The 247,638-nt window shown below is 45.3% G+C and overlaps 14 protein-coding genes, 1 long non-coding RNA gene and 1 pseudogene across 42 annotated transcripts; 7 read left to right on the forward strand and 9 right to left on the reverse strand.

Moving 5' to 3' along the window:
- Positions 1-6,957: 6,957 nt before the first annotated feature.
- RPS26 (ribosomal protein S26) lies at positions 6,958-9,414 on the reverse strand. The gene is made up of 4 exons (XM_059185013.1): positions 9,257-9,414; positions 8,818-8,995; positions 7,535-7,665; positions 6,958-7,066 (listed from the first exon to the last, which is right to left on the reverse strand). Exons 1-4 carry the CDS (start codon positions 9,257-9,259, stop codon positions 7,031-7,033), a joined length of 348 nt encoding a protein of 115 aa, XP_059040996.1. The 5' UTR covers positions 9,260-9,414; the 3' UTR covers positions 6,958-7,030.
- Positions 9,415-11,691: 2,277 nt separating this feature from the next.
- On the reverse strand, positions 11,692-37,433 carry IKZF4 (IKAROS family zinc finger 4). 12 transcript variants are annotated; one of them, XM_059185016.1, is made up of 13 exons: positions 37,052-37,430; positions 29,431-29,478; positions 28,407-28,499; positions 28,207-28,296; positions 27,761-27,907; positions 25,967-26,116; positions 24,118-24,211; positions 22,729-22,833; positions 21,445-21,705; positions 20,578-20,745; positions 16,757-16,906; positions 16,128-16,259; positions 11,692-15,520 (listed from the first exon to the last, which is right to left on the reverse strand). In XM_059185016.1, the coding sequence occupies exons 6-13, from the start codon at positions 26,051-26,053 to the stop codon at positions 14,760-14,762; spliced, it is 1,758 nt and encodes a 585-aa protein (XP_059040999.1). In that variant the 5' UTR covers positions 26,054-26,116; positions 27,761-27,907; positions 28,207-28,296; positions 28,407-28,499; positions 29,431-29,478; positions 37,052-37,430; the 3' UTR covers positions 11,692-14,759. The 12 variants fall into 12 exon arrangements, with proteins under 12 accessions (XP_059040999.1, XP_059041000.1, XP_059040998.1 ...); XM_059185017.1 differs by lacking the exon at positions 28,407-28,499 and having other exon boundaries at positions 16,757-16,891; positions 29,431-29,481; positions 37,052-37,433; XM_059185015.1 differs by lacking the exon at positions 28,407-28,499.
- A 511-nt stretch (positions 37,434-37,944) lies between these two features.
- SUOX (sulfite oxidase) lies at positions 37,945-42,212 on the reverse strand. Its single transcript, XM_059185033.1, has 4 exons — positions 42,068-42,212; positions 40,540-40,596; positions 40,094-40,271; positions 37,945-39,855 (listed from the first exon to the last, which is right to left on the reverse strand). Exons 1-4 carry the CDS (start codon positions 42,154-42,156, stop codon positions 38,446-38,448), a joined length of 1,734 nt encoding a protein of 577 aa, XP_059041016.1. The 5' UTR covers positions 42,157-42,212; the 3' UTR covers positions 37,945-38,445.
- A 40-nt stretch (positions 42,213-42,252) lies between these two features.
- Positions 42,253-43,991, forward strand: LOC131838625 (uncharacterized). The gene is made up of 3 exons (XR_009356659.1): positions 42,253-42,455; positions 43,364-43,416; positions 43,642-43,991. It is a non-coding gene; the product is annotated as an uncharacterized LOC131838625 (long non-coding RNA).
- A 112-nt stretch (positions 43,992-44,103) lies between these two features.
- Positions 44,104-64,178, reverse strand: RAB5B (RAB5B, member RAS oncogene family). Of its 6 annotated transcripts, none has more exons than XM_059185042.1 (6): positions 64,160-64,178; positions 49,347-49,609; positions 48,099-48,250; positions 47,713-47,835; positions 47,081-47,174; positions 44,104-46,751 (listed from the first exon to the last, which is right to left on the reverse strand). In XM_059185042.1, the coding sequence occupies exons 2-6, from the start codon at positions 49,507-49,509 to the stop codon at positions 46,636-46,638; spliced, it is 648 nt and encodes a 215-aa protein (XP_059041025.1). In that variant the 5' UTR covers positions 49,510-49,609; positions 64,160-64,178; the 3' UTR covers positions 44,104-46,635. The 6 variants fall into 6 exon arrangements, with proteins under 6 accessions (XP_059041025.1, XP_059041021.1, XP_059041020.1 ...); XM_059185038.1 differs by lacking the exon at positions 64,160-64,178 and adding an exon at positions 64,020-64,147; XM_059185037.1 differs by lacking the exon at positions 64,160-64,178 and adding an exon at positions 52,082-52,139.
- A 1,143-nt stretch (positions 64,179-65,321) lies between these two features.
- Positions 65,322-70,953, reverse strand: CDK2 (cyclin dependent kinase 2). 2 transcript variants are annotated; one of them, XM_059185034.1, is made up of 8 exons: positions 70,604-70,953; positions 69,803-69,880; positions 69,574-69,694; positions 68,731-68,901; positions 68,161-68,262; positions 67,337-67,480; positions 66,830-67,033; positions 65,322-66,560 (listed from the first exon to the last, which is right to left on the reverse strand). In XM_059185034.1, exons 1-8 carry the CDS (start codon positions 70,717-70,719, stop codon positions 66,456-66,458), a joined length of 1,041 nt encoding a protein of 346 aa, XP_059041017.1. In that variant the 5' UTR covers positions 70,720-70,953; the 3' UTR covers positions 65,322-66,455. The 2 variants fall into 2 exon arrangements, with proteins under 2 accessions (XP_059041017.1, XP_059041019.1); XM_059185036.1 differs by lacking the exon at positions 67,337-67,480 and having other exon boundaries at positions 70,604-70,952.
- Positions 70,954-71,573: 620 nt separating this feature from the next.
- Positions 71,574-80,552, forward strand: PMEL (premelanosome protein). The gene is made up of 11 exons (XM_059185032.1): positions 71,574-71,790; positions 74,207-74,317; positions 74,466-74,612; positions 75,320-75,454; positions 75,819-75,980; positions 76,252-76,950; positions 77,905-78,021; positions 78,257-78,341; positions 78,453-78,658; positions 78,757-78,844; positions 80,299-80,552. The coding sequence occupies exons 1-11, from the start codon at positions 71,715-71,717 to the stop codon at positions 80,441-80,443; spliced, it is 1,971 nt and encodes a 656-aa protein (XP_059041015.1). The 5' UTR covers positions 71,574-71,714; the 3' UTR covers positions 80,444-80,552.
- A 170-nt stretch (positions 80,553-80,722) lies between these two features.
- DGKA (diacylglycerol kinase alpha) lies at positions 80,723-102,162 on the reverse strand. Of its 6 annotated transcripts, none has more exons than XM_059185030.1 (24): positions 102,044-102,162; positions 96,527-96,671; positions 96,014-96,087; positions 95,341-95,470; positions 95,019-95,093; positions 94,516-94,565; positions 94,081-94,155; positions 93,786-93,905; positions 93,558-93,672; positions 92,623-92,711; positions 92,374-92,493; positions 92,079-92,177; positions 91,778-91,861; positions 91,490-91,563; positions 91,258-91,332; positions 90,853-90,938; positions 90,673-90,762; positions 82,856-83,016; positions 82,543-82,607; positions 82,212-82,302; positions 81,731-81,929; positions 81,505-81,625; positions 81,252-81,312; positions 80,723-80,980 (listed from the first exon to the last, which is right to left on the reverse strand). In XM_059185030.1, exons 2-24 carry the CDS (start codon positions 96,588-96,590, stop codon positions 80,897-80,899), a joined length of 2,202 nt encoding a protein of 733 aa, XP_059041013.1. In that variant the 5' UTR covers positions 96,591-96,671; positions 102,044-102,162; the 3' UTR covers positions 80,723-80,896. The 6 variants fall into 6 exon arrangements, 5 of the variants coding, with proteins under 5 accessions (XP_059041013.1, XP_059041011.1, XP_059041012.1 ...); XM_059185028.1 differs by having other exon boundaries at positions 102,036-102,160; XM_059185029.1 differs by lacking the exon at positions 102,044-102,162 and adding an exon at positions 101,200-101,323.
- On the forward strand, positions 102,043-127,591 carry PYM1 (PYM homolog 1, exon junction complex associated factor). Of its 2 annotated transcripts, none has more exons than XM_059185044.1 (3): positions 102,043-102,175; positions 126,165-126,258; positions 126,654-127,591. In XM_059185044.1, the coding sequence occupies exons 1-3, from the start codon at positions 102,154-102,156 to the stop codon at positions 127,135-127,137; spliced, it is 600 nt and encodes a 199-aa protein (XP_059041027.1). In that variant the 5' UTR covers positions 102,043-102,153; the 3' UTR covers positions 127,138-127,591. The 2 variants fall into 2 exon arrangements, with proteins under 2 accessions (XP_059041027.1, XP_059041026.1); XM_059185043.1 differs by lacking the exon at positions 102,043-102,175 and adding an exon at positions 105,481-105,630.
- A 1,764-nt stretch (positions 127,592-129,355) lies between these two features.
- Positions 129,356-139,755, forward strand: LOC131839723 (RNA transcription, translation and transport factor protein-like; annotated as a pseudogene).
- Positions 139,756-156,113: 16,358 nt separating this feature from the next.
- On the forward strand, positions 156,114-161,725 carry MMP19 (matrix metallopeptidase 19). Of its 2 annotated transcripts, none has more exons than XM_059185048.1 (9): positions 156,114-156,350; positions 156,656-156,741; positions 157,661-157,791; positions 158,094-158,240; positions 158,705-158,950; positions 159,418-159,543; positions 160,141-160,305; positions 160,469-160,596; positions 160,763-161,725. In XM_059185048.1, exons 1-9 carry the CDS (start codon positions 156,249-156,251, stop codon positions 161,216-161,218), a joined length of 1,587 nt encoding a protein of 528 aa, XP_059041031.1. In that variant the 5' UTR covers positions 156,114-156,248; the 3' UTR covers positions 161,219-161,725. The 2 variants fall into 2 exon arrangements, with proteins under 2 accessions (XP_059041031.1, XP_059041030.1); XM_059185047.1 differs by having other exon boundaries at positions 156,115-156,350; positions 158,025-158,240.
- A 161-nt stretch (positions 161,726-161,886) lies between these two features.
- On the reverse strand, positions 161,887-166,350 carry LOC131838629 (transmembrane protein 198-like). Of its 4 annotated transcripts, none has more exons than XM_059185050.1 (5): positions 166,133-166,350; positions 164,857-165,116; positions 163,670-164,251; positions 163,052-163,212; positions 161,887-162,922 (listed from the first exon to the last, which is right to left on the reverse strand). In XM_059185050.1, exons 2-5 carry the CDS (start codon positions 165,029-165,031, stop codon positions 162,785-162,787), a joined length of 1,056 nt encoding a protein of 351 aa, XP_059041033.1. In that variant the 5' UTR covers positions 165,032-165,116; positions 166,133-166,350; the 3' UTR covers positions 161,887-162,784. The 4 variants fall into 4 exon arrangements, with proteins under 4 accessions (XP_059041033.1, XP_059041034.1, XP_059041038.1 ...); XM_059185051.1 differs by having other exon boundaries at positions 163,052-163,209; positions 166,133-166,349; XM_059185055.1 differs by lacking the exon at positions 164,857-165,116.
- Positions 166,351-166,680: 330 nt separating this feature from the next.
- DNAJC14 (DnaJ heat shock protein family (Hsp40) member C14) lies at positions 166,681-174,343 on the forward strand. Its single transcript, XM_059185046.1, has 7 exons — positions 166,681-167,694; positions 168,142-169,607; positions 171,952-172,058; positions 172,267-172,386; positions 172,788-172,948; positions 173,031-173,133; positions 173,366-174,343. The coding sequence occupies exons 2-7, from the start codon at positions 168,198-168,200 to the stop codon at positions 173,574-173,576; spliced, it is 2,112 nt and encodes a 703-aa protein (XP_059041029.1). The 5' UTR covers positions 166,681-167,694; positions 168,142-168,197; the 3' UTR covers positions 173,577-174,343.
- A 232-nt stretch (positions 174,344-174,575) lies between these two features.
- Positions 174,576-177,211, reverse strand: ORMDL2 (ORMDL sphingolipid biosynthesis regulator 2). Its single transcript, XM_059185057.1, has 4 exons — positions 176,972-177,211; positions 175,971-176,145; positions 175,626-175,777; positions 174,576-175,060 (listed from the first exon to the last, which is right to left on the reverse strand). Exons 1-4 carry the CDS (start codon positions 177,103-177,105, stop codon positions 174,925-174,927), a joined length of 597 nt encoding a protein of 198 aa, XP_059041040.1. The 5' UTR covers positions 177,106-177,211; the 3' UTR covers positions 174,576-174,924.
- Positions 177,212-177,239: 28 nt separating this feature from the next.
- On the forward strand, positions 177,240-222,760 carry SARNP (SAP domain containing ribonucleoprotein). The gene is made up of 11 exons (XM_059185056.1): positions 177,240-177,422; positions 185,675-185,774; positions 187,640-187,686; positions 187,911-187,978; positions 191,934-191,985; positions 192,811-192,884; positions 193,651-193,679; positions 197,889-197,914; positions 198,799-198,867; positions 219,780-219,869; positions 222,463-222,760. Exons 1-11 carry the CDS (start codon positions 177,387-177,389, stop codon positions 222,502-222,504), a joined length of 633 nt encoding a protein of 210 aa, XP_059041039.1. The 5' UTR covers positions 177,240-177,386; the 3' UTR covers positions 222,505-222,760.
- Positions 222,761-227,319: 4,559 nt separating this feature from the next.
- Positions 227,320-236,866, reverse strand: GDF11 (growth differentiation factor 11). Its single transcript, XM_059185049.1, has 3 exons — positions 236,272-236,866; positions 230,945-231,342; positions 227,320-230,421 (listed from the first exon to the last, which is right to left on the reverse strand). Exons 1-3 carry the CDS (start codon positions 236,699-236,701, stop codon positions 230,041-230,043), a joined length of 1,209 nt encoding a protein of 402 aa, XP_059041032.1. The 5' UTR covers positions 236,702-236,866; the 3' UTR covers positions 227,320-230,040.
- Between the last annotated feature and the right edge of the window lie 10,772 nt (positions 236,867-247,638).

Here is a 247,638-nt window from a genome sequence, read left to right on the forward strand (position 1 = left end):
CACCCAGGCACTCCAATTTAATTTATTTTTTAAAAGATTTTATTTATTTATTTGACAGAGGGAGAGATCACAAGTAAGCAGAGAGGCAGGCAGTGGGTGGGGGAAGCAGGCTCCCCACTGAGCAGAACGCCCGAAGTGGGGCTCGATCCCAGGACCCTGAAATCATGACCTGAGCCAAAGGCAGAGGCTTAACCCACTGAGCCACCCAGGTGCCCCCCCTCAACTTTTTTTTTTTTTAAATTTAAAAGCTTTTTTTTTTTTTTTTTTTTAGTTTAAAAGCTTAAGTAGTTTTTTAAAAAATTACCTTCTATTTGTGGCAAAAGTTAATTTGTTTTCCACTTAGAATGTTGATGATTTCATTTTTCATGATAAATATATGTAAGAAGTGAGTCAATTCAGTGTAGGTACGGGAGAAATACCAAAAGAGGCACACAGGTTCTTGAAGTCGGGAAATACTCATCTAGCATTTCAGAGCTAGTTGTGGTATAATAAAATGAATAGCCAAGATTTATCCTGAACTCACAGATCTAAGTCAGATCATGTCACTGCTGTGCTCAAAAGTCTCCAATGGAAAAAACAAAGAAACAAAAACAACTCTCATGGATTACCATCACTTTATTTTTTCATGCTTTATTTTTATAACAGCTGCACTGAGCTATAATTTACATAGTATATAATTCAATGATTTAAAGTATACAATTCAACTGCTTTTAGTATGGTCCACAAAGCTGTGTCACTATCACTAATCACTTTTAGAATATTTTCATTACCCCTAAAAGAAACCCCATGCATTTAACAATCACTCCCCTCTCCTCCCACCTTCCTATCCCTAGGTGAACACTACTCTACTTTCTATCTCTATAGATCTGCATATTCTGGACATTTCATGTAAATAGAATCATATAACATATGGTCTTTTATGACTAGCTTCTTTCTCTTAGCATGTTTTCAGGGTTCAGCAATGTAGCATATAGCAGCATCCCATTTCTTTTCATGGCCAAATATTTCTTTGTATGGATATGCCATATTTTGTTTATCCAGTTAATGAACACTTGTTCACCAGTTAATGAACACTTTCATTGTTTACTTCTTGACTAGTGTGCATAATGCTGCTATGAACATTCATATACAACAACTTTTTGTGTGAATATATATTTCCAGTTCTCTTGGGTATACATCTAGGAGTAGAATGGCTGGGTCATATGTTAACTGGAACTTTTGAGAACTCTGTTCCAAAATGCATCATTTCACATTCCCACCAGCAGTGTACAAGGGTTCCAACTTTGTCACACATTGTCTAGAACTTATTGTCTTTTTCTTATTAAAGCCATCCTAGAGAGTGTAAAGTAGCATCTCATTGTTTACCATCACAATTTGAGTGAAGTCCAGAGCTGGCCAGGGCCTACAGGGCCCCACATGATCTAACTCTGTGTACGATTGGTAGGTACACAATCTTTTATCGCAGTAGACAAATCAAAGCAACTCTAAAACCCAGTACTTTTGGAACTCCTATGGCAACAAAACCTGATCTGAAACTCATATTGGGTAATTTACATGACTATTCTTGTATTTTGCTACAGAAATAATAATGTGTTTTAATCTTGGGTACTACTCCAGATCCCTTTGAAGATGTTATATGTTTAGCAGTATATGCTCTTTATCACTGCTCTAAAGTCAAAACAAATTCCAAAGCAAGTGAGGTGTCAAGGATTTCATATAAAGGATTGTAGACATGAACCACTTTCCCCTAGCTCACTTGAATTTATCCAGACTGCCTTGCTTTTTTTCTGTGACGTGCCAGGCATACTCTTTCCTGAAGACATTTGCTCTTCCCCCATTTATCCAAATGGCTTGCTTTCTTTAGTTTTCTGATCAAATGTTATCAACCTTATAGACATAAGGCCATTTTAAATAAAACTTATATAAAACTATAGTCCTTCCTTACACCCTCTCACACTGCTCCCTCATGAAAATGTAAGCTCTATGTATTTTTATCTTGGCCATTGCTAGGATCTTCAGTATTTAGAAATGGTTGGCACATTGTAGGTTGACACATTTTATTTCTTGAGTAAGTGATTGTTTCATACCACTCAAACCTCACAAAAATACTGTGAAATAGGAATGATCACCTAAAGATTAGAAAATTGGAGAGAGGGGTGCCTGGCTAGCATAGGACTCTTATCTCGGGGTTTTGAGTTTAAACCTAACATTGGGCATGGAGCCTCCTTAAAAAAATAATAAAAACACAAAGAAAAAGAAAATGAAAAAGAAAGCGGTTGGAGAGGTTAAGGAACTCACCCAAGCTCACATAGCCAGAATTATCAGATGTGAGAATTACATCTAATAGTCCACTCTCTTACGTTCTTAACCTGACAGCCCTGTTTAATGGGAGACTTGGACTGAGAAACTAAGTGCCAAACACAGTGGCAAATAAAACGTATTGAAAAAATGAACAAATTTAGATTCTAGCCTGTTTTTTATTTACTGGCTCAGTTTCTTTTAACATGCCTATTAGCTTATTAATGCATATGAAGTCAACACCCTTCTATACCTAATAGTTACTAAAAGAATAAATGTATGAACTAAATGTATAAAGCAGGATATTAACCTAGTATGACAGACAATGAATAATTTTGTTCTCTTACATGGTAAGTTATGGAAACGTAGGCAAAAACAAAACAAAGGGGACACCTGGGTGGCTCAGTTGGTTAAGCAGCTGCCTTCGGCTCAGGTCATGATCCCAGCGTCCTGGGATCGAGTCCCGCATCGGGCTCCTTGCTCGGCAGGGAGCAAGCTTCTCCCTCTGCCTCTCTGCCTGCCATTCTGTCTGCCTGTGCTCGCTCTCTCCCCTCTCTCTGATAAATAAATAAAATCTTTAAAAACAAAACAAAACAAAGTACAAGACTTGGGCTTGAGGCAAAGGGTGGTCCAGGACATCAGTAAAAACCCTGATTACCACGGGGAACTGACCTCAAATCCAATTACCTCAAGGCAGGCATTGGAACAGAGACTGACTAGCCCAGAGACTTCTACCTGGCTTGATGAATACTTTTATACATTTAAACTGGAACACACTTCAGAAAGTTAGGGAGGTGTTGAGATTGCAATGGACTTCTTCCCACCTAATCAAGTCCAGTCAAAGTAGGTGGGAGTGGGAGATGGAGACTCAGATGTCTATACCGCCTTTTTTGTGACCAACTACCAGAACTTTAGTCCACAAGAGCTTAGCAGAGGAAGCCATTCATTTTACCAAACATCAGAGAACACAAGCTGACTTGTAGGCTACTTCTAATGGCATGATAGGAGGGCTCTCCCTAGCTGGAAATCCTGTCCTGACTGCCCATCAGACAAGACAAGGTCTGAGTTATTTGCAATGGGTATCTGGTTGGGAGATGGGTCTACTTTAGAGCCTGAAGCACATGAAATTCTCTTTGGTCATCTCTGGCACTCCAAAATCTCAATGAATTTGGGATTATCTGCAAGTAGAGAAATTGCTCAACCAATTCTTAGCTGTTAGGCTCTGGCATATATGCTCCCTGGAGATAGGATCACATTTTTTAAGATTTTAAGTAATCTCTATACCCAATGTGGGACTTGAACTTACAACCCCAAGACCAAGACTTGCACACTCCAACTGAGTCAGCCAGGCCCCCTGGATCACACTGTAAGACTGGGGCACCTTGGTGGCTCAGTGCGTTCAGTGCCTAAATTGGCTCAGGTCATGATCTCAAGGTCCTGGAATAGAGCTGCTCAGGGGGAGTCTGCTTGTCCTTCCACCATTCTCCCATAAGGGCTCTCTCAAAAAAAAAAAAAAAAAAAAAGTACACATCAGGAGAGCAAGGGATTCTTGATCTTGGGGGGTTGTGGGTTCAAGTCCCATTACTTAAATTACATTACAAAAATAAACCTTTAAAAAAAAACTCCACAAATCAACTTTTAAACTCCCAGTCTTGGGAGAGCCATTTAAAAATTATCTCAAGGGGTGTCTGGGTGGTTCATTGGGTTAAAGCCTCTGCCTTCGGCTCAGGTCACGATCCCAGGGTTCTGGGATTGAGCCCCGCATCCGGCTTTCTGCTCAGCAGGGAGCCTGCTTCCCTTCCTCTCTCTGCCTGCCTCTGCGTACTTGTGATCTCTGTCAAAAAAAACCTTTAAAAAACAAAACAAAACAAAAACCTTATCTCAAAAAAAAAAAAAAAAAGAAAAAAAGGCAGGGTATCTGGGTGGTTCAGTCCTTAAGAAGCTGCCTTCTGCTAGGGTTATGATTCTGGAGTCCATGGATTGAGCCCTGCATCAGCCTCCCTGCTCTGTGGAAGCCTGCTTCTCCCTCTTCCACTCCCTCTGCTTATGTTCTCTGTCTCTGCCAAATAAATCAAATCTGTTAAAAAAAAAAAAAAAAAAAAAAAAAGGTTAAACCTATAAATGAAATTTCAAGAAATATCTTAGTGGTTACATGGCCTGATTTACTACCTGAATCTGGTATTACTTAATAAACTGGCACTTGATGGGCGCCTGGGTGGCTCAGTGGGTTAAGCTGCTGCCTTCGGCTCAGGTCATGATCTCAGGGTTCTGGGATCGAGTCCCGCATCAGGCTCTCTGCTCAGCAGGGAGCCTGCTTCCTCCTCTCTCTGCCTGCCTCTCTGCCTACTTGTGATCTCTCTGTCAAATAAATAAATAAAATCTAAAAAAAAAAAAAAAAAATTTTTTTAAAATAAATAAATAAACTGGCACTTGAGAGAACCAGGTTTAGCATTTTTACCTCAGACCTTTTTCTTCTACCCAGTGTTTACTCGTGGTGTAAAGAGGTCATTACAGCATAAAGGATGAAGGAGCATTTGCCTCATGGGCTGGGCCTCCTACCTACAATGTGTTCTCACAAATTCAGGATTTGCCCCAGCTTTTCCAGCACATGCATTAGTAGGTTGACCATGAGCAAGTTGGGAGTCTTCATTTTGTTATTTTTCAGTTAGAGTTCAATTAATAAGAGCCAGCTTTAGGTTCCAAAATACTCTACTCCTTGTTATCATATTCCTTTGGATAGACACTCAGAAAAATGTGTATTTTGATTTTGAGATAGCCAGTGAGCGAGCACATGCATGGGAGTGGGGTGGAGCACAGGGAGGGACAAGCAAGACTCCACACTGAGGTCGGAGGTCCATCTCTCAACCCAGAGATCCTGACCTGAACCCAAACCAATACCCCAACTGAGTCACCAGGGACCCTCCCTTTAAAATGTTTGTTTTTTTAAAGAATCTTAAAGAGGGGGCACCTGGGTGGCTCAGTCAATTAATCTGCCTTTGGCTCAGGTCATTATCTCAGGGTCCTGGGACCAAGCCCTGTGTGGGGTTTCCTACGTAGCAGAAAGTCTGCTTTCCCCTCTGCTCCTGCTCATACTCTTTAATAAAAAATCTTAAGAGATTTTAGAAAGTGCATACAGGAGCGGAGGGGCAGAGGGAGAGAGGGAAACGGATTCCCTGCTGAGCCCTAGGCTGATGCAGTGCAATTCTAAGACCCTGAGCTAAAACCAAGCTGAAATGTGTATTTCAATCAAAATTTCCAAACTATGGGCTTAGCTTAGTTTGGGGGAGGAGGAATCCTGTAACTTCACTAGCAAAGCCAATCATTATCAATCAATTCCCAAATGGGTTTTTCAAACATGTTTATCTGTACCTAGTAACTAATTTCTGAACTCCACAAAAAACAAACCATTGTCACATAATTAGATATAGCTCTCCTCCATACTTTGTGTGGAAACTTTCCTCTTGTGGGACTACCACAAGTTTCTAGGAGTGCTTCTGGTATCCTGAACATCTTTATTAGAGAAACTGACCACAGAAAGATACAAATTGGCCAGAAACAGGTTTAGCAACAGAACAAGTCCAATAAATGAATTTTATGAAGTGGAAGATCTGAATACAGGTCTTTTTTTTTTTAAGATTTTATTTATTTGACAGAGAGAGAGAAATCAAAATTAGGCAGAGAGGCAGACAGAGAGAGGGGGAAGCAGGCTCCCTGCTGAGCAGGAGCCTGATGTGGGGGCTTGATTCTAGGACCCTGAGATCAAGGCAGAGGCTTAACCCACTGAGCCACCCAGGCACCCCTGAATACAGATCTCCTTAAAAGCCGTGTCATTGGGGCACCTGAGCGGCTCAGTCGTTAAGCATCTGACTTCGGCTCAGGTCATGATCCTGGGGCCTGGGATCAAGCCCTGCATCTGACTCCCTCTCAGTTCGGAGGTTGCTTCTCCCTCTCCCACTCCCCCTGCTTGTTTTCCCTCTCTTGTTGTGTCTCTGTCAAATAAATAAATAAAATCTTAAAAAAAAAAAAAAAAAAAAAAAGGGCTAAGTCATGCACTTCCTATTGAAGTCTTTGTGTCCCCCACCAGGGTTAGGCACAACCCTGTCTATAAATTGTCTCCTGATGTGCTCCTCACTCACATTTTTCCTGATCCTCCTAGTTCCATACCTCTATTTTTTTTTTTTTTTTTTTTTTTATTTAAAAGACTTTATTTATTTATTTGACAGAGAGAAATCACAAGTAGATGGAGAGGCAGGCAAAGAGAGAGAGAGGGAAGCAGGCTCTCTGCTGAGCAGGGAGCCCGATGTGGGACTCGATCCCAGGACTCTGAGATCATGACCTGAGCCGAAGGCAGCGGCTTAACCCACTGAGCCACCCAGGCGCCCCATACCTCTATTTTTAAGACACCAGCTTCATCTACTAGAAAGGTCGCATTAACCTAACACCTAACACAGGTACCTCATCACCCCCCTCACAGCTATGCAAGTTGGGAAGGCCAAGAACACAAAAAAGAAACCCAAGTTGAGGTTTTACTTACATGGATAAACTTTTTCCCCCATGAAAAGACTATGTGGTACTCCACACTTGAATGTAAAAGTTAATTACACTCCTTGTGACACATACAACTCCTACACTGACAAAACATACACTCAACATGCTATATGAAGTGTAATTGCCTTTTATTATTTCTTTTTCTGGAGAACAACTTTTCTTCAGTCCTTAAGGACTTAGCTCCTTACATGGGCTTTGGTGGAGGTCGTGGGGCAGCACCCTGAAAAGAAAAGAACAGCAAATTTTAGAACGTTAATGAATGAATCCTCCCACAAAGAACTTGACTACTATCCTCCTATCACTAACAATGCACCTGGGCCATACATGCATGGAAAACTGGTCCGTGCGGGTCACACACTAACTCCATCAGATGTAAACTACCTTACCTATTCAGACCTTAATCTGAGATTCCTGGGGTCTTCATCCATCACCCCTCTGGGCTTTCACATCTCTTTTTTTAAAAGATAATTACCATGGGGGTGTGGCTGGGTGGCTGAATGGGTTAAGTACCTGCCTTCAGCTCAGGTCATGTTCCCAGGGTCCTGGGATCCAGACCCGTGTCAAGGGCTTCCTGCTCAGCAAGGAGCCTGCTTCTCCCTCTCCCCCTGCTTGTTCTCACTCTCTCTCTCAAATAAATAAAATTAAAGAAAAAAAAAAAAAAAAAAAAAAGAGAAATAAAGATACTTACCGCGGGTCTAAATCGGGGTGGGGGTGTTCGGTCCTTCCGTGCTTCACGAGAGCGATTCCTGACTACCTTGCTGTGAATGGCACAACTCACACAATAATGTAGCTTCACATAGAGCTTGGGAAGCACATAGGCTAAGTAACAGAAAGAGGCAGAACAGTAGGTATTACATACCCACACTGCACTTGTCCTTCTCCCATTCTATCAGTCAAAAATAAACCTACTTAAGTGTCTCTCAGGCACACCTACAAAGTTCGATTTCCAAAGCAACCATTCAGTTTCTGGTAACACGTACATTTTTACAAACGAATAATCCCCTTTAATCCTTTTCACCACGGGTACTAAATCCAGTCTACTGGCAATAAACCAACAATCCAGCTTCTTCAGAAGCTGCACCAGTCCTAATGCCTGTTCCTGGGCCCCTTCTCCTTGCCTAAGAAAACTAATTTGTCTTAAGAAAAATAAATGATCAAAATAACAGAAAGCACACTGCTCCAAGTATCACCTTTGACCAAGTAAGACCACCTTCGTTATCGAAACATTCCTTATTAAGACAGTCTGGGGGCGCCTGGGTGGCTCAGTGGGTTAAAGCCTCTGCCTTTGGCTCAGGTCATGATCCCAGGGTCCTGGGACCCAGCCCCGCATCAGGCTCTCTGCTCAGCAGGGAGCCTGCTTCCTCCTCCCTCTCTGCCTACTTGTGATCTCTGTCAAATAAATAAATATAATCTTAAAAAAAAAAAAACCCTCAGTCTGTACATGTTTGTTTGTTTGTTTTTTAAAGATTTTATTCATTTGACAGAGAAAGACACAACAAGAGAGGGAGAACAAGCAGGGGGAGTGGGAGAGGGAGAAGTAGGCTTCTCATCTGAGCAGGGAGCCCAATGCGGGCTCGATCCCAGAACCCGGGCATCATGACCTGAGCCAAAGGCAGCCACCCAACAACTGAGCCACCCAGGCGCCCCACTCTGTACATCTAATCTTTATAAGGAACATTCCAGCCTTCAAAAACCCAGAAAGGGTGCTCCATTTACCATATTTATAGCTAGGGATCCAAATGCTGATATAAACTTTAAAACACTTTCGCAATCTCAATCTCTGAACAGATAACCACAAATCATGACCCAAAGACTGCACTATCACACAAGGACCCCCTCTGTCCACACAAAGCTAAAACAAACGAAGCTAAGCACTGGTCTCTTTTACCAACAGTAATTCTAAAGGCCCGCAGAAATTGCCTGGGAACAGCCCACGAACAGAGCCTGCAGGTGTGCCAGAAGCTCACTCACCGTCGAAGACACTGGCTTCGGAAATATCCCTGACAGCGGCGGCCTCTACTATGTTCCGAATAACAAACTTCTTAATGGCCTTGTCCTTGGGCACACAACGGGCGCAGTTGGTGCAGCGAATAGGCTGCACGTGGCCGCGGCCCTTTTTGGCACGACCATTATTCCTCCTTTTCTTGGTCTGCATCAGAATGAAGATCCTGTTACAAAGAGGGCGCATGCTTCCCCAACTTTAGCCCCCTACCGGCTACAACCGTGCCGGCAGCCCCCAGAATGACTACTCAAGACATTCAGCCCCTCCGCACATCCCTCCAAGGTCGAAGCAAATAGACACTTTGTACTCTCCGCCATGGTCCAGGTTTTCAAGTCCCCACAACCTCAGAATCTGTTCCTCCCAGGTTCCCACGCGGACCCCTACCACTACCCACGCGCCACAACTCACCATCTTGGAAGCGGGACCCGAGAAAGAATATAGCGCCGGCTCCGACTCTCTTATATAGTACGAGATCCCTACGCGCACACAGGAAGACTGTTTTAGAAGACGTATAGCGAGAGCGGCAGGCCACTTTACTCAGATTTTCTTTATTATTCAGCGTTTACGCTGAAATGTAAGCGTAGAAAAGCGCTTCTCGGGTTGTGTTATCCGTGGTAGGATGTGACCATGGGACTATTTAGCCGGATGGCGGAAGAAAACTAGGGTAATACGCATCCAGCAAGCCCCACCGGGTATTACTCCCTACCCCGGAAGTAATTCTGGGTGCTGTAATTATCCGGTTTTTGCGACGTTATGCGCGGAAGTTGCCCGCGCAGCACCACAAGGCGCACCCCCCCGCCATCGGAGGTCAGAGTCGGGGAGATGCATGGGAGTTGTAGTGCGAAGCTGGCGGGCCCTTAGCCCCTAAGCTCTTAGACCGAAGGCGGCGCTGTGCCACCGGGGGACGCTCTCGGCTTGTTTCTCCGACAGTATTGTTACTTGGTGTAGGATTGAGAAACCAAAGACGGGGGCAGGGTGGAGGGGTGGTGAGGGAGCGGGGACCTGGGGGAAACAAAATATTTTGTTAATGCCTCCTTCCAGTATGGACAAAACCTACGAAGGGCCTTGGGCAAATACATGGGTGTTAACGCTGTTTCTTACTCACTTTGTTTTCTTTTTTCTTTAAACATCCCTGGCTCCTGTTAGCGTAGCGCCAGACTCTGTAGTAAGCACTTTATAAATATTAACTCATTTTACCTTCAACAAGCCTATAAAGTAGGTACTATTATTGGGGCGCCTGGGTGGAAGCCGCTGCCTTCGGCTCAGGTCATGATCCCAGGGTCCTAGGATCGAGCCCCGCATCAAGCCCGAGCCCGAGCGCCGCATCGAGCTCGAGCCCGAGCCCCGCATCGAGCCTGAGCCCCGCATCGAGCCTGAGCCCCGCATTGAGCCCCGCATCGAGCCTGAGCCCCGCATCGAGCCCCGCATCGAGCCTGAGCCCCGCATCAAGCCCCGCATCGAGCCCCGCATCGGGCTCTCTGCTCAGCAGGGAGCCTACTTCCTCCTCTCTCTTTGCCTGCCTTTCTGCCTGTTTGTGATCTCTCTGTCAAATAAATAAATAAAATCTTAAAAAAAAAAAGTAGGTACTATTATTATCCTCCCTTTACAGATTGAAAAACTGAGATTGCTGAAAAACACAGTTTTTTTTTTTTTTTTGTTTTGTTTTTTTAAGGTTGTATTTATTTACTTGACAGAGAGAGAGAGACCACAAGTAGGCAGAGAGGCAGGCAGAGGGAGGGGCAGAAGCCAACTCCCCACTGAGCAGAGAGCCCAGTTTGGGGCTTGATCCCAGCACCCTGAGATCGTGATCTGAGCCAAAGGCAGAGGCTTAACCCACTGAGCCACCCAGGCACCCCTGAAAAGCACAGAGTTAGCAAGAGGTGTCCTGGCTCCACTACGCTATACTGCCTTCTGCCTGACAAAAAAATGGGTGGAGGTATATAACCTGGCAGAGTAACTTAACGATTAAACGATTTTGATTCCAACCCATAGCATAAACATGTTTTACATTGGTTCTCAGTACCTACACAAACGTACAAAACTGAAACACAACTTCAGGAACAATACTTGCCCTTAGGGCATAAAGTGCAATGATACGTTCTATTTCCTGTATTATTTTAATAAATGTTGTTCAAGCCCCACTGAAGTGATTTCACCACTCAGTTGAGTCTGGCCTGTGACTGAAATATACTTTCCTACATATAAGCTCCATTTACCTTGAAGACCCTTCAGAAAGTCTTTAGCTTTGAGCGGGAGTGCTATCGATGGGCATTCAACCACCCAGTTGTCTCCAAAGTTGAAAAAACTGGAGTGTCAAGGGGACCTCCCAAAATTCAGACCCAAGATGGTCTGGTTGATGAGTCTCAGATAAGTTGTTTATTCTCTCTTGGCCTTTTATATCTTCACTAGTAATAGTGGATCATTCACTTTTAGGTGGTTTCTACAATTACATGAATACTTGGCACAGTCTGGGCACTTATCCTCAAGAAGAGGTAGAACCTATTATTATCATCATTCATGTTATTGTAACTTGCATTTCCTTGGGCGTACAATATGTTTTGCATATAGTAGGTACTCAAAAAATGTTTGATGAACCTCTGCTTTGGATGGATAGTCAAGTTGAGCTTTCTCTATCCTGGAGGGACTCCTGGTAGGAAAATCTCGACTTTTCACTGTAGGCTGAAAATTATGTTCTGTAGCAACAGCGTGAGCATTCTTGTTTGGCTTTGTCTTAGTCGTAGGCTTGTTCATCTTCAAAACATTCAGTAGTTGGTACAATGTGCAGCAAGGAGATCCCCCTCCCTCCCAGCAGAAAATTACAGTAAAGTATGCAAAAAACAACGAGGGGTTGTTAAATTACTTATGTTTATTTATAACAGACCTTCAGCCAGTACAGTACAAAACTTACAGTAGTATATCTCCGTTACACAAATATTTACTTACAATATATTACATATACAAAATGCTTTGCAATAAGTCTCAAAAGCTAGTTTAACTCCCCTTGAGAAAGGAGAAAAACTCTTTAAAAAAAGGGGGAGGGAGAACCAAAGGAAGAGGAGGGCAAGGTGAAAGGGTAAGGTCCAAGGGAGACACCAAGCATAGGCTACAAATGAAACCCTGGGAGAGAGAGAGGAGAGGTGGTATTGCACTTGCTTCTGTGTTTTATTTTTTTTTCTTTTTGTTCTTCATAACTTCTGATTAAAAATATATATAATATATATATATTATGTACACAAGGAAAGAAGCTGCTGAAAGTATTACAAAATCCGATCCGCAGCTTGGACACAGACACAAAAAAACAAAGGTCTGGAAAAGTGTCTATTTAGAAATTTTCTTGTGTGGTGTTGGTCTTGAATATCAATATAAAAGGAAAACACCTCTTTTCTCCATGTGGGTTTCAATGTTTTTTTTTTCTTTTTCTTTACTTTTTTTTATGCAAAAGGAGCTGGGAGAGAGCATGAGGATGTTTGAGGTTCCAGAGCTGGAAGGCTCTGGAAAGTAGGATTTTGTACCTAAGACCCTGGTTAAAGTGCAGTGATGGTCTGGAGAGAGACAGAGTGCCCTTCTCTCCCCTCCTTAGCACCTGGTCTTGCCCTTCCAGTCTCTGCTCTCATGGGCTCAGAGTATAGCCTCAGAGCATAGTCCTTCATGTTCCAGGAGGTTACAGGTGCCAGAGCTGACTGGGGGAGGGGATGGGGCACCCTAAGGCTCTGGTACCCCAGAAGGGACTAGTCCTTATGAGGTGTCACCAGATACACAGCAGACGTAGAAGAGGTGGTAAGGGGTAGGTCTAACAGGAAGGGGCTCAATAACCAGAACAGTTGAGGAGAACCCTAGATATTAATCTCAGCTCTGCTGCCATCCTGAAAGAAGGATCCAGTTCCCTGGGGGTACTGTTGAGAAGCCTCTCCCCTTCTCTAGAGACTACTCTCCTTCCAGGTAGCCCCCACCCCCATCCTCTGCCCTTGGCAGCATCTGTTTATTGCTACATTGTCAAGAAGGAAACAACCCACAATGCCCCTCCTTGACAATCTGGTTCTCTTAGGGAGACTACATAATGGGGGAGAAAAGGAAGGGAGAAAAGTTTTTCTAGGGTCTCCCTTCCCATAGAGGGTAAGGTAGACTCTTCTTAGAGCCCTTAGGAGCCCCCATCCCAGGGTCTTTTCCTTAGCCAACCCTTCACCATCCCCCTAAATTATCCCTGATAGGGAGTGAGAAAAGTAGGAGGCAAAAGAGCCAATAAGGAAAGGACATATGGAAAGAATGATGGAAGGGAAGAGAAAAGGAGAGAGAGAGAAGGACCAAGTGTTACAACTTGTGAGGTGCTGTGTTTGGTTTTTACTTTCTTTTTTTTTTTTTCTTTAAATATAGAAAAACAGCCTTTGGTTTGAATCTCAAGGAAGCAGAGAATGGGAGAGCTGTGGCCTTGGGCAGGAAACGCTTGTAGAGAACTCCACTCACAGTGGAGCATATCTCCTCCTGCCCCCTTCTCACTAACTAGGTTACCCAAAAAGCCAGGGGTCTCTGCTGTAGCCAGGAGGAGCAAGGCCCCTCCTGCCCTACATCTGGGAACTGAGTGTAGAAGGGGGCAGTAGAGGATGACCCCCGGTTCAGTTGCGCCCATCCCATTCTTGCCAGGACAAGAATGGAATGAGGTGAGGGGCAAATGCCCTTCCTCATCCTGGGATAATTTTTGGTTATATACTGACAATTAGAAGAGAGAAAAGAGACACCCTTTTCTCCCTGCCACTGATCCTAAGAACAGGGCCAAGAAGCCTGGGAATGAGGGTGAATCCTAGAGCGGGGAGAAGAAGAAGGCAGCATGACTGAGGGGTTGAGATACCCCCTTGTCATCAGGCAGCAACCCACTAGTTTCTCATAGGAGAGGGATGGCAGGAGCCCCTGAGAGCCTAGGAAGGTCACTAGAGTGAAGAAGATCAGAGGTGGAAGAGAAAGATAAGAATTTTAACCCACCCCCTTCCCATGCCCTGGTTCCCAGTTAGGCACCTGTGGCTCCCAACATGTCAGAGATAGGATTGCAGACCTAGCCTTGGCCCCTGAGAATATAAAATTGGGGCACTCCAAGAAGAGAAAACCACCACTGAGTAGACTGGCAGGTTGAAGAGAGTAGCAGTGTTGGGGGTTGTTTGAGGAGAGAAGAGACAGATCACATCCCAGAGGGAGATTCCCAAATGTGGGCTTTGAGGAACTCATATTACTAGGGGAACGTCAAGAGGACCCTTAGCCCCACAGTGCCTAGGGAGAATTTCTTCAGCCCCTCCCACTTCCCAATGAGGAAATTCTTCATTTGTTCAAGCATAGTGCAAGCTGCCTAACATGAGAGGGCACAAGAGGTATGGAGTACCAGGTGGGAGGGTCCCAGAGAGGAGATATAATGCCACAGAGCTCAGGTAGGGCCAGAGGGAGCTATCAGCATCAAACGGAAAGAATCAGATAATGCAAAAGGTGAGGACTTAACACAAGAAGCTCAAAACTCTTAGGACTAAGAGGAGCTTCCTACCCCGAGGGCTGTTAGAGAAAGCTGCATCAAAGAAAGAAAAATTAGGCCTAAAGTGGGAGCGGTCTGTGGGCTGTGGCGGATGACTGATCAAAGTTAAGAGAAAAAGCCAAAAGAAAAATCCACAAATTATATCAATAAATAACTCTGACTATACTGGGATGAGAGAAGAGGAAGAGGAGAAACATAAGCAAAAAGGCCTGTTTCATCACAATGCTTAAGTCAGTCAGGGTAGAGGAGAATAGGCAAGGAGGGGTCAGGGTCAAGTGTGAAGTCTGGTAGCCAGTGGAGGAGGCTACCGAGCCAAGCTCCTTCGGATGAATGGGGAAAGAGCTAGACTCCTGTAGGGAGGCAGTGGAGTGGCAGACTGAAGGGAGGGCGGTAGGTAGGTGGCTAGCCGACCTTGTGCTCCCCCCGGACAATGTGGGAAGAGAATTCGTACCGGTCCTGGCTGTGGTAGCCACAGATGTTACACTCGAAAGGGTCTCTGAAGCCATGGCAGCCCATGTGGATAGTGAACATGACATGGTCCAGAAAGAGGATTCGGCAGTGCTCGCACTTGAAGGCCTTCACGGGCTCACCGCTCTCACCTACCACCCGGAGCACTTCCTTGGACGGGCCCGGGGTGCCCCGCAGTAACCCTTCCTGCGGCTTGGGGTCCTCTTTGGCGTAGGCAGGACTGGGCCGGCCCACCACAATGGTGGGAGGTGGCTGGGGTGGGGGACCCTGAGGGAGGGATACCACCCCCCCAACCCGATCTTCGTGGTTGCTCTCTGTATCTGTGGAGTCCTGGCAGCCATTGCTGGGGGATGCCCCAGGGTCGGTCAAGGGGCCTCGGGCCCGGTAGAGGAGGGGGCCTCCATCAGCCAGGTCCTCGGGTCCCTCACCTGCTTCTCTGGACCCTGGAAGCTCCAGCCGACCAGGGAGGGGCTGCATCTGGGTATAGACAGAGCTGATGACGGGTGTGAGTTCCGAGATGCAGTTGGTAGGTGGAAGGCGGAGGGGACGCAGATGCTCTGCTCCCACAAAGGCCAGGGAACCTCCAAAGCCGGGCTCTAGGCCATGATGTGCCACCAACTCCACATCCTTCTCATAGCCACCCGAGTTCACATCGTAGGGGATGTCTGAGAGGCTGAAGCGCATCTGCTTTTCACCTGCGGAGGAGAGGATTTCAGCAGAGCTGGGTTTGGAGAATTCCTGAGTTTTCCCAGGATGACTTCTTTGTTTGCTTATCCTGGGGATGGCTGTAACATTATTTACCAGCCCTCATTCACTTCCCTCAAGGTCAGGACCTCTGTGGGGCCACTCCCCAACTCCAGCTATAATTGTAGGGAAGGACTCAGTTCCCAGCCCCTGCTGATCTTTAACACTTCCTTCATTGCCCTTTATAAAGCTAGAGATTGAACCTCAAGGCCAGGTGGGTGGACCCCATACTCATACCTCCTCCCTCTGACTCTCAGGGCCCTTGTCTCAGATCCCACAGGCGGAAGTCCTTGCTGTTCTCAAAACCTAGGAGAACCTGAGCTCCTTGACCACCCTCCTCTTACAACCACCACAAGAGCCCTCCACACCCTCTCGAGGTACCTTCTTCCTTTTCATGCCCCTTCTGTTCTGGGGATGGATTCTGAGCACCGGAGCCTACCAGACCACTTTTTCCCTTCCATCAAATCTCCAGGCCCAGCTGGTTTGATGGCTACCAGAGCTCAGGTTTAGAGGAGCTGTGGCTTAAAGCTGAGGTCTCCCCTCCAGTTGGACTCTTACCTACAAACTTCTGGGGGGTGGAGCGCTTGCGTTTGGTGAGGCTGTTGGCCAGCCGATCAATGAAAGTTGGCCGCTCAGAGGATGAGTGCAGCATGGAGTCTGGCACCATCTCCAGGTCACGGATCTCATCACCTAGAGGGAAGGAGGTGGGGAAAGTAGTAGCAGCTGAAGCGGAGCAGCAGTGGCTCAGCAGCCTTTGCCTGCAGAGAATCAGCCAGTTGGTAGCCAAGGAAGGGCATCCCGATACCTGGAAAACTGGGTTCCGCTCACTTCCCCTTATCTAGAGCTCATCCTAGCAACGTTTCAGGTAATTGGGAGGACAATTACAGATGCATCATCTGACCCTTGATTTTATACTCCCTTGTGTTTTCTCTCTCCCCTTAGACTGAGGACATAGATCAGAACATCCCTGACCCCTGGACCTTCCTGCAGCACCTACCACAGGGCTCTGCACCAGTTGGAGTGCTCCGGGACGGAGGAAGGAACCGTCCTTTCTCCAAAGACCTCATCTCTTTGTCAGGGGTGGACGGTGTTGGGGGGGGGCGCTGGAGTCATCCTTGCCCTGCACGCCCTCTGGCTCTGCCCTTCACTCACCCCTCCCCTCCCCCCAGGCCTGCTGACAGCCCCACCTGGTTGGCCCACCAGAGCTTGGGCTTCAGTGCTGAGACTCTGTAGGTAGTTGTGGCACCGCTCTTTGTGCTCCTCCAGAGTACTCTGCTGTTTGTAGCTCCGGCCACAGTAGTTACACTTGTAGGGCTTGCCCACTGTGGGAGAGGAGACTGTGGAGGAGATGGGAGAGACGCCACATTGGTCACGCCTCCCGGTGCCCCCCGCTCTACAAGGCCCCCTGGGAGTGAATGGACCCCAGCATGAGGAGGAAGGGGTGTGGCTTGAGGGAATTCTGCTAGTCTTTCCTCCCCTACCTTCAGTGGCAAACATAGAAAAGGGGGCCAGTGCGCAGCCCTGGGAAGAGAGAGGGGACCCGGGGCCTAAAGCCTGGGACTGTGGGGGTGTGGCGGGGGTAGGGCTCATGGCGGCCAAACTGCTGCTCACAGGAAGGAGGAGTCAGGGACTTGGTAGAGGATCATCCCAGACAGGCTGGCCCCACCCTAGGGTCTCAGATTCTGGGGCCCAGACTGCGGTTTAACCTTTCCATGTGGCAGGCGGATGCAAGTCCTGTTTATCAGTCAAGGGGATTTTTTGCTTATGACCTATCTGCTTTGGTTTGGGGGAAATTGGTGGGCTGGGGTGACAGAAATGAGAGCCCTTAGATCTGGCAATGTGGGGAGGGGCAGTTTTCACTGACCTTTACTCCACCCCTAGCCTCGTTCTACTGCTTCTTTTTCTTTCTGTCTCTCTACACTGAGCTACCAAGAGAGCCCCAGAAAAACCATCACTGACAGAGAAATTCTGAGAAGAGAAGAAGAGAGAGGGAAATAAAGGAGATGAGTAAAAGGAAGAGAATATCAACTTTGGGGGTGCCTGAGTGGCTCAGTGGGTTAAAGCCTCTGCCTTCGGCTCAGGTCATGATCCCAGGGTCCTGGGATCAAGCCCCATATCAGGCTCTCTGCTCAGCGGGGAGCCTGCTTCCTCTTCTCTCTGCCTACTTGTGATCTCTGTCTGTCAAATAAATAGATAAAATCTTAAAAAAAAAAAAGAATATCAACTTTGAGGGTCTTGTAAATTTTTTAAAAATAAAGAACAAGTTAGGGGCACCTGGGTGGCTTAGTCGGTTATATGATGCCTTCAGCTTGGGTCATGATCCAGAGGTCCTGGGATGGAGACCCCTGGCAGGCTCCCTGCTCTGCAGGGGGTCTGCTTCTCCCTTTCCCTCTGCCTGCTGCTCTGCCTGCTTATGCTCACGCTCTTTCTCTCTCTCTCAATCTCTGTCAAATAAATAAAATCTTTAGAAAAAAAAAGAAACAACAAATTATAAAGACTTAGTTTCTGGGGTACCTGGCTGGCTCAGTCAGAAGAGCAAGAGACTTTTTCTTTTTTTAAGATTTTATTTATTTAGGGGCGCCTGGGTGGCACAGTTGGTTAAGCATCTGCCTTCGGCTCTGGTCATGCATGATCTCATGGTCCTGGGATGAGCCCCATGGCTGGCTCCTTGCTCAGTGGGGAGTCTGGTTCTCCCTCTCCCTCTGCTCTTCCCACAGAGCAGGGAGCCCTACAGGAGGCTGGATCCCAGCCAAAGGCAGATGCTTAACTGACTTGAGTCACCCAGGCATCCTGAGTATGAGACTCTTGATCTCTCTTGATCTCAGGGTCTCAGAACTATACTCTGGGTGTAGGGATTACTTTAAAAAGAAAAAAAATATTTTTTTTGTTTCTCCCAAAGAAAAGAAGTTAGGAAAACTGAGATGGATATTTCCTTTAAAAACCACTTTTTTTTTTTTTTTTTTAAGATTTATTCATTTGAGAGAGAGTGAGTGGGGGAGAAGAAGAGGGGAAGCAGACTCCTCACTGAACATGAAGCCCAATGTGGGGCTTGATCTCACTCCCCTGAGATCATGACTTGAGTCAAAAATCAAAAGTTGGATGCTCAACCAACTGAGACATGCAGGTGCCCCTAAAAGACAACTTTTGAGAGGTAATATTTGTGAGAGGAGAGAGAAAAGTGAGAACAAGGTATTGTGTATCTTGTTTTACATATCTTGGGGCGTCTGGGTGGCTTAATTGGTTAGGCATCTGCCTTTGGCTCGGGTCATGATCCCTGGGTCCTGGGATTGAGCCCCACATCATGCTCCTTGCTCAGCAGTGAGCATGCTTTTCCCTCCACCTGCTTCTCCCCCTGCTTATGTTCTCTCTCTCTGACAAATTTAAAAAATCTTATTTTACGTATTTTGTTACTATTGAGCAGGGAGGCAGGAGGTGTCTTCAGGAGGCTGGTAATTACCCGCACCCTATATGTACACACCTAAACCAGGCCTTGATTCAATCTATCCATGCCATTTTGACCTTACTCTGTAAAACCTAGTCTTTGGGGGATGAGGTGAATGCCATGGTCCCTGTCCACCTAAGACTTTTGGGGAAACGGTTTAACATCTGGGAGAGGGACCCTTTTTTCTTACAGTGTGGGTTACATAGAAAGCATCTCATAGAGATGGAACCTAGTGGGATACCTGTATCTAATTCTGTTCCTAATAATCTCCTACAGAACAACATCCAAAACCTACCTGGGGGGACTTGTTTTTGTTTCAGCAATTCTTGGGATCAAGCCATCCTTGTTCCAAACCAGCAGGGGAGGCCACCCCTTTTCTAAGGAAAAGGAGTATGATTCTGTATCACAGAAACTTAATGGGGTCCAGGAAGGCTGCAGAATAGCTCTGTGACTAGCAATTTTTTTTTCTTTCTCCCCCGGAGCTTTAGTTTTGTCAGCAAAGTGAGGATAATACTATGTACCTTGGAATTGTAATGAGGATCACACAAAGAGACAAGCGAAAAGCTTTATAGATCAAAAAGCCTGCTCCAAGGTGAGAGAACCTAGAACAAGGTAGGTGGCTGGGGAAAGCCTGCTGAGGTGATTACTCTGTCCCTTGAAATCCTGGCCCAAGAGAGTTTAGGAAAAGAGAAAAATAGCAAGGAAAGTTGCCAAGGACAGATCCTACTAATTTTTTCCCCCTCTGCCCTTCCTCCTGTCTTTTCCCAGTCTTTTCCCAATCTTGAGCTCTTCCTTCCCACCAGCTTGACTCCTGGTCTCTTCGCAAGGCCAAGCTTAAAACTTAGTAAGATACTTCAAAAATACTGTCTGCGCAGCTGATTCAGATAGATGTCAACTCCAAGAGTCTTGGCTGGGGCCATGAAAACTGGATAGTCCAGTCCCCTGGCACGGATCCAAACACTAACCTCTAGACACTCTGGCGATTTGCTCTTGCCTCTGGGAAGGGGACAACATCTTGGGATGGGGAACAGAGGCTTTTCCTAGGCCTCCTTTCTTTCTCTGGAGTTTGGAGGCCCATGGATATTTTTAGGAACCAGTAGGAAGTAAAGGAGAAGACAGACAGTGGTGATCCAAGACCTCTGGTATCATGGAGGGAGGTGATGATGGATGATGGGCATGGGACCTCAAGCACATGGAAATGTGAGGAAGGGTTTTTCTGGTGCTCAGAAGTATGGGGGTGGGGTGGGGGTACAGATGGTTCTGGCAGTAGCATGAACTTTAAAAAACAAAGGGCGGGTGACTGTTAAGAGCCTAGAACATCACCCATGCTCCTTTTGCTCCAAGTCACAGAGTGTAACAGATGTAAAATACCTCATCAAAGAGTCCCCCAAATTCCCCATGGGGCCCAGACGAGGGGTTAGAGAGGCAGGGCCCTATCTGCTCTGTGGGTGCTCTGGCCTCCTCAGTGACAGACACGTAACTCCCTGAAGACAAGAGAAGTCACTGAGCTCTATTTCCCTGGTACTGAGGTCCCACTCCTCCTTTCCCACCAAACAGGTCACTGACCCGAGTGTGTACGGAGGTGGCCGGTGAGCGCGTCACGCCGGCGACAAGCATAGTTACAGAAGGGACATTTGAAAGGCTTCTCCCCGGAGTGCAGCTTGATGTGGCGCAGAAGGTTCCCCTTCTGGGTGAAGGAGGCACCACACTGGTTGCAGTGGAACGGCCTTTCACCTGCAAGAGAAGCAACAGATCACTGAGGACTGGGGGAGAGGAGTTTTGAAGGTTGAACCTCTTCTTGCGCCCTCTGCCCCACCCTGCCTGAGGGCAGGTGCTCAGGAGGATTTCTGAGGGGCAGAGCTGAGGCACGCACACAAGATTCCTGCGTTCTAAACCTCCCTCAGGAACAGTCTTACCCTGGGAAGGTGTGGAGCAGAGACTAATGGTAGGGCAAAGGGCACCAGGCCTGCAACTCTGGGCCAAAAGCCCATGAACCCAAAACTGAGTCCTATAAGACCCACTGTGCCCCGGGAACCTTCAAAGCCTCAGAAAGCTGAGACGAGGCTTTTGTTTTCCTTTTTTTGTTTTTGTTTATTTGTGTGTTTAAAACTTGACACTGGAAGGCCTAGATAATACCCTGGAGTCCTGTCCCTGTTAGACTCTAGGACCCTTCTGGACACTACGCCATCATCTCCCTCACCTCTTGAGAGAAATATCAGCTTTTCTTTATAACAAACAACAGCTGATGAAAGCCCCAGAGAAGTATGAGTGTTGAAGGAATCCAAATGGCATCGCTCCTTTTTTCCATCAGCCGGAAGGTGTGCTGGGAGAGACCCTTCCCTTTCTGAGGCTGCCCCACTGCAGACATGGTGTCCTACGCCTCTGCCTGTCCAGCCCGCGCGGGAGCTCCTCCGGACCCCCTGGCTTACTCACCCGTGTGGCTGCGCTTATGCACCATGAGCACATTGGGTCCAATACAGACCATGCCGCAGACGTCGCATTTGAGTTTGCCGTTGGGCAGCCGGATGCCCCCTGGGGAGTGAGGCTCTGGCCCACTTCCATCACAGTAGCCCAGGGGCTCTGACAACGAGTCTTCCACGATCACACTGTCATCCTTTTCGAGGAGCCGCTCATCTGGCCCCAGCAGTCTGCTTGACTCCTCATCGCTGTACATCTCCACCTTGATGGAGTTGGCTGGAGGGTGGGATGGTGTTTAGGACAGAAACAGGCAAAGGGGGGAACCTGCCCGCAAACCAAATCAGGTCCTCCTGATGTCCAGTAGGTCCTCTCCCAGCCCTGAGACACACAGGCTTTAGAAGAGGCCAACACCCGAAGTCTCCCAGGTGGTGATATGGTGGTCCTGCTGGGACCTGCAATAACCTTTCCTCACCGCCCAGGCAAATAGGCTCCAAGAGAAAAAAGTTGGGTACATGGGAGGTCATCTGTTCCACTGGGGAGGGGAGGAGGCTAAGGGGAGTCTTTTTCTCCATTCTCTTGACATTAAGAAAGATGTCGGGCTTGGCCCTTGGCAGGAAGCCAGCAAGTAACAGTGGCGGGAAAATGGTCTTAAGAAGACCAAAGAGATGGCAGGCTAAAGAGAGAGCAAAACTGGAAGACAGAGATGGCTCACATCATCTTCCCTCTCCATAAGATAGAATCCCTCCATTAAAATCTGGAGAGGGGGATGAAGGAGGGAGGAGCCACTGAAGAGAAAGCCTTGGCTCTAGCTCTGACCTACATTCCTGGCTATTCCAACCATTTAGAGAATGTCACAGATCTAGGGCCAGCAAGAAGAGGCAGTCATGGGGACCTATCCAGGCAGGAGAATGAGGCCCAGGAGCAGGAAGGGGTGGGTGATAAGGAGATCCCTCTCATCTCTGTTTCCTATCTGGCTCTACCTTGTGACCATTCCTATGTACTTGCTTCTCCAACTCCAAGATTTCTCTTTGGAGCTTTTGCCTTCATCCCAGCCAGGCCTCTTTTAATTCTACCCTAGTGTGGCAGCCACCGTTCACTCTCCTTTCAGAAGTCAGGAAGACCCTAGATGCTGAGGTCCGTACTTCTTGTAGATGTGTAGAGGCTTGAAGCAGAAAACCAGAGGGAGGCAGCAATGGGGAAATGGCTGCCCATGGAGGGTGAGCTGAGGGCCAAACACAGACGGGCGGAGTGGGGGGCACCTAGTGCCAGGGCAGGGGCAGGGCAAGAGGTCACACTTACCACTGAGTGAGCGGCTGGGAGAAGAGTGCTGGCTGTTGGGGGTGCTCACCGAGGGCCCCACTGGGGCCCCGAGGAACTCCTTCTCCAGAGATGAGTCCCCGCTACCTTGGAGGAGAGAACAAGAGGACAGGTGAAGCTGTGGCTGGAGCCTTTGACCGTCTGTCGCCTCACCTCTTCAAAATTGTATGATGTTTCACAAACATTGATCTAGTAGCCACGTACAAGGCAGCGTTGTAAGCTCGGCACCGTACCTTGTGCCCTCGTCAGCCCCGGTGCCCGGTGCAGACTTCTGTGAGCTCAATGGCTGCGTCTTGCCCACCCTACCTTTATCTAGGCCTGAGGGGAAGAACATCACTGCCTGACGTCCACAGGAAGCAGGGCTGGGGCTGGGCGGGCCAGGGTGGAGAGGAAAATAGGGGCCTCAGGAGAGAGGCGGTTCAGGACAGACGTTCTTCCCTACTGTTCCTTTCCGGAGCCCCCAACACCAGGTTCGGGATCTGTAGGAGGGCAGCTGGAATGGTCCCTGAATCTAATGATAATAATAGTAATCATAATGATAGCCGCTAACATTTATTGAGTGCCTACTCTGTGCCAGGTATGGTTCTATTCACTTTATACGAATTCTCTCATTTCACCTTCACAACGACCCTGTAAAGCAGGTGCCAATATGAACTTAATGTTGCAGATGAGAAAACTGAGGCACCAAGGAGGCTGTGCTACTTGTCTAAGGTCACAGAACTGGTAGAGGTGGAACCTGGACAGATCAGAAACTGTAAGCACCCATGTCCTGAGCCCATCTCCAGAGCCAGTGGGGAGTCACTTGTCTTTCAGCAGAGGAGCATTGGGCCCAATCGACCTGAAATCAGAGTGAATTTGACTACTCTAGAACGCCTCCTATCAGATATGATTCCAGTCACATATTTACAGCTTACTGTTTCCTTGACAGTAAAACAATGAGTTTATTCTCACTATGTTCATTGTTAATGTGTTGACAAACCGCTTTATAAAAATGAGTTTTAAGAGTTTTATCTGTATCTTTAAAAAATTAGTTAACATACGTGGAGATATGAATCATGTCTTTAAAAAAAAATCCCTCCTCCCCACAATCTTCTGCACAAATTTATAGGTGAAATAAAACACATATAGGTAAACACACACATAGACACAGACACATATCACAGATGTAGATATACATATAAAGAGAACATACCTACAGGGGCAAACACACCCATAGCCGCCTACATTATCTGCTAACGTGAACATGCATGGATGTGTACACACAGCCTAAATATGGAAGAGAGAAAGAGAGAGAGACACGAGCCCTAAAAGTCATCCCTAAAGTCCACCTATTAGTACTTTTCCCAATTTCCCAGCTATGCACATACTTACTTTCACAAAATAAAGATTCCATTATAAAATGGTTGGAGTCTTGGGCCTGAGGCAAGAAATCCGGAACACACCCTCCTGAGGGATCCCTCTCCAGCTTTGGTCAGTGGGAAGAAAACAACCACTCAGGACTTTGGGACCATTTCCCATTCATATCCTCTTCTAAAAGTCCCACTTCCCCCATTCTTTCCCATCAGAGCCTGAGGAAATTTGTTCACTCGCTATAGAAAATGTCTTATAGCTTGAAACCGAGTTGTCCCAGCTGGGGGCCTATAGATGAACCATGGTTATCTAGAAAAGTTGCCCCAGTCAGAACCACACACCTATCATGAAGTAAGCATCTCAGAGTTGAGGGTTGAGATGTGTAGACTCAGACCTAGTTTTAAAATACGTCCTTCAATTAAGTTGGAGGGTTTTCTGTAGTTAAAGGGGCTAAAAAGGGGTAACTTTTTGTTCCTTTTCAGACGTTAGTGCTGACTTGCCCTAAATCACTTGATGTTAATAATAGGGGAAGAACTGGGCTCTGGGCCCTGGTGCTGAGTCCCTGCCCCTAAAACAATAAATGAACTTGCTAGAAATCCATCTCTAGTCCCAGCCTACTAGGCTGAGACCGCCTCTTGGAGCTGGAGGCTTGATCCATGAGGAAAATATGCTTAAAGGGATATTTAGGAGCATTAAGAGGAAAACATCCTTTGTGCCTTTCGTTATTAAGGCCTGGGAACAGGAGGAAGAGCAGGTGCCTCGAGAGCCACACTAGTGGTTCGAGAGGCTCTTTGATGCCATTGCCCTCCCTGGGGAAAATAGGCTCAAGTCTGCTTTTATGGGGCTAATACCTAAAAATGAATCTGTTTCAGGGGCCAGAAAGTCTTTATGGGGACCCAGGGATTTTGAGTTCGAGCCTGAGGGTAAAGGGGCCTAGAGACAGATTTAGGAAGTTCAGCAGTTCCTCTGTCAGTCCCAGAAACCCCAGGGAGGGAACTTCAAATGCCTGGGACTCCCAAGAAATCCCAGACTGTCAAAGCCAAGAATTAAGGCCACTCTTGGGTCTCAGAGAAATTTTCTTGGTCAAAGTCATTATAGATTGGCTGAACCCCCAAAGGGTAAAGCCAAATCATGAAGTTGACATCAGAGGAACAAGGAGGTGGGTCCAGGGCAGAAAAGCAGGAGGGAGAGAGAGGAAACAGGGCAATGTCCCACAAGCTAAACGTGTTTCATATGCTAAAGGAGACTAGCCCTCCACTCCTGCTGCCCTTCCCTCAATCCCTTCAAAGAGTGGCTGCCTCCAGGGAACAGCCATGAGGTCCGAGAACCTCCACACTTCTCTGCTCTCATCCTAACTGCTTTCTCTTTCTTGACCATGGGATCCGGGGTGGCAGGATGCTAACCTGCTAGCAGGGAACAGTGGGTCCAGGAGCGAAGAAAGACGCCCATCCTCAGTTCTATTGTGGGGAAGAGGCTGAGGCCCCTCAGATCTCTCTTCCAGGGTGAGGCGTCCGCTGCCAAGGCTCCTCTTTACCTTGATTCTATTACCCATTCCCACCCAGGCCTGTCTCGGCATTTCACCCTGGGCAGCTCTACATCTGTCCCCAAGGCCTAATCAAGATGTCACCACAAGCTCCCACTGTCCAAGTCGCAGTCTTTGCTTAGCAACACCAAACACCCTTCCCATCCTCCGCAAGTATAGGGAGGAACGCCCCCTCCCCCGCCACACACACACACACACACACACACACACACACACAGCCCCCATCCTCTCCCTCTCCTCAGGCTTGGGAGTTGTTACTGAATTGGCTCCCTAGCCCCGGCAAACCCCCCCTTCCCCCTCCACTAGCCACCTTCTGCCTGAACTTACATTATCCTTCCCTTGCCGGTGAGACCCTGGGGTGCGAACGCGGCCGCCGCCTTGGAAACGGCGAGGGAGTGCGGGTGGTGTGTGCATGTCTGCGTCTCGGTGGCAGGCAGGGGTGAGCCCAGCCACTCACCTTCCAGGAAGCGTGGATTCCTGGAAGTGAGGGGAACCGCCGTCATTTCGCAGGCAGCGGCACGGTGAGCAGGGGCCCACGGCTGCAGCCAGCAAGAAGAGCTCAGCCCAGGGTGTGTGTGTGTGTGTGCGCGTGAGAGGGAGAGAGAGTGTGTGTGTGTATGAGAGAGAGAGGGAAAGGGAGAGAGAGAGAGAAAGAGAGAGAGAGGGAGAGGGAGAGAGGGAAAGGGAGAGAGGGAGAGAGGGAGAGAGGGAGAGCGCAAGCGAGCTTACGCTGGGATGTGTTTGGGGAGGGGGCTGGAGAGAATGTATATGTGTGTCTGGTTGGGGGGATGCTAGGCTACAGCATCCCTTTCCAAAGCCAGTAAGGGGTGGGGGTGGGGGGTGTGCACAGGGAGGGGGAGCCAGATGCCGTTGCCCTCGTGCCCAGCAGACAAAGAGGAACTGCACAACAAATGCCTGAGAGAGGCAAGAGTGTGTGTGTGTGTGAGAGAGAGAGATGGATGGGTCCTCGAGGTGGGAGGGAGAAAGGGGGGCCCTCAGGGAAGGCCCAATCCTCTGCCAGCTGGGGAAGCCAAGGCCCCAGAGGTCATGGGGCCCAGGACATGGGGCAGCCTCAAGGCTCTCAAATCGGCAGAAAGCCCCTCCCCCACGAAACTCAGGCACTCAGATTCCCTCCTTTCCCTCCTCCTCCAGGAGGGAGGTCGCTTTCCAGATCTGGGGACTGACAGCCCCCTCCTTCCCAGCGGCGAGAAGACCCAGCAGTCTGGTCTCAGGCTAGTGTTGCTCTGTGGCCCTGAGCTTTTCAGATCCCAGGCAAAATCCTGGTATAGTTTCCCCACCTCCGCCGCTGCTCGCCTCCCTTCTAGTGCCCCTGGGGCCCAGCAGCCGACAGCCTGGATGAATCTGCCTTCTATCAAGACAAGGCCTCTGCTCCTTCCCTTCCAGAGGAGCTGCTCACTGCCGTGCTGACCTACTTTGGAGACTAGGTTTTCTGATTCCAAGAACTTGGGGGTGGGAGGGGCCGTGAAACTTTGGGCTGCCTACCCCTGGGTCCCTTTCTAAGGTTCCCTTAAACATTTCAGAGTCCCAGAAAACTTGGGACAAGCACTGCTCTTTCAATTAATTGCACAAGCTGGGTTTGAGCAACTCAGTTTCCCCTGACAGATAGGGAATGGAGGTGGGGAGAGAATCTGTGTGGTAAGTTAATGGACTCTTAAGACCCCAGGAGGGAAGGACCCGCCTCTTTTGAAAGAGACAAGGGGAGAGAGGATGGATTTTCTGAACTGGGTTCTGTGAGGTGGGAAAGTCTTTGAAGAACAGGAGAGATACCCCCTTCATCGAGTGGCCAAGTGAGGAGACAGAAGAGCTGTGATGATCTTCAAGGGCTGGAGTGTATTTTAGGAGGGGTGCACACAACAGGCTTTCCCACTGCTTGCATACTGGCCCAGGAGAGATGGATCAGATGCCCCTCACGTGGACCGTCTCAGCCATGCCCAGCCCTGCAGGGGCTACTCTTCAGAACTAATGTTAGCCCTCCCTTGGCTTTCCCTTTTCCCATTCTCTAGGGTAGTTGCTGGCATCTAGAATTCTCAAAACACAGGTGAGGGGTTTCTGGCCTCCCCCTTCATTCCAAAAACCAACCTGTGTGGAGGCTTCCCTTACCTCGGAAATGTCAACCTGCTGAAAGCAGGACAATTTGGTTTCATAGCACGTGAAGCAAACACTCTAAGAGGTTTTCCTCTTCCACATTCTCCAGAGACAGATCTCCTCGGGATATTTCCCCAGCCACGTTCCCAGTTTCTCATTTACCTAAGTTAGGACAGGGACTGGTATTTATTCGTCTACCCGTTCCCCAGCAATAAAACAAGGTCTGGGGGCGGGCTGTTGCTCAGTAGTGAATTTCTGAGTAGGCTTAACTGAGCGGGACAGAGAAGGACTGGCTGATTCCTCAGAAGGGCCATGAATTTTGTTCCAATAGATCTTTTTCAGTTACATTAGTCTACTTGATCCCTGTCACTCAGGCCAGCATGTGGCAGATATCAAATGCCTTTACCCATTCCAACTCCTTCCCTCCTTAAATGAGAAAGGGGTCAGAGTCAGTGTCTTACCTTACCCAGGTGTTCCCAATGACTCTGCTATGTGTGTCTGACCCATCTTGCTATCATCCTTTGAACGTGCCCATAATTCCATTGGTCCCACTTCAGGGTAAAAAAAAAAAATAAATAAGCTATAGGTCATTTCTACGGCGGTGCTTGGATCTCTGACGGGCATCCTCATCATGTCAAAACCCAATTCTGGCTTCCCTTACCTTTTATGATCATTTCTTGCCCTGATGTTCTAATGCTCCAAAAAATGACTCCTCCGTCTTAGAGACAAGCTCTGTTTTCGGCCCTTCTCTGCACTGTCAGAGAGAGAGCCCAATAAAGGTCCTCATTTCTTTTCACCTTGTTAAACTCTGAGAAGACCCCAATTACTTTCCTATCTCTAAAAGCCGTTCATATGAGCAGTGATCTCTTCGGCCTCAGTGAGAGTATCTGGCAGGTATGTAAAGCCACAGCATGTTAGGACCATTGGAAAGGACTGGGAGAAATAAGAGTTGGGTTCTATATCTTTCTTTCAAAAGCTCTATGTTGTTGGCCCACTGGCTGAATTCAGCCCATAGACAAGGTTGGCTTTCTCCTTGGAACATTTTTTGAAAATATTGAGTCCTTAGTCTAAAATGGAGACACTTCACATAAAATCTGGATTCCTGACTTCTCTTGAAAAATTGCAAGTTTTGGCCACACTGGATACACATTCTGGCACAACTGTGACTGGTGCACACTGAGGAGCTTTTGCTTCTTGAAGTAGGATATGTGTTCTCTCTACATGACAGTCCCTCACATTCCCTCTTCTCGTTCGCTCATTTACATATCCACCTGGCCCCTACAAGCCTTGGAGGTTTGAAACCCTGCCCCACTCTCCACCTGGCTGGGACAGAGTATCGTGTTGGGCTGGTGACCGCAGAGTATAGGAGAAGGACCTACATCTTCCTTCTATCTCTTTGCTTTAAATCATTCCTCTCAGACTATGTCTCACAGTCCCCACTTGTATTTCCCTCCTGTTCCGTTCCCCTTCCCTTATCCCCCAAGAAGTCTGGGAAGAGAATCTCTATTTAGGGAATATAAAATGACCAAAATAAACTCATGCTACCAAGCACTACCAAGCATGACTGGCAGCTCTGTGACCGGGGCACCTGAGGTCCTGTGCTAGGCTGGGTTGGACTCTGCTCTGCTCCACAGGCGAGTGGCTGCTCCCAGCCCCTTATAAACACAGTGCACAAGAGGGCATACCAGACATATAGGAGCGGCCATTGCAGTCTTCTATGTCCATCTTAGAGTCTGCTGAAAGAGAAAATAGCTGTGATTAGAAGCCAGATCTGGGAAGGGAAGAGGTTTCTCTCTAACATTCTGGAATTAGCAAGTTTGCTCCAACCCTAGCCTAAAGAACGAAAACCTCCTACTTGGTCCTGATGATAAAGAGTGTACGTCAACTTACAAACTCCAACCTACAACTTCTGCAGGCTTCCCCAGCCTCTGGAGTGGAAACACTGTCTTACTCCAGAGTGGTCCCAGTTGTGTTGTTTGGAGAGTAGACCCTCCTCCTGTAGGTGGAGCTGACACTGTGGGAAAGGAGACAGGTTATAGCCCAGCCTTCTGGAGGCAAAGAAACCAGCCCCACAGAAGCACTATACCTTGAGAATAGGGTAGTAACAAGGGGAAGAAGCTGGATTCTTTCTCAAGGGATTCTTTTTGGGGGTGTGTAGGGGAGGGAAGGGGACAGGAAAGTAGAAGATGGAGAGCAGCCCACCTCAGGTTCAGCGAGGAGTCCTCCACTGAAGGTCTAATAAACAAATTAAAACTTTAAGTGGCTTTTCCCCCACCTTCTTGTCAATTACTTCGCTATGTTTATTTTTTTTTAAAAGGGGGAAGACTGAATTTAAAATGCAGGTTAGTCTATTTAAGAGAAGGGAGCAGTAATTGGCAGTAGAGTATTAAACAAATCAAGAACTGAGAACAATTAAAAGTGATAATTTGTTCCAATGAATTATCTCCTTAGGAGCCTGTGGGAGGAGGAAAAAAAATCTCTTTGGTGGAAATTTACATACCTCCAAAATTGATTTCACCAGTCATCTAATAAAAAATAAATAGTCCAGGGGCAGATTTGGGGGCATAAGAGTGGGGCAAGGGAACAGCCTGAGCTGACTTCAGGATTCCTGGTCTCTTCAAAGATCTCTCTGAGGCAGATGGATGAAAATCTTTTGCTTGTAATACTATACTGTTAGAGGCAAGGGTGGAGGATTCCGGGGGATGCACAGGGGGAAAAGTATCTATTACCCTCTCACCCCTCTCCCCCACGTCATTTGGGTGCTGAGAGACATCATACTCTTCTGAAAAGTCTCAAGAGAAAACCCGAGACATGGGGTTTCCTTCGCTTCACAAAGCAGCTGTATCTTAGATCTCATTAGAGAATCCTAGTCTCACCCCGGGAAGTCCGGGTGTGGAAGAAAAAATTATCTAAGTTTATTTTCAGTTATTTTCTTCACATCCTCCCTGGAATGGACTGAGCTTTGGGATCAGACTGCTAGAGCAAGCCACAATAATGAGTAGTTCCTTGAAGGTTCCCTTAGGGGTAATGATTAGAAGACCCCAAGTCCATAGTGATTAGCAAACCCATACCCTCTGGAACTAGCCATAGAACTCATTCAAAGAATGAGGAAGGGCGGTCTGGTACTCATGGGGCCCCTTTCATTTCCGAATCATTAGCTCCATAATTGCCCTTTGGGATTTTTCGAAATTGCAAAGCTAAGATGCCACATATGACTTCCCTTCCTTCCTCCCCATGCTCCATGCAGGAGAAGCAAGAATGAGCAAGATTTCCTCCATTTTCTCTTGGAGAAACTGAGGCTCTGAGAGATTAAATGACTTGTCTCTGGGCTCATGACGAGACTGGAAGAACAACACAGGTCTCCCACTGCTCTGAGCTGTGCTCTTCCCATTAAACCATCTTGCTTCCTTTCAAAAGTCATGGATCTTCTTGCTTTTCCCTGCTTCTAACATCAATTAAGGCATCTCTTCCTTTGGTGTGACCCCCGAGGGAGTGGGGTCTATTACTTAAAAAGAAGAACAAGTTGAGCAGGCTTTAAGGGGAGAAATATGCTAATGTAATATAATGTGTGTGGTGTGTGTGTGTGAGAGAGAGAGAGAGAGAACACAAATGAACCAGGGGCTAGATAAGCACTAGGTAGGCAGAACAGTTGAAGGAGAGCATTCAGCGAGTACTGGCTCAGGAAGTGCATCTCATTCTTGGACACCTGCCCAAATGGTCCCAAAACAATTTCCAGAAGGGTCTGAAGGAGTTGTTTTCTGAGTTGGACTTTGTTCCTAGCAGTAAACTGAGCTCTTCTGCTTCTTAATTGCTCTTAACAGGTGCTCCATGACACATCTTGGGCAAAATCAGTATTTGGCTGCCTCTAGCAGGTCCTCATGCCAAGTTGGTAACCCTGGAAGTGAGAGCGGACGGAGATTCTGCTGTTCCCAGTCCTGGTATTCTGAGAGCCAGGAGCAAATCGGTAGATGTACTTCACTGTTTGTTCAAGTCTCCAGGCAGCACGTCCCTCCTCCCAACCTTCCCACTCCCCGCCCGTCAAAGCACCTCCTTCCCTGCCTGGCCAGGCAGGCAGATCTTAGTGTCTCCTTAGAGGAACTGGGTCAAATTAGGCACTGCCAATTGGAGACATACCGTAGGGGGAGGAGGTATAAAAAGAGAGAAGTTAGTTACACAAGACAGGTTTGGCTCAAAGATCTTGGAAAGAAATTGGCTTTATAGCAACCTAGGCGTCATTTAGTGATGGAGGTAGGCACATATGTACTGTAAATTCAGTTCAGCAAGCTGAATACAAAGCAACTAGAAATAGCTAGTTTCCCAATTCAAAAGGAAGTGTCTCTGTGAGGAGGGAGGAAAGGTTGGTCATTGTAACCTCTGGAGACAAAGATTTTCTTCCCTGTTCTTTTGAATCCACTTGGCACTGTAACAAGAGTCCTCAAAAAAAAAAAAAAAAAAAAAAAAAAAAAAGAGTCCTCTAGGGCCCTGACTTTCTCCCATCAGCACAATATTGCGTCTGAACAGGAAAGGGCAGGAATGGACGTTCCTTCTAGACAGATGATTTCCCACCACACTTCCTGACAAGCAACATGTCATGAACAATCCAAGGTCTGACTCCTAAGGGCAGGTCACGCATCGGCTACCCCCGCCCCCAACCTCCTATCTCCACAAAAATATCCCTACCGCTTTCACTATTAGGTGACAAAAATGTCAGAAAGTCAAGTTCTCTCTATGTAGTGGCTCTGAACGCCTGAAATAAGATGGACATCACAAGTATTTAAGGCTCTTCAAATCCTCTAAAGAATCCTGTTTGATCCAGTGACACTCCACAATTGGAATTTAAAATACACTCCATGTGGTCTAGTGTGTAGAAAGGTAGCAAGGAAGATATTGTTGGGAAAGAGAGTGGAAGTGGAGAGAGCGGCAAGGATCTGTGCCATCCTTTTGGTTATTGCTCCCGAACTACAGCAGGGAGAAGCAGACATCTTTTCTTTAGTCTCCCTTAGGACCTGGGACCTGGAGTGGAGTGGAGTGATTATTAACAAGACAGAACTTTTCCACCTGCCTGGGAGTCAGCAGTTCAGGTACTACAAGTAAACCAAACCCACAGCATCATCCTCTCTTGTCTCTACCTTTGTGAACTGAATGAAATCAATATGAAAACGTACTGGAGTCTCTTGGCAGCCAGGGTTGTGTTTCAGAGCTCTGCATAACTGGGGAGGGGAAAGAGGTAAATGATTGAGGGAGGAAGTAGAATAAGGCATTGTCAGCAGCCTGACTGACAACCTGCCCCTTTCCAGGAAACAGACCTTGACATCCAGCAGTCTACAGCTCTGAAATGATCTTTAGGGTCAACCTAGTGCCCTCTGAAGGAAACCCACCAACCTTTTCTCAGCTCATGTGTCTGTCTTTACAGCAAAAAGATCTGACTCATTTTTTTACCAGGCTATAGATGGTGACCTTCTATGTACAATATAATACTGATGAAGACAGCTCGACTTCATTATCCAAGTGCTTGGGAAGCAGGGCTAAGGGGATGAATTCTCAGGTCATCCTAGGAATGGCCAGTCTCTAAAACAAGAAGGGGTAGGAGCTGGAAACACAACACCTGGACAGTGAGAAAATATCATCTCATTGTCTCCTTTTAGATGCATCTTTTCTCTTGTCCTTTGTGCTTCCCTGTCCTCCCCATGTAGACTGTGGGAGAGAGAGAAGGCTAAGGTTTATGGGTGGGAGGAGAAACAATTCTACCCCTCCCATGTCTCATCTTAGGACTTAAGGAACTAAGGAAAGGGCCAAACTAAACAGTTTAAATCGCTAGGTATGATGCACTTGAGATAATACTCTCTGGGTTTTTCAGATATACCCTTGAGTATTTGAGCTCTGTGTTTATAGAAAGGCCCCACAAAGTCACTGCTATTCAGCTGTATGTTTGGGCAGGGGTGAGGGAAGTAGGGCAGCAGAGTTCAATTTGAATTTAATAATAATTATTTTTGAAGCCAAAGATGCCCCCAAACAAAGTTAGCTCTATCTATCAAGTGAGGTTTGAAATTACATGGAATTCTCAATGAACTCTTCTGACTGGGGTAGGATAGACAGAAACCATTTCCTTTGGTGGCAGTCCTGACTGGAAGTCTCTAACGCATGCTGTTTGAAAGGGTCCACTGTTGTTTGGACCAGAAAGATGTTTTTGGGCTCCTCCACTAACAGAGAATCTTGTGACAATCCAATTTAGTAAGCCTCTCTTCATGTGGAGGGCCGGGGCAGGAATGTTGTAGGACCTGGGGAATCTTGGAGCTAGAATGGAGCTGAGAGATGATCTCCAATCTCTTTGTTTGTTTGTTTTTTTAAAGATTTTATTTTTACTTATTTGACACAGAGAGAGAGAGAGATCACAAGTAGGCAGAGAGGCAGGTGGGGTGGGGGGAAGCAGGCTCCCTGTTGAGCAAAGAGCCCAATGCAGGTCGATCCCAGGACCCAGAGACTATGACCTGAGCTGAAGGCAGAGGCTTAACCCTCTGAGCCACCCAGGCACCCCATCCAATCTCTTGGTTTTTAACAGAAGAAGGAATTAAGCTGAGTCACCCATCTGGTTAGTGACAGAATTAAGACAAATAGAACCCAGGTTACCAGGCTGGTAACCAGTCTTTTTCCATTATAGTACAAAGTTAAATCTTGCCACAGTGGGAAGGTTTGGGGTCACCATGCTTACCTTCTTTTTGGGGTGTTGAACAGTTTGGGGGTCTGCATCTTAGTGACTTAAACCCTTGAACTAGAAACACAGGTTTATGGATGGGAAGAGAAATCATCCTCTCTTCTCCCATGTTAGAGAATCTGAGCCTGAGGAAATTGCCAACCTAGATGCTCATTAGGTCTCTTTAAGGTAGAAACAGGACTCCTTGACCTAAGGATTACACCAGCATATGTATTCTAGCAGAGTCTGTAAGGTTGATGCTATTCCCATTGGTGGGGTGGGAGGGGACACGCCATTCATATCAGCACTGTCCTTTCTTAGATGCTTTCGTCAGATAAACCTTGAAACTGTCTTCCTGTTCCCAATACAGAATCCACAATTCTTTTGAGAAGAGGAGGCAAATCAAACAGCTTAGAATTCAATCTTCTTCTGGCAGGGTCAAGAGACCAACAAAAAGAGGGAGTCCCTCTGCTTATAGCATTGTCTATACCCACAGGGCTCCACAATCTTATTTGTTCCACTAAAGTGAAAGGAGCCTAGTAATACTGGCCCAACAATAACTTACTTAGTTTTTTCCTTGGTTATTTTGTGTGTATGTTGAGGGAAGAAAGATGGCCAGTTTGGGAGAAAATAATTCCTTTGTGGATGTTAATAGGAGGTAAAAGGTGGGATAATGTTCCTCCCATGCTGGGAAGTACAAGTGCAGATTTAAACTAAGAGAAAATAAAGAAGAAATGTCCAGTTGCATTTTCACTGGAAAAAAGTCAGGACTTCTTTCTGAGCCAAGTCCCAAAATGTGCTCTACCTTTAACCTACTAAGAGAAAGGGGATTTCCCAGGAGCTACAATTGAACTAACTAACTGCACTTGGTGGGCAAGAAAGACATTATATTTTGTGCTTGAGACATCAGCATCTGTTGACTAGGGCAAGACATAATTCTCAACGGGCCAAACTGAGGGCAGCTCCCACCACCCTGCGACCCACCCCCAGAAACTCTGGTGAGACCTATCCTGTTTCCCAATGCAACACTATTTTCTTCTTTCAGGACTTTATTTTTATCTCATAAGCCACTCTTCTGACTATTCTCATGACCCAGGGAGTTGTCCAGATTCTCCGGCTTTAGGTGGTTGTAGGGAAGGCTGAAGTCCCCTGACATGACAAAGCAAGATTCATTGACCTACTGACAGACCCATGAGGAGATGTGGGATTCCCAGTTAGGCATTCTCACATGCTCCTACCAAATAAGAAGCTACATTTTCAAAGATTGTTTGATTTGCCCTTGTCCTGATTTTATCCTCAAAATCTGAGTTATCTTAAGTGGAAATATTGTAGGCAGTCAGACACCTGTTTTTTAATGCTTCCTAAGAATATAAACATGTACCTTCACACAGGTCAAGTCCATAAGTAGCAGTAAGGGAGTAACAACAGGCCTCAACAGTCTTCTGCTTGGCCATGATGATGGAAGGCCTAGAGCCGACATGTGAGCAAGCCAGGAACTTTTGCAGCTCACGACTGACTGACGCTTTGAGGGCTCAGAAGGGGTAGACTAGGACACAGGTGGAGCTATGAAACATGTCGGTGGGGGATCTGTAAGAGCCACAATAGTAGACAGTTTTGTTTATGGGAGGGACTGAAGCGAAAGAAGGTGTGCAAAACTTGACACATTTCAGTTGATAATGCATCAGATCTTCCCGGAAGCAGAGTTAGTAAATTCTTACCTTGGAGAGAGAAATGGGGTACCTTATTTCCTGAACATCTCATACCTAAAGTTCTGTGTTCCATTAAACTCCTAACTGTTTCCAGACAGGACCAATTACAAATTAAAAAAAAAAAAAATTTTTAAAGCATAGACATCAAACAGAAATTTCCCAAGTTGAGGATCTACAACTCTAGCAGACAAGGGCTAAGAAAATAACTGCAGATGGGGCTGTATGAGAAGGTACATGGAGGCCTCTTTTAGCTTATATCCACTTCCCAAGTCTGTGTCTCCCTAGAGTTGTCAGTCCCAGGGCTTCCTCTGTTACAGTTCTTTCTTAGGACTCATATGCAGTGAATCTCTCCCTTCCCAGGAAGGAACCTGCTTCTCAGGTTCCATAGACTTTTCACCCTACATGGTACCCTCGACAGCACTTTCCACTTCCACTCTAAGTTTCCTCTCTACCGCGTTTCCATTGCCTCTCAGGTCTCCTCACCTAGGCCTATGTCCTTCTCTCTAACCTTCTTCTAACCCCGAGTCCCTGGCACTTTTGCCCAGGTACCCCTCTGCTTCTCCTTTCTCCACTCTTTATCTGTTCTACCCCTGCCATACCCCACCGAGGAGCCTCGCGCACCCAGCCCCTGGCTGTCCTCCGTCCTCTGCTTTGGCCCATCTCCCGCCTTTTGAGGACCCCTTGACTCTCCAGTTACCTTCCCCTAAACCTTAAGCCTCACGCCAACCTCTCCCAGCACCCGGGCCAGCTTCCTCCCCTTGAGCCACAGCCCAGGCAGCTATACCCTCTTCCCGCCAGCCCCCTACCCCCGTCTCCCCTCACTTCACGCCCAAGCCCCTCAGGCCCCGCCCCCGGCGACAGAGACCCCGCCCCCAGCGCGTCGCCCAAGCCCCGCCCCTTACTCACCTGAGGCAGCTCCGCGCGCGCGCAGGCTAGGGGGGTGTGGGAGAGGGGACGGTATTGGGGAAGAGGGGGGCGGGGCCGCAGGGGTCCCCCACTCTGGCCCGGGAGGCCCAGTGCGGGGGGAGTGGGGTCACTAAGGCGGAGGCAACCGGGCCGGACCCGGGACCCCGGCGCTCAGCGGCGGCGGCGGCTCCATCTCCATCAGCGGCTTCACCTGAGAAGGGACCGGCCCCCCCCATCAACCCCCCCCATCACAGCCGTCCCCCCTCCCCAGAACAACTTCCGGTCCCACTACTAGGCGACAGGCGGCGTGGCCGAACACCGAGCGTCCCTAAGCCGGGGAGACTGCTGGGGAAAAGGGAGAAGAGCTAGGGGAGAGTAGCCGAGCACCGAAAGATTCAAGTCGGAGAGGCGCGGTCATGCCCCTTCATCTGCATCTGACGAGATCGGGCGCGTTCAGGGTGGTATGGCCGTAGACCCTTCATCTGCATCTGATTTGCCAACTGGGCGCACATTGGACACCCCCCTCGTGCCCTGGCATATCTGCCCCTAGTGCCAAATTTTGCCCTGCCCCTACTAAGAGAATACTGTTTTTAACCTTAGCATTCTTTGCCTTTCCTTCCAAGTGTAGGAATGGGGAGGGGCGGGGAGGAGCTTAATAATGTCAATTTTTAAAACTCTTGGAGGTATTCTGAGGTCAGTCACCTAAGCAACGCTACAGATGCCGGCTGACCGCAGAGAAGGAAGTCGCACTTCTAGACGTCCCTGCACCAGCTTCCCTTCTCTCCTCCCCCCAACCTTGTTTTGGATTATCTCACTACACATCCCAGTACCAGCGCACCTCCCTCCTGCAACATGCTGACGCTCCAGCCTCAAGAAGTCTCAAGTCATAATCATTTCTTCAGTTGTAGACTTAAAACTTTATTGATGTATTTAGAAAAGTGGAACTATAAAGGGGTAGGATTTCACCAGAATTGCCTCCCTGGCAACCCAGAAAGTGGAAAGTAGAAAGTAGAAAGTTGCATATACACTTTTCTTAGATGTATCCACATTCTCTGAAAACTCCCAAGAAGAGGAGTAGAATAAAGTGGTGGTATACATTAGCAGTGGAGGTTGGGTAGGAAGAGTGCTTGTTTACAGAATTTACCCCCCTTCTAGCCCCAACAGCTCTCAACAAGGGGCACAATAGGAGTTATTTAACATAGTGTTGAAGGAGAGCTGATGCCTGCTTGGAAATGTGCAATGCATATATCTATGTGTGGTTTAGGAAGGCATAGTACAAGGTTGTGATCCAAAAAGTGATGATGAAAGGTTTTTCTGTGGTAATGAGGGAAAAGGATGGTTATGGAAGGGGTTGAGAAAATGATTCTGGGAGTAGGTAATTCCACTTCACCTTTTCATGGGGTGACACGGACATGGACACGGTGCCAGGCATTGCTGAGCACACCTCGCAGGTTCCAGATTGGGGCCACGGAGTCTGGTTGCACATTGTAGCTATCATCCACAGCCTTACAAACAATGTTCAATTCCTTTTTCCCAGCTGGCACAGGTGCTTGCAGCTGCCATAACCTCCAGGCCCAGGCCTTCCGGGGACGTTGTTCCTCTCCATTCAGCTCAGCCACTTGCCAGGTTAGGCCCCCATCCAGAGACACATCCACCCTGACTACAGCCCTCCCACCACCACTCCATGCATAGCCCTTGATAGTCACCTCCCCTGATTGTACGGTCTCCCCATCCTTGGGCTCTGTGATGGCTGACTGGACAGGAAGTTCCTGAATAGATGGAGCTGAGTCAAAATCTACTGTGTCCCAGTCCACAGATGGAGAGAAGCCTTTGTAATCCCGCCGCTGCCAGTGACTGTAACTTTCCTCTGGTTCCACGCTCACTTTGCCCAGCCATTTGACATGGCGGGCACCCACCACACCAGGAACCACCACCCGCACAGGGAAGCCATGGTCACGAGGCAGGGGCTGCCCATTCATCTCATATGCCAGCAGGACCTCAGCTTCAGGGTCCATGGCCCGAGCCAGAGGGATGGATGCTCCGTACGCAGTCCCTGTGGGGTCTGAGTCCAGTCCCTCAAAGCAGACGTGGGCCTCAGTTTCACGGAGTTGGTGACCAGCCTTGGCTAACACATCACAGAGGCGTGCCCCAGCCCAGCGTGCAGTGCTAATGGCCCCTGCATTCCACTCCAGACCTTTTACTTCTTTGAACTGAGTCATCTCAGAGCGTCGGTTTCCAGCGCACTGAAGAGTGACCGTGACCTCGTGCTTGGGGAACTGGTACAAGTCATCCAGGGATAGGGACAGTGACTGACACCCAGGTGGCCCTACTACATGCAGGCGATAGGTTTCTGGTTCCAGGTTAGGTACAGGCAGATGGTTCCGGGTGAAGAAGATAGGGTTAGGTGTAATATAGTTTTCTGTCAGCAGTTCAGGGGGGGGCTCTGCATTAAAGGGGCGTTGGCTATTGACCTTCAGGGCTGGGTGACGTACAGGATCATCAGCGTAAGGGTCAGAGGTCTTCAAGGTGGAGGGTGCTTTGTCTTCAGAACTCAGCTCCCCAACTTTGTACTGAGCCAGTATTTCACGCACATGGGCCTGGTCATGAACAGCATAGAGGGCCCAGAAAGGCTCTAAAGGACCACCTGCTGCTAACATCAGCTTTGATGGTCCCCCTGGGTGTAGATCCACAAATTCTGTAACATCAAACACCTCACAGCCCAGAGTTACCCAGATCCTAGTCTCAAGGCTGCTGTGAGATTTTACTTCCTCTCTGGTATATATGCGTGATGACTTCTCAGCAGCCTGCAGGCAGGACAGGGGTAAGCCACAAAGAAACATAAATAGTAAGAAGGAATCACTCTGGCTCACCCTGACCCAACCCATAAAGTCATGGCCACTGTGAAAAAGAGGTAGTAGACTCCATCTTTAGTCTTCAGGAAGACAGTATCACCATGGGCTCTGTATTAATAGACTGGGTTGTCTGGGGAGCTTAGTAGGGCCCCTCTACTTTGACAGTGAAGTCCCTTCCTCCCCCACTTACCCTGCACCGGTGGTCATGATAGGCCAATACTGCACCGAGGCCTAGCAGAGTTCCCATGACTCTCCATCCCCTAGTGCTGGAGTTAGCACCAGAGAAGGCAAGGCTGGGGCACTGGGGCTGAAGTGAATCATTTGTAGAGCAGGCCCGAATGCAGAGCCTTGAGGGGACTGATTGGAGCCTGGAAGAGAGAGAGGTCTTCTTAGTAGCACAGTTCAGATCATATGGGAGAGAAAGTGAAAACCTGGGGTTTACCAGGTTGGCCATTGGTTCCTTCAGTTGGGACTATTGTCCGTCTACGGATGGGTGGGGCAAATGTGTGAGTTATGGCTTTCCCTTCCCTCCCTGGCAGTCACCACAACTGTCTTATCTGGTAGGTTAAACATCATAAAGATACTGGGAGTGAGAGATAAGGGCCAGGAGACGAGTTCTAGGATCGGTTGGCTTACCTGCAGGCCTGTCGGAGACATGGGATCACAGCCCTGTGCAGCAGCATTGTGGCAGACCTGTGGGAAAAAGATTCCAGGATCAAGAAGGGGATGATAATAGGGCAACTTGAGGAAATGGGTGGAAGGAAGACAGAAGGTAAGCAAGGAACTCCCTGGACAAATAAGGATACTTTATCATGGTAATGAGGCCAAAGGATGGAAGTGTGTGTGTGTGTGTGTGTGTGTGTCCCCAAATTGGTCCTTAGAGAAAACCTAAAGGACTTCAGAGAGACTGTAGAGACAGGCTGGATGGGAATGGGGCAACAGAGAGGGGGCTGGTCTTCTAGAATCACCTATCTCCCATCCTCCATTCTCTACTTTGTCCACTACAGGGAACAATGATCCAGGCCAAGGGCCTAAAGGACAGAAGCCAAAATATCTACAGTCCAGTTTGCTGGTTTATTATTTCCAAAGTCAGCAGAGGACAACTGAGGGGCAGATTAACTTAGATAGGGACAAAAAGGTGAAAAAGGTAGTGGTAGCCTAATGAGACGAATGAGCTCAGATTCTGGAGTGGAACTGTTTTGGGTTTGTGAAACCAGACCTGCTGTTAACCAGCCCCATTGCCTGGGCAAGATACCGAGCCTCTCAAAACTGTTGTCTTTGTCTGTGGAATGAGGTACCTAGCAGAATAGCTGTGAGGAGCAAACAGGTAATAACGTTGTCTTTGAAGACCTTTCAGTCCCCTCCTTTCCTCTACCAACCCTAGGGAAAAAGAAAATAGAATCCAGCTGGGAACTGGACCCCAGCCCAGGGTCCCCACCCTTGCCCTGTCTAGGTCATGCCTGTGAACTCAGCAAACTGGGAAGTTAAGGGCCAGGTGTCAGGGGATGGGCTAGAGAAGGAATTTTTCCCACTCTGCCCTGTAGCAGTTCCTTCCTCAGAGCACTGAATAGATCGCAGACTCGAGGAATGCCAAAATAGGGAAGAGTGAGAGAAGTCCCAATTGCTAGTGAAATGCTAAAGGGGGCAGACAGGGAAACTGCAAGGGTGACAGGAGCAGGAACAGAGTCTGCATTTTACCCCTGGGCCATGGGATCCTCTCTTTCCCTCCCACCTGCCCTCGATGCCAGCAGCCCACTTAGAATAACCAGGCTGGAGTGGTCCAAGTAGGGCTGTCTTACAGGTGAACTCCGTCAGCTCAGTGTCCCAGGTTTGGGAGAAGCAACCTTCTGCTCTAAAACAGATGCCACACCCCTTGTCCGGGTGGTGGCCCCTCACTCCCTGGGGCACTTTAGGTAGTAAGATATATCCAGCTCCAAAGCACAACCACCCAGTTCTATGCCACTGCCCAGCTGCTGGCACAAGTGTCTCGAAGCAACAACCGCGCCCCTAGGAGCAGCTGGGCAGCGGGAGCGGAGGCGGTATCGGCAGTTTTTGTTCAAACCCACTGGCCTCGGAGCATTCCCGGGTCCCAGGACCCCGGCCATTGCTTGCGTTACCAGGCCTTCCTCCACCTCCTCCCTCTCTCAGCTCCCAACCACCTTACCCGGTTCGGCGTCCTCTCGGTCCACTTGGCGGCTGCTTTACCCGCCTGGCTCCAGACGACTGGGGGCAAAGGGGCGGGGCCAGCACCATGACGTTGGGCCGGAGTGAAGGACCACTTTCGCCTCTCAGCTCGTCCCCTAGCCATTGGCTGGCCGCGGGCCGCCTCCCAGCTGCTGTGCCCGCCTCCTGGAGGCTGAGGCGGGCGGGGCGCCACGAAGGCTCCGGGCTAAAACTGGCTGTTTTCTGTTTCCATCCCCGCTAGACATGGAATGGGACCCTCGCTGTTGTCTGGAACCGGGCAATGGAAGGTGTCGAGGATTCCAAAGGCTGGGCTGAAGGTGGGAAGTTTTGAGATGCCCCCGCCCTGCCCCTAACAGCTGAGACACAAGGTGCGTTTACTGAAGAGGCCTTGAAATCCAGCCGCCTTTCTCCCGGCTGTGAGCTCCGCCTCTACCCTGTTTTTGACAAACCTCTGTGTTGCAACTACAACAACCTTGTTTGTCTTTTAGTGAAAACAAGGTCAAGCAGTCAATTCTCTTATATCCAACATTAAAAGCAGAAATGAAACCTAAACAGTGGTTCAAAGACTTTGAGATCCCTTGGACTTGATTTTCGTCCTCAATTATGGAACCAATATAAATAGCCATTTTTTCCTTAGTTAACTCAATTAAAAAATCATTGGTCATAACGAGGGCAATAACATTTTAACACTCCAAAGTAGGAAGATTATAATCGCTCATAATCTCAGAGTAGAGAGCACTAAGACGACGTTTGCAATTACCCTTTATCGTTTGGTGCAGGACTGAAAATTTAGTTATTTGGCTGGCTGTGAACCTGGGGCAAACGTACCCACACTGCCCCCTAGAGTTCAGAAGGTTGACCTACAACCTTACTTTAAGTGAAGGTTTCATCTTTAATTTTGGAAGATCATTTCCTCTCCCTTTCTGCTCTCCTAAAGTGAACTAGAGCTTTTGCCAGGAATCAAGGAACCTTGGAGGGAGTACTAGGAGACAGAGGGAAAGGGGACTCGACAGAGAAAAGGTGATTTTGGCCTAGAGGTTTTTGGAAATTGATTTCCAACTCCGCTGTGTTCAATTAAATCTTTGGAGAGATGTGATGCCCAACTTACCCTATCAGCCTTGAAAAACAGGCTCAGCCCAAGGATACAGAAAAATCAGTTAGGTACTGTCTGAAGCCAGAGGATAAGACTTCTCCCTAATAATAGGGTCACCTTGTGTGCCCTACATGTACTTTAACATAATTGACCTTTAAACCTCAAATTTTCTTCATTTTACAGAAGAAGAAACTGGGGCAGAGAGCAGCTAAGAAACCTGATCAAGGCCACAGCTGGTAAGTTGTCAGATGCGTCTGCAATGCCAGCTTTGTTTGACACCAGTCCTGTTTCCTGTCCTGCAACCAGACCCAATCTTTCTCCCCCAATTAGACTGTGAAGGACTGAAGGGCTTCAAGTACAGTAGCAAACAAGATCAGATCTAGGAGAAATTTTCCTGTTGGGGTAGAAGCCACATGATCAATCACAAATGCAAATTTAATGATTTCTTTAACCTTCTTTAGGTCATGGACCCCTCTGTGATACCAATAAGGCAATGCACCCTTTCCCTGTAGAAATGCACATAAACTTTTGCGTCTTCAAAGGATTCACAAATATGACCTCTTCCTCCAGTCTCATCAGTTGTCTGCCCAGAGATTTCTCCCTCCCCCACCAATATATATTCCATTAAGAAGCCTATAAAAATAAGCTAGGTCGGATTTGATAAGGTCTCTAGTGACCTGGGAATAGAGTTTCACAGCAATAAAGGGAATATTTTCCAAACTGGGCTATGTCATTATTCAAGAAAAGATTAAAGGGAATAAGGAGATAACCAAGATGTAGAAGAGGGTGCGTTTCTGATTTGATAAAACACTGGAAGCCCTTTCTTCCAAATTTCTTGAATCAGACAAATAGCAAAAAAAAAAAAAAAAAAAGGAATAGCAAAGAGAAAAAAAAGAGAAAGAAAAAAAGAAGCAACACTCCAATACACTTTTCTTTTCTTTTTTTTTTTTCCTTTTTTACTTACATTAAATACATCGGTAAATCAGCAGTCGCATTCTGTTACCACGATTGTTATGTTGGGAGAGGAAGAAAAGGGGAAAAAGGCAAATGCTTTCTTAGAAGAAAAGAAAAGGATACCCCACCCCCAAAAGAACTGATCAGAAGAAAAAAAATGAAGAGCTGGGAAATAAAAAACTAAGATCCCCAAGCCCAAGAGAGCTCAAAGGAAAGCAGAGGAGCTAGTAGGAAATAGAAGGAAGGCAGCAGATAGGCCCAGAAGCTAAGGCCAATCCTGTTCCACAGGGGGCTGTGGAGGGGAGAAGCCTGGAGAAATGGTTTCCCAGCCCCAAGGCAATGAAACACTTCACTCCTGTTCCATGGGGAAAGATGCAGAGAAAAACAAACAAACAAACAAAAACCCAAAAAACCTTCATTTCTAAGGAATCTAAGAGAGCTATCCTAGTTCTTCCACTTATAAGGACGCACTGGGTGCTTTGGGAGGCTGGTGGGTGCTGGGAAAGGAAAGGGAAAATGTATGTGTGTTTCAGGGCCACGGGAACTAAGGCTGCCCCTGGAAAAGGAAGGGAAATGAGTCCTAAGTGGAAGAACCTAAGCTGGGTCCTTCAGAGTCTCAACTCCAAGGATTTTTCAGCTGCTCTGGGACAGAAGGCAGTCTGCAAATCAAAGGGTAGAAAGGTTCCAATCCTAGGTCACTGTGACCTTTCCTAACTTACTTCCCCCAATTCTCCCAAAACTCTGGGTTGGAACAAGGAGTTTAGAGTTCTCTCTTGCCTTGATGACTTCCCAAAGACATCCTAAAATACCTGATGAGGGATGCGAGGAGTGGCTAGAGATTTAGAAAGGACCCACGTTCCCTGGTGATGTGAGACAGCTGTGACGGACCTTCAGTGCCAGTTGTTCCCTATCCACAGGAACAGGTGTTACAGTATGAGGGGGCCAACAAGTAGGCCTCTGTGGTATTAGCCCCTAGTGGTATGTGGATTAAACCACTGGCTGGGGGTGGGTATAAGGATAAGGATGTAGGGACTAAACCAAACATACTAACAAAGGGAAAAAGATATAGGTCCTGATAGGAGGTGGAGGACAGAACAGACTGTACAGTGAGAATAAAGATCATACCTATTTACAGGGAAGTAGAAAAGACATGGTAATGGATGGATCATTGAACATGAACCTTGGGAAAGGACAGAAAACTCCTCCCTCTTGCCTGACCCCTCTTTACTCCCATACCATGGCCTAGGCTATCCTGAGACCGCTCTCCAGTTGCTCAGTTAATTCCCCAGGAAAGGCAAACCTATACTCGAGAGCTAGGTTGGCAAGAATATAGGTTAAGAATCAGAGTTGGAGGAAGCAAGCAGTGGAGACAGGGCTTAAGTAGCTGCCACTGGTCCTGTTCTCTACAGCCCCTCCCAAAACCTCATATATATACTACCTTGGGTTCCATTTAATTAAAAGGTGAGAGGGCAGGTAAATCAATCAAAACCCCCATAAAACAAGTATCCCAACTGAACTACCACCAATTAAAGTGCAAACTGCAGGGGAATATTGTGGCTGGGGCTGAGGCCATCTAAAGGCCGGGGGTGGGGGGAAATGCATATGTATAAATCAGAGGATGGGTATCAGAAACTGGTCCCTCCCCTAATTAGATCACAGCAGAGCCAAAGATGCAGGCAACCAGTGAAGATTCTTTGGAGGACTCTGGGGTCCAGAGTCTCCCCCACTATGGGGGAGGAGCTACCTAAGAGGCTGGGTGAGGGGGTAGTTAGGCCTTGGAACAGTTCCAGAGCCACAGGTGACACTACATCTCCACCTCCTCCACCTCTGCCCAGTTAACTAACACAACTCCTATCAGGTACCCAAGAGCTTGCCTTCCATTTTCTCACCTCTACCTATAAACACCCTCCACAAGGACAACTCGTGGAGACTGCAGTGTTTTCATATGAGAAACTCCAACCCCCCTCTCCCAAAAAAGGAACTGTTTCCTTACTCCCTCCTGCTCTGAGCCTTATTCTCCCCCCAGGGCCCTTAATGTGACTGAACTGGAAATCTCCTTCCTCAGTTCCTGGGTTCATCACCTTCTCCATCCTGGGAAGAGGAGGAAAAGGGGATCAAGAACAGGGACTGACCAAAAGCAGAAAGGGAAAGGGCAAAGACGAAAAAATGTTTTCTGAAAAAATGAGGAGGAGGAGGAAAGATAAGTAGGTCTCTGTCTTGCACCTATAATACAAAGTGAAGTAAGTTTGTTTTGGAAGGTAAGTCCTGGGGGATCTGACCCCTAAGCCCCAGAGTAGGGGTAAGGAGGCCAGTGGCAACAGCTGCCTGGTGTTGGTTGCTGAAGCGTTAAAAAGTGCCATGACGGAGCTGTCAGGAGGCAGCCCTTGGGAGCCAGGGCTCAGTGTGCTGTTACCGTAGGGGCTGTGTGCTGAGGGGTGGGGATGGAGGTTATTTCTTAGCTCTCGTGCTAGCTCCATACTTGTTTGCTGCTAGCCACCCCCTCAGTTGCTACAACACTGGCTCTTGTTCTGCTGGGACTGTTCATGAAGATCCACACCCCGGCTTCGGCCTGCTGCACCCCCCAGATTCTGGGGTTCACTCTTTGGCAACTTCTTAGCTAGAGATAAAAAGAGAAGGAAAAAAGTATGGTAGATTTTAGTCATCCCTCCAAAGGACTATGGGTGGGGGATGGGGAAGGGGGAAATATGGAAGATTAAAAGAATGTTTTGAAGAGGGTAAGGTTCACCTGTAACTATGTGGAAGATGGGGGGGGGGGGTGGCTAAAGCTGCAGCCAAAGGATTGAGGTCATAATGGAAAGTTAAGATATTTCTATACCTAAAGTTTTCACAAGAGGAGACACTCCCCTCCATCTTTATGACTTGGGTTAGTGATCTTGTCTAGAGGCAAGGGATGAAGACGAAGACCCCAGGTTGTTCTGACCTTACCTATTGCCAGGAAGAGATCATTCACGTTCATAGCTGTCTTGGCTGAAGTCTCCATAAACAATAAGCTGTTGTCATCTGCATATGCCTGGGCCTCCTGCAAGGAGTGGGTATACTGGTACTCAGAATGTAGGGTAGGAACAAGTATTGCCTTTCCACTCCCATGTAGCACCAGAGCTAGGCAATATCCTAGGTTCCCTCACTTTAACTGCCCCTCTGAGCCAGCTGGCCCTGGACCCATATTTTGGTGACAACTCCCTTAAGGATAACTGGTGGTCTAGACAGCTTAATCCAACCAGCAGGTGCCAGGAATCTTAATCATGAGGAATGTAAGTTGGTTGGGGGCTTTTAGGCTGTGACACTTGAATAGTCCCTTTCCTCAAATTCAACTGTTCCCTCTTTCCCGTTTTCACACTGGTATCCCCATACCTGGTACTTCCCTACCCCTCTGCTCTGGAATTTACTTCTGTCTCCTCTAAAATCTCCTGGCTGTCATTAGGGTCACAGTGTTGCTGTATTTAACTTGGTGTGGAACTGGGAAATGAGATGATAAATGTCCTCAGGGCAGGTTTATGGAAGAAAGGTCCCAAGCACCGAGGGAGCGTGTTACAGAGGGATTCTCCAGGCCATCTTACTTCATACTCCACCATGCGCTTATTGGCCAGGTCAGCTTTGTTCCCCGCCAGGGCAATAACGATGCTAGGACTGGCCTGTCGCTGTAGTTCCTTTACCCATGTCTTCGCTCGGGCGAAGGTTTCCTAGAAAAACATGAGGAAGAGAAAGGTTGGCCGGAAAGACTGCCAATCCAGGCCCATCATCTTCAAAACCCAGTCTCAAAACTCACCTCTCCTAGACAGCCTTCCTTCACTGAAACCACTTGTGTCTGATACTTCATTACCTCAGTCTCACCAGCACTTGGAAGTACAATTTATATTTTTATTTTGCTAAGACCTGGTTTTCTCTTCCCCACCTAATTTAATTCCTATAAATAAAAGCAGGAGAATCTTCTCAGCCCACTTACCTGATTAGTAATGTCATAAACCACAATGGCAGCTTGGGCACCTCTGTAGTACATGGGGGCCAAGCTATGGTATCGTTCCTGCCCAGCTGTGTCCCAGATCTCAAACTTGACTGTTGTGTCATCTAGACAAACAGACTGGGTGAGGAAGGCCGCTACGGATGAGAGAATGGAGGGGAAGAAGTTGTAAGTTGGAGGATCAATGGGAAAATCCCAGCCCCCTTCACAATATCTCCATTCTCTAAGACCAATCACCACCCAGGTCATTGAGCTAAGGAAAAGGTTTTACATTCCCCTCCTTGTGTAGAGGTCCTAGAACCAGGATTAAGACTGCCTTCGGCTAAGACCCTCCTGCCAGAAGCTTCTCTGCCTAAGGAATGAGGACACACGAACTATGAAGATTAGAGAGAAGAACTGACAATACCAGTCATCTCACTTCTAACCAAAATAGAGGAATAAGAGATGATGACAGAAAATAGGCTTCAGATAAAGGTCACATTAATAATTAGTTAGAAGACTTTACAGCCTGATGGCAGATCCCATAGTTATCAATATTATTTGGCTGTTACTTTTTTATATATCTTCTGCTGGTCCAAGAACACCACATTTCCAAGGTGACTACTAAAAGCGGGGAAGGAGTTAACATGGGAGTTCTCATAAAAGATCTTTTACTGAACTAGGGCCCTATTTTAGGGGTAGCAGAAGGTAGAAGGTAGTAAAGATGGGAAAGGCAGATGCCTTTTATCTTTTGTATTTAGTTCCAGCCTCTCTTTTACCAGGTATGTTTATCAGAATCATCTAAGGAGCTTTTCCCAACACACCTGTCTATACCTCCACCAACCTCACTCTATTTCCAATACTAATCAGTACATCTAGAGTAGGGCCCAAGCATGTCAGGATGAAAATGTTCTCCAAGTGATTTTGATACACATCTGTTATTATGAATCACTGTTCCAAACCAACCCTGCTCAAGGTGACACTCAACTGAACTTCAAATGACTTAAGAAAAACATGGGAAGACGACAAACTGAGATTTAAAAAATGAGTGATTTTCTAGGTGTGCAATCAACCTTTCTAATTTTTTTTCTAGGAAGCAAGGGGCAAACATACACCTTCCTTTTGGCATTATGGCAGGTTTTTTTCCTGCTTTATAAAGGATTTCCATTCCAAGCAGCTAAAAAGGCCAGCTCCATAGTCAGGTCCCTACATCTCCCTTCAACATTGTCCTTCTTCTTTCCCTGAGGTACTCACCTCCAATGGTGCTTTCTTGGTACTCATGGAACTGCCCTTTGACAAAACGTAATACCAGGCTAGACTTCCCCACTGCAGATTCACCCAGCAGGACCAATTTGAACTGGCATATTTTGCTGGCCTGGGGCTGCCCATTGGGCCTGGCTGTGCTTCTGCTAGTCATGGCTAGATTATGAGAATGGGAAAGGGTGGAGGGAGGGGGATGCCACAAAGCGGCAAAGGGGGGAAGGGGAAAGGGGAGGGGACTTCAGGCTTCAACAGTCCTGCAAGAAAAAAGTGGGTAAAATTAAACACAAGGACATTGCAGCTGCAATCAATTTTAGAAAAAAGATAAATCTCTTCATTTCTTTGCTCTTATGAGGACTTAACAATTAAAATCATCCACCATTAAAAGGTTATCCCACTGAGAGGGTCCCAGGCAGCTGACACTCAGTGGTAATAACGGGGAGCAATAAAATAAGAATTGCGCCTAGGGGTGCCTGGGTGTCTCATTTGGTTAAACATCTATCTTCGGCTTAGGTCACAATACCAGGGTGCTGGGATCAGACCCTGTGGCAGGCTCCCTGCTCAGATTCTCTCTCTCTCTCTCAAATAAATAAATAAATAAATAAATAAAATCTTAAAAAACAAAATAATTGCATCTGAAGTGGAGTTTGCCATACAACATAATTCTCATTTGCCAAGGGAGCTGATATGGAGAGACTGAAAACTGTGTGAAATACATTTATTTCCCATTTATTCCCCACCAGGTCATTTTTTTTTTTTTTAAAGATTTATTTATTTGAGAGAGAAAGAACACAAGTGGGAGGAGGGAGTGAACCTGGAGCAGGACACAGGGGTCGATCCCATGACCCCTGTCATGGGATCATGAACTGAGCCAAAACCAAGAGCCAGATGCTCACCCCAGGTCTTCAAAAAACAGCAAACTGATCAACTTTTGAGACTTCTTGTTTCCTTTTTCAGGGGGGAGAGGGGCAGAGGAGGAAGGAGAGAAAATCTTAAGCAGGCTTCAAGCCCAGCATGGAGCCTAAGGAGGGCTCCAGCTCCCAACCCCGAGGTCATGACCTGTGCTGAAATCAAGAGTGAGATGCTTAACTGAGCTACCCAGGCACCCCCCAAATGCACCATGTACCCTAGATCCCCAGTATCCTGGTACTGGCCTTCCCCCTGGCTCCCATCTTTTTTCTAGCTTTCAAAATGAAAGATTTATTCTAGGGGTGTGGGATGAGTCACCCTCCCTAAGAGCAGAGGGGTTCCTCTGGTTCCATATCCTTCATACAATCCAGTAATCCTCTTGACATTTCTGAAACTCTAACCAGGGTCCATTTGCCAGAATACAGACATCCAACAGACCACATTCAGCACCAACTCTTTCACTTTGCTCCTGCCACCTCTCCAAGTCTGAGAATATATCAAATTGAAAAATCCGTAGGCCTCACCTACTCTCAATTTGCAGCTGTCTTCCTGGTGCCTGGGGATTAGATAACCCCACATTAAAAGGGCCTAACAGCTGCAGCCCTCCGTATTAGAGGCAAAGAAAGAGGGTGTACCTTCTAAACACACACAGGAGTCTCCAGAGGATGATATAGGGATACGTTTTTTCTTTCTGTTTTTTTTAAAAAAAAAAATTTTTTTTATTATTTATTTTGGGGGGGGCAGGGTTTGGATGGGCAGAGGGAAAGGGAGAGAGAATCTTTTATTTATTTATTTATTTATTTTTTAAAGATTTTATTTATTTACTTGAGAGAGAGACAGTGAAAGAGAGCATGAACGAGGAGAAGGTCAGAGAGAGAAGCAGACTCCCCGTGGAGCTGGGAGTCTGATGCAGGACTCGATCCCGGGACTCCAGGATCATGACCTGAGCCGAAGGCAGTCGTCCAACCAACTGAGCCACCCAGGCGTCCCGGGAGAGAGAATCTTAAGCAGACTCTGCGCTGAGTGCAGAGGTGGACATGGGGCTTGATCCCAGGACCCTGAAATCACAACCGGAGCCAAAATCAAGACTCAGATGCCTAACCAACGAGTTAGGTTAGGTTAGGTTAGGTCTGAGCCACCCAGACGCCCCGTAAGGGTAATTCAAGCAATAAACATTTGATGAAAATAAACTGAACTTCTTTACCTTTACCTTTCAAGAGGCTTGGAAAGCTGGTGGTGGAGGAAGAGACAGAGAGAGGTTGAGACTTTGAGAGTCTAATCATCCGAACCTGAATATATTTCACCATTCTGACTCTGAGGGGAAGGGAACTATGACATCAAAGGAGTGAGCATGATCAGCGCATACAAAACCTCTGTCTAAAATCTAAGCTTTGCTTGGGTTATACTTTGTTCCAATTAATCTTTTCTTTCTCCAAGGTTGATTCTAGTAACAATCTGCAACTCTAGTAAAGCTAGGAAAGAAAGTAAAGACAGGAAAACAGAAAAAATCATACAGGAGCCAGTGCAGAGGAACAAAGACTGTGAAGTCCAATTCCCTGGATTTATTTTACGGTTCTGCTTACTAGCTGTGAAGCTTTGGGCAAGTTACTAAATCTATTTGTGCATTCACTGCATCTGTAAAATAGGATAATAGCCTTATGAGCACTCACTTCAGAAGGCTGTTGTGAGAATTAAATAATAGAAATAACTGAAGTATTTGGCAAGTGTTCAATGAACATTAAGCTACTAATCATTATTAATGACATCAAGAAATTTCAGAGCCTTGCCTTCCACCTTTATAAAACAGAAAAAATACCTACCTCATAGAATAGCAGTAAAGATTAAGGGAAAGATGTGTTTAGCATAGTGTTAAAAAAATAAATATTGTTAGTTAGTGGCCCTGATTCACAGAAAAGATCAACTTAATATACTAAAATATATCTCAATATTAATTTTAACTAATATATTCCTAAACGGTAAGCTTTATAAGAAGTAGAGAAAAAACACAGAAAAAACAAGTGTAAAGAGGAAGTACACAGGGAAATGAGAGAGAAGCAAGACCTCAGAAAAGTCCCAAAGTAAACTTAAGACAGAGGAATATAAGAAATTACTCTGATTCTACTAGGTATTTTATATATCTCATGCCAGTAAGTCCTAAGAATCCAGAAATACACAGGCTATTTTCTGAAGTTTTCAGTGATTTCTGATGAAATGATAAAAAAAGTAAGAGAAATACAGCAAATTTTTCATAAAAAACTAAATTTAATCAAGAAAAAAAATTTTTCAGTAGGTTCCACATCCAGCAAGGAGCCAACACAGGGCTTTGAACCCAGGACACTGAGATCAACACCTAAGTTAAGATCAAGAGTTGGTTACCCAGATGCCCCTCAATTTATCTAAGTTAAAAGAATATTCTTTATAATAAGATTTCTAACTTCTTTTTTTTTTTTTTAAGATTTCATTTGTCAGAGAGACAGCACAAGCAGGGGGAGCAGCAGGTCGAGAAGTAGGCTCCCTGCTGAGCAAGGAGCCCGATGTGGGACTCCATCTCAGGACCCTGGGATTATGACCTGAGCTGAAGACCAATGCTTAACAGACTGAGCCACCAAGGCATCCCTAACTTCTTACTTACTTACTATTAATTCTCAAAGGGAAATATATATATTATATGGAAAAATCTCTGAGACCTATTTTTAAAAAAAGATATAGAGAGGCCAGCACCTGGATGGCTCAGTTGGTTAAGTGCCTGACTCTTGATTTTGGCTGGGTTGGTGATCTTGGGGTGCCAACTCAGTGTGGAGCCTGCTTGAGATTCTCTCCCTCTCAAATAAATAAATAAATCTTAAACAAAACAAAACAAAACAAAAAGATTGTAGAACAAAACATATGGTTAGCTCCTGTTAGCTTCTATTTCCGTAATACCAAATTCTGCATAGAAAACAGAATGGAGGGACGCCTGGGTGGCTCAGTGGGTTAAAGCCTCTGCCTTCATCTCAGGTCATGATCCCAGGGTCCTGGGATCGAGCCCCGCCATCGGGCTCTTTGCTCAGCAGGGAGCTTCCCCCTCTCTCTGCCTGCTTGTGATTTCTCTCTGTCAAATAAATAAATAAAATCTTAAAAACAAAACAAAACAAAACAGTATGGAGAGGTGCCTGGGTGGCTTAGTGGGTTAAAGCCTCTGCCTTCAGCTCAGGTCATGATTCCAGGGTCCCAGGATCTCTGCTCAGCAGGGAGCCTGCTTCCTTCTCTCTCTCTCTCTCTGCCTGCCTCTCTGCCTACTTGTGATCTCTGTCTGTCAAATAAATAAATAAAATCTCTAAAAAAAAAAAAAAGAGAAAGAGAAAGAAAGAAAACAGTATGGAAGGATCCATACTCATCTGTTAACAGTGGTTACTTCTGAGAAGAGTGGGACTGAGAAGGGTAGTAAGTGAAGGACTCAGTTTTTTTCGTTCTACACAATTTTTATTTATTTAATTTATTCATTTATTTTAAGATTTTATTTGAGAGAGGGAGAGAGAGAACATGGGTTGGCAGTTGTGGGGAGGGGGGTGGAAGTGGTCAGAGGGAGCAGCAGATTCCCAGCTGAGCAGGGAGCCCAATGTGGGACTTGATTCTGGGACTCCAGGATCATGACCTGAGGAAGTCCCTTAACTGACCCACCTAAGATGCCCCTAAACAATTTTTTTTTAAAACAGTAAATACGCATTTTTAATTTTTTTTAGGAAATGTATTTAAAAGCTTTCTAAATAATTTTTAATGCTTTAAAAAATAATGGTGTTGATAGGCAGTAGTAAGCTTTCTAAATACCCATATATTATGGGAAAGCAAAAACTCTCAAATTTAAATTAGCTGGTCCATGGGCACCTGGGTAACTCAGTTGGTTAAACCTCTGCCTTTGGCTCAGGTTGTGTGGTCCCAAGGATTTGTTTCTGAGCCTGTGTCGGGCTCCCTGCTCAGCAGGGAGTCTGCTTCTCCCTTTGCCCCTCACCAGCTTGTATTTTTTTTTCCTCTCTCTCTCCCCGCCTCTCAAATAAATAAATAAAAAATCTAAAAAAAAAAAAAAAAAAGATTAGGGCACTTGGGTGGCTCAGTCAGTTAAGTGTCTGCCTTCAGCTCAAGTCATGCTACCGGGGTTCTGAGATTGAGTGGGAAGCCTGTTTCTCCCTCTCCCCACTGCTCCTGCTCTCTCTTGCTCTCTCTCAAATAAATGAATAAAATCTTTATTTATTTATTTATTTTTTAAAAAAAGATTTTATTTATTTATTTATTTGACAGAGATCACAAGCAGGCAGAGAGACAGGCAGAGAGAGAGGAGGAAGCAGGCTCCCCGCCGAGCAGAGAGCCCGATGCGGGGCTCGATCCAGGACCCTGGGATCATGACCCGAGCCGAAGGCAGCGGCCCAACCCACTGAGCCACCCAGGCGCCCCTAAAATCTTTATTTTTAAAAAGATTTCATTTATTCAAATTTGTGAGAGAGAGGGAGCATGAGCAAGAGTGGGCAGGGGCAGAGGAAGAAGCAGACTCCCAACTGAGTGGGGAGCTCAACACAGGCTGGATTCTACAAAGCTGAGATCATACTAGATCATAGCCTGAGCTGAAATCAAGAGTGGAAAGCTTAACCAACTGAGACACCAAGGTGCCCCCCCCCCTTAATTCGGTTCCTAACCACTAGTTAAAGTTCTTTAGCTTTCATTCTCAAAATGTGGGACCAGATCCCTGGACCCTGAGATCACAACCTGAACTAAAGGCAGACACTCAAGGGACTGAGCCACCCAGGTACCCTAAATATAACCTTTAACAAAAAAATAAATTAGTTGGCCCACAAAATCCTAAATTCTGGGAATCAGTACTGCAAGAATCAGTTAAATAGGTTATTTTAGGGGCACCTGGGTGGCTCAGTGGGTTAAGCCTCTGCCTTCAGCTCAGGTCATGATCTCAGGGTCCTGGGATCGAGCCCCAAATCAGGCTCTCTGCTTGGCAGGGAGCCTGCTTCCTCCTCTCTCCGCCTGCCTCTCTGCCTACTTGTGACCTCTGTCAAATAAATAAATAAAATCTTAAAAAAAAAAATAGGTTATTTATTTATTCCTTTAGATTTATTTATTTGAGAGAGAGCACGTGGGTGCGCACATTGGAGCAAGGGAGGGGCAGGGAGAGAGAGAGAGAGAATCTCAAGCAACTCCCAACACAGGCCCGATCCTACAAAGCCGAGATCACAACCTAAGCTGAAATCAAGAGTGGGAAGCTTAACTGAGCCACTCAGGCACCCCTTAATTAGGTTCTTAACCACTAGTCACACAGTTCTTTAGCTCTTTTCATTCTCAAACTGTGAACTGTAAACCAACAGTTACCTTGAAATCACTTGGTGGAACGTATTTGGGGGAAAAAGCAAAGAAACAGAAAAAAAATAACAAGTCTACTGCAAATAGTAAGAATCACTCTGTGAAAATGTTTCACTTTATGTACACACTGAATTATGATATGAAATGTTTTATTATGAGTCATGATAAAAAAAAAAGTTTAAAAAACACTGCTTTGGAGAGTGACAATGAAAGATGAAGTAACAATGAAAGATGGGTTAATAAGGGTGGGAAAAAGTCTAGTTTTGGGGTAGGGTATAGCCTATGGTTACTACAGCATTTCTAGATGAAATTAAGCTGAGGGCTGAATATATAGCTCTCCAGGGGTCAGAGGATTCTCCAACCCTGCTACTAAAGTTATGATGCAATTATGAAAATGGGAAGCCAAACTAGACAGGGGCAGTCCTGTGTGGTGTTGGGAAGGGCTTTGGAATCAAGCTAGGTTGAGTTTTATTCTCTGCTTTGCCGGTTATATGCCACTGTGATCTTAGGCTCCTTACCCCCTTTGCCTTTCTGTTTCCTTATCTGTAAGGATCTTTGTGGAGGGAGGTGAGTAAGAAAAAGTAGCAAAGAATAGAACTGAATTCAATTCCAAAGTTCTGAGTACATTTAGGAAATTTTTTTCTCTTAGAGTATCTCAGAATCTGTGAGGAATTATTATTATTATTTTTAAAGATTTTATTTATTTATTTGACAGATCACAAGTAGGCAGAGAGGCAGAGAGAGAGAGAGAGAGAGAAGCAGGCTCTCTGCTCAGCAGGAGGCTCGATCCCGAGAGAGAGAGGGAGGGAGAGAGAGAGAGAGAGAGAGAGAGAAGCAGGCTCTCTGCTCAGCAGGAGGCTCGATCCCGAGAGAGAGAGAGGGAGAGAGAGAGAGAGAGAAGCAGGCTCTCTGCTCAGCAGGAGGCTCGATCCCAAGACCCTGAGATCATGACCTAGGCCGAAGGCAGAGGCTTAACCCACTGAGCCACGGAGGGGCCCTGAGGAATTATTTTTTAAAACATATTTATGTGGCACTTCCTATACACGGTTTCGTAACAAAAGATAGGCCATCATAATGCTACACTTTAGAAAACAGATGACCCCAGAGAGGGGAAGAAAACTACAGAATGATAAACTGATCAAGTTTCCTTTGGGTGACATATATATGCTATACTCTAAGACACGACAGGAAAAGTTAACTAGATTCTTTGACTTAATCGCTCACCCCCCCCACCCTTTTTTTAAAAGTAAGCGCTACATCCAAGGTGGAACTTGAGCGCACAACCCCAGAGATCGTGACTCATGCTCTACCCACTGAACCAGCCAGGCACCCCAATTATTTGCTCATATTTTCACCCATTTCAAAGCATGTGATCCAAGGGGCAGAACACTAAGCCTCAATGTTCCTACTTTACAATAAGAAAACATGGGAGTTTGCATGGACTGAATTCTCATAGGCAGACACATGGCTCTAGGCCTGGGAAAACGGGAGGGAGTACGGGAAATGTGGAGATGGGAAATAATCACAGACACATTCACACTGCAAAATCCGTCACCCCCTCCAGACAGTAAATTAAGCCAGAGCCCAGACACAATCAGCAAACTTTCTTGCTACCAAGCAACCTTGGGTTGTCACAGATTAGGAATTATTAGAAAAAACTACTTCCTACCCCAATGTGTCACCTCAATAATGTCTTACCTTCCCTGTTCACAGTAATTGATAGGCTGCCCATCATTGTGCCTTAATCTTTAATCCCAATGTGTATATAGGGTATCATGTTTTTTATGCAAAGCCTCAATGGCCAGGCTCTCAAAAGATCAGGGGTACAGAAGTGAAATATACATAAGATTCAAATGATTTGGGGCACCTGGGTGGCTCAGCTGTTAAGTGTCTGCCTTGGCTCAGTTCATGATTCCAGGGTCCTGGGATCGAGCCCCGCATCACACTCCCTGCCTGCTTCTTCCTCTCCTTCTGCCTGCTGTTCCCCCTACTTGTTCTCACTTTCTCTCTGTCAAATAAATAAAGAAAATCTTAAAAAAAAAAAAAAAAATCAAATGATTTCTAGTGATTTTTTTTTTTTTTTGCTAAGAGTTGACAATAGGCATCCATTCAAAGACAAAAAAGAAACCACAGCCACCTGGCCAAATGGTGTGATGATTACCTTCAAACCTGAGGCAAAAAAAAAGGGGAGGACAAGGAAGTTATTCTTCCCTTCAATGCTTTCAGTTTGTAAGAGAAAAAAAGAAATCAGATTTAACTTCCACAAAAATGACCATTAACAAGGGAGAATCCTCTTGATTGAGGGCTGACAATGGCATTAGCCCACCGGGGAGGGGCAAGGCAGAGGATGAAGGGGCAAGTTCTTTATCATGGGCAGCACCTCTAAGCAGCTCAGGAAAGTATGAACAGGAAAGGTTTCTCAGCTTGCTGGTCCCAGCTAGAGCAAAACTATTCTTCAGGCCCCCTTCCACTTGGCATCTTTGAGTCTCTATGCCAACCACATTATGAAGACTTTAGAAGTCTATTACCTACTAACAGAGACTAACTTCCAGATATATAGGCACTGGAGTCTAGCTCACATCCAAATGTCAGCCCCATGAAGGTCAGTTTCCCAGATAAGAGGCAGTCTAGAGATCTAGTCTAGTCTCTGTATTTTACAGGTAAGGAAACTGAAGCACATAATATTAATCAACTTGCCAAGTATTACCACATAGACAGCTATTACAAATAATATTAAACAACTTGGGGCACCTGGGTGGCTCCGTCGGTTAAACACCTGCCTTTGGCTCAGGTCATGAGTTCCACTTTGGACTCCCAGCTCCTCTGGGAGCCTGCTTCTCCCTCTGCCTCTCTCTGTCTCTCATGAATAAATAAATAAAACCTTTTAAAAAACATTAATCAGGGGCGCCTGGGTGGCTCAGTGGGTTAAGCCGCTGCCTTCGGCTCAGGTCATGATCTCAGGGTCCTGGGATTGAGTCCCGCATCGGGCTCTCTGCTCAGCGGGGAGCCTGCTTCCTCCTCTCTCTCTGCCTTCCTCTCTGCCTACTTGAGATCTCTCTCTGTCGAATAAATAAATAAAATCTTAAAAAAAAATAAAATAAAATAAAAAAATAAAAAACATTAATCAACTTGCCAGGTGTTATCATACAGACAGCTAAATCTTTTAGCAAGTACTCCTAGTCATGTACTCTTGATAGTAATAATGTATCACTATACCTTTTAAGGAAGCAGGAGATGCTAACTCTTAACTGAGCTCTGGAGAGGATGCCAGAACAGGAATAAGAGTTTAGACTGATTAGTTTCTGCCTGTATTCAGTTTAGGTAAGTACTTCCTTTGGGATTAAAAACAAGGTAGGCCTTCCCTGAGAACCAGAATCCAGTTCCATATTCTTCTAACAGAAGAACTCACACTATGCCTCTCTAGAAGGTCTTGACCAACCCTGCCAGGACAGTTGAAATGGAAATAATTTAATGGAAGGTAATAGGGAAAGAGTGGTAATTTTTACAGGAGTCTGTGGACCTTGGGACTAATCTAAAAGCTTTACCGATTAGGGAAGACAGGACAAAAGCCAGTAAATACCTTCAACTCTCAACTTTGTTTAGACCCCAAAACACTAAAATCTTGAACTGAGAGTTCTACTACTTGGCTCAGGTCTTTTTTATTGTGTTGATTCAAGATTAACTAATAAGTTGCAGTCTTAAAATGACAGAGTCCTGGGCGCCTGGGTGGCTCAGTGGGTTAAGCCACTGCCTTCGGCTCAGGTCATGATCTCAGAGTCCTGGGATCGAGTCCCACATCGGGCTCTCTGCTCAGCAGGGAGCCTGCTTCCTCCTCTCTCTCTGCCTGCCTCTCTGCCTACTTGTGATCTCTCTCTGTCAAACAAATAAATAAAATCTTTAAAAAAAAAAAAAAAAAAAAATGATGGGGCGCCTGGGTGGCTCAGTGGGTTAAGCCGCTGCCTTCGGCTCAGGTCATGATCTCAGAGTCCTGGGATCGAGTCCCGCATCGGGCTCTCTGCTCAGCGGGGAGCCTGCTTCCCTCTCTCTCTCTCTCTCTGTCTGCCTCTCCATCTACTTGTGATTTCTCTGTCAAATAAATAAATAAAATCTTTAAAAAAAAAAAAAAAAAAAAAAAAATGAGAGAGTCCTTCCACTTCTCCCCACTCTCTCCCTTATATTTCCCCAAGAGGTAAAAAGCATGCTTATCTCTTATCAGCATGGTAGTACAAGCTCTTTATTATTGACCTAGAAAAGATAGGAATGCCCTTCCTTACTTTGTCTGCCTAGTAAACTCCTAATTTATCTTTTAAGGCCAAGCTCAAATGTCACCTTCTCCGTAAAATTGCATAATTACCCTATCACCCCAACAGAATTCATCACTGCTTCCTCTAGGGTCCTACAGTATTAAGATGATACTTTTATCACAGTCCTTATATTACAGGAGTTAATTGTGTGTGTCTGTTCTGCTGAACTATGAACTTCTCAAGAAGTGTAACTACTTTTTCTATGTCATTTTGACTCTCCAGAGCACAGCACAATGTCTGGTCCCTAGTAGGTGTTCACTAAATGTTCCCTAAATTAAGGATAAAGCAGTCCTACTTCCCTCCTTCATCTATTCCTCCCCTGTGTCATCTGGATAGTTTCTTACTCAGTTCCATTTGGGAATGTTTTTAATAGTCCTCAGAAAACCAATTCTCTCCCTGGCCTCTTTGTGATCTCCCTTGGATGCAGGGCCCTCTTGGGACCCAGCCCACAAAGTACTGTTGCAACTCACATGGGCTAACTGCTTTTCCTGTCACTCGTTACTATGCTCAGATGGCCTAATCACACCCCATATGCAGCCCTCCCACCCTAAGACTGAAGCAACGGTGGCTTAAAACAAAGTGCCTTGAGTTTTCAGCTGATGTAAATTGCTGAAAAACTTTGGGTCATTATCTCTATTAATTCCTGAGCTTGAGAAACGCAAGTTAAAAAAACCCAAAACTATGAGGGCTAGAGGACATTCTGAAAAGGTACCCACTGCCCCTAAACCACAGCCACAATCTGGCCCAAAAATCTGCACACACTTTGTTCACCTGGTTGGCTCCTTACTAAGCTCAGTTACTGTTCAATGACTAAATCTTTCCTACAACACTCTTAGGAAGTGGAAGCGTATTGTGTAGGGTTTTAAGTTATTCTTCCTCCTAGAGGGCTGTTGCATTTCCTTATTTTAAGTTCATTCTCTAACACTTTGGTTTCCAATCTGAAATGCTTTAAGATTAGGGAGCAGCCTATACCCTTGCTTCTCCTACCCTATGTCTCCTTAGAAGTCAAATTTGTATCAATGCATACAAACAAGCAAACTACAGAAAAGCAATCCTTACTCCGGAGCAAACTAAGAGTTACAAGGTATGACTTGTAGTCAAGTATGGCTTGAAGAAAGACAGCCCTCTTCTCCAAATACAGTTTTTAACTCTAGATCTGTGTAAGACTGTTTCTTGAAGTCAGGCTTTGATTAAGAGGAAGGTGGAGGGGCACCTGGATGGTTCAGCGGGTTAAGCATCTTTTTTTTTTTTTTTGACAGAGATAGAGAGCACAAGTAGGCAGAGCGGCAGGCAGAGGGAGAGGGAGAAGCACGTTCTCCGAAGAGCAGGGAGCCCGATGCAGGACTCCATCCTAGGACCTTGGGATCATGACCTGAGCCAAAGGCAGCCTCTTAACCGACTGAGCCACCCAGGCACCCAAGCATCTGACTCTTGATCTCAGGTCATTGAGTTCAACCCTGCTGGGCATGGAGCCTACTTAAAAAAAAAAAAAAAGTAAATAAGAAAGGGACAGGTATACAAGAATGTAGAGAATAATGGCAAAACCTATAGAGACGATTAACACACACACACACAATTTTTTCTGGGACTGCTTGAGGTACATAAAGTTTCTGAGGGCACTGTACAAAGGCTGGGCATACTAGAGGCTTCTAAAGCCAGTAAGGACAAATTCAATTAATAAAGTGGCAGAATGAAATGTCCCAACTGTACTGAGGTGTAGAGGAAAACAATTTCAAATCCAGAGAAACTTGAGTTTTCTCACATCACTACAGAAAGACAGATCCAGAGGCCCTTTAGGAGAACCATCATCTTTTAGGTTAATGAAAGGTCAGTGATATAATCTGAACATGCAGAGACCATGAACCAGAAGATAGAGGTCTCAAATTCCTCTCGTTAGCAGAGATCCAATAATTCTCCCAAACAAATGATTTACCTAATCTTCCTTTCCTGCCCATAAAAGAAAAAAAGTATTGGCCATCTATTTGGGCATTTCCTAGGATGTCCAGTGCACAGGTCGGGACAGAAGACACTCCATGTTAAATTTTAAGAAGGTGAGGGATAACCTAGATATACCTCTCTGCTTGTTGATTTTGATAGAAGACAAATGAGCAGTGAAAGGAGCACAATAAATAACAGAGAGTCATTCCAGAAGGGAAAATTGGAAAGAATGAGAGACCAGAGTTTGGTGAGAACATGAAAACAGAATTGCCTTTGGTGGCATATCCCCTAAAGCAAAGTGAGATTAGTCTGATCTGTCTCTAATCTTTGACCTTTCTGGATGTAATGAGGGAGGAATATGTGGGAAGGTTTACACTTTTTACATTTCTGTACAGCCTGAATATTTAAAAATATGTACATATTACCTTTGTAATTAAGAAGAAATGTAGTTATAAAACATGTTTGTATAAAAAGGTAAAAGGAGGAAGTATAAGGGAAAATCCAATAAGCTTCAATCTATGGGGGACTAAAGAGGTCAGCAGACCATTAAAAATATTTGAGGGAGGGGCACCTGGGTGGCTCAGTGGGTTAAGCCTCTGCCTTCCGCCCAGGTCACGATCTCAGGGTCCTGGGATCGATTCCCGCATCAGACTCTCTGCGGGGCAGGGAGCCTGCCTCCCCCCACTCCCGCCTGCCTCTCTGCCTTCTTGTGATCTCTCTCTCTCAAATTAAAAAAAAAAAAAAAAAAAAAAAAAATATATATATATATATATATATATATATATATATATATATATGGGAGAGGGGGACTCCTATGCCTTAGTCATCCATCTTCTTTTTTCTACTCACCCCCTTCCTCAAATGCCTTACTGTTGAGGCATTTGATTCAACTTCCTTAACAGCACAGAAACCTGGGCTCCTGAAGAAGTACACAAAGAACAGGGGGTGATGCCAACTTTCTAGAATGGAATTTCTCACTCTTCCTAAAATCCCTTCCTCAGTGATATCACCTCTCATTTCCAGGCTTGGTTCCACCTAACCATTACCTGCCTGGGAAATACCCAAGTCTAAGTTCCACAAAAGTTTCACCAACTGTCGTCAGAAGATCTCATCGTGGCTGGGGATCTCTAATCCCCTTTCAAATGTGGATAATAAAATCACTGATTACCTGCTTCTAGGTCAGAGATACAGTATCCACCATAGACCAGATTATTAAGTGAGAAACAAACACCCCCCAAATCCAACTTCTTAGCTCTTTCACAGGACTGCAACCCAAACCCAGCTGAGGCTGGTAACAAGAAACAGAGACTGCACCATAAACCAAGGGAAAGAAAGTGCAGGGGCTGAGTTTGGAACATTCAACAGCCACAGAAAAAAAAATTTTTTTTAAACTTTTGTCTTCATTAGCTACCCCGGGAGTACCCCAAAACTTCAGGTTACCACATCTCAATACTAAAAGAACAAAAGAGTGGGTCCCCCAAGACCCAGATCCTCTGGCCCACCCTTGAGCATTCCCAGAAGCTCCCGTAACTGATACCAGGCCCTGCTGCCACTTCTCCAACTAACTAGTCTTTTAGATTAGTAAAGTTTTCCTCTTTTGCCTCCGTTCTCACTCAATGAACCCAAATCGCTCTCGGCTCAACTCAGGGGCACCCTAGTTATTTTTATAATTGTCACTTTCCCTTTAGAGAATGCCCCTTACCCAACTCGGAAGCCTTCTCAGGCCCTTCTAATTAGACATTTCGAGAACCCCAGCCCCGGCTACCCTCGCAGCCCGGGCGTCAGGTTTGACCCTTCCTCACCTCCTGGCAAATGGCCTTACCTCACTCGTGGCCCCGTCCCTTTCCCCCAGCTCCTCCCTCTTCAGCGCTGCTCAATGAGGCCTGCCTCTGCCTTCACACAGCCTCCCGCGGACGCGGGCCTCCCGCGCCAGCCCCTGGCCCGACAACACAGCCTGGCCGCCTCCTGGGCCTCACCAACTTTGGGCTCCCAGCCCGCCCGACCCCCTCCTCAGCGCCCCCATTGGGCCTGCAGGGGCCCGGCTCCCTGCTGCCCTCTCCAGTGGGCCACTCTGATCCCTTGCTGAGGCCCAGATCCGCCTCTGCTCTCAGGCCAGCCTGCTCTCCTCTCCCGGGATCCTCCGCCCCTGCCCTTGTGGGCTCCATCAGCCCAGTACCTGGGGCTCCGTCTCCCCCGTCGGGCCGAAGCCTGTGTCGAACAGACAAACAGCTGCAGCTCAACCAAACCCTCCTGCCCCTCCTCCTCCTCCTCGTCCTGGGGCGGGGGCCCCAGCCAATAGCACGATTACCCGCCTACCATCAAGGGTGGGCGATGTGTGCACTAATCCGCCAATCTTCTGGAGAAAGGCGGGCCTCTTCCGGCGCGGTCACCAACGAGTACGAGCGAGGGACTGGATAGGCGGGGCCCCAGACCAATATAGAGAGGGAAACTCTGAAGATGGACGAGGTGGGGGGCCATTAAAGAGCAAGCTTTCTGAGACGGGGGCGGTGCGCTGGTGACAGGCGTACGTGTCAACCAATAATATCTCGACAACCTAATGACTCCGCCTTTTGACTCATAAACATCTAATCAGGTGAGTGATGGAGGCGGGTCCAAGTGAAGCTTTAACCAGTACTGGGAAGATTCGGAACTTGAATGGCAGGCCAGGCGGGGTTGAAAGACTTAGGAAGGCCGCGGCTGACCTTCGCCCCTCCCCCCGGATTTGGCGGGGGCTGACCCTGGCGCCCCGCCCTCTATGACAAATTGACGGCGTAAAAAGAAACATCTCACCTAAGGACCCAGAGCCTGGGACTTTAAGTGGCACTCTTGTCGATGCGACCTCTTTTTTGTGGGGCCTCAGAGGACAGGAGTTTTTGGGGTGGCCGGTGCCGATGGTCTGAGATGTTTTTCCGTGGGGTTGAGACGGAGGCAACTCCAGTTAAGTGGTAGCTTGGGGAGACTTTATCACCCTCCATTATAATTTTTCATACAGACAACTGATATATTCTGAGTCGTATGTAAATGTGATTAAAGTATCTTTAGAAAACTGTGATGTACAATAAAACAGAAAAACGACGAGCTTATCGGGAAATTCAGTGTTCAGGCGAATTCCCATTGGAGCCCACTACCAACCGCACTGCTGCTCCTAAGGCCCTCCTAAGTCTCTGAAATTCTGGAATTGCCACCTTGAATGTATATGTATGTGGGGTGTGTGTGTGTGTGTGTGTGTTTGTGTGTGTTGTCAGGGGATGATTCAGGTTTGTGGGGAAAGTGAAGTAGGTTTCTGTTTCCCCAGCAATAAAATGGGGGCTATATCCCAGTTGCATAAAAGTGGCTAAACTGGGTGAGGTGGGTAGCCCTGCACAGAGAGATTAGTGAAAGGGGAGCTCTGAAACCAGCTATCACATATACACATTCATATTCTCTCTCTCACATCATTCTTTCAGTAAATAGATATGTAATTAAAGGAGGAAAGTGATAAACTATAAAACTAGGAACTTTTGTTTTTAATGATTACAAACTAAATTACAAATAACGTTAATAGCAAGAACACTTGAAGAGGTGGGAGAAGAGAGACAAAATCATAAAAAGGAAAAATACTCTTTTTTAAACATTTGCATTACAAAATCCCAAGGTGCACGTGGCAACTCATCCACCCATTCCTACTTAAAAAACTACTATAACCTGAATGAAATATAAATATAATTGTTCATCCTTCTTTTAAAGAAAAAAATTTTCCCAATGCCCTCATTCAGTCCCAGCCCTAAAAACGTGTCAGCATTCTCAAAATGATGTCTAAACCCTAATTTCCACTCCTGTGGGGGTTGGCCTTCAGAGGAAGATGGGACCTAGGACATTAAGAACTAAGAATCTTAAAAGGAAGAGAAACATTCAGACAACTTTTCCTTGCCTCATAAGGCCATGGTAAAGCACAGTCCCTGTCCTAGAGCTTCTTAAACACCTCTTGCCCATAGGAGGGACAGATAGGGGGACTAGGGGCAATCATTTCTACTGTAGTCCCATCAGGGCTACAGAGACTGGAAGTCTTGAGTCTCCTAGACTGTTAGGTGAGATGAAACACTAAAACTAGGGTATAAACTGGTTGGTCTATTTTATAACCTAATTCTTTAAAACAGGGCTCTCCCTATGTTTTTGTTTTGCTTGGTTTTCAAAAGTTCCAACTTAGGTCCTCTGCTATCAGTTGGTCTTACACAGTGGCCACAGAAGGCTTGGTGTGTCTGTCATCTTAAACACAGGAAATAATAATTTCAGGGCTTTCAGAGATTGGGATGGCAAACCCTATGTGGGGGGTGGGGGGAAAGAGTCAATCTTTTTTTTTTTTTTTTTTTTAAATACCAGCCCTCCTCAGCAATGACTAAGAGGAGGGGGAGAGGGTGATGGAGGGACTTAAGTGCATCTAATACTGAAGCTTCCTTTCATTTTCACCTGTTTCTCCCCTCTACCCCTTATATCCCAAGTTGGCTGGCTAAGAGGGGGAGGTGGGTGTGAAGGCAGCCAGACCAGAACAGAGGGCAAATAGCCCAGAGCCAAGCCAAATGAGGGCCCTCTGGAGGAGAGGGTGAGACTTGGGGTAGGGGCTGGGGGAAAGACATCAGAGTCGAAGGTGGGGTACTGGCTTGGTCACATCCTGGAAGAAAGGGTGAGCCAGAGCTGCCTTTGCCGAAATCCGCTTGTTGGGGTCGTAGTGCAGCATTTGCTGGAGGGAGAGATGTATGCTGACTTCAGTGATGTGACAGTGGACTACATGGGCAGCAGGTGTTCCAAGAAATCAGGAAACCAGAATTCCTTTAACCCCAATTCCCTCCTCCCTATATTTGAATAGGTGTGCCAATAGGGAGAGAGAAAAGCAGGGGCTAGGGAAATGCCAAGACCCAGAGTCCAGGGTCTCATCTTCCTTCATCCTGGAAAAAAACCTGCCCTAGGGGAGTAAATGAGAGGAAATGGGTGCCCATCCCCAACTCTCACCGATAGCAAGCTCCGTCCATCTTCATCCAAGGGAGGAACAACTTTGCTAAAATCCTGCCGGGCCCACTTGGGGAAACTTGGCTTATAATCAGGCATAGAAGTAACTCCTGGCCAAACCACTTCATCTGGGGTCCCCAGAGTCCGAAAGATCCGGAAAAGTTGGTCAATTTCAGAATCTCCAGGGAATAAGGCCCGGCGGGTCACCTGAAAATGGGGAAAGAGAAAAGGCCAAGACCCGCACTGATGTCAGTCAAAGCTGCTCCCTGTGCAAAGGAGGTTCCCACAGGCAGTGGAAGGTCAGCTGGGCCCCATGACTCCCTCCCCAGGGCTTTTCATGGGGTCAGTCACACAGAGCTTGAGACAATGAAGTCCCTTCATCTCTCTCCTTGCCCCCTCCTTCCTTCCCCCAACCATGCCTTTGCAGATCCCCAAGGCTGGGTGGGGCTGGGAGGGGGTGAATGTCTGGGGTGCCACTGACATGTAGCAAAGGGATCCCAAGCCACTCACGGGGTGTGGGGTAGACACTGCGGTCATCCCCCCTCCTTGTGATGCAGCCACTTCTAGATAGGAGCACAGCGGGCAGAGACTGTGTCTTCCATTTCTTCTGTGTTCCCCACAGCACCTAGCATGGTGCTGGGTACACACTAGGTGCTTAACAAATATTTTTTGATGAATTGAGAGAGGAATATGGGCAATTGTAAGGTAATGTACTGGGGGATAAATGCACATTTTACATACAGGCTAATGGTCTCTAAGCCCCCAGTTACAACCCAAATAAAGGACCATAAAACAAATTGCTGATTTGATTTGAAAATGCAGCCCACTCCACTGTTATATTAAAGGGGACAAAAGCTCCTATAAAAGGCTGGGGCTCGGGGATTCTTCAGTCTGAAGAGCCAGAAGTTGAGAGGCACATGATTTAAGTTTGTAGTTTAAATAAACAGTATAGATAAGGTGAATACAGTTGGTTTCGCTGTACTCCTGGAACCAACCCTACAATAAGGTCTACAGGCCAAATGAAGGAGGCACCGAATGGTAGGTACTCATTCTCCCAAATAAATGCAAACTAAAGCTAAAACAGCTACAGATTTAGCTCAGTTTGTCAATAAGAGATGTGTATTAAGTGCTAAGGCCGTCTGAGGCTGTACCAACATTGTGGTTGACATCAAGGACAACAGTCCTGTCCTTTCCCCCCTACCCGCCTTGGTGCTACTCTGGAGAAAGAAGTCCTATGATAACAGAAGTGCCACTGGTCTAGGCAGAGAAATAATTCTGGTGTTCTTGAATATGGGGAAGAGTGAACTGGGTGGAACTTGGGCTTGCCTCCGTACCATCTCAGCAAAGATGCAGCCCAGGCTCCAGATATCTACAGCTGTGGAGTAGTACTTGCAGCCCAGAAGGATTTCAGGTGCTCGGTACCACAGGGTCACGACCTGGGGACAAGAGCAGGAAGAGGAGGGGTGGTGCACAGGGCATGGTGATTCCCACATCTCAGCTCCTCAGTGTTACTCTGCTAACTCTCTTTCCCTTCTTCCTTCCCATATTTCTGACTTTCCCTCACTAAATGATTACATACAACTTCTTAGACCTTCTTAGCCTCGCCCATGACTCTGAGGACCATATTTTCTGAACCCACAATTTGCAACCCTCCGGGAAAACTTGAGACAAGCGGTCCTAATTTTTAACAGTGTGCCATCCAGCTTTCCTGGCTTGGTACCTATCAAAGCCCAGTTAGCCCCACAGTATGAACTCAGTGCATACTCTAAAACTTCTTGGGGTGCCAGAGATACTTTCCATCTAGTGGAGAGAGAAACTGCTGGCCAGGTAGGTTTAGTAATTTTGTGAATGTCCTTGTTAACACCTTCCAGAAGTTCAGAGAAGAAATGCAGAGAGGGTCTCACCTCATGGGTGTAAGTACGAACAGGGACTCCAAATGCTCTGGCTAGTCCAAAGTCTGCTAGCTTGATGGCCCCCTCTGCATTGATAAGCAGATTCTGAGGTTTGAGGTCTCGGTGCAGAACCCGATGAGAATGGCAGAAGGCTAGGCCTTGGAGCAGCTGGAACAGATAGCTCTGACAAAGAAGAGAGAGAGGACTTTGTTTCTCTACCACAGTGAGCTATTAGGGTCTACTCTGCCTGCAAAGCTTGACTACAGCCTTTTACTGTATTGGATTATAATGACATGTTTATAAACTGTATCTCCCCATGGAGAAGAGGCCCTTCCAGTGAAGACAAGGACCAGGTCTTATTTAGTTTTGCATCTCTTTTCCATATCCTGTGCCTAGCACATTGAATGTGCTCAATGTGCATTGAATAAACGCTTGTTGATAGAGTGAAAGTAGCTCAGGGAGTAAAGAACCCAGAGCTAGAACAGACAGCAGTGATTCACTGACTATTTCTCCTACCAAACAAGTGGAAGGGCTTCTTGGAGGAATCTACCAAGTGCCCTCAAGTCCCATTTATCTGAGTTTCATCTGACTTTCCACCTGTGCTACAAAATTGACTCACCAGAGTTTCAACTTCTTTGATTCTCCTGACCAGCCCAGGGGTTAATAAGCATAATGAGCAGTGAAAGAGCCACAAAAGAAAGGGGTGTGTGTGTGTGTGTGTGTGTGTGTGTGTGTGTAGGGGGATGAGGGCTGGAAAGGAAGCCAAGATTAAAAATCATCACTCTGTCTGAATTGCCCCCTTTCAGTACCCACAAAACTTGCCCATGTTGGGGAGGAGTTGATGAGAAGGATTACCTTGATGAGGGGAAGAGGAATGCCAGTCAAAGCAGAGGCATCCATAAATTTCTTCAGATCCTGATGCAGAAACTCAAAAACCAGGTAGAGTTTGTTTTCCGTGTGGATGACATCCAGCAGCCTAGGTAAGGGAGGTCCAGAAATGGAGGTGAGTTAGAGTAATACCCAGGCTACAAAGACAGAACACATCCTCCTTCACTGTCAGAGCGCTTTCTAGGTGTATACTTACTTGACAATATTAGGGTGGTTAAGCTCCTTAAGCAGAGAGATCTCTCGTATAGCAGTACTGGGTACACCCTCTGTCTCACTTGGAGAGGTTGAGAAAGCAGAGATAGGAATGTGGTTACAAATACTCCTTTCCCCCCTGCCCAGTCATTCTTTTCCTCCCAATGACAGACCACCCCAGCATCCCCTAGGAAAGTGAGAAAAGAGAAAGGGTGCTGTAGGAGTTAATTCATGGGTGGACAGGGAGTGGTTTTTGGATACGTTAAGGTCATTATTTCTTCTTTTCCTAGGGTAGGTAGGTAAAGTCTTCTGGTGGAGGTGAAGAAGAGAGAAGGTAACAGGGAAAAAATAGGAGTAGCAGCACCCAGCCTCCCTAGAGGGGCCAGTGAGGTTCAACTGCCATTCTTTTGAAAGAGGTAGAGAATTCTAAGATGAGGGTGGGGCTGGGGCAGTGAGGAGGGCTCTTCATTCAGAAAGGTGTTCTTCACCGGTTCCCACAAAACCCAACTCTACGGAGAGTCCTGGACCCCATCTCTGAGGCCTCCTTCCTCTTTCTGAGTCTTTCTGACTGCACATTTGGGGGCATCACTCGGCTTTGGGGAGGAAGTTTCCCGTAGATTCTACAGTGCCCTGTACTCTCCACAGGGAAACCCTTCACTGTCCTCCAACCCACCTCTCCACTTCAAAAGAAGTCCCTCCCTGCTACCTTCCGGTCCGTGGACGGCTACCCGCCTCTTGGGGTGGGGGCGGGGGGCACTCAAGGAGCTCCCGAGTTAGAGGAGTCCCGGGTACAGAGGCCACTCACGTGTCCAGGCGGATTTTTTTAAGCGCCACCACTTCTCCCGTCACCTTGTTTTTGGCTTTGTACACAACTCCGTACGTGCCCTCTCCGATCTTTTCCACTTTTTGGAAGTTCTCCATGAAGCGCTAGCGAGTCGGGTCAGCCCGGCCCTGGAGCTGGGGCCTGGGAACCCTGCAAAAGGCGGGCCCCGGCTCTCGGGGAGTGGAGGAGGGGGAAACCGGCCCAGCTCTGCAGCCCCAGGTCGGGATGGAACGGAGTGTATCTCTCGCTCTTGTCAATTTGTCCAACTTGAAACAATGTTGCCGCCTCCCCTCCAGTTCCCTACCGCCACCAGAGGCCCCGCCCCTCCTTCCCGCGTTTCCCTAGCTCCGCCCCTAACCCTTCCTATTGGTTAACGTCAGAGCGGGGGGTGAGCCCAGCGCCCTAGCCGCCGCAAATGACTCCACTTCACGCAAGTTTAGTTCTGAGGCTACTTAATACAAGTTTCTGTCTCGGTGGGGAAGCTAAATGTCTTTTTCCAAGTACCTGGTTTGAAGTCGAGTTTCTCACCTGTTTCTGAATCTGTAGGGATTTCCTGATCTTTAATTTGCCGTTTCACCAACCCTAGGAAAATGTGTCTCGTCCTAAGATTAAATTCCACCTGGCCCAGAAAATCTGTTTTAATAGCAGGAAGCTAGGAATCTCGTTGTATGGGTTTTCTGGGCCTCAAAGATGTTCGTCCCGCGTCTTTATCCACCTTATTCTGTCTCTGTGGTTTGGGATGCAGGGCCTCTGTTTCTGAGAGGTTTCCTGGCTTAACCCAAAACTAGATTGATTCACCAGCCTATGATGAATTTTATGTGTCGGGTACATGTTACGTAGTTGACCTTACACCAATTATTTCCGATTTTCCAGTCAATAAGGGTGTGACCTAGTGAAACCAAAAACTGACATTGAGTAGCGGATGTCCAGTGACCAGGATCCCTTGTCAGTTCTGCCTTTCTTTGGTCCTCCTGCCCCTCCCAAGCTTCTCCAGGAGGGAGAGGGGGAAGGGCTATGCAAATGAGCACCCCTCTCCTATATAGGGGCTTGTCCCAGCCCCCCAGCGTCTTTCGTTGCTGGAAGAAAGAACAAGATGAGTCTGGTGCTGAGGAAATGCCTTCTCTTTATGGCTGTGATGAGTTCTCTTCTGGCTGTGGGGGCCACAGAAGGTGAGTGTGTGGTGTGTGGACATGAACAAGTGTGAATTTGTAGTTGCACACCTGCTCTGGTTTTTCCCCTCCTCATGGGAGATACCAGCAATATTTCAGGCTTCTCATACCCATTTGATTTAGCGATGGCATGGGCATCTGAGCTCCCTCACTATGCGGAGATTTGGGACTGAGCTTGAAAATAATCCCATCTGCTTGGAAGGGCAAAAGGTTAGTGGGTCATTGTGGCCCTAATTCTGAGGCTCCCTGGACAATGAGCTGGAGCAGGGGCTTCAAAAGGGAATACATGGAAGACTTAGGGAATGACTCAGGCACTTGGGATAGGGTATTATAAGTGAGGACTAAAAGAATATGGCATTAGATAGAAAAGGTAAGGAGGTACCACCTCCCCTCTTTGGGATGGGGATGGGTGAACACAGCTCATGCTTTTGTTCTAGGGCTGGAAGAGACAGGCAGAGGGGTCTCAGCTGAGCATCACATGAAAAGGCTCTGGGGGATTGGGGCCTCGTGACAGGAGCAAGGGGTGGGGGTGGGGGTGGTGAGAGGGTCTGGAATGTCCCGTGCTGCTCTGAGGAGGGAGGGTTGGGAGTGAAGAAAGAATGGGATATCTTATGATTCTCTTACTCTAGTGGTGGGATGCTCAATGAGATGATTCTAGACGCCCCCCCCCGCCCCCCGCAGACTCAGCTAGGTTTCCAGTACACATTAGAAATGCAGTGAAGGTAGTTTCTCCTGTGCTAAAATATAGATATCATATCCCACTATCCCCTCTGTCTCTCTAGATCCCTGGTCTCTAGACTTCTGGGAAGTTCTCCTTGATCTGACTTCCCTCTTTTATGCTGCAGTTTCAAGTCTTTTTCTTTACTATTTCCTTAATGTATTCTGGAAATATTCTGTTCATACCTGTCTACCTGAGCCTCTTAAAAGATTGTGCTTACTTTTTGGATTCTGGTTTTTTCAATCATAAGATATTTTTAGATATTCATGAAATTTTATATGAATTGGGTTCTATAATTTTGTCCATTGTGAAAAGACATTGTGCTTATTCAAGAAAATGTTCATATTTTTTACAGATATGTACTGAAATTGTAGAGTTAAAAGAACAAGATGTCTGCAGTTTGCTTCTAAATACTTTAGCCAACAAATAAACAAACAAAAACAGCAAAGGACAGATAAAGCAAATGTGGCAAGATGTTGATAGTTGTTGTACCTGGGTGAGGCATATATAGATCCTTTTTTTTTTTTTTTAAAGATTTTATTTATTTATTTATTTGACAGAGATCACAAGGAGGCAGAGAGGCAGGCAGAGAGAGAGAGAGAGGAGGATAGAGAGCCCGATGCAGGGCTGGATCCCAGGACCCTGAGATCATGACCTAAGCCAAAGGCAGAGGCTTAACCCACTGAGCCACCCAGGCGCCCCTAGATCCTTTTTTCATATTATATGAGGGAGCTCAGATGCCCATGCCATCGCTAAATCAAATGGGTAGGAGAAGCCTGAAATATGATCATATCAGATCATATCCTTTTTTCTCAACCCTCTCTCTTGGTCAGTTATAATTGTCTGCTTGGTCCCCACTCCCAAATTTTGCCTGCCTCTGATCCATCCTCTACACTGCTTGCCATGGCGGTCCTTCTAAAACACAGATCTGGTCATATTCAAAAAGCTTCTAAAGGGTAAATTTTATGTTATAGGAATTATATCTCAATGAAACAAACACAATCTCCTGCTGTGGCCTACCCTACAGAATGAAGGCCAAATTCCTTTGCTTGGCACTCAGGGCCTTTACTTGTCTTCTTGGCCTCATCTCTTACAGTGTGTATCAACCACACGGGAAGTTTCTATCATGCCTCCATGCATCCTCTTGTGTTGGTCCTTCTGCCCAGAGTGTTCTATCCCACAGGCAAACTCCTCACTCCAGTGGTCTTTCCCAATCTGCCAGAGTGGAACCAATCCCTTTAGTCTGTTGTTTTGTTGCACTTTGTGCATGTCTGTTATGGCTCATATTAAGCAGTGCCTTGAATTATTAGAATTGTATGGACATGTCTTGAATCCCTCCAGGGCCATATCTTATTCATTTCTTAAGTCCTTTGTACCTAGCACATGGTGGCTATTCAGTAATTTAAAATCCCCTGACAAGGGCGCCAGGGTGGCTCAGTGGGTTAAAGCCTCTGTCTTCAGCTCGGGTCATGATTCCAGGGTCCTGGGTTCGAGCCCCACATCAGGCTCTCTGCTCAGCAGGAGCCAGCCTGCCTCCTCTTCTCTCTCTCTCTGCCTGCCTCTCTGCCTACTTGTGATCTGTATTTGTCAAATAAATAAATAAAATCTTTTAAAAAGTAAATAAAATAAAATAAAATAAAATCCCCTGACAAGGGACTGAGGGGTGAACCTAGGGCTTTCATGGTACCTTCTTTACAGGACCCAGAGACCAGGACTGGCTTGGTGTCCAAAGGCAGCTTACAACTAAAGCCTGGAACAGGCAGCTATATCCAGAGTGGGCAGAAATACAGAGGACTGACTGCTGGAGAGGTGAGAAATTGGCAATTTCCAAGGAGGGCATGGGATGTCGAGAGGAGCAAGATATGGGTTGAATGGAGCTTGGGGAAGATGGGAAGGGGAAAGCTATAAGGGGAGGAAAAACCAAGGAGTCCCAGCTAATGCAGCTAGTCCTTCCCAGGTGGCCAGGTGTCATTGAAGGTCAGTAATGACGGGCCTACACTGGTTGGGGCAAATGCCTCCTTCTCTATTGCCCTGCACTTCCCTGAAAGCCAAAAGGTGCTGCCAGATGGGCAAGTCGTCTGGGCCAACAACACCATCATCAATGGTGAGTACCTCTCTACTCCAGGCCCTTATTCCAAGGGCTCAGATTGGTTGGCGTCCCCCGTGAGCTCAAGGAATGTCCCCCTTCCACTCTACTTCTTTTAGCAAATTATATATTCTATAATATTCGTTGTAGAAAAAAATTTTAAAAACACAGATAAAGCAAAAAAAATCTATATAGTATGCAAAATTGGGGACAAAAGGCCCAGTGGACCTAGAGTTTAGACAGACATAGATTTAAATTTATAAATAACACGTTACCCTGGGCAAGTTACTTAACTGTTCTGTGCTTCCATTGCCTTCTCTGTATGAGGGGGATACAAGGATACCCACCTTGAACGTTTGTTGTAAGGATTAAAATGTGATAATATATAAAGAATTGAGCATAATACCTGCCCTAGGCTAAGGTGAGGCCCAGTAAGTGTTAGCTGATGCTCTTATTGTTTTTATCCCACTAGCTAGGGCAAATCACTGTAAACATGTTGATATATGATATTCCAGTCTCTTTCCTCTGTCTGTCATTGAGTACACATGGATCTTTAATTCCAGTTTCCATTCTTTCTGCTACCACCCCAAATGGGTGATAGCAAAGGGAACATACTATGTAGCTAAGGAGTATTCCCACAGCCCCCCTCTGGGAGCCCTGGTAGGGGTTTTGATGTATAGAAAGGAATGCCAGGTTTCAAGGATGACTCCGTGTCTACCCTTCAGGGAGCCAGGTGTGGAGAGGACAGCCAGTGTATCCCCAGGTACCTAACGATGCCTGCATCTTCCCTGATGGGAAGGCCTGCCCACCTGGCCGTTGGTCTCAGACAAGAAGCTTTGTTTATGTCTGGAAGACCTGGGGTGAGTCATCCATACTTGGATTCACCTCTTCCTATCTGATCCTGTTTCATTTTGCTCTGTGAGTTTCCCTAATCTTCATTGCCCCCATGGCTCTTTCCTCTTCTATAGCACCTAGCCCCCTCCAACTCTCTACATTATAATTGTTTCTGGGGGCCCTTCCCCAATTATTGTCCTATCCCATGGAGCCCCTTACCAGGATTCCTTTCCTGACCCTCATAGGACAACCTTCCAAATACTATCAGAAATAACCATACTTAGTAGATTACTTGACCTTCCTTCTCTGATGTCCTGTCTCTAATCCTTCCCCTCCGTTGCCTTTGATCAGTACCTCCCCAACCCCTGCTTTTCTTTTCAAAAACCTCAGGCCAATACTGGCAAGTTCTGGGGGGCCCAGTGTCAGGACTGAGCATTGTGACAGGCAAGGCAATGCTGGGCACACATACCATGGAAGTGACTGTCTACCACCGCAGGGAGTCCCAGAGCTACGTGCCCCTTGCTCACTCCTGCTCAGCCTTCACCATTACAGGTAAGGATTCAGGAAGGGGCAGAGCCCGTTGCAAGGAGGTAAAAGATGGGGAGGCCTGGCCTGACTGGAAAGGAGAGAAGGGAAAGGGGAAAATGGAATGGGGAAAAGAGAAATGGTGTGTAACCTTAAAAGGGCAGAGCCAGGAAGACGTGGGCGGAAGAATGTGGGGCTTGGAGCCAGTGAAGGTCCAGTCAGCTTGAGTTGGAGAGTGTGGCTGTGAAAGAAGCTGGGGCCCACGTCTAGTTCTCACCTTTTCTGGCTCCAATCCCAGACCAGGTGCCTTTCTCCGTGAGTGTGTCCCAGCTGCAGGCCTTGGATGGAGGGAACAAGCACTTCCTGAGAAATCATCCTTTGACCTTTGCCCTCCAGCTCCATGACCCCAGTGGTTATTTGTCCGGGGCTGACCTCTCCTACACCTGGGACTTTGGAGACCATACTGGGACCCTGATCTCTCGGGCCCTCGTGGTCACTCACACTTACCTAGAGTCCGGCCCAATCACTGCCCAGGTAGTGCTGCAGGCTGCCATTCCTCTCACATCCTGTGGCTCCTCCCCAGTTCCAGTCACCACAGATGGGCACGTGCCAACTTCAGAGGCCCCTGGCACCACAGCTGAGCACGTGCCTACTGCAGAAGTCAGAAGTACTACACGTAGTCAGGTGCCAACTGCGGAGCCTTCCAGAACCACAGCTGTGCAGATGCCGACCATGGAGGTCACTACACTCGTACAGGTGTTAAGCACAGAGGGCACAGGTACTACAGCTCAGCAGGTTCCAAGCTCAGAGGTTACAGGTACCACACTTGCAGAGACTGTAGGTACAACCCGTGAAGGGTCAACCGCAGAGCCCTCTGGAACCACAGCTGCACAGGTAACAACGAAAGAGTCGGTGGAGCCCACAGCTGGAGAGGTGCCCACACCTGAGCCTGAGGGTCCAGACGCCAACCCTTTCGTGTCTATGGAAGGTATAACAGGTAAGAGGGCCAGTGTGAACGAGGTTCATTGGGGTGGGGCATTTGTCACTACTCTGAAGAACTCAAAGACTTACCTAGGCCACAGATGATACCCAATCCTTTGCTCATCAATGGAATCCCATCAGAGCTCCCACTAGTTTTAGGCCCTCAAGTCCCTCTTAGTAATATGGAATAGATATGGAAACCAGGAAACCAGGGTCTGCCCTGGGCCATGGAGCGAGTGCTTGCTGCTTCTCTGTCCCTGAGGAGAGTTATTCCCTGAGGAGAAGGCCAGGGAAAACACCGCGGTCATTTACATAATAATCGGATCTCACTTTTCTGTGCAAGTATAAATGCATAATATTCTGTCTCAGATTCTGGCACCATTTCCCACCCCTGGATTCTATCTTAAAGCAGGTCAACCTGAAATTGTGGTAGGAACGCTGAAAAGGTAGGCGTGACAGGGTGGCACTTGTGTCGTGTCTAGACAAGGACTCAGCACAATGTGGGGGGAGAGAAACATTTGGGATTTCTTTCTTTCTTTCTTTTTTTTTTTTTAAGATTTTATTTATTTATTTGATAGAGAGAAATCACAAGTAGATGGAGAGGCAGGCAGAGAGAGAGAGAGGGGGGGGGGGAAGCAGGCTCCCTGCTGAGCAGAGAGCCCGATTCGGGACTCCATCTCAGGACCCTGTGATCATGACCTGAGCCGAAGGCAGCGGCTTAACCCACTGAGCCACCCAGGCGCCCACATTTGGGATTTCTTAAAACTCCAACTCTACTCCTAACTGTGTGACTCTAGGGTGCCTATTCCTCCTTCTGGGCTCTAGTTTCCTTATCTGTAAAATGAGGTTTTCCAGGTTTTTTCTGATTCCAAGTCATGATCCACCAGCTCTGGGTCTACCTAGAAAAATGCCTGTATGGCCTCTACTTCCAGGTGAGTCATTTGTCTCTTCTTCAATCCTCTCCTGCCAGGTTCCCAGAGTCCCCTGCTGGATGATGCAGCTACCTTAATCCTGGCAAAGCGACAGACCCCTCTGGATTGTGTTCTATATCGATACGGCTCCTTTTCTCTCACCCTGGACATTGTCCGTGAGTCTTGACTGCTTTGGGGGCTGGTGGAGGGAGGTGTGTACTGCCTAAGGCTGGCCAGTGGAAGCATACCTTGGAGGGAGTTACTAAGCGGGACAAGAACACTCAAATTCCAGCGTTTTTCTTTTGAAGGCAGGGATGGGATTGGGGAAGCAGGCCTAGGGTTTTCCTCTCTGTGGGCCTTTGGAGAGGCCTGGTAGAGGCATCCCAGACCTAAACTCTTGCAACTTTGCAGGAGGTATTGAGAGAGCTGAGATCCTACAGGCTGTGCCATCCAGCGAAGGGGATGCATTTGAGCTGACAGTTTCTTGCCAAGGAGGGTGAGTGTCCCACTAGTTGTCCTGAGAAATCTTAGATTGACTGTTGCATTGCTCTCTGGTGTCTAGTGCTCCCTCCCAGTTGCCCTGACTTAAGCTGGACACCTCTTGCAGACTGCCCAAGGAAGCTTGCATGGACATCTCCTCACCAGGCTGCCGGCCCCCTGCCCAGCGGCTCTGTCAGCCTGTGCCACCCAGCCCTGCCTGCCAGCTGGTTTTACACCAAGTCCTAAAGGGTGGCTCAGGGACCTACTGCCTCAATGTGTCTTTGGCCGATGCCAACAGTCTGGCAATGGTCAGCACCCAGCTTGTAATGCCTGGTAGGTACCTAGACAAGAGTTAGGATGAAGAGGGGGAATGGGCAGAGGCTATGTGGCAGGGAGCAGACACTAACCGAAGCCTGGGATTCTGCTCACAGGTCAAGAAGCAGGCCCTGGACAGGCTCCCCTGTTTGTGGGCATCTTGCTGGTGTTGATGGCTACAGTGCTTGTATCTCTGATATATAGGTGAGAGTCCCACTGTCTAGTTCATACCCTCTTATCCCTTATTACCACTACTCATTTTTCCTCAAGAGGAGAAGAAACCACCACTTCTTTTGAAGAAGCATGGTATCCAAGGAAAGAGCCCAAACTTGGAAGTTAAATGGACCTGGGCTGTAGTCTGGCTGGAGGGACCTTGGGAAAGCAGCTTAACATCTCTGAGCCTCTAATAAGTAGGAAAACTATTATCTGCCATAGGCGGCCGTTGTAAGGATTAGAGATAATATGGGTAAAGCACCATATTATACTCCAGCTCTGAAGCAGGAGTATAATAAGTGATGATACTGATGACTATTGTTTTTTTTTTAAATATTTTATTTATTTTATTTGACAGACAGAGATTACAAGTAGGCAGAGAGGCAGGCAGAGAAAGAGAGGAGGAAGCTCCTGCTGAGCAAAGAGCCCGATGTGGGGCTTGATCCCAGGACCCTGGGATCATGACCTGAGCCGAAGGCAGAGGCTTTAACCCACTGAGCCACCCAGGCGCCCCACTGATGACTATTGTTATTAATAATATCAAGAGTGGGGCACCTGGGTGGCTTAGTGGGTTAAGCCTCTGCCTTCGGCTCAGGTCATGATCCCAGGGTTCTGGGATCAAGCCCCGCATCGGGCTCTCTGCTCAGCAGGGAACCTGCTTCTCCCTCTCCCTGCCTGCCTCTCTGCCTACTTGTGATCTCTCTCTGTCAAATAAATAAATAAAATCTTAAAAAAAAAAATAATATCAAGAGTGGAGTAAACTGAGGTGCCTGGGTGGCTCAGTGGGTTAGGCCTCTGCCTTCAGCTCAGGTCATGATCTCAGGGTCCTAGGATAGAGCCCTGCATCAGGCTCTCTGCTCAGCAGGGAGCCTGCTTCCCCCTCTCTCTGCCTGCCTCTCCGCCTACTTGTGATCTCTCTGTCAAATAAATAAAAATCTTAAAAAAAAAAAAAAAAAAAGAGGGGCGCCTGGGTGGCTCAGTGGGTTAAAGCCTCTGCCTTTGGCTCAGGTCATGATCCCGGGGTCCTGGGATCGAGCCCTGCATCAGGCTCTCTGCTCAGCAGGGAGCCTGCTTTCTCCCCTCTCTCTCTGCCTGCCTCTCTGCCTACTTGTGATCTCTGTCTGTCAAATAAATAAATAAAATCTTTAAAAAAAAAAAAAAAAGAGAGTGGAGGAAATTGGGTGACCTGAGTCCTCTGCCCATATGTGAGAAGGGTAGATCCTCAGGCCTAGAATGCCAAGGTCCTCAAAGCCAGGAAGCTTGTAGGGTAAGAGGGGAATGGATAGAGGTTACCATAAAAACAAGACAAGATGAAACTTGTTGGTGAGAATGGGAGGGAGCTAGGATCAAGGTCAAGTAAACCGGAGGCCTCTGTTTTGGAGAAGCATAGATAGGCTTCTTTTGTCCATTGCTAATCAGTTTCTGCCTTCTTCTCCCAATTTCAGGCGAAGACTTCTGAAGCAGGGCTCAGCTCTCCCCGTTCCCCAGCTGCCACATGGTAGCAGCCATTGGCTGCGGCTGCCCCGGGTCTTCCGCTCTTGCCCCATTGGTGAGAACAGGCCCCTCCTCAGTGGGCAGCAGCAGGTCTGAGTAGTCTCACGTGATGCTGTGATTTGCTGAGGGTGGACAGCCATACCTATCTTTTCTCCAGTCTTCCCTTGGAGACTACCATTACCTGGAATAAATACTCAGAACCTGACCTGGCTTCTGGGAGTATCTATGTCATTTGAGGAGGGGAGGTATATGGGAAGGAGGTGTACCATTTACTTAACAGATATCCCAGTGTGGGGAAAAAAAGTCATTTTATTCAGATGAGGCACTTTCAGTGTGTGTGTGTGTGTGTGTGTGTGTACACGCACGCACATGGGTGTATGTGTGCCTGGGGAATAGTAGAGGTGGTGCAAGGATAATAAATACCGTGAGGGTGGAGGAAGACTCCCCTGAGCTGGCAGGAGGGCGTGGCAGCAATGTACAGAGCCTAGGAGTAGAGTCCAGGAACGAAGAGGTGGGTTCAAGGCTGGCTTGGAGGCTGAGGTGTCCCCCTCAGCATAAGAAGCCAAAGAAATTGGAGGAGCGAGGGGGTGGGCCCACAAGCATGGGCATCTGGTTCTTGTGGGTGATCTTGATCTGGAAGGGAAGGGGTCAAGTTCAGAGGCAGGACCTGGTTCCCTTGGGACTAGAGCAGTAGAGATTTGAGGGTAAATCTGTGGGGTGTAGGGGACTTACCAGGGTCCTAGAGAGGCCATGGCAGGAAGGCCAGGGGCTAAGAAACCGTGATTTGGGAAGAAAGATGCACAGGGGAACTTGAGATGGGATGGAGTAAGGAAGCTGTGGAATGCAGGTTTAGGATCCATGAAGCTTGAGGGTTCAGTTTTGGGCAGGCGAAGGCAATACTCACCGTACAGGGTGTCTGCATCCAGGGTTCTCCATCAATTTGCATGGGGAGGGTTTTTGTGGTGCTGTGGGAAGCCAAGGCAGATTGGTGGAGATTTCTTTACCAACTGAATACAAAACTGTTTCTTAGCTTGGTTGAGAGACTTTTGTTACTGAGGAAGATCTCCTAGTACAGCTCCCCCCTACTATCCATATGACTCTTCTGCTCTCCTGGCCCTCCTCCTTCCCTCAGAGCCCCTGGCCAGAGTTTTCCTTACTGGAAGGTGATTTCAGAGCACTTGGCCAGCCGATGTCCAGCATTCTTGAGCTTAGTATAAATCTGGCCCATCTCAATTGCACCCTCCAGCCCTACTACTTCCAGCCGCTTGTCGCTTAGGTCTGTGGGTAGGAAGTAAGAAGATGGGTTTTGTAGGAGCAGCGTGCCTCCAAAGGGAGCCACACCTTCCCCTTAGTCCTGCCCACTCAGCTCCCAAGGCTGCTCACCTGGTACGCAGGTTTTCAGGATATCTGGGTCAGTGATGACTTTAGCTGTAGTGCCTAAGGCCTGGTTGATCCCATGGGTATCTCCAGGAGGTCTCTTGGTGTCACCCCAGAGGTTGGAACCACCATGCATGCTAGGGATGTTCAGCACAGCGATTCCTTCTAGTGACAGGCTGCTCAGATCCAGTGGTTTCCCACAGATCTGAGAAAGAGGAGAGCATTAAGTCCTTCTCTCCTGGCATCATCATGGACACCACTCCTCCCCCCACCAGATGACAAACTGGGAAGGCCAGGAATTGGGGGTTTGCAAAGGATGGCAGGAAATAGGGACCAGTGTATTGAAAACCTGGGACATTGGGACTGGAGAGCTGGGAGGTTGAAGTAATAGGTTTAAGAATAGGGGAAGTTCCTGAGGGCACCTGTGGAGGGAGAGACTAAAATAAATAAGTGAGAAGCATGTAGGGTTGGGTCTCATCATACCCACCTCGACTGTCAAAGACTCTTCCAGCTTTTTGCATGTTGAGAAGATGGATTCAGAAGTGGCAAATTCAAAGTACCATAGCTTGTTCTTCATTCTGTGTCAGTGCCAATATAAGGCCCAAGAGGAAGGAGACAAGTTACACAGTGCTGGCAGGGGAAGGCTAAGTGACAGGGAAGGACATCAACCTCCTGACTCCGGTCCTTAGGGAAGAGGATGGCTTTGGCTAAGGGGCTTCTCAGAGGTGCCAAGGGCCATGTAAGTGCTCTGAGTCAAACTTGGCCACAGCCTGGTCCCTGTCACTGTGTATGTCCACCCCCACCCTCCTTTCCCTCACCTGCTGTTGAACTTCTCAGGATATTTCTCTCGCATGATGTGGAATCGGTGAGCAATAGAGGCATCCTGGGGAGTTCAGGGCATGTAGGATCAGAGGCCTGCCTCCTCTCTCAGCACAGAACACTCTCTTTAACTCCCCCATTCGGTAGCAGTATGTCCCATGGTCTTTTCTTGCAACTCTCACCACTGTACCCCACCCACCATTTCCCTGTGTCACAGCTCCCTTAACCTCTACCTCCTCTTTCTAACCAGCTCTAGCTTCTTGCTGCTTAACCCATATTTCCTCCCTAGCCCCCATACCCCACTTCACTGACCACACCAATGGAGAAGTAGTTATTGATGATTTGAAAGGGGACTGGGTCACTCTTTTCTTCAGTTTGTTGAGGTATCACCTCCACGGACCATCGATCCATATGTACCACCTTACTCATCTCTAAATCCTTGAGGATCTTCCCCAAATTCTGTCCCTCATATCCTAAGGATGGGGGAGAAGACAGATTAGAACTGAACCAGGGGTCTCAGAGGGCCCTTTTCTCAGCTCCCAACCCGATAGATTCCTAGTGATCCTCTGCCCTGATTCTGCAGACCAGACCCTCCTAGCCCCAGCCAGTGCAACAGTAGGGTATGGGACACCTCCGTGTCTCAGTTGGTTAAGCATCTGCCTCCGGCTGAGGTCATGATCCTGGGTCCTGGGATCAAGTGCCACATCAGGCTCCTTGCTCAGTGGGGAGCCTGGAGCTCCCCCTGCTTGTGCTCTCTCTCTCTCTCTCTCTCTGACAAATGAACAAAGTCTTTAAAAAAAGAAAGAAAGGGTAGGGTGCTTTGTCCTAAGTCCCATAGCTCTCTCTCTCTCTCTCTAAGTGTAAGCGCTATGTCCAACGTGGGGTTCAAACTCACAACCCTGAGACCAAGAGTTGCATGCTCTACTGACTGAACCCGCCGGGCGCTCCTCCCATGGAGCAATCTTAAGGTCAGCCCCAGCAGACCCTTTTCTCCACACTGTCATAGAGAGTCCAAGTTTCCAATGTGTGTATGCATCTATCAATAAAACCAAAGTTCATCTAAAAGATTAGAGATAACAGCCTGGAAAATACAAAATGCTGAAAAAGATGAGTGATTAATAAGGAATCTCTCTCCCTTTCTCTCTCTCACACACACTTTCTTTCCCTATTCTACCAGAGAGAATGCAGCAGGCAGCAGTGGAATCAAAACACTGTGACACTGGCACAATGAATAGAATAAAAAGTTCAGTAGTAAGGAACAGAGTGCCTCAAATATACATGGGAATTTAGTATATGATGGCATTTCAAAGACAGATTATTCAATAAAGGGTGGTGGATGTAGAAGTCACTCCTTATACCAAAATAAATTCAAGACGAGCCAAAGAATTTAAATGCATAAAATGAAGCAGAATTTGGACTAGCAGAAAGCATGAGTGCATGTTTTTGAAATCTGTGAGTGGAAAAGGCTGTTCTAGAGCATAATACAAAACTGGGAGCCAAAAAAGGAAAAGACTGATAAATACAATTTTAAAAAAAGATTTTATTTATTTATGCATCAGAGAGAGAGAGAGAGTACAAGCAGGGGGAGTGGCAGACAAAGGGAGAAGCAGGCTCCCCACAGAGCAAGAAGCCCTGTGCGGGGCTCAATCCCAGGACTCTGGGATCATGACCTGAGCTGAAGGCAGAGTGACTGAGCCACCCAGGTGTCCCTGGTAAATACAGTTATATTAAAATTTAAAACTTCCTGTGGCTCCTGGGTGCCCCAGTCCGTTGAGCATCGGACTCTTTGTTTTGGCTAGGGTCATGATCTCAGGGTTGTGGGGTTGAGATTTTATTTACTTATCTGACACAGGAAAAAAGACAGTGAAAGAGGGAACACAAGCAGAGGAAGTGGGAAAGGGAGAAGCAGACTCCCCACTGAGCAGGGAGCCCCATGCGGGGCTTGATCCCAGGATCCTGGGATTACGACCTGAGCCGAAGGCTCAGGCAGATGCTGAAGGACTGAGCCACCCAGGTGCCCCAATAAATAAATAAATAAATCTTTAGAATTTAAAACTTCTATATGGTTAAATAAACACACACCTAAAAAAATACAAATTGGAAAAAGTATCTCTAGCACATATAACAGGCTAACTTCACCAACATCTGAAAAATGCTTATAAATCACTAAATCTAGAAAGTCAGTAGAAAACGGGCAAATAACACAAATAAGCCAATCACAGAAGAAGAAATACAAATGACTAATACGCAGATTAAAGATGGTCAGTATTGGGGCACTTGGGTGGGTCAGTCATTTAGCGTCTGCCTTTGGCTCAGGTCATGATCCCAGGGTCCTGGGATGGAGCCCTGTACCAGGCTGTGTGTGTACAAGGATGTTTGCTGAGGTACTCTCTAAAACAACAAAAAATTGGAAACAGTCTAAATGCCCTTTAGCAGGGGAAGGTTATATAAATTATGGCAAATTCATGCCAAGAAATAACATACAACTGTTGAATTTACAATGTAATCTATATGTACTAACACGGAAAGATCTCCAGGACATATTATTCAATGAAAAAAAGAAGTCCCAGGGGCGCCTGGGTGGCTCAATGGTTTAAGCCTCTGCCTTCAGCTCAGGTTGTGATCTCAGGGTCCTGGGCTCGAGCCCCGCATTGGGCTCGAGTGGGGTGCCTGCTTCCCCCTCTCTCTCTGCCTGCCTCTCTGCCTACTTGTGATCTCTCTGTGTCAAATAAATAAATAAAATCTTAAAAAAAAAAGTCCCAGAACAATCTCTGTAGTATGTTCCCATTTATGTTTGCTTAAAAGTTGTGTGTGTGTGTGTGTGTGTGTGTGTGTGTACATATAAAAACTGGAAAATGAATACAAATAGGACACAGTGATTATTTTTGGGGAAGGACATGGGATTTGGTAGGGAGTAGAGGGAGGAGATCTATATGTGAACATTTACATACTTTACTTTGTTAAAGTCTTTTACAGTGAAAATGTACTGATATATTATTTGTGTAACTTTTACTTATTTCTTATTTGTAAAAGCTTTTAAAAAAGATGTTATTTATTTATTTGACAGAGAGAAAGAGATCACAAGTAGGCAGAGAGGCAGGCAGAGGGGGAGAGGAAGCAGGCTCCCTGCTAAGCAGAGAGCCTGATGCAGGGCTGGATTCCAGGACCCTGAGATCATGACCTGAGCCAAAGGCAAAGGCTTAACCCACTGAGCCACCTAGGCGCCCCATTTGTAAAACTTTTAAAAAGGAAATAACTAGCCAAATGTGAAATGTTCACACTCTTTGAGCCAGCAATTCTAGAAATATCACTTAGAGAAATTCTCACATCTGTGTGCAGCGATAGATGTGCAAGGTGATCACTGCAGCATGGCTGGTAATAAAAAACTGGCCACTACCCAAATGTCTATCAATAGGGGACTGGTTAAATAAATTATGACATAGTCACACAACGGAATACTACTTAGTAGTAAAAAGAGTGAGGTAAATCTGACTGTACTGAAATATAATGATAACCACAATGTTTAGTTTTAAAAAAAAAGAAGAAGAACATCAATAGAATGATCTCATTGTTTAAGTACATATTAGTATGTATCTAGAAAGAAAAACATGGAGGAATAGATTCCAAAACTTAAGGGAGTAGATCACAGGGAATTTTTTTGGCATTTATATCTGAAATGTTTGAATTATTTTTTACCACAAGCATGGATTATTTTTGTAATCAGGAAAAAAAAAGATTAAAAAAAGTAAGTATCCACTTTCTCATATTCCACTGATGGTTCAACCAAATGTAATTTGCCTTTTGCCATGCCACCCTGCTGAAACTCTTCTGGAAAAGATTGCCAATAATTCCTGCCAAAACCAACAGTATATCTTTAGTTCTTTTTTAACTCATGAAACTCATTTGGCCTCTAAAATGCCTTTCTCTAAGCTACAGAGGACCCTCTCTGACTATTCCTTCTTAGTGTCTTTGGCAGGCAGAATAGTGATCCCTTAAAGATGTCTCCAGCCTTTTAAAAAAATTTTTATTTCAGAGAGAAGGAGCACACACACATTCACCTTTGTGCTGAGTACGGGGAAGGGGCAGAGGGAGAGGGGAAGCAGACTTCCTGCTGAGCCAGGAGCCCAGCCTGAGATCTTCTGACCTAGAGATCATGACCTGAGCCAAAACCAAGAGTCAGACATTCAACTGCCTGAGCCACCCAGGCGTCCCTGAGTTCTTTAAAAAAAAAAAAAAAAAAGATTTTATTTTTAAGTAATTTCTACACTCAGTGTGGGGCTTAGAACTACAACCCCAAGATCAAGAGTTGCATGCTCTACCGACTGAGCCAGCCAGGTGCCCCAAAGAGGTCTACATTCTTATCTCCAGAGTCTGTGAATATGTCGCCTTTCATGGCAAAAGAGACTTTGATAATGTGATTAAACTAAGGATTTTTAAAAAGGATTTTATTTATTTATTTGACAGACAGAGATCACAAGTAGGCAGAGAGGCTGGCAGAGAAAGAGGGGGAAGCAGGCTCCCCACTGAGCAGAGAGCCCAATGTGGGGCTCCTTGGACGCTGGACCATGATCTGAGCCGAAAGCAGAGGCTTTAACCCACTGAGCCACCCAGGTGTCCCAAGGATTTTTTTTAAAGTAAGCTCTACACCCAACATGGGGCTTGAACTCTATGACCTGGAGATCAAGAGTCCATTCTCTACTGACTGAGCCAGCCAGCTGCCCCTACTCTAAGCATTAAGGACTTTTTTTTTTTTTTTAAAAAGATTTAATTTACTTATATGACAGACAGAGATCACAAGTAGGCAGAGGCAGGCAGAGAGAGGCAGAAGCAGACTCCCTGCTAAGCAGAGAGCCCTATGCAGGGGTTGATGCAGGGCTTGATCCCAGGACCCTGAGATCATGACCTGAGCCAAAGGCAGAGGCTTAAACCACTGAGCCACCCAGGCACCCCGGCATTAAGGATTTTTAAGTGGGGAGATTATCCTGGATTATCTGGGCAGGTCCAATATAATCACAGGGGTCCTTATTTATAAGTGAAAGACGAAGGTAAGAAATAAGTGGATGGAAAGCAATGTGACAATGGCAACAGAGCTTGGAGTGATAACACTGCGGGTTGGAAGCAATGCCATGAGTGGCTCAGTCTGTTAAGTGTCTGACTCTTGATTTTGGCTCAGGTCATGATCTTAGGTAATGCGACTGAACCCTGAGACAGGCTCCCGGGCTCTGGGCTCAGCAGGGAGTCTGTTTCTCTCCCCCTCTCTCTCCCTCTCCCTCTTCTAGAATACAGGCAGGTTCTAGAAACTGGAAAAGGCAAGGCAAAGAATTCTCTCCTATAGCCTCTAGAAAAAACACAGCCCTGGGGTGCCTGGGTGGCTCAGTGGGTTAAAGCCTCTGCCTTCAGCTCAGGTCATGATCCCGGGGTCCTGGGATCGAGCCCCGCATCGGGCTCTCTGCTTGGTGGGAAGCCTGCTTCCTCCTCTCCCTCTCTCTGCCTGCCTCTCTGCCTGTTTGTGATCTCTGCCTGTCAAGTAAATAAATAAAAAAATCTTTAAAAAACAAAACAAAACAAAAACCCACAGCCCTGCTAACACCTTAATTCTAGCACAGTGGGACCTATTTGGGATGTCTGACCTCCAGAACTGTAAGATAATAAATTTGTATTGTTTTAAGCCACTGTTTATATTGATTTCTAATAGTAACAATAGTACATGAACACAGACATCTTTAATAATGGATTTTCCTCTGCTCAACGGTTAAATAGGGTATTCAAATAAGATATTGCATCCTTGTCCCTCTTCTCTTCTTTCCCTGAGGTAAACCATTTACTCTCAGGATGTCAGTTATCTCCTAGGAGCAGATGACTCTCAAACATGTATCTTTCTAATACCTATTTGTAACTACTCAGCACACATTTCCTTCGGGGTGCTCCACTGACATCCCAACCTAACATGTGCAAAATGGAATCGATCTTCCTAAAACTGGTTCTCCTCCTGTATGCTCTATCTTAAGTGGCATCCCATATGCTCATTCCACAAATCAGAAAATGTCCTAGACTTGTCCTCTCATCCTCCACAACCCATTGGTTACCAAGTGTCATGAACTGCACTGCTGTTGTCTTTGCTTGGAGGTTCAGTGTCTTTGGACCAGACTATTGCAATACAGGTAATTTTTTATCCTGTCTCCTTCCTCCAATCCACCCTCCACAGAGCTCCCATTGTGGTACTCCTTTCATCTCTTCTTCTGCAAATCTTGTGATTTTTTTCAGTATCAACACAAATTTTCAAAAACAAATTTAGTGTTGTATTTATATCATTATTTCATGATTTAGGCTGAGTTGGCAGAAACTACTATGACAGTCTCATTTGCAGAACACACAGTAAAGACCCAAAATACATAATTTCAAAGTGTCTAGTATTTTAAGTCAACACAAAGTTAAATGATGAAGATTTAAAAACTGGCCAGGGGCATCTGAGTGGCTCAGTCTGTTAAGTGTCTGACTCTTGATTTTGGCTCAGGTCATGATCTTAGGTAATGCGACTGAACCCTGAGACGGGCTCCCAGGCTCTGGGCTCAGCAGGGAGTCTGTTTCTCTCCCCCTCTCTCTCCCTCTTCCTCTGTCCCTCTTCCTGTCCACTCTCTCTCTCTCAAATAAATAAATCTAAAAAAAACCCAAACTGGTAAAAAATTGGTTCTATGCTTATATACATTTATTTTTTAAGATTTTATTTGAGAAAGAGAATGAGTGAGAGAGAGAGCACGAGCAGGGCGTAGGGGCAGAGAGAGAGGGAGAAGCAGACTCCTTGCTGAACAGGGAGCCTGACTTGGTGCTTCATCTCAGGACCCTAGGATTATGACCTCAGCCAAAGATAGATGCTTAACCAACTGAACCACCCAGGTGCCCCTAATATGAGATTTAGATTATAATAATATGTACTCAAAGATATTTCTACATTCTGGAATAATACTTTATATACACAACAGCTTTTTTTACATATATATATATAGAGGACATAACTTATATGTGTAAGTATATGCAAATAGGCATAGATATGCCTATTTTTTCTTTGAGTTACATTTTTCATAAGTTCAAGAGTTTCGTATGGTTCAGGGTTTGCACATTCAAATGCCTCAGCAGCTAGAAAGGTGAAGTGAATGAGTGACTAGCAGAGAGCTGAAGAGATAGTGGTGAACTAAAACATGTAACCCACTTCTTAGAAATAGGCAAGGTTTAAAAAATTCAAAACACTGCAAGCAAACAATGCAAAACAATACAAATCATTTCTGTGGGCTCTCTGCTTTAAGTACAAAACTCCTCAGCACAGCATTCATGACCCTCCATAATCTGGACTCGGTTCAACTCAGTCCTTCCTCCCCACATTCCCACTTTGTACTGCATGTCTCACTCATAACCAATGGCTCACACTCCCGAATGCATGCACTACCATGCTGTTTGGTGGCTCATTTGGCCTTACACAACTTCTTTCTAGAGTGCTTTTCAATTTCCTTAGCAGACCCCTATTCTATAAACTTCTGCAAGATCTCCGAGCTGGACTCTGAGTCCAACAGCCTCAAAAAAAGACAACTCAGACTCAACCTGCTCCACCCTGACCTATTTATCTACTAGACCATCCTTTGAACTCTTTCTTTTTGAAGGGAGACCAGAGTATATTTAAGAAACTGTTGCAATTGACTTAGGAAGAAATGATTATAAATGAATGAATGACCCCTGATTAACTGGCTGAGTGGCTGAATGAATCACGGCCAAGATCCCTGCTAGCTTCATCACTGAACATCTGGTTTAGCTCTTTTACAACCTTTCTTATTCCCACATTGTCCTCTGTATTTCTGAATTCCCTGAGCCCTAAGAATTGGTTGGGAGAAACAGAAAGATATTTTTAGGTATATAGGGAAGAGGACTGTCACCCTGACCCTTCTAGGTTCAGACTGTGGTCTTTGCTTCATCCCAAGCTTTCTTCCTTGGGGACAATCCACTTTGATAACCACCCATCTGTGTCCCTCTTCTTCCCCAACCCTCTTTTCTATAACAATGCCTAGACACCTTCTCTATGTGCCTTTCCTTTCCTACCCAACTCCCTCCCTCTCCCAGGAAAACAATTTCTAACCACTTACCTCCTCCCCATCTTAGGCAACGAGCCAGATCATTTCCAGTGCCCAGGGGCAACACAGCAACAGGAGGCACAACAGGCATGTTGGCTTTGTCTAGGAAAGCAGGTCAGGGGATGGATGAAGGGAGTTAGCTCTAGAAGGCCAGTGCCCAGTGCCCTTCCCAGAGCCCCTCCCTGTACTGACCTATGGTCTCTAGAATCCAGCCTACTGTGCCATCTCCACCACACACCAAAATCCGGCAACCAGGGACATCCCTGAAGAATCTGAGCCTGAGATAAAAGGGAAGAGAGAAGATGAGGAAGGACAATAGGATTGAATCTACCAACTCCTGGACAGGCAGATTACTTCTTATCTCTTATTCTTTAGGGCCCCCTTTCCCTTTGTCAAAAGACTTGTTTCTGTTAAGGTCAGAGAAAAAAATACAATTGGGAAAGTTATAGCCACTCATCAGTGGTTAGGGAGAAACTGGTATTTTCATGTTTTGAGAGCAGAACAAAGTTGAACCAGAGAACTCAGGGGTATGGGGATACCCAATGACACTAGTAAAAAGTAAAAAACACTACAATACAGTCCCCAACCTATACTCACCCTGGCTCAGGACCGTCCTTTAGGAGATTGAATACCTGTCGAGGATTGAGTAGATACTGGAATTTCCAAAGCACCCTGTATGAGGGAAAAAGGAGAGTTTATGGTAGGGGATGGACAGTCTGTACTCCACCCTCTTCATGTCCTTCTCAAGGTGCCTCCTCCATACACACAGATTCCCAACCTCTATGGTCCTCCTTCTCCAACTTAGAAGACCCAGTATGTCTCTTCTCACCTCTCCCCCTGCTTCCCGCCACTCTTAGGGTTGACAAAGACCAGAAGCGGGTGGGTGTTAGAAACAGGGTCAATCTGCATTTGGGAAGAAAAAAAAAAAACAAAACAAGGATAAGGGAAACAGGATTTTCTCAGAGTTAAGGTGGGCCCCAGAGACAGTGGCAGAAGGCTAGCCTGTCTCCAGAGATGCTTGTGAGTCTTGTAGAGAACAAGTGCCATTCCCCACCTTTCCCACTTCATTCCCTCCTATGAGGGCTCCAGCCAAGAAAAACCCACCCCCTTCATGTACCCGCAGAGCCTCAAAGGTGCTCAAATGTAAGTCATCCATGGTCTTCTGGCTCGTTTTGCTAGTTTTACGCTCCTGTCCAGAGGCCTAGAAAGGGAGAGAACCAAAGGGAAAGAAAATTGGATTGTATGTGAATCCCTAAACAAATAAGGGTCTGACTCGAATCCTGAAAGTATAGACTCTCTGCTATAAAGGGCATGGCATGCGTGTGCGTGTGTGTGTGTGTGTGTGTATGTGTGTAAGTGTGTTTAAATCAGGGATGCACTCCTCCTGTCCCCTCCTAGCCACTGCCTAAGGGTCTCACCAGGACACTGGGATAGATGGAAGATGGAGGCAGGATGTGATCCCGGAGCAGACCACAGTCACACTCATGACCCATGGCTTGCAGGCAGTCATCATGAATCTGAAAGACAAGGTGGGTATGCAGACATCATGGAGGGAACCTGTCACCTCTCAACTCTGAGGGTCTGGTACAGGAAAGAGAGTCCTTGGGAGCAAGGGCAACTGTGGCTATGAGAGAGCAGCTGTCAGGGAGACCAGCACAGAGGGTAGGTTAGGGCGGAGCCCCAAGGCCGAGGCTGGAGTGCTCCCAAACTGACCTCTAGGTGGCACCACACACAATGCAGTCCAACCAGACTGTGGTAAATGCGGATCTTCTTCTGACAGCGGTCACATCGGCCAGACTCACAGCCTCCTCTCACCCACACGTGTGACTGGACCTTGGGGAGAAAGACAATCCCTTGTCCGAGAGGGTCCGAGCAGAGACTAGGGGAAGGGCTGAGGGCAGCAACTGGCTAAGGGCAGGGCCAGGGTGCGGCTGGTATTGGGGTGGGCCTGGGATCACTCACACCAATGTCCTTCCGAGACTTGGCATAGGTGCTGACTTCACAAGGCAAGGCCTTCATGGCACACTGGTCATGAACGACGTACTTACAGACTGGGCGAGAAGGAAAAGGGTCAGAGACTTAGTTACAGCCCCTCCCCCATCTCTTCTTTACCTGGGTGTAAGGCGGGATTATTCACTTAAACAAGACATATAAGCCCTTGCTGTGACAGTGTGGGGGCTCACCTCCAAGACCTGTGCCTTTTGCTCACTCTTCCCTGTGAAAGAGCAATGGCTACCCCATGCCTACTCCCACTCCTTCTAAATGCCAGGAACTCAGTTGGAAGATGCAAGGGAGGCCTAGATTTTTTTTTTTTTAAGATTTTATTTATTTATCAGAGAGAGAGAGGGAGAGAGAGCAAGCACAGGCAGACAGAATGGCAGGCAGAGGCAGAGGGAGAAGCAGGCTCCCTGCTGAGCAAAGAGCCCGATGTGGGACTCGATCCCAGGACGCTGGGATCATGACCTGAGCCGAAGGCAGCTGCTTAACCAACTGAGCCACCCAGGTGTCCCAGGGAGGCCTAGATTTAACAACAGCAATAACAATAATAATAGCTAATTTTTATTGCAGACTTAACAGTATGGACATGGCCCATGTGAAGTACTTTTCTTGCATCCACTTATTCAATGCTCATAGTACTCATTTTCAGTCAAGGACACCTTATTTTAAATTGAGGCTTAAAGATGTTCTGTGGCTATGCTGTACACCTGAAACTAATGTAACATTACATGTCAACTGTACTGAAGGGAAGGAAGAGAAAGTTGTATGGCTTTCCCACTTAACTAGCCAATGGCAGAGCCCAGGACTTGAACCCAGATCTCTCGAAGATCAAAGCAGCATGCTCCTGCAGGTAGCTGGGCTGTCCCTCTGCCCCCACTCCCCCCAGCTCCACCACTCACGGTTACAGCTCAGTCCCTGTTTGCCAAGACCAATGCTGGACTCGCACAGGTTGCAGTAGACTGGTCGGGGGAACCTCTTAGGTCTCCACAGGTGCTGTCCATTGTCCTTCAGAGTCTGGGAGGACAAAGTAGATGCTAGGGAGAGCCTGAGCCCTTAGAGCACCAGCCCTTGGCGCACACAACCCAAGGCAGCTATCTTACCGTTCTCCACAAGTCTCTCCTACTTACCATCTCCAGCCCCAGCAGCACTAGCAATGGCACGGTTGTGGCCCCTGCCCGGAGCCACTCGGCCAGGGAGACAGAGCCGCTGCCATCATAGTCGATCTCTTTCATCATCTCCTGAAGAATCTGAGCCAGGAATGGAGGGGACTTTTGGTGTGGTCTGACACCTCTGCCCCCTAGGACATCCAGCCCAGCCATCCTCGCCAAGGGAACCTGGCCGCCTGTCAGAAATGGCATAGATAGATGCAGGATTCACTAGAGAGAAGGCACAAGGAGGGACATGAAGGAAAAACTGCCTTACCGGCCTCAGCTCAGACACATCCCAATCCAGGTATTCAGCCACTCGCATCATCTGTATGATGATTCTGTCCACTTCCTGGGGGCCAAGAGGTAAGAGCCACAGCCATATCCCACCTCACTACCACCATTCAAACTCTTCTCTAGAAATCAGGGTTCCTGGGCCACCCAAGAGCCACCTCTCATTCTCAAGTATCTCTGCCAAGTAAATGAGTGTGTATGTGTGTTGGTATGTTTGCAAGGCAGCCCCCAATTCATGTCTCTAGCCTCCTCTTTAAGGAGCCAAGATCTGGGGACCCACTCCCAAATTTAGTCCTGGAGGACTCAGCTTCTCCCTCTAACTTCCTTTGCTTCTTAAGATCCTGGAAGAGTTGGGACAGGAGGGCACAGACAAATGGACACATACTCCCTTGGCCAGCATACAGGTCCCCCAACTCACTGAGCTGTCCAGGATCCCATTTCTGTCCGTGTCGTACAGCTTGAAGGTGACTGTGGGGTGTTTTAGGGGGGCCAGGGTCAGTTTGTGAGGAATACCCCCCAAGTTCATAACAGAATACAGGGGAAATAAAGAAGTGGGAGACATCTTTTAGATGAAGAGCCCAGAGCCTGGCACTGGGACTGAGAGAGGAGACAAAAAGGGAGGGGAAACAGGCCTGGATTCAACCCTTGGTGAATCTAATAGGGGAGACAGAACACACCTCCCACAACCCCAGAAAAACCCAGGCCACCCACATAAAAACATACAGGACATGGGAACTGGCATGGCATTAGGGATAAGAAGTCTAGGGAAACAGAGGAAATGAGCCCATACTCTGGCCCCACCTTTGTCTGGCCCTGTCAGCTTTTAGGAGTCCTGAAAAAATGAGGGAAGGAAGGCTGGGAAATACCCCCTCCCCTCTACTCTCTCTTCTTTCCTTCTCCCAGTCTAGGATGGCAACTCACATTCTAGCTTGTCTTCTGGCCGGCCACCCTCCAGAAGGGAAAAGTAGCAGGAGACATCACTGAGATACACCACATCTGGTTACAGAAAGGACAGTAGATCTGAGGTTAGGGGTCTCTCCACTCTGGCTCTTCTCTTTTCCTTTGTTCCAACTCTTCCCTTTAACTTTCCTCCCTCCACCTCCTAGACCAGAATGGCCATCCTTCACCTCTCTTCCCCAACCCTGTCTCCAAAATGTAATTCAATTCAACTCTCACCCCAAAACCTATACTACTTTGATTTTTCTTCTGGAAGTCCAGCCCAGTCCCACCTTCATGACCATACCATTTTTCACAGTGTCTTCTAAGTGACCCATCTTGAAGGACTGAAACAGTGCCAGGCTTAGGTGATTGGGAACGTTATCTGCTTCCAGATAGATTTTCAAAAATTGCTGGAATCCCTCGTACCCAATGGCCTATGATGAGAAGGGTAAGCATTACCCTGGGGAGTGTGCAGGATGGGAGGCAGGGACTGAAGAACTAGGAGTAGCAAGGACAGAGACAAGTGCAGGGCTAAGAAGTATCCAGGGCAGACTACGGTTTCTTCTCAAGGCTGAGTCTCAATTAGAATCTCTTGCTTTGGGGCGTCTGGGTGGCTCAATGGGTTAAGCCTCTGCCTTCGGCTCAGGTCATGATCTCAGGATCCTGGGATCGAGCCCCATAGTGGGCTCTCTGCTCAGCGGGGAGCCTGCTTTCCTCCCTCTCTCTCTGCCTGCCTCTCTGCCTACTTGTGATCTCTGTCTGTCAAATAAATAAATAAAATCTTAAAAAAAAAAAAAAGAATCTCTTGCTTTCTCCTATAGCAATAGCTGTGGTAACAATGGACACTGGGGTATCTAGAGGGAGAACAGAAAGGGGAGGGCCCAGAATAATCCCTGGAAGTTGGGGATCCCAGTGGAGTAGCAAAATCAAAGATGGGAGGAGCTGGGCAAGGAGAGGATTTCCCATTTGCCACTCACATCTCCTTGGAGATATTCAGCCATGTCACCATCTTCAAAGAGCTTTAGGACATCACTGACCTTGTTGGTGGAGTCTGGGGTATGAAGAGGATGAGAGAAGAGCATTAGTCTGGTTGGGCTCTCCCTGCCCTCTGACGGATTCCCACCCAGACATCCAGCAGGAAAAAAGATTCTAGTCAAATGAAGAAAGAAGAAATTCTAGGAAGAAACACAGAAATGCAGAGAGAAATATCGGAAGACTAACATTTCAAATGCTCCAGAGTGGTACCTCTGTTTACATCTCTTCTCTGAAACTTGGAGCAGGCATTCGAGATTCAGAGAAGGTGGGTGGAAAGCCGAGACCACAGACATCGCCCCCTCTCCCTCTCCTCTGTTTCCCAGCCATATTCCCTGGCATTACGTCAGGAGCCAACTGGTTTAAGACCACTGGGGAAATGAGGGGAAGGGGGGATGAGGAGTAGGGATTGTCTGGGATAATTTTTCCCGAACTTCAGGACAGAGAGGAAGACTCACATTCCATGTACTTCTGTAGCTGGGCAAAATCATTGGGGCTGATTAGGCCCTTCTCCTTGGCCATTTTTCTTTTTTTCTTAAGGAAGACCAAAAAGGCAGCTTGGTAGTACTTCTCGCGTCTGAACCTGCGCTTCCGAGAGTAGGTCTGGAGGGAGATGGGAAGAGTATGTGGTGGGAAGAGCCATCTGTCTGCCTGACTTTGCTTCTGTCTGCTCCATTAATTCTTCACTCCCACTACTATTTCTGTTCTTTCCTTGTCTCTGAGTCCCTCCCAAGTCACTTCCTTTCCCCTTGTACCTCTCCCCTATGTCTGTCTCTCCCTAACTGAGTCTGTCCTCTGTGTCTGTTTCTCTGACTCATCTTTGACTCTCTCCCCTCCATTTCTGGATCCTTCTCTATCTCTCTGATTTCTCCCCAAATCTGTCGTGATTCGTTTCTGACTCTCCCCATCCCCTTCTCTTCACCCTCCCCCCACCTGGTTTTACCAGTCTATATGTGTTTCTGTGGGTGTGTCCCTCCCCCGTTTCTACCTTTTCTCCTGCCACCCTCAGTCTCTGCGATCTCTCCCCTCTCAGATCCCGCAGTCCTGGTCCTTCGGCCCTTCGGGTGGTTCTCACTGCTTCTGTGGCACGCCTCCCCGGCCACGATCCCATCTTGCTCCGCCTCCAGCCTCGGTCCCCAGCCCGGTTCAGCCACCCACTTCCCGAACCACCCACGCCCCTCAACGACCTCTAGCGCGCTTCTGACGCGCGACACAGAACCAGCTCTGGCCAGGTCCCTGGCCCCGGTCCCACCTCGCCAGCGCCCTTCAGAGCTCCACCGGGGAAGGGCGGGGACCCAGGCGCGCGGAGATTGGGAGGAGGTAGGGGAAGAAGGCTCTGAGCATCTGCCTCGCTTCCCATTAGTAGGAGGGTGAGCTGAGCGCGGGAATCTCAGACGCGGGGTTTTCCTTGCACCCAGCTAGGTTAGCAGTGTTCAAGGAGTCCTAACTTGCAGCTAGAAGACCCAGGGAGCAAGGAGGAGCCATCACGTGGATCACAGTGCCCAGTGGCCCTGGGGCCAAGTCTCAGAGGTCAACTCGACTGGATGATTCAGTAACAGCAATAGCAGTAATATCTCACACTGGCGTAGTACAGCAGTGTTTAGGAGTCCAGCAGAACTAGTCAGTCATATCTGGGTTCTGTTCTTAGCTCTGATACCGCTGTGTGACTGGGACACATGACATTTGTAAAATGGGAAGAATGATTCCTATCTGCCACTGCTGTTGAAGATTAAGGCAAATAATGTACAAAAAGTACCCAGTATGACACCTGCATACAGAAGGCCTACAAGAAATGGTACTTATTATTGTACTAACAATTACAATTAGATCTTATGAGATAAGAAATTCCTGGTAGAGCCATTCTTCACAGGAAGAAACTGGAGTTTGAAGAGGTTGGGACTTCCCACGGCAGGTGATAAGTGGGAGTAAAAGCTCTACCCCAAGAACCATGTCATGGGGCCCCTGCCTCTCTCTGTCCTCCTCTTGTTCCACTCTCCCCTCCACACACTGCCTTCTGATCTCACTGCCCTCCTTTCTGTTCCTCAAGCCAAGTTCTCCCCTGCTTAGGGCCATGAGACTCACTGTTCTCTCTGCCTAGAACAGCCTTCCCCACTCTTGGCAGAGCTGCTTTCTTGCCTCAGCTGAAGCGTCAGCTCCTTCAAGAGACCTTCCCCGATTGTTCCCTCCCAAAGCACCCCCCCCCCCATCTTTTGCACAGCAGCCTCCTTTGTTTCCTTCATAGAACTTACCAAGAGTGGAAATTACCTTGCTAATTTATTTGTTTCTTTGTTTACTGTTTGTCTTCTCCTATCAAAAGCTAAGTTCGATGAGGGCAGGAATTGTCAGTATTGTTCTCACTATATCCCCAATTCCTAAGCCTGTGCCCAACATGGTATAGGTCCTCCATATTGTTTATACAAATCATTGTGCAAAGTTAGGGAGCCACAGGTTCGAAAATATTAGTCAAATATGCTTAAATGGGATGCCAGAGTATCCATCCTGACAGGAAGAGGAAATAATTTGTAACACATATAGGAGGTGCTAAATAGATATTTGTTGAATGAATGAATTTTGCTAAAAAGCACTTACTGTGGCATTCCATCTGGGGCTTCTGCCTCTCTTTTGCCCATTTATTTAGGGTTTGTTGGGTAAGGCTCAAGGAGGCAGTTAGGGCCTACAAGAATTTCCTTTCTGATGGTGCAAGAATCTTCTTTGCAGCCTCTGCACTTGGGACATCTCTGCTGTCCACATCTATGTAGTATACCATTCCTCCTCTGCGGGCTCTCTGGGAACACTAAAAAGGGGATCCTAGGACACTGATATTCTGGAGAAAGGACTCCATCCATCTGGCTCTTTTCAATGACTATAATCCAACTTCTACTGCCAACAGATCTAATGAATACATAATAGTCTTAGGGCTAATTGGGCCTCTATGACTTAATTAGTCTCTCTGATTACCCCTGGGGATTCTTAGATGGCTCCAAGGTTCTAGGAAATGAAATCTGAGAGAGAAAGTGACTAGGAGAGAGCAAAAGAGGGACGATGAACAGGAGAGAAGACACATCTCTCTCTTCACATCGACCCCTCCTAGTTCCCCCAGATCTTGCATGTAATTTATAGTAGAATTTAAGGGAATGGACTTTTGAACTAGACAGGCGTGGATTAGAATCCTGGCTCTTGGGTGAGTTATTTCATCTTCCTGAATCTGTTTTCTCATTGGTAAAATGTATACCTGGAGAAATCAGTCACAGCATGGAGATTAGGTAAGATAATACATGCAATAAACTTAGGTATTGTAAGGCATAGAGGAAGCAGTTGTATGGCACAAAGAAAGAATTCAGTAAATGTTAGCTCTTACTTTTGTTGTTGTTGTTGTTATACAAAGGTGGTACATGGCGAAACACATCTGGACATTAGGAAAGATGGTGCCAGGAAGTCATCAGTTCAAGGGGCTCTCAAGAGCAGGGAAGCCCAGTCATACCCTTTGCCCCATTGTGTCATCTCAGGCATAGACATGGAGTATTGAGATCCTGCACTCTGCCTTTGGGAGGGTGAGGAGGTGGCTAGAAGCTAGACTGTCAAGGTCCAAGGACACCTCTGGGCTGGGACCTCAGACAAAGGGCTCCTGGTATCTTTTCAGTTGTCCTCCTGAGTTGTCTCACCAAAAGTTTTGCTGCCCATGTTGCTGAAAGGCATATAAACTGTTAGGATCCTGGACCCTAACAAACCGTAACAAGTCCAATTTTGTCCTCCCTGCTCCATCCCAGCCCTGAGGCTATAACCTGGGCTAGTCCAGGCGAATGCCAGGGTTGGGCGGGTGAGGTCTGCTGCCCGCCTGCCAGCTATCTGTGACTCACCCTTCCTTTCCCTCCTCTGGCTTCCCTGCCCACCCCTACCAACCTGAGGTGAGAAAGTAAGAAGCTGACTTGGAGGCAGAGACTCCTGGAACATCCTCAGAGCTGGGAGGTACCAACTCTCACACTTTTCAGAGGAGGAAACTGAGGCCCAGACAGAGAGCCACAATCTCAGGATCATACCCAAATTCCAGACATCCTGTCCTTTGTCCATTCCATTAAATTGTAGCGCCTCTACTTTCTAGATCTTACTTTAGACAGTAAATACCAAAATTGCTCATAACCAAGAGATAAATAGGATTTCCAAGGCCAGTGCCAATATTTAAAGTTTCCTTTTTCACTTCAATATTTGTCAATATTCCAAATCATATAAATTCATCATTACTCAAGAATCAGCTATGCCCCCAGAACATTCAGGCTGACCCAGCAAGAATCCCAAGAGGCAGGTCCAGGCCTGATTACCTGGACTTCTGAATCTCTTAACCACAACAGGGCCTGCATCCTCCTCCTCTTTCCCAGGACCAAGGGAGGGTCTATACTTTCTTGCCCATCCCTGTTACTTGTCAGTGGCCCTGGCAAGGGAATAATTAGCCTTGAAGTCTCAAAATTCATTAAGCCTCCACAAACACTGCAGATGGTAATGTTGCCTGATTAAGGGTATGTGTGTGTGTGTGTGTGTGTGAGAGAGAGAGAGAGAGAGAGAGAGAGAGAGTATGTAGTACAGGAGGAAGTTACGATGTTGGCATGGTTGGGGGATGTGGGCTCATAGTAATGAGGCTGAAGAGATGCCCAGTAGTAGTCACATTTCTTCCTCAGTAAAGCTCACTTCCCCCATTTAGAGGTGAAAAATGGGATTCAGACCCAGGTAGTTTCAGAAACTTCCCGGTGACAGGTGTGGAAAGGGTAGGGGTGGGAAGTTGGGCACCAGGAGGCCAAAGAAGAACCCCTGTGCACCCCCTGCAGCGCTGTGGAGGTTCCAAAACGGACTTCGCTTCACTCGGGCCCCTAGGAGCCAAGCTTCACCATCCCTCCGAGTGACAGGGGGGATGAGGGGAAGGTCTGGGGGAGACGCTGCCTACGGAGCTCTGGCCCAGCTCTCCAGCTGCACCCCGCGTCCTGGCGCAAACCCTTCTAGCTACCCGCTCCAGCTGTGGGGCTTCCTCCTCCGCCCTGCAGCCCTACCCCAGCCCGGCGGCGGCCCCTCCCGCGGCCCCCGCCCCCTCCGGCTCCGGGGTGAGGGGAGGGTGGGAGGCTCGGGGGTCGCGCGGGGTCTCTACCTTGCCTGCGGATGGCGCGCGGTGGGAGCTGGAGCGCCGGCGCGGGAGCTGGAGCCCGAGCGGGGCTGGAGGGGACCGACCAGGCAGGCGCGGCCGCCGCGAGGCCGCCCCGTTCCTGACGACACAGCTGCCCGCCCCTCGCCCCGGCCTGGCCGCCCGCGCCCAGTGTCCGCGCCCCCGACTCCGGGAACTCCAGTCTGGAGAGGCCCCTGTTTCCAGTTCACCAAGCTTGAGCCGCCCCCACCCCCACCCCCAGTATCTCCAGAGCTCTGGCCTGTGCCTCTTTCTCCATATCCTGCGCTTCTCATCTTCTTCCCGCCTTGGGACAGCTCGGTTTCTATCCATCATCCAGTCTTTCTAATCAACCCATAGCCTCTCCCCTCATCCTAGCCCTGGAAGGTCATGATAGAGGGCAGGGCCGCTGATGGCACAGCTTGGCAGGGGCCCACCCAGGCAACATCTGACCCTCTCCTAATTGCCGCCATCCAGGGATTTCCCTCCCCAACTCCTTTCCATCCACCACTGACAGAATTCATACTCAGAAGATTCCACAGCAGCAAGCCCGGAGTCCCAGACACTGCATCCTGAGATACAAATGCCTCCTTCCACCCATGGGCTCCGCAGTGTTTAACACTATTTGAGGCCCACCTTTGCCTCTAGGTTTTTCACCCCTCTAAAACCCAAACCCCAGAGGGCTCAGACTTGTTTTCCCCAATATAAGTACACCTCCTTCTCTCAAGACTCAGGGCCTTCCCTTAATTCTTGGCTTGTTCAGGTGCAAGGAGCACTCAGGTCGGTGTCCACTCTTTCTCCATGCTCTAACCCTCCCACTTTACCTGCTGACCTTGGCAGGTGCTGTAAAAGGCCCCTGCCAGAAGTAGGGGTGAGAGAAGATCCTTTCAGCTCCTCCTGTCTGGAATCTGTTTTTGAAGTTGTTAAGGCTCTTGGGGCAGCATGGATGATGGCGGGACTGACGGTGAGTACAACGGAGATAGACAGAGGCCTAGGACTTACTGGTAGGAACTGGGGACCCAGGCATCCTCCTCCCTGGCCCCGCCCCAACCCAGGCTAACCCCCTCCTACCCGTCCTTGAACTAGGGCACAGTAACAGGGCTTGAGTTCCTGGAATCTTCCCTCTTACACCTGGTGATAGAAGAGAGGGGGAGGGAGAGCTCTGACTGGAAGGTTGTATTGTGTGATGTGTGTATGTGTGTGTATACACACATATCCACACACATAATATAGACATACTTTTGGTGGGGGTTGGAGAGAAGACATGACTACATGAGGCCCTCTAGTGGCAATGAAGGGATCTAAGCAGTTCTTGAATGTTTCCATACAGGCTTGTTGGAAAAAACCCTCCATTTTTATCAGAAATGTAACTGCTGAGAAATAGGGCTTGGGAGTATTGTTGTACCTGAACTGGAGATCTGAAGGAGGCAGGGGTTGGAGAAGGTCTGTCTCTCTGCTCCTGTCTCCCAGTCTTAAAAAGACAAGGGCCATGCTATTCCCATGCTTTATCTCCCCCTCCCCCCTTTTTAAAAAAATTATTATTATTATTATTATTATTTTTTAAAGATTTTATTTATTTATTTGACAGAGAGAGATCACAAGTAGGCAGAGAGGCAGGCAGAGAGAGAGGAGGAAGCAGGCTCCCCGCCGAGCAGAGAGCCCGACGCGGGACTCGATCCCAGGACCCTGAGACCATGACCCGAGCCGAAGGCAGCGGCCTAACCCACTGAGCCACCCAGGCGCCCTTAATTATTATTTTAAAGTAATCTCCACACCCAACATGGGGCTTGAACTCACAACTCAGAGATCGAATCACATGCTCCATCCACTGAGCCTGTCCCCTACCTATATAACCTCTTTAGTCATAAGGAATCATAATCTCTTGAAGGCCCATTATGCACTAGGTCCTGTGCTTGGTTCTGTAGACAGCCAAAGCACAACTTAAGGACTGCAGTAAAGAGTGGCTTGGTGTGTGTGTATGTGTATGTGTAAAGCCTCCCCACTCTAAGCTATCCTAAATATACAAAATATAAGAAAGAACAAGTCTCCTAGCACCTCTTGCAGTTTTCTCTCATCTAGAATGATACTAAACCTTAAGGCATTCAGCTTTGCTTGCAAACAATGCTAGTGGTGATAACACATTACATATGACCTGTGTTTTTCACTCCATCCTTGGATATGTCTCTACTTGCACTTAAATTGCTCCTGTTAAGGTTGTCTTTTTTTTTTTTTTGAGACTTCAAAGTGGGGCCCGGGGTGATCTCTCTAAGGAATAGGATGAAATCTGTCATACCCAAAGCTTCTTTGTGTCTTCTTTAAGATCTGTGGTCCATCATACATCGTCAGTTATTGGTGAGGGTAGGAGGGGAAGAAAGGCCAAGAAACATCTAAGGAGGAGGCGTATAATGCCTACTGTTCCAGGTGCTCATTTCTTTAATCAACCACATCACAAAAATCAGAAAGAAAGAAACCGCAATGAACAAAGGGAAAGGAAAAAACAACAGCCTTGTTCTCCCCAGCCTCTTCTTTCTCCTCTTCCTTCACAGGGTGTGTGTTTGTGTGGGGTGGGGGGGCACATCCGGGGCTCAGGGCTGGGTCCCAGTCAGGTCTGCTGGGAAGACAATTGAGTTTCACTTCCTGTCCAACCCAGAACAGAGGCAAAATGTCTAGCGGCACAAGGGGAGGGAGGGTTAAGGTTGGTGGTGGACAGGGGCCACTTTAGGATTCACTCTTGCAGAAAGGTGCAACATATCCCTCTAAAGGTTTAAGCCCACACTCTCACCTGTGATAATCATTAGTAACAAGGCTAAGGACAGGATGCTGACTCAGTGAGCCCGAAGCACATTGTTGAAAGAGAGTAGGGGTTAAGAATGGCAGTATTAGAACACTTGCAATAAGTGTGTATGGAATGCAAATCAGTTTTAAAACGAGTCTTTTTGAGACCTTTGAGTTGGGCCTCTGGTGGAAGTCAGAAGGTAAAGCATGGGATGGAAGACAAGCTGTGACCTGAGAAAACTTCAAAAGCTTCATGTCAAAGCTTTAGGAAGTTCCTGGTCAGTCATTACTCTCACCTTTTTATTTTTTAAGTGGGCACACAGCTAGAGGTAGTCACTAATATTTGCCCCTCTCTACGGGTTCCAAGCGGTAGAGTTGGACATTAGCCTAAGCCAAAGTGGGAAATTTGGAGGAAGGTAAAACAATCAAAAAGGGGGAAAAAAACCCCACAAAAAAACAAAAAACAACGTAGTTGGGAGAGCCAACACCTGAGGAGAGGAACCTGCAGCCGGCCACTCCCAGGCTGTAGGGTAAACTAGTTTAGCAGGATTTAGCCCTTAAGGAACGACAGTGTCTGAGAAGAGCGGGGGAGGGAAAACACTAGGGTTCCTCTAAAGAATAGGGAGGCACGGGGCGGGCCGGACTGCAAAGGGAGTGGCCATACAAGCCCCGACTATTGGCGAGTTGCCCGGCTTTGGATCCCCAGCGCCCATGCTCGCTTCGGCAGCACATACACTAACATTGGATCCCCAGCGCCCAGACCTGGACGAGGTTCATTAGAATATTAACTGGCTCCGCCCCGAAGCCTTCACTCTGCCCTCTGACCCCGGGGCCCTGCCTGAGGAGGTTCCCGGGGTCGAAGGCCAGAGCAAACTTGGTCTGTCCTCACCACGCCGCCCGAATCCTTGCGGCCGCCCCAAGGGCAGGGCCAGCCAGGGCTGCCCGCCCAACCCGGCCCACCGCCTCCTCGGTCGTGGAAATCGCCAGCACCCCTGAGGCTTTGGGGACAGGTGACCGACCGGCAGCACACTCTGCCTTGCACGCCCCTCTCGCGGATCTCTGTCCCGAGGATTGAGCTGGGTAGCCGAGGGCAATTGACACGCGATTTCGACCGCCCCACTTCCTAAGAGAGGGTCAGTTGGGGGTCTTCCATTCACCCCTGACAACATTGGTGCGCCCCAGTATGTTCCCAGAGTTTGCGCGCCCCATTCCCCAAGCCGCTCTGGGACCTCGGTGCAGGCTAAGGCTTGAATATTCTGAGTTTTCGGCCCCACTTTCCGGGTACAGGTGGGCCTTGCCCCCTTTTCCCTGGAAGGTCCTGGATGACGGAGAGGGGCCGTGCCTCGGAACTTCTCTCGGCACCCAGAGGACTGCTTTACACGGAGCAGGCACCCAATATTGGTATCCGTGGCAGTAACAGAGCCTACGGCTTTTATTTATTGAAGTCTTTAGCTTCTTCTACCTTCTGCCTCTTCCACCTCCTTCCACGAAATGGTGTACTCTCCCTTTAAAACTAAAATGGTGGCTGGCTATGATCGGGACTCCACTTCCGGTGGGGAGGGGGGCGGGACCCCAGCCCGCTCACGCCGGAAGTGGTTTGCGTTTTCAAGATGGCGACTCCCTATGTAACTGACGAGACCGGCGGTGAGTGCGGGAGGCGCGGAGCCGCTTCTCCCCGGGCTCTCGGGGCAGGGGTTCGGACTTGGAAAGGGGTCTGTGCCCCGCCCATCCCGGGGCCCCTCCTTTTGCCCCGCCCTCCGGACCGCCTTCCCCATTCATTCTCTCCTATGGGGTGTCACCTGCGCCCCCTTCTGGTCTCGTGTTTGGGGGTCTCTGCTTCCGGTCACCCAAACCCTGGGGTCCTTCAGTGGAAGTCCCTGCTCCAGAACCCTCACGGGCCCTTAGTTTTTCTCCAGTAGCTGGCGATCCCATATCTCTTGGTTTCTCCAGTCTTGGGAGCTCCTACACGCTCAGTTCCCTCCAATTCTAGCTTTTCCTCCTCTGTTCCCCTCCCCCATCTATCTGCTGTACCTGCCTCCTGCCCTACCCCAGCTTCGTTTTGATTCTCTTTCTCGAAGTTGTATCTGTTAAAGATCTCTTTATTGCTATATAATATTTTTAACATTCTCTTCCTCGTCTTCAATTTTGGGTCACTGAGGTTCAGAGGTGTGAAGGGAAGAAGAACCTAATATAACTTTCAGCTTGAGTTTTCTTCCTGATGGCATCACTCTTCTGTATTTTCTCTGGTGGTGATGGTGATAAAAGGTGAGGGATCTGAGGAGGAAGAAGGCAAACAGGAGGTGTCTAGTGTGGCCTCTCAAGCCCTCTGACGAATTCATAGAATCCATTGTTACTTCTGGTTAGAGAAGAATTTCTGGCCTGGCTGATTGAGGTGCTGAAGTGTCCGTTGTGTATGGAGGTCTATGTGTTGAAAACTGAAATCAATGTTTTCATTCTGGTTTTGTCCCATCCTAATTTCCTCATCTTTAGAAAAATGTGCATAGGAATATCTACGTAGTGACGATCAAATAAGATAGCATATGTAAAAGCAATTTATAAAATCTACAAGGCAAGGCGTTAACTGTTTTTTGTAGCCTTCACTTGTGTATGTGCATCTTCTGTAGAACTGACTCTGTATGCTGTGTTTTAAAATGTGCCCTTTATGCTTCTTGCTTTGCTACCTTGCATGTTCCTTACATCTCAGCGCACCTCTCCTATGGTATTTTAGGACAAGCCAGGTCTCTGCTGTTTCTCCCCAGCCTCACATTTCAAAGTGGTACACAGAACCTCTCTTCTCCAGTTCTCTACTCAGTGGGTCCTTCATCTACTGGCTCCTTTTAATGTGTGCTTTGAAAATATTACTCATTGTCCATGTCTACGGCCATACCACCCTGAACGCGCCCGATCTCGTCTGAAAATATTACTCATTGTCCAGTACACTTTTCTTTATTTTTAACTATTTTCTTTTTAAGATTTTTAAAAAAATTATTTATTTGTCAGAGAGAGAGATAGAGAGAGAGAGAGAGAGCACAAGCAGGCAGAGTGGCAGGCAGAGGCAGAGAGAGAAGCAGGCTCTCTGCTCCCATGTGGGACTCCATCCTAGGACCCTGGGATCATGACCTGAGCCGAAGGCAGTGACTTAACCGACTGAGCCACCCAGACGTCCAACTATTTTCTTTTTAAACTGATTTCATGAAAATCCAGGTACCATGTTTCACCCTACCCTCCTACTAAGAGGTATCTTCTATTCTCTGTGGCTATGTAGAAGAAGGAATCACACTGCTTTTTTGCTTTCTCTTACTATTTCTAGATCATTAATCTACGATGGTCTCTCTAATCTTTATGGAAGGTATCGCCATGCAATTATAGCATTTTCTCTAAAACCTCAGGGCCATCATTTATTGCCCACAAGGGCCCAGGACTATTGCATCACACTTTTTCCTCCAGTGTTTCTTGCTCTTATTCTGTTTCTCCAGCATCTTTGGAATACTCTAATCTTATAGTTCCTCAGCACAAGATGGTTGACTGTCATTTGTATTTTTTTTTTTCCTTAAGTAGGCGTTGCTCAGTGTGGAGCTTAACTTGAAGCTTGGATTCACAATCCTGAGATCAAGACCTGAGCTGACATCAAGAGTCGGTCTCTTAACCAACTGAACCACCCAGGCACCCCTTCTTTGTATTTTTAAAGTAGCTGCACATCAGGGGTGACCGGCTGGCTCAGTCTGTTAGGGGTCCCACTCTTGGTTTCAACTCAGGTGGTGGTCTCAGTGTCTGTGAGATCCAGCCTGGCATCAGGCTTTGGGCTCAGCACAGTCTGCTTGTTGCTCTCCCGCTGCTCCTCCCAGTGCTTGCTTGCTCTCTCTCTCTCAAATAAATGAATAAATTCTTAAAACAAAAAAGTAGCTGCACAGCAGAATCACTGTAATCGGGACTTCCTCTGTGACACTGCTTCCCCTTTAGGTGCTCTCCATCACTTACTTTAGCCTCCGTACCAGTTACTTTTTCACATCCTATTTCACATACCTGTTTCTGGTATCTAGAGAATCTGCTTTTTGCCCTTCTTCGGTTCTTGACCTTTCCCATTTCATTACATCTACCAGTACCTTCATGACTACCTTTGATGCTGCTCTGCTAGACCTTGGTGACTAGCTACTTTGATACTATCTTCATTGCTTTTCTTCATTTATTTTGATCTATACTTAGCAAGCACTTTTGTTATCTTGCATCATACCCATCATCTATTTTCTTGGCTTCTAATGTCTAGGGCATAGCACATGGCTAGAGAAAAAGCACAAAACTAGCACATTCAGTATAATAAAACTTAGTGTTAATTTCTGCCAAGATCCTGGCTTCTCTGCAGTTCTTTTTCCTTTGCTTACATTCCGTCATGGCTTTTTTCCCCCACCATGGCTTCACTGCCCCCCCCCAACTTTCTGTTTCATTAAAAAGTCAAGGCCTATCATTTCTTTCCTGTTCACAGCCTGATTTCTTGAGTAACAGGTCTCCACATACTGTTTTCATTTCCTTACTGCTTATTTGTCCCTTAATTCTTTAGTTTTGTTTCTAGTGCCACCCTCTTTTCCTGGTCGCCTATTCTCTTTTCTAATTGATGGGCGAATAACTTTCATTCTTAAATACACTGTCATACCTTAAAGTCAGTCTGCCCAAAATCATTGTATTTTTTTCCTTCCTTATTTCTGTTAATGACACTTAGCCAAACCAAGATCAGCTTTTTGCACCATCACCCTTTTTAATTTAATTTAATTTAATTATTTTTTAAAGATTTTATTTATTTATTTGACAGACAGAGATCACAAGTAGGCAGAGAGGCAGGCAGAGAAAGAGAGGGGGAAGCAGGCTCTCCACTGAGCAGAGAGCCTGATGCGGGGCTCAATCCCAGGACCCTAAGATCATGACCTGAGCCGAAGGCAAAGGCTTAAACCACTGAGCCACCCAGGTGCCCCCACCCTTTTTAATTTTAAATAGACTTTACTTTTTAGAACAGTATTAGATTTATAGAAAACTTGGGAAGATGGTACAATTCCCATATATGTTACACTCAGTTTCTCCTATTATTAACATCTCACTTCATAAGGGTGCCATTATTACAATTAATGAACTGATACTGATACTTTTTTTTTTGAGATTTTATTTATTTGTCAGAGAAAGGAAGAAAGCAGAAGCAGAGGGAGTGGCAGGCAGAGAGAGAAGCAGGTTCCCTGCTGAGCAAGGAGCCTGATGGGTTCTATCCCAGAACCCTAGGGTCATGACCTGAGCCAAAGACAGCTGCTTAACCGACTGAGCTACCCAGGTGCCCCTGATCCATTATTATTAATTATAGTCTGTACATTATTCAGAGTTCCTTAGTTTTCACCTAACTTTCTTTTCTGTTCCAGGTTCCCATCCCAGATACCACATTGCTTTTAGTTTTCACGTCTCCTTAAGCTCCTTTTGGCTGTGAACAGTTTCTCAGACTATTCCTTGTTTTTGATGACCTTGATAGTTTTGAGGAATACTAGTCAAGTACTTTATAGGATGCCTCTCTTTTGGAATTTGTCTGATGTTTTTCTCATGATTAGACTGGGGTTATGTGTTTTTGGTGTACAACCTCAGAGGAAAAGTGACATTTTCATCATATCAGGGGTACCTATCATAACGATTTTTTTTTTAAAGATTTTATTTCTTTATTTGACAGAGATTACAAGTAGACAGAGAGGCAGACAAAGAGAGGAAGGGAAGCAGGCTCCCCGCTGAGCAGAGAGCCCGACGTGGGGCTCTATCCCAGACCCTGGGATCACGACCCGAGCCAAAGGCAGAGGCTTTAACCCACTGAGCCACCCAGGCGCTCCATAACGATTTTTTTACTGTTGATATGACCATGATCACTTGGCTGAAGTAGTGTTTGTAAGGTTTCTCCACAGTAAAGTTACCCTTATTTCCCTTATCTTTTTCATATTGCACTTGAGATAGAAGTCTCTATTCATGGCCCATAAAGAGGGAAGTTATACTTCCTTCCTTAAGGATGGAGTATTTATACATGTTATTTGGAATTTTTCTGCAGATTTATCTCTTCTCCATTTATTTATTCAATCATTTGTTTATAGCAGTATGGATTTTAGGTTATAATCTACTATTTATTTTATTGCTCAAATGTTCCAGCTTTGGACATTGGAAAATTTTAGTTGGCCCTATGTCCCTTTAACATACCCCCAACAGTGTAGGTTTTTGTTTTTGTTTTTTTTAGCTCTTCCTTACTTTCTGGCGCTAGAAGATGCTCCAGGCTCGTCTTTTTATTTCCTGTTCCAGTCCTAGAATCAGCCTTTCTCCAAGGAGCCCCTATTCCTTTCACTAGAGAATAGTATCAAGAAACCAAGTTCAGAGCACTAGGTATTTTATTTGTTGCATCATCTTTTATTCCTCTCTTTCCCCATCCCCTGCCATACACTAGTTGTCAAAATGTCATTCTTCTGTTCCCACTGCCGATATCCTTATCCCATCTTCAATACTTGTCAGGTACATGGCCTTGGGAATTTTAAACCTTAGGAATCTAAGTTTTAGTCTTCTCATCAATGAAATTGGTATATGTGCTGCCAAAGCAAGCACTCATCAATGAAATTGGAATAATAACTCCTACCACATAGTATTATAGTGAGAATTAAAATTTAAATGAAAGGATGTACATTTCTGGCACATACAAAGTGCCCAGCAAATGGTTCTGTAAGTATTACTGTTCGTAAGGATTATTGTATGGATCAGAAGAGATTATATATGCAAAGTATCAAGCATAGTACTTGAGTCCTTCTTCATCCTTGATAAAAATTCTATTTTCCTTTATCCTGAAAATATTGCTGTGACCTCCTAAATAGTTGTCCTATCTCCAGTCTCTCTCTCTCTCTGTTCCAGTTCATATGACACACTGTTGCCAGATTACTGTTCCTTAAGTACAGATTTATTTATGTAATTTTTGTTCAATATAAATCATTCACCCAGAGTCTTCTATTTAATTTGGGACATATCCTTCTGATCTTTATTTTTTCTGTGCATTAAAAAAAAAAAAAAGATTTTATTTATTTATTTGACAGAGAGAGACACAGCAAGAGAGGGTTTTTGACAAGCCGGGGGGAGTGGGAGAAGGAGAAGCAGGCTTCCTGCCTGATAGGGGGCTCAATCCCAGTATGCTGGGATCATGACCTGAGCCGAAGGCAGAGGCTTAACCCACTGAGCCACCCAGGTGCCCATCTGTGCACTTTTAAAAAAAGATTTTATTTATTCACTTGACAGGATCACAAGTAGGCAGAGGCAGAGAGAGAAAGGAGGAAGCGGGCTCCCTGCTGAGCAGAGAGCCCAATGTGGTAATGCGGTCTTGATCCCAGGACCCTGAGATTATGACCTGAGACAAAGGCAGAGACAACCCACTGAGCCACCCAGGCGCCCCTTTTCTGTGCATTTTTAAAACATTTTTAAATTTTTTTTTCTATTTTTTAAAAGATTTTATTTATTTTATTTGACACAGAGAGAGACATCACAAGTAGGCAGAGAGGCAGGCGGAGAGAGGAGGAAGCAGGCTCCCTGCTGAGCAGAGAGCCCAATGCGGGGCTCAATCCCAGGACCCTGAGACCATGACCTGAGCCGAAGGCAGAGGCTTAACCCACTGAGCCAACCTGGCGCTCCTTTAAAACATTTTTTAATTAGATGGTATATATAATTATATTTTGCCTTTTCATTTAACCTTATGCTATAAATATTTTTCCTTGCTATTAGAAATTCTTTGAAAACTAGAGTTTTAAAATATTGGCAGTGGGATGCCTGGGTGGCTCAGTTGGTTGAGCGGCTGCCTTCGGCTCAGGTCATGATCCCAGCGTCCTGGGATCGAGTCCCACATTGGGCTCCTTGCTCTGCAGGGAGCCTGCTTCTCCCTCTGACTCTGCTTGCCTCTCTGTCTGCCTGTGCTCGCTCTCGCTCTCGCTCTCTCTCTAACAAATAAATAAATAAAATCTTTTAAAAAAAAATAAAAAAAATAAAATATTGGCAGAGTGTTTTATTGCTTAGGCATACGCTTTCTCTTATGTTTCTTCTGTTATTGAACTTGTATTTTATTTATTTATTTATTTATTTTTAAAGATTTTATTTATTTGTCAGAGAAAGAGAGAGAAAACATGAGTGGGGGAAGAGCAGAGGGAGAAGCAGGCTCTGTGCTGAGCAAAGAGCCTGATGTGGGACTGGATCCCAGGACTCTGACCTGAGCCAAAGGCAGACATTTAACTGACTGAGCCACCCAGTCATCCCTGTTACTGAACTTTTAGATTGTTTCCAGTATTTTTGTTAGAAGAATTCTGTGAATATTTTTGTGCATAATTTTTTGCCTGCATTAGGGGTTATTTTCTTAGGATTGAGTTCCCAGAAATAGAATTACTGGGTTATAGGGAATAAGCATTTATTGATTTAATTCATATTGATTGTAGGAACCTTGGAAAATGTTTTTGTAAGCAGTATAAAAATACAAGTCACACGCATATTTGGTAATTCTAGAACCCAAAGATAACTATAATTACAATTCCTTTTAGTTTTTCTGTGTACATATGTAGCTTATCTATATTTTATATAATTGGGATCAAAGCAAATAGCTATATTTCCCAAAATATGATCCTCAGAATGCTTAGTAGTCCTATAAGATATGCTACAAAATAAGTAAAAAACAAAATAAATAGCAAATAAATAAATAAGGTTCCTGTGGTCAAATAAATCTGGGAAAACTGTAAATCACACTCCCATTGTGAGTAGTCACGTGAATAAGAACACATTAAGTCTTGCCGATAAAATAAAATTGCTTTCCTATGTTTAACCCATAATTGGCCAAACTTATTTAATGATTTTGGGGGGTAACTTTTATTATCATATGGAAATAGTATTTTAAATAACAAAAGCTTTGGGAAACTATAGGATTACCTTTATTGTCTTGCTGTGTTAGCCAGATGGCTTTCTAAAGGGTTTTACCACCCAGTATATGACTATGCTGATTTAATGACATCTTTGACCACACTGGTGTTCTTATCTTCAAAAATTCTACTACTCTGACAAATAGAAATTTTATTTTATTGTTTTATATATATTTTTTTATTATTAGTGAGGTTGAACATTTTTGTATCTTTTTCATTTATAACACAATATGCAGAAGTAGTATAAAATGTACAGCTTTTGGAGCATAGCCTGGGTTTGAATTCTGTAGCTTACTGACCATAACTTTGGGCAAGCTATTAAATTTCTCATTGTTTGGTAGCTGCTATTTTCTTTTTGGAGTTGATCATGAAATTTACATATATACCATTTGCTCTTAGATATGCTCTTTAATATGAGTGCCACCCACTTTTCAGTATAGTATCACCACATACTAGGTCTCTGTCTATAATTCCCAGTGAAACTGGGCTATGTGGTGTAAGACAGGTGGAATAGCATTGTGCCTTTGTGATCTTGGACCCATCTTTAACCTCTTAAGGACTCTTAATCTTAGCTGTAGATGATAATATCTACCCAATGTCTAGATTCAATAGAGTAATATATGTAAAGTTTCTGATGCAATGGAGCCACTTATTAATCAATGCTCTTTCCTAACTGTTCTTAGCATACTGTGAGTTTTCCACTGCTAATGATTTTGCTTGTTGTTACTCCTCTTAGGCCCTTTCCCTTCCTTTCTCTGCCCACAGAAATATCAGCCACTGGTTTGTTATTGTACTACTGTTACTACCTAGTATTTAAGGTTGGGTCCCTGAAATTCTCCTGATTTTTTGTCACCTTCCCCCATCAAACAGAGTGTGATTATTTAGTCTCTTGAAATCTGGTACCAGTATGTATCAGTGTCTCTTAAGATACCTAAGACATTTATATTTTTGTTTTAGTCCTTGCCTAACTTGTCCACCCTCTTCCTTAGACTGTAAATTGCTTGATTTTTTAAAAAAGATTTTATTTATTCATTTGACAGAGGGAGAGCACAAGCGGGGCGGGGGTTGTGCAGGAGGCAGAGGGAGAAGGAGAAGCAGGCTCCCTGCTGAGCAAAGAGCCTGACGTGGGGCTCAATCCCAAACCCTGGGATCATGGCCTGACCCAAAGGCAACCGCTTAACCGACTGAACCACGCAGTTGCCCAAATTGCTTTAAAGTAGGGACCATTTTACTCCCTCTTGATAATCCCTGTAGCATTTACTAGGATACTTTTCTCATGGGAAGCTTTCAATAAGTGTTTATCCTTTTAATTAATTTGTAGTCTGGTTTCTGACTACTCTGCTTTTCTGAAGCTATATTCTTAAAGATAACTAGAAATTTCCAAATTGCCAATTTTTTTTTCTTCTCCGTTTTCCTTTTCCTTAATCTCTGTGCATTATTTAATACCCTTAATCAGCTGCCCTTAAAACTCTTTTGGTCTCCATGGCATAACACTGTCCTGGTTCTGCTCTCCTACAGTTGTTTTCTGTGACTGCTGACACCTTTTCTTTCTTGAGGAAGATAATCATGACCGTTTTTCCAAGGTCATTTCTCCATATTGGATCTTCTCTTTCTGTATTTTCCCCAGGTTTTAGAAACTGTATAATTATAATTCTTGGCCCTAAGATCATCCCCAGGCTCAGATTTGTCATACAGATCTCCTTTATTGAAACAGGTCACAAGGATTGAACAGTCGCTTCAGCCTAACCCCTTAGAGTTCTCTCAGGCCTTGTTTTCTGTCTTGTCTCTTCACTGTGTTCCTGCCACCCCCCCCCAAAATAAGGCTCTTTTACAGTTTAAGGCAACAGATTAAGGATTACAAAACAGCAGATGTGAGAGAATAGCTGAATTTACCATGTTTTGTGGTAGCAATCTCTAATCTGTGTTTCTGACATTCTCAAGGGCGCTACCTGACAATCCTGATATCCTGCCCTTGGTTTTGAGTTCTAGGGTAGGAATCTCCAAACCACTCCCTTCATTTTCACTTTACCTCTGAATGAAAGGACATGAAGGACAGAGAATGGAACCAAGAGGATAATGGGCTATCTGCATCTCAGGGCTTCCAGTTAGGATAGCCATTCAAGAAGCTTCTGCCATGTCTTTTCTCACTTTTCACTGTTACTTGTCTTAAGCCTTGAACTATAATCTTTGTGCAGTTATCTTAAATATATGTTTCGAGTATTGTCCTTTCCTCCTTAATTTCACGTAAAACACTACCTGTCTAGAATTGAATTAGTTATTTTCACAAAGTTGTCATCTTCTCTAGACTTTCTTTGTGTTTTTTTTTTTATTTTTTTATTTTTTATAAACATATATTTTTATCCCCAGGGGTACAGGTCTGTGAATCACCAGGTTTACACACTTCACAGCACTCACCAAAGCACATACCCTCCCCAATGTCCATAATCCCACCCCCTTCTCCCAAACCCCCTCCCCCCAGCAACCCTCAGTTTGTTTTGTGAGATTAAGAGTCACTTATGGTTTGTCTCCCTCCCGATTCCATCTTGTTTCATTGAATCTTCTTCTACCCACTTAAGCCCCCATGTTGCATCACCACTTCCTCATATCAGGGAGATCATATGATAGTTGTCTTTCTCCGCTTGACTTATTTCGCTAAGCATGATACGCTCTAGTTCCATCCATGTTGTCGCATGTTGTTTGTTTTAATTCCAGTATAATTTACAGTATTGTATTAGTTTCAGGTATTGGATCGGTGATTTTTGTCCTCTAAATTTTGCACATTCACAAGTGATACTGTAATTAGTTTATTTGTGGTCTTTTTTATTACCTTTCTTCCTTACTAGAATGCATGGTACAAAAAGACAGGACCCTTGCGTGCTTTGTTCATTGTTGTATCCCTAACTGCTGTTACAGTGCCTGGCACAACACCCAGTGCTCAATAAACATTTAAAATCCATGTGTGAATAAATATTATTACCATTTGCCCAATTTACCCACAGGTATGTTGTAAAAAATAAGAGAATACATGTGAAAAGCACCAGATTAAACCCATTATAGCAGTTTCAATTACCTCGTCTCTCTAATTCAAATCTTGGCAGTCTTTTGGCCCTATTGACTTCTTCATAATGAATTTCTCTTTCATTTTCCTTTCAATACCCATAGAGATGATCTAAATCAGTTTTTCTCTGTGGTGACTATTATTTTCATTTGTTCTACTTTTAGTTTCTATTATACATTTTGATGTTAATCCTTAAACACTGCTTTGAGCAGATCCTGTGTACTCTGCTTTTGGCCTTCAGTGTTCTCCCACAGTCTGAAGCTTAACTCCAAAATCAAGAGAGATTGGATACCTTCCATATTCTGACTAATTTACTTCTAGTCTCTTTTCTCATTACATATGCTTTTTGCCCAAATTATACTAGGTTCATGTTCTCTAGTATGATGCTTAAATTATTTTTTTAAAAGAGGTTTTTTTTTTTTTTTTTTTTTTTAAACATTTTATTTTTGGGACGCCTGGGTGGCTCAGTTGGTTAAGCAGCTGCCTTCAGCTCAGGTCATGATCCCAGCGTCCTGGGATCGAGTCCCACATCGGGCTCCTTGCTCAGCAGGGAGCCTGCTTCTCCCTCAGCCTCTGCCTGCCATTCTGTCTGCCTGTGCTCGCTCTCTCTCCCTCTCTCTCTGAAGAATAAATAAAAATCTTTAAAAAAAAAAAAAAAAAACTTTAAAAAAAAAAAAAAAGATTTTATTTTTAGGGGCGCCTGGGTGGCTCAGTGGGTTAAGCCGCTGCCTTCGGCTCAGGTCATGATCTCGGGGTCCTGGGATCGAGTCCGGCATTGGGCTCTCTGCTCAGCGGGGAGCCTGCTTCCCTCTCTCTCTGCCTGCCTCTCTGACTACTTGTGATTTCTCTCTGTCAAATAAATAAATAAAATATAAAAAAAAAAAAGATTTTATTTTTAAGTAATCTTTGTACCCAATGTTGGGCTTGAACTTGCAACCCCAAGATCAAGAATCACATGGTCTACCAACTGAGCCAGGCAGGCGCCCATCTTTATTTATTAATCCGAAATAATTACAGCCTTCTATAGACTAGTCCCTTTGCCTCAGAGATCAAAGACAAAGTCTCTGCTCTCAGGAAAGAATGCAATTATGTTAAACATTAGAGCATGATAAAGGCCAAAACAGGTGCTGTGCACCAAGGTGTTACATAAAGGGCTACTTTTAACCTGGCTTGGGGTGGGAAGGTCAGGGAAGACTTCACTGAGGAGTTTATACTTGAACTTGACCTTTAAAGACCAGTAGGAATTAACTAAGATAAGAATCAAGGAAAATCTATTCCACGCCAAAGGAAGCAAAAGCAAAAATGCATAGACATCAGAGACACAGGTCTGGTAAGATTTGTGAATAAATATTCAGTGGCTGGAATAGAGTGTAAGTGACTAAGTGCTGAGAGAGGAGACTAGCAAGGCCTTTTTTGTAGTCCCATCCTCCATGTAAATACCCTGAAGGCAATAGGAATCCAGAATTTTAAGCAGAGTCCTGACTAGTTTGATTTGTCCCTTTGCCTAGTCCCGCATGCCTAAAATCCTTCTCTATCTCGTAACCACATTCCCCATTCCCTGTCTCAATCCTCTCATCTTCCAAAGATTACAACAGGTCTGTGTCCTCCACAGAATCTTTTTAAATCACCAGGGGTCAAAAGTAACTTCACTCTCTGTTGTGTACCTGTTCTCCAAACCATTTGTTTGAAACCTAAAATTAGATTTTTTTTTTAAGATTTTATTTATTTATTTGACAGACAGAGATCACAAGTAGGCAGAGAGGCAGGCAGAGAGAGAGAGAGGAAGGGAAGCAGGCTCCCTGCTGAGCAGAAAGCCCGATGCGGGGCTCGATCCCAGGACCCTGAGATCATGACCTGAGCCAAAGGCAGCGACTTAACCCACTGAGCCACCCAGGTGCCCCTAAAATTAGATTTTTAAAAAAAGATTTTATTTGGGGGGTCTCCTGGGTGAGTCAGTTGTTTAAGCATCTGCCTTAGGCTCAGGCCATATTCTCAGGGTCCTGGGATGAAGATGTCCCCCTCCCCCCAACCCTGGTCAGGCACCTGCTCAGCAGGGAGTCCATTTCTCCCTCTCCCCTCCCTCATCCCCTGCTCTTGCGTGGTCTTTGTCTCTCTCAAATCTAAAAAAAAAAAAAAAAGAATATAAAGTCTAGAAAAAAATTTTTTAAATTATTTCCACACCCAACATGGGGCTTGAACGTACAATCCCAAGATCAAAAGTTGTACGCTTTTGATCTGATCATGACCTGAGCCAAAGGCAGAGGCTTAACGACTGAGCCACTCAGGCACCCCAAAATGAGAGACTTTTAAAACCTACAGTATGGGCACCTGAGTGGCTCAGTTGGTTAAGCGACTGCCTTCAGCTCAGGTCATGATCCCAGAGTCCTGGGATCCAGTCTCACATTGGGCTCCCTGCTCAGCCATGAATCTGCTTCTCCTGAGCTCAGACCCTTTCCCCACTCATGCCTCTCTCTCTCTTTCTCAAGTAAATAAATAAATCTTTAAAAAAAATAAAACCTACAATATATCAATATTAATGGGCATTCTTAGAAAGAAAGATTATGGGATGCCTGGGTGACTCAGTGGGTTAACTGTCCACCTTCAGATAAGGTCATGATCCTAGAATCCTGGGATAAGTACTACATTGGGCTCCTTGCTCCCAGGAGCATGCTTCCTCCTCTGCCTGTCTCTCTTTCTCTCTCTGACAAATAAATAACATCTTTAAAAATAAAAGATTATTTATAATCTAATCACCCGACAACTTTTCATATTGCACATTCTTTTCTAAACTTAAAAATATACAAAACATATTTAATAATTGAAATCATGGTATATTTATATAGTTTCATTGTGTTTCATATTATGTCACCTTATGTGATTTAAAATTTTATTATCATTTGTTAAAATTATGTCATGTCTCTTTAAAGTTTATTTATTTATTTTTAAGTAATCTGTACACCCAATATGGGACTTGAACTTGCCACCCCGAGATCAAGAGTCACACACTTCTGGGACGCCTGAGTGGCTCAGTGGGTTAAAGCCGCTGCCTTCGGCTCAGGTCATGATCCCAGGTCCTGGGATCCAGCCCCGCATCTGGCTCTGCTCAGCGGGGAGCCTGCTTCCTCCTCTCTCTCTGCCTGCCTCTCTGCTTACTTGTGATCTCTGTCAAATAAATAAATAAAATCTTCAAAAAAAAAAAAAAAAAGAGTCACACACTTCTGACTGAGCCAACCAGGTGCCCCTATTATCATTTTTTTTTTTTTTTGAAGGCAAAGTTGGAGTGTCTTTATTTTTGTTTTATGAATTATGTCACACTGAATGAACATTCAGTTTCTTTTTTTTTTTTTTTAATTTTTTTATTTTTTATAAACATATATTTTTATCCCCAGGGGTACAGGTCTGTGAATCACCAGGTTTACACACTTCACAGCACTCACCAAATCACATGCCCTCCCCAATGTCCATAATCCCACCCCCTTCTCCCAAACCCCCTCCCCCCGGCAACCCTCCGTTTGTTTTGTGAGATTAAGAGTCACTTATGGTTTGTCTCCCTCCCAATCCCATCTTGTTTCATTTATTCTTCTTCTACCCATTAAGCCTCCATGTTGCATCACCACTTCCTCATATCAGGGAGATCATATGATAGTTGTCTTTCTCTGCTTGACTTATTTCGCTAAGCATGATACGCTCTAGTTCCATCCATGTTGTTGCAAATGGCAAGATTTCATTTCTTTTGATGGCTGCATAGTATTCCATTGTGTATATATACCACATCTTCTTGATCCATTCATCTGTTGATGGACATCTAGGTTCTTTCCATAGTTTGGCTATTGTGGACATTGCTGCTATAAACATTCGGGTGCATGTGCCCCTTTGGATCACTACATTTGTATCTTTAGGGTAAATACCCAATAGTGCAATTGCTGGGTCATAGGGCAGTTCTATTTTCAACATTTTGAGGAACCTCCATGCTATTTTCCAGAGTGGCTGCACCAGCTTGCATTCCCACCAACAGTGTAGGAGGGTTCCCCTTTCTCCGCATCCTCGCCAGCATCTGTCATTTCCTGACTTGTTGATTTTAACCATTCTGACTGGTGTGAGGTGATATCTCATTGTGGTTTTGATTTGTATTTCCCTGATGCCGAGTGATATGGAGCACTTTTTCATGTGTCTGTTCGCCATCTGGATGTCTTCTTTGCAGAAATGTCTGTTCATGTCCTCTGCCCATTTCTTGATTGGATTATTTGTTCTTTGGGTGTTGAGTTTGCTAAGTTCTTTATAGATTCTGGACACTAGTCCTTTATCTGATATGTCGTTTGCAAATATCTTCTCCCATTCTGTCAGTTGTCTTTTGATTTTGTTAACTGTTTCCTTTGCTGTGCAAAAGCTTTTGATCTTGATGAAATCCCAGTAGTTCATTTTTTCCCTTGCTTCCCTTGCCTTTGGCGTTGTTCCTAGGAAGATGTTGCTGCGGCAGAGGTCGAAGAGGTTGCTGCCCGTGTTCTCCTCAAGGATTTTGATGGATTCCTTTCGTACATTGAGGTCCTTCATCCATTTTGAGTCTATTTTTGTGTGTGGTGTAAGGAAATGGTCCAATTTCATTTTTCTGCATGTGGCTGTCCAATTTTCCCAGCACCATTTATTGAAAAGGCTGTCTTTTTTCCATTGGACATTCTTTCCTGCTTTGTCGAAGATTAGTTGACCATAGATTTGAGGGTCTATTTCTGGGCTCTCTATTCTGTTCCATTGATCTATGTGTCTGTTTTTGTGCCAGTACCATGCTGTCTTGATGATGACAGCTTTGTAATAGAGCTTGAAGTCCGGAATTGTGATGCCACCAACGTTGGCTTTCTTTTTTCAATATCCCTTTGGCTATTCGAGGTCTTTTCTGGTTCCATATAAATTTTAGCATTATTTGTTCCATTTCTTTGAAAAAGATGGATGGTACTTTGATAGGAATTGCATTAAATGTGTAGATTGCTTTAGGTAGCATAGACATTTTCACAATATTTATTCTTCCAATCCAGGAGCATGGAACATTTTTCCATTTCTTTGTGTCTTCCTCAATTTCTTTCATGAGTACTTTATAGTTTTCTGAGTATAAATTCTGTGTCTCTTTGGTTAGGTTTATTCCTAGGTATCTTATGGTTTTGGATGCAATTGTAAATGGGATTGACTCCTTAATATCTCTTTCTTCTGTCTTGCTGTTGGTGTAGAGAAATGCAACTGATTTCTGTGCATTGATTTTATATCCTGACACTTTACTGAATTCCTGTATAAGTTCTAGCAGTTTTGGAGTGGAGTCTTTTGGGTTTTCCACATATAGTACCTATTATCATTTTTATTGGATATATTCTACACTGTTCCTGTATACCTGGACTTGACATTTGTTTTTAATTTTTAGTTCTTTATAGATAATGCCATAATTTACCCATGATTACCTCTCCCTTTCTTCTTTTTCTGTTTTTGTTTTTTACTGTTGGAAGTATTTCCTTATGCTGTATTCTCAAGGTTGGAATTATTAAATGTGTTGAATTATTTTTTACTTTAGCCAATTACCCAGGTGTTGTGGATTCTTTGCTAATAAGATTTGTCTGGCGGTCTCTTCCTTTCCTTTCTCACTGTTTCAGCCAATTCTGTCTCTCATGCCAGGGTTATCGCACCCTTTTCCCCCCTAACTGGTTTCCTGAGTCTCCAGGGTTTTCCCTTGCCAATTCACCTTTTCATCCTGCCGGATTAATTGCCCTAAAACACTGCTTTGGATAAAAGAGTCACTCATTGGACAAATGTTTATTGAATGCATGCCATGTACCAGATATTAAACTCCTTAGCTGGTGTTTCAATGTCTGAGCATCCCCTGCTCATTAGCTTTACACCAGCCCTCTGACTCAGCCACCATATCCTGAACATGCCATCTCCGTTCCCACGTGTGCATTTGTTTTAGGATGAGCTTCTATTTTGAATCCATTCTGCCTCGTTTACTTAGGTGAGTTTGTCCCTTTCTTTAAAGCCCAGCTCCAGTCATCCTCCCTCCATGAAGCCTCAGCTTTTTCATTCTTCAGTTTATACTCTTATCTTTAAACTGTTGCTTTAAGCAGGAAATATCCTCAGTGCCTTTCTTTTACTCACCAGATAACCTTTAAATTCCTTGATGTTGTGTTGAAGGCTTTCCAAGATCTGGCCCCATTTTTTTCTTATTCCCTAACATGAACTATCTGATTCACCCGGACTCCTCTTTGTGTTTTCTAAATACTCCACGTCCCTTTCCACATCCATGACTTTCTTTGCTTGCTTGTTCTTTTTTTTTTTTATTGTTTTTAAAGATTTTATTTATCTATTTGACAGAGAGAGATCACAAGTAGGCAGAGAGGCAGGCAGAGAGAGAGAGGAGGAAGCAGGCTCCCTGCTGAGCAGAGAGCCGGATGTGGGACTCGATCCCAGGACCCTGAGATCATGACCTGAGCCGAAGGCAGCGGCTCAACCCACTGAGCCACCCAGGCGCCCTGCTTGCTTGTTCTTTGTCCTGTCTCTTCTACCTGTCAGATCTTACCCATTTTCTTTAACAATTTTTTTTTAGTTTTAATTAATTGATACTTGCATTTTGAACAAAAAGCCAATTCATGGAACAATATATAATCCACATGTAAAGACCTAGACTTGACTTTTTTAAAAAAGATTTTATTATTTGATAGAGGAGGAGCACAAGCAGGGGAGCAGCAAGCAAAGGGAGGGAGAGAAACAGGCTTCCCATGAGCAGAAAGCCTGACATGGGGTTTGGGCTCAATCCTAGGACCCTAGGATTATAACCTGAGCCAGAGGCAGATGCTTAACCTACTGAACCGCCCAAGCACCTCTAGGCTTGACTTTTTACTTTTCTTTTACAAATCTTTCTTTTTACAAAAGTAATACTTAAAAAGAAAAAAAAAAAGTAATGCATGGGGCACCAGGTTGGTTTAATTGATGGAGCATGTGATTTCTTCTCAGGGTTGTGAGTTCAAGCCCCATGTAGGATGTGGAGCCTACTTAAAAAACAAAACAAAAAAACACAACACAACACATAATATATATGTATATATAAGATTTCTAAAAACATACTAATGGTATAAATAAAGATATCTATGAGGACAGAAAGTATATATATTAATGGTTAATGGTTTCTATTACCTCTTCTTCCAGGTTGCCCCTCTTAAGATAACCAGCATTAAAGGCTTGGTATCTTTGGTATGTGTCCTTCCACACCTTTCTCCTTGCCCCTGTGTGTAAACTGAATGGCCTGTTAAGTGCTGCTCCGTGCCCCAACAAGATTGGGAGTGTACCTTACATCAGCAGTTCTCAACAGTGTTGTCCAGGACCCTTGGGGGTTCCCTAAGACAGTTTCAAGAGGTCTGCAAGCATAACTATTTTTTATCATATACTAAGATGTTAGTTGTCCTTTTTTTTTTTTTTTTTTTTTTTTTTGCTGGGTTGACATTTGCTCTGAGGGTGCAAAAGCAAAGGTGGATAAAACTGCTGGTCCCTTGGCACTAATCAAGGTGGGTACACTAACTCCCACTCACTGTGCTCTTCACTGCTGCATGCTTGCAGTAAATAATGCCAGTTTCACTTAAGAATAGCCTTGATTATACACTAAGATTTACAAATTTTGTTAAACCCTGACCCTTGATTACACATCTTTTTACTTTTTTCCAGCTTTATTGAAATATATTTGACATAGAACATTGTGTAGGTTTAAGGTATGCAGTGTGATGATATGATATATGTATAGTGAAATGTTTACCATAATAAGATTAGTTAACACATCCTTCACAAAATTACCGTTTTGTTGTTGTTAAGGTCTACTCTCATAGCAACTATGAAGTATACCGTATGGTTCTCTGTTAAGGATGGTTACCATGCTTAGATTCCCCAGAACTTACTCGTTTTATAACTGAAAGTTCCTCATCTTTTTAATATTCTCTGTGGACTAAATGGGAAGGAAGGATGAAACACTTGGCTGCATATTGAAGTAAGGTGGAGTCTTAAGGAAAAGCACTGGCACAGTTGTCCATAAGTTGCAAGCTAAACAGGCTTCCTTTCCGCGGAACACTATTTTTACATTAAAAAAAACACTGAAAACTCATAATTGAGAACTGGGTATCTGCTAGGCATTTTCCTGAAGGGAAGGAAGTGAGCTTATCATTTCAAGGAAAACAACTGACACTGTTTGTTGCCAGTGGTAAAATTCAAGCCTTCAAGTAAAAATAAGAATTCTGGAAAACTTGTATTTGCTGCTGTGAACTTGAGAGCTTCCCAGTGAAGATTTTTCTGATCAGATTAATGAATATATTTTTTTAAAGATTTATTTATTTATTTTAAAGAGAGAGAGAGAGAGAGACCATGACCAGGAGGGGCAGAGGAAGAGACAACCTCAAGCAGACTCCAAGCTGAGCTTTGAGCCTGATGTAGGGTCTCAATCTCTTGACCCCCAGACTGCCACCCGAGCCAAAACCAAGGGTTGGATGCTTAACTGACTATGCTACTCAGGCACCCTATTTGTTTTGTTTTAAGATATATTTATTTATTTGGAGGGGAGCAGAGGGAGAGAATCTCAAGCAGACTCCCTGCTGAGCATGGAGCCTGACACATGGCTCCATCCCATGGCCCTGAGAGCATGACTTGAACCAAACCCAAGAGTTGGACACTTGACCAACTGAGCCACCCAGGCACTGCTGTTTTTTGTTTTTTAATATTGCATAGTAAAATGGATAATATTACAAAATAAGAGTGAAAGGGATTCTGAAAGAAAAAACTTTGAGAATAATTACTCTCTACACATTGCCTTGCAACTTGCTTTTTCACTTAGTATATCATAAGCACCATTCAAGCCAGAGTGAGCGCATTTATATCTGACACTCTTTCTCATAACAGCATGGTGTTCCATCGTGTGGATGGTCTGCATATATTCAGGCAGTCATCTGTTGATGGCCAGACAAGCTGCTTTTGGTTTTTCCTATTTTAAGTTACACAGCAACAAAGATCCTTTACATATGTCCTACGTACTGGTGCTTTTACATGTGAAGTATGGATCCTTAAAAGTTGACTTGTTTTTCATGACCCTTTTTTTTTTTTTTTTAAGATTTTATCTATTTATTTGACAGAGATCACAAGTAGGCAGAGAGGCAGGGAGAGGGAGAGGGAGAAGCAGGCTCCTTGCTGAGCGGAGAGCCCGATGCGGGGCTCGATTCCAGGACCCTGAGATCATGACCTGAGCCGAAGGCTGAGGCTTTGACCCACTGAGCCACTCAGGTGCTCCTTCATGACCCATTTTAATTAAACTTACCCTCTCTATATCTCCAGTCATTTCTGCTTCCTGTAGTTCTTGTTTTTGCCCCCTTTTGGCTTTTTACTCAGTTATTGGATGCCCCCATGCTATTGTCTTGTGTTGTTTTTTTTTTTTCTTTTTTAAACTCTTCTTCTCTGCCTGTCCTATTTTGCCAGCCAAATTAAAAATAGAATATAGGAACTCCTGGGGCACCTGGGTGGCCCAGGTAAAAATGGAAACTCCTGTGGCACCTGAGTGGCTCATTCGGTTAAGTGTTCAACTGTTGGTTTTGGCTCAGGTCATGATCTCAGGGTAGTGAGACCGAACCCCACATAGGGCTCTGCGCCCAGCACAGAGTCTGCTTAAAGATTCTCTCTGTCCTTCCCCTGACAAGCATGCTCTCTTCACTCTCTGAAGTGAATGAATAAAATCCTTAAAAAAAAAAAAAACTCTGGGGCACCTGGGTGGCTCAGTGGGTTAAGCCGCTGCCTTCGGCTCAGGTCATGATCTCAGGGTCCTGGGATCGAGTCCTGCATCGGGCTCTCTGCTCAGCGGGGAGCCTGCTTCCCTCTCTCACTCTCTGCCTGCCTCTGCCTACTTGTGATCTCTCTCTCTCAAATAAATAAATAAAATCTTTAAAATAAAACAAAAACTCCTGGGTACAGGGCTGGTGTATGATACAGTGTTCATACAGTATTCATACTCAATGAATAATGATGAGATGGGGAATTGAAGGTTGATGAGAGAAAAGGACGCCTTCATGGTTGCATTTAGTGGCTGGATGGGGGCTGAGGAAGGCTGTGTGCATTCATGGATTCTTTCAGATTCGGAAATATTTGAAAATTAGGAAGAATAACTGTCTAATTTAATTCTCTCATTGCAGGCAAATACATCGCTTCAACACAACGACCTGACGGGACCTGGCGCAAGCAACGGAGGGTGAAAGAAGGCTATGTGCCCCAGGAGGAGGTCCCAGTGTGCGTGGTTAGGCGTGAGGAGGGGGTACTTAATGGGGTCCCTACAGAAAAGAAGAATCTCCTGATCCCAAGACCCTAGGAAATGGAAGGAGGGAGCAACTATCTGAGAAAGAAGAAGAGAGGGGGCTGGGATTCAGGAATGAGTGAGGGGGTTTAAAGTGCCTAGTCCTGTTCCTATGGCTTCTGTTCTTTGGAACCTCCAAACAACATTCAGACAGAGAGAACTTTGAGACCTGGAGACCTTCCCACAGCCTGCAGAACAGGGGGAAATTGGAAAGGGACCACAGGAGAGGAAGGAAGCAAGAAAGTGAAATGGATGAAGTGATTAGAAGGTTTAAGAAAAGGGCTCCAGAAGTCAGTGTTTCTTTGAAACTATTGACCTCTCTTCCCTGCAGGTATGAGAACAAGTATGTGAAGTTTTTCAAGAGTAAACCAGAACTGCCTCCAGGTCTGAGCCCCGAGGCCACTGCTCCTGTCACCCCATCCAGGCCTGAAGGAGGGGAACCAGGCCTCTCCAAGACAGCCAAACGCAACCTGAAGCGGAAGGAGAAGCGGCGGCAGCAGCAGGAGAAGGGGGAGGCAGAGGCCTTGAGCCGGACTCTCGATAAGGTGTCTTTGGGAGAGACTGCCCAAGTCCCCACTGCTCCCCAGGGCTCCCGGGCAGCCCCTGCAGCTGCCTCTGACCAGCCTGACTCAGCTGTCACCACTGAGAAGGCCAAGAAGATAAAGAACCTAAAGAAGAAGCTTCGGCAGGTGGAAGAGCTGCAGCAGCGGATCCAGGCTGGGGAGATCAGCCAGCCCAGCAAAGAGCAGCTGGAGAAACTAGCGAGGAGGAGGGCGCTAGAGGAGGAGCTCGAGGACTTGGAGCTGGGCCTGTGAGGCCTTTGGGGAGTAGGGAATGGACTGCAGAACAAACCATGGGGGCTCTCTGGGGTCCTGAGGAATGTGGGCAGCAGCAGTCAGGAGGGGGACCCCCCATACTGACTCAGTTCCACCTCTCATGGTCCAACTCCGTCCTCCAGAGCCTAGCCTCGCCGTCATTCCTTCCCTCTTCTTCCCAACTCCTATTTTTTGGACTTTTCTCCCTCCCATTCCCAGTGTTGAAAATCTCAGTGACTACCCCAGGTACCTTTGCTGCTGATTTGGGTGTCTTGTTGAAAAGAGAATTGGGTGGGTGGGACTCTTGGAGAACTGAGGTCGAGGGTAGGGGGAGTACACCCAAGTCTTGGAGTCTTGGTTCCTGTTCACAGTGTTTATGGGTTATTTCTCCCTCCATTCCTTACCTCCGGTTTTTTTTTTTTTTTTTTTTTTTTTAAGAACAGAATAAACTCAAGTAGACAACATATCTGACTTTGTCCCTCTCTTTTCAGCATCTAGGCTTCTAGTAGGTGTTTTATGTCCCTCAGTTTGGTACTGGAAAACAAGTGTTGGGAGTAATATTCCTTTTAATTTTTAATTTTTTTTGAAAGCTTATTTATTTGCGAGAGAGACACATAGAGAGCACAAGCACGAGCAGGGAGAGGAGCAGAGGGAGAAGGAGAAACAAACAGACTCCCCGCTGATTAGGGAGCCTGACATGGGGCTTGATCCTGGGACTCCAGGATCATGATCTGATTCAAAGGCAGATGCTCAACCAACTGAGCCACCCAGGCACCCCTATTTCTTTAAATTTTTAAAAATTATGAGTGTGTGACTAAATTAGCAACACTGATTTCTGTATTGTTTGCTCAGACTTGAGTGAATAGTAATTAGGTCATAATAAAATGAAACTTAGAACAAATTTAATACCACATGTTAATTTCCATGTGTCATTATTCTGCTGCAGAGCAATGGGACATTTGTACCTCCCTTATTGTTTCTTTCTGAAGCTCTTTTGAGATTTTGCCTTCTCAGATGCCACCTCAAGATGGTATTGTGGGACAAACTAACACAAGAAGCATTTACAGCCAAAAAGAGCTATCACTTAGTTTTTGCATATGTGATTCACCCCTCCCCCCAATTTACCACAGTCTTTCTTTCTATCCAGCTGCTAGTGTATAGAGACCAACAGAGGGGAAGTCCACTGTAATGAACCGTCCCCATTGTTCTTAGCCTGACTCATACGGTCCCACACAATCTGGCCTCATTTTTTGCCATTCCTCAACTCTGGCCAAACTGTGCTCCAACTATCCTGACTACTTCCTATTCATTGAATGAGCCCTATTCTCTCTGACCCTCAGTCATTTGCCCTTATGGGTCCATCTGCCTATAATACTCTTCCTGACCCCTTCTGCCTAGTCAAATCTTTCTAAGCCTTTGGATCTCAGTGTCATCCTCTCTAGGAAGACTTCCATTACACTCAAATATTAATTTAGGTGCCTCTCTAAACTTGCTTCCTTACTAGGTTTGTAATGGTATTTATTACATTACGTTATCCTGCTCACTTGTTAGCCCTCTTCCTCTTCATCAGCTCATTTCACTCCTTGAGCTCTGGGACTGTTTGTCATTGCATCCCAGTCCCCCAAACAGTAAATTCTCAAATAATTGCTTGAATGAATAAGGCCACAGGCCATGTGTAGAAATAGAAGACAAGAGATAATTTGTGCCTCGAACAGCTGAGCTCAGTTAATGAGGACTTGCCTGGGCACCTCAGTGTGAGACTAAAAGCCTGAGTTCCCTTATGCTGGACCCCTGCACAACTGTAAAGATTTTATAAATATAACTTAATTGGCTTATATATAGATGTTTGATGTTTTATAAGTTCAGCTGCTTTAGGGGAGTCTGTACCTTAAAAACTGTTATTAAGGAGAGATTGTTTTGCAAAAGGATTTGCCACAGTAAAGCTTTAAATTTCCTGAATCCTAAGTAGTTTGATTCAAGTTCATTTTGATATTTGTTGGGCCCTGTTAGTCATTATGCTAGTCCAGAGGGATGCAATTATGAATACATTGTAGAGCCGTCATTTAAGGAAACTATTAAGTTGTATAATTCACTAGTTAAGTACTAGGCAGATTTAATTAAGTGCTAGGCAGCACTGGTTTTGAGGGAGAACTAAGAAACCATTTCTTCTGGTTGGGGGAATGGAAAGACTTAATTGTGGTGTTTAATTTTGAAGATTATGACTCACATCTCAAGACAGGCAGATGGGGAGAGCAAGTATGGCAGCACGAAAGGGATATGGTGAATTTGCTTTCAATTCTATAGGGACACCTTTTCTTACCAAAAAATTAGTGTTAATATAGGATAAAAATTGGCAAATAAACTAGTGTTTTTCAAAATGTGGGTCATGAAACTGGAAAGTGGTGGCTAGTAGTGTGTTTTGTTTCTCAAGTTTTGTTATTGTTGTTTTAACATTTATTTACTTATTTTAGGGGTGCCTAGGTGGCTCAGTCAGTTGTGTCCAACTCTTAGTTTCAGCTCAGGTCATGATCTCAGGAATGGGATCCTGTGTTGGGCTCCACGTTCAGCATGGAGTCGGCTTGAGATTCTCTCCCTCTGACCCTACCCCTGCTCGCGTGCTCTTTCTCTTTCTCAAAATAAATAAAGTCTTTTAAAAAATAAGTTTATTTATTTTAGAGAGAGAGTCTGAAGTGGACTCTGAGCTGAGTGCAGAAAGAGAGGCAGGGCTCAATTTTACGACCCTGTGATCACAGCCTGAGCCAAAACCAAGAGTTGGACACAACTGACTGCATCACTGAGATGCCCCAAGATCTTGTTTTAAAGTAATCTCTATGTATGTATGTGTATCACTATATAAGTGTTGAGTGAAAATATAAAATATATTTCTTATCTTGATTTGCAGGAAAATGAATGTGAGTCACTAATGAAAATTAGTAGTAAGGGGCTAGGGCATCACACACTCTCTCTAGCCATCTATTTGGAGTGGTTGGGGTAGAAGGATACTAGTTTAATTATTTCCCTCAACGGGCTCTTGTAGCTCATGGCAAAATAAAATAGTTCCTCTATTTCTTTTTACTATTGAGGCTATCTTACTATTTATTTGGAAAAATCCCCCCCCCCTCCCCGCAGATGATTCCTCCTAAGGTGTAAATAGCAAAGATTCTAGGAATCTGGAAGTGAGTTATTTTAAAACCTGCCATTTACCCTCATGGGCTCAGAGCCCATATGTTAGTTTCTTATTGTCCACTAGGTGGTGCTGTGAGGGGCCAGTGTTCGCAAATTATGCTGTCTCTAGACTCCAGCTTGTTTTGAAACTAGCAGATAGGTTTCCTTGGGCAGAAAATCTTTTCTCTTCAGGTTCCCAGGCATTCCAGCACAGGGTGTCTAGATCTCCCTCCCTTCCCCAACTATAACTTTGTCCTACAAATTGAGGAGGGTAGAGAATCTGGGATCAAGAAGGTTTTTGTTTTTTTGTTTTTTCAGTATTGCCATCTCTCCAAAGAGATCAGAAATGCTTTACATTCCCCTGTGGAAATCAGTGAAGATGCTCAACTGCAGTGGAAGGACTGGAGGTTATACCCCCAAGACAATAACTGGCTTAGTGGGGGTATTGGAATCGGCTGAGAAGAGGGGAGGGAGAAGATGTTAAAAGATCTCTTCTTTGGAGGTACCTGGGTAGCTCAATTGGTTAAACAGAGCATATTTCTGCCTTTGGCTCAGGTCATAATCCTGGAGTCCTGGGATGGAGTCCCATGTGGGGTTCTCTGCTCAACAGAGAGCCTGCTTGTCCCTCTCCTCCCTGATTGTGCTCTCTCTCACTATCTCTGTCTCACTTCTCTCTCAAATAAATAAAATCTTTTTAAAAATATTTATTTATTTAAAAAAGATTTTAAAAATTTATTTGTCAGAGACTGTGTGTGTGAGCACAAGCAGGAGGAGCAGCAGCAGCAGAGGGAGAAGCAGACTCCCCACTGAGCATGGAGCCCGATGTGGGACTTGATCCCTGGACTCTGGTTAAGCAACCAACTGAGCCACCCAGGAGTCTCCCTGAAATAAATATATTTTCAGAAAAGGATCTCAGGGTGCCTGGGTGGCTCAGTGGATTAAGTCTGCCTTCGGCTAAAGTCATGATCCACGTCAGGCTCTCTGCTCAGCAGGGAGCCTGCTTCTCCCTCTCCTTCTGCCTGCCACTCCCCTTGTTTGTGTTCTCTCTCTGTGTCAAATAAATAAATAAAATCTTTAAAAAAAATTTTTTTTGAAAAAGGATCTCTTCCTTGGGATAGCAACAAGTTATAGAATTTGATTATATTCAGCAAACATTTTTCAAGAGCTTTCTATAGGCTAGGAGAACACAAAGTTGGATAAATTTTGGTACCTACTTTCTAGAAGCTCTAGAAAAAGAGACAACATTCAACAATAATATAGTGTGATAAATAGGAGAATACACAGAACACTGTGGAAGCAGATAAGGGACCCCCTATGTCAGTTGTGGTAGTGGGGGCAGGGAGATGGTGGTCAGGAAGGTTTCCCAGAGAAGATGACTACTAGGCTTCCATCCTACAAAGATGAATAGGAGTCCTCCAAATCTACCAGGTTCTGCTGTACTCAGGTCTCCCCTGGTGACTTCATTTACTCTTGTGATTTCAACAACTACCTCTGTGCTAATAACTTTCAATGTTTCCCAAGCCCAGTCATCTCCAAAACCTGCCCATCCAGTGTCTCCTATTTGTATGTCATTTTTCAAATTTAACTTGTTTAAAACCAAGCACTGGAAGAGACCCAAGCCTTTGATTTTTATAGTAATCATATAATTTTTATCCTTATTCATTATATGGGTGGATATCACTTCCTGTATGAATTACTTCAAAAGCACATTAACTGGTCTCCAGCTTGGATCTCTCTCCACCACAAATTTCCCCAGTCTGTCCTACATACTTAGATCTTCAACAAGATTTATCTTCCTTAAGTCCAATGTTTATGTTATCATTTCATTGAACAACATTTAGAGGTTCTGTTTGCTCTACCCAATGGAGACCAAGCTCCTTCATACAACAGTCAAGCTAGTTGTTGTGGTTTGAATATTTGTGTTCCCCACACCTCTTCATTCATGTTGAAATTCTAACCCCCCAAAAGTGATAGATTTAATAAGTCAGAACTTTGAGTGGTGAATAGGACTTGAGAGAGGAGCCCTCCTGAATGGGATTTGTGCTTTTATAAAAGAGACCCCACAGAGCTCCGTAGATCCCTCCACCAAGTGAGGTTATAAGAAGTCTGTGACCTGCAAGAGGGCCCTCACCTGACCATGCTGGCACCTGGACCTTGGGCTTTCAGTCTCCAGAACCGTGAACAATACATTTCTTTTGCTTATAAATTACCCAGTCTGTAGTATTTTGTTATAGCAGCCTGAATGGTTTAAGACAGTGCTCTCTGTTCTGGTCCTGAATGACTCTATATTCTGTGATTCCCTTAAATGCCTTTTACAGCCAAACTCATCCACTCAATGTTTATTTCCTGAATATAGCTTATGCTTTAAAAAAAAAAAAAGATTTTATTTATTTATTTATTTGTCAGAGAGACAGTGAGAGCAGGAACACAAGCAGGTGGAGTGGGAGAGGGAGAAGCAGGCTTCTCACTGAGCAGAGAGCCCTATGTTGGGCTCAGTTCCAGGACCCTGGGATCACAACCAGAGCTGAAGGCAAACACTTAATGACTGAGCCACCCAGGCACCCTAGCTTATGCTTTTCTACCTCAGTGTCTAAGTTCGCTATTATGATGCTTTCTATGTTCAGATAACATTAAAGGCAGAAAACATACATGACAATTTATATTTTAATATATAAAGAGCTCTTACAAATCAACAAGAAAAGACAGCCACTCCAACAGAAAAAAATGGCAAAGTACATAAACAGCAATTCCAGTTGATATGGTTGGATTTAAATCTACCACTATGCTGTTTGTTTTTTATTTGCCCTATTTTTTAAAAAAAGATTTTATTTATTTATTTGGTATGCACAGAGAGAGATCACAAATAGGCAGAGAGGCAGGCAGAGAGAGAGGGGGAAGCAGGCTCCCTGCTGAGCAGAAAGCCCGATGCTGGGCTTGATCCCAGGACCGTGGGATCATGACCTGAGCCGAAGGCAGAGGCTTTAACCCACTGAGACACCCAGGTGCCCCTGTCCTATCTAATTTTGTTTCTTGCTAATCTTGGACTGAGTATTTTTATCTTCCCTTACTAACTATATATATATTTATTTAGTAGCTGCACTAAGGCTTATTATACACATCCTTACCTTACCACAGACTGCCTTCAAATAATATTATATGATTTCATGTGTAATGTAAGAAATGTATAGTAATACTTCCATTTTCCCTTTGCACATTCTTCTTGCTATTGTTGTCATACATTTAATTTCTACATATATCCTACCGTATATTGTTACTACTTTTGTCTTAAGGAATCTATTGTTTTTTTTTATTTACTTAAGGAATCTATTGTTTTTATTTATTTACTTATTTTTTTTTTAAGATTTTTATTTATTTATTTGACAGAGAGAAATCACAAGTAGACGGAGAGGCAGGTAGAGAGAGAGGAAGGGAAGCAGGCTCCCTGCTGAGCAGAGAGCCCGATGCGGGACTCGATCCCATGACCCTGAGATCATGACCTGAGCCGAAGGCAGCGGCTTAACCCACTGAGCCACCCAGGCGCCCTTATTTACTTATTTTAAGTAATCTCTACACCCAATGCAGGGCTCAAACTCACAACCCCAAGATCAAGAGTTGGATGCTTTTTTTTTTTTTTTTTTTTTCAAAAGATTTTATTTTTTTATTTGTCAGAGAAAGAGAGCATGCACCAGCAGGCTGAGTGGCAGGCAGAGGCAGAGAGAGAAGCAGGCTCCCCACTGAGCAAGGAGCCCGATGTGGGACTCAATCCCAGGACCCTAGGATCATGACCTGAGCTGAAGGCAGCGGCTTAACCCACTGAGCCACTCAGGTGTCCCAAGAGTTGGATGCTTTACTGACTGAGCCAGCCCAGTGCCCCAAAGAGTCAATTATCTTTTATTTATTTATTGTTTATTATTATTATTGTTATTTATTTTATTATTATTATTTTTTAAAGATTTTATTTGTTTGACAGAGAGAGACACAATGAAAGAGGGAACAAGGAGGGGGAGTGGGAGAGGGAGAAGCAGGCTTCCCACGGAGCAGGGAGCCTGACGCAGGGCTCGATCCCAGGACCCTGGGATTATGACCTGAGTGGAAGGCAGTCTTAATGACTGAGCCACCCAGGCACTCCTCAATTATCTTTTAAACAACTTTTTTAAAGTGTCTTTTATATTTACCTACATATTTACTATTTACATTCCCTTAATTTGTTTGTGTTGATCTCAGTTTCCATTTGGTATTATCTTTCTTCCATCTGAAGAAACTCCTTTGACATTTCTGGTAATTTAAGTGATAATTTTTTTCAGCTTTTGTTTGTCTTAAAATTTGTTTTTTGTCTTTATTTTTACATCCACTGAAAATACTATCATAAGTCAATACTTTTTTCATTTAGCACTTTAAAGGTGTCAATCCATCGTCTTCTGTCTTGAATGTCTTTGTTTTGTTTTATTTTTAAAGATTTTATTTATTATTTGACAGAGAGAGACACAGCAAGAGAGGGAACACAAGCAGGGGGAGTAGGAGAGGGGAAAGCATGTTTCCCGCTGAGCAGGGTGCCAGATGCAGGGCTCAATCCCAGGATCCTGGCATCATGACCTGAGCCGAAGGCAGACGCTTAATGACTGAGCCACTCAAGCGCCCCGTGTCTTGAATGTTTCTGATGAGAAGTTAATGCTTATACTTGTCTTTGCTTCAGTATTTTTTAATTTTTTTAAAAAAGATTTTATTTATTTATTTGACAGAGATCACAAGTAGGCAGAGAAGGGGGCAGAAAGAAGGCTCCCCAATGAGCAGAGAACCTGAAGCGGGGCTTGATACCAGGACCCTGAGATGATGACCTGAGCCGAAGGCAGAGGCTTAACCCACTGAGATACCCAGGCACCCCATTTTGCTTCAGTATTTGTATCTCTTTCACTGTCTTCTTTTCAGATTTCCTTTTTATCATTGGTGTTCATCAATCTGATTATGCTGTGTGTCTATGTATAATTTTGTGTTTATCGTGCATGAGGTTCATCAGATTATTTGGATCTGGATGTTGATATTTCTTCACTAAATCTTGTGAACTTTTTGCCGTAATTTCTGCAAATATTCTTTTCTGCTCTCCTTGTTCCCAGTGCTCCAAATTACATATATGGTAGAATATATGGCTTGATATCATCCAACAGATCACTGAGGCTCTCCTTATTTCCCCTCCAGCTTTCTTTTCTCTCTGTGCTTCAGTTAACATAGTTCTAATTTCTATGTCTTCAAGTTGACTGATCTTTTCAACTTCATCATCTAATTTTCTGTTAAGGCCATACAATGGTATTTTTCATTTCTTTTGTATAGTCTCTATATCTTTCCTCATTGGATTCATGGTTTTCTTTTTTTTTTTTTTTTTTGATTTTATTTGTTTATTTGACAGAGAGAAATCACAAGTAGATGGAGAGGCAGGCAGAGAGAGAGAGAGGGAAGCAGGCTCTCCGCTGAGCAGAGAGCCCGATGCGGGACTCGATCCCAGGACTCTGAGATCATGACCTGAGCCGAAGGCAGCGGCTTAACCCACTGAGCCACCCAGGCGCCCCAATGGTTTTCTTTAAATATGTAAACTTATTACAGATTTTTTGAAAACTTTACCTATTAATTGCATAATTTCTATCATTTCTGGATCTATTTTTACTGTCTAATTTTTCTCCTGGCTATAGATCACATTTTTTAAAAAAATTGTTTATTTATCTATTTATTTATTTGATGGTTGGACAGAACTTGTTTATTAGACACTGGACATTCTAAATGTTACATTGTGGAATTTCTGGATTTTATTGTCTTTTGTGAAGCTACTGGGCTTTGTTCTGACAGGCAGTTAATTTACTTGCATATCAACTTGATACTTTTGAGGCAAGTTTCTAAACTTTATTAGGGCAGGTCTAGAGTAGCTTTACTCTTGAGTTTGGCCAGTTTCAAGAACTCTCCCCTCTCATGCCCTGCATGTGCAGCCTACTGTTCAGCCAAAGACTCACAGGACCTCTATGTAAATTTGTGGAGCTCTTTCTTTGCATAGTTCCCTTCTCTCCAGTACTCTACCACACAATCCAGCCTCCTCAGCCTCCTTCAAATAAAAACTCTGTCTTCTCACTTTAACAAAATCGGTGTACTTTGCTTGGATTTCCCATCCTTGTGAGATATGCATATAGATATAGATAGATAGATAGATAGGTGATAGATATAATCTGATGAGAAATTATGGCCAGATAGTTGGGATAATTGGAAGGTACACATAATTTGGTTTTTCCTTTTTTCTTAGGGATCACAATCTTATGCTGCCTTTGCCCAATATCTTAAAACAGTAGTTTCATATATTTTGTGCAGTTTTCTAAGTGTGTGTCTGTGTGTGTGTGTGTGGTGGGAGGGCTAGTCTGAGCCAGTTACTTTGTCATAGTCAAAAATAAGAAGACGATTCAATTTTCACTTGATGTAGAATTCTAGGTTGACATGTTTTCTTTTAGTACTTGAAAGATGTCATTCCATTGTCTTCTGACTTGTATTGTTATCTTTGTTTTCCTATGTGAAATTTTTCTATATCAGAAATGAAAAGTAAGGGTTGTCTGGGTGGCTCAGTGGGTTAAAGCCTCTGCCTTCAGCTCAGGTCATGATTCCAGGGTCCTGGGATCAAGCCCCACATCAGGCTCTCTGCTCAGCAGGGAGCCTGCTTTCTTTCCTCTCTCTCTCTGCCTGCCTCTCTGCCTACTTGTGATCTCTGTCTTTCAAATAAATAAATAAATAAATAAATAAAATCTTTAAAAAAAAAAAAAAAAGAAAGAAAGAAATGAAAAGTAAGGGGCACCTGGGTGGCTCATGGGTTAAAGCCTCTGCCTTCAGCTCAGGTCATGATCCCAGGGTCCTGGGATCGAGCCTCACATTGGTCTCTCTGCTCTTTGGGGAGCCTGCTTCTCCCCCACCCCCTGCCTGCCTCTCTGCCTACTTGTGATCTCTGTCTGTCAAATAAATAAATAAAATATTTGAAAGAAAAAAAAAAGAAATGAAAAGTAAAAAACCAGATACACTTTATTCTTATGTTATTAAGGAAAAAAAAAAAAGAGCTCAGTGTGGTAACAGGGAAATGGATACATTCATACTTCTCACGGTATAAATTGTCAAAGTGTTCTTGTGGGAACAATTTGATCTAAGATACTAATCACCCAAAATATTTTTCTAGGCACATAGGAGAATAAATATATATAAAAGAGCTTTTTAATTAAAAAGAAATAGGAGTCTGCTCCCAAATGCATCTATAATTCAAAATGTCACACCCATACCCCCAAACTATGCCCTTCAACTCCAGTAACCCCTAAGTCTTCTTTGATGTGGATATTAGAGGGGAGCAAGTTGGTCGAACTGTCTTAGAGTTGTTTGCAGATGTACTCAAAACTGCAAAAAATTTTCGTACCTTGTGTGCAAGAATAAAAGGCATTGGGGGCGCCTGGGTGGCTCAGTGGGTTAAAGCCTCTGCCTTCGGCTCAGGTCATGATCCCAGGGTCCTGGGACTGAGCCCCACATCCGGATCTCTATTCAGCAGGGAGCCTGCTTCCTGCCCTCTGCCTGCCTCTCTGCCTACTTGTAATCTCTTGTCTGTCAAATAAATAAATAAATAAATAATCTTTTTTTTTTTTTAAAGATTTTATTTATTTGACAGAGAGAGAAAGAAATCACAAGCAGGCAGAAAGGCAGGCAGAGAGAGAGGGGAGGAAGCAGGCTCCCCGTGGAGCAGAGAGCCCAGAGGCTTTAACAACTGAGCCACCCAGGCACCCCTAATTTATTTATTTGAAAGGAAGAGAGAGCACACAGGAGTGGGGGAGGAGGGGTAGATAGAGAGGGAGACTCAGAGTCCCTGCTGAGCAGAGAACTTCTTTTTTTTCCAGCTCCTGGGATCGTGACCTGAGCTGAAGGCAGACACTTAACTCACTGAGCCACAGAGGTGCCCCTGATATATATATATATATATATATATATATATATATATATATATATATAATTATTTTGTAATTATATCGTAAAAACTCCCAAACAAACAAAACCTTGGTCACTTTTAGAGGTTTCTAGGTTATTAACTAAATATTCCTAAAACTTCATAAATAGAGGAAAATATCAAACATATACTCTAACCTGTAAAGGACCTAATAATTAGTAAGAGAAAAAAACTTTTAAACCATTTTTTTTTAAAGATTTTATTTATTTATTTGACAGACAGAGATCACAAGTAGGCAGAGAGGCAGGCAGAGAGAGAGGAGGAAGCAGGCTCCTTGCTGAGCAGACAGCCCAATGCAGGGCTCGATGCCAGGACTCTGGGATCATGACCTGAGCCGAAGGCAGAGGCCTTAACTCACTGAGCCACCCAGGCACCCCGAGAAAAAAAATTTTTTTAAGTAGGCTTCAGCCTAGGAGTGGAATTCATGACCTTGAGATCAAGAGTCAGATAACTTGGGGCCGGTGCCTGCACCGCCTGCTCCTCCTCGCCTGTCCTCTCCCGAGACGTGGGGACCATCTTCGACGCAAGCTGACGGCCCTTGACCACCACAACCCGGCTGGCTTCAACTGCAAAGATGAAACAGAATTTAGAAACTTTATTGTTTGGCTTGAAGACCAGAAAAATCAGACACTACAAGATTGAAGACAGAGGTAATTAAGGAAACATCCACAGCAGTGACTGGCCCAAGTTCTTTGAAAAGTATCTCAAAGATGTTAACTGTCGGGGCGCCTGGGTGGCTCAGTGGGTTAAGCGGCTACCTTCGGCTCAGGTCATGATCTCAGGATCCCGGGATCGAGCCCCACATTGAGCTCTCTGCTCAGCACGGAGCCTGCTTCCTCCTCTCTCTCTCGGCCTGCCTCTCTGCCTACTTGTGATCTCTCTCTGTCAAATAAATAAATAAAATCTTAAAAAAAAAAAAAAGATGTTAACTGTCCTTTCAAGATTCAAGATCAACAAGAAGCAATTGACTGGCTTCTTGGTTTAGCTGTTAGACTTGAATATGGAGATAATGCTGAAAAATACAAGGACTTGGTACCTGATAACACAAAAAATGCTGACAATGCAGCTAAAAATGCAGAGCCATGATCAATTTGGATGTAAATAATCCTGATTTTAAGGCTGGTGTAATGGCTTTGGCTAACCTTCTTCAGATTCAGCGTCATGATGATTCCCTGGTAATGCTTAAAACAATTCGCATTTTGGTCCAGGAGCGCCTGACACAGGATGCAGTTGCTAAAGCAAATCAAACGAAAGAGGGCTTGCCTGTTGCTTTAGACAAACATATTCTTGGTTTTGACACAGGAGATGCAGTTCCTACTGAAGCTGCTCAAATTCTGCGATTGCTGCATATAGAAGAGCTCAGAGAGCTACAGACAAAAATTAATGAAGCCATAGTAGCTGTTCAGGCAATTATTGCTGATCCAAAGACAAAGGGGAAAGTTGGAAGATGAACGTTTTAGGATTTCAGTTTCTCACCTACTTAGCACAATTGGGAACCATGTATGCTTTGGCATGTGTTTGGAAGTCAAATGTCACATTTTCAAGGGAAGAATCCTAGAAATTTGACTATGTTCTCGAGATTTACCATCATTGCTTTTTCTTTAATAAAGTTCAGGAAAGTGGGGGGGGGGTGGGGAGAGTCAGATAACTTGGGAATTTTTTTTTTTTTTTTTTTTAAGAAAAATCATAGCTAACAACTGCAGAAGGAATTAGGGAATTTGAAAAATCACCAGTAGGGGACATACAGGTTTTATATGAAGTTTATGCATTTTGACAGATCCCTTTAAGTAGAATACATACTTTTGGAACAAATTAGTCATAGAACCTTGTAAAGGATTCGTGTAGGTGAGGGGCCCTGAAGCTTAAAATTCATTAGCTTCATGGTAAGTCTATCTCTGCCCAGTTCTGCTAGACCCAATTCTTCCTACAACTTCCAGTGATCTCTTGGTGAAATTTTTCACAAGATCAAATGTCTTAGATAATCTATTGATTCCATTTTTTGTTTGTTTGTTTTTTGCTTAGTGACATCCTCTGGAACCTACCTTGTGCCTGTTAGTCTGGACTGGTTGCTCTCTGGACCACTTACATAGCTGATGTCCTGGGACTTCTCTTTGACATCATCCTAGGAATGATTTTCACCTGTCTCATGTGTAAATTCCCATGTCCTTGATCTCAGGTTTTCCTCTTTCTGGGCGTACTTCCTCTTTCTGGTAGAGAACACCTTTACTGAGAAAAGGCACATAGGAGATAAATTGTTTGAGAGCTTACATTCATGAAGATGCCTTCCTTTATTCTACTCCACACTTAGTTTATGGTTTGGGTATCAAATTCTAAATTTAAAATAATTTCCATGTAAATTTTTAAGGCATTGCATCTTTGTTTTCTGGCTTCATTTTGTTGTTGTTGTTGTCATTGTTTTGTTTTGTGTGTGTATTTTAGAAAATTTACTTTATTTGAAAAGTGTATATAATACATCCCATGATATAAAATTCTAAACATAGTAAATTTTTAAAGGATCATAATGAAAAATATAAATATCCATTTTCTTTTCCTATGTGTACCTTTTGTACGTTTATTGTCTTTTCCTAGGCTTGCATTTTTCTTTATTTTACAACCTGACTCATACTTAGAGTAAAAACATTTCAAATATCATAGACAGGTATAAAGCAAAAAGTAGAAATTGCCTTCTCTCCAGCCACTCCTCAGATACTGGTAAATATCTTTTCACACTTTCAACCACCTGGTTATATTTTTGCTTTTTTGCATAAATGGTTTCACATTACACATGTTGTTCTGTAACTTACTTTTTTCACTGAATACCATAATGGAAATCTTTCATGATACTATAAGTTAGAGCTACGTCATTTTTTAAAAAAAGCATCTTATTCATTTATTTGAAAGAGTGCACACAGGAGCAGGCTTGGGGGAGGAACAGGCAGAGGGAGAAGCAGATTCCTCACTGAGCAGGGAGTCCAACACAGGTCTAGATCCCACAACCTGGGCTAAAGGCAGACACTTAACCCGCTGAACCACCCAGGTGCCCCTACTTCATTCTTTCTAATGCTTGTACTTTATTCCTTTATGTATCAATATCTATTTAACCAGTTCCCTCATGATGGCTCTTCAAAATATTTCCAACATTTTATTAATAAAAATAATGCCACAGCAAACGTGTTAATAGCTTATTTAGACAAATGAGGTTATTGTATTGACTTATATATCCTACAATCCTCCTTTTAAAAATCAGGTTTTTAAAAAAGATTTATTTATGTCTTTTAGAGAGAGAGAGAGCATGTGCTTGTGTGCAAGTGGAGGAGGGGCAGAGGGAAAGAGAATCTCAAGCGGACTCTCTGATGAGCCAAGCCCCAACTGAGGCTCGATCTCATGACTCTGAGATCATGACCTGAGTGGAAACCAAGAGTTGGATGCCCAACTGACTGAGCCACCCAGGTGCCCTTAAAACTCAGATAGATACTTTTAATGAAAGTCGAAGTATTGAAAATGACTAATGGAATATATATGGGTAACGTGAATTTGATGGGAAAGAATCAGAGTTTTAGCAATCCGATTTTTATTAAGTAATGTTCATGTCAACAAACCAGAAAGCCATGTAAAACTAACTTTTATGAAAGACTATGACTGAGTTGGTGACCCTTATCTAGATTAAGGCTACTTTCTCACTATGGAATTTTTCTCAAGGGTTCCACTGAATTTCCTAAACATATGCTTTCTGTTCCAAGCTCAGAAGCTGCCTGGTTTATCTCAATTGTCTTAAAACTATCAGACCTGTTTGGTAGCAGGTGATGTTCATTTTTAAGATTTAAGATGTTTCTAACAAAATTTTCTGCCTTCAATGCTGCATTGAGAAAACAGATGTCATTTGATTCCCAATCCTTTATACATGACCTGTGTTTTCTCATCAAAATCTTTCGGGATCCTCTCTTTAAGGTGATGATGTGATTGGTATATTTTTAAATTATTTAGTCAATAATTTCCTCCTCCTTATTTCTCTGTTCCCCTTTCTAATATTGAATCTCTTTTGGACTGATACTTGGGCTTTAATGCCTTTATACTTCCTTATTTATTTTTTTTAAAGATTTTATTTATTTGACATACAGAAATCACGAGTAGGCAGAGAGGTAGGCAGAGAGAGAGGGGGAAGCAGGCTCCCTGCTGAGCAAAGAGCCAGATGCAGGCCTCGATCCCAGTACCCTGAGATCATGACCTGAGCCGAAAGCAGAGGCTTAACCCACCCGAGCCACCCAGATGCCCCACTTCTTTATTTTTTTTATAAGATTTTATTTTTTTAAGTAATCTCTACACAAAACATGGAGTTCGAACCCACAACCCCAAGATCAAGAGCCACACGCTCCACCAACTGAGCCAGCCACACACCTCTGTGCCTTTTCATCATATCTTTTTAAAAGATTTTTGACAGAGAGAGAGAGAGAGAGAACAAGCAGGGGGAGTTGCAGAGGGAGAGCAGGCTCCCCAGCAAGCAGGAAGCCTGATGGAGGGCTGGACCCCAGGACCCTGGGATTACAACCTGAGCTGAAGGCAGATATCCAACGGACTGAGCCACTAAGGCGCCCCAGCCTTTTCATCCTATTGTCAGTCATTTTGTTCTATTTTCTTGGAGATTTCATTTACTTTAACTTTGAACTTTTCTAAGGGATTTTTTTTTTTTTTTTTGGCTACCAATTTTTAATTTTCATGACTACTTTCATTTTATTTTTAAAGATTTTTAAAGAATCCTGGGTGTGCTTAGATGGCTCAGTCAGTGGGTGTTTGACTCTTGGTTTTGGCTCAGGTCATGATCTTCAGGTTGTGAGACTGAACTTGCTTTGGGCTCCCTACTCAGCAGGAAGTCTGTGTCCCTCCCCCTCAGTCTCCCTCTGCCCCTGGCCTGCACATGCGTGCTTGCTCTCAAATAAGTAAATCTTTTTTAAAAAATTGTATCCTGTACTTGTTTCATGGTATTGTTTTTTTAATCTTTCTGAAGATATGATATATATATATATATATATATATATATATATATATATATATATAAAGATTTTCCTGGGGCACCTGGGTGGCTCAGTCGGTAAGCAGCTGCCTTCGGTTCAGGTCATGATCTCAGGGTCCTGGGATTGAGCCCCACAGCGGGCTCCCTGCTCAGCAGAGAGCCTGCTTCCTCCTCTCCTTCTGCCTGCTGCTCTGCCTAATTGTGCTATCTCCCTGTCAAATAAATAAATAATCTTAAAAAAAAAATTCCTGTTGTTTAGTCCCTTTGTTTTTTTCCAAGTCCTGCCCTTCCTTTACTGTTGTTTGTTTTGGTCTCAGTTTTCCATATTGGAAGCTTTTCTCAGATGACCTTGCGAAGTATGAATTGTGACTGTCCATTTATCTGAGAGTTTGTAACTGAAGAAAAAAAAAAAAAAACAGAGAAACAACCAAAAACAGTTAGAAGCTCTGTGTGTTTCAAAGGTCTGTTGATAGATAAGTTTCATTGTGGGGTGAGCAGGCAATGGGTTGACTTTTTGTTGAGGGAATCCCAAGTATCAGTAGCTGTAAGTTTCTCTGGAGCTACTCAATCTCTCCAGAGAACAGTCCAGTTTTCTGTGTGGTAGGTCAAATTGTGGCTGCTAGGTTGCCAGCAGCTGGGAAGGAAAAGGGGTCTCAACGCTTCAGTGTAGCAACTGCAGTAGGCACAAAAAAATACATCCCCCACAAGACACATTTACTTTCTAGTCCCCAGAACCTGTCAATATTATATAGCAAGAGTGACTATTTCCTTGTATGGAAAGATGTAAGGAAATTAATGATCTAATGAAGAGTTTATACTGGATTATCTGGGTGGACCTAACGTAATTACACATATCCTTATAGGAGAGAGGCCATGTGAAGGAAGCTCGAGACCGAAATTGGAGTGATGGAGCCATAAGCTGCATCTAGAAGCTGAAGAGGCAAGGAATACATTCTTCCCTAGAGCCTTTGGAAGGTGTGTGACAGCTGACACTTGGTTTTGAACTTTTGTTCTCCAAGCTATGAGAGAATAAATCTCTGTTGTTTTAATGCCACTAAATTTATGGTAATTTGAGAGTGCAGTCCTGGGAAATGAATACCGTGACCTTCACTTAAACCCCTGTTTTCAGTCTGATTTCATGTCCTGCTCTCCTCTGGGTCCTCTGGCTCAATTTCTCTGGAGGAAGAACTTCGTATTTCCTCCTGGGAAGTTCCCTGAGGAAGTTATCTGGCTGCAGAAACATGGGAAAGGGGATCTTATATAAACTATATAAACTGTCCTTTTCCACTGCCATGCGAGGGACTGGTGCCTCCAAGCTCTGAGGCTTCTAGAATGGGGGTAGGTTGGGGCTGTAAATTGGTTGGCTTTTTATTGGTTTCATCCACTGTGGGTATTTAGGCTTCAACTTGTTCCAAATTATGAAGTTGTCCCTCCTCTATTGGATTTCCTTCTTCCAAAATGTGTCATCTCCCATAGACTATTCAGACTTTTTTCCTACTCTCCTTGTCCTTGTGGGTTTGTTTCTTTTTTATTCCTTTACTAGCATTTTTGAGGAGAAAATATTCTTTTTTTTTTTTAAGATTTTATTTATTTATTTGACAGACGGAGATCACAAGTAGGCAGAGAGGCAGGCAGAGAGAGACTGAGAAGCAGGCTCCCCGCTGAGCAGAGAGTCCCAGGCGGGACTCCATCCCAGGACCCTGGGATCATGGGAAAATCAAACTGATTTTTTTTTCTATTTCCGAATTTACAATTTTTTTTTTTTGAGATTCATTTATTTACCTTAGAGAGAGAGAGAGAGAGCATGAGCAGGAGGGGCAGAAGGAGAAGGAAAGAGATTCAAAAGTAGACCCCATTTTGAGTACCCTGAGTCCAGTCCTAGGACCCCAAGATCATGAATAGAGCCAAAACTAAGAGATGGACGTTTAACCAACTGCACCACTCAGGCCCCCTCTATTTCTGAATTTTAAATGTTTATTTGATAATAATGGCTTCTGGGTTTTGCTTCATGCTTAAGAACACCTTTATTTTTTTTTTTTTTAAAGATTTTATTTATTTATTTGACAGTAGATGGAGAGGCAGGCAGAGAGAGAGAGAGAGGGAAGCAGGCTCCTTGCTGAGCAGAGAGCCTGATGCGGGACTCGATCCCAGGACCCTGAGATCATGACCTGAGCCGAAGGCAGCGGCTTAAACCACTGAGCCACCCAGGCGCCCCCTTAAGAACACCTTTAAAGAATACTTTTATGGTTCAATAACTTGCCTTTCAATCACTGCTTGATGTGCAATTTATTTGAGTTCATTTAATGACATAAGATCTAACTTTTCTTTTTCAATGGCAAATAGTGACCCTAATTCTACTCACTGAAAATCTATTCTTTCCTCACTGACTTGAAATATCTTATCTATTATATGTGCTAATTTTTAAAAAAGATTTTATTTATCCATTTATTTGACAGAGAGAGAAAGATCACAAATAGGCAGAGAGACAGGCAGAGAGAGGGGGAAGCAGGCTCCCTGTTGAACAGAGAGCCCAATGCGGGGCTCGATCCCAGGACCCTGGGATCATGACCTGAGCTGAAGGCAGAGGCCTTAACCCACTGAGCCACCCATTTGCCCCATATGTGCTAATTAAAAAAAAAAAAAAAAAAAGGTTGTTTCGTTGATTAATGGGTAATATTATTTCTAACTTTGGAAGGGCCATCTTATATTTGTTCCCATATGTACACTAGTAATATTTTTTAAATTAATAAACTTTATTTTTTTAGAGCAATTTTAGGTTCACAGCAAGGCTGATTTGGTACAGAGAGTTCCTATATACCCTTTATCTCCACACATGCAAAACTTCCCTCACTATTGACATCCCAATCACAGTGATAACAATGTTGAACCTATATTGACACATCATTATCACTTGCAGTCCATAGTTTACATTAGGGTTCACTCTTTTTTTTTTTTTTAAGATTTTATTTGTTTATTTGACAGAGAGAGATCACAGGTAGGCAGAGAGGCAGGCAGAGAGGGAGGGGGAAGCAGACTTCCCGCTGAGCAGAGAGCCCGATGAGGGGCTCAATCCCAGGACCCTGAGATCACAACCTGAGCCGAAGGCAGAGACTCAACCCACTGAGCCATCCAGGTGCCCCTAGGGTTCACTCTTGTTGTTGAATGTGCTATGGGTTTTGACAAATGTATGATGACATGTATCTACCATTGTAGTACCATACAAAATAGTTTCACAGCCCTAAAAGTCATCTGTATTTTGCCTGTTTGTCCCTTCCCTCCCCCAACCCATGGCAACCTGTATCAGTAGTTTTGCCTTTTCCAGAATGTAATATGTAACCTTTTCAGATTGGTTTCTTTCAGTTAGTAATATGCTAAGATGTAATAACATGGTTCCTCCATGTGTTTTCTTGGTTTGATAGCTCATTTCTTTCACCACTGAAAAATATTCCATAGTCTGGATGTATTTATCCAGATTTATCCAGATAAATTTATTTATCCATTCACTTACTGAAGGATGTTTTGATTAGCTTCTAAGTTTTGGCAATTATGAGTAAAACTGCACATAAACATTCATGTGCAGGTTTTTGTGTGGACATAAGTTTGGCTTCATGTGGATAAACACCAAGGCATGTGATTACAGGATTGTATGGTAAGAGTATGTTTAGTTTTTTTTTTTAATTTATTTTCAGCGTAACAGTATTCATTGTTTTTGCACCACACCCAGTGCTCCATGCAATCCATGCCCTCTCCAATACCCACCACCTGGTTCCCCCAACCTCCCACCCCCCACCCCTTCAAAACCCTCAGATTGCTTTTCAGAGTCCATAGTCTCTCATGGTTCACCTCCCCCTCCAATTTCCCTCAACTCCCTTCTCCTCTCTAACTCCCCTTGTCCTCCATGCTATTTGTTATGCTCCACGAATAAGTGAAACCATATGATAATTGACTTTCTCTGCTTGACTTATTTCACTCAGCATAATCTCTTCCAGTCCTGTCCATGTTGCTACAAAAATTGGGTATTCATCCTTTCTGATGGAGGCATAATACTCCATTGTGTATATGGACCACATCTTCCTTATCCATTAGTCTGTTGAAGGGCATCTTGGTTCTTTCCACAGTTTGGCGACCATGGCCATTGCTGCTATAAACATTGGGGTACAGATGGTGCTTCTTTTCACTACATCTGTACCTTTGGGGTAAGTACCCAGTAGTGCAATTACAGGGTCATAGGGAAGCTCTATTTTTAATTTCTTGAGGAATCCCCACACTGTTTTCCAAAGTGGCTGCACCAACTTGCATTCCCACCAACACACATCCCCTCCAACACATGTTGTTTCCTGTCTTGCTAATTTTGGCCGTTCTAAGTGGTGTAAGGTGGTATCTCGATGTGGTTTTAATTTGAATCTCCCTGATGGCTAGTGATGATGAACATTTTTTCATGTGTCTGATAGCCATCTCTATGTCTTCATTGGAGAAGTGTCTGTTCATATCTTCTGCCCATTTTTTGATATGATTGTCTGTTTTGTGTGTGTTGAGTTTGAGGAGTTCTTTATCGATCCTGGATATCAACCTTTTGTCTGTATTGTCATTTGCAAATATCTTCTCCCATTCCGTGGGTTGTCTAGTATGTTTAGTTTTGTAAGAAACTGCCAATCTGTCTTCCAAAGTGACTGGACCATTTTGTATTCCCACCAGTGGATGAATGTGAGTTCCTGTTGCTCCATATATTTGTCAGCATTTGGTGTTGCCAGTATTTTGGATTTTGGCCATTCTAATTGGTATGTAGTGATAACTTATAGATTTAATTTGTAATTCCCTAATGATATAGGATGTTGAACATCTTTACATATCCTTTTTGCTATCTGTATATCTTATCTGATGAGATGTCTAGGTCTTTCACCCATTTTTTAAAAAATCAGGTAGTTCATTTTCTTATTATTGAGGTTTTTTTTTTTTTTTTTTTTTTTTTTTGGTTTTTTTTTTTTTGTTTGTTTTAAGAAACCATAACCATTCCGGGTTTGTTGTTGTTGTTGTTTTGTTTTGTTTTTTAAGATTTATTTATTTATTTATTTATTTGACAGACAGAGGTTACAACTAGGCAGAGAGGCAGGCTGAGAAAGAGAGGAGAAAGCAGGCTCCCTGCCGAGCAGAGAGCCTGATTGATCCCAGGACCCTGGAATCATGACCTGAGCCAAAGGCAGAGGCTTTAACCCACTGAGCCACCCAGGCGCCCCTTACTGAGGTTTTTTTTTTTTTTTTTTTAAAGATTTTATTTATTTATTTGACAGAGAGAGATCACAAGTAGGCAGAGAGGCAGGCAGAGAGAGGAGAGAATCAGGCTCGCCGCTGAGCAGAGAGCCCGATGTGGGGCTCGATCCCAGGACCCTGGGATCATGACCTGAGCTGAAGGCAGAGGCTTTAACCCACTGAGCCACCCAGGTGCCCCAAGAGGGTTTCTTTAAGATAAGATTTTATTTATTTATTTGAGGGGAAGTAGGGGCAGAGGGAGAAGAGAGAGGGTCTTGAGCAGACTTGCTGCTGAATGCAGAGCTTGACTCAAGGGCTTGATCCCATGACCCTGAGATCAGGACCTGAGCTGCAAACAAGAGTTGGAAGCTTAACTAACTGAACCATCCAGATGCCCCATTTTATTACTGAATTTTAAAAGTTTTCTTTTTTGTGTATGTATTTTGGATACTAGTCCTTTGTCAGATGTGTCTTTTGCAAATATTTTCTATCACCCTGTGGTATGTCTTCTTTTTCTCTTGACATTGTCTTTCTCCCAGGAGAAATTTTAAATTTTACTGAAGTTCAGCTTATTAATTTTTTCTTTCATCCATCATGCCTTTGGCATTGTCCCTGAAAAGTCTTTGTCATGCTCAAGGCCATCTGTGTTTTCTCCAGGAGTTTTATAGTTTTATGCTTAGATTTAGTTCTATGATCCATTTTGAGTTGATTAAGATCTGTGTCTAGATTCATTTCTTTTTCATGTGAATTTCCCCATGTCGAGACCCTTAATTTTATCACCTGTAAAGTCCTTTTTTGCCATGTAAGGGAACATATTTAGAGGTTCTGGGGATTAGGATATGAACATATTTTGGGGCCATTATTGAGCATACACATTAGGTTACAAAGAGTCAAGAGCAAGGATGCATCTGGTTTTGTGGGACCATCAAAGAGATAATACCATGAATCCAGGCATGTTCTTCCTCTCTCTCCTCTTATCTTGCCTCTGACCTTCTGTTTTGGGCTTTTCTAACAATAGGCTTCTTCTGGTTCTGTGTCCTCAGAGGGGGGAAGTATAGTCATAACTCATTGCCTGAGCTTTACATGTTTCAGATCCAGTCACATGAAGAGACTAACTTACTTCTTTGTCAGACTCAGTTCCTAGGGGGTGGAGGGAGTAAAACTGCTTGACTCAGTTATATATCTCTGGTTCAGTTAGCTGGTCTGGACGGCAGAGTTTTTACAGAGCATAAATATGGCTGCTGGCAGTCACCCATTTAACCATGTGGAAGGGGGACAGAGAAGGGTGATCACTGTGAGATGGGCAAATTTCCCAAAGAAGTAACCACTGCATTTATGTATATATACCTTTACCCTCTGACCATATATTTTCATTATCTACCTGGGGAATATTGGTGGAAAAGTTTTAGAAGCACTGATAAATTCACTGATAAAAAGTGAAGCAATGAATGACAGATTAAACCAAGCTAGGTTTAGCTTCTTATGCTCCTTCAACTCTCCAATTTTTTACTCACTTCTTTTTCACACTCTTTTGTCACTGGCCTTTCCCATTGGCCTCATAGTAGAGGGCTAACATGCTTGCTTATCATTTCTTTCTCTTATCTTATTGACCATCAGGGCTACTCTGGTCAGGGACCAGCCTTAATTTGTGGCCAGTGATCAACTAGATATTTCTCCATCTGTTCTAGCTCTTGGTTTCCAAACATCTCTCAAATCTTTCTTCCCGGTGTGCTTCTGTTCATCAATATCTGGCTTCCTTCTTGAAGGCAGGCAGTTAGGTATCATTTCAAGTTTTTACAACAGAGAAGCATCACTCCTATAACAACTCCCCTCCCATACACACACACACACTCCTAGTGGGCAATGGGCAACAAGCAAGAATACACATCCTTAAGAATAGCTTCTGGATAAAAAACCTGAGAATATATGGGGTGCCTGTGGTTCAGTTTGTTGGGCCTTTGACTCTTGAATTCAGCTCAGAGCATGATCTTTGGGTCATGGGATCTAACCCATGTTGGGCTCCATGCTCAGTGGGGAGTCTGCTTCTCTCCTTTTCCCTCTGTGCTCTCCTGTGCTGCCCCCCCACCGTGCTCGTCTGTGTGCTCTCTCTCTAAAAAAAGTGCATAGATAAATCTAAAAAAAACCCCACAAAATCATATAGAATATAATGTTCTTTAGGATCAACAGTCTTCTTTCTCAATTATCTTTTTCTGTTTCCCATTTCAAAAACTTCTTTCACAACTTACAGATAATGCTTATTATGCCAAACCTGCTTGCAGCTTGAACTCAAACTGGAACTTTGCCCCTTTGATGCTTTATTATTTTTTTTTAAGATTTATTTATTTACCTTAGAGAGAGCAAGCACAGGATCAGGGAGGGGCAGAGGCAGAGAGAGAGAGAGAGAGAGAGACTCTCAAGCCCATTCCGTACTGAGCAGGGAACTCAACATGGGGCTTGTTGTGGTACTCAATCTCATGACCCTGAGATTAGGACCCAAGCCAGAGTCAAGAGTCAGACACTTAACTGACTGAGCCACCCAGGTACCCCTTGCCCCTTTGATGCTTTAAAATCCTTTAGCTCTTTCTTGGCACCTGGGTGGCTCAGTGGGTTAAGCCTCTGCCTTCAGCTCAGGTCATGATCTCAGAATCCTGGGATCAAGCACCGCATTGGGCTCTCTGTTTGGCGGGGAGCTTGCTTCCCTCTCTCTTTCTGCCTACTTGTGATCTGTCTGTCAAATAAATAAACAAAATCTTTAAAAAATAAAATCCTTATTTCTTTCTTGCTCACTATATGCAGGATACACTTGTTTACTATGTTGATCCTTCCCCCATTGTCAAATTAATGAATTCACTAAAAAACAAAAATACAACCACACTGGTCAACCCTCCACTATCCTTCTTAAGTAAGTTAGGAACAAAACAAGGGGCACAAAGGAGAACCTTCTCCCTATGTGCCTCCACCCTTAAGGGCTGCTTTCTTACCCCACTAGTCCTCTCCGCAGTTGCTGGCCTGGCAGAAGCAGAATTGGGTTATTCCTCGGTCTCCATCCCCCATCCAGTTACTACCCTTTTCAAAAGGGGAAGTCAGTGCTGAACTATTTCCTTTGCCAACACCCTATCAAAGCCTTTTGCCAATAAAAAAGGGATCCAAACATGAGTTTTCCGGGCTCATGAAAGTTCCCAAACATGAGGACAGATCTGTTTCTTGGGGTCACAAAGTGAGCGCAGGCAGCCAACGTACTTCCCCACATCTCACTGCCACTAGGAAAAACAATAAAGATAGTTTGGTTTTCATTAAGAAAAAAGCAGTCATTTCCAGAAGGAGCAAAAATCGTTTGTGTTAACCATCATTTCCCTATCATCCTAGATGCTGAACGAACATTTAAGTTTTTTCCCCTTTAATTAATTATTTTTAAAAGATTTTATTTATTTGAGAGAGGGAAAGAGATCACAAGCAGGAGGGAGAGGCAGAGGGAGAAGGAGACTCCCCCTTTGAACAGGGAACCTGACTAGGGGCTTGATCTCAGGACCCAGGATCATGACCTGAGCCAAAGACAGTCACTCAGCCAACTGAGCCACCAGGCACTCCTTCTCCTTTAATAACTTTTTAAAAAAGATTTCATTTATTTGAAAGAGAGAGAGTGCAAGCATGGGAGCAGGAGCAGAGGTAGAGGGACAAGGAGACTCCACATTGAGCGTGGAACCTGAGGCAGGGTCTTGATCCCAAGACCCCAATATCATAACCCGAGTCTAAATCAAGACTTAGGTACCCAACCTACTGAGCCACCCAGGTGCCCCACTTGAGCTTCTTATTCCTCTACTCCCTCCTTACTCCAGAGGCTAGAATTGATCCCTTCAAGCATCCCTTTGGCACTGTACTGGGCAATGGGATAACCAGCAGAAGCCTCCAGCAATCTCTAGAAGAATCCTGGGGGATGATACTTTCTCCTGTACACTGGAAACAAGGAGCAGATCTTGGTCTTCCTCACACTTCGACAGGAACTGGAGAACGGGAGAACGTAAGGATTTGGTCTCATATCCTCTCAACTGAGCCAGTTCGGGCCAGTGCCTGAGTACGTGTGTGTTTGAGGAGCTGTAGGTGGGTGGAAATGTTTGTGATGGGGAAGTGCTTGTAGGGGCCTGCGGAAGTCTGGAGCATCCTGGGAACAGAATGTACTAGTGCAGCCCCTGAGCCATCCCCAAACCCCTCCCACTTCTCTTGTCAGTAACCGGTTCCAGCTGTGCCCAACCCAGGCCATCGTTTCCCATCTGGCTTCTAGGAACTCATGATTAACTAAAGGAGTGTGTGTTGGGGGGAAGGTCCTCTTAAAAACAGAGGTTTCCAGGGTAACAGCTTGGAAAACTCAATCACATTCAGCCAGGGAAAGTTCCCTCTCTCCTGATTCCCTCAGGGCTCAGGGGAAACAGGCCAGAAGCTAAGACCGCATTTCTCTAAATCAAGAGCAGTGTCTGGGCTGGTGAGTTATAACTTAAGTTTTTCTCACCTCCAGTTTCCAGTTTCAGGTCCCAGACTTGCGCTTTACACCAGGATGTCCGCCTCTAGGGGCCACCCCATTCGGGTAAGGGTGGCTGTCAGAGAGGGTGGGTGGTGGTTTTAGAGACCCACTTTTCTTGGACTAAGAGACTCCTGACAAACCTTTGCCATACAACCCATAGCCCTATTACCCTCCTCCCACCCCCATCACTAGAAAATACTCTAAGAATCTAACCTACTTCTTCCTGTTATGGTTTAAAATATTTTAACTAAAAATATTTCCATACACAACTGTACGACCACATTCTGTGGATAGAGAGGGAAACTAGTTTGCAGGAAGGGAGCAAGCAAGCCAAAGGATGCAGGAGTTCTTTCCCTCAAAATCAAGTTCTCTTTTGGGGGCAGGCAGAGCACATGTCCTAACCCTTTGCACACATCCCCATAGCTCCTGCAGCGAGAGGTGACAAATTCAGAGGGCAAAAGAGCTGGGTCAGCCTGGCTCAAGGGGTGGGGGGTTGGTGGATAGGGGTGGCCACGATGTCACTAGGGGACCGGTTAGTCATCTGTCCTTCCCCATGTGCCCCCCTGCAGCTCCTGGCTCTAGGGGGTTTTGTCTGGGTGCCTACGGAAACTCTTGGGAGGCTGCAAAGATCATCACAGGTTGAGCCTGAGGCTCAACTGCTTCCTAGCTGTGTGACCTGAAGCAACCTATCAGAAACTCAGTTTCTTTTTCCTTAAGAAGTTATTAATACCAGCCCTGTTGTTGAGGGTAAATGAAGTAAACTATTTCGCAGCTTTTACTATTTTACTCTATTCTCTCCTGGCTCCTTAGTATCTAGATGTGGTTCCATGCCAGAGTGAGTGCCCACCTTTTGTAATCATCTCTCACTAACATATTGTCACAGGTTTTGAAGTGTCTTCCCTGCTCCTCTTTTTTTTTAACCCCTCACATGAGGTGCCTAAAGGGAAGGAGATCAGCTATCACATTCATCTTACTTCTTTCTCTCACATCCTCCCTGTCTGTATCCTACTCTTTCCCCCTTAGTCTCAACTCCTGTCCCTCCTCCATCATCACTATTATTATTGTTGTTGTTGTTGTTTTATTTCTTATTGTTTTTTTAAAATCCTGCCTTTTTTTTTTTTTTAAAGATTATTTATTTATTTATTTATTTGACAGAGAGAGAGATCATAAGTAGGCAGAGAGGCAGGCAGAGAGAGAGAGAGAGAGAGAGGAGGAAGCAGGCTCCCTGCTGAGCAGAGAGCCCGATGCGGGACTCCATCCCAGGACCCTGAAATCATGACCTGAGCCGAAGGCAGAGGCTTAACCCACTGAGCCACTCAGGCGCCCCTATTTCTTATTGTTTTCTCTTCCATTCCAGCCCCAGTCCCTAGGGGCTGAGTCTGGACAGGCTAGAGCTAGAGCTGAACTCAAAGCCACAGAGTTGCAAGAAAATGGGTCAAATTGTTACTAGTGATTCTCTTCTGGGTAACATTTACTGGTGGTTTTCATGTTCTTCCTTGTTTATTTTGGTATTTTCCAAATTTACTACAATGAGCAAAGAACAACTTTTATTGAAGAAAAGAGAAAATTTTACTTATTTATTTATTTTTAAAGATATTGTTTATTTATGTATTTGACAGAGAGCAAAAGAGCACAAGCAGAGGGAGCACAGGCTCCCCTAAGTGGGAGCCTGTTGATGTGGAACTCCATCCCAGGGTCCTGGAATCATGACCTGAGACCAAGACAGACATTTAACTGACAGAGCCAGCCAGGCACCCAAGAGAAAACTTTAATCAGAAAAAAGTTATAATTTTCAACTGGGCCATGTCCTGTTCTCAAAAAAGGAGGGAGTGAGAGTGGAAAGAGGGGGGGGAAGAACAAGGTTGCGAAAGAACCCTGCAGTGGGCTGAGTGAAAGGAGAGCTGGTTCCTAAACCCCGTCATTTCCTGGGGACATCTGCCTTGATGATGGCCTCAGTCATGGTCTTTGTCACTTATCGGTCAGAAGGTCTCTGTCCTTCCTTGCCTGTCACTGGCCATTTGGGACTTAGTCACCTTATTATTACCCAGTTGAGGGCTGGGTAGGTCAAGGGCTCAGCATCATCAAGGGCAACAATATGAGTCAGGAGTATCCCCCACTATGACCCACGAGTGTGAAGGGTTCCCCTGTAAAGCCTGCCAGTCTTATAGCATAGCATATACAAAAGGGCTTGGCATTGGGGTCCTACTGAGAACGTGAGTTCAGTAACCCTTTCTCCCAGTCCTATCCTTACTTCTTTGTGCATTTGAAGGATATGCAAATGTGTGACGCATAAATGAGAGTGGAACCCTTAGTGGCTCCTAAACATTTGAAGAACCAAAACTGAGAATCATCAGTGTGGTGGATGGAAAGAGTATGGGTTATGATAGGTTATGGAGTCAGTAGAGTGATTTGAGTCTAGCCAGATCAATTGGGAGCTTCATGTGCTCGGTCAAGTTCCCTCTCTGGGTCTCCATTTCCTTTTATAAAAAATGGCCAAAAAACAAAAACAAAAACAAAAAACAAGAGGCAAAACAAAAACCAAACAAATGGATGCCTGAGTGGTTTGGTCGGTAAATCTGCTCCCTTTGGTTCAGGTCATAATTCCAGGGTCCTGAAACCTGAGCACCTAAGCTCCTCCCTTCCTCTTTCCTCTTTAGTTTAGTTTAGTTTTTTTTTTTTTTTTTTTTTTTTTTCCTATCGTTGTACAGACAGGGACCCATGAAGGTTGAAGATGAGGCGTTTGCTGCCCCAAGGTTCCTGGGGCACAAGAATGTCCAACTCCAGGGGATAGTCATGGTCCCTATCCTGGTCTCTGCTGGGATTCTGCTTCTCCTCCTGCCACGATGCTCACCCCCAGGACAATGTGAAAAGTCTTCCCATCTTCAGGGGAGGACTCTGTGGGAATGGACTCTGTTGGGGACTCTTCTTGACAGAAACTCTGTGGCAGGACAGGGGTTAATGGTGAATTGCAACATATCTCTGGACTGAGTCACCTCCCACTGCCACTCCCCCCAATTTCCCTCCTCTGAAGTTTTATAAAGAGGGCCAGAGACTGGAGAGTGGAAAGAACTGGAGGCAGGAGGCCCCCCCAGCCCAATCTTGCTCCCCCAAGTTCCCAGAGATCTCAGGGCAGAAGGCCCAGACAGCCTCTGGAGTTGTTGCCTGGTTCGACCATGGACTGGCAGTGGCTGTGGCTGTGGCTGTGGCTGGGTTTCTTACTCCCTATGACAGTCTCAGGCCGGGCCCTGGGGCCGGCAGGGAAAGAGACAGCAGTGGTGAGTCCTCCAGGGAAGGAGGGACACAGGCCCAGGAAGGGATTGGGGTACTACGCCACAGTCCCACCCAAGCCTCCCTCCTGACCTTCAACCTGCCTTTCTCTTCCTTATTCTGCTCCATGATCTACTCCTACACATCTCATACTTCTTGCCTTTGTTCCACCTGAGCCCCTTCCTTGAGATGCCCTTCCTTTAGTCCTTCTATGTCTGCCCCTTCCTATCCTCATTGGTCTGTTAGGCCACTGAGAAGTGTTACCCTGAGACTCATTCCCCTTTTATTCTGCTTACTGTGACCCCCATCATAGGATTACCTCTTGCAATATGGGTACCTGCAGAAGCCTCTAGAAGGACCTGATGACTTCAGGCCAGAAGATATTATGGAGGCTCTGAGGTGAGAGGTTATAAGGCACATGCCTTATTAAGGGTCAAGGTTGCAAGGTCATCTTTCCACCTTCCTTTTCCATCCCTTCTTCTCACCAGGCCCACTTCTGCCTGACCCCAATCCATGTTGGGGAGCTAGGGAATGGGTTGCTATCACTCTCAGGGGGGTGGGGCATGGAATGAGATGGGGATCCAAAGATGAGGAGCAGTCATTGCATCTTCCTAGACCCTGAGCATCCCTTTGGAGGCTCCATTCCACATTGTACCCAATACACTATTAGCGACATCCCACATGAAGCATAATTTACAGATAAAACTATGAGTCGAGTTGATTTGGAGTTGAGTTGTTGGGATGATGTTGCTTTTTGTGGACATTTAATTCAGCATTTATTTCTATTTTGAAGTTTTCTTTTCCTATTTTGGATCTAATGGGTAGTTTTTCTTTCTGCTCTCAGCTGCGTTCATAGTTCTTTGAAAAGCCACAGTGCCTGCAGAGCCTGAGCTTGGAAATTGCCCCAGAGCAGGCTAGGCTGGGAGCGGAGTCCAGCCAGGAGGAGAAGACTGAGGGAGGACAGGCTCTCAGGTTGGACCGGTGGTGGGAGAGTTTCCAGAGCAGGGGGCAGGGCACTTCCCCAAAGCACAAGAAGTTTAGAAATTGCAGTAGGGGAAGAAGGCTACACCTGAGGGAAACCTTACACAGATAAGAGACTGAAGATGGGGAGATGAAGCTGGAGTATTGCTATTTCTGCAGAACAGAAGAGAAAGTCCTAATTATGAAGACTGGTTACGGAAGTGACCCCATCAGTTTCAGAGATCCTGTGCCATTCTCACCTACCACTGTGGGCAGAAGGGGCCAAAGAGCTATCTCCAGTTTTCAGTCATTCCAGACTCCCCTGCCCTGCTGGGCCCATCCCTCTCCCTCTTTTCAGAGCTTTTCAGGAAGCATCTGAGCTGCCAGTCTCAGGTCAGCTGGATGATGCCACAAGGGCCCGCATGGGGCAGCCCCGTTGTGGCCTGGAGGACCCCTTCAACCAGAAGACCCTTAAATACCTCCTGCTGGGTGAGGACTGAGATTGGGAAAGGGAGGGAAAGGAGGCTGTGGAAGGGCTCTGGAGTACAGGTGGCATTGGGACAGGCTGGTCCAGCTCAGTGTTGAATGGATGATCACCTGGTGATTAACTGATCATTGCCTGCCTGGACACATAACTCTTTTGAGCGAATGCCTAGACTCAGGGGAGCTCTTTGGGGTTGGCAGAGGATCTGTTTCTAACCTATTTTCCGTCCAATAATCAGGCCGCTGGAGAAAGAAGCACCTGACCTTCCGCATCTTGAACCTGCCTTCCACCCTTCCACCCCACACAGCCCGGGCTGCCCTCCTTCAAGCCTTTCAGTACTGGAGCAATGTGGCCCCCCTGACCTTCCGGGAGGTGCAGGCTGGCTTTGCTGACATCCGCCTCTCCTTCCATGGCCGTCAGACACCATACTGCTCCAATTCCTTTGATGGGCCTGGTAGGCACCAGCTCTCAGTTCCCACCTCACAGACATTTGAGATGATCTCTGTCCCCTTGAGCCAGTGACTCTGCAACATTAATGTTCAGGCTGCTCCCTGTGCCTAACTGCACCCCACACTCTCTAACCACCTTCTAATATTCTCTCAGAGAGCAGCTGGTCACCTCTCTGGGGTCTTATCAAGCTTCCTCTTTGAAGCTTATGCTTTAGTCCTTGGTTTAAGTTCCCCTGCTCAAGACACCCCTCAGAGAGAACTGGGCCAGAGAGAAAAGAGTGGTTGAGAAGTATAGAGACAGAGGGATGGGCAACGCAGAGAGAACTGGGTGATGACAAGGGGAGGTGAAAATTGACTGAATACAGTTGGAAATTTAAGAGAATGGAGAAATTGGGGTTTATAACATGCAGGGGACACTTTAACCTAGGAGACTCTGACCTCCTTCCTATCCACCTTTGTCTTTGTCCAGGGAGGGTCCTGGCCCATGCTGACATCCCAGAGCTGGGCAGTGTGCATTTTGATGAAGATGAACTCTGGACTGAGAGAACTTACCAAGGGGTGAATCTGCGCATCATTGCAGCCCACGAACTGGGCCATGCCCTGGGGCTTGGGCACTCTCGATATACCCAGGCCCTCATGGCCCCTGTCTATGCTGGCTACCGGCCCCACTTCAAGCTGCACCCAGATGATGTGGCAGGGATTCAGGCTCTCTACGGTTAGTTTTTTCCCTCAGGTTATGGCTAATCATGACCCCTAGTGATCCTGAGGTCAGTGTGACCAGCATCTCTTCAGGCTGAAGAGACTGGTCTAACCTCCATGGTGGGAAATGACTTGGCTTCTTTCTCTTCCTCTTGCCCAGTTATTTAGGCTTCTTCATTTTCAGGAGTTGTTTTTCTGACACTTCCATGTCTGACCTTCCTTTCAGGCCTCTCTCTCCTCTTACCCGTTCTTGGGGATGAAGAAGAATCAGTGTTCCAGCAAACTTCCTTCCTCCTTTCTGGTGCCTCTCAAAACTAAAATGTGTCTCCTGTCGATATCAATACGATCTTGCCTCCCACCAAGAGAAATTCTCTAGGATTCCCTTTTCCACTTTCTATGGGGATTCTGAGGCAAACTTGTAGAAGAGTGGGGAGGCCAGGTACTGTGAGTTCTCTCCTTGAGCAGCATTATGTGGCCTTGCAGGGAAGAAGAACCCAGAGATAGAAGATGAGGAAGAAGAGATGGAGCTCCCCACTGTACCACATGTACCCACAGAACCCAGTCCCATGCCAGACCCCTGCAGTGGTGAACTGGATGCCATGATGTTGGGTGAGGCCCTTCCCCTCCAGGCTATAGGCAGGCAGTGGCAGCAGCCCACTGATCTTGAGACCTGGACAGATGGGAATGACCTGGACAGATGGGAATGAGCAGAAGTTAGATACCAGACAGAGGTTAGTGGCCATGGAAGAAGGCACGTGGCATGGAGAGGAAGGCTTCAGAGCCAAATTAAAGGTGGGCTAGGTGGGCATTTACCTCAGTAGCTTCGCTATAAGGGCCAGCAAAACATATCTGGTAATATAGCAAGGTGAAGAAAACTCTATTTCCTAGAATGTCTATTAGAGAAGGTATCATACCTGCATGGAAGGACAACTTGGAAGCTACTTGGAATGGGAGGTGAGGTCCCCAAAGGTGAGCTATCTGCAGGGTTTTTGTTTTATTGAGTGAATCAGAGCTGAATTGGTCTGAATAACAAAGAGGCTGAACACGGAGTCTTCCTTCTCTACCTTAATCCTCTCTTTAAATTAAAGTTGAATGAAGTTTTGAGGCCCAGACTGTGGGAGGAGAGCAAATTATCAGCCTGCCTGCGGAGCCCGTAAGTCTTTATTTGACCCAAGTCTTTTTGACTTGTCCACACTTTACCCTCAGGGCCCCGCGGGAAGACTTATGCCTTCAAGGGGAACTACGTGTGGACAGTGACCGATTCAGGGCTGGGTCCCTTGTTCCAAGTGTCTGCCCTTTGGGAGGGGCTCCCAGGAAACCTAGATGCTGCTGTCTACTCTCCTCGAACACAATGGATTCACTTCTTTAAGGGTAAAAGAGACTGTTTTACGGTGTGTTACCTGAGGAGGGCCTACAATTAAAAAAGCCATAAAAGGGAGGGAGAGATAAGAAGTTTCTGGAAGGGTGGAATGGGAGAACCAAAAGCTATCACCTGGAGACAGACATAACATGTTCTTTCCTTACCTGCTCTCAGGAGACAAGGTGTGGCGCTATATTAATTTCAAGATGTCTCCTGGCTTCCCCAAGAAGCTGAACAGGGTAGAACCCAACCTGGATGCAGCTCTCTATTGGCCTTTCAACCAAAAGGTGTTCCTCTTTAAGGTACAAAGTTCAAAGCAAGGGCAAATCCCTTCTTAGGAGAGGTGGGCTACCTCACACTGAGAAGCAGACTTGCTCTTGAAGGGAGATCATTTGCAGCGGGGGTAGATCTGAGGATCCTTAAGCTCTTTCCTTATCCTCTTCTTCTCCCTACCCACCCTACTCCTAGGGCTCCGGGTACTGGCAGTGGGACGAGCTGGCCCGAACGGACTTCAGCCACTACCCTAAACCAATCAAAGGCTTGTTTACGGGAGCGCCAAACCAGCCCTCTGCTGCTATGAGCTGGCGGGATGGCCAGGTCTATTTCTTCAAGGGTAAACAATACTGGCGCCTCAACAGGCAGCTTCGAGGAGAGAAAGGCTATCCCAGAGATACTGCCCACCACTGGATGCACTGTCATCCCCAGACCTCAGACCCCACTCTGTCAGGTGGAGATGCCACTTCTTTATCCTCAAGCACTGACCACTCTGCCATAGGAACCACCTTGGGTTCCACTTCCTCAGCCATAGGTACCACCTTGAACACTGACCACCCACCCAGAGACCCTATCTTGGACATTAGCCCCTCAGCCACAGGCTCCCCCACCCTTTCATTCCCTGGTAATGTCACCGGCCAGGAGACCTGAGAGGAGTCAAATGTCTGCTCCCTAGCCTGCGGGGCTGCGTCAGGGGGAATGAACAATAGACTTCAGGGCTTGAAAGGTCCCAGCTCCGGCCACCACTCCTCTGTGCTCTTGCCCTCCTAGGCAGTGACTCCTTAACTCTGGGTCAGCTCCCAACTCTATACATTCCTTCGCTCATCCTACATAGCACCTTCCAACTGTGTTATCTACTTTCTGGAAGACAGCAGTAGAAGGAAGGCATCCCTCAGGACACGGCCTGAAAATGACATGGCCAGTAAAATGAGTAAGGGCTTTGGAACCCTTTAAGAATCACATTTACTTGCTTATGACTTTGGGCAAGTTAATTAACCTCATTGAACCTCAGATTCCCCATCTGCTCAATAAGGTTAATACTAGTCCTGCAGGGTGTTTGCATTAAATGAAATACTTTTTGTGAAGTGCAGAGCACAATGTCTGGCACATTTGTGCTTAAAGGCTAACTCCATGTTCATTAAAGAGGACTGAACAGCTCTTCCTCTGGCTATGTGTGTGTGTAGCTGTGAGTCCGGTAGTCCAGTCTGGTGAGGATAGCCATATCAGATCTTTAGGGGACAGAGGACTTATCAGTCTGGCTAATGTTTGGGGGTGCAGAGAAAGAAAAGAGCAGCAACAGTAGAGGCTGGACTCCCTGGTTCAGTGTTCAATGCCTTTTTATTCACATGCTCCATATTCTTCCTCCCTCCCATCATAGCTCTGTTGCCCAGGGGAGGAACACATCTTCCTTCATGCTGTTCAGGGAACCAGGGAACAGACTCTGAGCAGGAAAATCAGAGGAGGGAGTTAGAATGGGTTAGTGGCTGGGATAAAGTTCTAGTGAAAGAGATGAGCATCACCTACAATGAGAAGCAGAGAAGGCACTTGTCTCCCATGCAGCGGTGAAGACCAGGCTGCTTTGGGCAAAAGGGCAAGACTCTGGCATGTGTGCCAATGGTCTCCCCTTGGAGAAGTAGACAGCTGTGGGGGGAGGCAGGTTCTGTGCCATGCATTGTCCCGTGGTCTTCCCCACATTAAGGAGAGAAAGGGAAGCACCATGGAGGACTGTATTCCCAAATGAGGTAGGAGAACGGGACTTGAGCCTATGGAAGCCAGGAGCTCCTCTGTACCCTTCTCCCCATCAAATAGCTATCAAGTGCTTTAGGGAGCTACCTGGTTTTCTGTAGGTCCTACAACAACAAAACCCCCTAATCTACCATCGTGAGGCACACTGAGGCAAGTATGTAAAAGGCTCTTTGGGTAAGGGCCCTCCTTGGTTTCGAGGGAATTAGGAAGCCAGTTACTCTAGGGGCAGGGCACCTCTATTATTGGACAGAGGTAGGTATTCAGCCTTCCATTCCTCTCCCTTCCCTACAAGATTCCCCTTTATCTGTCCCTGAAACATATCCCTACAGGACTGGTCTGGGTTGGAGTACAGATTCTATCCCCAGTGACAGAGGTGGGGAAGTTTGTGTGTGGGTCCTGTGGGTTCAGGCCCTGCACACTTGGTGTTCCAAGGCCCTTGGTAGGGGTCGAAGCATCAGTGGAGGTTTAGGCTCAGGTCCGGGTGGAACCAGAAGGTGTGGTGAGGGGTACAGTGGAACCACAGTCGGAATCCAGGTCCAGGATGGTGTGGGGGGCTGTGGCCTGGGGGCCTGGTCCCAGTTGGCGCTCTCGAAGGCTCTGGAGATAACTCTAGAGAGGCACAGGGCAGAGAGGGTAGAAGGTAGGGCCTGGGTCAGAACCCTCCACCCCTGACCCTGACCCCAACCATCCCCATGTGCCCTCTGCCCCATCCCCAGGTGTGCCCCTCCCCTCACTCACGGGAGCCAGACTATCAGCGGGGCTCCGGGGATTGGGGGGAAGCTGGCGCCGGTAGCTGCCTTCACAGAGCCCCACCCCAGCGGATGTCCGGTGCAACTTGGCCTCTTGCTGGCGGATCCGAAGGAGTTGAAGATGCCTTCGCTGGTGGCTCAAGACCACTGCTTGGGAGGGGGCCATACAGACTCAGGGAGGCCCCTTGAGACCCTGCATTCTACCCCCTAACACCTTTACCCTCTACAGAAACCCCTTTGATCTTCCTATTGTAACTCTCTCAAACCTCATTTCCTCCCTGGCTATTCTGAAAGAAACTCTTTTTTGAAACCCTCCTGCACTTTCCTCTTGGACTTCCCTGAGACCTTTCTTTCCTTCCATAACAGTCCCCAGGAACTAACTCCTCTCTGCTTCCTCTGACAATTTTTCCTCATTCTTACCCAAACTGCTGGCTCCTCCAACTCTAATGTCCTTTCAATGCCCTACCTCATTCATCTCGGACACTGCCACCCTTAAGTATATTTTCCCCATTCCCACCCCCCTTCCTGCCACCGCCCTGTCAAGTCTGGAAACTGGGGACATGAGAAGGCACAGGTTGGCTGCTTCTGTACCATGGCACTAACTCACCATTGGCGTGGCCTCCATGTTCCTCATCCATGAGCTTCCACTGGGCCAGGGCCCCAAGGGCCCCCAGGGCTGGCCAGGTGCCCAGCAAGACCCAGCTATACCAGCAGAGAGGAGGCAAGGCTGGAAGTGCCTGCAAGCGTTGGCCCAGCCGACTGCCCAGTGCCAGCCCCTCTAGGAAGTAGTCAGCACAGGCCACCAGCACCGCAGCACCCAGCAGGGCTGTGCCCAGAACTGTGAATGGACGTGGCCACCGAAGCGTGAGCAGGGCTCCCAGGAGTGCCAGCCCCACCAACCCCCCAGCTGGCACCCAGGCTGAAGGTGGTTGGTAGATGGGCTCTGTGCCCAGCAGGGCCCCGGCACCCAGGGTCAGGCCTAGCAGGAGACCAGTCAGGAAGAGCCCAACGCTGCGAACCAACATGGTGACCAGGCCACAGAGGAGTCCGATGCCCAGCGCAATGCCCGCGCTCACCTCCAGGCTCAGCTGTGTCTCTAGCACTCGCTCCTTGTGGCACAGCAGGAAGATCACCAGAGCTCCCGACAGCAGGCCCGAGAGAAACATTACTGCCTTGAAGCAGCGGTAGCCTGGGAAGGGAGGCAGGAGGCACTGAGAGACAGAAAGTAGACATCTACAGGGACAGCTCTGATGAATTAGAAGGGAGAGGAGTGGCTAATCAGAGGGGCAGAAGACAGGAGCAGCAGCCCAGGGACCTCAAGGCAAGGGGCAGAAAGGGATCATCTCAAGAAAGACAGGGATCTTCCAAACACTGTGAGGGGGTGGGAGGAAAAAAATCAGGAGGTAAGATGGATACATTGCAGGGAGTAAATACAGAAGGAAGGTTTAGTACTTCCAGGGATGGTAGACAGGAAGAAATGCAGGTTATTATTCCCCAATGCAGATTATTGGGGAAGGGTTGAAGAAGACTTAAACATGGAGGATAATGTGGGAATGGAGTTTTGAGGTAGGGGGAAGGGAGAGGCAAGTGAGAATTGTCAGGGGTCAGAGCTAGAGGGCATGGATATAGGGTGTGGACAAGAAAAGCTGGCAAGAGCAGCATGGGCCTCACTGAAGGTAGGGATCCCCTGACAGAAAAATAGAGATGGCCCAGGAACAAAGGAGAAAGTTGGCATCATCCTTGAGGGTGACAGTTTTGGGCAGCTGCCCCCCAGAATCCTGGCTCTGCCCTCACCGAAGCAGCAGTAGATGATTCCAAAGCAGCAGCAAAGAGCACACACCAGGGCGGGTGCCAGTTCAGGATTGTCCTGGGGTTCCAAGGCACATCTTGGGTCTGGAGGCTCTGGGAGTTGTTGATTAAAGGGCCTGGGGTCAGAAGTCATGGCCAGGGGCAACAGGGCTTCCTCCATGGCCGAAGAAAAGGTGATCCCAGAGGAGAAGATCAGTGTCAGCTCCTCTCATCCATCCATGAATATCTTGAGGGGGATGGGAAACCTGCAAGGGGGTAGGGGGGAGGAACTGAGGTGCCCATGAATCTTGAGAATTCTGTACCTCTGCTTCTTATGAAGAAAGGCCAATTTCAGGAGGGAGCATGGCCTTGCTGGAGTAACTGAAAAAATCCACAGGATTGGGTCAAGGGGAACCAGCTGTCTTTTTACTACCTTCTGAAACAAGGACACGAAGTAAAACTTAAACTAAAATCTTATAAGGTTATGAAACTTTATCTGCTCCCTAGCTTCCCAGGGTGGGTTGGAGAGAGTAGAAAGTCCTAGGTCGGTGGAAGGAGGGGGCCCAGGGACACTAGTGAGACTGGGTGCTAAAGGCCAGCAGCTTGTTCCAGCTAAAAAGAAAGCTTGCCCCATCTGGGACTCAATACTACCTCACTGGACTGGGAAAGGTGGGGTTAATTGAGGGGGTAGGAGGAGAAAGAGAAGAGAATGAGTCATGGTGGGGTCTCTGAACAGCTGTTCCAACCCCAGGGAAGGAAGAGGGGAGAAAAGAAACAGACACTAAAAGAGTTTGGGACAAGGAATCGAGAGAGTCCCCACACTTTGCCAAAGTTCTGAAGCCCCAGCTCATGTGGAGATGGAGTTGTTGGAGGGAAGGGGCATCTGGCCACAGTCCAGTTCCCATGGTCCCTCTAGGACTAAGCAGGCACCTTGCCCATAGACATCTCACATCCTGGTACACCGCCTCTTGCTCCTCCTCTCAGGACATTGATGGGACTTTTCCTACCCCTCCCTTCCCCACCCCACCCCCCCGGGGGTGTCGGGGCTGCCAGTAGAATTTGAATTTGGCTCCTGAAAGAACATCAAGGCGGGGCTGGTACTGGGGGCACTGTGGGAGTAGGGTAGGAGGGATGCAGGCACTTTCATCTTCTTTTGGACACCAAGGTCCTAACAGACTAGAGGGTTTGCGTGGGGATTCCCTGGGGCTCCTCTCTTCAATCCGCTTGGAAGTCTAGGGACTCTAAACAAGGACAGATTGGGAAAGGAGTGTTAACTACTCACCACCCTGCCAGGGCTCAGAAGAGGAGGGGATAGAAGTGCTTCCCTAAACCCCCTGCTGCATCCTTGCCCGGAGGTCCTAGGCGTCGGGGCGGCTGTCGGGCGTAGGCACCCCCAGGGTCACTCTGTTCGTTGCCCCCTAAACTCTTGCAAGCCGAAGCCCAAGCCCCGTGAGCTAACTGCAACCAGCCTGGGGGTAGAGGAAGGGGACAGGGTGTGTGGGGGGTGACATCACGGGGCGGGCCCCTCCAACTCTTTTCCCTTTGGGTGTGTGTGGGGGGGAACAGTTTGCCCACTGCTCTAGGCTGGGACCAGAGATCCCCCCCCCCCCATAGCAGGAACAGGTTTTGGGGACACCACAAGACGTTTGGGGAAAGATCTCTGAATGCTCAGGCGATGACTCGACAACTAAACGCTCTCAAACTCCCAATTGGGGTCCCAGCACCCCCCCTAGCCCGGGCTTGGTTTCTTCCACTTCCCAGAGAATTGGAGTATTGTCTTCTGGAGAACCTGGTGGTCGAGATTGGGGACCCAGGGAAGGGGCTTTTACAGAACTGGGGGCGCCGGCGAGGGGCTCATGGGCGGAAAAACTTGCGGAGCAAGACGGGGCCTGGAAGGGGGACTAACGAGAGAAGCGCGAGCAGAGGAGGGGACCCAAGCTGGGTCTGCGTGGGGGCGGGGGTGCGTGTAGACGTTGGCCGAGAGCTGCTCGGTATGCAAATGAAACGCAAAACAGCATGTAGATGAATGCAGTGTTTTTTGGCACTCCGCTCGGGTCCTGAGCCTAGCGGAGGTACGCTCCTAGTCGCCCAGAACCGCTACCTTGATAGTGCCTTGGAGCAGCGTCCCGAGGGGCGGATCCGGGCCGTGGGAGCTGCAGTTATACCGGGCAGTTCGCCAGCTGGGTCAGGCGCTGGGGAGGCCGAGGATTGCTGGGAAAGAAGGGGTAGTGCAGGGAGGCCAGGGTGGGGGCTGGCCCGGGGCGTCCTCCCCTCTGCTCCACCTCCGCATGATACAAAAGGGTCTCTGTCCTCGCTACAGGCAGCAGGGAAAGGATCGGGGTGGTGGTTCTTCTACGCTCCCTGGTTTTGTCTGCAAGGGAAACACCGTGGCTCGGTGGCTGTCCTCAATCTCCCAGTCTCGGCCAAGCCCGAGAATACAGCCAGAGGAACCCTGAAAAAAAAAAAAATCTGTCCCGCGTCTGCAGGCACTGCTACAGCGCCCACCAGTGGTGCAGCCTGCGGAGCTATCACTTCAGCACGCGGAGGGTGGCAGCTGAGAGCCCTTTAAGGGGCGGGGCCAGTTCTTCCTCAGGACCTCCTCCTCTGATTTGACTCAGCGCTTGCACGACTAGTTCGCGCCTCCGCCAACCGCTTTTTCGCTTCCTTCCCGTCTCTTCCCTGGTGACCCCGGAAGTGGAAGTGGGCGTAGGTCGGCGGCCACGGCGGGGACGGAAGGCGGAAGCAGAGCGTGAGCGGGAGGCGGAGCCGGGGGAGCTGCTCTCGTAGCTCCCCCTGGCCCTAGGCCCAGCTGCTCGAGGGGGAGGAGTTACCTCCGCTCTTCGGGTACGTTACCTTCGCCCCCTCTACCCAGCCCAAGGGTTTCCTGGATGTCTTTCTCAGGGGCAACCCCAAGCTCCGCCCCCAGGTTTTCTTTGATAGCCGCACGATCCCTACCCTTTTCTGGCAGCCTGCGGCACCCCCCTTTCCAGTCTTCTTTCCCTTTTTACCCAAGAGTGACCCCCGGACCACACCCTTTGAGTAACCGCCCTCTTTCCTTATTCTGGATTATGACTTTCTGGGGAAAGAAGAAAAACTAAGGGGTTTTGGAGGGGGGAAGGGAACATGGTTGTGGTAATGGAGTATTGGCTTATTGGTAGGGATAACGAACGCCCCAGAAGAATTTGCGAAAACAAGGGAGGTGGGTGCATTAATTATATCCTCAATTTAAGGTTATTTAACCCCTCTCTCAGTTCAATTCTGATCATCCCCACCTTGATACCTTTGTTGCAGGCATCAGAACTTATCATGATGGCTGTGACCTAAAATCCTCAGGAAGCCCTGGGGTCATGGCCCAGAAGCACCCCGGAGAAAGAGGGTTGTGTGGAGCCCACCACAGTGGTGGTACCTCCTTCAGGACTTTAGGATCCGCTGTGGACCCTGAAATACTTTCATTCTCAGGACTCAGGGACTCAGCGGGGCCTGCTCCTAATGGTACCCGCTGCCTCACAGAGCACTCTAGTCCTAAGTACACACAGCCCCCAAACCCAGCCCACTGGTCGGATCCAAGCCATGGCCCCCCAAGGGGTCCAGGACCCCCAAGGGATGGAGAGGACCTTGATCAGAGTGAGGCATCTTCAGAAGAAGAATCAGGAGTGGACCAGGAACTCTCAAGAGAGAATGAGGCTGGGTACCAGGAGGATGGCAACCCTTCTTTTCTTTCCGTTCCATCTGCTTGCAACTGCCAGGGAATCCCTGGAGTCCCTGAAGGGCCTTACTCTGAGGGAGGAGATAGCTCTTCTAGCAACTTTTGTCACCATTGTACCTCTCCAGTTTTGGGGGAAGATGAAGAGTTGGAAGAGGAATATGATGATGAGGAACCGCTTAAGTTCCCCAGTGATTTTTCACGTGCGCCCAGTAGGAAGAAACCATCCCGGAGACAGCGGCACCGCATCCCGGCCAAGGAGGATACTCGGGAGGGTGGACGCAGAGATCCCAGGTCCCCTGGCCGACATAGGCTGGGCCGGAAAAGAAGTCAGGCAGATAAGCGCAAAGGCCTGGGATTATGGGGAGCAGAGGAACTGTGTCAGCTTGGGCAGGCAGGCTTCTGGTGGCTGATTGAACTGCTGGTATTGGTGGGAGAGTACGTGGAGACTTGTGGCCATCTCATCTATGCATGCAGGCAGCTGAAAGGCAGTGATCTGGACCTTTTTCGAGTCTGGTTGGGAATCTGGGCAGGGCGGCTGGGAGGCTGGGCCCAGGTAACGTTCCAGTTTCTGAGCCAAGGATGTTGCTATGGGGCAGGGCTGTTGACCCGTTTTCTTAGGCTACTAGGTGCTTTGCTGCTTCTGGCTCTGGCCCTCTTGTTGGGCTGTCTACAGTTGGGCTGGCGGTTTCTGGCGGGACTGGGTGACCGGTTAGGCTGGAGGGGTAAAGCCAATTGGCTCTTTTCTTGGCTGGATTTTCCCACCTTGCAGCGTTGCCTGATTCTGCTGAGAGATAGCAGGCCATGGCAGCAGTTGGTAAAAATGTTTCAGTGGGGTTGGCTGGAATTGCCTTGGGTCAAGCCAAGAACTAATAGGCAGGGGAATGCACCTGTAGCTAGTGGTCGCTACTGCCAGCCTGAAGAAGAAGTGGCTCGACTCTTGACCATGGCTGGGGTTCCTGAGGATGAGCTAAACCCTTTCCATGTGTTGGGGGTTGAAGCCACAGCATCAGATGTTGAACTGAAGAAGGCATATAGGCAGCTGGCAGTGATGGTGAGTATCTTTCCTCTGTTTCCTGTTCCTCTTTGTTGTCTTATTTTCTATTCCAGTTTTAGGAAGAGTAGGATAAAGAGAAGGCAGAGTAAAAGGTCAACTTGAAGCTGGAGCAACATTAATTCTTAGGAAACAGTCATAAAGACTTTTTCCCCTCTGCTGTGGCATCTGACTTTTCCTTCATTTTAAGCTTTTTGTTTTGAGATTCTTTAAAAAAAAAAAAAAAGATTGATTTATTTGAGAGAGAGAGAGCACTAGAGAGTCTGCAGGGCAGGGGGAGGGGCACGGGTGGCGTGGGGAGAGGGAGAAGCAGACTCCCTGCTGAACAGGGAGCCAGGTGCAGGGGCTTGGTCCCAGAACCCCAGGATGTTAGACCACTCACCCTGGAATATTCAGGTGAAGTCCCTCTAACCACCCTCTAGGGTGGAAAAGAGGCCTCATTGGAAAGCCTGTCATTCTGTACCCTGAACTAATGAGGGTCTTTTGAACACGGGGATATCCAACTATCTGTCCCAGATAGGCAAGTGTGGACTTAGTGTGGGAAGGTTCAGGGAGTGCATGTGATTGTTCCCGGACTAGGTGAAAGAAAACAAAGTATTTCAAGAACAGCAGTCTAGAGTGGAAAAGGGAAAGAGAATGGAACATAAACCATAGAGAGGCATGTGCATCTGTATGCATAAAAACATATGGCTGTTTTTAAAGATTTCATTTTTAAGTAATCTCTACACCTGATATAGGGCTCAGACCCACAACCCTGAGATCAAGAGTCCCATTGTCCTACTGACTGAGCCAGCCAGGCACCTCATGATATGGTTGCTTTTATTGATGGGGGGTGGGAGGGGGTGGTACAGGTGGAGTTGTGATGCCCCATATGCCTGAGGGAAATGTTTAATACAAGCATGCAAATTGCTATTAGTAGATATTAATTTGATATTTTTAGGTAAGATTTTTATTGCTTTTTCTGTAAATAAAACTATATTATAAGTAATGTGTGTAAATTCCATTGGAGGCTGATTTGAGTATATGGAACTGGACTGGTAAAATTATCATGGTGTGCAAATTACGCCAGTGACTGCATGGCAACAAAAAGGAATGGGTTAACCAAGGTGTCCATTAACCATCAAGACACAGTAAGGTACCAGGCCTGTAACTTAGCAGAGGACTAAGTTCGGTGGGAAATGCATGCCCCTTAGTGGATAGACTGGGATATTCTTAAGAGTGGGAAATGGCAGTTTACACTCAAGATTGTTAGTAGCAGTAGAGCTCTTTTCTCACTTTCTTGTCTTTTAGCAGACATCCTCTCTTGGGGAATAACATTCTTAGAAGAAAATTTCATTTTCAACTTACTTTCTTGGAGTAGAGATATAGTTAAGTTCCGTGATCCTCGATATATCTGCCCTGCACCTCAAAGTACTCCCTTGTTCTGGGCCAGTGTCTGTGGGCTTCTTTTACAAAACCTCTCACTGTCCTTCTGAAGCCTCAGAGTGACCATGACCGAAAGCTGTTCTATAAGCTTGGGCATGTGGAGTACTAACGGCATTCTCTTTATTTGGCATCATCAGGAGATTAGCTTTTTTCTGTTCTTTTGGAAAAGGAGGATGGGAACCATCAGGAAGCTGTAGGAGGTGAGGATACTATTTGTCTTAGAGGAGAGGCTGAAAAGTGGATAAAAAGCCTATGAGGATCACAATATGCTAATTAATTTCTGGGACAGAAAGGCAAACCATTATGGGAAGTACATGCTAGAATTTTCTAGTTAGAATGAGTTTGAAGATGTAGTATCTTTGGAACTCTTACTTTATGGTTGACGATAGAGTTAAAATGTGAGGGCTTAGTATGCATTTACCAGGTAGGGTGACCGACCATCCCTGCTTCCCGGGATTGAGGGTTTCCTGAGACATGAACTTTTAGTGCTAAAACTGGGATAGTTCCAGGCACACTGATAGGATGGATCATCCTAGTGCCAAATTCTGTGTATATATGTTGTGAATATTCTCCCAGTAATCCATGATAGATAGCTAACAGTGACAGAGCTAGAACTTGATCCTATATATGTGTCTGCAGAGCCAGAGCAGTTAGTCATTAAGTTGTATTGATTCTCTAAAAGGGTGATGAAAGAGAACCATTTGATACAAGGGTTATTATTATTATTATTTTTTAAGTATGTTCCATGCCCAGTATGTAGCCCAAGGTGGAGCCCAACCAGGCTTGAACTCAGAACCCTGAGATCAAGAATCAGATGCTTAACCCACTGCACTATCCAGGCATCCTGATAATAGGTTATTTTGACCTAAGATGGGGAGAGGGTTGGAATGGATTTGGGATGAAATCTTTGTCTTGGTAGGTTCATCCTGACAAAAATCATCATCCCCGGGCAGAGGAGGCCTTCAAGGTTTTGCGGGCAGCTTGGGACATTGTCAGCAACCCTGAAAGGCGGAAGGAATATGAAATGTAAGTTGGAAATGGGAAATTGTCAGGTGGGATAAATGAGTAATCTTCAAAGTAGAGGTCCCTGAACTTGTGGGTGAAGCTCTCTGAGGTGGAGAGAACGGGGTTGCTTATCTTTCTGGCTGGCCAGGGGCCTCAAGAGGCTTAAAGTTTCATCTCCCTTTGTCCCTTGATCAAAACCTTTTGATTTACAAAGGCTTTTTTCTCTTAGGAAACGAATGGCAGAGACTGAGCTGAGCCGGTCAGTGAATGAGTTTCTGTCCAAGCTGCAGGATGACCTCAAAGAGGCAATGAATACTATGATGTGCAGTCGATGCCAGGGAAAGCATAGGTATGAAATAGGGCAGGGATGGGACAGTCACAGATTAGCCATTGGGTAGCCAAAGACTTCCGTTTGAGTATTACTGGTAGTTGGGGGATACAGCTGATGAGTAAAAAGACCCTGAGGTTTCTACTTTTGCCATAGTGTCAAGAGATTGGGAATTTGAATTGCACTAAGAAAAAAAAGTTAGTATTTTTAGTTTTAAGAGAGAAGGTTGAGGGTACGGGTGTTCGTAGACATATGTAACAACTGAGGGGAGATAATTTTAGATATATCAGCTATTTGTCAATAATGATGACACTAAACACTTGATCTTAGCCAAAAGGCCGAGAAGTGATTATAATGATGATAGCAGAACAGTGTTGTAGGCTTGACAGATGAAAAGGAACTTTCCTTTTGTTGGGTTGTAGGAGGTTTGAAATGGACCGGGAACCTAAGAGTGCCAGATACTGTGCTGAGTGTAATAGACTGCATCCTGCTGAGGAAGGAGACTTTTGGGCAGAGTCAAGCATGTTGGGCCTCAAGATCACCTATTTTGCACTGATGGATGGAAAAGTGTATGACATCACAGGTACACATCTGTTCTCTAGAAATATGGGCTCATGTACGCTCAAAACTGTGATGTTTTGGCTAATTATTTCTCATGCTTGTAGAGTGGGCTGGATGCCAGCGTGTGGGAATCTCCCCAGATACTCACAGAGTCCCCTATCACATCTCCTTTGGTTCTCGGATTCCAGGCACCAGTGGGCGGCAGAGGTAGGTGTTACTTCTTTCAACAATCTACCTACTGTTGTAGTTCTGAATATGATTTCAGATGACATGCTGCTTAGGACACCTAGAGTTCTTACCCTTAAGTTTGGCAGCTGATTCAGTATATCTTTTTCTTTCCCCTGCAGTGTATCTTTAACTTAGGTGTAAACAGGTAACAGAGGTAACCATGTAACTCTTAATAGCTCTTGCCTCATAATGTCTTCTGTTTTCCTCTCAGAGCAACCCCAGATGCCCCTCCTGCTGACCTTCAGGATTTCTTGAGCCGGATATTTCAAGTACCCCCAGGCCAAATGTCCAATGGGAACTTCTTTGCAGCTCCTCAGCCTGGCCCTGGGGCCACTGCAGCCTCTAAGCCCAACAGCACAGTACCCAAGGGAGAAGCCAAACCGAAGCGGCGGAAGAAAGTGAGGAGGCCCTTCCAACGTTGACACCCCTTCTCTTCTTTCCTCAGATCAATGTCAGGGAGTTAAAAGGGCTGTGTATAGCACAGGATGGAGTTTTGACTTGTTTATTTTTAAATATTTAAAAAAGGGAAAATTTTAAGCTCAAATTCTTCACTTAGTACTTGTAGGAAGCCCCAGAACCACTCTCCCTCCTCCACCAGCACCTAGGAACTGAATCTTGTCTTCTGACAATACCAAAGAAATAGGGGGTGGCTAAAGCAAAGATCCTAGAGCCTGGACCTGGGCTGGACAATATCTCCCATGGTAGTGTGGGAACTGGTATTTCCCTGGGGTCTGTATGCCTTTGTCTCTTGCTTCTAGAGCAGATGACACTTTCCCCCCTTTTTTAAACTACGAGTCTATCTTATAATTTCTTGACCCGTTTCAGGAGGGAGCCCCCTCCTTTACCCCAACATTCTAGTTAAAAGAGAACAAGAAAGCATGTAGCCCTAATTATAGGAGATTATACATAGAGTTCAGAGAGTGGGAACTTTGAAATTTTCCTCTGACATTCACCTTGTGGGTAATCACCCAACTTCATGCTTGTTGCTGCAGGGATGGCCAAACTAATAATTTTTAAAAAGCAGACTCATGCCCTCTGCCCTTGGGTGAGGGAGAAGGATAAAGGGGCTCCCAGAAGCCCCCTTATGATCCAAGGGTTTGTATTTTTTTAAGTTTGTTCATATTTGTATGTACATATCTATTTAAAGCCAGGGGATTATCTTTCTATAAATATATAAACTGGCAACCTGTATCTTTCCTCTTTTCTTTGCCCTTTTTCTCATTTGAGAATCCTTTCCCTAAGTGTTAGCTGAGTGAAGGGCACCTCCTACTGGATCAAGGGAGAGGGGATTAAAACAATACCTTAGAGAAGTTTTATACAATAAGTTGCTATTCCTTGTTTCTTCCCCAGCCTTATGAGGACATCTCCCTACCCTTCCTGCTGACCAAACTATAGCCATATCTGAAAAAAAAAAAAAAAAAAAAAAAAAAAAACCAAAACTTTATTATAGGGAAAAAACACAGCAAAACAGAGCTGGTAGGTGGTGCAGGTAGAAGATCTGGGAAAACTTAATCACCAAACAAACTGCTCAAACATGGCTTCCTGCTGTGAGGGAGACTGATTTGGCCCTTATCTTTGCCACCTTTCCTGATTAAAAGAAAATTTGTTTTTAGCTCCCTGAGGCCAGGGAGCCCCATTTTCCAGTCTGTTTTCTTCCTGGGAGTTTGGGAAAGGTTATGTAGTTCTCAGGGTTTCAAGATACAGAAGACAATACAGAGGAGGAAAGGATGTTGCAGCCCTTTGGTCCAGTGTTATCCCCAGCCCCATCCCTCAGTATTTGTTGATGCCAAAGAGTCGAACCCCATGGAATTGGGGTAACTTAGGCAGCAGTACGCTGAGCAACGAGGCTGTGTTGATGAGGAAGTGAGCAGCATCATACTTGGTGTAGAAGCTGGCCAGGAGGTAGCTGGGGAGAGAAGAAATGGGTTAAGTGATGTTGGCCTTCCCTAGCTGTTATTTATGGCTTTGCAGTGACTTTTCTCTTCTATTTTTAAATGACCAGTTTTATTGCATGTAGTCCTAGAATATCTGAAAATATTCCAGTTAAATTAATAGTATTTACTTTGGGATTGGGGAGATAATCAGCACTTTTAGCTGGAGATTTATAAATTAGAAGAGTTTTTTCATTGTTAATGATGTGGTAAATGACAGCTGAAGTCTTATGTGGCTGTTAGAGTGCTTTTGCTTCAATTCCCCACAGTTTTCACAGATTTATATCTGTTCTGCTTTATTTATTCATTTCCTTTGAAGTGTAAAACCATTTGGTTTTGCTTGGGTGTTTTCTCAGTCCTTTCTCCATTCCCCTACCACCAATGGGCAGCAAGGAATGCTTGATTACTATCTTCTACTTTTTATTGCTCTCCCTAGATTCAGACCATACCATAATATCTTCAAAGGGTGTAAGTTAGTAGTCTGCTTTTTTAAAGCTTCCCTATGCTTAGAGCATTCCCTGTATCTCCCCCTAGACTCACAGTATGATAGGAGAGATGCTGAGGAATTTGCGGGAAGAGGTAAATTGGAGCCCGTAGTCCATCTGTTCCCAGTGGGTCAGTAGCCGAGCCTTTCCTTGGTCAGGGGTCTCAAAAGGTGTCCCTTTCACCATATGTAAGAAGACATACATAGCCTGGGAGGAGGGAAAGGCGGGGCAGTGGGGTGCAGTGTGAGGAGGCAGAAAGTAGTCCCTCAGCCCAAGAATTATGCTGAGATTCTGAAACAAAGACATAAATTCCCAAATAATCAGTGATATTGGGTTTTGGTTTGGAAAGGCCTGGGTTGGGTGTAAGGCCTGGGTTGGTTGTAAGGGTATAACTGCTCACCAAGTTATGTATGACGTTGGTCAGGGTCCAGACAACAGGAATGCTGAAGAAGGGGATGCTGAGAAGAACCACATGCAGCAGTCCTACCAAGATGATGTAGGCCAGCCAGATGCCCCGGCTATTCATCACTCGAGTGTTGGGGTTTACTTCGCTGTGTGCCACCCCCACATTCATCCTACCACCGTGGGGGGATCAGGCAGAAGTCCAATTCAATTTCCTCTTAACCCCTCTTTGAATGAGTTCCACCAAGTTGTCTCCTGGATAGCCCAAATCCCCTTAACTATATTGGGAATAAAAGAACTTCCCCATTGTGCACAAAGGAAAAACTGAAGACTTAGGAAAGAAAACTTAAAAGGCAAGAGGGGTGCTCTCTACTTTCAGAGACATTAATGGCAATCTTTACTCTGATCTTTACACTTCAACTGTAACCTAAGGGGTCTAGGCCTGGGGCAGGGACTTCTGACAGCAGGGGTTAACAACCACCAATAAGGGGTAAGGGGACAAAACTACTTCTAATCCCCACCTCTTCCTATGTGGCTTGCCCGTCCAGTCTCTCTCATTCCCTTGGCATGTAAGCAGGCCGCATCCCAATCCCTTTCTCAAGCGAAGGGCGCTGCCAAGTATTTACCCAATGGCTTTTGGATTGAGCTAGGAAGGAACCTGAGCTCAGCATCTCGAGTCACGGAGCCTTATTCCCGATTCAAGAGGCGGCTCTGATTGTCTGAACTTGGCCTTTTAAAATCGTGCTCGTTGATGTGAACTTGGGAAGCAAATCTTGCTCGCCCGTCTTTACCTGAAATTCCTTAAATCCTAGTGTTGGACCCGCCCCACGCCCCTCCCAGCTTCCCTCTCCAGTTTGTCGTCCGGTTATCCTCAGGGGTCTTTTCAGAGCTCCTCTCGTTAGGTCGCCGACGCTCCAACCTCCCTCCGCCCCCGCCCTCCATCTTTCACCCCGCACCACTTTTCCTCTGCCCCATTTCTAGTCACCCGGCAGCCCATACCTGCTGGCTTCAGAAGCCCGTCCGACTCGAAGAGCGGCGTTCGCTTCCACACCTGTGGTGTCCAGGAAGCACACGCCCTCGCCCATCTGCGCTCTCCCTATTCGTGGAACAGAATCGGCGCTGCCGCCACCCATTGGTTGGCAGTTTGCAATGGTAATGCGCAATTGGTCGCCATTTCCGCCGTTTAGGACGTTCAGAACCCGCCCCTCTCCCTGTCCCACCTTTTGAGAGAGGTGGGGAAAGCTGCTAGGAGAAGTGAGAACGGCGTCCGCTATTGACTAATGGGAAGAATTGATAGTGTGAGGTGGGAGTAAGAGTGACAGCGATTGGTTGGCCTTGGTTATCTGCGCCTAGGCGGGAGCTCCTGGAAGCGGAGGTAGTGGGTGGGGGCCTAGTGGACTAGAGGGGTAGCAAGATGGCGGCGGAGACGGTGGAGCTCCATAAACTGAAGGTACCGTGAGGCGGGGAAAGGCTAAGTTAGACCTTTCTGGGGACTGAATTCTGCCGGGTGGCTTACTATTTTTACTGTATGTTCATCTTGCAGGCTTTTCCACTTCGTTTTCTGGATCCCGCCGTAGTTCTTTTCTTTTGTGCCTCCTTTCTTCCCCACTACGCCTTCCCTAATTTCCCATTTCTCCGTGCGGTTTTACAGTATTCTTTGTTATTTCGGCCCTTTCTTCATCGTAGTATCATCCGTCACTTCCCCACCGGATGTGCAAGTGCTTTCAACCTGTTATACTCCTTTCACGTTTCTCGTCAGAGCTGCATTACGTCAGTGGTCCCCTCCTCTTTGCCCCATGCTGGAGCCAGGACCCCCTTTTTCTTTCCTGGGTCGATGCTTTTCAGTCTGTTGTCCAAAGCTGGGGTTCCCGTTAGCATACGATGGCAGCGTTTTGTATTTCTACCCACGTTTCAAACAGTATCCAGAGAATGCTTCCACTCCTTTTTTTTTTTAGGTGGGGTTACGCCCTCGGAGCTAACTTTGAAACGTGAGGAGAGGCCTCAGAAGCTAGGCCTCTCCTGAGAAGCCAGGGATTTCGGAGACCTTAAGGGTTAGTAAAGGCATAGATACCTCAGATTTAAAAGTTTTTCGAATTCTCACGCGGTTCTCAGCCCGCCAGCCTTATCCCCTACCCTTATACCTTATCATTAGAAAGACAACTCACTTGTAACTGTAATATTTGGAAGAGCAGTTCCGAAGTTAGGTTTATCTTTTCCCATTTCATATAGCAGGTGGACCCTGCATCTTTTGGTGTCACCACTGGGTGACACTCTCAGTCACAGGGCGGTTTTAAGTTGTATCTTTTGGGAATCTTGGTAGCTTCCTCACATTGAGATTATTAATCTCCTAGAAGAAATGAGTAGTTTGTTTTAGGTGAATTAAGAGAATATCTTGATTAGTTGTCCATGTGTGGTTTCACAGTAGTTTTTCCCATCAGATGTTTCGGTCGTATCATCCTGGGAACCTGGACAAACCACGCTGATTTAGCCAAAGCCAAAAACTGATCGTTTAAAGTTTGATGAGGTTTTAAAAAAAGGAGTAAAGAGAATGCGGGTAGGGAGTACACATGCTGGTTGATATCAGTTAGTCTTTCTGTGAAATCTGATTTCTCACCCATGGATTCTAAACTGTTCTAGTGGGTTTTTGTGTCTCCTGGAGTTACTGTTAAATTGGTAGCACTGAAATCTGTAGATTATATCAGTGGTCTCTTAATGCAACAAGTAAAAATTGAGTAACTACCTCTGTTATATGTCTTGTTACTTAAATAATGTTCTGCCATACTGTTATATCTGTCCTAAAACATACCAAAAAAACAACAAAAAAAATTTTTGTAAGATTTTATTTTTTTATTCTGCAGAGACAGTGAGAGGGAACACAAGCTGAGGGAGTGGGAGAGCGAGAAGCAGGCTTCCCCCTGAGCAGGGAGCCTGATGCCGCGCTCCATCCCAAGACTCTGGGATCATGACCTGAGCGGAAATCAGGAGTCAGACACTTAGCTGACTGAGCCACCCAGGCACCCTGAAAAGTTTTGAGTGAGATGAAAGGGAAATACGAATAGAAGAATAGTATTTTCTTTTTATTAATTCCACTTTTGAAGTCCCTGGAGTAAGTCACTAGTCTTGTGACTTGCCTTTGTGGATTTTGTGTTGGTTTGTGGAGTGATTCTTTCCATAAAATCTGTTTGTCAGGTCTGTATTAATTTGATTTTGATAGGAATAATGTCCTCTGATGTGTTTTCAGGTATTATAGTCTGAAAGAATATGAGACCCTCCTGTCAGCCTGAAAAGGCTTTTTTTTTTTAAGGTTTTATTTATTTTTAGAGAGGGGGAGGGAGAGCATGAGCAGGGGGAAGGGCAGAGGGAGAGGGAGAGGGAGATGGAGAGAGTAAGCAGTCTCTTGGGGAGCTGGATACCTGGCTCAGTCTCCTAACCCTGAGATCATGACCTGAGCTGAAATCAAGAATCGGACACTTATCCAGCTGAGCCACCCAGGTGCCCCTGAAAAGGATTCACTCTTTTAATCACGTTTGCTTGTCTTTGCTTTTTCTCTAGAGCACTTCTTAACCTTTTGGAGGTCACAGATATCTTTGAAACTCTGATGAAAGGTATGAACCCTCTTCCCAGAAAAAGGCATGTACATATACTTTGCATGCGATTTGAGGGGCTTCATAAAATTACGTTGTAGCCCTGAGGAGTCCGTGGACCTCTGGTTAAGAACCTATGCCTTTAATTCTGACTTCCAGGATAGTTAATGCTTGGTTCCACTGTTAATCTTGATGGAGTGATCCTGACTTTTGCATTGACCAGACTTTTATCTCTTTTTTTAAAACCCCAGTTTTATAAAGAGAATTTGTGGCTTTAGTATAGATTCTCAGATGGAAGGAACAAGCTGTGAAATAGGAGGGAAAAATATTATCTGAATTGATATGTAACTCCATATCAACAGCAAATTTCTGAAGATTTTGTAGAAATGTAGTCACTCTAACAGTGGGAGAGAGAGACTGAATGTGGGTGAAAATGTCTTGAACTGTAGCGATACCAGATTTCCATTCAGTGGTGAAAAGCGGGACACGGGACTACTGCAGAGGAGAGAACCACAAGGATATTTAGTGTCAGAATGTTGAGAACAGTGAGACATTTGTAATATTGAAGCATAAAGTACATTGATGATTGATGATAATTTGGAAGAGAAGGTAGGTGAACTGTGTGACCATAAAGGTGGAATGGAATGATATTGAAAAGGGCCTTTTAACTTGTGTAAGGTGTTTGGTTTTTGTCACATAGGCAGAAGGTGAGGAGCCTTTGAATATTTGAAAGGAAGAGCTGATGTGATCAGTTTGTGTTCTTTTGGCATTATGGAGGATGGGGTCTGGAGAGCAAGAGATTTTTTTACCAGTTAGATTTTTATTATAGTAGTCACTGTGCTGCTTAAAACCTTTTAATTATACCCCTGGCAATCTCTCCAGCTTAGTTTCTCACACTGCCAACCACTGTGGCTTTACTACATTTTATTCCTCAGAATAGCTGTGTTCATTAATTACTAACAATTACTTAGAATTTACTATGTGGCAAGGTCTGGTCGAATCTATTTACATACATTGCCTGATTTAATTCTCATAATAACCTTATAAGGTAAATGCTTTGTTATTTTGTTATTTCCGCTTTAAAATAAGAAAAATGGAAACTCAGAGAGATTGAGTAACTTGCCTTAGGTTGCAGAGCTAATAAGAAGTGGTGACTCAAATCCAGGTAGTCTGTCTCCAAGGTCATGTTCTTAATCACTGCACTACCGTCTTTCTTTAGCTCAGAACTCAGAACTGTTACACATGCTTTCAGCTTTAGTGTTCCTTGCCACCTCCATACCCCATACCTTTGTCTAATTAAGTACTAACTCCCTTCAGATATCAGGCAAACATCATTTACCCAAGGAACCCTTAGGTTAGATAAGTTCTCCATATCCACACACATGATCAGACTACTTTTTAAAAACTTCTGTAGGACCCTGTACCTTTTTATATTAAACATTAAGTATGTGATCATTGGTAGCCTTGTTTTCTTACTAGATTGTAAACCTCACACGAGCAAGGACTCTCTCTCTTTATGATTATTTTTCTTGTATCTAGGATAATGCTTGATGGAGTGAGTGCTTAATCACTGTCAAGTGAATAGACTTAGTAAGACCTAAATTAAGGTAGTGGATATTAGAATGGGAATGAATTTGAAAGAATTTGGGATATAAAATTGTAAGTAGTTGTAAATGAATTAGATGGGAGAATGAAAGATGAATCCAAGGTTTGAGTAGTCTAGGTTGAGAGAAGCCAGTTTGGGGCAATAGAGAAGGTAACTTCAGTTTTGTACTTAATGTCTTTGAGGTTTGCACTTGGAGATGTCTAATAGTTGGAAATAAAGGTCTCCTTTTCAAGAGCTGAGAGCTAATAGTAAAGGTTTGGGACTTATTCAGGAAGTATTTATCGAGTGCCTACCATGTGCCACTGCCGTAGGTTCTGGGCATAGAGCAGTGAACAAAGCAGACAAAATTCTTGTTGTCATGGAGTTTATATTTTACTAGGGAAAGTCTCAATAAATAAGTCAAATTTACAGTATGTTAAAATAGTGGTAAGGTCTGTAGAAAAAAATAGGAGAGATGTTAGGTAGTAGTACTCTGCGATTATGGGTATTGAAATTTTAAATAGGGTGACTGGGGAAGGCCTTAATAGAGAAGGTGATATTAAAGCAGAGACTCGGGGGTAAAAGAGTGAGGTGTTTGTTTGTTTGTTTGTTTGTTTTAAGGATTTTGTTTATATATTAGAGCACAAGCAGGGAGAATGGGAGAGGGAGAAGCAGTCTCCCTGCTGGGCAGGAAGCCCGATGTGGGGCCTGATCCCAGGACCCTGGGATCATGACCTGAGCTGAAGGGAAAGGCTTAACAGCTGAGCCATCCAGGCGCCCCCAGGAGTGGGTCTTGTGCAAAGTGTTACAAGAGGACCTTAAGGTGATCATTAGGATTCTGGCTTTTACCCTTGAGATAGGAAACAAGTTGGAGGGATTTTGAATAGAGGAATGACATGTTCTGACTTTAATTTTTTTTTTCCTGACTTAAATTTTTAAAAGTTCACTCTGGATACTTTGTGGAGAATAAACTGTAATGAAGTGCAAGGGTTAAGAGTTACAGTAATCTGTATGAAAGACCAGAAGAAATTAGATTCTAGTTATACGGTAGTTTCCTCCACCCCATTCATGGGGGATATGTTCCAAGACCTCCCAGTGGTTGCCTCAAACCTAGGGTACTGAATCCTTATGTATACTATATTTTTTCCTATAAATGCACACCTATAATAAAATTTAGTTTATAAATTTAGAGACAGTAACAGATTAATAACAATAACATTATCTCTTTCAAAATACCCGTTATACTGTACTCACCATTTTTATGATGACGTGAATGCCTACGTGATGAGATGAAGTGAGGTGAATGATACAGGTATTGTGACATAATGTTAGGCTATTATTGATCTTATGAATGAGCCAAAGTTGGGGGGTTAGCGACTCAAAACTGGTGGGGGCTGAGATTTCAGTGACCAAAGGCAATGGCAGGGCCAGTGGCCAGCAGGGATGGATGCTATCCACGCTACACTACCAGTTGTACCAATCTGTCAGCTCCCAAGTCTAAATCAGAAACCTATACAGAAACCATCACTGTCCGTTTCTTTGTCAGGGAGTTTTTGTAAGCTTTGGCTTTATGTAGGCACAATTGGGGAAGGAAAGAGAAGGGAAGAACAACTCCTTAGAAGGTTGAGCTTTGAATTGCCTGAATATTTACGAGCAAGTGTTAACTTAAACCCAGGGTGGTGATGGGGAGGAATGGAGGCTTCTGAGAAAGATTAGGGGTAAAAAAGAAGTTGTATTCTTTGTAAACAGCAGCACCCTCTAAGCACATCACACAAATGATATACTTAAACTGTTAGATGATGTCCATTTGCTGGGGTTATGTAAGACTTCTCTTTTCTTCTGTACTTTTCAGAATTTTCAAACTATTCTATAGTAAACATAATACTTTTATAAAAAAGAAAACTTTTTTATAAAAGATTATGTTTGGGGCACCTGGGTGGCTCAGTCATTTAAGCGACTGCCTTCGGCTGGGGTCATGATCCCAGGGTCCTGGGATCAAGACCTGCATTGTGCTCCCTGCTCAGCGGGGTGTCTGCTTCTCCCTCTCCCACTACCCCTGCTTGTGTTCCCTCTTTCACTGTATCTGACAAATAAACAAAAAAGCTTTAAAAAAAAAAAAAAGAGATTGTATTTGAGTTAGTGAGAGGGACCATTCCCGAGTGAGCATGCGCATGCTCGTGCATGCAGAGGGAGGAGTGAGGAGCGCAAAGAGAGGGGGAGGGAGAAAATCTTAACACAGACACCATGCGTAGTGATGACCCTTACATGGGGCCTGATTCCACGATCCGAGACCATGACCTGAGCCCAAACCAAGAGTGGAGTGCTCAACTGACTGAGCCACTCAGGTACCCCAAACGAATGAAACTTTTTAAAGTGTAACTAAGATCAGAAGCCTGGTTCTCCAGGAAGCAGAAAGAAAATGAAGAAACATGGTACCAATGTAGAAAAGATCCAGGCTCTTAAGAAATGGACCTTAGAGATCATTTAGCGTCTCCATTCTAGATTAATAATATTCAGGATATTGGTCTGAAGGCCAGTGCAGGGTCATGAGCTGTTAGTGGTTAGCAATAAGTTAAAAAAAAAAAAAAAATGAGTAAGCTTTTAGAAACTTTTATAGCAGTTTGGCATCACTGCTACATCCAAGTGTGTGATTCTTTTCCAATAACTGGTTTTTATTGTTTTTTACAAACGTATCAGTCCACCTGGCTGGAATATTTTAAAAAGTTGGCAGCCCCGGGATGCCTGGGTGGCTCAGTTGGTTAAGCAGCTGCCTTGGGCTCAGGTCATGATCCCAGCGTCCTGGGATCGAGTCCCACATCGGGCTCCTTGCTCCGCAGGGAGCCTGCTTCTCCCTCTGACTCTGCCTTCCACTCTGTCTGCCTGTGCTCGCTCTTGCTCGCTCTCTCTGACAAATAAATTAAAAAAAAAAAAAAAGTTGGCAGCCCCATCAGTCTGCCTAATTAAAAATATATTGATCTGTGAAATTTGGAAACCTGTGAAGCAGCGATTCTGTTTAATCTTGTCTAATCTTTAAGCCAGTGTCTAACATTTATGAAGTGCTTACTAGCTGCCAAGCACTATTGTAAAAGCTTTACAAATATTACTGATTTAATCATCCTAACAGCCCTAGGGACTAGGTACTGTTGCCTTATCCCTGTTTCATAGGCAGCTGAGGCACAGAGAGGTTAAATTAGTCATCCAGGGTTACATAGCTATAGGTGGTAAAGCTGAAATTTGAACCCAGGTGACTTTAGAAGAGGCTATGCTATGCTTTTAATGGGTGATTTACTACCATGTTTCTCAGTAGAGGGTGCTGTTTGTTGAGTAGGCTAGTTCTCCACACAGTATCCCTGGTGCCTGACCAACTCATTGAATGCTCCACCTGCCCAGTCATTGTATTAGGGGAAAAAGCGCCCCTCTCCATTTTCAGATGCTCCCTTGGTTGAAAGCCTTCCAGAGATGCCTGGCATATTCTGTTAATTGTAAAGTTCTTTCTTTTATAGGGATCTGCTTTCTGACTTCTGGTTGATCTTAGATCTGTACTTCAAAGCCAGTGAAGTCGTCTTTCAGTGCCCATCTATTTGTGCACTGATCTGCATATAGGATTTCTGGAGCCTTCCCTTTTCTGCTTGTTTTCCTTGGGTCAGCGTGTCATTATGCTTCTTAAAATAAGAATCAAATAAATAATCATTTAATGTTGATTCTGTTTTTCGGTTACAGTACCTAGAATTACTTTGGTAGCAAACTGAGGTCTTTATCCTTTGAGTTACTGTTGAGTCAGATCTTGCTCATCTGATTTTTGAACAGTTTAAATTTTGAATATAAATGTAATACTTCATAGGGATACCTGGTCCTTCCAAATTGAATCTTCTTTTTGGCTCATTGTTCTCTGAGGAGCTCCCCTTCTTGCCCTCCCTGCCCTTTAGTTCTATCAGTAATCTATCAAGTCTTCCTTCCTCCTTCTGTTGTCTGCAAAGCGCTGTTATATGTTTAGTCAAGTTACTGATTTAAAACTTCCACAGAACTTGATAGCATGCCACTAGATATTTTTCTCATTTTGAAATAGATCCTTTAGTTGATCCATTGTTGACATTAAACTAGCTAATATGTATGTCTACCTAATTCTTTAGTGGTAAGGCTTATATGCATGTAAATAGTAAATTGCAGTAAGGGATTTGGGATAATAGATAGTAAGAAGAATCTGCTTTTAGATAATTAGTTCTACTTAAAGATTCATTTTTTTCTATATAGGAAAAATGGGGGGGTGCAGACACCATCCCATCCCTAGAAATACCTAGGGATTTGTGATGATAAATAGTTGCATGAATAGGTAAGAATTCTATTAAAGTAGGACATTTATTCTTCATCATCTTTTAGAAAAGCCTTCTTGCATATTGAATATTAATTAGAGAGATCCAACTTTGTGGATCTGGAGGGTTGGTGGGTTTAAGAGTGGTAGTTTGGGATTGAACTTTTTTAAAAACACCAGGTTCATTCTGTTAACTAAGGAAAAGCTTTATTCTTTTTTCTCAGCTTGCTGAACTTAAGCAGGAATGTCTTGCTCGTGGTTTGGAGACCAAGGGAATAAAACAAGATCTCATCAACAGGCTCCAGGCATATCTTGAAGAGCATGGTGAGTGTTTTGTAGAGGCAGAGTGATATGAGTGAAGGGTTTAATTTTTTTTGGCTCTGCCATATAGAAGATTTCTCCTCCTTTAGGTTGTTGGTAATATAAGCTCTTAACTCTATCAGAAAACTCTTGATCATCTGAAACAGTGATTATAAAGCAAAGAAATACATCCCTCCCTTTTTTTGAGACATTAAATTTTATTTCAGCAAATTGTTTGAAAGGAAGTATGCTAAAACAAGTATCAATAGACTGAGGATTGGAGAATTTGGATTCTGATTCCTCTTATGCCAGAGATTTACTTGGTAACTTTGTATAGTCACTATTTACTTCAGTAGGTGTCTGTTCTGATCTATGAAATGAGACAAATGTTGCCACCCTTAAAATTCATAAACGTAAGGAATCTCTGGTCCTAACTCTGACATTCTACAATTCCACCTTTTTAAAAACCAACAGAACCAGCTTTATTTAAGGCATATTATCATCCTAGATTGTACAGGGCCCCGTTCTAATTTTTGTTTCCTTTTGTACCCATTCCTTTTATCCCACCTCCTTTAGGCAGCTATTCTAATGTGTTTGATATATATTTTTTGTCTTTGTCCTTGTATAAACCTTGTGGTATTGTTTGGTATACACTATTTTTTTTATAATTGGCAGTGAGGCCATATTTGCTTCTCACTTGTTTTCTCTAAGTTTTGTGTGTTTTTAGGATATATTTATATTCGTGTGGCCTGTGGCTGTGTAGTCATCTAGTTTATTGATTCAAATTCCTGCATAGTGTTCTGTCATATATGGAATCCACCACATTTTACTTAATTCACCTGGCAACAAACACCTATATTGCCTCCTACACTACTTCTTTCATCTTCCTTTATATTTCTGTGTGAGTATCTTTCTGGGGTATATTCCCACGTGTGGGATTGCTAATTAATATCTGTTCATACATGTACTCTTGGTATGATGAAGCACTGCCAAATTGTGTTCCAAAATTCCTCTGTAAATCTACAGTACTCTCATCATCAGTGCATAGGGGTTCTTTTATCTCCTCCACATACCTGAACTTGACACTATCCTATCAAGTGAGTTAATTTTTGCTAATCTTTTGGTTCAATTTACATTTCTCTCATTATTATAAAGTTTGAACATTTCTTGTGCTTATGGTTCTTAGGGATTTTTCTTCACCCTGGTTTCAGTGGGGTTCCCCTGAATGTAGACATTTTGTATTCCTAGTAACTGGTCCCTTTTGGTTTTAGAAATAAATACCTTCTTCGTCATTTCTTTTTCCATGGTGTCCTTAGTTTTAGAAAATCTGCAGTTTTTCATATGTCACTTTTGCTTCAGGGTTTTGTTTGTTTCTTGAAGAAATCCTTCCCTACCACTAAATCTTAAAGATATTCTACATTACTTTTTTTTTTTTTTTTTTTTAAAGATTTTATTTATTTCTTTGACAGAGAGAGATGACAAGTATGCAGAGAGGCAGGCAGAGAGAGAGAGAGGAGGAAGCAGGCTCCCTGCTGAGCAGAGAGCCCAATGCGGGACTCGATCCTAGGACCCTGAGATCGTGACCTGAGCCGAAGGCAGCGGCTTAACCCACTGAGCCACCCAGGCGCCCTCTACATTACTTTTTATTAATGTTATAGTTTGACCTCATTACAGTTTTTTAGTCTAGCTGGAGTTCAATTTTGTATTAATGTTAGGTAGAGAATATAGTCTTATCATCTCCATGTGGAGCAGATTTTATAAGCATCAGTTCTGGCTTCCATTATTGAATTTTATTTTGGGAAAGCAAAATGATTATAATTTTAGCTTAAGTACAGTGATCAAGATGGTTTTTTAGCAGGGCTTGACCTGAATATTTTAATATTCTTTAGCTGAAGAGGAGGCAAATGAAGAAGATGTACTGGGAGATGAAACAGAGGTGAGTTGGAGAGAGTAAGGTTAGTCGCTGGCCTGGCAACTTGCTGCTACCTTGGCCATATTGCTTAACATCAATCAGTAGAGGCCTTAAATGCTAACTTGTTAGGGGAGCATAGAGGGGGAATGAAGGTTTTGGAAAACTGGTTCATTTTTGAGTTCTCATATTCTTTTATTGATGGGTATTTACTGTTGATTTATATTAACCATTGTTTCATTTGGTTTTAGGAAGAAGAACCAAAGCCCATAGAACTGCCTGTCAAAGAGGAAGAACCTCCCGAGAAAACTGTTGATGTGTAACTATCCCTTTTTTATGATCTGACTACAGGGCAGATAGTTCTGGGTTTTGGAGGGGTTCAGTCTTTCATGTTTACCTCTTACACATTCCATTGGCTTTTTTCGTTTCTCATTAGATCATAAATTTTCAGAAGAGTCTACTTCATTTCAAATACATGGTCCCAGGGAAGCAATGTAGTTTGTCTCTGGGTAATATAATAGATAATTAGGATGGGGAGACTTCAGTCCCAGACTGAGTTTAGTTCTAGTCTTTTGTTGTAGTATCATAATAGATGATTCCTTTTCTTCGTAGAGAATCGTCTAGATTCTCTGTGTATGAGAAATTTTGTAAGGGAGGAGGGTTCTGAGCAGAGATGATGTCTCTTAGGTAACTCTGTATTCTTTCTTCCTTTTTGATTTACAGTGGAGGAAGGGAGGACAGAGTACTAGAGTGGAAAGTGGACCTTGATTTATTTAAACTGTCCCACAAGGTTGATCACAAACTAAAGGTTGATCATAAACATTTCTTGGGGGGGGCTCTCAAATCCAGCACGTTAGTTACAATTGAATCCTTATTAAAATTTTTGTTCTCCTAGCTGTATTTATGCACTATAAAAGACAGTATATATGCTAATGAAAAGTCAAACACTACATAGAGGAGTATATAAACTTTTTTTTTTTTTTTTAATATTTTATTTATTTATTTGACAGAGAGAGATCACAAGTAGGCAGTGAGGCAGACAGAGAGAGAGAGGAGGAAGCAGGCTCCCTGCAGAGCAGAGAGCCCGATGCGGGACTCGACCCCAGGACCCCGAGATCATGACCTGAGCCGAAGGCAGCGGCTTAACCCACTGAGCCACCCAGGCGCCCGGGAGTATATAAATTAAAAATTATGTACCCCTTGTCTCCACCCCCTGTCTGACTTCCAAGAGGTTTTCAGTATATTCTTTTAGAATGTTACATGGGAAGTTTGTGTATATGTATATATACAGATACATCGACACACTAGGTATATTGTGGGTTTCTTGATTTTTCTCAGATCTTTTTGTATCGTTTTACAGTAATGTTTTTATTTAAATGTTAGTTATTTACACGGTAGGATTCTAAGTGTTTTACATGTATTCTCATTTAGTCCTCATATCAGCCACATGAAGTGGTGTAATTATCTTTGTAAGTGGTAGGTCTCTTTTTTTAGCTTGTTATTGTGGGAAATGGCAAGTATTTCCACAAGTTACGAGAAAAGTATAGTAGACCCACATACACCTATCACCCAGATTTAGTAGTTATCAGCTCAGAACCTTACGCTTTCTAGCAGCTAATAGCCCTCAATTCTATGGATGAATAGTAATTTCACCAGTCTCTTGTTGATGAACATTTAGATAATGCATAATAGAAAATGTAGTGCTGCATGTCCTCATGCAACTATTTTTATACTTCTGCAAGTATGTCCATATGATAAATTCCTTGCAGTGGATTTGCTGCATCATAGGAGATGTACATTTAATGTTTCATTAGATTTTATCTAATAATACTGCCTCTCCCTCACCCCTGTTAAGGAAGGGGAGTGAGGGGCTAAGGGAGAGAGAGAATCTTTTTTTTTTTTTTTTTTTTTTTTTTTTTTTAAGATTTTATTTATTTATTTGACAGAGAGAAATCACAAGTAGATGGAGAGACAGGCAGAGAGAGAGAGAGAGAGGGAAGCAGGCTCCCTGCTGAGCAGAGAGCCCGATGCGGGACTCGATCCCAGGACCCTGAGATCATGACCTGAGCCGAAGGCAGCTGCTTAACCCACTGAACCACCCAGGCGCCCCGAGAGAGAGAATCTTAAGTGGGCTCCATGCCCAGCACAGAGCCTGATGTGGGGCTCGATCTCATAACCCACATCATGACCTGAACTGAAATCAAATTAAGAGTTGGACACTTAACTGACTGAGCCACCTAGGCACATCTAATAATACTGCTTTTTAAAGCCAGGTAATTATCTTCCATCATAGGAGATTCATGGTTAGATATAATGCCTTAACGAAATGCTTACCTTTAAAGTAGCAATGTTTTGGGGACCTCTGGAGCAAAAAGGAAGATGAGGTGAATATAATAATAATTGGCTTGTGTGGATTAACAGTGAAGTTGGAAAAAAATTTTTTAAAATTTTATTTATTTATTTGACAGAGGGAGATCACAAGTAGGCAGAGAGACAGGTGGAGAAAGGGGGGAAGCAGGCTCCCTGCCGAGCAGAGAGCCCGATGCAGGGCTCGATCCCAGGACCCTGAGATCATGACCTGAGCTGAAGGCAGAGGCTTAACCTGCTGAGCCACCCAGATGCCCTGAAGTTTGAAAATTTTGTAGAAGTTCATTATCCTTAGACTATGTAAAATGTGTGATTCTCTTATTTAGAGTGCTTAAATTTTATTAAAGAATTTCTAAACAAGGAAATTGAAAATGTGTATGCTGCGAGGGTGATTTTCTCTTTAGAGTGATAGTAGTGGTTAGACTACTATGTATGTTAAGAAAAGTTCTGGGTCCCGATAGTTTGGAGAATGTCTCATATGTGACTATGGGTAGGAGAGAAATTTCTCAGCGAAGAGAATAAATTTCCCATGAGTTCCAGAATGTGATTTGTATTTATTGCTTGAGCTTAATTGTACCTGAGGGAGCTGGAGCACAGCAGAAAGAAGCATCCTTTCTGGGGTTCCCTTTCTTCCACAAGGTGTACTGCAGTGATTGTGCTTCAAGATGGCAATGTGAAGAAAGTCATTAGCTTGGGGGTTATTGGAGAAGACTGTTGTCTTAATGGCACTGGACTTAAAGTAAAAACATCAAACTTCAGTGTCCCTTTCTATCTGAACAAGACAGACAGAGGCTTGGGGAAGTATGGATGACCCGCAAATGAGAATTCAGGAATTTCTTTAATAATATTCAGGGCTAATTTAGGTACTTTGAACATTCAAAAGGAGATGCTCTTCATCTTTGGCTTGAGGTTCTCCAAAAATATGCTACTGTTTCTAGTTTGATTCCTCTCACTCCGCTACCCCTAACCAGGGTAGTCAAATATTGTAGGATATAGTTATGGTCAGCAGGGGGCACCCATTGCTTATCTGTCAGTCCAGGGATCTCCAACAAAAGGATGGAGAGAGAAAGTTCCTGTTCCAGAATTGCTTCCTCTGAAAATGCCATTAAACCATTACTACCTTTCAGGGCATCAAATGGGAAAAGTGTCCGGGATATTGGAACAAAGGCTGCCCATGTCTCTAAATGAGGGACCTTAATGAGAGACTGGTTATGACCCACAGTTTTATGGGAGTTGTTTGGTGGATGGTTAATGCCCTTCCATTTATCCTGGGTACTTCTGAACTTTGTCTCCCGCCCCGATGGTCCCCCCTCTTTTGTTTTCTCTTAAACCTTTTGACTAGTAACTTAACCATGTTTTCCTAATTCAAACTCCCCTTAGCCTTTTTTCTTCCCACTCCCTCTGGCATTTTTATTTGTCTCAATTTGACTGTTCCAGCTGGAGCTACACTCCCCGTGGGAGAAGTAAGGGATTTGTAAAAGAAGGAAACCAGAGCTTGTAGAGCACTCGTTAATTGTTGTGATGAAAATTGAGAGCTGCCATTTAAATGAGGGTTAGAGAAATAGTCATTAATCCAGAATAAATTTAAGGTTCCTAAAAGTAAAAGAAGTGGTTTCCGGTGTCCTTTGAGTGTTTCCTTTTCAAACCAGTATATTTAACCAGACTTTTTCCTGATTACTTTTTTATAGTTTAGCAAAGTAGGTTAGTCTACTGTCTGAACTCTTACCAATAGATGGCAGCTCAAGAAACTGAAGTTCTAATGGGCTTCGTTTTTTTTTTTTTTTTGGACTAAGGGGTAATGGAGAGATAAGGGACAGAGGACATGATTCAGGTGAATTCTTACATATTCTAAAGTTGTGGGTTAGAATATCAAGTTTTCTGGTTTTAAAAAATTTCTTCTTTTCCAGGGCAGCAGAGAAGAAGGTGGTAAAAATTACATCTGAGATACCACAGACTGAAGTAAGTATTTTGCTCCCTAGAAGACCAGCAGTCTCTCTCTTTATCTTTCTGTTTCTTACCTTTTGTTTTACCTGTATGATCACTAAAAAATTGACTCATAGGCAGAAAATCAGTATTGACAGATTTTGGTATTGATATATTTTTCTACCACCTTACTTGGGAAAATATCTGGGCTGGCATAGTCACCTTTGAAGTCCCTAGTTTTTTTGTATATAGTCCTAAGGCCTTAGAGGTAACTCTCTTTAAGATGTTTACTAGATAGAGTTTGGGAGGATTATTCCTTAGAAGAGATGAAAAGTAATAAGGGAAGATGTCACTACTTCATAGCTGGTAAGACTGAAATTTCTCTGGATTCTGTGTCAATATCTCTGAAGGTCTCCAATTGAGACCTATGTGGGGGTTTTTTGTACCTTTTAAGTAGAGATGACATAGGACAATGCTGCCTCATTTCTAACTGAAAGAGTACCACTAATGTTGGAATCAAGCTGTTCCTTTGATCCCTTTTCAAAGGTCAACCAAACACAGCTTTTGTCTTCTTGGCCTCGTGCAGAATGTGGGTTTTATTTTATTCCTTTCCTTTTGTTTTTGAGGACATGAATGTGATAATAGTCTTTTGTGTTTGCATTCTGGAAAGGGCTGTTGAGTTAAGCCCTGGATAGATACAACCTGATAATCCTCTAGAATTGTCAGTATTCTCAGTTTAGACCTTATGAAATATACTCCTCATTTTCGAAAGCTACACACTTCTAAACAACTTTTCTCCTTGAAGAAGGAAACCACACATTAATTTTTCTCTTCCCCTTTTTTTGTCTCTTTATCACCTAGAGAATGCAGAAGAGAGCTGAACGATTCAATGTACCTGTGAGCTTGGAGAGTAAGAAAGCTGCCCGGGCAGCAAGGTGAGTATCCTAGACTTTTGGATCTGAGCAGTGATAATATGAAGGCCCTAGGTTTTAAATACAATTGTTGGGGCGCCGGGGTGGTTCAGTGGGTTGAAGCCTCTGCCTTCAGCTCGGGTCATGATCCCAGAGTCCTGGGATCGAGCCCTGCATCGGGCTCTCTGCTTGGCAGGGAGCCTGCTTCCTCCTCTCTCTGCCTGCCTCTCTGCCTACTTGTGATCTCTGTCTGTCAAATAAATAAATAAAATCTTTAAATAACTAACTAACTAAATAAATAAATAAATAAATAAAATTGTTGGTTTTAAGTAGAGTAGAGACCTTGCTGAAAAGAACCGCTGTCTGTCAAATAAATAAATAAAATCTTTAAATAAATAAATAAATAAATAAATAAATAAATAAAATTGTTGGTTTTAAGTAGAGTAGAGACTTTGCTGAAAAGAAACGCTTTTTTTGGCTCTGTTCAGAATTCTCCACTGATTTGCATGTAGAAGCTATAGATTGGGTCTCACCAAGCAGCATTTTTGTAATAGGTGAAAGTCAGGAACTGTTACTCCTGGTTTTGATAAGGTTTCCTTTTAGCTTATTCTCTGGTCTCTTGGTGAGAAAAAGAGTAAACTGAACCTCTTTCATGGGGTTGTTAGAATTAGCTAATGATTGCAAGTCTTGAGATCACAAGCAAGAAGTGCCATATGTACACTTGACACGGAGACAGACAAGCAGGAGTGTGAACAGCTTCCTAAAATTTAGCTTGTTTTTCTTTCTACAGATTTGGGATTTCTTCAGTTCCATCAAAAGGTAAGAATACAGAGACTCTTCTAAAAACTTTTAACTTTTCTGTCACAACAGATTTCATTTCTCCAAAACAGTCACCTTTTTGCTTTACATAAAACCATACTTAAGGCTTCCTTGGCACTTTAGAGAAGGTGCTGAAGTTATGAGAGAGTGGGAGGAAGTGTCGACATTTGTTTTCCTTTTCTTGGACATCTTTAGAGAAGTTTCTGGTACTTTGCCTGTTTATTCTGGTGTCTCAAGTCAGTGTGTAATTACTACGTACCTGTCCCATGTTATACTGCCTTGTGTAAGTGGTGAAAGAGAAAAGAGAGTATCTTTTACCTCAACAATCTTAACTTCTAGGAATTTCCAAGGAAATCATATTGGATGGCTTAAAGACCTAGTTAGCCGTAAGGATTATCACAGCATTATTTTCGTGATCAGTAAGTAGAAATAATGTAATACACAGTAGGGAATTTGTTAAATAAATGTCTACCATGGTATAATAGACTATGCAGTTTTTAAAATGATATTGAAGAGTATTTGTCAGAAAAATACTAAACAAACATAAATTATAAAATTAGCAGTATATTTCCCTTTTGGTAATAGAAGTGCATGTATTTATAGATAAATAGGTTTGGATGACTAACCACCCAAACTCTTGGGTGGCTCACTTGGTTGAGTGTCTGCCTTCAGCTCTGGTCATGATCTCAATGTCCTGGGATTGAGCCCCATATCGGGGCGGGGGGGGGGGGTCCCTGCTCAGCGGGGAGTCTTTCTCCTCCTTCTGCCCAACCCAGCTCCCTTAGTCCCCCACTCATGCTGTCTCCCTCTCTCTCTCTTGCAGATAAACAAAAACTTTTTTTTAAAAAAAAGGGAATTTTCTTAAAACAAAAACCAACAACAAAAACAGGTTTGGGGGGTGCCTGACTGGCTCAGTTGGTGGAGCATAGCAATTCTTGATCTCAGGGTTGTGAGTTTGAGCCCCATGTGTGGTGTGAAGTTTACTTAAAAATAAACATTTTTTTAAAAATGGGGGCACCTGGTGGTTCAGTTGGTTAAGTAACTGCCTTCAGCTCAGGTCATGATCCCAGGGTCCTGGGATCAAGTCCTGCATTGGGCTCCCTGCTCAGTGGGGAGCCTGCTTCTCCCTCTCCCTCTGCTGTATCCCCTGCTTATGTGCACCTACTTTCTCTCTGTCAAATAAATAAATAAAATCTTTAAAAAAAATGGTTGGATGGAATATGTGCTAAATGCTTAATACTCATTGTCTCTAGTTGGAATTTTGAGTGCTGCTTTCTACTTGTCTGTTTTTTAAATTTCTGCAATGAGTATCTTGTAATAAATTAGGAAGAAAGTTACATTTATCTATTTATTTATTTATTTGAAAGTTACTATTAAAAAGAACATAGTCCAGTTTTAGAGACTTAAATTTTAAATGTAAATTTTTTAATCGAATTTAGTTTCCTTTTTTTTTTTTTTTTTTTAAGATTTTATTTATTTATTTGACAGAGAGAAATCACAAGTAAATGGAGAGGCAGGCAGAGAGAGAGAGGGAAGCAGGCTCTCTGCTGAGCAGAGAGCCCAATGCAGGACTCGATCCCAGGACTCTGAGATCATGACCTGAGCCGAAGGCAGCGGCTTAACCCACTGAGCCACCCAGGCGCCCTCGAATTTAGTTTTCTTAGTGATCTGTTCATTTGAAGTGTATTAAGATGTCCTCTAAAAATGTAGCATTTTGCTCTGCTTTTTAAAAGACTAGCAAGGGGCGCCTGGGTGGCTCAGTGGGTTAAAGCCTCTGCCTTCGCTCAGGTCATGATCCCAGGGTCCTGGGATTGAGCCCCGCATCGGGCTCTTTGCTCAGCGGGGAGCCTGCTTCCTCCTCTCTCTTTGCCTGCCTCTCTGCCTACTTGTGATCTCTGTCTGTCAAATAAATAAATAAAATCTTTTAAAAAAATTTTTTTTAAATAATAAAATAAATAAAAATAATAAAAGACTAGCAAGGGGTGCCTGGGTGTCTCAGTGGGCTAAAGCCTCTGCATTCAGCTCAGGTCATGATCCCAGGGTCCTGGGATCCAGCCCCACATTTGGGGGGGGGGGCTCTGCTCAGCAGGGAGCCTGCTTCCTCCTCTCTGCCTGCCTTTCTGCCTACTTGTGATCTCAGTCTTTTAAATAAATAAAATATTTAAAAAATAAATAAATAAAAGACTAGCAAAATTCTGGCCACTATCACTACATGTTTTACTTTATTTTTTTTTCCCAAAGATTTTATTTATTTGAGAGAGAAGCGCAAGCTGGAGAGAAGGGCAGAGGTAGAGAAAGCAGCAGATTCCTCGCCAAGTCCAGAGCCCAGTGTGGGTCTCGATCCCAAGATCCTGAAATCATGACCTGAACTGAAGGCAGGTGCTTAACTGACTGAGACATCCAAGTGCCCTCACTACATGTTTTAGAAACAAGATATTTTCCGGCTTTTAGTTATATCAGATATCAAGAAAGATGCAGTAGGATTGGTGGTAGTACAGCAAAATTTATTAAAGACCTTAGATGGTGCTGTTTGAGGAAAGACAAAAGTTAAAATTAATAGTCTAAAAAGGAAACCTAGGGGCACCTGGGTGGCTCAGTGGGTTAAAGCCTATGCCTTCAGCTTAGGTCATGATCCCAGGGTCCTGGGAGCGAGCCCCGCATTGGGCTCTCTCAGCGGGGAGCCTGTTTCCCCCGCTCTCTGCCTGCCTGTCTGCCTACTTGTGATCTCTACCTGTCAAATAAGTAAATATAATCTTGAAAAAAAAAAAGGAAACCTGATCAATAAAATAACGTATTGATAACATTTACAGTATCATTCATGTAATTCTAACATCTTTAACCTATAGAGTATCTTAAAAGAATAGAGTTTGGCAACATTTGAAAGGAAATGCTTTTTGAATAAGAATGTAAAAACATCTAACAGTTCTTAGTACATGGGTTGTGGCAAAAGTTGAATCTGTACCTGAATGTTTATAATGGAGAGTTAGGGAACCAATTATACAAGACTGTGATGACTTAAAATTCTGAAAAAAAAAGTTTTTTTTTTCCTTAAAGATTTTATTTATTTGAGGGATGCCTGCATGGCTCAGTTGTTGGGTGTCTTCCTTTGGCTCAGGTTACGATCCTGGGGTCCTGGGATTGAGTTCTTCATCGGGCTCCTTGCTCAGTGGGGAGCCTGCTTCTCCCTCTGCCTTCTCTGCCTGCCACTCCCCCTGCTTGTATGCACACACTCTCTCTCTCTGACAAATCTTTTAAAAAAATTATATACTTATAATTCAGTGGTTTTTAAAAAATACATTTACAGGGTTCTGCAACTATCATCTCAGTCTAATTTTAAAACATATTCATCACCCCAAAAAGAAACCCTGTACTGATAAGCAGTTGTTTCTCTCTCCACCCCCACCCAAGCAAACACTCATTTTTTTCTATGTATATTAATTTGCTTTCATATAAATGGAATTATACAATTCATAGTTTTTTGTACTGGCTTCTTAGCACTAACATATTCAGGATTTGTTCGTGTTGTGTGATACATTAGTACTTTATTTTTATTTTTTATTTTTTATTTTTTAAAGATTTTATTTATTTGACAGAGATTACAAGTAGGCAGAGGAGAGGAGAGAGAGAGAGAGAGGAGGAAGCAGGCTCCCCGTCGAGCAGAGAGCCCGATGTGGTGCTCTATCCCAGGACCCTGGGACCATGATCTGAGCTGAAGGCAGAGGCTTTAACCCACTGAGCCACCCAGGCGCTCCCTTAATTTCTTTTTAATGTTGGATAATATTTCATTGTTTGGGAATACCACATTTTACCTATCCATTCATTAGCTGATGGACATTTAGGTTGTTTTCACTTTTTGGCTGCTATAGATAATGCTGCTATGAACATTCATATAGAAGTTTTGGTATGGATGTATGTTTTCATTTCTCTTGTGTGTATACCTATGAGTGGGATTACTGGGTCATATGGTAAACTCTGTTTAACTTTTTGAGAAACTGCCAAATTGCTTTCCAGAGTGGCTGTACATTTTGTGTTCCCATCAGCAGTGAATGCAGACATGATCTCTAGATGTAATGTTTGCTTTTTTTCCCCCCTTTTAAGATAAAGGATAATTGTCCTTTATGCTTTTTCTGTACTAATTTGATTTGAAGACTGTTAGTTCCCTTTATGATTTTTAAAAATGTTAAGTAAAACTTGTATTTGCTTCTTTAGGTCTCTCATCTGATGCCAAGCCTATGGTAAGAAATCTTTTTTTATACCTTGAGGGACAAATCTTAACTCTGGTTTTAAAGTTGGAGATAGCTCCCCAGATCAGAGGAATTTCTGAGATCCTAAGAGTTTGGTGACTGTTTTCAATACAGTGTTTTATGTCCTGAATAAAATGGATTGTTTGAGTACTAAGAGGTTAGGAAAATTGCTATATCTTTCAAGTCACTGTAGACATCTTCCTTCCTGTCATTCCTCTTGAGAAAATGAGTAGATTTTGTTAGCTAGAGGACAGTTCATATAATTTTTTGTTTTATGGTACTGTAGTTTTAGGCCTTGTCTAATGGCTTTGAAAAATGTCTAATTCTTAGTTACCACACACAGATCTCTGGAAGCTGCTTATGAGTTCTGACTTTATGAAATCCTGCTCTTGAGTTTATAGTGCAGTATGGGAAATGAAGCTGAAATGTAGGAGTAGCAGAAAATTGAGTTGGGTTCTAGTGGTAGATTTGTCTTCTGAAGAAAGGAGAGCTGTATAGAGTTAAGAGCTACTGAAGAGGCTATGTATAGGATTTAATGATTTTGAACTGTGAATAATGGACTTGTTTGGAGGTGATTATTCAGATATTTGCTTTTTTAAGCAGTGTTTGGCCTGCTTTTATCTTAAACCTCTTTAGGCTCTTGCCACCTTTGATGAACAAAGGAGGCTGAGTTGAATGTTTTATTGCATTCCAGAAGAGGTTTTTTAATAATTAGTGGCATGGATGGGTGCTGCTTAATGTCCTGATTTGCCATATAGGGTATTTTTGATATTGTAGGCTTATTTGAACTCTTAGCTTTGGACTATAATTTCTGCCTTTTGTATCTTCTGTTTTGATTTTTTAGAATATGGGTTTTTCCCCCTGTGTTTTTATAGGTTAACCTGGATAAACTAAAGGAAAGAGCTCAAAGATTTGGTTTGAATGTCTCTTCCATCTCCAGAAAGGTAAAGTACTGTTTTTGCCACCTTAGAGCAGCTGGGAGACTACATAGCCTGGAAATGACTATCCTGAGAATATAGCTAGCTATTCATATTCAGCACTTCATTTCATGAAATCTTTAGACTGTTCCCTCCACTCACTCACTGTTGATCATGTGATAGGAATTATTTCACAAAGCAAATAGGTTTGCAGGTTTTTTTCCATAGCTTCCTCCCAAGCTGTTAGAACATGGTCTGTATTCCTCTTGGTTAAGATGTTGTAGTCATTGATGGTAAAAACTTACTACATCTACTTTAACTTCTGATATAGTCTTTTTTTTACCCCCCCCAAAGATTTTATTTATTTACTTGAGAGAGAGTGGGTGAGGGAGTGAGCATGAGCAGGGGGAGGAGCAGAGGAAGAGGGAGAAGCAGACTCCCTGCCAATTAGGAAGCCCAATGCAGGGCTCTGTCCCAGGACCCTGAGATCATGACCCAACCTGAAGGCAGTTGCTCAGCTGACTGAGCCACCCAGGCGCCCCTCTAATATAGTCTTAATGGAAATAGGAGATGAAAATCCTGTCATTGGGTCAAAGGTACCTAGAAACAAGGTTCCCTAGAACAAAAATAAAGTTATTTCATTCTTTCTGCCCCTCTGCTAACTGACATTATTGAGTTTATTAAGCCAGTGACTTTGTTGACACAGTGCTGCATGGAGTGATCAATTTTATAGGGCATTATTGTGTTTGGAGTTTTGCCAGGCACGTTCTTTTGGAGAAGATGCTGAGGATTCTCCTTTTCTTTGAGCAGGTAGTCTCTTAATCTGTGTTCTGTGAGAATGAAAGCACGTTTCTTGGTTGTGGAAGTGGGGGCAGGGTTGAGGGAAGACTCTTTGAAACCAGAGGAACTATCAAAAGAAAAAAAAGTCATTGGGGCACTTGGCTGGCTCAGTTGGAAGCAAATATGACTCCTGATCTTGGGGTTGTGAGTTTGAGCCCCATGTTGGTTGTAAAGGTTATGTAAGTAAATAAACAAATTTTTTGAAGGGTCATTATTTCCCATTGAGTATGGAAACATTTAGCTCTCTGGAAGTCCATTGGGAAACACTATCCTCTGACAGTGACTGTTAAAATTTTTGCTCAGGAGAAAAACTGAGCACTCAGAAGTACAAACATGTATGCCCCAATGGGACTTTCTAACCTTATACAGAGCTGCTACATTTTCCTTCCATTTAGGTTACATTTTTTATGTTTACCAGAAGCATAACATTAGGTCTTTGTGCCCGGCTCAATGCTGAGACCATAGGTGTTCAGTAGGAATATTTCCTAGTTTATGTGGAATTTTTAAAAATTCAGTAGTTCGGAGTAGACAGAGTATGTATTTCTTAAGCCACATGCAGCTTCATTGGGAAGACTATACTATAAACCAAGTCATTTGTGTTTTGTTTGATTGGATTGCCAAGGGAAAGGGTGCTTGGATCTGTGGCCCCAGTTCTCGTCTGTCTCCTTTGGTATATGAAGACTACGTATTTGAGAATCTCAGCAGTAACTTTCTGTAGAGAACTGTATGTGCTCCATCAAAATTAACACAATTGAGCATCATATCTCCAACTATGTAGCTCATATGGACACTTCACCAAGACAGATTTGCCCCTCGCATTATACTGCCCATCTGACTTACTTTTATAGTATTTCATTACAGGGATATTTAGTGCCTTTTCACTGCACTTCCTTAGAATCTTTCTCCATATTTGACTTCCTTTCATTTTTAGTCCATAGGAAGCTAAGTGAAGCATGAAGAGATATATTTATTAGCTTTGTGACTTTGAGCACATTACTGAACTTCTTTGGTCCTCATTTGTAAAACTGGGAGTAATACCTAACACTGTTTGTGAAGAGTAAGTAATTGTGTATATGAAATTATCTAACATTTTAACACTTTTACCTTTAATAAATGTTCACTTTCTTCTTAGTTCAGTTATGTTGGCCACCTAACTTTATGAGGTCAGTTAGCTTCTGTGTTTAATTGAGTCAATTAACTTCATTGTTTTAGCTGATCATTGATAAGATTTCATTTCCCATTTTAAGTCTTGAAGCGTTAGGGTGCCTGGCTGGCTTAGGTGGTGGAGTGTGTGACTCCTGATCTTGGGGTTGTAAGTTCCAGCCACATGCTAGGTGTGAAGATTACTAAACAAAATTCATAAACTTAGGGAAAATAAATCCCTGAAGGGTTCTAATCAGATAATGTAATTGGTAAAATTCTGGCTATATGAGTTGTGTTTTCAGATGGCATTCATTGCCATACATATGTTCTGGAGTAGTGCTTCTCAAATTCTGTAGCAGAAGACAAGTTTGTTCTTTTAATTTTAAGATTTTATTTATTTGTCAGAGAGAGAGTAAGCACAAGCAGGGGGAGCAGCAGGCAGAGGGAGAAGTAGGCTTCCTGCTGAGCATAATGCCCAGTGGCAGGACCCAATTCCAAGACACTGGGATCATGACCTGAACTTAAGGCAGATGCTTAACCGACTGACATTCAACCCAGTCATCCCAAGATTAGTTTTTTGAATTTTTAACTTATTAGGGTTCCTGGCTGGCTCATTTGGAAGAGCATGAGACTCTTGATCTCAGGGTCATGAGTGAGTGCAAGCCACACATTGGGCAGAGAGCTTTTTTTTTTTTTCCCCCCCTAATTCAATGCAGAGTGGTACTTTTGTAAAATACAGTAAAAGTGCCACAGTGGTGTTAAATTACTCTGGAAGTTTCCAAGCACTTGAAATTTATGGAGTTACTGCAAACTGTAAAACACTTTGGGGATCAGCCTGAGGAGGCAGATCACATTTTGAGTAACACTGTACTGGTGTAGTATGATTTCTTCCAGGGACCACTTTGCTTAGAGACTTGAAACTTTGAGATTCTCTGAGTATAGACTCCATGTGTACTCATCATAAATCCTGATTTTCAGAATCATCCTGATTTCAACAGTTTGTTCTACTTTGCCCCATAAACCATTAAAATGTCTCAGAAATGCTGATGTTTTGCTGTCTGCCACTGTCCAGTAGAATTTTATGTGATGTTGGAAATATCCTACAGAATATTGTCCCATTGAATAAGTCTGTGTTATCTAATACAGTAGTCGTTAGCCACATGTTGTTATTGATTACTTGAAATGTAGCTAGTGTGAACTGAATTTTTAAAGATTTTATTTATTTATTTATTTATTTATTTGAGAGAGAACATGAGAGGCGAGAAGGTCAGAGGGAGAAGCAGACTCCCCATGGAGCTGGGAGCCCGATGCGGGACTCGATCCCGGGACTCCAGGACCGTGACCTGAGCTGAAGGCATTTGCTCAACCAACTGAGCCACCCAGGCGCCCTGAACTGAATTTTTAAATTAAATTTAAATAGCTGCATGTATATTGGGCAATTCAAGCCTAGCTTGTATCTCTCATACAGTTTTCACGCTTGAAGTAGCATAGAAATCCTTGATCAGACCACATATTTGGACAAGTGTTCTGTAGACCAGAATTTTTTTAGTGCCTGTAGAACATGAACAATTTCAGAGTGAATATGGAAGGAGAGAAATTGGAGGAAAGGGAGTAGTAAAAGATAAGAAAAGGAAGTGTACGGGCGCCTGGATGGCTCAGTGGGTTAAGCCGCTGCCTTCAGCTCAGGTCATGATCTCGGGGTCCTGGGATCAAGTCCCGCATCGGGCTCTCTGCTCAGCAGGGAGCCTGCTTCCCTCTCTCTCTCTCTGCCTGCCTCTCCATCTACTTGTGATTTCTCTCTGTCAAATAAATAAATAAAATCTTTAAAAAAAAAAAAAAAAGAAAGAAAAAGAAAAGGAAGTGTTCTTTTATTTATTTATTTATTTTTCATTTTATTTATTTATTTTTTTTTAATGATTTTTATTTATTTGACAGAGATCACAAGTAGGCAGAGAAGCAGGCAGAGAGAGGAGGAAGCAGGCTCCTTAATGAGCAGAGAGCCCAATGCAGGGCTTGATCCCAAGACCCTGGGACATGACCTGAGCCAAAGGCAGAGGCTTTAACCCACTGAACCACCCAGGTGCCCAAGTGTTCTTTTTTTAAAGTAACTTTTTTTATTCTAGGTCCAAATCCTGAAATTGCAGCTTGCTACATTCTCAGTGAAAGTTCTTTAGTTCAAAATCTAGTGTTTAACTCTTCTCTATCACCAGAGATGATTTGCTACCTAGTATTTGGTTGGTCAAGGTTAGTGGTATGATTAAGTTTGTATTTATGGAACAACTAGGTTAGTATAATGTGCCCACCTCATCCTGGGTTCCAGTATAGACTCTTCCAATATAATTCGGTCACCGTCTTTAAGTTTTACAGTTCTCTAGGCACAGATCTCTTTCAGTTAGATAAGATGCAAATGGTGGAGATTAGCAGGTAGGGTGGAGATTTCTCTTCATCCTAGTATCCCGAAAAGGGCAACAAGAAATCGCACCTTCTGTCGTGTCTGTTGCATGATTTTGCTTGATTTCCTCTGCAGACCAGTGTGCATGATAAAGAGAAAGTGTGTGAGAGGAAGTGAGCCATGGATCAGTAGTGTTCATGACTGATTGATTTGTATGTGTGTGGTGTGTGTGTGTGTGTCATAGTCTGGTCATTTTTTCTTTATATTTTGGATTTGTGTTTTGAGCATTTTACAAATTTGAAGTTACCAAATCACTGCTCTTCTTCCTAGGCTGACTTTTGCGTGACTGCTCATATATTTCAATGTTCAGCTTCAGTGTTCAGTATACTATACATGTTAGGTAGTACACAGAAACTTAAAGAATTATCTGCGCACCCCCCCATCTCAGTCATCTTCCTCCTTTTCCCCTGCCCAAGAAAGCCCTGTCCGTTCATGTTTCCAACTCAAGTCTCAGTGAATAGAATCCTGTTGGTTTAGGATAATGGGAAGTGACAGGGCAAAGAATGGCACTGGCATTTATAGACATTTTTTACACAAGAGGCTGTAAATTGTCCCCTCCAACTGTTTGGTCTATTTGAGGATAGAATGGCATGCCTTTTCTCATATAAGCCTCATGGTGACTATGGGCTGAGAAACCTCCCACCCCCTCAAACAAAACAAAACCCAGATAAATAATCTCTGCCTGGTTGGTTCTGATTGATCACCAGTTAGGTTTTCAGTCTTGTGCTTGACTGGTTGTTTTTATTGTTTTGTTTTGTTTTTGTTTTTCCTTCTTTCTGTCAGTTTTTCCATGCCTCCCAAGAGAAGCAGTGTTTGGGTTAGTCCTATTGGTGAAGGACAGGGCTTGGCTTGGAACATAAACTCATCTTTGAAAGGAGTGAGGGATGGATGGAGGGAATAGATGGGAAGCCAGCTCAGTTAGTAGATGATGGTCATAGGACATGAGTTTTATAAAAATTAAATCTGGGTTTAGAGTTAGGGTGTAAACTGATAATAGCTAATTTGGATTGTTTTGTTTTCATCATCCACCCCACCCCACCCCCACCCCCACCCCCTGCTCGCCAAATTAGCATATTTGGGAAAGTGAAACTTGATACTTCAGGAAGTTATAGGACATCCAGCTAAGTAAGTATTACAAACAAAACAAAACCCAAGCCCAGGCACTAAGTAGAAAACGGAAAGGTGGTTTATACTCTTTTACCCCCGCCCCGAGAATGTGAGGGGCATGTGTTACTGCTTCTTGGTTCTTGATTAGTAGTAGAAAATATAGGCATCTTTTATCCCTATTGATGTTAGTACATCTTCCCCACTTCTCTGCTGCAGTATTATTGTGTTTCCCTATTTGTAGCTCATGTTAAGGTAACTATCCTAGTGAGTTATCATAAGGCCTATAAACAATAAAAGCTGCTTTTCCTGTGTTGTGATTTTACCAGTTTTCTTCCCTAATGATTGTGGTCTGTGTTATACAGAACTATAAATCTATAAAAAGGTTAAAAAGTTAAATATCTCTTCATTGATCATTATTTTGTTGTTGAGGCTGGTAGCTAGAAGATTGTTGGGTGGCTGCAATGATTAGTTTCAGGAACCTTTCGTATAATTATAGATTTTTGCTCACCAGTGCTTGGGGATGAACCACTTAAGAATGAGAGAGATATTGGAGGATCTTGTCACTGCAGTCTGTTGAGATATCAAAGAAGCTGTGACAGAGTCACTTCCAAGCATAGGAGAGCACCAGTGTCTCCTAGCATACAGATTTCGCTGTGGCTAACTGATTTTGAGCTGGTCTCCAGTCATTCTTCTGGGATGCATATTTGATTTTATCTAAATTCCCTTCCACCATCTGAAATAAATGAAATGTTTGTTCTTCCTTTTCAGCAGTGGGTTTTGGTATAGAGGTTATGTGGAAAGAAGGATGTTCACTCTATGGATTTAGAAGTTGGTCACCAGCTTTCTCAGAGGGTTTATAATTATTAAGAGTTTAGGTATGTGTATATAAACCTTTTCCAAAGGAAAAACTGTGGGGCAGTCATGCATAGGACATGGCCAACATAGTACAGTAAGACACTGAAGAACCAAAAACCATGGTGAGGAGTTTGGCAGAATTTTTTTTACAGGGGTAGTGGTAGAAGATTTAGATCACAAGATAAGTTGGAGAAGTAGTCTGCTAAGTGGTTTTGGGTTCTTTTCCATCCAAAATACACTCAAGTAGCAGTACCTAGGCCAAGCATACCACTTAAGTCTCTATTCCCCTGTCTTATGCCCCATGAGACCAAGAGAAATGCACGTAGTAGGATTGTAGATGGGAAAAACTTTCATGTGGATCTTAGACATTTCATTGAGCAAGAGTTTTGGGGGAATATCCTCGCCCCTCATCCTAGATTGTTGTTTTTTCTAAAAATGCTTCTTCCATTTGAAAAATACATTCTCTTATATTAACCAATAAGAAAAGTAAGGATGGGAGAGAGAGAGAGAGGTGTGTGTGTGTGTGTGTAGTAGATAGCAGTTGAGACTGTCAAGATGAATTTCAGGAAGAGCTAAGATCCAAACCCATGTAGGTTTCAGCATTTCTTGCAGCATTTTGGGGCTCAACTAAAATTTAACCAGTCCTTTATATCTTCTTCTAGTTAATAATGATTTGAAAATTAATATTAGGTCTTTTTTTCTGCCTTCTCTCCTCTAAGATAAAAACTGCTGTTTCTCTACCCACCTTTTGGAACAAACCTTGAGGGAGTGGTGAAGGAGCTGTTTAAAGAGGAAACAATAGGGAAAACTCTCTGACCTCAGTTTATCCCCTCATCTGGTTCTTCATTTGTCCCTGCTGAGGAACAGAACTTGTCTTTTGTCTGTAACACAAATACATCTTCACCTCCCTCCCTTCCCACTCCCCCCCACCACCCGCTCTTCTCACTCCCTTCTATTATAGTTCCAATCAATGATGTCATTATGTGTGCCATTCAACTGCTGTTGAGCCACTTGGCTATAGGAATTTGGAAGAGCAAAGAGGCAGAATGGAATTTTTCTCTGTCCTGCCTAGGGCTCTTGAAAATGTATTCTAATTTTAACTTGAGAAATAGGAGTCAGGTTTTTCTTTGGTTAATTTCTTCTTCTACCCTCCCACTCTATGTTCTAACCCTTAAACAGAGTTTTTACTAGCTCTGTATGAGGGAAAAAAAGGATAAAAAATGTTAGAAATATAAATTGAACACCTTAAGAGGAAAAAGCTTTAAATATTTGTGCAAGCAAGATGAAAATTTTGATGCTTTGTCAGGATTTATGCTGTTTTGCCCTGTTTATTACATGTTGGGCCTTTGAGAGGTTTCTGGTAGAGGATTATACTTCACTAGGGTGTATGGTTGAAAACACTAAAGATCTTGGACCTTTTCATTTTATTTTTTTTACATGATTTTATACACTGAGTTTGAATCCAAAGAACTAGAAGAGGTAGGAAAGCTTGTAGTAAGAGAAAAATGCACTCTTTTCTCTCTCTCCTGTTCAAAATCCCACCCCCACTTAGGTCTTTGCATTCCTTCTTCTAACATGTCAGAACTGATGTCTTTGATAAAAAACAAGTTTTAGGCCTTTTTGTGGTGCCCCTGTAATCTTCTCCCCAAGAGTAAATACAGCCTGGAAAAGGAGGGGAATGAGTCTGTTTCACTTTTAAATACATTTAGTTGCTTTGCCAGCCAAGTTCTTGAGATGGGATCATTCTGAATGTCAGTTTTTAAAATTTAAAAAAAAAAAATGTTCCACTCATGGTACATAAGATAAATTATTTTTTAAAATTTATTTGTAAATATGTCTGTATATCTAGTTGTATGTCTAATCTGGGGGTTACCAGTACCTGTGTCTAATTTGGGGATGACCCAATAACTGGCCTGGCTTTTCTAATTATAGCAATATCTAGTATCTCTTTCTGATTGCTCTCAGATACTCTCCCTGCCTATGGTGAAATGTGAGCCCACTTTCTGAATCCAAGTCTTCCATTCTTCAGAATCTGTATGAGAAAAAAGAGAATGGAGTGGGTTTTTTGTTTGTTTGTTTTTGTTTGTGTGTGTGTGTGTGTGTTTGGTGTGTGTATTGCTGGTTTTTGGGCGGGACAGGTAAGAAGTTTTGGTATTCAAAGGTTCTTTGTGATGTGAGAGCTGTAGCAGTATAAGGATGTTTAGGATGTATTTTAATACTTGAGAGGCTAACATTTAGCTAATAGTGTTCTTGGGGCTGACATTGATAAGAAGAAGTGACATTTTATTTTTGAAAATACATATAGGTTCATGTGGCTTGTGGGTGGCTCAGCCGGTTGAGTGTTCTACCTTTGGCTCAGGTCGTGATCCCAGGACAGGATTGAGCTCCGCATTGGGCTCGTGCTCTCTCTCTCTCTTCCTCAGATAAATAAATAAAAATCTTAAAAAAAAAAAAAAAATATATATATATATATATATATATATATAATATACAGGTTCAATTCAAGTAAAGTTTTTTCCAGTAAAATTTAATAATTACATGGCAGTTCGTTTTCTTATATAGTCATTTTTTTAAAAACACATTCTTATTTTCCTTTAAGATTTTATTTATTTGACAGAGATCACAAGTAGGCAGAGAGGCAGACAGAGAGAGAGAAAGGGAAGCAGGCTCTCCGCTGAGCAGACAGACCAATGGTGGGGGGGGGTTGGATCCCAGGACTCTGGAATCATGACCTGAGCTGAAGGCAGAGACTTTAACCCACTGAGCCACCCAGGCGCCCCATTACATATTCATTATTAATAGCAAAGTTGCTTTTCATGTCTGATAGCCGAAGGAGATCAGATAAAATCCAGTAGTATTTTAGAGATAGGAGTGGGGATGAGGCAGGGCATCAGATTGGGAGATATTTTATAGGGGGACATTTGCTTGTAATGTTTGCAAACTAGCAAAGGCCCTGTTTTGTTTTGTTAAGTTTTTTTTATTTTTTTAAGTAATCTCTGCCCCCAACCTGGGGCTTGGACTTACAACCCTGAGGTCGTCATATGCTCTGCTGACTGAGCCAACCAGGCACTGCGAAAGCCCATGTTTTTAATAAAATCTGAGGTGTCTTGTTAAGATCTAGAAAATGTTAACTCCTTTCATCCCTCCCCTTTCCTTTGTTACTCTTTTCTCGCATTTTTTAAATAGTATTTTAACCAAATTTTACCTTCTCATACCAAGAGCAGACTCTTAGGACAGAAATGGAAATGTATTTTCAAGATATTCTACACTTGAAATTCATATCAGACACTGAATCCTTAAATCCCTAGCAGTGAAGATGTGTTACTGAGAAAGATACTGTGTTTGAAATGCTTGCTGTCTGGATTTTTAAAAACATGGGTGAGGATTTCATTGAGGTATAGAGTAGAGGAGGCAGTTACAGAATTTTCACTACCATGTTCATGCTTAGGTATGAGGTGGTTGAGGAAGTACAACTAGAAGTGAAGAGAGCTGTAAGATCAGAGAGGCCTTATGTGATGGACCTCTTTAGTAGTGATGGACCTCTTTAGTGCTGTGTTAAAGTGAATGAGCAAAACACAAGCTCTAAGACAAATCCTATCTGTTCTTTTTTCTGCTCTCTACCTTGTTGATATTCCCCCTTGTACTGGTATCAGTTCTTCAGTGGGAAAAACAAACAAACAAACAAACCACCTTTGTGTGCTTGAACCTAGTTGCCGGTGTCTCCCCCTCCCCACCCCACCCCCAGCATACCTGAAGTTTTCCCTGATCTTGTTTTGGCATGTTTTTCCTGTTTTGAACTCCCTTGTCAAAGAGTCTCTGTTCCTCTACTTGAATTCTATGAAGGCAAGCAATACAGGTGTGCTTCATAGAGCCAGTTGTGATTTCTTCATAGTTTTCTTTTCCCCTTCTCATCCCTGTGGCTGAGATACCCTATTTGTAGGGAGCATAAACTTTTTGGAAGGTCCCTAGTGCTTTGGGGGGAAAACGAGTGGAGTAGCAACTTTGCTTGTACTTGGTGAGATTGATTGATTGATTTTTTGGGGGCTGTGCTTTTTCGAAGCCATTTGCAATTGTTCCCAACTATAGCAGCACATAAGGGTCACCAGGGGACCCTTTTTAAAATACATCTCCCTAAGAGGCACCTGGGTGTCTCAGTGGGTTGAGGCCTCTGCTTTCAGCTCGAGTCATGGTCCCAGGGTCCTGGGATCGAGCCCCACGCCGGGCTCTCTGCTCAGCAGGGAGCCTACTTCCACCTCTCTCTCTCTCTCTCTGCCTCTCTGCCTATTTGTGATCTCTGCCTGTCAAATAAATAAAATCTTTAAAAAAAAAAAAAAATACATCTACCTAAGCTTTTCCTTTTGAGAGTCAGATTTATTAGTTTGGGTGAAACCAGAAATCTTCATTTTAAAATAATTACAGGTGGGTCTGCTGGCTGGCTCAGTTGATAGACCATGAGACTTGGGTCTTGAGGTCGAGCCCCATATTGGGCATAGAGCTTACATTAAAAAACAGGTAGATATAGATATATTTTACAGGTGAAAAGAACCTGCTTTCCTAGTGCTCACTGTAATTTCTGAATGCTTAGGTAACTGTCCTCCTTCATTCTCTGTAATTTGGTTAAGATAGCATATACCTCCCTTCAAAGTTTTTAGCTTCCCTCTACTGCCTTCTTGACATTTTTGGTAGCTCTGCATCGCTTATCCTTAAAAGCAGCAGCTTCCTGGCTTTTAAGGGAGGGAGGTGGGGACTTTTAATAGAAACTTGGTTTCCGGGGGTCTCAAGTGTAAAGCCTTCATTTCCTCCACCTGCTTTGCTTTGTCCTACAATCAGCTAGAGCAAGACCGAGACGACCTCCTCTGGGGTTGGAGAGGAATGGGGGTGGGGAAAGGAGCTTGTTTTGGAGAAAGAGAAAAAGTAATGGGAGCTAGTGACTGAGAACAGTGTTTGGTTCTGAGCTGATTGTGTTTTGGGGCTTTAAATCCTGTAAAGATAAAGGAGATACAGTTCCTGGCCGTCTCTAAATCTCATGTAGCTTTAAAGTTCCTGGCACCCTGATGGCCCTAGAAAGTTGATTCTGATGCTACAGTTAAAATTTTTGAGAGTAGGTAAGATGGTTTTATTGGGAGATATATTTTTTGTTATGTGTGTGGGCATGTTAGAGTGTCTCTTTACTATCTATGTGCTAAAATGGCATACCTTTTACTAGTCCAACCTTTCGCTTTTGTCTTGCTTAGTTAAGGCTCTGTGCATTAGTTTTTAGGACCACTTCATGTTCCTTGGTCTGGCTGACATAAAGGCTCCGGAATAAACTTGTTCAGATGAATTTCTGAAACTGGGGCAGGGAGGTGACAGCTGTGTGTTTAAGCATCGTAGTGTTTCTGAGAGAAAAACCATCAGTTGCTGTCATTCACTCTGAGAGTATAAAATTGGAAGCCCACTTACCCTAGAATGTTTCATAACCTTCACCTCAGGGAGTCAAGGCCATATCATTATTAATCTACCATTGCCTGAAAGCCCCCAGCCTCTGCTTTTCATCCTGCCATCAGTCATGTAGCAGTGAGTCAGAAAAATGACCGTAAAGCGCCATCCTCCTCATTTTGCCTCACTGTTTTACATTTCCTTGGAAAATCAGACTGGCCTGAGTACTATTAACATCTTCATATCGTTAATTCATTTATAAAAAGAGACAGTTAGAGGCACTTGGGTGACTCATTCATTAGACATCTACACTTTGATTCAAGTCCTAATCCCAGGGTCTTGGAATTGAGCCCCATATTGGGCTTCTTGCTTAACGGGAAGCCTGCTTCTCCCTCTCCCAGTCACCCTGTTTGTGTTCCCTCTCTATCTGTCAAATAAATAAATAAAATCTTAAAAAAAAATAAAGGGGTGCCTGGGTGACTCCGTCGTTAAGTGTCTGTCTTCGGCTCAGGTCATGATCCCAGGGTCCTGGGATTGAGCCCCACATCAGGCTCCCTGCTCAGCAGGAAGCCTGCTTCTCCCTCTCCCACCTTCCTGCATGTGTTCCCTCTCTCAATTTCTCTCTCTATGAAATAAATAAATCTTAAAAAAAAAAATAAAGGGGACAGTTAACTTGTTATTTTTGCAAAATGTGACCATCTTAGCTCACTATCAGTCTCTCTCCCATCATTCCAGGAGAAAGACTTCTGAGAAAATAACTGTTAAAGTGGGGTAAATAAAGTGGCAGAGTTTAGGTCTTGATGGAAATATACAGCAGATTCTTACACTGAAGAGTGTTGAATGTGAAGAGTAGCTGTCATTAAAACAGCCATATGAGGGGGCGCCTGGATGGCTTAGTTGGTTCAAGCCTTCTGTTGGGATCCACATTGGGCCTGGCTACTTGAAGCAAACAGACCAAAAAAAAAAAAAAAAAAACCAGTTATAAGGACACCTGGGTGGCTCATTCGGTTAAGTTTCTGCCTTTGGGTCAGGTCATGATCCTGGAAGTCCCACACTGAAATCCTGCATCAGGCTCCCTGCTCAGCAGGGCGTCTGCTGCTTCTCCCTCTGGTCTTCCCCCAGCTTGTGCCTTCTCACTCTCTTTCTTTCTCTCAAATAAATAAATAAAATATTTTAAAAACCAAAACACCAGTTATAGGAGAACACCCAGCTCCAACTCATAGTAGTACCTGAGTTGAGCTTCCCTGAAGTGCTCTTCTCTGCTTATAAGGATATCTCTGACTGAATTTTTTAGATTGTAATTTCTTTTTCTTACACATGTGTAAGGAGGGATGATGAGTGAGTGAGCTGTTACACTGACCAGGAAGGTCTGGCTTGGTTAATCCTTTTGGTCTCCTCTGAGAATAGTGAGGATATCTCATATTTAAATTCAGTAAGTACTTTATTTTAGCTTTGGGTTTTGGGAATTATAGTTCCTTAAATAAGCCTAAGTTACATTTGGGCCACTGCTTTATTTTTCCTAGTTTCCTTTTTTTTATTTTATTTTTTGACAGATCATAAGTAGGCAGAGAGGCAGGCAGAGGGGGGGGGGGACAGGCTCCCTGCTGAGAGCAGAGAGCCCGATGTGGGGCTCGATCCCAGGGCCCTGGGATCATGACCTGAGCTGAAGGCAGAGGCTTTAACCCACTGAGCCACCCAGGCACCCCATCCTAGTTTCCTTTTTTTAAAAGATTTTATTTACTTACTTGACAGAGAGATCACAAGTAGGCAGAGAGGCAGGCACAGAAGGGTGGAGGGGAAGCAGATTACCCACTGAGCAGAGAGCGCCTTGCAGGCTCTCCTGATCCCAGGACTCTGGGATCATGACCTGAGGTGAAGGCAGGGGCCCAATCCACTGAGCCATCCAGGTGCCCCCCTCCTTTTTTTTTTTTTAAGATTTTATTTTTTTAAAGATTTATTTGTGCATTTTAGAGAGAGAGCACAAACAGGAGGGGAGAGGGAGAGAATCTCAAGCAGACTCCACTGTGAGCGCAGAGCAAACATGGGGCTGGATCTTGCGACCCTGAGATTATGACCTGAGCCAGAACCAAGAGTCAGTCAGATACTTAACCAACTCTGCCACCCAGGCACCCTGATTTTTTTTTTTTTTTAAGATTTGATTGATTTATTGGGGGGTAGGCAGAGGAAGAAGGGGAGAAAGAAACTCAAGCCAAGAGCCTAAGGCAGGGCTGGATCCCAGGACCCTGAGATCAGGACCTGAGCCAAAATCAAGAGTTGAACGCTTAACTGACTGAGCCACCCAAGTGTCTATAAGATTTTATTTTTTTAAGTAATGTCTCCAACCCTCGTGGATCTTGAACTAACAACCCTGACAAGACTTGTACACTCAATTGACTGAGCCAGCCAGGCACCCCCTCCTAGTTTCTTTTTATGATCCAGAGTGGCACTGGTAATAAAATTGAAAAAGGTGTATGTTTTCAGTACATAGCCCATGGAGTGCTAAGTAAATCAAAGTAGGCTCCTCTTGGCAGAGCAAATAACCCTGGCACACTAAGTTTGGAGTGCTGTTCTTTATTGTTTATTTATTTTATTCTTTATTGTTCTTTTACAGGATAAGACCAGTAAGTTTTGAAAAATGTTCTCTTGAATTTTTATCTTGAAGAAGCAAGTTGGGTTTGGAGGATAACAAAGCCACAGTCTACTCCATCTTGGGTAGAGATCTAATCCTTGGAACTCTTTGCCATAGAACAAAACAGTCAGTTTAGAAAGTAACTATGATGGGGCACCTGGGTGGCTCAGTTGGTTAAGCAACTGCCTTCGGCTCAGGTCATGATCCTGGAGTCCCGGGATCAAATCCCACATCAGGCCTTCTGCCCCTCGCCCCTTTCATGCTCGCTCGCTCGCTCGCTCTCTCGCTCAGATAAATAAAATCTTTAAAAAAAAAAAAAAGAAAGTAACTATGATGTTCAGGCTGCCAGTTGTTGTAGCTGATCTTCCATTTGGGACTTAATTCCTGGCTACAGTGTATATGCCTTGGAAACCATTGACAAGAGTCCTTAATTTAAAATTTCTAGGGGCTCCTGGGTGGCTTAATCATTAAATGTCTGCCTTTGGCTCTGGTCATGGTCTCGGGTCCTAGGATCAAGCCCTCCATCAGGCTCCCTGCTTGGCAGGAAGCCTGCTTCTCCCTCTTCTACTCCTCCTGATTGTGTTCATCCTCTTGCTGTCTTTTTCTCTGTCAAATCTTTTTAAAAAAAAGAATAAAATTTCTAGTGATAACTTGGTACTTCCTTCTCCTCTCCTTTTCTTTCTTGGGGGTACTCAAGTATTTTTTAACTAATCCCATTAGATTTAGAGAGGAGTAAGTTCTTAACCCACTGAGCCACCACCCAGGCGCCCGAGAGGAGTAAGTTCTTAAGGGACCAGCAGCAACCCTATAACTAACTGTACTTCATCTTCTAAGTTTCTGCCTTGGGATCTAGGTGTTGGATCCTTGTCTTTGGATCTCACCTCAGTACTTCTCTCTCACCTTAATACATCGAGCTAATAGAAAATATTTTCAAAACTGCTTGCCAGAGACAGGCCACACATTTGGCTCCAAATAATTTTATAGCTGTCAGAAGAAAGAGGAGAGCAGTTAAAAGTGTTTATAGTGATTCACAGAGCTCGGAAGATGAAAACTTAAAATTTGCTCGGCAAAACCATAATTACCAGAAAGAAGATTTCCCTGTGGGTCCTCATAATGCAGTAATGTAATGAACCAGGGGCTCCTGGGTGGCTCAGTTGGTTGGGCATCTGCCTTCCACTCAGGTTGTGATTCCAGGGTTCTGGGATCAAGCCCCCCATCAGGCTCTCCACTCAGCCGCGTGTCTGTTTCTCCTGCTCCCTCTGTGATCTCTCTCACTTTCACTCTCAAATAAATAAAATCTCTTAAAAAAAAAAAAAAAACCTTAAAAAAAAGTAATGAACAATGGCATGCATCTTTACTTTTACTCAGTCTTAAATTTGTAAGTCCCATGAGGTTAAGAATCTTTGTCTTACTCATCCCTTATTCCCCATGCCAGAATAGTTGCCTAACCTAAGGAAGACACTCATTGGATATTTGAAAGACTAGTGGATGAATGGATTAATTTTGAATGGATTAGTGGTGTTATTTAAAATGTTGATGGGAGCAGATGTCTATAACTCATTGAAAGCAATTCTTCAGGGGCCTTTAGAGTACCTTAAATTGGATCTACAGAGTTAAGAGTTTGGATCCTTGCTCTGGTTCCCTTGGATAGTGCCTAGATTTTTTTTTTTTTGTCATTATTAGTTTGATGAAATTAGTAACGCCTAGCAGCATAGATTTTGTTTTTTACGGTTTCATAAGCAGAAGGTGGTTTAATAGTACCACTGGTGGAGATGATTATGGTTTTGGCTGGTTTCTTATTCTGCCACACTTTAACCCTAAATCTGCTCATCAGTCCAAATACTTATTTGCCTTGCCGCTAATGGGAATTTCCTTGTATTGGTAAAGGGTCTGATTCTTACCTACTTTTTTTTAACTTTTTATTTATTTATTCATTCAAGTAATTGCTACTTGAAACATGGGGCTCAGATTTCACAACCCTGAGATCAAGAGTTGCATGCTTTTCCAACTGAGTCAGCCAGGCACCCCAAGATTCTTACTTACTTTTGATGACTTTTTTTTTTTTTTTTTTAGTTTCAGAGGTAGAATTTAGTGATTCATCAGTTGCATATAACACCAGTGCTTTTATTACAAGTGCACTCGTTCATGCCCATCACCCAGTTATCCCTTTCCGCACCCACCTTCCTTCCAGCAGCCCTCAGTTTGTTTGCTAGAATTCAGCATTTCTTCCGATTTGTGTCCCTTGTCCCTCTCAATTTTCATCTTGTTTTATTTTTCCTTCCCTTCCCCTATGTTCATCTCTTTTGTTTCTTAAATTCCACCTGAGTAAAACTATATGGTATTTGTCTTTCTCTGACTTACTACGTGTAGTGTTATATCCTCTAATTCCATCTGTGTTGTTGCAAATGGCAAGGTTTCATTCCTTTTGATAGTTGAGTAATATTCCTTCATAGATAAGCACACCACATCTTTATCCATTCTTTTCTTTCTTTTTTAAAGATTTTATTCAGTTGAGACAGAGGGAGACAGCACAAACAAGGGGAAAGATGGAGAGGGAAGGGGACCGAGCTGACTCCCCGCTGAGCAGGGAGTCCCATGCAGAGCTCAATCCCAGGATCCAGAGATCATGACCTGAGCGGAAGGCGGACACTTAACTGACTGCACACCTAGACACCCCTTGATGTCTTTGCTTCTAATGTAGAAGCTTAGCTTCAGAATTTTGTTGGTGGTTTCACACTTTGTTCCAAAGACCAGGAGGAAGGTTGTAGTAGAAATCCTCGCTGCCATTTATTGAGGAGCTTTGTGAGAACCCCTTTATTCTGAGCTGCAGTTTCATACATGTGATTTGTGTCTTGGGGCAGCCTTGAACATCTCAGTCTTTTCCTGCATCAGGCACTGTTTTCTTTATGTTGCTTGAGGATTTTCCAAATATTTTCTCCTTGAGGAAACAAGGAGAAAAGTGAATTTGAAAGTTGAAGACGTCTGAAGAGCTCAGTTTAGAATTATCTTATTCCAGGATGGGAAATACAGTGATAGGATTCATGGGGGTACTTGGCTTTATTAAATATACGTTCTGCTTTCCATCCTGTGCTTTGAATATGGGCACTCTCCTCTTCTGCACAACTCTCTTTCTCATTTTTACCAATGATCTTCTAAAAAGAAAAGGCAGTTATTGGGAGAGAGGAGGATTATGTATGCTGAAATTATTGATGTCAGTTGGGTTGCTATTTAAATCTTGAGTGAGAGGACGGGCAAGTGAAGTATATGGATCGATCTGAACATCCAAGGCCTGTGTTTAGTCCGTGAGGACAGGTTCCTCCTCTGGTTTTGAATGCAGATTGTATGTTTTGAAGAGTTTCCACTTGATAGGAAATAAGGGCACTTCAGATTCCAGCACTGTTCTTCCCACACGGGAGCATACATGGGAAGAAAAAAAAGATTTGCTGGTGGTTAAGGGATCGCGGGAGGGAAGTAGAGGAGGAATGAAGAAGGGAAAGGTTTACAAATGCATGACACTGAGCTAGAGGGGTCAGTGCTGCCTGCAGATGCACAACCCCATTTGTGCACTTGAGCATGGCCTGAGGGAGCATTGGCCTGATGAATGCAGAGAGAGATGCGTTTTGATCGAGGTAATTTCCCTCAGATGGGTCTCACCATCTCATGAATCAAAACCTGTCAGCAAGGAGCTAAAGATGGAGTGAAGTTTATTGTACGTTTGTTTCCATGCGACACCGTCACGCTAGAAGGGTCAAGTGAGAGAGATCATTAGAACTGTGTTGATTTACTGGGCCTGTTGTGCACTTTCCCTGCAGGGCAAGGGGGAAGGAGGCTTTAGGAGGGAAGCTGAGGGGCTCTGGGTGGGGAGGGAAGGGCAGGCATGCACAAAATAAATAAAACCCTCACTGGTCTCTGCGGGTGAGGGGTGGGCAGGCTATTTGTAGAGGGGTGGGAGGATCTGTATTGTTTTGTTGTTTTTTTTTTTCTTTTCCCTAGAGACCCTGGTAGATTTGCAGCAGATGCTCTGCCTGGATGTCCAGGAGAGACACCGAAGGTCTGATTAAAAAGGGAAGCTCCTGGAGAACTCTCTGATCTTAGCCTTAGTGGCTAGAGACGTGTACCCTCTCTCCTTCCCTCCCTCTATCTTTCCTCACCTTTGAGCTGAAAAAGAAGCACAGAAAATTTAATTTGGAGGTCAAAATTCCTGTTTCAGGTTGTAGCAAAATAAAGAACCAGAGAAAAGGCTGTCCCACACATTCTAAATAGACATAGGCTTTGTGATGAGATTTGTGTAGGGAGTGGCCCCAGGGTTTGTGCTGAAACACACACACACACACACACAACCAGCTGGGTTTTGAAAGTACCACCTCCATCTCTCTGATTTGAACTGGCTGAAATAACCCTACCTCTGAATTGAATGAAAATAAGTATGTAGTAGTAGTTCAGCAATATAAAGGTCTAGTTCAGCCTTTCCTCAAGAAGGATATGGGATGCTCCTTTTATTACTCTAACACTGTGCTTGGCCTGGAGATTTTAGTGAAATGGAGCTATTTCACCTAGAATATGCTGTAGAGATTCTCATTTTGAGTGTTCCATTTTTATCTCTTACTCAGTTTATCTTAATGGTGGTAGACAAATTAAAGAAAACTTTTCCTAGTAACTATATTAGGGCTGTGTTCATTGGAAACCTTCCTAATTATTACAGTTCAACAGATGGAATAGCCAGTTAGGCAAAATTAGAAACAAATTCATTAGAGGAAATCTTTAGTGTAAGATTACAAACTGGAGTCTTTTCCCTAGATCCCAGATAGTTACAAAGTGGAAGTATACAGAAAGGGGGTGGGATCCTAGCATTGACCCAGGTTATTTGAGTGATACGGAAGTTGTTGAACTAGTTTTACAGCTACTTTTAGCTAAGGATCCTTGCAATTCTCTTCCTTTGGGAATTAAGCACTTCTTCCATTCTGCTTTTATTCTTCCAAGGAAAGGGTTGTGTGAGATACCTGAGGAGATGGTAGAGCTAAGAAAGTGGATTCTTGAGTAAAATGTCCTGGGTCCCATTCCTGGCTCTCTGCCACTTACTATTTGTGAGACTTTGAGCAGGTTACTTAATTTCTCCAAGTTTCTGTTTTCTTATCTGTGAAATTAGTTTAGTCATAGTACCTAACTATGTATGTCGTAGTACCTACTATGTTTGAGATTATTAGAAGAAGTAAATGAGGAGTATCTGGTTGGCTCAGTTGGAAAAGCATGGGACTCTTGATCTTGGGGTCCTGAGTTCAAGCCCCACATTGGGTGTAGAGATTAATAAAAAGATAAACAAATGAATAAACGTAAATAAGTAAATGAGATATTTCATGTAAAGAACTTCATACAGTACATGGCACAAAGCAAACACTCAGATGTTAGTGACTATAATATTGTCATCATTATGTTAATTTCTAATTATGAAAAACAAGAATACTTTGTGGGGGTGCCTTCATGGTACAGTCGATGAAGTGTCCAACTCTTTTTTTTTTTTTTTTTTTTTAAGATTTTATTTATTTATTTGACAGAATGAGACAGCAAGAGAGAGAACTCAAGCAGGGGAATTGGGAAAGGGAGAAGTAGACTTCCTGTGGAGCAGGGAGCCCGATGCAGGGCTCAATTCCAGGACCCTGGGGTCATGACCTGATCCAAAGGCAGACGCCCAACCACTGAGCCGCCAGGCACCCCGATTTTTTCCTTAAAGATTTTATTTATTTGAGAGAGAGAGAGGAACGGGGGGAGAAGCAGACTCTCCTCTGAGCAGGGAGCCTGACTTGGGCTCTGTCCTGGTACTCCCCGATCATGACCTGAGGTGAAGGCAGACACTTAACTGACTGAGCCCCCCACTCTTGATTTTTGACTCAGGTCACGATCTCAGGGTCCTGGAATCGAGTCCTGCATTGGGTTATGTACTCAGTGGGGAATCTGCTTTAGAATTCTCTCTCTTTCTCTCTTTCCCGCCAGTTTCAAACTGTTGAGAGTCTTCTGTGACTTTGCTGGGCATTCATAATGTTTGGCTTTCTTTGTACATTCTTCAGAAATACCACTCTGGCCTCTTTGTCTTCCATCTCTGGGCAAGTAAATGGAATTTGTAAGCAGTGTTCAAAAGTAGTTTGGGTGCCTTCTACCAACACTTTTTCTTCACGTGTTACCCATTTAAGCCTCAGTGTTCATATCTCTGAACTATAAGAATTTCTCCTGAAATTTGTTGTATTTTTTGTGGGTAGTTCTTATGTTTTCTTGACTCTGTGTCTCTTATGAATATTGAAGCCCTACTTAAAATTAAGTTTTTAGTCAGTCTTAGGGCCAGCATACTGTATGCTTCCTTAATCAGTTTCCTGTCTATTTTTTTGTGTGGTGATCCTTAGTTTTTGGCACAAGGTTGGCTGGTATATTATAACCATTAAGTTATAATTTCATCTCATGAGTGGAGGCTAGCTTGTTTCAATACTTTTCTTTGTCCTTGAATAGTCTGAAGATGATGAGAAGCTGAAAAAGAGGAAGGAGCGATTTGGGATTGTTACAAGTTCAGCCGGAACAGGAACCACAGAGGATACAGAGGTAAAATATACCTAGAGTGCTTCATAGAGCCCTTTCTTGAAAGGAAGTGAGGGTGAAGAAACATTATTTTCCTGACCTGCTTCTTAAGTGCCCAGATAATAAGATCTTTTTGTTCTTTGCTTTATATCTGTTCTCTGGGTAAAGTAACCACACTGAATTCCATCAGTATACTTAATTTGGTGTTAGAGCCATTTAGCCTGGAAATGAGCACAAAATTTGGAATCACAAAAGCTTGGGTTTGAAAAGTGACCCTGCCACTTCGAATTACTTACAAGTTATGGCAGTTCTCTGAGCCTGTTTCATCATCTGGGATGTAGAGATAATACCTACCTCAAAGTGGTATTTTAAACATGAAATTATTATATGTAAAAAGGAATGATACTATGTAAAATGCTAGACACAAAGCCTGCCTATTACATTTGGTAAGTAGCAATGTCTCTGATTATCTGCTAGCCATAATTCTTTGATCATTTAATGAAGACTTGGCCAACTCAGACACAAGTATAGTTGTGCCTAACTCCCCTCTGGAATATTTCAATGGACTCAAAAGAGATTTCTTGTTCTTATCACTTTATCTATAACTCGTTTCTTAAATGGAAGAGTGGCTTTTTTTATTTTGTTTTTATTGTTTGTTTTGTGTTTTTTTGTTTTGTTGTTGTTTTTAAAGATTTGTGTTTGTCTATATCCCAGCTTCCTCTGGAGTAACTCACATTAACTGAGACCCTGAGCATTGGCAAGACTACTCAGAGGTTTGACAGAGAGTATTGATTCCAATATTGATTTGGTGATTTAAGAATATATCTATAATAGGGGCTGCTGGCTCATTCGGTAGAGAAGGTGACTCTTGACTTGGGGTTGAGAGTTCTAGCCCCATGTTGGGCATAGAGATTATTTGGAGTGGGGGGCAGTGAGTATTTATGATATCACCTTAGGTGTACATAAAGAAGAGTTGAAATAGTGAATATGTTTAGAATTCTGAAAGTTTCTTGGGTGGTGAAGAATTTGCTGTATTCTTTCTTCCTTTAAATCTACCTCTGGAAGTGGCTTTTGTTTGTTTTGTTTTAAAGTAGTCTCCATGCCCAGCATGGGGCTTAAACTCAAGATCCTGATTTCAGGAGTTGCATGCTGTACCAACTAAGCCAGCCAGGCAGCCTTGGAGATGAACTTTGAAAATGTATTACCTTACACACTCAGAATCTTATGAAGCATTTTTATGAATAGATAACCAGAGTAAGTCTTATAAATAAACCCTTGTAAATAAAACCTTGATCAGTTTAGATCTCCATTAGGAAGAACTTGAAAGACTGTATTCTTTGAGCTACTAATTCAGAATAAAGCATTACCTGTTGTATCAGCTTACTTATTGACTTGCCAGGATGAGCTAGAAGTAAACTTAAAGGCTTGTTTCAATTCTAGTAAAATTACTCCCCCTTTGCCAAAGAAACTGTTGAACCAGCCATATTTACTAAGGTAGTACATTTGGCTTCTCCAGGATAATGCAGATGATTTTGTTGGTTGGCAACAAATAGTAGCTTTTTTGGGGAGAGTCAGTGCATGTAGGGGAGTACTAACTTTAGATGTTGATGGAGTTTACATGAAACAGATGACTAATTTATTTGATTTCAAAGAATTGTGTCAGTAATCCAGGTAGAGTGAGCTGGGCTTATATACACTTTTCTTTTTACTCTAAATTAAACCTGTGTGAATGGAATGGGGTGGCGGGGGGGAGTCCCTGGGCACCTGGGTGGCTCAGTCAGCTAAGCATCCAGCTTATGATTTTGGCTTAGGTCATGATCTCAGGATTGTGAGATCAAGCCCTGCTTCAGGCTCTGTGCTGTGTGTGGAACCTGATTAAGATTCTTTTTCTCTCTGCCCCTTCCCCCACCTCCCTTTCTTAGAGGGAAAAAAAAGTTCCCTCTTTGCTAGGGGCAGTGGTTTGAATCAGCATGAGGGACTCACTGCTGTTCTCAGTCACTCCTGGAACAAAAAGTTCTTTCTCTCCTCCCCCACTTCTCAGTTTGTGCTTCTCTCCAGTGCTGACCCCCTTGAAGAGATCCATGTTGGGGACTCTCCTCCTTACCATTTATTTTTTTGGCACTGAAGATTTATATACCTCTCTGTGGATTTGGAGGCCCAAGGAATAGCTTCTGCTTGGGCCTTACTGCCTAGAAGGGCATCCCCTTCACCTCTATGAAAAGATAACAATCGCCAACCCTTTGTCCTCTGAGATCTCCCATCTCCCTGCTGACTGGAAGATTCCCCAGTCTGTTAAGAGTCCATTGTTTCCAGACTAACTTGCTATAAGGCTGAGTTGCCTTCTCTCCTTCAGGAATCTACTACTATTCTCTTCCTCCTCTTCCCCCCACCCCTACTCCCCAGTCTTCTCCCCTTCGTTCCCACCAAACCTCCTCAGGTCTAACTGGATAACTAGAGAGATTCAGGAATGAAATCTCTGACTGCCAAGCTTAAGCCTGGGTCTTCCCTCCTTCTTGGACCTTGTGATAGTTCTTGTGAGTTTGGATTAAAGCCGCCAGGAATCCATGCCACTATTGTCTTGCAATCTAATTTTTTTCTTCTTGCTTTTTTTTCACAGGCAAAGAAGAGGAAAAGGGCAGAGCGCTTTGGGATTGCCTGATGAAAAGCTCTTAATGCTTTCTGTTCTCCAGTGGTTTCCATCTCTCTGACTTTTCTTGGTCATATATATACCTAAATGCACAGTCATGTGCCTAGGTCCTGCCTTGCAATGAGATAGCATGTACCCCAGGTACATCCAGGAACTTCAGCAGCAGTTTGACTCAATGCTGTTCCAACTTTAAGGTTGTTATTCTTGTGTTGTTGTTTTTTAATTATTATTTTGCTTGTTAATAAAAAACAAATAGAAAAGAATACAATGTGTTTTATTAGGTGCTTCTTCTGAGTTTTTAGAGCCAGATCAGACCAGATAAGGGGAACTTCAGGGACAAATACTACAGGGAATTAGCCATAATGCCTTTATCCTTTAGAAAAGAGAAGAAGGAAAAGGATTTGAGTCTATTCCTTTAAGCCTATTTATTCCTTTCTCTCATACTCACAGGCATCCTTTTACTCTTTATCCTTCATGAAGAGGCCAAGTTTCACCCTGTACCTTTGCTTCAGCAGGTTGGCATGACCCATTGGGGTACAATAGGGGGAACACTGAGTTTTAGGTATAGAGAATATAAATATAAGGACTGATGATTGGTAGTCTGTTATGGACTGGTGTCTAGAAGGACTCTGTTTTCAAGAGTGACCTAATGAGATACTGTCTAGTTTCATCCAAGGCCAATATGTAGGACCCTGTTGGTTATGCAGTTCAGGAAAGGAAACGGGTTGGGTACTCCTCAGAGCTAGAAGAAAGTGGAAGGATTCAGAGCATGACAGGATGGATGTTAGAGGTGTTAAGCATTGTTGTCTAGATCCCGTTGGGAACATGAGCAGTGGACTGGAGGCCTCTGTGTGTGTGTGTGTTTATAATCTGTTAGAGGTGTTAAGCATTGTTGTCTAGATACCATTGGGAACATGAGCAGTGGACTGGAGGCCTCTGTTTTTTTTTTTTGTGTGTGTGTGTGTGTTTATAATCTCTACACCCAGTGTGGGGCTCAAGCTCACAACCCCAAGATCAAGAGATTAAAAGCTGCATGCTTTTCCGACTGAACCAACCAGGTACCCCTGGAGGTTTCTACTTTCTAATCAAGTCCTGTGCTAGTTTGTCTTTCTCCATTACAGAAATATACTGTTGTAGTGGCAGCGTTTCTTAAATATTACTAAAATCCATTTTCTTTGCTGAGCCTTCTACTTAGAAAGGTTTGATTTTCTCCAGGTAGGCTGCTGCTCATTTGCATTTGATGTTTCACCAAGATCTGAGACGTGTTGCTTTTCTTTTTGGGTATTTTGGTGTACGGTTTCTACTCCTAATCTTTGTTTCTGCACATCTCTATAAAGTTAGTTTTTGTTTGCTTTGAGAATAAAACTTAAGAGCCTGGCACCTTACCTGAGAACTTTATAGGGATCAGATCCTGTGTTGTGATTTAATTCCTTATTTCCATTTCTACTACAACCTGGCTGGTTTTTTATTAATAGAAAAGTAATAGTTTGATCCCTTCCTAACAAGAATGTCTTTTCAATAGTCTCTTCGGTTGCTGAGTAGGGCAGGAACCCAAGTTTAGATGCTTTAGGAAAACTGCCTTGGAGAGCAGATGCAAAGCTTGCCCATTTATTGTGAATTTTGCCCCAATTTGACTTTGGAGAGGTGAACAAAAGGGAGCACTGATTAAACAGTTCCTTCCCTCCCTTCCCTCTGGCCTCTCCTATTTGCCTGCCTTTTTTTTTTCTCCAGGCCCTGATCTTTAGGCTGACTTCTCTGTCTATTCCGTTTGTCTGAAAACAGAGCCATAGAAAATTAGTTGTTTTATAACTTAAGAGAGATTATAGATTCAGTGAGGGTTTTCTACCCAAGAATGGGAAAATAAGAAATAAGTAAAGGAATAGAGCACTGGATTCTTCAGAAATTTTCTGTACTTTGTCTCTATCTTCTGAAACCTTCCAGAAAGGTATTCAGCCTTCCCCCAGGATTCTCTTTCTGAGGCTTAATCATTCTTTTCCCCACTCAGCTCACTTCCCCAGATCTTTGATACTGTGTTTTTTCTCAGTTTCTGTGGATTTTTAAATAACTTTTTTCATCCTATTCTAGCAGCTGTTTTTCTGTCAGTCAGAAGTCTCTCCCCTCCAAGCCTAATCACCATATCCTCCTCTTCCTGTCTCATGGTAGTCATTTCTGAGTATGAAAGTTCAGGATGCCTATGTCTTTTTACTAATTCAATCTTAAAATAGGAAGTCCAGGCTTCTTTATCCAGGTTCCAAGTACCCTTCCTATCCCCCAGTAGCCTGGTATGGGTGATCGAAGATTCATATGCAGTTAGCTGACTCTAGTCTTTTCCTTATTCTGAAGCTGTGACATTCTCTGCATACCTGGGAGTTCTTAATGAGGGAGTCTATAAAAGATGTGGAGGGAACTAGTTTCCTCAGTGGTAAATCTGCACCTTTTTATGGTTCTCTTAAGAAGATCTGGAGATCTGGATCTGGGGCGCCTGGGTGGCTCAGTGTGTTAAGCCGCTGCCTTCGGCTCAGGTCATGATCTCAGGGTCCTGGGATCGAGCCCCACATCAGGCTCTCTGCTCAGCAGGGAGCCTGCTTCCCTCTCTCTCTCTCTGCCTGCCTCTCCATCTACTTGTGATTTCTCTCTGTAAAATAAATAAAATCTTTAAAAAAAAAAAAAAGAACCATGGGATCTTTCTCTTTTTCTGAACCATCATTCTAAACTGCCCCTTCCCTCCACCCCAACTCCTGGGAACTTATGAATTACAACTCTAGAAGCTTCTACAAGGGTGAGAGCTATAGGAAGGAAGATGTGAATAAGAGCAGGACTTCTTGGGGTTGAGTTCCATTGCCATGTCTGACATGAGAAACAGATGAGGGGGAAGGAGGGAATTTCTGTAAATAAGGGAGAATAGCTTTTTCTCTATTTTCTTCATGTGGGCCTCTGACAATGTTGTTCCCTCTGATTATTGAAATCCACTAAACTCTAACCTCTCCTTCGTGTTCCATGTCCACATTCTTGTTTTTCCTTTCAAAGGAATTGAAAAATAATGGCAGATTTTATACCTTTGCAGACCCTTTGTGCCCAAAGTAGATCCCAGCTTTCTCTTTATTTTTCTTGTCCCTTGCTCTCCCTGCCTTTAGTTTTTGACTTCTCAGATTACTATTAATAGAGTAGATTAGAGTGGAATATTATATAGTATTTAGGTGTAATTTGTTCTCCAGTACTAGCTCTGCTGGCTCTGAGACTGGGCACCTCATTCCATGACTCTCTCCATACTGTACCAATAGCAAGTGCCCCTATTGTGAAGGCTGCTATTAGGACTGATAATAGGTTATATACTCAGCACAGTTTGCTTACTATAGTTTTCATAGTAATCATTCAGTAAGCTCTTAATTTTTTTAGGTGATTTACAGGGGAAATAATTCTTTTCCCTGAGTAGGTTCCAGCTAGAGGGTAGAGAGGGAGCTGAGTGGACTCATTTGAACATGGGGGAGGGGGGTACTGCATGTATAGGTGAATTTAGGGCTTCTGAGAGTGTAAAGAGGTGAAATCCTCAGTTGCTTCTTTACCCCCACCTCACAGGAAAGCTGACCTTGTGGCCTGGGGCATTGACTTCTTGGCTTCTGCCTTACTACAGATGAGAAGTTGTAAATGTTACTGCCTGCTGGTTCTTAGCTTGGGGCTCTGTAACTCAGAAAAGAGGCCAAGGAACAGTATAGGATAGCTAGCTACTTGTGCATTGAGTTGGAGGTTGTTTAGGGATAAAAGTCATCTGGCAATCTCTTCTGGGTGTCCTTTCAACATAGGAAACAATGAGCAGTGAGGGAGAAAACCTATTTTTAGCTCAAGCCAAAAGCTAGGAGTAGGTGTGGATAAAACAATTCCTTGGGAAGATACCGTATGTAGCACTTTGATCATCTCTCAACCTCACTCTTGTAGTTGGCCTGTGGTGGGGTCAGTCTACTGACAGAACTGACAGGGCAGGGAAAATATGGTGGCACACTGATCCCACAGTGGCCCTGGCCCCCCATTGTGGATCAGGTGAATGTGACAAGCTTTCCTCACCCCCCTCCCAAATGTGAGTTAGGCAAGATTCTTTTGCTTTACACAGAAGACATTTTTATGGAGAAATCAAAGACCATTTGAGATGCTTAACCATGTTGGTACATTTACAATTTGAATGGCTATGTTGGTTTGGTTTGTGGATTTTGGTGAAACTTAGTTAAGAGAACTCCGGGAGAATGGGACTGATATTAGCTGGATCATCTTAAGAGAACTTTTAGATTGTGTTATGTGGAGGCTGGAAGAGGGTTTTGGTAATCTTTGAGACTGTTTTGGATCAAGTTTTCCTGAGAAGAGTTATTCTAGGTCCCCTCCCTTTCCCATTGTCTGCCCTTGCTCCCTTGGACTGTATGTTCCCACCCTCATCCCTTTTTTCTTGCTCCAGACCCCCGTGTTCTTATTCTTTGAACAGGGTTTCATCCCCTCTTGGATCCTCATTTATTCCTGGTCTCCAAGGTATAAATGTGGCGCTTGGTTAGGGAGAAGAGTTCATCACTGAATTCTAAACTCTTTGACTGCTTTTATTTATTTATTTTTTTCAGGTTCAAGTGCTGGATTGTGTCATGTGACCATCCCAAAACTCAGAGCACCCTATGGCCATCTTTGCCCTCTGTCACATAACTTGAAAACTGCCTGATGGCCTTTTTGCAATGGTTCCCTCCAGGAAGCCTTGATCTCAGTGAAGAAGTCCTTTCCCGGCATTCCAATGCCCCTGTGACCCCCATACTCCTCAGTCACCCTTAACAAACAAAGGCAATCACACACATGGTGTAACAAATACACAAAGTAAATAAAAATTACACTACTAATGATCAGAGGGGCACTGGCCAGGTCCACACACGTCATAAAGTGGGAGAGGGGTTGCTAGTTCCCAGTAGGTTGCTGGACTGTGCACCCAAGCCTCATTACCCCATGCCTCTTGGGGGTGAGGAGGACAATGGAATGAGACTTTGACTCATAATTTATGTTCAGAAGAAAAAGACCCTCTCCCACCCCAACAAAGGTCTTTATTTGGTGGTGTTAAAGGGGGATATTGTAGGTGTCCCCCAAGTCTAATGCTCCAGCTCTCTAGAATTTGTAGAGAGAAGTCACCTGATGTCTATTGTCCAACCCCCACCCTGTGCCAAGATCAAGAGACATGAGCATTTGATCTTGGAGGAGGCATCTTCTGTTCTCTGTTCCTCTCCTTCAACCAAGGGAATGTGAATGGTGTTGATGGTCAGGTGTATCTTGTTCTCCAAGGTTGGGGTAGAAGGAGGGATGGAAGAACAGGGCCAGAGAGGAGGGGCTGGGGGCTAGCATTAGCTGTTACATGGGAGGCAAGTTGAAATGCTTAATAGCCCCTGCCCATTCCTGTACCAAAATACCTCATCTTAGTTTTTCACAATGGGAATGGGAATAAGATACTAAAGCTCACCAACATCACCTTCCCAAGGGTGGTCACATACCTTTGCCCCTTCCACCATCTGGGCCAGACAGGAGAGTCATACTCTTGGGAAGAACAAGCCTTCCAGGTCAGCTCTCCAGGTCAGGCTTTAGTACTGTTTGCATCAGACCCATAACTGCGGGCTCTACTTAAGAGTGGCAGTTTTGCTGAAGGTTCCGGACCTCCTCTCTTGACATCCTCTAGGCTCTTGCCCAGAGCCAAGAGGTCTGGTGGTGAGGTATGGGTAGGGTGTGGATCAGGAGATATCTCAACTCCTTGGCTTCAGGCACTGTCCATCTGGGAGGCAGAGGGGAACTTGTACTCTGAAGCCTGTGACTCTTCTAAGCCTCACATCTCTTCACCACTGCTCTGGTGCCCTGGTTATCTGTCCCACAGCGAGAGGTATTTTATGTCCATAAAGTGCCCGTGGTAAGTGCTCAGAATTCATCTCTTGGCTGTGGCGGGTGCTGCTATTTCTCATTCCATCGAGGGGAAGAAACTGAGGCACAGTGAGTCCAGAGGATGGTGGGTCAGGATTGTGGGAGGAATGAATAGGCCTAGCTAGTGACTGGGAGTGGCGACCAGTCCCTGCCTGCTTCCTAGCCTTCCAAACCAGAGAGTCTCCATCCTTCCAGTCCTCTGCTCTAACTGGCCTTGTGAGATGCTTTCCCCTTCCCCACTGTATTGTTCCCTCCCTGCTGCCAGGTACTGCTAGATTCCAAAAATAAAAGACAAAAATAATTATAGACACTCTGCTCCCTTGTTCTCCCCCCTTCCACCCTGAGCTTTGGGGTTGGGGGAACTAAAATGTCCCCCCTCTGGAATCCCTTCCATCTTGGTCTGCTGGCTCTGTTTCCCTAGCCCAGAGCAGTGATTTAGATTCAAATGCCCTGTAACCTTTAATCTCCTTACTACTCCTTTCTTGACCCCTCCTAACCCTTCTCAGACCTGGGACTCGGGGATCTCTATACTCGTTATTGACCTGAAGATAGAGGCTGGGAGTAGGGATATTCCACAGGCTCTTTGGTCTCTCTTGGCTGGGGGGAATTTGGGCATATGTGGGCCACACCCTCTGGCTAAATAACTCAGGACTATGAGGGTGGATCTGAGGGTAAGTTTGGTGGCTCATAGATCCTGGATGTTGAGGGCTCTCCCCTCCCCTTCCTCCCACCCCCAGCTCCTAAACCCTAACCTCATACTGTTTCTGTGACTGCTGGAATTCAGTTCAACCCATTTGGCTCAGGAAGGTCAAGTTGGGTAATTATGGGTTGGAAAATTTCATGTATTAGCCCTCTTGCCCTCTGCTCCCATTCCCAACCCTGGAGGCTTTATACAAGTGCTTAAGTAGGTGGGTATTGAGGGGCTTTGGGGAATAAGGGAGAAATGGGGCACAGTGGGCAGGGGCCCTTCTATTTCAGTAAAGCCAAATACCAAAAAATGAAAAGTCACAATAAATAAATAAATAAAATTCCCAAATCCTTACTTTTGCCCCTGCCCTCACCTCCCTTCCCTGGCCACTGTTGGAGGGAGAAAGGGAAGAAGCTAAGAATGGATTTTTTATTTCCTCCTAATAAGAATGGTAGTCAGGGGATCTCCCCAAACTATACCAAGCCCCTCACTTTGCCAGTGGAAAAAAGGAGGCTGGGTGTGGGGCTTTCTCTTATTACTCCATTTCAGCCTCTTTCTCATCGTTTACCTCTGCCTGATCTCTGTCTCTTCTGCCTCTCTCTCCCTTTGCCTTCTCATTGCTGCTTTTTGTTCCTCTGTCTCTATCCCTCTGCTCTACCTCTGTCTCTACGTCTCTCTGTCTTCTTGCCAAACCTTCTCACCTGCAAACCTCAAACACTCCCCACCTGACCATGCCCCCTCTTTCCCCTGTTCCCCAAACCCCTCACCCGTCAGTCCCCACCTGCCTCCCTCTGTTGTATTGCACACTGCTTGGGCAGGGAACAAGGTGTGATGTTCATGGAAAGAGGTGGAGGGAGCTCTAGGGTCTGGGGGTTGGGGGGTCAGGGCCGGGGGTCTAGGGGTAGGGTCTATGGGGGAGGCATCCTCTGTCCCCCACCTTAGGAGCAGCCACAGCGATCCACCACCATGCCAGGGATCTTGCCGTAGATAATCTGCTGCTTGTCATTGAAGTAGAGCATGTTGATTGGGGACATCTTGGTGGGAGTACAGCAGGGCCCAGCAGAGCCTCTTGGATTAGCCTGTTGCACCAAGTGGGTGTGCGGATACTTTTGCATGAACATGTACTCGCACTGGCCGGAGCAGTAGTTGGCCTTGTATCGTTTAGGCGCGATGATCCAGTCCCAGCCAAAAGCCTCAAAGTCCACTGTGAGGGGATATCGGCAGCAGCGGGACTCACTCGAGTGCTCATCGCAGTCCAGGCCCAGGTTCCGCCGGGACCGTTTTGTGTTCTCTAGGACCCGAAGCTCCATGAAAGGATGCTGGGGATGAGGGAGAGGAGAAAGAGCTGTGATAAGAGACTTGAAGAGCACCTACTCCCTTTCCTTTCTCATCTGCCCCCTAACAGGGGCATCAGAACAGAGACAGTCGCCTTCTCAGCTTTTCCCCTGCTCCTATTTCCAGCCCTATCTTCTACTCACTTTTCTCACAAGCTAGCTATGTCTCCTTCAACTCACCCCTAATTTTCTCCTGGCAACCTCACCCTGATCGCCCCCTTGGCCCCAGGCTTCATCAACAGATCATTTTTGTGTTTTCTTGGATCTCCCATTAACACGACCCCAAATCCAGTTTCCACCTGTTGCCTGGCTTGTATCTGAAAAGTGATAGCTGCCACTCCCCACCCTATCCACACCCCCAAAACTGCTCCTCTAGAATCAGCTCCTGGCCCCTGAGAACTAGCGCTGGTGCCCAGCCCCTTCTCATTCCTGGTCTACCTTTTCCAACATCCCACCTCCTCAGGGCCAGGTTATACATATCTGGCACCATCTCAGGCTCCCTGCTCACCAGCCCCTCAGCTCCTGGCCCCAGGGAGGTAACAGCCAGGTCTGTGCCACTGGGATCAAAGGCGTTGATCTCGATGCCCCAGTTGCTCTGTGGCTGTCGGAACCAGCTGTGTAGCACTTGCTTGAAGTCGATGCTCTGCCAGTGGCCTGAGCGTGAGTGCAGCTCAATCTTGAGTGAGCGGATTCGGATGTGACGCCGTCCTCCGCCCCCTCCCCCTGCAGTCCCTTCCCCAGTTAGGGGTTTCAGTCGCAAGATCTGCAGGTAGACTGTGGCTGGACGGGGCACCGGCCGTAGATACACCCACAGCTGGGCCTTCAGTACCTTTGTGAACATCACCTTGGGGCTGAAGTGGAAATGGCAGCAGAGGGGGCTGCCATCTGTCTGCACCGCAGGGTCCGCTGATAAGAGAGAAGGGGGCACAGCATCAGCAAAGGGTGTTTGTGAAGGGCGTCAGCAGCCCTGGGTGGCACTGGCAACTTGAATGACTCAGCCTGAGTTTTCCAGTTCTTTACCCTTTTCTCGTGTTGTCTTGTTGACTACTGTGTCACTGGTACTCAGAACAGCGCCTCCTCTCTTTCCCTATAGGATGATGTTTCTATCAGGGCTTTCTGATCTGCATCCATTCCTTAGTCCATTTGTCCTAATACATAGGCCCCGGTCTATAGATAACCTGCACAGACAGTTATTAGGGATATCCCCTCCCACCTGCAGCCTTCCATTCCCCCAGCATGTAGGGCTTCAAATTTTTCAGAACTTTGATGCTCTTCATAGAAGCCAAACCTCATCACACCTGCTCTTCTCAGGTCGCCTTGCCCCATTTCTGCCCTGTTTTGTGTGGTGGCCAGGTGAAGCCTTGGTACAACCCCCAACCCCAACCAGATGTCTCAAGAGTGGGTAAACGGGGTCCAGATAGGGAGCAGGGGCTAAATGTATTTCATGAGGTAAGCCAGAATCCAGATCTAGGCTTCTTAAACCATTCCTGCCAGAAACAATACACTCAGAAGAATGGATCAACTCAAGTGCTGACTCTTGTATATCTGACTCCCCAGTCCCTTTAATCCTGAGAACAAGTTTCCTCAGCTGTTTCCTCCTCCTTATCACCATTACTGCCTCAGTTTTTAAGGAAGGGAAAAACTACCTCCATGTTGTTTACACCCATCCCCAAAGCTTCAGAAATAATATTCAACACATCAGATCAACTGCAATGTCTTCTTTTCTCCCCTGAGCTTCCTTTGGTTTCTCAGTCCAATGCCAGTAAGTCTTTACAAAGGTTTAACATCCCAACTTTACATTTTGGCCCATTACATCTTGCTCTAGACCAGAAATTGACCCTTCTTGGGTCAAAAGGCTGATTCTCAGCATCTGCCACTGCTTCCATTTCAGGTCCTCTGGGTTTCCCTTTCTAATCTCTTAAGTCAGTTGGAAATGCCCTAAATCATGTTTCCACTGGACAGGAATATCCATTCTCACTCTAAATAGACTGAGAGAACAAGTCAGGAATGAGCTTCCAGAGCTATGTAAGTATGATTAGGAAGTCCAGCCCTTATGTATCACTCCAGGTCTTGAGTTCTGTGTAATCATGGAGGACTTAGCATCTGTTGTCTCCCATCAGCACTCCCCCACCCCAGGAGAAGGAGGATCCTCCAAGTGAGATGAGGAGGCAAGTGCTCAATGATCTTCATATATTCAGGAATGAGACACACATTTCCTCTGGTAGCTTCCTTTCCCTTGGTTCTTCTCTGAGGTTCCAGGGCACTGGTAGTCCTCCCAGTTATCCACCTGCTGGAGCTGCAATGCTGGCACAATGAGGGAGGATTCGGGGAGTAGAGATTCAGAGATTAGGAGAATTAGGAGAGTAGCTGGGGCAGGGAAACTGCTGGTGAGATGGGGCTATTGTGCCTAATTTCATAGGGTTGTCTTATTTTCCCACCTGTCTTCATTATTAGCTACTAATCTCCACGAGGGTAGACACTTGTCGATACTCTCTGTTTTACTCACCATTATATAGCTTTAGTGACTCCCATGTTACCAAGCAGTGTTTAGAAAATGCATGCTGAATGAACTCCCTTACCTCCAAATCTTAAATTATACAGGCAAATGCCTAAAAGTTCTTCCTGGCATCTAAATACTGTTCTTAGACTACAAAGTGGGTTCAGTCACTGCTCGACTTCTCTTTAACATGTATCTGACCTTTTCCACCCAACAGTCTCAGTGATACAGATGATAATTCTTGTTTTATAGGAGTGCTGAGCATTAAATAAAGAATGAAAATAGTAGTAGCTTCTCAATAAATGCTGGATTATTGTTAGTTTTGTAAGCTCTGAGCATACTCCCCTACCTAAGCTGACCTAGAGGACTGGGCACTAGGGCCCCATCCCTCGAAGTCTTTGGTTTCTTTCCCCCACCCCTACCCCAGGGACTCAGCATGCACTTCTCTCCAGGGAATGTGCGGACAGTTGGTACTACAAGAGGCCAAGATGGATGGAGAATGAAAGGGAAAGGGGAAGAGACAGGAGAGAGACTGGAGGTGGTGAGAGAGGTAAGAATAGAGAAGAGACTGTTAGTGATGAAGGCAGGTTGGAAGAGATAGTCAAGAGAACTGGAAGAGAGAAGGAAGGGAGAGAGAAAGGTCATGGTGGGGCGAAAGAAATAAGCTTGGGAGTTGAATATTGGGAGAGAAGGGGCAATGTGAAAGGAGTAGACCAGGGATAAAAAGTGAAAGGAGGAAGGTAGCTAAACCTTGTGGGGTAAAGAGAAAGGATAGAAAGATACAGAGAGAGGAACAAAGAAGTAGCAGGTAGTGCCACAGAGGGAAACGAGAAGCTTGAGAGAGTCCCCAACACACACATATAGGCCCAGCTCCCAAGGGGAGGGGAAGGAGCCACATCTGTGTTGGATTGATCGGGTTGGTGGCAGGCAGCAGGTCAGGTTTAGTAGGCGGTGCTGGTCTGGAGAGAGGTCATTGCACTATTTTCAGCAAAAGCCCAACCCCCTCGCAGCTCACCACCTCCTCCTCTATGGCGTCCCCCCCCCCCCCACATACTCTCCTTACCCAGGCTGGAAGGCCTAGGGGCAGGAGGTTGGGCTGAGGGCAGGGGCCTCTTGGCGTAGGAAAGGAGAGAGAAACTGAGGGGCTGGGCTTGGCTCCCAGAAGGGCAAGGGGGCTGGGTTCCCAGGATGAAGGCTGGGGTGGGAGAGCCTGAGAGGGTGGAGGGAACTAGGGCAGGCACTGCAGCCTAGGAGAGGTGGGGGCTGGGGTCCAGGGCTGAGTGCTGGGGGAGGGGAGGAAGGGGGAGGGGAGCGGAGGCCATCTCTGCTGACAAACACCTCCCCCGATTAGCAGAGCACAAGTCTCTTATTAAAGCGGGTCCCTGGGGATTAGACTATAAAAGTCTCTTTTTCCTTTTCCCCTCTCTCCCTCCCTTCCCCTCCGCTCCCCCTCCCTCTCAAAAGAGCTCAGCTTGGCTCTTAAAGGGGACGTACAATACCTGGCTGGAGACCCAGTTCCCTAGTTATCCAAGTCCTGAAGTAGAATGAGGGCGGAAGTTGGGGTAGAACCCCACCTACTGGTGTCCTTCCTGGTCCCCCCCCCCCCCCCCCCGCCACCTAACCTGCAATGTCCAATCCATGCACGTGGAGTGTGCTCACTCCCTGCATCCCCATTCTGAGGGCTAACTCTGGGCTCAAGCCACTTGGTTAAGGGATGCGAAGGATAGAAGATACAAGGGGAAGTCCCTAAGTCCATCACCCATTCTGAAACTCCACATACACACCAAACCACACAGACCAGAGTGTGTTTTTCCTCTGTACCCTTCATCTTCTTCCAGCATACTCTTCTTCAGAATTCCTCCACAACTGTTTCATAGAATCCCCACCCCCCCACCCCCCCCACCCCCCGCACTCAGTCAATCTTAGCCTGACCCTAGCTTCTATAAAGCAGAAACCTTAAGAACACAAGGGAGACTGAGGAAACTAGACAGATCCCAGGCTTTCACCACCACCACAACCCTCAGCAAGTTTTCTAGTCCTTGGGGTTTTCTTTTCTTTATCAGCCTAGCCAAGTATTGTGGAGTTAGGGTCTGCAGAGAAACGGGTGGCAGTATGAGGCACTCAGCTTCACAGATGCACACCTGGGTTCCTGTGCCTCTCCCATGGGAGTGGGCCACTAGGAGTCCACCTCAGCCCCCAGCTTTTTATGACCCATGTGCCAATAAACCAGTCCCCCCCTCTTCTGTTCAGAGCCATAAAACCGAACTATGGGGGGGGGGGGAGCGACTTTGCCAAACCACTAGGGAATAAGAGAGGGCCTGGTTCCCTGGAGTTGGAGCAGGGAAGGGGTGAAGGGACCTCAGTGGGGGAGGGGAAAAGGGAGTCATCTGACCCTAGGGAGAGCTGGGGGTGGGGTGGGGGGGGTGTTGGCCTGGATTTTCCAGGCCATAAAATTTCAAAGCAGCTCAAGTCTATTAACATGTTCATCTTCCGTTTGGCCAGGAGCTTGAATGCCTGGGTTCCCCCTCCCTCCTTATCTATTTCTTTTTCTTCCTAGGTCTCCCTCTCTCTCCTCAAGTCCAGTTTTGAGTAGGGGCGGGTGAATAGGGAAAGGAATGATACGCTTAGAGTAGCCAAACGGGTGCCCTCAACCCCAGTGCAATGGAGTTGAGTTCTCTGAGCCCGGTCAGTACCAAGAAAGTACAGCTTTACCAGCCCTGGGAGACCGGATGTCAGAAGGGCTCTGGTGAAGTGGGTGCCAGCTGGCCTGCCAGGAGAGACACTGGGCTCTGGGAGGGACCTCGTTCCTGCTAGAGGGAGAAGGGCACTCAGTTCTCTGCAGCCCGGTGGGCGCGTTGCGGAGCCAGAGGTGGAAGGGGCGGAGAGTTGATGATGCCAAGGGCACCGGTAGCAGACAGTTCTGCAGCCCGCCTGGGACTGTGGGGGTCCCGAAGCGTCCCGATTCTGTGCTCCAGCCTCTCCTCCATGGCCTTTCAGGACTGAGTTGCTGTCCCTTCCACTCCGCTGCGACTGAGCTCTAGCTTCCCCAGACTTCCCGCAACACGGGTCTTTTTTGAACACCCGGGTGGGAGGCGGTATCTCGGAACCCTCTCACTGTTTGCCGTCCCACCTTGGGGAACGGAGTGTGCACACAGCTCCGCGGCCCATCTCCAAGCTCGAAAAACTTCTGTGGAGCAGCCCCCCCCCCTCCCCAATCCGTCAAGTTTTCGCAGAAAAAGCTTCTGGGCTGGAACAGCCGGGAGCGCCCCGCTTCGCAGCGGGAGGCGGTCACTTTCCCAGAGCCAGCACCCCACTGCTCGCGCCCGCCGCCCACTTACTCTCCTGGGCCATGCTAATGACAGTCTCGGTGGTGGCGTGGTACTCGTCCTCCTCCAGGAAGTCTTCGGGCTGCAGCGCGTCTCCCTGGAAGTCGTGTAGGTCCAGGATTTGCTGCAGCGGCGGCGCCTTGGGCAGCAGCTGCTTCACCACCTCGCGGCTGATGTTGGGCGCCTCCTTGAGCCGCAGTTTGCTCAGGATCTGCGACTTGATGCTCTCCAGGCGCAGCTCGCGGCTGTGCTGCCGCCACACGCATACGGGGCAGCCGTCGGGCTCGGGCGCCACGGACGGGGCCGGCCGGCTCGAGCGCTCCCCCCCGGCCCCCGCCGCCGCCGCCGCCGCCGCCGCGGGGCTCTCGGCCGCCTCCCCCCGGGGCCGCAGCTCCAGGGCGAGGAGCAGGAAGCCCAGCAGCAGCGGGGCCGCGAGCACCATGCTGGAGGGGAGGGGAGGGAGGACTGGGGGGCGGGGACGCCGGAGTCCCGCAGGGAGGGGGCGGAGGGAGAAGGGAGGGAGGAGGAGGGGGTCCGGGCGGCGCGGGATTGGGGGCTGCCCGGCCGAGGGGGGCCGGGGGGGCCGGGGGCGGCGGGCGCGCGGGCGGGGCGGGCGGGCGGCCGGGGCGGGCGGCTGGGGGGGCCCGAGCCCGGGCCAGGCCCTTTATAGCCCCGGCCCCCGTGTCGTCAGCGGCCGCGATTGGCTGCGGAGCCAACAAAAGAGGCAGCGCTGTCATCCGAGGCGAGAGAGGGAGCCGGAGAGAGCTGAGGAAAAGAGAGAGAGAGAGGGAGAGAGAGAGGGAGCGAGGGCCCAGGGAGAGATGAAGAGAGAGATATCCGGGCGAGGGAGAGGAAAGGAGAGATAAGAGAGAAAGTAAGAGTCAGAGAGCCCAAGGAGAGACAGAGAGATAAAGGGGCAAGAGACAGATGAGACACAGAAATAGGTAAAGCAGGAGGAAGAGGAGAGAGAGACAAAGGGGGGGATAAGAGAGAGTCAGACGGGAGAAGACAGAGGAGAGACTTAGCTGGAGAGAAACAGAGACAGAGAAGGAAAGAGACTGGTATAAGCTAGTGGGAGAGTTACAGGAAGAGAATCGAGGACAAAGACAGGGGAGAGAGACTAGAGGGAGAAGAGAGGTATGGCTAGACAGGAGGAAGGGATGGAGATCCACAGAGCCTGATCACAAGAGGTCAGGAGTGCAGAGAGATGGGAACAGGGACAGAGAAACTGATGGGACAAAGACCAGAGTCCTGGGAAAAGAGGGAGAGAAATCAAGAAGAGAAGGCTTGGGAGATGCCAAGGGAGCCCCTGAGGAGGCAGACACAGAGGATCAGGGGAAGGCAGAGATGAAAAGACAGACTTTTGAGGAGAGGAGAGACAGCACAGTGACAGGGTTAGCCTTGGTGGGAGTATGGAGAGCCTGAAGGGGAGGATGTGAGGAATTTGAGCCCAGAGGAGCCCCAGCTACTGGAGGTAGCCCAAAGAAAAATGTTTAAAGAAGGCCTGGAGGGCAGCATCAGGCTGGGCTCATTGGGAGCTCAGAACAGATGGAAGGATGGGACATGGGGGTTAGCAGGGAATATGAGGAGAGAAGGAGGCCAGAGATAATCGGAGCAGGTGGGGAAGTGGTGGGAAGCCCTGAGACAAGAGCAAGTCTTAGAGCTGGGAAGAGCGTGATCTGAAATTGAGGGATAAGGGAGTCAGTAGGCTGGAAAAGGCAAAAAAGCAGGAACAAGGGACCACTGGGGGCCACTGAGGGGGGGCTGGGGTGGGAGGAAGCAGGCTGGAGACCACTATGCTTGCGGACCTCTGAATTCCTAGTTATACTTTTGCATCTGCAGGGTCTTAGAAGCTGAGAAGGCTCTTGTAATTGCAGGGCTGAAAATGAGAGAGAGGTCTGCCCTCAGATGACTGAGATGCAGACAGCAAGTTACAAAGGAAGAAACCTAGTTGTGGGACCAGCCCTAGTTTCCAGGTGTGACCTTGGGTACAGCCAGAGGGCAGAGTGGAAGAGTGTTAAAATACTCCCGAGGTACTTGACTTCTGGTTCTGGAGTCCTCTTCCCAGTCCTCAGTTTCTCTAGGCTGATTTCTTGAGTCCAAAGCCCTGGAGATCAATAGACAACCAATAGATTGAACATGTTTGGGGGTGTGTGCCTGGGTGGCTCAGTCGATTGGGTGTCTGCCTTTGGACCCTGGGATTGGGGGGAGGGCATGGTTCTCTGCTCAGCAGGGAGCCTGCTTCTCAGTCTGCTGGCTGCTCCCCCTGCTTGTGCTCCTTCTCTCTCTGCCAAATAAATAAATAAAATCTTAAAAGAAGGAAGGAAGGAAGGAAGGTAGGAAGGAAAGAAAGAAAGAGAAAGAAAGAAAGAAAGAAAGAAGAAAGAATATTTGAGGGGATTAGGTCTTGCTTGTTTCCTGGTATACACAATGTTTATTGAGTAAAGAGATGAATGTTATTGGGCTTCTCAGGCAAAATAAAGAGACGCCAGTTTTGTCTCCATTAGAGCTCAAAAGAATGTCTTAAAACGGGATCGATGGAACACCAGGCATAAGGACAAAGTTGGGGGGTGCCTGGGAGGCTCAGTGGGTTAAGCCTCTGTCTTCAGCTCAGGTCATGGTCTCAGGGTCCTGGGATCTAGCTCCCCATTGGGCTCTCTGCTCAGTGGGGGGCCTGCTTCCCCCTCTGTTTCTGCCTGCCTCTCTTCCTGCTTGTGATATCTCTCTCTTTCTGTCAAATAAATAAATAAATAAATAAATAAAATATTAAAAAAAAAAAAAGACAGGGTTGGGTTGGGGAGCTGGAGTGAAATGAGGAAAGAAACTAGAGGTTCGGGTGTGAGGAAGGAAGGTTGGATAGGGATCAGGAGGACCAAGCTGGGGAGCTTTGAAGAGATGAACATCTCCATGGAGTACAGGAACTAAGACCACAGCACAATGCAATAAATTTAGACAGCGGGTTCCCTCCCTTGCTTTGGACCAAGACATGGGTCTTTCAACATTTCATCACCTTCGTCTATAAAATGAGCATCACATTGTCCCCCTCAACTAGTTGTGAGGATTACATAATAATCAGTTACTAGTGGCCTTCATGGGCTCTTTCTTTCTTTCTTTCTTTCTTTCTTTCTTTCTTTCTTTCTTTCTTTTTAAGATTTTTATTTATTTATTTGACAGAGATCACAAGTAGGCAGAGAGGCAGACAGACAGCGGGGGCGGGGGGGGGGAGGCTGGGGGAGACAGTCTCCCCGCTGAGCAGAGAGCCTGATGCGGGGCTCCATCCCAGAACCCCAGGATCCTGACCTGAGCCAAAGGCAGAGGCTTTAACTCACTGAGCCACCCAGGTGCCCCCATGGGGTCTTTCTTATGATTTTTTTCTTTCCTTTCTGATTTCTTAGAGTAGCAACTGCCTTTACCACATATTCTGGCATAGCCTGTTCTCCAAAACATTTCTCTGATGTCATTTCCTTAGCACAACTGCAAACTCCTTAAGAGCAGAGATGGTGTCACCTTCTTCTCCTTCCACGGAGTCGGTGGAAGCCTTCACTTTCTCACCAAGTTTGTGTCTAATGGTAGGTCTATGATAGATGCAAAGACAAATTTTCTCAGGAAACACTTAGACTGGATGGAACACTAGATAAACAGTGTACCAGCCAAAACTCCAAGCCAGGGGCTCCTGGGTGGTTCGGTTGTTAAGTGTCCACCTTAGGCTCTGGTCATGAACCCAGCCCCTGAATGGGGCTCTCTGCTAAGCAGGAAGCCTGCGTTTCCCTCTCCCACTCCTGCTTGTGTTCCCTTGCTGTGTCTTTGTCAACTAAATAAATAAAATCTTAAAAACCAAACCAAACCAAACAAACAAACAAACAAACAAAGCCAACAAACTCCATGCCAGATAGATGCCTCTTTGATATCCATCTGGATGTCCCAAGGCACCTCAAACATCATGGGTTAAATATGATAATCAGAGAACTCCTTCTCTCCCCCGAAAATGTGCCCCATCTTGCTGAGGCACATTTTCATTTTACTGAATGACAATCATCCAGACCAGAAACCTAGAGGTAGACCTCATCTTCTTTCTCTTGATCATCTCTGAATCTTCACATAAGTTTTCTCTTCCTAGAACAACACCCCTTCCTACCTCTATTGCCCCCATTCCCCAGTATCTTGGCCAAATTTGTTCTTTCTTCAGGTCTCATTATAGATGAGATTTTGGACATGTGTCTTCCAGGAATCTGTTGCTGACTCCCAAGCCCAGAGTAGATCTTCTTCCTAGCTACATCTGCACCATTCTGTGTGGTATGGAAGTTACTCTAGCTTCCAGACCAGAAGTAGGCTGTCTGGGTTCAAGGTCCAGCCCTCCCACATTTCTGGCAGTGCGAACTTGGCTCTGTATGCCTTAGATGGGATAACAATATAGTACCTAGTACCTTTTTCATAAGGTTATGAGGATTAACTGCCCAATATGCAATTCCTTTTTTTCCTGACATGCAACCCTAAATGAGTTAGTCATTACTATTATCCCAGCTTATCACCCTTACACTGTGAGTGGGACCCAAGAAAGCAGGAAATTTCCCCACCAAAGTGTTCCTTATCTCCTTTGAATGAAGAATGAATGAATCCTGTTAACTGGATCTGGTCAGAGGCGGGTTGGGGAGAGAAAACTGGGTATTTATGGTCATGAAGAGTTATGGGTGTCTGCCAAATGCCGGAGAGCAGGAGTCAGGAACAACTTGTGAGACAAGAGTATTCCCACCTCCCAGCTTCGTCCCCACTAGTTCCAGGATTGGGCTTAATCCATTGAGTGGGCAAGACTGCCATCTGGTGGTAGAATCTGGAATTTTAGCTTCTTGGAGGTGGAACTAAAACTGGTTTTGCATACTTCTTTAGATTTCTACTCCAAGAAGTTCTATATCAAAAATGCATTAAGCCTTGTTCCTCTCTCCATCCCCTCCTACATCTTGCTTCTTTCCTTAGTTCCCTCAGGTTTGGTTACTTTTGGGTTTCCCTGAGTTGCGGGAACTAATCCCTGGGAGGTCTCTTTCTGGAGCTTCAGACTTGCAGCTGCCCTAGACCCAGTTCCCAAGGAGGTGACCTGCAGGCTTCATGGAAAGGAGCTGGGAGAGATCTGGACCTTTAGATCTTTTCTCATCCCAATACAGGCTAACTGGGGTTTAGGGCTCCGCCCACTGTCCTGGTCTCCCTGGCAACTGTCTTCCGCCGGGGGTGCCCCCCTCCTCCGGCGTTACCCAGGCAACCTTCAAGGCCCGCCTCCTTCAAGGTCCTGACTGGTTCATAGCAAATGTGGGTCTGGGCCTAAGAGAAGGCGTTTGGGTTGGAAGACCTCGAGTCGCCAGGAGAGAGGCAGGAGGTGTCCCAGGGAGAGGGAATGAGGTTTCAGAAGCTACTGGAAGGAAGAGAGGCTTGCGTAGCCTCGGGTAGAGGGTCGGTTCCATCCTCAGGCAGAGGAACTATAGGTCTTGGGAGCTGGTCGTCAGGGTTCAAGGCCAGAGACACCTGGGCTGCTCTCAGAGCAGCAGACCCCAGAACTGGGGAATCTCTGTAAGGAGGAGGGGCTCCTGTTACACTGCATCCCCACCCCGCAGACCACCCCGCACACCCAAACAGCATTGTCCATCAGACCTGGGCCAGTGGGCTGCAACTTGGGATCCCTAATGGCATCTTTTCTCACTTTTCCCTCCTGAAGTCCCTATTTCTAGGATCAGTGGCTCATTCCCTGGCACTGCAGGTCTTTCCAAGGAGGGGAGGGCCTGGGGTCATTGAGAAGCTGCTGAGGGGTTTCCCTACCAGGCTTGCTTCACCCTTCTTCTGCCCTCCCAGCCTGAGCCTTTGGGAATGTGGTAGAGGAGGCTATTCTGGGCTACGGCTGGAATGTTAGTGGAATGGACCCCTCCCAGGTCTCTGCCCACAAAGCCTGAAGCCCCCAGAGAGGACCTCACTGTGTAATTACCGTCCTCTTGCACACCAGGCTGGAAATCCTATAATTATCCTGCTGGATCTCCTAGCAGGCCTGGTAAACTCCTTAACCCCCAGGCCAGACAGAGGGCGCCAAAGAGCTTGTATCTGGGGGGCAGCTGGTGGAGGTGGAGTACAATTGGGGGAACTCAGAATCATTTGGGGTTACACCTTCCTTTGCCCTGGGCCTTCCAGAAGACTGCTCTGCCCTGCCGCCCTCAGCTTCCCTTATCCTCTTAGGGCAGGCCCAGCCCTCCAACTCCACAGGTGTACCTTGTTTCCCACCTACACTCAGTCTCCCCAGGCCTCTCCCCTCTTTCTGTCTTTCTTACCAATTGCTCCCTCTCCAGGCCAAGGCCCAACATGGGATCCTGCTGGGGGGTCGGGGGGGTGGTGGTCAAGGCTGTCCCCATGCCCAGTTTGGCCAGGAGGAGGCACCTGCTGGTCAAGGGAAAGGACAGGTCTGAGCCCAAAGCTTGCTTCTCATTCTCCAGGGACTTCAAAACGCTGGGAGGCCTCTACCACCATGGGAGGTGACAAAGTCTGATGTGGGCTACCAGGGGAGGGGAGCTGGAGTCAGGAATGCCCAGAGGGAAGCTAATGTCCAGGAGAGAGTGCAGGGCAGTGAAAATCAAGGTTGTTGCCAAGTGAGGTGTGTGTGTGTGTGTGTGTGTGTGTGTGTGTAGAGCAATGGTGAGGGTGTGTGGGTGGCCAGAAGATTTGGCTGAGGTCTGGGAATGGGAACTAGAAATTAGTAATTTAAGAGCAGAAAAGACTTCTCTGGACTCTGCCTGGCGGTGCTAAGGACCTCACCCCCGCCTCCTCCCCGGCCACTCAGATCCTGCCTGTCTCCTCACTTCTAGTTCCCTGAACTGCAAGGCAATTTGCAGAGGGAGGAGTCTACAATGTGCACAGCTTGAGTGAGTGCTCCCCAAGGCCTCCTGTGCTCTGCTGCATCCCCGCAGCTATGTCAGGTGGCCCCTGGCATCCAGGACTGCTCTTTGGCACAGCCTTCCCCACACTGTACTTTTGTATGTGCCCAAAGGTTGTAATCACCTCGAAGGCTGGACTCTGTCTCACTCATCTCCATAGAGTCCCAGTGCCTAGCATGTTTAGGGCTTTCAGTGGAGCATGGGTGGATGGATGGATGGATGCCCCAAGGAGCAGGAGCTGGAGGTAACCACCACATCCCAATATTGCCTCTTCTCATCACTGCCGTGTTCCTATCTGCTCCATCCCAGGGGAAAACTTTGTTGTGATTCTCAGGAGGAGACCACTGCCACCTCAGCTAGCTCGGATCAGAACCACACAGCAGCTGGCCTCCTGGGCAAGGCTGTGCTTGAAGACGCCATGGGATGGGGCTGCTGCCCTGCTCACTCACCAGCTGCACACCTGGAGTGACCCCACAGGCGACAGTGAGGAGGCTGGGGCAGAAGCCAGACAAAGTTGGTGAGAATGAGGAGCCAGGAGTCAGGGGCTGGGGCCCAAGGAGCAGGGAAAGGAATAGGCAAGGACAGAGACAGAGTGCTGAGGAGGGAACCTGAGCAGTGGGGGGTAGGGTGGAGTGGGGTTGGAAACAGAGTTAAGCCCTAGGGCTTGAAATGGGACCCTGGGCCAAGGCCAAGGTGGGAAGGACTGCTCTCCCTCCTAACTTGTCTCTTGGCCATCTTGTCACCTGAGGCAGAGTCCAGATATTTATTCATTGATTTATCTATTTATTTTATTTTATTTTTAAAGATTTTATTTATTTGACAGAGAAAGAGAGGAAGAGAGAACAAGCAGGGGGAACTGGAGAAGCAGACTCCCCGCTGAGCAGAGAGCCCACCACTGAAGCCAAAGCGGGGGCTTGATTCCAGGACCCTGAGATCAGGGCCTGAGCCCAAGGCAGATGCTTAACCGACTGAGCCACCCAGGCGCCCCAAGATTTTTCTTATATTTAAGTAATCTCTACACCCAACATGGGGCTCAGGAGATCAAGAGTCACATGCTCTACCAATTGAGCCAGCCAGGTGCCCCAAAATCTCAGTTGCCTGATTCAGACCCAATCTTCTGACCTTCAGTTCCAGCCATCACCCTTCCTACCCTCCCTAGTGAAGAGATGGCCTTGGTGCTAAGGCACCCTTTGGTTTTTCTATCTCCTGCCCCTCCCTCCCTCTTCCTCCTCCCCACCTTTTCCCAGGCATCTGTTTTTCCTTCTCTATTCCTTCTGTGCCTTCCCCTATTCTCCCCTGCATCTTCAGCTCTTCCCTTCCCTTCTCTCTCCTCCTGAACCCCACCTCCACCCAACCTCTGCAGGTGGCAGCTCCTAGGTCATGGACCCTCTCCTACCAGCCTACCAGGGTGCCCTTAGCTTATCCTTGAGGTGGCCCCTTCTAGTGGGGTGGAGGCAGGCGCAAGGGGCCTACTGGGTGGAGGGGAGAAGGTATGCATGCAGCAGGTGCTGGGCTCCCTGTGTGGATGTGGGCTTCAGAAGGCCTTGGGTGCTGGGGAGGGGCAAGGTGCTCACCCCAGCTCACTAACTAGCAGGCAGTGTCTGGCTCCCAAGGGACAGGGGCAGGAGCTAATCAGGGCAGGTGCCCAGCTGGATTGCACATCTGGAGGCCAAGCACTTGGAGCAGGTGCTGGAGGCTCTGAAGGACATGGTGTGAGCGGCTGGGTCCCAGCCAGCTGCTTCCCTGCTCAGAGGGACACAGGGCTCTATGCTGATTTTCCAGACTAGGGGAGTGAGCCATTTGTGTGTGTGTTTGTGTGAAAATACACTTGACATAAAATCTACCAATGGAACCATTTTCAAGAGTACATCGCAGTGGTGGGCAACTATCGCTGCCATCCATCTCCAGAACTTTCTCATCTTCCCAAACTGAACCCCATTGATCACTAATCCACCCAGCCCCTGGCAATCACCTTTCTAGTTTCTGTCTCTATGAATTTGACTAGGCACGGGCTTTTCCCCCTTCTGGCTCCACGCTGGCTGTTCTCCAGGGGTCTCCCTGGCCCTACCCTTTCCCATCTTCCCTGCACCATTACTTCTTCCCCTTCCTTGATGGAGCTACTTCTGCCACTCTGTGCTCGCCGCCGTTTGCTCCGAGCTTCTTTCCCTGGTGCTCCTCTCCCAGGCCCCCATTTTCCTGACATTTGCCTCAGTTCCGCCCTTGCCCACCTGATTGTCTCCACCTTCCTCTCCTTCCTTCCTGGACCTAGCAGGGGGTCTGGATCCTGCCCTGACACCGCTCTGGAGAAGGCCACACCATCTGATGACCTTCTCTTGTTTCTCACTCAAGTTGACCTTTCTATACTCTTAGATGCTCCTGGCCACTGTCCCATCCTCCTGTTGTGACGTTCTCTTTTCTCTTGGCCCCCAGGAGAGAGTGGAAGAATCTAGGCTTTGGAACCCTCAGAGACCTGGGTTCCAATTCTAACACCGCCCTTTACTGGCTTGGCCTCTGGGCCTGTCAGTCACTGTCACAGAGTCTCAGTTTCTTCATCTCTAAAACAGGACATGTCATACAGATCTCGAAGGATTGTCCTAAGGGTTAAGTGAGCTAATGGGTATAATGCTGGTCCCAGCCCAGCAGCGTGTGGGGGCCAGCTCCACACCTTCCTTTCTCTTCCGCTCCTTTGCTGGCTACTGACCCCTCCGGCCTGTTGCTGAGATGTAAGTGTTCTCTGCAGCTCTTGGTTTCCTTCTCTTGCTCTGGCCCTCACCCATCTAAGAATTTAGATAGCACTTTTTCTCTCTAGTCTGACTACTTCTCGCCTGCCTTTCACATCCGCAATTCCTGGTGGACATCTCCACGAGGATGCTCCTTGTGGGCCTCCTGCCTTGGGCAACCGCCACCTACTCCTCTGAGCATCCAGGTTCAGAAGCTCTGAGTCATCTTGGGCTTTCTTACTTCCTCTCTCCTCCACAGGTAAGCAGTCATCTTGTCCTTATTTTCTCTCTGAACTACCACTCAGACTTCCCTCTTCCATGGTTCCACATGGTTCCAGCCTTCATTACCTCTCCCTTGGATGGCACCTGTAATGTCTCAACTATCTTCTGGGCCACCTGCTTTTCACTTCCCTTTCTTTCCTTTTTTTTTTTTTTTTTTAAATTTTTATTTATTTATTTGTCAGAGAGAGAGAGAGTGCAGAAGCAGGGGGAGTCGTAGGAAGAGGGAGAAGCAGGCTCCTCGCTGAGCAAGGGGCCCAGTGAGGAACTTGATCCCAGGACCCTGGGATCATGACCTGGGCCAAAAGCAGATGTTTAACCAACTGAGCCACCCAGGCACCCCTCATTCCCCCTTCTTTCCCCCCCCCCTCCCTTCCCTTCCTTCCTTTTTTTTTTTTTTTTTTTTTTTTTTAATTTGACGGAGAGGGAGAGACAGTGAGAGAGGGAACACAAGCTGGAGAAGTGGGAGAGGGAGAAGCAGGCTTCCCGCTGAGCAAGGACCCTGAGATCATGACCTGAGCTGAAGGCAGATGCTTAATGACTGAGCCACCCAGCTGCCCCTCACTTTTTTTTTTTTAAAGTAATCCCCACACCCAGTGTAGGGGTTGAACTCATGACCCCAAGATCAAGAGTCACATGGTCTGGGCACCTGGGTCACTCAGTCATGTAAGCATCTGACTCCATCTCAGCGCAGGTCATGATCTCAGGGTCTTGACATTGAGCCCCGCACTGGGCTCCATACTCAGTGTGGCGTCTGCTTGAGATTCTTTCTCTCTCTTCCTCTGCCCCTTCCAGTCATGGTTTCTCTCTTTCTCTAAAATAAATAAATCTTCAAGAAAAAAAAAAAAAAAAAGTCCCGTGCTCTTCTGATTGAGCCAGCCAGGCACCACCCCCTTATTTCAATGTAGGTCAAACCCCAAGATCCTTCACCCTTTCCAAAACACCCCACCACTCCCTACTGCCTTTAGGACATTCCCAACCTTGGGGCATCTGGCTGGCTCAGTTGATAGAGCAGGGAACTCTTGAACTTGGGGTCATGGGTTTGAGCTGCACATTGGGCACAGAGTTTGCTTGAAAACAACAACAACAACAACAACAACAACAAAATACAACATAACCTTCTAGGTCCTCAATAGTCCTATTACGTAGTCTCTTTGCTTTTTATTTTTTAAAAACACCTTTAAATTTTTATTATTTTTATTTTTTTAGAGAGAGAGTTCATGCACACACTAGCAGCAGGGAAGGGACAAAAGGAGAGGGAGAGAGAGAATCTTAAGCAGGCCCCACGTCCAGCAGACTGATGCAAGATGCAAGGCTCAATCTAATGACTCAGCTCATGACCTGAGCCAAAATCAAGAGGTGCTTAACCCACTGAGCCACCCAGACGCCCCAAGACTCTCTGCTTTTTGCTTCATCGTTTTGTGAAGTATTCCAAAGCAAGTACAGATATGACATTTCCTCTTAAATATTTCAGTATG

The sequence above is a fragment of the Mustela lutreola genome, chromosome 8 (assembly GCF_030435805.1).
Source record: "Mustela lutreola isolate mMusLut2 chromosome 8, mMusLut2.pri, whole genome shotgun sequence".
NCBI lineage: Eukaryota > Metazoa > Chordata > Mammalia > Carnivora > Mustelidae > Mustela > Mustela lutreola.

Bases quoted from the DNA above. Each gene is read 5' to 3' on its own strand.
- DGKA (XM_059185027.1), bottom strand. From the start codon at position 97,179: ATGGGATCGTGGCCGGGGAGGCGTGCCACAGAAGCAGTGAGAACCACC. The intron at 95,471-96,013 runs GTGAGTGGCAAA...TTCTCATCATAG, and splicing joins CTGAATATCTCCAAGGAGAT to GCCATTGGGTACGAGGGATT. The intron at 90,763-90,852 runs GTCAGTACAGGG...CTGCTTTCCTAG, and splicing joins CTGGATTCTAGAGACCATAG to ACAAAGCCAACATGCCTGTT.
- RAB5B (XM_059185042.1), bottom strand. From the start codon at position 49,509: ATGACTAGCAGAAGCACAGCCAGGCCCAATGGGCAGCCCCAGGCCAGC. The intron at 47,175-47,712 runs GTAAGATGGCCT...CACTCCTTGCAG, and splicing joins AGCGCATGGTGGAGTATGAA to GAGGCCCAGGCATATGCAGA. The intron at 46,752-47,080 runs GTAAGGTCAGAA...TTTTATCTCTAG, and splicing joins TGATCTCTTCCTGGCAATAG to CTAAGAAGTTGCCAAAGAGT.
- SARNP (XM_059185056.1), top strand. From the start codon at position 177,387: ATGGCGGCGGAGACGGTGGAGCTCCATAAACTGAAG. The intron at 187,687-187,910 runs GTGAGTTGGAGA...ATTTGGTTTTAG, and splicing joins TACTGGGAGATGAAACAGAG to GAAGAAGAACCAAAGCCCAT. The intron at 192,885-193,650 runs GTGAGTATCCTA...TTCTTTCTACAG, and splicing joins AAAGCTGCCCGGGCAGCAAG to ATTTGGGATTTCTTCAGTTC.
- ORMDL2 (XM_059185057.1), bottom strand. From the start codon at position 177,105: ATGGGTGGCGGCAGCGCCGATTCTGTTCCACGAATAGGGAGAGCGCAG. The intron at 175,778-175,970 runs GTGAGCAGTTAT...CCCTCCTCCCAG, and splicing joins CCAACGTCATACATAACTTG to GCTATGTATGTCTTCTTACA. The intron at 175,061-175,625 runs GTGAGTCTAGGG...TTCTCTCCCCAG, and splicing joins AGCATCTCTCCTATCATACT to CTACCTCCTGGCCAGCTTCT.
- RPS26 (XM_059185013.1), bottom strand. The intron at 7,666-8,817 runs GTGAGTGAGCTT...TCTGTTACTTAG, and splicing joins CGAAGCCAGTGTCTTCGACG to CCTATGTGCTTCCCAAGCTC. The intron at 7,067-7,534 runs GTAAGTATCTTT...TTTTCTTTTCAG, and splicing joins CACCCCGATTTAGACCCGCG to GGTGCTGCCCCACGACCTCC.
- IKZF4 (XM_059185015.1), bottom strand. From the start codon at position 26,053: ATGCACACACCACCCGCACTCCCTCGCCGTTTCCAAGGCGGCGGCCGC. The intron at 24,212-25,966 runs GTAAGTTCAGGC...CACTGACCAAAG, and splicing joins ACCGGCAAGGGAAGGATAAT to CTGGAGAGGGATCCCTCAGG. The intron at 16,260-16,756 runs GTGGGGCTGTCA...CCTTCCCTCTAG, and splicing joins AGCTCTGGTGGGCCAACCAG to GTGATGAGATCCGTGACCTG.
- LOC131838629 (XM_059185050.1), bottom strand. From the start codon at position 165,031: ATGGAGGAAGCCCTGTTGCCCCTGGCCATGACTTCTGACCCCAGGCCC. The intron at 164,252-164,856 runs GTGAGGGCAGAG...CTCCCTTCCCAG, and splicing joins AATCATCTACTGCTGCTTCG to GCTACCGCTGCTTCAAGGCA. The intron at 162,923-163,051 runs GTGAGTGAGGGG...GTGCCTCTCTAG, and splicing joins CCGCTGATAGTCTGGCTCCC to AGTTATCTCCAGAGCCTTCG.
- CDK2 (XM_059185034.1), bottom strand. From the start codon at position 70,719: ATGGAGAACTTCCAAAAAGTGGAAAAGATCGGAGAGGGCACGTACGGA. The intron at 68,902-69,573 runs GTAATCCTTCTC...CTTCTTTGTCAG, and splicing joins TTCCTCTTCCCCTCATCAAG to AGCTATCTGTTCCAGCTGCT. The intron at 67,481-68,160 runs GTACGGAGGCAA...ATATTTGTTAAG, and splicing joins GCTGCATCTTTGCTGAGATG to CACCTAGTGTGTACCCAGCA.
- SUOX (XM_059185033.1), bottom strand. From the start codon at position 42,156: ATGGTGCTGGCCCCGCCCCTTTGCCCCCAGTCGTCTGGAGCCAGGCGG. The intron at 40,272-40,539 runs GTAAGCCAACCG...TCTCTCTTCCAG, and splicing joins TGTCTCCGACAGGCCTGCAG to GCTCCAATCAGTCCCCTCAA. The intron at 39,856-40,093 runs GTAAGTGGGGGA...TCCTGCCTGCAG, and splicing joins ATCATGACCACCGGTGCAGG to GCTGCTGAGAAGTCATCACG.
- PMEL (XM_059185032.1), top strand. From the start codon at position 71,715: ATGAGTCTGGTGCTGAGGAAATGCCTTCTCTTTATGGCTGTGATGAGT. The intron at 75,455-75,818 runs GTGAGTCATCCA...CAAAAACCTCAG, and splicing joins TTATGTCTGGAAGACCTGGG to GCCAATACTGGCAAGTTCTG. The intron at 76,951-77,904 runs GTAAGAGGGCCA...CTCTCCTGCCAG, and splicing joins GTCTATGGAAGGTATAACAG to GTTCCCAGAGTCCCCTGCTG.
- MMP19 (XM_059185047.1), top strand. From the start codon at position 156,249: ATGGACTGGCAGTGGCTGTGGCTGTGGCTGTGGCTGGGTTTCTTACTC. The intron at 158,951-159,417 runs GTTAGTTTTTTC...GTGGCCTTGCAG, and splicing joins AGGGATTCAGGCTCTCTACG to GGAAGAAGAACCCAGAGATA. The intron at 159,544-160,140 runs GTGAGGCCCTTC...CTTTACCCTCAG, and splicing joins ACTGGATGCCATGATGTTGG to GGCCCCGCGGGAAGACTTAT.
- PYM1 (XM_059185043.1), top strand. From the start codon at position 105,597: ATGGCGACTCCCTATGTAACTGACGAGACCGGCG. The intron at 105,631-126,164 runs GTGAGTGCGGGA...CTCTCATTGCAG, and splicing joins TGTAACTGACGAGACCGGCG to GCAAATACATCGCTTCAACA. The intron at 126,259-126,653 runs GTGCGTGGTTAG...TCTTCCCTGCAG, and splicing joins CCCCAGGAGGAGGTCCCAGT to GTATGAGAACAAGTATGTGA.
- GDF11 (XM_059185049.1), bottom strand. From the start codon at position 236,701: ATGGTGCTCGCGGCCCCGCTGCTGCTGGGCTTCCTGCTCCTCGCCCTG. The intron at 231,343-236,271 runs GTAAGTGGGCGG...CTCTCTTATCAG, and splicing joins CATTAGCATGGCCCAGGAGA to CGGACCCTGCGGTGCAGACA. The intron at 230,422-230,944 runs GTGAGCAGGGAG...CCTCATCCCCAG, and splicing joins GGCCAGGAGCTGAGGGGCTG to CATCCTTTCATGGAGCTTCG.
- DNAJC14 (XM_059185046.1), top strand. From the start codon at position 168,198: ATGGCCCAGAAGCACCCCGGAGAAAGAGGGTTGTGTGGAGCCCACCAC. The intron at 169,608-171,951 runs GTGAGTATCTTT...TTGTCTTGGTAG, and splicing joins ATAGGCAGCTGGCAGTGATG to GTTCATCCTGACAAAAATCA. The intron at 173,134-173,365 runs GTAGGTGTTACT...TTTTCCTCTCAG, and splicing joins GGCACCAGTGGGCGGCAGAG to AGCAACCCCAGATGCCCCTC.